Source organism: Podarcis filfolensis (assembly GCF_964270895.1).
Source record: "Podarcis filfolensis genome assembly, chromosome: 2".
Taxonomy (NCBI): domain Eukaryota; kingdom Metazoa; phylum Chordata; class Lepidosauria; order Squamata; family Lacertidae; genus Podarcis; species Podarcis filfolensis.
Genome location: NC_139605.1, coordinates 72866960 through 73081490, shown reverse-complemented (window position 1 = coordinate 73081490; position 214531 = coordinate 72866960). Strand labels below are relative to the sequence as shown.

General features: G+C 43.7%; 2 protein-coding genes and 5 long non-coding RNA genes across 9 annotated transcripts; 3 read left to right on the top strand and 4 right to left on the bottom strand.

Annotated features, from left to right (window-relative positions):
• Positions 1 to 19934: 19934 nt before the first annotated feature.
• On the bottom strand, positions 19935 to 26868 carry NKX2-5 (NK2 homeobox 5). The gene is made up of 2 exons (XM_083599100.1): positions 26485 to 26868; positions 19935 to 21610 (listed from the first exon to the last, which is right to left on the bottom strand). The coding sequence occupies exons 1-2, from the start codon at positions 26774 to 26776 to the stop codon at positions 21003 to 21005; spliced, it is 900 nt and encodes a 299-aa protein (XP_083455226.1). The 5' UTR covers positions 26777 to 26868; the 3' UTR covers positions 19935 to 21002.
• A 1182-nt stretch (positions 26869 to 28050) lies between these two features.
• LOC310753249 lies at positions 28051 to 92827 on the top strand. Its single transcript, XR_014543301.1, has 3 exons — positions 28051 to 28453; positions 90707 to 90787; positions 92702 to 92827. It is a non-coding gene; the product is annotated as an uncharacterized lncRNA (long non-coding RNA).
• On the top strand, positions 67352 to 75628 carry LOC310753253. Of its 2 annotated transcripts, none has more exons than XR_014543302.1 (4): positions 67352 to 69686; positions 69785 to 70661; positions 71022 to 71952; positions 74688 to 75628. It is a non-coding gene; the product is annotated as an uncharacterized lncRNA (long non-coding RNA). The 2 variants fall into 2 exon arrangements; XR_014543303.1 differs by having other exon boundaries at positions 74628 to 75628.
• LOC310753284 lies at positions 73690 to 75688 on the bottom strand. Its single transcript, XR_014543315.1, has 2 exons — positions 75616 to 75688; positions 73690 to 74463 (listed from the first exon to the last, which is right to left on the bottom strand). It is a non-coding gene; the product is annotated as an uncharacterized lncRNA (long non-coding RNA).
• On the bottom strand, positions 79984 to 98757 carry STC2 (stanniocalcin 2). 2 transcript variants are annotated; one of them, XM_083594168.1, is made up of 4 exons: positions 98097 to 98757; positions 92715 to 92857; positions 89594 to 89805; positions 79984 to 84750 (listed from the first exon to the last, which is right to left on the bottom strand). In XM_083594168.1, the coding sequence occupies exons 1-4, from the start codon at positions 98614 to 98616 to the stop codon at positions 84357 to 84359; spliced, it is 1269 nt and encodes a 422-aa protein (XP_083450294.1). In that variant the 5' UTR covers positions 98617 to 98757; the 3' UTR covers positions 79984 to 84356. The 2 variants fall into 2 exon arrangements, with proteins under 2 accessions (XP_083450294.1, XP_083450295.1); XM_083594169.1 differs by lacking the exon at positions 98097 to 98757 and adding an exon at positions 96389 to 97732.
• Positions 98758 to 103939: 5182 nt separating this feature from the next.
• Positions 103940 to 165666, top strand: LOC310753276. The gene is made up of 3 exons (XR_014543313.1): positions 103940 to 104214; positions 109570 to 109630; positions 165480 to 165666. It is a non-coding gene; the product is annotated as an uncharacterized lncRNA (long non-coding RNA).
• Positions 165667 to 182195: 16529 nt separating this feature from the next.
• On the bottom strand, positions 182196 to 196086 carry LOC310753262. Its single transcript, XR_014543308.1, has 3 exons — positions 195840 to 196086; positions 184741 to 184878; positions 182196 to 183257 (listed from the first exon to the last, which is right to left on the bottom strand). It is a non-coding gene; the product is annotated as an uncharacterized lncRNA (long non-coding RNA).
• Positions 196087 to 214531: the final 18445 nt, after the last annotated feature.

Here is a 214531-nt window from a genome sequence, read left to right as displayed (position 1 = left end):
CCCTGATTTCTGATTTGATCCAAGAATGTCCCGCTTTTCCTTAGGATGTCCCTATTTTCATTGGAGAAACGTTGGAGGGTGTGCCCTCTTTCTTTCTCAATTTTCCTAAGGGAGTTGCCTGTGTTGTCATGTGCTCCTTCCCCTCCCTCCCACATGCCAATGCTGCTGTGGAAGAGAAGATCCACTGCCAGATGCACAGCAGCAGCAGCAACAAAAAACGGATCCTTTCTCTCCAGACTCCTTTGGTGTGCTTTTCTGCTCATGTATGAAAATTGCACGCCGCACAAGGAACTGCTCCTAGGCCATCCAAATTACTCCTGCCGCTCTACAGTCTTAGAAATCAAAGAAGCTGCCTTATCTGGAGTCACACCAATGGTCCATTGAATTCAGTATCATCAACACTGACTGGCAGCAGTTCTCCAGGATTTCAAAGAGAGGTCTCTCCTAGCCCTACCTGGAGATGCTGGGGATTGAAAAAACACATGCCCTACCACTTTGCTATGATATTTTTCTGTATGGTTTCGCATTGGATGCAAAAGTTGTTCAAGAGTTCTCATGCATCTAGTAATACTGTGTTAGTGACTGGGATTGGCTGCCAAAAACATTTAGGCAGGCAATCATAGTCAGATTGATCAGTTCTAGACATTGAAGCCTGATCTGTTCCCCTCTGTTAGTGCAAGACTGCAGCTGGCTGGTGGCGACACTTTCCTCCTCCTGTATATACTCATATTGTTCTGGCTCCTTCTAGGCCAAACAGCATGGACCATAATGCCATACTATAAAGATACACAGGTAATATTAGTGTTCATTGTAATGCACAACAGCAAGTAAATCACCAGAACACAGTGGATATGCATAAAGTAAAGGCTGGGAGGATTGCCTTTTTTGAAGTGTGTTCTACTTATAAATGTACCTTCCAGAGCCGAAGAAAAATAAACTTGGGCCTCTCTAAGCATAAACAAGATAAAAAGGAGATAGCTAAGATGACAGTGCTCACTCTCACCCTGGAGCCATTGGAAGGAAGATCAAAGCAGAAAAGCCATGTAGGCTCAGCATGTGATTTAACTTCCTTCAGTGGTGGGGTTTGGAGGGTGGGGAAAGCCCATGAAAAACAAACCAGCATTATCATTGGCTCTCAGCTCTGTCAATCATCTCAAGCAGCAAGCAATCTCACAGCTGCTTTGGATACTTGATGGGAGGCAGAGGAGGTGACATTTCAGCCTCTTTGCCCAACGAAGACCTGCTACTCAGAGATGGGGGCAGGGAGGAGGCTCCCTTAGCACCCCTGAGTGTCACTTGCTGTAAGGAAGCAAACCTCCCTCTGCTGCCCTTTGTACAACACTCCCAGGTAGTAGGAGAGTTATTACATCCGATTTCCGAGAATGCCATTTCCTTATGCCTTACGTAGTGTCATTTAGATACAGGCTCGGCCACAGAGTTTTTTGCATGAAGCCAATGGGATAACAATGATCAAATGTAGTGTGAGATGAAAGATTTGCTATTAGAGATTCCCAAGTGCATCAAATGCAGTCTGCAAACTTTTATCAATTCTGCTTTAAGACTGTTAGAATATGCAGGCTAGGGCTTCCTTCGCATCCAGCAAATTCTCTTTCTCTCAACCTGCCCTTGTTTTGCAGGGGCCCCCACATTTTTGCTTCATATTCAGTCGGTATAAGAGTTCTGGTGAACCCACAGGCTGGTGATGGAGCACACCTTGCTCTGTGACTTTTGGTTGACCAGGTTTGTTTGGGGGAAGGACTGTTTCTCAGTGGCAGAGCATCTCCTTTGCATGCTGCAGATGGGCCAGGTTCAGTCCCAGCATTTCCAGGTAGGACTGCAAATGTCCACTCTCTGAAACCCTGGACAGCCTCCGCCAGCCAATGCAGAAAATATTGAGCTCGGTGGAACAGGGGTGTAAGGCAGCCCCCTATATTCCTGTTTTAAAAGATCCCCGTATGCAGGTAGAAATCACATCTCCAGAAGCATTAAAAAAGATAAATAGGGGGAGCAAATGCAGAAAGCTTCCCAGCCAAATAATTATTAATTTTTAGTCAACTTCTGTCACTGTTGAGGCCGGAGAAAGTGGGTTAGCTGTTTTTCTTTTCTTCTCTGCAGCCAAAAGCCAGCAGACATTAACAATCTTCTCTCCATCGGCCCACAATCCTCCATCCTGACATATTGGTTATTTTTCCAAGTGTCACCGTAACAATAACCAGACATGTTTATTGCTCATTGAAATATTGGAACGCGGCTCCTCCTCGGAGATACCTTGTCTGGGACTCAAAAGGGGAAGAAAGTTCCTCTAAATAAACAGAGCTGCATTTCATTTGGCACGAGCCCCATGCAGTCCTCCAGCCTTGCTGCATTTTGTCCTGTTTGCCGGCTCGCCTGGACTCCAGATGTGGTTGGCACCAAGTGGCAGTGAGTGCCCCTTAATTTGGAGAGGCAAAGAAAATGTTATACTTAGGTGACCACCAACTCATAAACAGCCACATCTGAAGTGGAAACAGAAGATCTGCAGAGCAGAAAGATCTGAGTCTGTGTGCAGCCCGAAACCTCAAGAGTCTTACTTACTTACTTACTTACTTACATCAAGATCAATGGAACTAACTCCCTAGTAGTTATCTTTAGGGGTGCAGTTGTATAGCCTCTTAATCAAAAAGATTTTCTTAATAACCAGAGTAAAACAGAGAGCTGCGGGATAGGTAGTAAGTAAATCATGTTGACAGGCTGCTAGCGACAAGCACCTGGAAAACTCTCAACTCCAATATTGCCTGTACTGTATAATTTTAACATGGACTTCATTGTGGTTTCCTCTGCAAGACAGAGATACTAGCAGCATCATGAGAAAGATGTCAAATTAGTTGCATGGATCACCTCAACAAAGGTGATGTTGCAATCCAATCCAATTATAGGATTGCTCTATTAGAAAAAGGCTAAAAACATAAGTCTTTACTACATATATCATTTCTTTGCTGGGTGCATTCTTATTTTTCATTGACATTTGCATTCCATCAGGGTTTATGGGGTGTTAGGGGAGTAGTAGTAGCCCTGGTACACATTGTGCTCCTTCTGCAGTAGTTGGTCCACCTTTGGTCCCCATCCTGCACTCAGCTGTCACCTAGAAGCTGTCAGCATGTGATAACGGTGGCCACACCCTGGGAATGGCTTTGACTGCCTGGCTAAATCAGGTGAGGGTAGCCGATGGCTCGCAAACCCTCAGGGATTAGGGACTTCCCCTGCATGTGAAGACAGGCTCTGGCAGGTTGAGCAGATGAGATGAGTGGGTCCAAGGATCAAGAAGGCGGTTTCTGCATGTGCTGTAGAGGTAAGTGAGGGGCAAAGGGAGCTCATCAGCTAGGGAAGGTAGACCACCTAGGAGAAGGAAAACTGATCCTAAACCTTCACTGCCTTGCGGGATATCTTTGGGAGAAGAAAAAGCTTAGGAGTAGACCTTACGCATATCTGGAATGGAGTCTCTAAGACAGTTGGATGGCGTCTTGTACGTCTCCTTCCAGTAACCCCTGCAACCAAGCTGGTGCCAAGCGTATTGCTCTGCTTTCCTTTGGATCACACCAGTGAGGCCAAGGTGGGCTGGTCTTGCCATCTGGGCAGCCCAGGACCTCCATACACACTGCCCAGGCTTGTGCCCCGGATGGGTCACTTTGGTGCTTCACCCCTGGTGGCATACTCCATTGACTTTCAAGACCGATGGATGCCGCCGCCAACAACAACAACAGCAACAAATTTGTTGAGGGGTTTGGAGCAGTGTGCATAGGATTCTGTGTGGCCTTTTTTCTGCTGCAGGTATTGCCCAACCCTAGACCTGCTTTGTTTCAGCAAGATGGCTGCATCGGGTACCTTCAGACCCTGCCCTGTTTTGTCAAGACGTTTGCTTAGTTAGTGCCTACCAAATGTGCTATGTATTTTTCAGCCACTAGGTGACAGGGCACTCTAAAATTCAAACCAAGCCTCCCAACATTGAAACACTTGTCCAGGGCAACTTTAGAAGTGTCTCAGTTCAAATCATTTGTACAAAGCCCATGTAACTTAGTTCATTGTTGACTTCTGAGGAAACATGCTTAGGAGCAGGTTGTGGCCGGACTGCAGTGGTCCAAAAATGAAAAGAAAAGAAAAGAAAGTCAGAAGAAATATGTACAGTGCATTTAACCGCCCCTAGTGACTTTGGTTCTGGAACTCACAATTTCAATTTGATTCCTTCCTTACCTGATAGATTGAGGATCACAAACAATGTCAGAGACAGCAAAAAGTATAACATGCAATTTAATTCTGTTGCTTTGTCTCCATTAATTTGAAATGACCTATGATTGTAGCTCAGTAATATATCAGTAAGTCATTTAATACATGCAGTGAGGCGAGAAAATGAGACAAAGAGGAATATAGGAAAATCACTTCTCTGCCCCTCAATGTGCTATTTAATTTAAAAAAAACAAAACACCTGGCATGTTGCCAACTGTTATGTCTGGTCTGGCCCTAAGCAGGTGCACTTTTTCCTTATAATTTAGTCTTAATGCTGGGGGAAACTTCCTCTGTCTGCTTTACTTGTGACTTACTGTTGTTAAAGGCAGAAAAGCACTAGTAAGAAAGGCAACTGCTCCCATATTTACTGGGCAGCGGGGGATTTTCTGTGCATGTTTGCTGAGGACTGAGTCACACGAAGCTCAATGGGACATACAGCACATTATTCACAAAAATAGAATTTATCTTAATAATGTGCTAAGTGAGATTATTCAGTTTGGAACTAAAATACAAGAGCAGTGTGCAGAAATTTCATCAGCTATTGAAAGCTTTAAGTACCAGACATAGTCAGTTATCCCATTTCCAGAGCCAGTGACAAGTCTAGTCCTGTACAGTGGTACCTTGGGTTACATATGCTTTAGGTTACAGACGCTTCAGGTTACGGACTCCGCTAACCCAGAACTAGTACCTCGGCTTAAGAACTTCGCTTCAGGATGAGAACAGAAATTGCGTGGTGGTGGCACGGCAGCAGCGGGAGGCCCCATTAGCTAAAGTGCTGTCTCAGGTTAAGAACAGTTTCAGGTTAAGAACGGACCTCCAGAACGAATTAAGTACTTAACCAGAGGTACCACTGTACAGGGAAGTTTTTAAAGTTTGAGGTTTTATTGTGTTTTTAATATTTTGTTGGGAGCTGCCCAACCAAAACCCAATCCAGTCAGTTGGGCAGCATATTAATAATAAAATTGTTATTAAATTTATTATTATTATCTCTTGATCCACATGTCGACAGTCTACATTTCTGGGTAGGCTTTTCTAAACAAAACTGTTTTTAGCAGGCATTTAAAAAGTGAAGTGATGGTGTCTGCCTGATGTCAATAGACAGGGAATTCCAATGTGTAGGTGCTCCCACACTAAAATATCAATTCCTTACAAATGCAGAACAGATATTATGTGCCCTAGTAATAGGGCCAGTTCCACAGATTGAAGCGCTCAAGTGAACATATATATAACATTTATGTAATGGACATGAAAAGAGATGTGGGAATGTATTTCTATTGGATTCCATTGCTGGTGATAATTCCTGAGCATAATGCCACAAAATAATGGGAAACAAGACATTGAACAAAAGAGAGTGCAAGCTGGGAGTTGTGTAGCTGCTCCCCAAGACTGTGATTTATAACAATCTGAACTCCTACTGCCCAGCTGTGAGTTTTGGATTTTTTTCCCTAATGGATGAACATGTCTTTATATGCCTTTTGTCAAGGAACATTTTGTCCTAACAGAGCCTAGAGAATATAATTCCAATTGTGCCATAATGGCAAGCTGAAAAAAATATTTTCTCCTAGCATTAATTGGAGTAGGATGATTACACCCAGAATGCACTGCGGAGATTAATATCATGGAGGATAATGTTGAACACCCCATATCTAGTTCATCAGCATGGCTCCTTACCTTTTAAAAAATGGGATCATATTTAAGTAGGGTTTGGAATCACATCATTTCCTTAAAGTCTGTTGTGGTCTTTTTCTTTTTTAAACTTCCTCTGCTACTGAGCTTCTGCCTATCTTACACGGTGGTGTTTGAACTAATGTGTGCATTAAGTCGATGCTATAGAAAGGCACACAGGCTTGTACATCCTGCCCATGCCTACTCAGAAGTAAGTCCTATTTAATTCAGTGGGTCTTACTCCCATATGAGTGGGAACTTACTCCACTGAGCCTTCTGAAGTTGCATCCTGTGTTGAGATGAATGGTTTTTATTGCTTTCCCCTGAATCGACCTTGAGTAGATTGTACAAATTATTTTCTCATCACTCCAGCAAAGGAGAATTACAACACCAAAGCAGTATTGTCGGTTCTCACTTTCTCTTACAATAAGCTCATTTTATCTGTTTAATTCTGTAACATAGGAAGCACTGGGGTGTTTGCAGCTCCCTGAGGATCTATGCTGACCTTCAACAGGCTTCAATTGTTAGATCAATAAACTTCTGACACCTGCAGTACAACATAAACTTGACCTTTAGTCCCATCTGATCCATCACTAGGAGGATTGCTTTGAAGGGCAAGGGAATTGGTAGCCAGTGCAAAGGTACCTAAATAGCCAAATCAGAGCGATGCAACAACACAACCATCTGCTCTGAGTAAATAGTTTTGAAGTGCATTTTTTAATTGGGGTGGCAAGTAGGTTATGATATATGATTTTTTATGGGAACGTATGTTTCCCTAGTATTTTGACACTTTAAAGAAGATCAGTAATGGTGAGCCTGGCGATGGGAACTCCTGGTATGTTAGTCTTCCTGTTAGTGACAGAATTTTTAGCATTAACCTGCTCCTGTTATCCAGATGGTGTCCTAGTATTTTTGTTGATTCAACTTCAAGGGGAAATTCTCTCAGAGGAGACTTGGGTTGAAAAGATCTGCCAGCACAACACATTCTTAAGAGGGTGAAGTTCTTCAGGTGGCACACACACCAAAGCCTGCAACATGTCTCTCATAAATGCTTTAGATGGATATGAAATGGGACACAGTGGTATAAGTAGAAACTAATTTTCTGCACGACACCTGCCCCTCAGTTTAAACTTGACCTCCTGATCTCTACCTGACAAGAGTTGGCTTTCGAATGGCTGAGCTCTAACTGAGCTCCAACAGCTTGATTCCAGCACTGTTTGAAACTGCTGTACGTAAGGGACATAAAAGGAACAGGTCTCTGGTGTGAGGAAGTTAGTGTGAAGGGAGACATATGCTCCCACGGTCTACCTAAGCATGAATTTCCTGTCTTCTAAGATACTTATTCAAAAGGCCATATAAATAAATGTGGATGTACAAGAGAACTGGTTCCTGGAAGCTGAGAAGGCAAGTATCTCAAAGTCCAGAGCAAAGAATGCAACAGAAACAGACATTCAGTAATTAAGAAGCTTTCCGTGGGCTACAGTCATTTAGCCTTGAAGAGCAGGCTTCTGGAGAACACGATAGGTTGCTTTCTCCAGAATTGGCTGCAAGGGCAAAAGGGCTATTTTGTTGGAGAATATTGCCTTTAAATAAAATTTAAAAAAGAAGCAGGACTGTCATGAAACAGAAAGTTTTCAAAAGCTCAGCTGTTCCTTGATGTGTCAACAGATGTTGCCAGGTGCTCTCCAAGGGCTGGGCACAGCTCCTCGTGGAAATTTAACACTTTGCAGAGAAGCTAAAGTTTTAATAGCACAAGTAACTGAAGATGTAGTGATCCGATGGTGCAAAGTTTTTGTGAATGTTAGAGTTAGCCAAGACATGAATATGCAGCATATTTAGACGAGGGTGCAAAGCTAATCAGTGTGCAAAACTGGATGAGAAAAGTGCCTTTCATTTGTCAAAAATAAGCAAGGGTTTGGCTCCATTATTACAGCATGACATAGTGAAGCTGAGATTATACACCACGGCTGATGGCCAACATTGGTCATATTCAGAGGAGACCAATTTAAATCAAGTCACCGGAGTTTAATGGGTCTGCTCTACGTAGGACTAACATTAGATCTCACCCAATGTAATGTGGATGTAATTCTATCAACATTTCAAAAGCTGCAACAATGGTCATCATGATGTCTGAGTAACTTTGGGGTGTAATGCCTGCTTCTCTGAACTTGTAGTCCATTAACGTCATGCAGTTTCTTGGGTGCTATAAGGTTTAGCATGTGTTTTGTGTGCATGATATGCCTAGCTCCCATCACCCCCTGATGAAGAAAGGGCTTCTCATTATCTGTTCAAATGCAAAGAATGTAAGAAAAGTCCTTATGGATCAGGCCAGCAGCTCACCTAGTCCAGCATCCTGCTCTCACAGCAGTCAGGCAGATACCCATAGGAAGCCCTCAACTAGGACATAAACCCAACTGCTGTTCCCTTGCTTGGGATTCCCATAAACTGATGGTATTCAAAGGGATACTGCCTCTGACCACAGAATTACACTTACAGCATAGCCATTGGAGAGTTATAGAACTCTCAGGGGAAATAACAGGCAAAATAAGACACTAAAACTAACCTTAACCTCTCTGTTCCACAAGTTAGCTCCTATAGCAAATATTAGAAAAGTGGGACCTGCAATGAAAAGTTGCAGAATAGCATGCTTCTGTTTAGTGTCTGGGTGAGTCTGCTATGCTGTCCTCCAGAATACTCCATTCCTCAATCTATCCAGTGTTCTGCTTGCTTTCCCACCCAAACAAACAGCATCTGGTGGCCAATAAGTGCAAGTAGATAAATAGGTACCACTCCGGCAGGAAGGTAAACGGCGTTTCCGTGTGCTGCTCTGGTTCGCCAGAAGCGGCTTAGTCATGCTGGCCACATGACGCAGAAGCTGTATGCCGGCTCCCTCGGCCAGTAAAGCGAGATGAGTGCCGCAACCCCAGAGTCGGTCACTACTGGACCTAATGGTCAGGGGTTCCCTTTACCCTTTTTAAGCACACTCAGTCCTCAGTGTGTTGGTTGTGGGGAGTGGGGTTCCCTCCCCCTGGGTTTCTTTGTAAAGATTTTCATATTTTTGCAAATGTTGGGAGTTTCCCAATGGCTGCGTACACACCATACATTTAAAGCACACACAAACTGTAGTTTCTTATGATTACTGGGACTTGTAGTTCTGTGAGGGGTAAGATGCAGTTCCCAGGATTCTTTGGGTGGGGGGGGGTCTGCTTTAAATGTGTGGTGTGTATGCAGTTCAAGTCTCCTGTTATCTCTGTCCTGTGCATGCACGGTGCCTTTTTGGCAATATAAGCAAAAGCAAAATACTAAAAAAAACTAGGTGTGTGTGTGTGTGGTTATTGGATTCCATACTCCATTGATTCTTAAGGCTATAATCTTCTGGCCATTAATGTTATGCTAACTGCAACAAGATTTCATTCTGAGTTAATATCCTTATGACCATTTTCTGTTACTTTTTACTTTATTGCAAACGTTTTTCACTACCTTCCTGCTCAGAATGCCCAAGATTGATGACGACTAACAAACGAAAACAATAAAAATGTTAAAAACACAGGAACGGTAAAGCAATAAAAAGCAGTACCTTTTTTTTTACTTTTTTAAAAAACCCTTTCAAATAGAAGTAGAGACAAGTAGACATTGGTGGTCCCTGACAGGTGACCTGATGCTTCACTGATAACACCAGTTGCAATTCATTGCATTAATGGAAAACCTGATTAAACCCATTGGAGCAGGAAGGAATAATTTGCAAAGCCACATTTTATTAATGAGACTTGGAAGTGTTTTGTTTCAAATGCAAGGCTTAAGAAGCACAACTGCCAGCTTCCTTCCACATATAGTCTTCTATAGGAGAATGCCCTTGGGTGTCAATAGGAAAAGCAGAATTATCCAGCAAAATTTGTACTGAATATTCTTTATGGCCTTTAAACTTCATTGAGCTTTAAAACTCATTCTGTTGGTTTTTTGTGCTGTTTTATAACTATGTGTAATTATATTTTGTACATCACCTTGGATCATGGAAGATGACCAGTTAACAACCACAACAAGAATCCAGATGGGTATGTTTGCTTGTTTTGATTTGTAACAAAATCTGTTGTACATGTTGAATGCTAGAGAAATAAAAAAGTAATAAAATAAAAATAATGAAATAGCAACAGAAAGCACTAAAACAACTTACTGATAGAACCAATAAAATGTGCATGACTGCAGATTTGGGACTTTCTAGTAAAAGGAAGCAAGACCTGCCCATCTCTCAGACTTTCTTCTGAGTAAATACACCTCTGGGATGAGCTGCATGCCTTAGATCATTGCTTGTCCTTCCTCAGAAGATTTTCAGATAACAGTAGCTGGCTGGCACCCTCTTTCCCAGCCAACCCCACAGTTCAGGGAACACCCGCTCCTGCCTCAGTGACCCCATTGTAATGCTGCTCTTGCACATCTCGCCACGGCCTTTTCTCCCTTTCCCAGCTGAAGGTACATCTTCCTCCTGGCCTATCGTGCAGGTTAATTCTCCCACCAACCCAGGAATGAGCCCTATGCTTCCCTACTGGACCCAACAGCTGACTGAAAGAAGGGAATAGGTAAAGCGAGTCGAAGGGGGCAGCTGTTGGGATAGAGGCCTCTCTTGTGGCTGGAGCCAGATTAATGCCCCTGCACGCATTCCACTTGCTTCTGTCTCCTAGCACTTGCAGATGGAAGTCCCAAACAGTGCCTCACTCTTCAGACCCTTGATCCACTGCCAGGCTGAAGCTGTTCTCCAAGCCAGCTGCAATCCTGCCCCCTCTCTCTCTCTCAGTCACTTTCTGAGCAGGCTCCAGGGCCTTGACTCCCTTGCCCAATCGCTCCCTGTCTCTCCTCTTATGCATCTGTTTGTGATGGAATTCCCAGGGAGGGGGGGAGTGAAATATTTTTGCCTTTGTGTAGGGAGGGGAGGCAAGCAAGCAGGAACAAGCGAAGCACTTTTTTTGAAGAGTCTCTAGGAATAGACACGTGGCTTCCATTGGAGTCTTTTTAAAAAATAATAATAATAATACAATGCTGGGGGTTTTGTGCAGAATAAACCGGTCACGCTATCAAAAAGTGGTCTCAATAGACCCTTACTGGTGGATTTTGATGCTTTTTAATCCTTCTGTTTTCCCTTAACGATCAATTAAATGAGATATAGAGGGCTAAGCATGTTGCAGGAATTAACACCTGCCCCTAGTGGGTGGTATCCATGGGTGTCCACAGCAATAATTTGGGGTGGGTGGGAGTGTCTATGACATGTAATTACAGTTTGCTGACTTGACTATTTGCAGTCTTTCTATAGTTGAATGCTACACACCTTTACCTGTTGCTGAAGAGATGCAACAAGAAATAATGGTGGACTGTACTAACAGCGATCAATTAAATGTGATACAGGGAGCTGAGCATGTTGCAGAAATTAACTCCTTTCCATATACATCTGAAGGCAGCCCTGTACTGGAAAGTTTTTAATGTCTGATGTTTCACTGTGTTTTGTTATATTCTGTTGGAAGCCACCCAGAGTGGCAGGGGCAGCCCAATCAGTTGGATGGGGTACAAGTAATAAATTATCATTTCTTAATATAGCAGAGTAAGCCGCTAGAAAGACATACAATTGCAGTTTGTCCATTGAACAATACTGTAGGGCTCTAAGCCAAATTTGAAAACCCTAAGGCTGAATTTCACCCCTTTTTCACAGAATCTGCCTTGGCTGTGGTGAACAGCAGATAGAAAGCCTGCAACCAGGAAGACTTTTTTCTGTTAAGGTTTGTCTGTCCATAAGATAAAGGAAAATATAATGCAAAATAGATCAATCTTTAAACAAAAAGTGGAGTCTTTGGATGTCTTGGGCAAAACACTCAATAAGACCTTTTATAAATTTATGCTGGGGAATAGATCAACATTTTCCTATGGACACTCAACAAACAGAAGCCAGACAATTGATCTTTACTCATTGTTGAACACAGTCATGTCTTCACCCTGTGTGGTCCAATAGTTCAGTAAGGCTCATGCTGCATATGTCACACCAGGGGCAACCTAACGAGGACAGACTGCTCCATGAGCTGCAGGAAGGCCCAGCTGACAAAGTGTCAAGGTGAGTTAAGCAGAGGTGTGGGTTCAGCAGCAGGGCAAAGAGGCCAGGGCACACCACTCTTATGTGTCTCTGCTGAGATAAAGGACCAAGCATGGCCCCTTGCACCTCCACTGTAGTTAGATAGAACTAGGAACTCTTTACTATGAAACGTATTTTCTGTAATAAACTTAAACTTTCTTATTTTCCATACCAAAAGTCTCAGTGTGATTGCTTCCAAGCATAAATGTTTTCCTCCATGGTCTTCCGGTGTTCAGTTCAGACTTCTGCTGATCCACATATTCTCCAGTGCTATCACATTTGGCAGGGTGTGGGGCACTGTAGCATATCCAGACTAAGTAGGTGACATCACCAAATTGCCTCTTTTATACCCCAGTCCTATGCATGTTCGATGGGATTTCCTTTCATGCCACTGTGCATTGGATGGATTGTAGCCATGCAGTGCAATTAAATGCATTGTTACTCAGAGGTATGTCCCAAGGTTTTCAGTGGGGCTTCCTCACTTGTATGTTCAAGATCTCAGCTCTAATAGTAGTCCTATTCTTTCCACCCACCATATCAGTGTCATGCCCCAAACAAAACAGCCCTTTAGAACCTGTATTTCACCATCAAGGCACCCAGTTGGTGCCTTCCAGACGTTTCAGACAACGGCTCCTATCTTCCCTGGCCATTGACCAGGCTGGCATCAGGTTGGAGAAGGCTACACTATGGGCAACCGGTGGAGGTCAAGGCTAAGGTTGAAATAGCCTTAGAAATTAGAAAGCAAACTTAAAGAAGATGACTACTGGGATCTTTCCAAGCCTAGACTGTGACGTCTCTTCCTTTGTCGTCTGATGAAGCATCATCCACTCCAAGTGTCCTGGGATATTGCATCCACCAGACACAGCATGGAACTCAGCTGGGAATATTCTTAGCATCACTTGTCTTTCCCTAAAGGGCATGCCCTTCAGTCTGACCATCCGCACTTCAATAGCAAAATAGGTGAGGGTGAGCAACCACTTCATTGGGATGTATTGGGCATTGCAAGCTTTTCTTACTACCTACAGTCACATGAGTGGTTTGACAGGCTGTGTGGCTAGTTTTTCATACCTGGTATACTCTGTATGCATTGAGACTACTGAGCATCAGCTGAACATGAGCTAGAATGTCCTACTCCCTCCCATTTTCAGTCAGAACCAGAATAATGGATCAGCAATGGTTGTTTTTAGATAAACTCAGTTGTACAGTTTTTATAAAATATTCTCCATATACAATGCCTGAATTGACAGATTTATAAAAAGTATGGGTCATATTCTCAGCAATACACTTGAAACAATTTATGACAAGACAATATAAACATCGGGAGGGGCCACTAGGGGCGCATCAGAAGATGGCTGACAATAACATCTCTCCGACCCACACGAGGTAATTTGGAGGCTGTGATGGGAGTAAATAGCCTCCCTACCCCCCCCCCAGGATTGTGGGGGGGGGGAACTGCCCTTGCCTGCTGTGCCCTATACCACCCCCGAATTTGAGGGGATGGGGGCACTAGGCACAATGCCCTCCTGTGGGATTTCGGCACTCCTGGACGCCGTCTCTGATCCGCGCCACTAGCTGCAAGAACTTCAAAAGAAACAATTTGGATGAAGCGAATGCACATATTTCAAGGAAGAAGGGGGAGTAAAAACTGTTAACAGAAGAGATCTCTGATAAAACAAGACGAGTCGGAGGAACAAGTATAAATCATGAGAAGATACGCCAAGACTCGGTATGGCAAAGAGACTGATGGGGGAGGGGAAAAAAACCTTCCCTTCTTTCTTTTATGTGATTAAACAAGAATCCCCCCCCCCTCACAAATCAGAAATGTCGTGTTAAGGACTTAAGCTATGGATTTAAGACTGTGTGGAGATAAACTTTCGAACCAAAGCATGTTTTAAGAAGAGCGTGGAATGTATAAGGGCTTTGGAATGACGCAGTTAAAAATACCGTCGCCATATTGGGAAGTTCTGTCGGAGGACTTAAGTCTGAGAGGAGAAATAGAGAAATAGAGCTGTTTTTATATTGTGGGTGAAACTCCTCAGTGGGACTTAAGAACGACAGTTCTGTAATTAATGATGGAAAGAGCGCTGTTATCTATGAAGGCGATGATATATGGAAACCATCTCGATTTGAGGATTGGAAGAATGGAAAAATTCACACAGGATTATTATTGGTGTTTATCGGCTTAAGGAGACTATCAGAAGAGATCATAAAGAAAAAAGAGAAAATATATGAACAAGATGTGATGTGGAAACAGCAAGATAAGACTGGATAGAATTATGAACTTTGTTTGGACTGATTTGGACATTAACGCAGTAGCAAGAAGATGATCAGAATCCCCCTTCGGATCTTGAAATATGGGTCCCCTCAACAAAATTTAAAATTCGGCTTTGTAATTCGGAATTTATGTGATGTGATGTGATTTGATTGGCCGGTTAATAATTTATTTTTTTTTAAAAAAAGACAATATAAACATCAAGAGATAAAAACAACTACTTTAACCTCTGGATTGAAATATGCATAATAAAATAAGATAAAAACAATATATCCTACCAGAGAGGCACACTGCAATTTGAAATACTAAGAAGGGTTCAGACTTATTCTTATTATTAATATGCTGTGCATCTTCACTAAGTTTCAATTTATTAGGATTTTCATTCCTCTGTGTTTTCTCGTTTTCTCTTCCTCTGCTGACTAGCTTTAACATAGCACAAATTCTCCACCTACAGCTGGTCCAGAGCTCACCTCGGACATTTTCTCTGCACCAGCTGAAGTGCACTTCACTCTTCATAGCTTCCATTTCCCACTCAGAAAATACTCTGATGGAGCTGTGGCTGAATGCATAGACCACATCTCAGGAACAAGAATAACAGGGGTTCTATTGGACTTAATGGAAATGCGCGGATACACATTCCCACTATATTCAGTGACATAAAGCTACATTGAACCCAGCATATTCCTCTGCCCCTTCTTTCCCCACCTCTTACCAAAGAAATGTGGAATTGTGGGGCAGAATTGTGAGACATATACCTTTGCTGGGGCAAATCCATAGGAACATGGGAAGCTGCAGTGTCAGACCCATGGGTTCATCTAGGTCAGAATGGTTGACATTCACAGGCAGAGTCTTAGTCAGGAGTCTTTCACATCCCTACCTGAAGGTACCAGGGACTGAACCATGGAGCTGTTGTGAGCAGGCAACACACATGCTTTACCGCACAGCTAAAGCCCAACTATGGCCCACTGCTGGTCCACCAGGCCATTCCTCGCAAACCATGTAAGGCTGTGTACAGAATCTAGCAGAGGATATATTTGTGAGATGTTATCCTTCCTTGGGTTTGTGAATTCAGCGGAATACATCTACCTTTGCAGCAAAAATAAGGAAGCTGTTGATCAGCCTTTCAGTTTAAGTAATCCAGGATGCTTTACTGCAGACTGGATTTCCTGGCAATTTCCACTTTCCTCCCTTAAAAATATATACATGCAAAACAGTCTTCTTAGAAGTAAAGATAAATTTACTTACTCGCATTTCACAGTAGCAGTCTTGAGGCAGGCTTAAAAGGTAGTTACAGACATATATTGTAGTTTAGATTAACATGGAGTCTGGGCTTATATCCCTAGTCACTGATGAGACACTGAAGAGAAGAGATGAGAGAGACTGGATATCATGAAGCAGAGAGAAAGCAGGCCTGACCTGACCAACTTATATAGGTGGCGCCCCTTTTACCTGGCTGGCAGGACACAGTGGGAGGAGCTCTCACTGGTGGGATTTCCTGTAGACCCTGTGAGATCCAACTTCCTCTGTGTGTGCCTTTCTAGCAAACAATAGTTGTTAGTTTAACTGCATGGGTGGCACTGTGGGTTAAACCACCGAGCCTAGGACTTGCTGATCAGAAGGGCGGCGATTCGAATCCCCATGACGGGGTGAGCTCCTGTTTCTCAGTCGCAGCTCCTGCCAACCTAGCAATTCAAAAGCACGTCAAAGTGCAAGTAGATAAATAGGTACCACTCCGGCGGGAAGGTAAACAGTGTTTCTGTGTGCTGCTCTGGTTTCTCCAGAAGCCATTTAGTCATGCTGGCCACATGACCTAGAAGCTGTATGCCGGCTCCCTTGGCCAATAAAGCGAGATGAGCGCTGCAACCCCAGAGTCGGCCACGACTGGACCTAATGGTCAGGGGTCCCTTTACCTTTACCTTTAAATATCCCACAAACCACTCCTACCAGCCCCTTGCTTGAAGCCTTTCATGTTATCAGGTGTGGTGTCAGGTGTTGCTCTCCTAGTTCTTATTTCACCTCTATGTGATTTTTATTTTGAGGGGGTAGCCACCTTCACAACCCTGAAAGGGGCAGTGGGGGGTGGGAAATCAGAGGCCCTGGTGCGCACCAGGAGAATTCCCCACGTGCCCCTGGCCTCGTCGCCACAACCCCGTTTCTGTGATTTAGGCACACTTTAAAGGCCACCTCGATGGCAACGCCAGTCGACGGAAACAGCTCACGCCTTTCCCGCCGGTAAGCCATCAAGCGACAAGGCTTAAAGGTACGGGCAGACGCGCGTCAACATGTGGAACATGGGCGTAACCAGGATTTATTTTAGGGGGCAGTTATCTTCCACGCAATTGGTCAGTTAATTAAGTATTTTTATTTATTCCAAGCTGTGGAATTACAACGCTCTACCTAGTGTTTTGCGATTTCAGCTGGATCTTCACCAATCACTCTGCCAGTCACCACCCAGGCAGCCAAAATATCTCTTTTTGCGTGCGGGGCAGAAGGAAGGGAGTAGAATTAGGCACACAGATGTTGAGAATTTTATCCGTACTTGAAATCACACACAGTCCTACAACCATGGAGATAAACTGATTCCAAGGGGGACACATTGGACTCAAGGGTTCCTGTGAGCTGCATTTTCGGTGTGTGTGTTTGTGTACCTTCCAGTCCCAAACTGCGCAGGGGAGAGGAGGCGTGGTCCTCTCTGAGCGATGGCCCTCGGCTGCTGGCCGCCCTCTCTCCTCGCCCTGCTCCTCCCTGGCTGCTTCTTGTCTCCATCCTTGTTTACTGATGGGTCCGATAGGGGACTCCGGAGAGGTCCCCTCCTTCCCCTAATGGCATTCTCCACCGCGGCACAATGCCCCTCCGCCCCCAGCCCCCAGGATGTTTTGACTGCGCCTCATTCCCCTGTTTGTTGTTCCTCACTCCGCTTAGGGACATCCGATAAGGGGCTGAGTAGTCATAGCGCCAGGTCGCCAAACTCAGACCCACCAGCAGCACTTCTTCCTCCCAGCCCCCTCCACAATCGCACTCTCCCTGCTGAAGACAGTCCTCGTTGCGAAGACAGGAAATCGTCCTGGGGGCCTTTGATAAGCGCGCGTGCGCGTGTGTTTAGGGGGAAGTGGGGTAAGGTGGCCTTGATGGCGCGCATAAAACTGGGTGGAAGGGGCTCTTGATCTTGAGCAGAGAGCTCCACGCGGGGTGCTGAGACCGCCTTCCAAGTTTTCTAGCGCTCTTTGGGTGAATTTGGAGTGGTCGTTGTTCCTGCCGAGGAGAAAACCGGGGGAGAGGCGTTTGGAAAGGCCGTTAGCTTTCTGTACCAGGGATGGGGAGCCTATAGCTAGCCAGACATTACTCGTCTTAAATTCTCGTTTTCTCTGGCCATCGATTAGCCACGCTAGATGTGCAGATGGGAGCTGAAGCTCAACCACATCTGGAAGGCCATAGGTTAGCCCAGCTCCCAAACAGTTTGTGGCTTAAGCGCATTGAAGCAAGAGCCTCCTCAAATCCAGTGAGCGCAAATGTTGATGGGGCACTGCTGTACTCATAGAATCATAGAACTGTCGAGTTGGAAGGGACCTCCAGGGTCATCTAGCCCAACCCGCTGCAATGCAGGAATCTCAACTAAAGCATCTAAGACAGATGGCCACCCAACTTCTACTTTAACACCCCCAAGGAAGGAGAGAGTCCACCGCTTTCCGAGGGAAGGTCGAACAGCTCTTACCATCAGAGAGTGGACGTGCTACTTAATTTTAGGACGTCCTAATGGGGCACTAAAAGCCAATTGCCCTCAGATCCTAGTAAAACGAAACACATTAAGAAGCACCTGTGACAAGGACGCTCTTTTCCATGTAAAGAGAACATAGATCCGAAAGGAAGCTGCTCGGCGTTTTGCACGCATAGAAAACGAAGTTGGGTGGGTGTGCCACACGCCCTGGGAAAATATACCCGCTGCCCGCTAGAATAGTGGTATCCTCTGTTAGGATGGGATGGTGTCATCTGTCTGCATTTGGGTAGCTAAATGGCTGGTGTGTCTCGGCAATGAGCCTTTTTCTAACGCACAGCAGATTGTTCTGGCACTTCCTACACACCTGGACCTGCTATTCACCGCAGGCGCTCCTTGTACGCAGCAAGTCTAACTGGACGTGCTTTCCGGTTTTCATTCGGATGGGGCTTCCTTGCCTAAGCAGCAACGTGTAGGTGTGGAAATGGACTGGGAATGCCAGGAAGCAGGACCTAAGGCTTGGCAAGAGGAAATGGTGTCCCTTGGATTTTCCGACTCTGCGTGTTCAACAGGGAGAAAATCGTCCCAGAGCTCCCAAGGGTGCTTGGGAGTTTCCGTGCCAGGCCTGACTGAACCGGGCGACTCCTCCCCACCCGCTGGCGTTGAAGTTCATCTTCCCATTTCCCAAACACGTCCACTCAGAAGCCCAGTTGGTCTGGATGCGATTTGGGTGGTCATAGGAGCCAGCTCCTAGGGGCCGAGGTCCCTTTGCCCCTCCGATGAAATATTTGAGCCCCCCCCCCCAGTTGATGGGCATTGCCATTCAAATGGTGTGCGTGTGCCGCATCATGTGATCGATCATACGGGGCGGTGCTTACCTGGCCTCCCCCAATATTTTATTCAAGTCACCCGCATACTGGACGGGGGCGTGGACGGTGGCGGAGAATCTAAGACCTTTCAGGTGTTGTTGGACTAGGCCAGTGGTTCCCAATTGGTGGGACCCCACGGGGTTTGTGGCACCATTCACACAACAAAACCACCACATTTTCAAAGTAGGGGGTCCGCGGCTTGGCTTTTGAAAAACAGGGGGTCCGTGGCTAATAGGGATCCACTGGACTAGACTGCCTATCCGCCTTAGCGATTGGCCGTGCTGACTGGGGGCGGGGCTGATGGGAGTTGGAGTTCGGCAACACCTGGAGGGATCCAGATTGAGCATAGGATGCCTGGCTTCCAGGTGAACGCACGCAGGATGGGGCTGCGCATTCCAAATGACGGTGCTGAGAAGTAAAACCCCATTGAACTCGGCATAAAGCTACCGGTACTTCGTTCTTAGTGGAGACGTGTGGAGTAGGAGGTTGTAAATAATACTAAGATAATACTAAATAATACTAAGATTAGAATGGTAAGCATACTTGCTAACCACGAACGAGACTTACTTCTAAGTAAACGTGGTTATGGCTCTGAGTTTCGAATAAAGGATGAGATCCAACCAGAGTCGGAAAAATTAAGCTTCTATTTTTGTTTTTACTTTATTTCACAGTAGACCACTTCGAAATCCAGATAAATATGCAAATTACACGTAGAAAAAAAACAAGCTTGAAGTTGCAACCCTCGACACAATTCCCTGGGAGTAAGTCCCATTGAATTCGATGGCATTTCTATTGTGTGTACTGTATATACATGTATGAGCATGCATCGAATTGCCCTGTGAATCTCTCCCAATTTTCAAAGTGCCTGGTTTTGGCTCGGTTGCGCCCGCCGCTCAATGGCACGGACTCCTTTTAGATTTAAAAGGAAGTGCTTCGTTTTGACCGTGGGATCAGGCAAGAGAGAATCGCTAGCCCCGCGCGACCCCTATTAAAGGGAAGCCAATAAATACTCGGTTGCAGGAAAGAAAGCAAATACGACCCACAAACTCAAGCCACTCTCTTTAATGACAAGACACTCAGTTGTATCGGGCTGTACAGCAAAAAAAAGGGGGGGATGAGGGAGACCACGTACATCAAACCAAGCGGCTGGACAAAGAACAGACAGTGCATTTAATACTATCAAAATCAATCACTTGTTTTAGTGCATAACAACTAAATGGGGGTCTGGAACGAAAACAGCGTCTGACTTCCTTCATTCTGGTGGGGCCTCGGCTACAGTGCGAAAGAGTCTTCACTCCACCCCACCCCCTTGCCCAACACGCGCACGCACACACACATATTCCCACGCAAGGTCTGGAGAAGGAAAGGCCAGACGTGTCCAAGTTAAAAACAGAACAACATAACCCCAGCTACACCGGAACAACCCAGCAAGAAAAATCTTGTTTCAAAACCTGAGCTCGCAGCCAACTTGAGCAACCCCTGAAGATCCTGACATCGAGCTTTTAAATACTGTATAGGAAAAGGATTCTGGACGTGTTGAGAATAAAACGAAACAGACAAGAGAGCGTGAGTGGGAGTATGTCTGTTAGTAAACAAGACCCGCCCCCCCTGAAAACGCCAACTCCCCTTGGAAATTCATGTTCTAGTTGGATCCAAAAAGAGAGCCCAGTGGATTCACGCCCGTCTCTTAAATTCGCTGTAAGATTGCGATCTGCAGAGCAAGCTGCTCCCTGTAGTTTGAACCATAAAAAAGCCCAGCGCAGTGCGCGCAATCCTGGCCTGGAGCAGAAGTTGGCTGGCGGGGCAGTGGGGGGCAGAAAATGTGTCCAGCAGTGTAGACAAGATCTTCCTTGGGCGAATGAGCGAGTGCTGGGAGGCGCCTTGGGAGCTTCTGTGCGCCCACACCGAAAGAACCCCAAACCTGGGGTGGGTGTATGCGCTCCCTGGCGCCCCCGGGTCCTTGAGCCCAGAGTGATCCCTGCTGACAGACCGCCTCTCTCCAGCAGGAGGTCCAGCCCGGCCGCTTTTAATGCCCGCTTTGGAGTCCGTCCAGGAAAAGTCTTCCCCCCCAAGCACTCAGCCTCCGCCGCAAGGAGGGAGGGAGCCTTGGGAGGCCTACCAGGCCCGGATGCCGTGCAACGTGGAGAGGGCGCTGTTCCCTTGCGGGATGGGCGTCTGCACGGGGTTCAAGTCCCCCACGCTGAAGTTCATGAAGTTGCCGCCGGGCGCCGCGGGCTGCACGCCTTGCACGCCCGGGTAGCTGCAGCTGTAGCTGGCGCTGCAGGCGGCGCCGCTGTAGTTGCTGTAGGCCGGGTAGGAGTTGTAGCTGTAGGGGTTGAGGCTGACGTTGTAGGGGGAGCTGTAGGGCGACGAGTCCCCCAGGCAAGGCTTGCCGTCCCGGACCAGGACGGGCACGGCGATCCTCCGCGGAGGAGGGATGCCCACCATCTCCAAGCTCTGGTCCTGCCTCTGCCGTTTGCATTTGTACCGCCGGTTCTGGAACCAGATCTTGACCTGCGTGGAGGTGAGCTTCAGCACGTTGGCCAAGTGGTCTCTCTCCGGGGCAGAGAGGTATTTCTGCTGTTTGAAGCGCCGCTCCAGCTCGTAGACTTGCGCCTGCGAGAAAAGCACGCGGGGTTTCCGCCGCTTCCTCTGGCGGGGTCGCTCCGGATCCTCGGCGTCCCGCTTCTCCTGCTCCAGGGATTTCTGGAGGGCGCACAGCTCTGCGGAGAATCAAGGAGAAAGAAGCCCAGAGGGGCAGTCAGAGCCTGGCGCTTGCTTGTCATATACAGAATTCGACATTTCCAAGTCACTAGTCCTCTGGATTTGGTTGAGATTCCTGCATAGCAGGGAATTGAACCAGATGACCCTCGGGGTCCTTTCTCAGCTTTAGAATTCTATGATTCTATTATTTTGGTTGGACTGAGGATTTCAACCGGAAGCTCCGATCCCTTTATATTGATCCCTTACATTAAGTCTCATTCATTTGATTGCCTGTATAGGTCCTTCCTTTGCATTCTCCAAAGAGCTCAGCCTCCACATTGATCTTCCACCCATTTTGACCTCCCAAGCAAAAACCCCGTGAAGCATAGCTGTCAACTTTTCCCTTTTCTTGCGAGGAATCCTATTCGGAATAAGGGAATTTCCCTTAAAAAAAGGAAAACGTTGACAGCTATGTCGTGAAGCAGGCGAGACTGACGCAAGTGAGCAGGACCAAGTGGGGATCTCAGTGGAGCCCTCTTCTAACTCCTCTAACCATTTTACGACGGTGCCTCTGGGGTGGGAAAAAGTACTGGCTACCAGCCTCCAGCACAGAGAATCGGCCCTCTGAGTTGGATTGTGATCTGTGTTTGGGAGGTCAGGCTAAATACTGCGCTCCATAGAAATCAATAGGATTTGCTTCCAATGCCATTTCTAAAATGGATCCCACCCTCCAAAGCTAAGGTCTCAAAACACTTTTCACTGACTCTACTGCCCACCTGAGTCCCGCCCCCGCCCCCAAGCTTTCGAAGCAAATGACTGAATCCTCTGGATGCTTACTCATTAGTAAGTTCAGCAGCGCTCTGTGCAATTTATTCCACCACCCAAAAAATATTCAGAGCATTGCGCCCTAAAACTGCAGCCCTATATACACTTGGGAGTAAATCCCATTGAACCAACCCTTCTCCCCAAAGGCTCTGGGTGTTAAAATAACGTTATGTGTCTCCATTCTGTAGCCCGATAAACACATCCATTTACACCACAATATCGATTGCCATGTTCAGAGGTGCTAAAGTCCCAGTTCTCTTTCTCTATAGATAGTTGCAGTATAGAATTCTAAAACGAAAAGCGGCCAATTAAAATTAATGCAAGAGATCAAGCTTACATTTGGGGGCTCAAATCCAGCTAAAATTAAACCCTGGGATACAAAAGTGCTTAACATTGGCTAAATTGTATCCGCTGAAAAGTTCACCCTTTTAGGTCAGCGGGAGTAGAAGTCGATCCCAAACAGATTTCACAAGTGTTTATTCAGAAGTCAACTCATCTTATTTGGAAATACTGCTGAACTCCAATGATTTGCTTCCGCAGAAATGGAGCAAAGCCTCTGTTTTCGTTTGCCTTTTTTCCAAGCAGAGCTATATTCTTAGGTGCGCTTTGTTCCCTCCAAAGAAATTTAGATTTGAAGGCCTTACTCTGCGGACTAGGTGGTTGCTCCTGTTGTTGTTGCATTTTTTAATTATTCAGATACAGCACTGCCCTTCATCTTAGTTCATTTTTAATATTCAAGGCACAAACTCAGCTCAAAGCGATGAAAATGATACCGGAATTATTTCTTTTTGGAAATTTAAAGACTGGATGTAAGCATATGACTTAGGCACTCCCAAAAATTGTCCCACTGAAATCAGCGGGATCCCAGGATCGTGGAACTGCATATAATGAGCAAAATCTGGTCACGTTTCAGTACGTTGAATTTTTATTTTTATTCATTTTTTGCATACTTTATTAGGGACAACCTCCATTTGAAATCAGTAGGGCGCTTCAAAGTAAACGTGCGGAAGACATGGCCATAGGACTGCCAATTTAAAATGAAAACGTTAAAAACTTAAATTTAATTATTTGTCCATAGGTTTTTTGGTTTTTTTACTCATTACAAATCTATAGGACTTAAAGGATGAATCCTAAACTATCTTTATTGAAAATAGCTTCATTGAAATCAACAGGGCTTGCTTCTGAGCACGTATATATATTATCAGATTTCGGAAATCTTAATTGTGGCTGAATCACGCCCAGCTGGGTAGACCTCAAGATCTCATTGCGTGCACAATGTACCTTTGAAGTACATTCGTTGCCTCAAAGAATTCTGGGCACTGTAGTTTGCCCCTCACGGAATACAATTCACAGCAGCCCTTAAACTCCATTGCCCAGAATTCTTTGAGGGAACAACGTGCTTCGAATGTGATTAAAGGTATGGTCCGTACGCAGCCACACTGTCTCTATTTGCGGGTGGTTGGGATTCAGCCGCAGACGGGTAAACTCAGGTTAAGCAACTGAAATTTGGAACTGCTGCGCAACAAATCGCTCCCGAAAAATAAAAGCATAATCTGAGTTTTTGCGGTAAGGAATTTGCCAGAAAATGTACTGGGAAGTGTGGGATAACAATTGTTCACACGAGATTGCATAACAGCCCCTCAAACAAATCATAATAGGTTATCAAAAAGTAGAAGAAGCCATAACCACCCCCGCAAACTTTGTGCAGGACAAATGCTCAATAAATAGGCCATCTAGAAGCGACCTCAGGTAGCGTCACATTTGCCTCCAGAGTGAAGAAACCACAGACACTGATGAGTCCCATTCAAGCTCTTTTCTCGAACAGTTAATGTGGATTTTAGCTGCACTTCAGTACTACACACGCACACATTTACCTACACACATAGAGATAGATAGATAGATAGATGATAGATAGATAGATAGATAGATAGATAGATAGATGATAGATAGATAGATAGATAGATAGATGATAGATAGATAGATGATAGATAGATGATAGATAGATAGATATACACTCTATCTATCTATCATCTCCAATTTATACAAGCCATTTCCAAGTCAGTGCTATTTATTTCTACGCCATTTACTTAGGACTAATGTTAACTAGTTTAGGAACCCAAAATCCGAGCCCGAGATTCCCAGGAAATGGGCTGCTCAAAGTATGAACACATCAAAGCTCAATCGGTCTGATGTTCTATCTGGGAAGATTCCTAAGGAAATGGAAATGAACTCGTGATTCCAAAAAAAAAAAAAAAAAAAAAAGCAGGGACATTCTCCACTAGAGAGTTGATTAAAGTGCGATTCACACAGGGAGCTGATCCTTTCCGTCAATTTCCACACAATGAATTGGAAATCTTACAGAGCAATCCAATGCATGCTTACTTAGAACCGGTGAGCCTCAAGAGGTCCAGCGGAGCTCGAGGCCAATTAAGTGTGCATAGGATGGCAACCTCATGGGGCGGGGGGGAATTAAAAAGTCGTGACTTCCAAAGGCAACTTTTGAAACGTTAATACTCCGAAGGCTTACTAAGAAATCATTACTGCAATTAATGTAAACATGACTTCCTAAAGGACCAGCGAAAAAATGCATTCGATGGAACTTTTGTGCGTGTTAATCAAACTCCTGAGCAGAAGTTAAATTACTACTACTAGTACTACTACTTCTGTTTTAAAATAAATCCAATCGAGATGGTTGGAGTCTATTCCTTCTGGGAAGGGTCGTAATGTTGAATTGTGCTCCTCGATTTATCAAGGAATATTCTAAGAATCTCAAATTGTCTTACCAACGCCAGACACTTTTGGAGGAAGTTGCCTTAGAGTGAGTTTGCGGATTGCGCCTTTTGAGGAGTTCAGAGGCCTCTCAGCCTACATCAAAGGGACAGCTGAGCAACGGGTGCGCTGCTAATAATAATAATAATAATAATGTAGAACTATATAAATTTAAATGTAAATACTAAATTTAAATACGAGCATGTTTAATACGAATTACAGTTTTTATACATCTTATACATATTTTAAATTTTACAAAATGATTGTTGACAACAACAATAATGTAATGGATAGTAATCCTATTCTCAATGCTACCTCTCCGCTCATTTGTTACCGAAATTCAGCGCGCAAGAAAAAAGAGTTCGGACTCTTAGCTGGAGTCCAGCTGCAGAACATCGACTGCAACTTTCTGCACATCTGCCTTGGTGTAAGTACCTCTGAAGTTACTTGAGTAGATGTGGATATGACCGGGTTACGAGCTAAGAACCAGGAAGTGCCCAGGCTCATCCCTGCCATGACCCTAGGCAAGATATTTTCTTTCTTTCCTTATCTGCAGTGGACTAAAGGCTTGTGATCCTCACAAGAAGATAATGGTTGTCATACGCCTTGGACAATCACAAACGCTCTGTAAAAAGCTTATCCTCATCCTCGTCAATAATAAGAAAAATTGGTTTATCAGGAGGAAGACATCTGCAGGAAAATGTTAGCAAATGTCCCTCTTAGACTAGGAGTCACCTGCCCAAGGGAGGGTCCGACTCCAGCACAACACCCCGTCTGCCCGCAAAGGGATCGCCAACTAGCAGTCAGCCCAGCCGACTCTACCTGAATCCCTCTCCTTTAGGAGACGCGAGGATGGAGAACCATCCCGCTCCTCCAGCAAATGACAAAGAGGGATGGTTCGTAAACAAGACGACGCACTGCTACTGCCGTTTCCAGCCGACAAGCTGCAAGCCTGTCGACATGTAGGCGACAATCCAGCTGGTTTCCTTCAGAAAAGACTCCGGGCGGCTGTGCATACGTGGAGCGGGACTGGCCGCGCACTCCCCGGGCCCTCGGAGACTTCCTTCCTTCCCCTGGGCCGTCGGTGGTTTTGCTTAACTCGAGTCGGCGGGAGATCCAGGAACCAAGCAGCCGCTTCCAGCTCCAGCTGCCTCGGAGCCCCCTAGCCCGGCCAGAGGTCTCCCCCTCGCCCCCAGATATTGCCCCCCTCCCAGCCTGCCCTGCTCAAGAGAGAGAGATGGCGCTTCGGCCGCCGCGGAAGGGACCCTCTCCGTGTCCCCGACGGGCCCTTGCTTTTTACCTTTCTTGTTGTCCCCTTTGGGCGCCTTGGTCGAGTCCATTTCCACGTAGTTTTTGGCCGCGTAAAAGGGGCTGGGGAAAGCGGCGCCGTTGCTTTTGGCAAGGCCGACGGGGCTGTCCGCGATCGGGCCTTCGTCGGCCGGATACGCCTCCTGCTTGAAGGTGGCCAGCATGCACGACGAGGGCGAGCCCAGAGCCGAGAGCTCCATGGGCGCCAAGCCGCTGGGATGTTGCTCCAGACTCAGGATATCCTTGACGGAGAAAGGCGTCGTGGTCACCGGGCTCGGGAACATCGCGGGCGCCGGCGTCTGTGCCCGAGCGCAGCGTCCTGCCAGCGCAGAGCAGGTGCCCACGGCGTGCGCTGAGCCTCGTCTCCAAAGCGCGCACAGCAGGGCCGGCGCGGCCAGCCGCAGCTTGGACACTCGGGAGGCAGGGACGGAGGCGGAGCGAGGCGCAGGGAGACCTCTCCCATTGGCCGGCGCCGGGCCGCGTCCCGGGCCCACCTAATATAGTCACGGAGCGCCGAGCAGCGCCGCGGAAGGGACGCCGAGGCCCGGCCAGTGGCGCGCGCAAAAGCGCTCCGGGATGCCATCGATCATGGCGTCAGGTTGAATAAACAAGCCGCAAGGAGAGCGCCGTCGGGCGCGCAGGGTGACCTGAATGCCGTGTCAAGAGGAGGGCTGCGAGAGGAAGTGGGGGCGGCGGGGGGAGCGCCCTTCTTGGAAAGGTTTCCCTAAGGAAAAAACACCTTTTTTTAAAAAACAACAACCTGGAATCAGCCCGACTGTGGGAAACTGGGAGGAGGGAGGGGTCAGCAACAACAGGCACGTTTTTTAGTTTCCACTCCAAAGAAACCCAACCAAACAAAACAAAAACCGTCGTTTTAATTGTTCCACGAAGTTAGGCCACTTCCTCTGGCTACGGCAAGGGGCGCCCTCCCCAAGATCAGCTCGCAGCAAGATCCAACCCACCAGCCGGGATCAAACGCGGCGCGCGCTTAGCGCACCACCAGGCCTGTGGATCCAGCGGGGAAAGCCTCGCGCTTGCAGTGCAATTAGCCTCCTCTTTTACAGCACTAGGAACTTAGCGGTGGCTTCGATCTAAAGCAGTGGCCTTTACAGAACACACGAAAGACGGTTTACTGCGCTAACCTCCCTAACCACTCAGGGTGCCGGAATGGCGGGTTGACCCGAGGCCCGGCAAGCTCTGGGTCTCCTCCACTGTCCTTGCTCCCTGCTTCCGGCGTCTGCCAGGCGATGGCTTCTGTGACAAGGGCAAGGATCGTATGGCCCTCCAGATGCAGCCGGGCTACTACACATCCCCTCATCAGTTCTGCCCGTGGGTCCCGCTGACTGGCTGGGGTGGGTGGGAGTTGGAGTCCGCCTTTCCCCCCACCTTTTCCTAAGCGCTATTATTGGCAATAACGACAAATGGAGAGCTTGGGGCGGGTGTTGGGAAGTAGAAGGCAAGGCTGCCGCGGAAGGGCCACCAAGAGCAGGGGAGACCCCAGCCCGGCCTCTCTCAGAAGCCAGGCCCGGAGCCAAAGCTCTTCCGAGGAGACGCGTGACCCCCCTGGTTCCCTCCAGGCTTCCAGGCTCTTTCTAGCCCGAGCCTTGGCTCTTCTAGTGGTGGGCGGTGAAATGCGGGTGACCGCAGCAGGCCCTTAAGAAGCACTTACATTGATGCATTGCTTAACAAATCCGAAGTGGCAAATAATCACTCTGGGGGATGACCCAGCTTGGAGAAGGGAGCAATAATGTGGGCTGCTCCAGAGAAAGGGAGAGAAAGGAAGGAAGGGGGTAAAAGGAAGACGGGGAAAGTCTGGAGCCAGTTCTTTGGGAAACTCTTTCGAAGCGAAGAACGATAGGCAGGCACATCATCCCCACGGCGAGCTTTTCTTTCGGAAAAGACCGATAAGAGCCTCACCATGGAGAAATCCGGACCCGAGAGCGGAAGAGAGGCGGCGGCTGGTGAGTTGCCCTGGGCCCTTCCACTGCCTACGGGCGGTTTTGGTAGATCTGTCCGGTTGGGTTCTGGAGAAGCCCCTTCCTCGAGGCTGAGAAATATGGGACGGACCAGAGTGCTAAAAGACAGAAAAGCAATAGCGGGGATTTCAGGAGAGTGTGGAAGTCTTGGCAAGAGTGTGAAAAGCTTCCTCTGGGTTATACTGTATTAACTCTTCCCCTCGAACCGACTGTTATCTTGAGAGGATTTAGTGTGGCTACTAAAAAATAAATAAAATATAATAATCACAACCAAAGAAGTATAAGCGCTCCTCCTGAGAAATAGTCACGTGACGTGTACGCATTCCCTCCCATGACAACCCCCCCGCCTAACCCCTCCCCCTTTCTTTAATTGTGGTGCCTCTGTGGATCCTATTTAAGACACACCAATTAGGGAGCAAGTCCCTTGAACTAAATTACCAGTTAAACTATCTCCGTGTTAGGTAGGATCCAGCTAACGGGGTGTGTGTCTTCCAGCAACAACTGCCACCTGCCATTAGGGCTCCGGGCGTCTCTGCAGAGACAGATGTTGCATCTTGAGGAGCGTGTCTGCGGCGCCCGCACCGGCGCGTGGAAGCGCATCTACGTCTTGCTGTGCCGGATATTTCTTCCTTCCGTGCCCACGGTCCGATGCTTTGTTCCCCGCTTCGATTTTGGTGCCCACAATCTAGTATCTCGTGTGGGTGTGGGTGCGCGCGCGAGCGCGCAGCAAAAAATTAGCAGAATGATTTCGAAATAAGGGGATTGTTGCGGTTTTCCATAGAGACTGCAAATCCATCCTATGCACGTACATGCTGTAGTGTGAAAAAAAAAATCCTAGTAAGGCTGTACAGTGGTACCTCGGGTTAAGTACTTAATTCGTTCGGGAGGTCCGTTCTTAACCTGAAACTGTACTTAACCTGAAGCACCACTTTAGCTAATGGGGCCTCCCGCTGCTGCTGCGCCGCCACAGCATGATTTCTGTTCTCATCCTGAAGCAAAGTTCTTAACCTGAGGTACTATTTCTGGGTTAGCGGAGTCTGTAACCTGAAGCGTATGTAACCCGAGGTACCACTGTATTCCTATGCACCTCCTTGGGAGCAAGCCCTGTGGGGTTTAGTGGGGCTTGCTTCGGAATGGGTTTAGGGTTGCATCCTTATTAGGAAGTGGATCTGATAAAGCGCACCCTACTTCCAAGTCAAGGAAGGGCCGTAGGTCGGTTGTGGGGCACCTGCCTTGCAAGTAGGCGGCCACAAATTCAATTCCCGGCATCTCCAGGTAGGGCTAGGACAAAAAGACTCCTGTATGAAACGGCGAGGAACTGCTGCCCGCTAATGTGCGCAATACTGAGCTGGATAATAGCCTAAGGGTCTGAGTTAGGCGGCTTCCTGTGCCAACACTGTTTAGGCTGTACCTTTCGGTTTGCTGGACAGAGCATGTTATCCGGATACAAAAGGCTATAAAGGGAAGATGATGGTCTCCGTGAGAGAAGGAATTACCCCCCATCAAAGCTCGGGGTGCAAGTGAAGGCACTGTCGAGTAGGTTCCTGCTTCCTTTCTTTCCGGACGCGTGTGTCCAAACATACATAATCGTGCGCACGTTCCCTTTTCGTCCGGCTGCTACTGAAGGGATCTCGACAACAGCCCGATTCATGATAAGGCAAAACAGTCTTGCAAAAAAAGAGGTCTATACCTCCCCAGGCAGCCTGCTCCAAAAGGGTCATAGTGTTTGGAGGGGGAGAAAACGAGGCAGTATAATACAAAGGAAAGTTCTGCCCAGTTATAAGAGACCAGCATTATGTGACAGTATTGCCCTATCCCTAGATAGGGCGGAGCGTGGCGCTGGAAATAAGGCCCCTCGTTTGTCACGTCACCCCCATCCTGTTGTCCCATAAAAGTCCATGTAGTTGCCAAACAGGTTAAGAAGCATTCCGTAGTGTTATTCGCCACCCTGAGCTCCTTTCGGAGGAAAGGAGGGCTATATCTACGTTGGATACCTAACGGTTCACGAAAGCCTCCTTCCTTGAAAACGCCGCTCCTTGGTCCCAGTCCTGTCTCGCCGAACAAGAGAGGGCAAGACCACTCCGCTGTACCCGCCCTTCTTCTCTCCTCGATCGTATTTCTAAGTGGGCTACCACTTGGCTTCGGTGGGACCTGGCCACTCCGGCCCACATCCGACGCAGTTTTACGCCGCTCCAAGCCATGCTTTGATCTGGGCCTAGCTGGGACAAGATGAGGTTTTCAGTTGCCCTCTACCGTTTCTCGAAGCAGTAGGTTTAGTTTCTAGTCCTCATGATGACTGAATTCAGCATGATTAAAGAGGGCATTTGTTGTATTCTTTTTTTTAAAAAAAACCCAAAACAAAACAGCGCGCACAAAGCGTACTTGGGGACAAGGAGAAGAACAGCTAAATTTAATGGAGGAGCTTAAAGATCAACAATAATGGTTGTTTCTCGTGTCCTAATAGCACAGCGTGCTTTTCTGGCGTAGTGCCTGCTATTTCACATCCACGACCTCCTTGTACGACGAAATCGATCCTTCTTTCGGGAGCTTTACGGAGTTCATTCCCACCCATGGGCATACCCATGATTTATTGGGGGTTATCTGCGACGCAATTTGTCTGCTAGTTAAGTATTTTTATTTATTTACTTGATGGGGGAGGCAGCTGCCCCCTCGTGGCTACGCCCATGTTCCCACCTTCTGGTGTGTTTTTTTTCCTTGTTCCATTTCTAAAGAGGCCGATTCCCTCCGGCTTATCTGCCCGAGGGGCGCTTGCCTTGGGCAGGCAGCGCCTGAACCTGGCGGCGCGCGGAGCTTCAGGCGCTCTTAAACCGGACTACTCGCACTTATCTGCGACTAATTGCCACGTCTAGGGCTCTGGCTTAGGACGCGTCCCTGCCCGCCTCCACCGCGATCTCTGGCCCTCGGCCCTCCCTCCGCGCCCTGCTTAATGGTCGACCATTTGCAAGCCCTTCCTGGAGGGGAAAGCAGGACTCGCCCCCCGCCCGCCGATCGGGTGGAAGAAGGTCGCCCAAATCTCTCGCCTCCCTCGGCTTCTCCCAGAGTGTGGAATTCTCTTTATCTCGCAAGAAAATGGAAGCAGCAACATCCGAGTCAATTAAAATTCTTGCCCTGGGAGGGTTTTTGGGGGCTGGTGTATCGGATCCGAAGTCGCGATGACAGTTTGAGAGATTAGGGTGTATAGAGAGGCCCAAAATGTCTATTTAAATGTTGGAGGGATGGGGGGGCTGCGGCAAGGCCACCACCTCCACACCCCCGCCCCCACGTTGCAACTCTTCTCTTTCGTGTTCACTCTGTCCTGCAAAACTAAAGGGGGGGGCAAGGATTAAAATGTCTCAATTCACTTCGTTCTCGTGCGTTTGGTACAAATTAACAGCGCAGTCCATCGCGAAGGAAGCCAAGCTGAGTTCAATGGGAGTTACTCCTAGGAAGTTAGGGCAGAGTATCCCAGCGTGAAAGTATTCTCTGGAGGGGATCGACCTTGCATCAACAAATTTATCTCTATCAAAACATTTCAGGCTATGTTCATGTTTCTTTGAATGGGACAAAACATAAGAAGAATAGATAAAACCAGGTTGTATTTTGAGTTGGGATGGCAGTGTTCAATCCATTCGTTAAGCTAATTGATTTTAAAACTTTTAATCGAATTAACATTTAAAGAATAGCATCTATTTATTAAAATTCAGGCACTGATAAAAACTGCAGATAGCAGGCACAGTCTTGAAAGGGGTATTCCCCGCTCTCTCCCATAAGAAGAGCTGGATCAGGCCAAAGGCCCATCTAGTTCAGCACCTTGTTCTCTCCATGGCTAACTAGATGCTTATTATGGGAAGGAAGAAATCGACACCAAAAGCACTAAGTACAACACCACTCTCTCCCCACTTGTGCTTGCTAGCAACTGGTAGTCAGAATCATAGGCCGCCTCCATTGCTGGAGTTAGTACACAAGCATCGTGGCTAGCAGAAATCTGATAAGCTTTTTCTTAATGGATTTGTCTAATCCTAGTTCAAACAGGTTTGAAAGTGATTTACATAAGTAGTGTAAACCACAGATCAATGAAATCAATGACATTTAATTAAGCTCACCTTTGTCCACACTCACAAACACCAGGGATTTCCACTAATGTGTTTAAGAATGAAGGTACTAGCTGAGGGAAATGGACCTAAAAAGGGAGAGATTGGACCCTCTCCTATTGGAGCTTGTTTCAAGCTGTAGCTATTCAAGCTCCAAAGATGTTCTCTCTCAGTTAATGATATTCAGAGAAAAATCAGAGGCAAATGGCATAGGCACTGGCCTGTGTGTTTTGCATACTGGGCCCCAGATCTCCTGCCCCTGCCCCAAATTTAATCTCTCTCCCTTTCTCTCTCTCTCTGTATGTCTCTCTCTAACACACACACACTGGTCTCCTACATTTTTGGACCAGAGGCACATTTGGAAATCTAATAAACTTTTGTGGGTACCACAAAATATCTATTTACAGAAGGGCACTGCTCAGCACCCCTCTCCCTAAAACAGGCAAAAACACCTACACCCCAATGATTAAAATGCAGACAGAAAAAGCAGAAACAAGCAGCCCCTCAACAAACATCAAAAAAGTGTTTTTTTAAAAAAGATATTGGAGGTTTAAGGGAGCTTGGTGTGCACCAAGGGTGTGCCTGAGGGTGTGATGGTGCTCATAATGGGGACCCTAGACTAATAGGGGAGCTAACTGCCCCGCAAGGTGCACTTCTGGTGAGACTCCTGTCACCTACCAGTTTCATTTGCTCAGAGGCAAATGTGTGTCATGGACAGCAGCCCCAAGCATTGCCCCTGGTCAAACACTTCTTTTATGGTTATGATAGACAGCCATTTGATGTATCATGCCATTTACCCCACTCTTCCTAATGTAATCCCCTCATTTCAATCCTCTGTATTATATGGATTTTAAGGATATTTCCCATGACATATCTAGCATTTCTTGTGGGAGATGTAAACAGAGAGAAAAGGCTCTTTTGCTGCTGCTGCTGCTGAAAATCTCTTCATGGTCTTTTTATGTAACTCAAAAAGCAAGGACTCTTAAGATGGTATACTTGATACAACCCTTGCTGATTCTCTTCTGTTGGCTTTACTTGTTGTGATTGTGCTCAGGTAAGTTCAGGATCTGTTAGTTCAATAGAGCCCAGAGGCTGGCAAAAGGTTTTTGCCTCTGCCTAAGGAGGAGACTCCACTATGATCCCATATGTGATATTATCATTGTTAATAACAACTTATTTGGCATTCTAACCAGCAGAAAAGGTAATCTGCTTTGTTCTTACAACACTTATGTGAGGTAAGTGAGCACAATCTATTCATAATAATGGGGCACCTCCCTGAATAAGGGTATTTCAAGCCCCTGATCACCATGTCATGGACTTGGGGTGCTCCATCTTAGATCCGAGAGTGTGACCAAATACAGACTGCATCAAGTCAGTTTTTCAGAACTCATTATTTTGTGACATTTTGGTAAGTGCTAATGAAGGTATTTTGCCTGGCCCTAATAAAAGCATTGCATGACTATGGATTTGGAGGTTTTTCCTTAGCTTTGTTTGCTAGTCAAAGTAGTAGCTGAAAAACAGGCAACTTTTCATTTCTGGAGAAGATCCTACATCCTATTCTTTCTCATTGCTAAGGAACAGCTTGAGCTAACTGGCAGGACATTCATATGCATGCCTACTCAAAACAGTAAGTCCCACTGAGTTCTATAGTAAATGTGTGTAGGATTGCTGCCTAAATTAAGGGATTGCTACTACCAATAAGAACTCCCAAACACAAAATATTTAGCGTGGAAAATAAAAGCAACCTGGGCAGCTACCGTGCAATGGGGAGATTCCGTGTTGCTGCTCATATAACAGGATCTCCCAACACAGAGATCTACTGTATTTGCATCCCAATCTTACGGGTGTCAGTTGCTCTCCAGTAAAGGCCAGTTTCCAACGGCACTTGATCCCAACCATGCGTCCATGAGATTAGAGCCTCAGTCAGTGCCTAGGGATTCCTAACAGATCAGTGGACTGCGATCAACCAGCTATTACAGCGTGTTTAATGTGAGCAGAGGACAAGAGGGCAATGAGCTAACAGCCTCAGGAGCAGTCTTGACCGTCAAAGCAAAACAGATCAAACATAACATTAGCACGACAGATATAGAGTCGAGGCCGGGGCACCCCAAATGCTTTGCGGGGTGAGGGGGCGCCCAACCCCAGCCCTGTTCCGCGGGGAGTCCCCCGGAGCCGCGCGCCCATAAAGCGTTATTAATAGGCCGCGGGCGGCGGCTCCGGGAATCCCCGCTGGGTCTGCGGCCGAGACGCCCGTGATTAATGGGCCGCGGAGGCGAGGCTGCTCCCTCCCTCGCCCGCCTCTCGCTTAATGCAGCCGGGAGCCAGAGAGGCGTTATCCGGCGCTTTATCTCCCGGCGGGGTCTCTCTGCTAATACTCCAAATGGGCGCTCTCGCCTCGCCCTGTTTACAGCCCCCTTCGGCGGACGCCCCCCTGATGAATGGACATTAGCACTTTTTCGCACTACTGTATCAACAAAAAGAGCTGCAGGGCCGCAATAATGGCGGGAAAAGCAAACACTCGCCCGGCCAGATTGGGCGCGTCTGCTCTGTGTCCGCCTGATGGATGAGCCCGGCCTGACAGGCCGAGGCTCGGGAGGCTGCGGGGCCCGGCAGCCTCCTGGCAGCGCAGCCCAAACACGCAGCCGAGGGAGGAAGACGCTAGGGCCCCCCCTAGAGCCCCCCTCCGAAACCCGGGAGAGAGGGGCCCGCAGGGGTCGCTGGGGAAATGGGCAGCCGCTAGGCCTCAGGAGCCACGGGGCGACCCTGCGTTTATCGGAGGGGGCCGCATGCGGGGGTGTCACGAGGGCCTTTTGCCGCACACGCATCGGCTTCCGACACTTAGGTCCTAAAGGCTGCTACCCTTCCCCACGTGCAAGGCTGCTGGGCTGCTTAACAGAACTGCAAGGACTTGAGGATCTTCACTTTCCGCTCCTCCTAATTCAGTTTCCTTTTGCGACGCCAAAAGCAAAGTGGAGAAAGGACATGTGAAGCTCACTGTTGGGGTGCCACCACAAGGCCTTAGGGAGCCCAAGAGCAGGAAGCTGGTGTGTCCCAGGGGCTCTCCTGAAGAAATCTTCGGAGCATGGGGACAGGGCCTGTAACAGGAGCAAAAGAAAGCAAAGGGAAGTGGGATGGTTTCTAACTGGAAGGGAAAATGAAAGTAGGCCTGGAAAGAAGTGGGTTTGTTCGTGTAGGCCTGCGTGAAAAAGAAGCAGGGTGGCTTGCACTACCTGTAGGTTGACCAAGATAGAGTGGGGTGGAATGTTTAGAGCACAAATAAAATATTACATCTCTCTTTGGGAAAGATGCTAGAGACACAAACAGTGGAACTAGCTCTGCCTTGGGATAACCATTTGTTTGTAGGAGGAGCTCATGAATACCACAGGTTCTTTAGATAAAAGGGTATATTCTGTTGCACATCCAAGACTGATGGATGGAGAAATCTGTCCAGTTATTATTTTTGCTACTAAGAAGGAAATCCTGTAAGCAATCTCTTGCATATTATTTACGATAAATCAATATTGTTAACGTGGAATAAAAAGTGGAATAAAAAGCTGTTATATAATAGAATCTACATTATGGCTCACATACATTTTATATCCAGTTACGGATTGGTTTGCAGTGCAGCAAGAAAAGAATTATAGCGTCAAGCAGTTGTAGGAGTGGGGTATCTAGGAAATCAAGTCTATCTGATCCAGATAAAGGGTTGATAATACTACACAAACATACTTAATATTTTTATTTCCAGGAAGCAGTGAGGGGGAAATGACATCAGTTAGCTGAAACTCATTTTGTTTCCAAGATTTGCTCATTGATTGATATGTGCATGCATCTATAGGCTAGCAAAAAGCTGAAACCCAGCTGTTCTCCTGCCAAGATGAAAATTAATTCACAACCTACAGCTCAGATATCAAGTAAATGAATTAATTTCAGCTAAGTCACCTTTATAATTTAATGAAAGGGCAACATTCATTGACCAAACAGCATTTTTCAAAAAATAAAATAAAATGCAAGTACTTATACAAGCTGTCTAACTATGGTAAGCACTATCTTAAAAGAGATATTCTGCCTTTTCTTTCACATAGGGGATAATGCAGCTTCTAAGATTATGGTTGCTAGGACACTCATACATTATCTGAAAACACAGTGTGCTGCTTCTTTCAGAAATTCTTCTTTCAGAAATATTGTTTTTACCCTCATACAAATGTAAACACTTTCATTATTAATTTGTAAGTTTCAGCTCAATTATCAACAAAGGTTGACAACTTCCACAGTCTATTCTTAGGCATGTTTATTAAGAAGCAAGTTCCACTGAGTTCAACAGAGCTTATGAAAGTGTCTGCACAGGGTTGCAATTTTAGTTAAAGTACTTACATTTTATTTCAAGCATATTCTCTTTTAAAAAAAACCACCAGAAACCTTTAAAGTCACACCTTGTTTTTAGGCAATTTAATTTTCTAGAGAAGGTTGTGGGGGTGGTTTGTTGCTGGCTCTGGTTCTGAACTGTGTGCAATCTGCTGGAGGTCTCTGTTTGTAAACTCTGAATTTCTGATTCCTTAGCACTAATTGAGAGCCAGCACTTCTGTGTGTTGTGGGTGTATTAAGAGCTAGGATTCCAGCAGCAGGCTATTAGCAGTTCCTTGAGTAAATCTTTGTAGATTTCTTCCTGCTTTCCACCTCCCCCATTTTCTTGACTGCAGAAGCTACTGGAGAAAATGGTCTTGTTGACATTGCTTCTGGCTTCTTAACACTTATGGGGACATTAGGCGCCAGTTCAAATACACTGTGTTCCACTTGTAGTGTACATGCTCCCTTTTTATAAACACAGCTTTATAGCTCTGACATGCTTGTCAAAATTCATTGACAAACATTTTGGATGATGGACAACTTCTACATATACTGGACAAAGGTGAGCTCGTAACAAATTCTCTGCCGCTGGGAAAATAATCTAAAAGGCAATACCCTCATTCATCCTGGGGATCTATCTTAACATGGTCTTTTAACTCTGAAGTATTTTAGAAATGTTAAGGGAGGTTTCCCATTGAAAATAAAGACTAAGGAGAACTAAAAACAGCAGTAGAAGAGCTTGCCTCAGATACATCCAATTTTATTCACAGCTATTGTTAAACATCAGAAAATCAGACAGATGCAGCTAAATGGGAATCTGCCTTCAAGATAGGCAATACACCTATTGATAAGAAAATGGGAAGAATAGGGCTTGTACAAATACCATTAATCTACAGGTCCCAATGAAAAATAATACATAATACCAAAATGGCATAGTTTGAGGCGGCTATTCCCCCTCAGGTGTGGTTTCTGCAGCCACCCAGTTCTACACAGCAAGCAGAAATTCACCCAGAGAGGCAGTGATGGGGGACAGCTCCTCTTGCTGAATTTATGTTTGTCATAGCTGAGAAAGACTGGGAGCCCCACTAGGAAAAGAAAATTGGCAATCCTCAGGTGGTCTCTGGCAAATGTCAAGTAAGAAAGCCAACAGTGCATTGGGTGAACTTTGCTGCGCTTGGAAAGCACTGAAAAGAAGATCAACACTAACCTAAAGGTCTTGCAAAGTCAGAAACAAATGGCTAACACTGCAATCCTATACATGTCTCCTCAGAAGTAAGCCCCATCCACTTCAGTGGGACTTAGGCACAGGTAAGCAGCTACAGGATCACAGCCCAAATCTCTCATCCCTAAGGACCCTGCTAAGGTAGGATCCCACAGTTTCAAGGCCAGAGTCTGGCAATATTTGAAAATAGTAATTTGGCCGAGGCTTGGATATTTGATCCTGGTTTTCGATATGGTTGTCATTCTACCTTGATTTATACCTCATTATTTTTTTTTACAAAAAGTGCAGAAGACAGCTTACATTAAATTGGTTTTACAAAGCAAGAGAAAATGCATTTCAAAAACGGTGGAGGGCCAACGAGTAAGTAAACACCAAGTGGTTTATCAGCCATTTTGCACTGCTGAAAACGCCATTCTTCAAACTAACAGCTGACAGTATAAAGCGCCAGCAGCAACCAGCACGCACAAAGCTAGATATTAGAGTTGCGAAGTATTTGTAGGGAAAGCACTTTGTACGCCCTCCTCCTAACAGGAAAGAGATGCGCTGAATGAAAGGAGGCTTATTTCCAAGTCAATAGCTTCATAGACGAGTATGTTAGTCAGCGGCCTGTTTGGGAGGTCGGGGAGAATGTACTTAAAGGAAAGTACTTCTGATTAACTGGTCAGCATGAGAATGGCTTTCAAAGGATATCTATTTGTCATTCATTGGTGCTTAGGTAGCTGTTCAGAGGCTGGACACCGACAGTTATTATCAAAGTTCCGGGGGAAACACTCGGTTTCCTTCTGGAACCATAAAAAGAGACACACGCGCAAAAGTAAGCTGTCCGGCGTCCCTATCTTGAGCACACTCAATTGATTTGGAAATAAGATTCTTCGAAGCAAGTGTGATGGGGACGTCGTTTAATGAGACCCTTTGCATTGTTGCATTTATTTAAACTGTAGTACCCACTGCTGGGAGGCAGCTGTTTCTGCGGCATCTGTTGCAAGCAGGAAGGAAAGAGTCCACCACAAGTGTAGCCCTATTAGGGCAGCTCTCCTGTGGGTTTATTACGAGATACTTCTCTCTGCGCCAAACAGGCCGTCCACGCGGTACATATAGAATAGAGAGTCGTCGAGGTTTCAGCTGCAAAGCGATGGAGACTCTGCAGTCTGTCTGCCGCACACGATGCTTTGCGAGGGGGGCCTGGTGGTTTTGGTCTGGCAAGCTTTCTGGTAATGGGCGTTGAGAAACCGAATCTCTTTGGCCAACATCCCTCTCTCCTTCCACCTCTTCTTAGAAACACCAGTTCATTTCTTTTTTTAAAAAATGTTTTGCTTTGTTTACCCCATGAGAACTTCCAAACCGGTAAAAAACTGGAAGGAATGAAATTGACATGCCCGGGAGAAACTCGATCTGTACAGAACAGATTGAGGAGGAGGGTGAAATTGTCCAAGTGGAGGGGAGATCTCTCTCTCTCTCTCTCTCTCTCTCTGGGGGGGGGGGGGAGGGATTTGCGGTATCTCTCTATCTAAAATGCCAGGCAGCGACTAAGAGCCATTAGTTTAGATCCGCCCCCTCTCTCCTCTCTCTCTCTTTCTCTCCCCTCCCCCCACCTAAAAATGACTTCCCACCGGGGAAGATAAAGACGGCGATAGAGTTTCTTAAATAGCCGCCCCTCTCCCCCTTTCCTGGCGTTATCAGGGGGAGATAGTGCCGCTGGGCAGGGCCAGGTCATGCTATCTGTGGTCTTGGCTGCCGTCCCCAAACGCTGCCTTGTCAGGGGAGACGCCACCCGCATTAGGACCCAGACTGGACTCCTTCCGTCCTCGGTCACTCACCAGCCCCCGCTCCCAAGACAAGACCCCCTCGCGCCCCACAGCTCTTTCCCAGGAGTATTAGGCAGGCTCCGGCTCAGAGCTGAAAGGGGATGAGGAGAGGAGCGATGGGGAGATGGTGGGTGACTTGATCCCTGGTGCTACCGTCGTTCTCTTACCTCTTCTTTTCCTTTGGATCCAGTTAGGAAAGCAAGCTTTGGAGGAGACCATAGGAGCGGTGGGAGGTGGGAATGTCAACTGGGATCAGTCTGTCCTCAGCCAAACTCATGCAGGTCTTTGGAGAAAGTCAAGCGGAGGACACGCTTCGAGGGTGGCTTTCTTACAGTTCCACAGGCACGTTATTTAGCGTGGGTATCCCTTGTATAGTCCAGTACAATTATTTATTTAAAACACACACAAACATACAAAGCTGCAGTCTTAAGCGTATTTACATGGGAGTAAAGCAGCATACTGTATAAAGCAACGGGACTTACTTCTGAGAATTTTTTTTGTTTTGTTCTGCTTTGTGGTTGTTGTTGCAATAGGGTCCACCAGTTTTTCCTATAACAGTAGTTGAGGAATAAATCAACTGAAATCTATGACGGCCGAATAAATGTTTCAACACCAGGATGTATAATCCCACTTTCTTCTGCAGAACTTTTCTCCAAGCTGTAAGTGGCGTGTCTAAGCTTGGTGCTTTGTCCTTTTAAAACTATCAACTCGCCATTCGGAAACCTTTATGTTAAAAAGTATTCCAGTACCGAGGATATCATGAATAAAATTTACAGACTGTATACAATTACATGATAGTCTTAAAATGTAAAATAAAAAGCGGAGAATTCTAGGACGCAGAATAAGGTGCTTGATATCAGTAGGCTTAATTATTCATTGGATTTTGACTACTTCGATCTTCAGTGGAAATTGATAAGTCTCCTTGACGCAACCATCAAGACACTAGTAAGATTTTGAAATCGAGAGCCACTACGTTCAGTCCGGCGAAAAGGAGATACAGGGAGAGAGGAGGCTTCTGCCAATGCATCGTTTGCTGGAATAGGAATTTTGGAAGTGTAGAAAGCATTTCGTATTATATCTACTCCCATTCTGTTGTCTTCAGCAATGCAATTCCATGTGCATTAGGTGCACATCTAATACCAATATTAATTTTCATTCCGGTGCAACTAGTCATGCCTAAATACCTTTGTTTTTATTTTTAAATGTCGACAGAGTAGTTTGGGGCTCTTTATTCTTTTTAAAGCGTCTGATAGGGTTAGGATCTTCATAACTTGTGGAAAGAGATTTATTACGGAAGGTGAGGGAAACTCTGAAAACGACAAGGTTCTTAGCACATGCTCAGTCACTTTGAAGACATTTCCATCAAAGTCAATGGGACTAAATTCCCAAGAAAACAGATTTAACAACGGGTTATTGATGAATCGTCTTCCCGTGGAAAACCATACCAAAAACACTGCCGACCGGATCTGAACGCGATTTGAAACGTGTAGAACAGGACAAGATTTAAATTTCGCTACTTCTGTTTTAATTCGTTTATATAAAGCAGTGAAATCTCCCCACCCCGCTCGCATAAGGTCGGGTAAAACGCATCCATAGCTTGTGTGTGACAAAATTAAAGGCTGCCTTCGATTTGTGAAATAATTGTGTCCGCTGATACATACTACCGACAAATGCTTTCAGCACCAGAAATATAATCTGATCCTGATTTAATCTCTTGGGATCAAAGAAACAGGAATGGAATGCAAATGATCGGGATGAAAAATTCAGTTTCCAGCATGTTCCGCTCTTTGGGGGGCAGGAAGGGATGCGGAGTTAGGTCATAATATTCTATTCCGCGGCTTGTTTAAAATGAGCACATTGCAGTTTGAAAAGCCTGCCCAGCCTTTATAAGATCCTGAATCGCAAGCATAGGAGCCAACTCCTAGAGACGAGGTCCTTTCGCCCCCCCCCCGAATATTTGAGGGGGCCGCCCCCCAAAGTTGATGGGCATTGCCATTCAAATAGAGAGTGTATGTGCACCGTGTCATGTGATCGATGATACGGGGCGGGATTTACCTGCCCCCCCCAATATTTTATTCAAGTTGGCACCCCTGATCGCAAGGAAGGTGTGAGGGACATGAGAAATCTGTTTGTCAAGTCAGCCAAGTTATAGCTGACTGGAGTCCACAGATTGCGACTTTGTGGATATAAAATAGCCCAATAGATTTTGGGAGAGTGGATCGTCATCCGGAGGCAAGGGTGATGTCCTCCAGTGAGTTCCGTTTCTACGGTCCTTCTGGCACCCATCCTTACGCGTGTTTACTCGGAAGTAAAACTCACCGAGTTCGGTGGGACTTGCATGTACGTATAACATACGATGTTAAGATTTAGTTCGTAGGATGATCTGCTGTTTGAAACCAACCAGAGGACCATTTTGCTCAGAGAACACGTTAGATGGACCACCACTGCACACAAATAAAGTATGTTCGGGTTTCTCCGCAAGCGAAGCCAATTCGGATCAAAAATAGCCCCGCTTAATTAAAGAATCGCGTTGCAGCCCTGCAATCCTCTTTAAAGGACTTTAAAAAATAATAATCTGCTAGCAACTCCGTGAGAAATAAATGTTTTTTTGATCCATCTCATCCCTGAATTCGGATCAAAGCAGGCATAAGCCGGGAGGGGGGAGCGTGGCCACTAGGAAGGGCTGCTTTTGCTAGTTGTGGAATGGGACAAGGAAATGGAGAACTCGCATTACAAAGTTTAATTTATCACTTCTCCCAGCCATTTGATAACCACGACGGCACGCCGTCATTTTTTTAAAGAGGCTTCATTATAAAGGTTGGTTGACGTCGCGATTGTCGTTATTTTATTTTAAAACCGAGAGTGACTTTTGAAAGCCTTGCAAACGTTTCCATTCGCTATTCACCCGGAACTTGGCATCCGTTGCTCCAGCGCGTGCCTCATTTCATCCACCTTTTATGATTTACCTAGACCAGGGGTCAGCAACCTTTTTCAGCCGTGGGCCGGTCTACAGTCCCTCAGACCATGTTGTGGGTCGGACTACATTTTTTTTTTTGGGGGGGGGGGAATGAACCAATTCTTGTGCCCCACAAATAACTCAGAGATGCATTTTAAATAAAAGCACACATTCTACTCCTGTAAAAACCACGCTGATTCTCGGACTGTCCGCGGCCAGATTGAGAAGGCGATTGGGCTGCATCCGGCCCACGGGCCTTAGGTTGCCTACCCCTGACCATGACGGAATTTTTGGAGCTCAGTGCTGTAGGCTTGCAAGGGTCCGGGCGATTACTGGGGGGCGGGTAAAGCAGACGCAGAAGGAAGAAACTCTCCTGAAGACGATGGGTGACAGCCCCACGATAGTGAGGGCTGCGAGATGACCTCGAGGCACGACAGAGAGGCAGAGGGAGGGAGGCAGGGAAAGACAGAGACAGACGCGCGCGCAGAGGGAGAAACCTGTTTGGAAATACACACGTTTACACCTCTAATCCGGTGAGCGCTGCCGATTCCTTGGAAGAGACCGCGTGAAAAGCCTTGTTCCCCCCACTTTCATCAAAGCTCTGGATTTGTGCCTTTCCTTCCGAAGTCGTGCCAGAAATGGACAACACTGTATTTTCGCAGGGGAGATATGGCTATTCTGCCGTATCATATTGATGGTTGCCAGGAAGGTGAATTGGGCGCAGGCCAAAGCACGGTGTCTTTGCGCCACAAGGAACCAAATGGAGATTCGGGATCCGTCGGAACCGGGTGTTTCGGGTGCGACTGCGAAAGCACCCTTTGAGTGGATCTCCAGGATCTCACCAGTTGTCCACTGATTGGCCCATCACCTGCCCTTTGTCAAGGGTTTTAGCTCACCCCTTTGCCCTTGACCTAAAGCAGGACTTGCGCAGTTTCCTGGAGAGTAGCTCTGTCAAAGGAAAAACGACTGAGGGTCTTGTGTAGCACTCTAAGGACTAAGAACAGCATTATGGCACCAGCTCTCCCAGATTACAGCTTCCTTTACGCAGGCAGGCAGGAATCTGCAGAAACTGATGCCCCAACAAATTCGTTAGCTGTTGTTTTTGCGGCAGCTGACACCGGCTCCCCATCTGGAAATGGGAAACTCGTTAAAATAAATTATTTCGCACTGGCGTGCTTAGCACCCGTTGACGATATGGGGGTGACGGGTGGGGAGAATAAGGGCGCTAACTCCCCACGCGGGAGAACCAAAACTTTCTCAGCTAAATCGCCTGAAAACGGCGCTGCGGCGAGCGAAGTGAAATGGGGCATATTTGTAAAGCGCTTCCAGTCCTAAAACGTTATATAACCACACCCGTGATCGGCGTTCCGGCTGCTGAAACCTGATGGTGATGGATCCTTGTTGTTTGCTGCTGCAGGAGAGTGCGTGTGCACGGCTATATGTTTCAGAATAATAATAATAATAATAATAATAATAATAATAATAATAATAATAAATAAATAAATAAAAAATTCTTGGTGAATCTGTTCTGAGAAATCTCGCAAGAGATTTTCATAATTTCAAGGAAACTGCAACGGGCATTCAGGATATGTTGTCCGAAGAGACGCCTCCAAACTCCTGGCTTCTCCCCCCTTTCTCTTCCACGTTTCTTTAGATATCTCTTTGAACGAACCATCCCTTGAGGTCTAAATAATAGAGCAGGTAGAGGAGGTTGAGAGGAGGCCAGCGACCTAAAAGAAGAAGAAGGCCGTGCATTTTTTTTAAATGTAAAAATGTTTGATAATTAAACTAGGTGGTAGCAGATTTACAAAACAAAGGGGCAAGCTGAACAAAGCTGAGACCGCCATTGTGCACACTTCCCAGGGAGAATTCAGCGAGACTTACTTCGGAGCAGAAATGCTACTGAAATCAACAGGACCTTAAAGTCTAATTTTGGCTGAGTTCTCTTGGTCCATACCTCTGCCTCTTCATTTCCACCACCACCGTCATCACATTTAATCAATTATAATGCCTCTAAGTAATATTTTGCGTTACTAGGCCCTCCCTTCTGAATTTCCTCATGAGATTAATTTGGGATTTGCACTTCTGTGTCTTAAAGATAGGAGCCTGAATCTCGTTGGAGAAAAATTTAAAATTGTGCCCATGTTTGCATTAATGAAGTACAGTATCTGTTTTCCAGCCCCTCCACCCAGCCCAAGGGCGAGCATAGTTTTCCAGAAGAGATGCATGGAGAGAAACGTATGACCTACAAAGTGTGTGTTTGGGGGAGGGGTCCTTGCTCATTCTCGCATTCCTGTCCAGAATCCTGCAGCAGTCTTTAATAGAACCCCAAAGTCTCCTGATTACTTTCTGTGTGTCACATTAAAGAAGGCACAGGAGCAGCTTCAGAGCAGAAAAAAATAAGGTCCAGTCCAATCCATGTCATCCCTAGGTGGGTCTTGAAGAGATCCCTTGTCAGAAAGTCTGCTGAGCAGCTGCTAGTCAGCTAGATAGACACGTAGCTTCCTATGTCTGTCCATCCATCCTAAGCAAGCATCTTCCTAAATTCAGTTGGCCCTCTTCATAACATGCATAGCTGTGAGTAAAAGGCTTCTATGCACCCTTGCTTTGGAGAAAGTCTCATGGACCTCACCATGATTTACTTCTGACACCACCTGCATAAGAGCAGGCTGCACTTGATTCTGGAGCCTCCATGGGATTCACATCTTAGTAACTCTGTGCTGAAGGGAATTCCAGGAGGAGTACTTGTTAAGTTTCCTCAAGCCACCCCTTCCCCCAGCTTGACAGAGGCTAACATGTTTCTAACAGTTGCATGACAGGCAGAAATTTAACAGCAAAAGCATTGCCTAGCATGGAGATGCAGTGCTGGGCATCTCCACCTGCTGAATTTCTGCCTGCTGTAAAAGGCACAGAAGCTCTCACAGAAACAAACAGTTTAAAAGAGAAATGGGGTTGGGAATAGATTGCGAAAGGTCTTCATTACAAGCTTCCAACAGTTTGGGGTTTCTGTTTTGGTGGCAAAAGACCCATGAATGCTTGCTGAAAAGAACATGTGCTTCGAGAAAATACAGGAGGAAGGAGAGGAAGAGGGCAAGGGGATCCTATCATGGTGGTTACTCCTAAGTAAATATGCATAGGGGAAGTCCAGTTGACTCTGTGGGGCTTCTTTCCAAATAAATGTGTATAAGCTCTCTCTCTCTTCCAATTCTCCTTCCGGGAATGCCAACTTAGCCCCAGGGCCATGGGTGCCATGCAGCGTGCACGGCCCCGGCACTGAAATTTGTGGGTGCTCAGCCCCCTCATGGGGAATTTTGAGGGTGCTCAGGCACCCAGGGGCCCCAGGGAGTTGATACCTATGTTCCCTTCCCTATTGTCTAAACACATTCACAACTTGTGTTCCAAGGGGGCCTTCACTTTCCTCAAGTTTTCTAGGTGTTCTTCAGTGAAAACAGCCTCATCGGAGGAAGAAGACAAAAAGCAGTTGGGCCAGCCACTGCTATGGATCTTGCCTTACAATTTGCAGGAGTCGTCTTTGGGGTCCTTCAGATTACCAACTCAGAGCTCTCCATGAACTGAGAAAAAAAATCCCCACAAATCCTCTGATGCCACGTTCAGATGTCCCTCAGCAAACAAGTTGACAAGGAAAGAGTTTCTTGAAGGTCAATCATTTTGAAAACATCCATTCTAAGGTGGTGTTGCAAAGGGCTTCTTTGCTTGGCCCAATTTGGTTTCCAGTCTCCCTGATGTCTAGGCCTGGGGACTGTCAGGGCTATCCACAGTCTGCCTGTCTTATCAGGCCTGTGGTAATTAGGGGTTAGAGGTGGTCGATAAGGGGGATCCAATGGCCCCTGGCTGGCAGCAGCTCTGCTTTTGGAACAGAAACAATCAGAGCCGGCTCTCTCCTCTGTGGATGCTGAAGGGTGGCCAGCCCTCCGCTGTGGGAGAGGGAAGCCAAGCTCGGCAAGCCTTGTGTACAGAGGTGGTTTCAGTCATGTTGGGTTTTACTCCGGCAAGATACAGGGCTCTTTTGGTTTGAGGGAATCCAGATCGACCATCTTTCATTTTGCAAAGGTTGATTGAAAGCCTTTTTGGGGGGTGGGTAAGAAAAATATCAATGTGTTCCTTTATTTGGCTGCCTCTGCTCACCCTCCCCTTGAATGGGGTGAGTCTGAAAGGAGAGTGAACCTAGCACAGAAAACACAGCTTTGTAGTGTTGTGTCATATAAGGAACAGAAGAAAGGGCCTTATACCAAGGTAGACATTTGGTCCATCTAGTGCAGCATTATCTACTCTGACAGGCAGTGGGTCTCCAGGGTTTCAGGAAGGGGACTTCCCCATGGATTGAACATGCGACCTTCTGTATGCAAGGTGTGTGCTTCACCCCTGAGCTATGTCCCTGCCTCCTCATATCACTCTATTCAGCATGAATTAATCTAAGTAACACCTATACTGATTATTCAGAATTAGCTAGTGGACTGAGATGGCAGAATTACGGACTGTACCACTTTAGACTACTCTCATGGTGTGTGTGTGTGAGTACAAAAAGTTCTACATGTGTGCTAAACTAGTCATTAATCTAAGCCTTTTTGCCCCTGGTGCCAGGTCTTTTCTAATTTAAGCAGTCCAAATTATAGCCCCCTTTTTCCAGGGGTGGTTTTGGGAGATGGAACCCTCAGATTTTTGTATCAGGTGCTGACTCATCTGCCCTCCCCCTCTTTTTAAAAGCTTAACACAATTAAACATTCCCTGGCCTGGAAAATCCACCTACCCACCATCTTAATTTCCTCAGAGACCTAATTCTGCATATGTATGTAAATATAAATCAGCATATGCAAATGTCAAGCACAGGCTCTTGTGCCCTGTTAAGTACCCAGCAACACCCCTGCCTGCCCACCTAGCAGTAGATATTTGACCGCCTCACTCTGCATAACAGGCTCTTCATGGGACTGGAATTCCCATTCCATCCATGCAACACATTCTGAAAGAGCGGGGAAATGCAACCCTTTAACTGATTAGTGGAAACAAGTGTGCGATTAAAGGATGGAAACGGGTAACGAATGCGAATGAAGACCTTGAGAACGTTTCCCTAAATATTGCTGTGCAGCGTGGTCGTTGCCGACAGGAATCTAAGAGCCGCAAGGACGCCAGGAGTTAATTTGGAAAAGGGGAACAACAGCTTGCTAGCCTTCTCGTACAAATGCCCTTAGTATTGTCATCGTCTTTCATGGTCAATGTCCAGCTGTAATTAGAACTGAAGAGGATATTTCCTCTCCCACTGCTTCTCTGGGCAAAGAGGCACCAACAATCCAACCCCATAATGATGAAAACATCTGCAGTAATTTTTAGATGTCATGCTTCATAGATTCGTCTTCGCTCTGCTGCTGTGACTCCTGCTCCCACCATCTCTCTGTGCAGTCTCCCTCCCCCACCTCCTCTGTCCCAGTTACTCCCAAAAGACAGAGAAGATTTGATTTCTCCGTTCATTGTCAGCGATAGCCTCCCAAGGGTCAGGCCTGCCCCACGAGGATGGACACTGGGGCCGCTATTGCACGGATGAATTGCCTCAAATATGGGGAGGCTTTTAAACTGTTCCTTTATTTATTTATTTTTTAAAAAAGATATTTATTGAAATTTTACAGACAAAAGAGAATTACAGAATAAGAAAAGAAAAAGAAAAAGAAAAAAGATACAAAAATGCAAAGAAAAATACAAAATACATGAAGAAATTAAAAACAATTAAAAACAGATCAATCTTTTCGTATCTTATATTTCAATTACTTGTTTCCTGACCTCCTCACACTTCCCTTTTTTGTATTCCAATTCACATAGTTAATTCAGCAAATCCTTTCCCTCTTTGTTTTTATCTTAATTCTATATCTTAACATATTATAACTTTATATTTTCATCTAATTATCAGCCCATTTTTACATATTCTTTTTAACCTTATTGCTAAAGCCACTTCATTTCAATCCAACATCATTTTAGCATTCATTAATTTTACAATGTTTCTGCAAATAGTCTTTAAACTTTTTCCAATCTTCTTCCACCAACTCTTCTCCCTGGTCTCGGATTCTGCCAGTCATTTCCGCCAATTCCATCTATCACTTTCATCTGCCATTCTTCCAAGGTGGGTAGATCTTGTGTCTTCCAATACTTTGCAATGAGAATTCTTGCTGCTGTTGCTGCATACATAAAGAAAGTTCTGTCCTTCTTTGGCACCAATTGGCCGACCATGCCCAGGAGAAAGGCTTCTGGTTTCTTCAGGAAGGTATATTTAAATACCTTTTTCATTTCATTATAGATCATCTCCCAGAAAGCCTTAATCCTTGGGCACGTCCACCAAAGGTGAAAGAATGTACCTTCATTTTCTTTACATTTCCAACACTTATTATCAGGCAAATGATATATTTTTGCAAGCTTGACTGGAGTCATGTACCACCTGTATATCATTTTCATAATATTCTCTCTTAAGGCATTACATGCCGTAAATTTCATAAACTGTTCCTTTATTTTGCCACAGCTTCTGTGTTTGACAACAGGCAGACAGGCTGGACAATCTTTGAAAGATCGGGGAGTTCAAAAGCATTTATTCCAAAAGGCTTTAATGAGCTCGAGGCATCTCTGAAGCAGAACTAGAACGTTCTGAAAGATGATACGTTTACAAACGACTGTGCAGTTCATAGAATGGCTACGGTGTTGTTTACAGAAGGGGTGGGAAACCTATTGTAGTCTAAGGGCCACATTCCCTTGTGTGGCAGGGTTCTAGGGTCCACATGCAAGCAGTAGGCGGAGTCACCGTCAAAAGTGGGTGGAGAGATGGAAGTGATTCTTATATCTATGCAGTAGGTCACAAATACAGCCACACAAAAACCAGAAGCTTCAACATACCCATACACACACCTGCATGAGAGCTGCTTTCAGGGAAGGGCCATGGCTCAGTGGTAGAGGACATGCTCTACATGGAAAAGGTCCCAGGTTCAATCCCTGGTGTCTCTAGGCAGGGCTGGAGAGACCCAGCCTGAGATCCTGGAGAGTTTTTGCCAGTCAGTCCTGACAATACTGAACCAGTTAGACCAAAGGTCTGACATGGTATATAGCTAGCATTCTGTGACTATGTTGAGGACAGGGTCAACTGCATTATTCCTAGCTGAAAAGGAGAGTGCTGTCTGAGCTGGCAAGACCCTTGTAATTGGCCCCGCCCATGTGGCTGTGGTCTTTGTACATATTTCCCCGTGGTGTGAGTTCCCAACATTGGGAAGCTTCCATTGAACTCGTGTCTCAGTCAATTAATCAAAGTTTAACCTGTTACAGCACAATTCTGTACTTGTCTACCCAGATGTAAGGTCTGTAGAGTTCAATGGGAATTACTCCAGGTAAGTGTGCATAGAGTTGTAGTCTCAGTGGCGTAGCGTGGGGGGTGCAGGGGGGGCGGACCGCACCGGGCGCAACATCTGGGGTTAGGGCAAATCAATGGGTTAGGGGGCGCAAATCCACAGGTTAGGGGGCGCAAATCCACGGGTTAGGGGGCGTAAATTACTTGCCTTGCCCCGGGTGCTGACAACCCACGCTACGCCACTGTGTAGTCTTCTTGGTTTTTAGGGCCGGACCACTCCCACATGATCAGTCGCTGACCCCAACAAAGTATAGTATTCCCTTGGTTAAACATGCATTTCAGTGCATATGGTGCCCAGATCCAAACTCTCATTTTTACCATTTCATTTCACCACAACTGTATTTGCAGATGTGGAAGTTAAAAGCAGAAAATATAATCTAAAGTGGAATGTTCCTAAGAGTTGGCCAAACTTCACTGCCCTTTCCTGCAGTCGGCTTAGCTGCTGCTACTGGAGTAGCTCCAGCTGCATTTGTCTCTCAATATCATTGATTTTTCCATATTTTAAAAAGATTCTTTTGAGTAGTGAGGCTAGGAGATGGGGAAGAGGCGAAGTTTTAAAAATGAGATTTTTAGTTCGCATGATATAAACAAAGTAAATGGCAAATAAACTATGTGCCGAGAGAGAGAGAGAGAGAGAAATGTGTCTGACCACATTTCTAAACCATTCTCTTCTTTATTTTTTATGGAGGGTGGGAAAATTCAGATGCTCTGGTTAGTATAATGAAGTAGATGGACTGCATTGTTGGAACATAATCCAGCTAAGGTTGAGCGCTTTCCACTGCTATTGCTTGTAATAGGAGTTTTTTAAAATTTTCTTTTGCACATGAGTAACTGCCCCATTGGAATCCTTGGGTCTTAAAAGTGCTTAATTGTGGCTAGATTGTGCCCAAGACATGCCTGGAACACATGTAGGGCTGGCACAGCTGCTGCCTGGCAGGCCAGAGACTCCTACATTTCTAATTGGTAGTGCCCCGTGTCTCTGCTGCAGCTAACTAAAACCATCCTGAGGATGTTCCAGGAGCCAAAAATTCCATATCCAATATTAGATCACACTTAATATTCTATCAGGCATCGTTATAGCCCTGTTATGGATGGAGGTGGGTTAGCACTCACTTATAGGCACCATACAGAGCCTTGAATTCTTTGCTGAACATTCCTCTCTGGGTTATGCTCTATGTTGTAACATTCAGGAGTTTGGACAGGAAGTGGGTTGATGGAGTCAGAAGTACTGAATACCAGCTGCTGGGAGGCAGAGGAGGGGAGAGGGCTTTTGTGCTTAGGTCTTGCTTGAGGGTTTCCCGTAGGCGTCTGGCTGGACCAGATGGGCCATTGGCTTGATCCAGCACGCTCTTCTTATGTTCTTCCCATTGGTGTGGAAGACTGTCTTCATGGCTTTTGGAAGTTGGGGAAATATCTTTGTTAGGGCTATTACAGGTAAATTGCCTACAATGAGTACGAAACAGTTGGAGACTCCTCTGGAAGTGGAGAACCTTTTTGGTAAATGAGCAAGCTTATTCTACTTCACCCCACATTAGCGAAGGATGACGTCATCCATAGGTGTCTGCGAAGGAAAATAAGAGCAGACTGAAGTTTCAGGAGGCGGGGAGGGAGAAAGTGAAAATTGATTTTGGGTTTTGTAAGCATCTGAGGCTCTAGAGCAGGGGAAGACTTTGGTCTTTCAAATTTCACTGGCCCCCTGTGTGAGCCCAAAATTAGCCCCACCCCCGGCCTCTTGCTTTCTGTTCTGCTCAATTCACTACTACATCATAGTTGCGATGTTCTGCGGCGCCCCCTAGGATCAGTGCAGTGGAACTGGTTGCACTGCCCTAAATATGCCTCTGCTTACATATCTGAAGTGGGAGCAGCGGACTGTGTCTGTCTGCAGAAGTGCTTAAATTGTGTGCATTCACCTATGCTCAACGTGTATATCTGCAAATATTATACAATGTTAATAAGCCTCCAGTGACTTCCTTCCAAAGGAAACCAAACTTGTGCCCCTAGAATTTTTCACTGCTTGGAGATGTGAGGTGAGTATACTAATTATTTCTGCCATAAAGAGGATCCTCTGAAGGACAAACATAAATAGAATTTTCAGCCTTCGGAGACTTGCCATTTCTGAATTTTTATAGCCAGGCCCCACTGCTGCTGTCTTTTAAAATAAAAGGCTGGGAACTGAATCCTAGCCTGAGCTAAGAGCGATAAGTGCATCTCATTTTTCTCCACGGATACAAATCCTTCAAAATACAGAATAGGGAAGACATACTACATCCTATGTTTTTTAAAGGTTTCTAAATATAACATGTCTGGGAAGATATAATCTCTCTGTGTCTCTGTATGAAGAGTACAGTGGTACTGGATGCAACAGCGAATTATCTCTATAACATAATCTGTTATTCTCTATTTTAGGAAGCCCAGTCTGCTTCCTTTTTTTGGAAACTCATGAATACTTTACCACATCTCACAGAAAGATACCTGCTAGAAGGTTAGGTGGGAAGAACTATACTTTTGCAGTAGCTTCCTTTGTTGTTTGATTTCATTAGCAAAAAAACAAAACAAAATAAAGGGCATGGAAAATAATGGATAAGCGATACATTTGCTATAAAAGGTGGATTCTCTGGCTTATATCGATGACATGCAAACTGCTAAGAGGCGTACCATATTTCATTTGGGTTTTTAGTTGATTTTTTTCTTTTGCTACATGCTAGCCCTTGGCTTTCACAACGTAATAAGTAATAATGAGAGGATGCATATTTTCTCCCCAGCTCCTTTAAAAAATTGGATCAAGTACAACTTCTGGATAGTCTGAGGAAATCTTGCATTCAAACAGCTCTGATTAATTTTTGAGATGACCAGCTTTCATATTGTAAAACTGACCTGCATCAAAGTAGCCTTAGATAGTAGAGCGAAATATTTCACAGGTGGTAGTGAGGCCTGCCATGTCTGAACACACACACACACACCCTAATGTAGCTGCTGGTTCAGCATTAGCTATGTAAGTAGTTTGCAGGAATGCCACTCAAGGGCTACTTAGTGGTGTCAATTGGGGTGATGCATTATTGTGATGGAGACAGCTGCCTGCTAGAACCTGGATTGAGGCCACCAGCACAGTTCCTAAGTATGCTGCTAATAAAAACAGATATTAAAATCGGCTCACCTTGTAGTCATTTCCCACATCTCATTAGGTGAGCTAGATTTAAGAGTTTTATATACAACCACATGCTGTTGACTTTAAGGCAATCAGAATTTCTTCTGTCTGTCTATCTACCCATCCACAACCCATCTTTCTTTCTTTATTTTCATTTGTTGCATTTATACCCCACCCACCTTTTTTCTCTGGGAGCTCAAAGTGGAATACAGTACAACGTTCTCCTGATCCTCATTTAATCTCCACAACACTCCTGTGAGCTGGGTTAGGCTGAGAGGCAGTAACCCAGTAAAATATTCATGGTCGAGTGGGGATTTCTAATATTACGGTTGCACACCCACCCATGTTTTTAATGCGTATCTAGTTTAAATAACATTTCATTTGCTGGAAAAACTTAACAGTTGTGAGATTTGGTAAAATCAGCTGTGTCAGAGAAGGCCACTAGTGATCAGTATGGTGGGGCAGAGTCATCGAATCATAGAATTGTAGAGTTGGAATGAACCCTGAGGATCACTTAGTTCAACACCCTGCAGTGCAGGAATCACAACCAGAGCATCTCTGACAGATGGCCATACCATCCTCCCAAACACTGGCATTGTTACAGTTTACCTGGACAGTACTAAGGTGGGGCAGAGCAGTGGCTGTGTGAATTCACGGGTGGAGAGAATGCAGTGCTTGTCCCAGCACATTGAAACATCTCTGACCTGGCTACTGCCTTACCTCACTCCAGCACCATCCAAGTAAGCTGTAGCAACACTGGTGTTGGGAGGGCAGCTCTGTGGCTGTGCAGTGCTACCACAAAATCTCTTAAGCAAGAACAGAAACAGGCTAACTCCACCCAAATACAACAAAGTCCAGCGCCACCTATTGAGTAAACAATATAATGGCATTATCCACAACCTGCTGCAGTATTGTGGAAGGGATCTGGGATGCAAAATAGAGAGCTGAAATGGAGGACCATCCTGCAAATTTACTTTGGGAGCAGGAATGTATTTAGAAATGCCAAAACGTAGAGGTGTGGCTCAGGATTTATTGCAGCATTGCAAGGAACCAGAGAGTTGTACCTTAGCATCCCTTCTCTGTCTCTGCAAGAGATCCTGACACACACATCAAAATATTTGGGAAAGCAAAATGTTTTGGGGCAGCCTAGCAAAATTGGCTAGTTTTGTTCCTCCTGGGCCCAATGCCAGTTGGCCCAGCCAGAAGCAAACACAGTAGAAAGTTAGGTTGCTGGTGGAAAAACTAGTGGACAGTCACCTGTGGATTACTATTAATATCTTTATTTCAAGGTTGCAAACCTCATTGGGACTGGTGCAGAATGTTTTATAATAAGTAAGTGAAGGAATATAATTGGAATTGGGACACTGTGAAAATTCTTTATGCAAAAATGGTTTGGTCTGGACACAATGCTAGGATATCTTGAAGGAGACATAATTTGGACATGATCCAAATATTTTTGAGGAGATCAGAGGTGTGCAAATATCTGTACTTTATTTTAGGCTTCGGCACCACTGGAAAGTAAGAGAAACTAACCTCAGCATTGCAGTCAGGGAAGAGAATCAGAGCAGTCACAGATGAAGGCCAGGAGAGCCTGTGACTGACAGTCCCAAAATGGTTTCAAAATATGTGTACCAGTTTATTCTGGAACATTATAGTTGGCCTGGACACTGTATAAAGTAGCAATTTCCTGTGCTGTTCTGGCCTGTCTCAGGCATCTGGCAACTCTACCAAAAGTGTTATCCAACCAGTGATAAGAAAGGGCCTTGGTTATGGGTGGATTGTTACCATTGCCTAATATTCCAACGTTCTCTACTTGAGGAGGCTATTTTTGGAAAAAAAGAAAGACTGGACCATGCTGACAAATCTGGTTTGCTGCACCAGAAAGAACAGTAGAGCTGCAAAATCCCAAAATAAAACATGAACTAAGTTCTCAGCATGGTACTAGCAGACCTAGGACTCTCATATCCTGAAGATACAGGACTGTCAGATCTGAGAAGCCTTCGGCACTTTGTGCCTTGATAGATACATATTGTTACAAAAGCCCACAAATAAGCAGTTTGGAAGCTTCTCTCATTATGAGGGTAATTTAATTGAAGATCTGTCTTTTGAATTAATGGGGGAGCTCTCGTCTTGTCAGACTCTGTCTTCATACATTTATATCCTACTCTTCCTTCAAGAGTGTCCTATATGAGTATACTATCCTGGCACTGACCAGAATGAGACCTCTTTAGCTTTAACAACGAGCAGCATCCTGCACCCTCAGCCCATTCATTGAGCATACTGCTGTCAGCAACAATGCAAGCAAGGGAGGGAGTATGGTTGTGCCCGCATGCCTCATTATAGGATTAACATTCAATTTCTAACTTTGGTGCTTATCCTGTTCATATCCTGGCCAACCCCCTTTTCATTCTGTGGCCACATTCACACCACAGATGTAAAGTGCTATGACGCTACTTTAAAAAGTAATGGCTTCCTCAAAAGAATTCTGGGAACTGTAGTTTCTTAAGGGTGTTGAGACCCCTATTCCCTTCCCAGAACTACAGTTCCCAAAGTGGTTTAACAACCAATCCCTCTTCACAGGAACTTTGGGAAACACATTATCACAGCACTGTGAGGGGAACAGGGGCCTCTTAACAACTCTCAGCACCCTTAATGAATTACAGCTCCCAGAATCCTTTGGGGGAAGCAATGACTGCTTTAAGTGGTATCATAGCTCTTTAAAAATATGGTGTGAATGTGGCCATGGCTGTATGTATTTACCACATATTTATATACACTTATTTTGCATTATGTATAACTTCCTTTCAGCCAAAATTTTTAAGGTGGTTTACAAAATAACAGTCTAAAACAAATTTTAAAAATTGTACTGTAGATAAGAGGGAGTATGGAGATGGGGAAGCAGTGTTTCCTTCACACCTGTAGCAAATTATGTTTTTAAAGGTCTTCAACCCCCCCCCACCCCAAGTTGTCCCCTACCATCATTTTTAAATCTATGTTTAATTTAGTGTCAGGTATTACACTTGGTTATAGATATGGTAATTTGCCTGTGATATTGAAAAGTCACTTGAATTTTAAATATTTAAAAGAATTTTCTAACACGTGCTGCTTTCACACACACACACACACACAGGGAAAGAAACACAACTTCCTCCCAACCCATTTATGCTATCTGGCTGCCCCTGTGCCGATGTCTCAGCTGTAAGCCTGTTTGAGAGGGATTTCTGCAGCTAGTCTAATGTTGGTTAACTCACAGCCCACTCTTCATGGCATTCCATGGCAAAACTCCAGTTAATTATAAAGGGGTTGGATTGCACTATAAGCATTTTGAGCACACATTGATGTAGTTCCTTCAGGTTGATTTGGCTTGGCCACGCTACACTTGTGGCGATCGATTAAGGGGTCAAAGATTAATGCATTTTATATAACATGTGCCTCTGCACAAATTTAGAGTTGACAGCTCCTTCCCTCACAAGTCGTAGGACTCAAGGACTACCCTGTCAGGTGGCAGAGAGCTGGTGGTGTATTTATAATTCATTGCTGCCTGGGACTGATGGGAATCTGTCATCTCTCAGACTACTCTGGAAGCTGTTCAGCTAAAGGTTGACAGTGATGCTTGTGGCTATTTTTTTTTTTTTAAGAGGGGATATGGGACTTTGGATTCACTTGCATTTCTCAGCTGACAAATGAATCCTATTAAAATCCACACAGTGAAAAGCTGGCACTCGTAGCAGCAGGAACACCCAGTTTCTACCTTGTCCTCACTACACCAGCCTTCAGGAGATGCCTTAGCTAGCGAGTTCATTTTCTATGGCAATCTGGTCCTGCTCTGTACCATATACATTAACTAGTCTGGGTCAAAAAGGCTGCAACACAGAATAGATAAAGATGGGTTTTTCCCCTCCTTGGATCATCTCACTGTGGATGCAGGAGCACTGCAAGCCTTGGGTCTCCACCTTGACTAGTTCTGTTTTGATCATGGATTTATCCTGGTTGACTCATTTGGGAGGGATTATGAATTTCAGGAATAAAAGGAAGAGCTATATATAAGCTCATGGTCACTGACTTGGGATAAAGACTATCTAGGAGATTCATTATCACAATATACTGGTCCAACAGGTTCATCATACTGAGATGTCTCCTTCTCTAGACTAGGAGAACTAGCATGCTTATATTTTTGCTTTTCTCTGAGACTTTCCCTTATCCCATCCGACTGCTCTTCCTCTCTTTTAACAAACATCTTGGTTGTCTGTACCTGGACACAAATTGGTTGTTGGGCGGGGCACAAACATGAGCTGATCAGTTTGTGATACTGTGCTGATTTTATGGAGGCAGCAATATATTCTTGAGCTATTCTTGTGCTTCTCAAAGTCCCTGGGTTAAGGGGATTTTATCTGCTTTGATTTAGTAATTGTCTGTATAAATATGCTAACATACTTAAGTGACAGAGAGAGAATACTAAAAAAATATATTAAAAAATCAAGCCAGCATTTAAAGGATTTTTTGTGCTTCTTCAGGGACTAGGCAAGACAGAGATGTTGAAAGCAATGGAGACATGTTTGTGCCAATTTTAGCTGCCAACAGAGATGACAAAAACATGCAGTACCAGAGTGAGTCATGACAACTGCGAGCACATGGCAGCAGCAATATGTAAGATACTGCTCCAGAGCAAACCACATTCTAACAGGCCAGGGATCACCAACATGGTGCCAGCAGGTCCACGTGTGCCCACAGAGGTCTCCCTCCTCCGACTGAAGTTTGGCTTGGAAGAAGAATTCTGCTGTAGCCAGTACAATAGGTTGTGCTTTGTGCTTGGTTGTGGGTTGTGTGGGGCATCCACAACAGTTCCCCAGATTTGCAAATGTGACCACAGGACCTCAAAGGCTGGCAACCTCTGAGAGGCACACAGTCTGACTTGCTAGTTAGCAGGCAGTAACCATCAGAGGAAGAGGAGCTGCATGAATTCATTCCACACAGCCGGGGCTGGCCCAAGACATTTTGGCACCTGAGGAGAACCACAAAATGGCACCCCCTCCCTGCCATGGAAGAAGGGGGTGAGTGAAGATCTACATCAAGAACAAGGGAGGGGGAGTAAATATCGACACCGGGATCTGCTGCCCCTGTGGATCCTGCCGTCTGTCTGCTTTTGTTATTTTGGTCTCTCTGAATGCGTAGAACAAAGGCAAGCATTGGAAATCTGTGGATGTGTCACAGAGAAAGATCCTAGCATATTACACCTATTGGGCATACTTTTGGAATCTGTGATGCAATGTGATGGCATATGTGACAGTGTGGGAGGAAAAGTGATGGCTGCTAAAGCAGTGCGATTAGATTACAGCTGCCTGGCAGAGATGAAGGCCAAAAGCAAAACAAAAAAAAAGTCCCCACCATGCTGCTATTAAATTCAGAGGCAGGAGCTGCATTTATATACTCCAGAACAGCACTGGAAGATTATGAGTTACAGGGATGGGAGAGTGTGTGGGTGAATTCAACAGGGCTTAGTTGGTTTTTTGGTTAATGTTAATATTGTTTTGTAATTCTTTAATGGTCACATAAAAATGAAATGAAATCTGCAACATTGAACATTCAAGAAGCAGTCAGAAAGCTTACAGCAACATGCCTGCTGTCTGAGTAGAAGTTAATTTGTGTGCATGTACTTATGATTTCATCCCAAGTCTTAGAATATCTATCTTTTCTCTCTTAAAGCCCCAACATCTAAGTTATAAATTACTCAGTGTTTGTTTTTAGTTGGGTATTTTCTAGCCCTGATCATGGAATCATAGAGTAGGAAGGAACCACAAGGATCATCTAGTCCAGCCCTCTGCAATGCAGGAATCTTTTGTCCAACATGGGGTTCAAACACACAACTCTGAGATTAAGAGTCTCATGCACTGCTGACTGAGCTATCCCTCACTTATGAGCTGCAGAAGGAGAGAAAAAGAGAGAAAATATTCACAGTATGGGTACACAAACATTCACACGCAAACAATGCACACAAAAACACACAGGAAAACTTTTTTTTGTTACTAAAAGGGGGGGGGTTAAAATACATGGATACTGTAACATCGATTAGTTGTATTGAAAAGTTGCTTAAAAGCACACAAATTATACAAATTTCTTCTTCTGATACAGAAGAAGCTCAACACCTTTGTTTGGATTTCCACTTTTGGAAATATGGCAACCCTAGGCTATGTGTATGCAGAAGATACTCTCCCCCTCTCCTCTGACAAACCCACACAAACACTATGCATTGTGCAGACTGGAGATGCTCTTCCTTAATCACACTGAAAAAGAAATGGAACAAATCAACCTGCCCTTGAGTGATGACTAATCTGCTGCTTCCTGCCACTGATTTCAGCTACCAGTTGACGAAGGATTGCTGTTTGCCTTGAACCCTCAACTTCCTTTCTGATGCAGAGGAATTCCTTTCCAGCACAGGGGTGACTCAAAAACCTAACCATGCACGCATAAGATCCCAAATGTTGTCCCCAGCATCTCTAGGTGGGGCTGGGAGAGTTTCCTGTCTGAAACTCTGGAAAGCCTCTGCCAGTCAGTGTAGACACCACTGAACTAGATGGACCATTGGTCTGATTCTGGATAAGGCAACTTCCTTGGTTCCTATGGGATGCGCACAGGAAGGATATAGCAGGACAACGAGCCCTCGCCCATCATTTGTACCCATCATCTGCAGGGCTGGATTTAGGTTTGATGAGGCCCTGAGCTACTGAAGGTAATGGGGCCCTTTATATGTCCAGCTGTCCTTTGTCAACAGCAAATTGTCGCCGTTTTTTTGTGTTGAATATATGCTATATGGTAATTTATGGACCTAATAGGTATCTGAAGCCATTTGCACATAACGAAATATGTATTTTATCAAAGTAATTGTTGAACTGAAATACAATTAAGAAGTATATTAATAGTGAAATACAATTAAGAAGAAGTATATTAATAGTGAAATAATTATTAAGCTCTAACTTAAAATGATTATTTTATTCATAACAAACTTAATAATGCAAACACCTTTTTCCTTTAATTTTTTGCCCCCCCCCAAGAGAGTGGGGCCCTAAGCTATAGTGCGTTTAGTTTATACGTAAATCCAGCACTGATCTTCTGGTAATCAGAGGTAGACTGCTTCTCAGAATGGAGGTGCCATCAAAATTCCTAGCAACTGATGCAGCCTTGGTTTTTCACTGTCAAATGAGCAACACCACCACCACATTTCTTAAGTCATGTTTCATTCCGGATTGTTTGAGTTAATATTTTAATGTGTTGTAATCTGCTTTGAAACCCCCCCCCCTTAAAAAATATAAAGTGCTATAGAAATGAAATGAGTTAATAATAATAATCTGCTGCTGTTCTGCTGCTCCCTGATTCCCAAGATGTAAGAGAAACTCAAATACCAAAAATAAAAAATGGGTTAGATCCAGATTTGCTCATCTTAGATAATGCCAACTGAAATAATAACTAATTGAAGTTTCATTGATTTCAGTCTGTCTGATTACAAATCATTCTTTAAAAACAAAAACAGGCAACAGATGAACAGCCAGCTGTCGCCATGGCCCCACTCCTAGAGACCCCTCTGGGCTTAGCAGACTCAGTTGCTGGTTTCACCTGGTAGCAGAATTTTAAAATTATTGAGTTTTTGCAAGACTTTACATTGTTTCAGTTGTTTGTTTTGATTTTATCTGCTTTCCCCCACCAGCTTTCTCTCTTTTGCTGCTCTTTGTGTGCAGATCTCAAAACTGTTTTAAGGGTTCTGTTTCCTGGATCATTAACCGATCTTCTTACTTCTTGGAGCTCACAGATCAGTGTCAGTAGCATCAAAAGACCAGGACTGTGTAATCACTCCCACTAACTCTGCATCCATTGTGCCCACAGCGCAGGTTTGGGAATGGATATTGGCCACAATCCATATCTATCTTGTATATGTCCTGTCATTTCATTTGATGTATCCCGCCCCCCATCAGCTTCAATCTGAATTGAGAAAAAGAATGACTCAGCTGTACTTTTAGCTGGTAATGGTGGTTGAGTATGCTACAGTGGCATGAGTTGGCAAACAGTCTGTATTGTAAGTGGGTGGCAAAAAAATAATAACTTAAAATAGCCCAAAACTTACTTTGGGGGCACAAAACTTAGCGCTGAAGTGCTTCTAAAAAAGCGACTTCACCTAAGCTCTCAAGATGGTGGTTGTGCTCCCAGGAGATACGATGCCTGTCCTTTTTCTATTCCCCTGCAGCTCAACAGTCTAGAATCCATGGCTCTTCCATGGATCTTTCATCTGTCAGCCCACACTTCTGTACCTGTGAGGCAGGCTGCTTCTGCATTTTCTTTGCACTATGGGCAGGTCAGATTGAAATGCTGGCTATAAAAATTCTCACTAGGTATTTTGGCAAAAGGCACCATAGCTTTGGTTCAGTTTGCAGCATCGTTTTAAGAAACATCTGTTGCTGTCATGTGGCATCAAGCGACATGTTCACTGCATTGAAAAATGGCTGCTTAAAGGTTCAGATTTTGTGCATCAGGGACAATTGGTTTGATATACTTTCTCAACTATAATCACATGCTTCTGATGCGAGACCTTTGATGAGCTGAGCAACAGGACAATCGCATGGTGCAGGCAGAAGAATCAGACATTATGCTAACTACATGATAGAACATGGCTGGTGGCAAATGCAGCCCTTCCTATGGTGAAATTATGTGGCTTCTTTGCAGGCTGGAGCCTTATTCTATTCATAGAATCATAGAACTGTAGAGTTGGAAAGGACCCTGAGGATTGTCTAGTCCAACCCCTGCAATTCAGGAATATGCAGCCATCCTGTTTGGGGATTGAAACTGCAACCTTGGTGTTATCAGCACCATGCTCTAACCATCTGAGCTATATTTCATCTGGATCTTATCCCAATTTTGACATAACAGTACTGGGATCCCTAATGTGGCATCCTTGCGCATCAAAGCACTCCTTATTGATGCTCACCGATGACCCTTATTCCACATAAGTTTTGTTCATTTATTTAAACTGAAGGGTTTGGGACTGTATTTTGTTGTTAGCTGGTCGGGAGGTTGCCTGTTTTGGGCAACAGGGGTTCTGAGCATTACCAGGCCCCGTCCCCCCCGTGGAATAGATATTTTCTGGTGCTTATGACAGTTTATTAGATTTCCAAATGTACCCTCAGGCCCCCAAAGGTTGTTGCTGATAGTATATCTAAATCACACTTCATCCTGTAGGATCTCAGGGTGGTTGACAGCAATCAGAAGAAACTCACTGTTCCCTTAACATTACAGAGGAGCAGCAATGGCTGAAAAGGAATCACAGCCAGTTCTTTGCCCCAGAACCAAGGAATGAATTTCTACAGGAACTCCACTGGCTGATTCATTTGCAAGGTTCTTTGTGTGTTCCCATGACTCACTCTTCTCCTAAAGCTCTGATTGAATGTAGCGACGAGATGCTGTGATTCAGGAGTTTTCACTTACAGTTGCATTGCATCATGGCTTTTGTAAGTTTAGCACTGTGTAAACCAGAAATGAGGAACCTTTGGGCCTCTGTATGCTGTTGAACTACAGCTCCCCTCATCGCTGACCTTTGGCCATGCTGACTGGGACTGATGGGTGTTTAAGTCCAGCAACATCTGGAGAGCCACATCTTCCCCACCCCTGGCACAAATGCTTACAGCACAATCCTAACCATGCCTACTCAGAAGTAAGTCCTATTGAATTCAATGGGGCTTACTCCCTGGATAAATATAGTTAGGATTGCAGCCTAAAACAATCTTGTGCGTGTACACTGTAATCTACTATATATTTTGGAAAGCTGTTTATTTTCTTGTTATGCTTTTGGACAGCACTCAAGATATAATAACCAAACTTTGCACGATGGTTCCTGAGTTCAAGGAGTAGTTTTGTTAGGATGCCATTTTGAATCAAGATCACAGACTGAATATTTAAAAATTGCACTGACCTTAACCAGTGATTTCAAAACTGCAGCAATATTTTGGTTTCTTAGATTTCCCAAGCAACACTAGGTACAAGGGGGCTAGAGCACTATATAAACAATACCTTTGCAGCCCCATTGCAGTCTATGGACTTAAAGCTAGGCAAAAAACTAGTTCTTCTGCATTTGGATTTGTTTCTGTGCTCTGTATACTTTTTGTATAATTGTCACAAACAATTTGAGAGCCAGTGTGGTGTAGTGGTTAAGAGCGGTAGAATCGTAATCTGGTGAACCGGGTTCGCTTCCCCGTTCCTCCACATGCAGCTGCTGGGTGACCTTGGGCTAGTCACACTTCTCTGAAGTCTCTCAGCCTCACTCACCTCACAGAGTGTTTGTTGTGGGGGAGGAAGGGAAAGGAGATTGTTAGCCGCTTTGAGACTCCTTCGGGTAGTGATAAAGCGGGATATCAAATCCAAATCCAATTTGTACATATGCCAGCTTAGATCTTTTTGTACCTGCTCCACCTTCTGTAATTTTTATTAGCAGATAGAAATGGAGGTTGGAGGAAGAAAACAACCCCCTCTCAGAAGCAGCTAAAGTGACAGCTTTGTGCTTAGGCTGGCCCTGGTCTTAAAAGTATCTGTTGTGATTTGGAACAGATCAGAATAACGTTTTAAAAAATGTTTACACAGGTCTTCTTGAGTGAAAAGATGATATGGCAGAATTAGATAAGATGTCAGGAGGTAATGTATGAAGAGGTTAAAAGACTGTGAGAATACAAAGGAGAAAATGATAAACTTGCGCCAAAGGCATTTAAAGCCATATGAACCATATAACCTTTTTGGTACACCTCTTCAGTTGAAAGGGACCTTATTCCCCACAAAGAGCTTCAGTTCCAGAGTTCTCTGGGAAGAAGGTTTGACCAATAAACCACTCTGGAAACTGTAGCTCTGTAAGGGGAATAGGAGTCTTAGAATCACAGAATCGTAGAGTTGAAAGGTACCCCAAGGGTCATTTAGTCCAACCCCCTGAATTGCAGCAATATCAGCTAAAGCATCCATGTCAAATGGCCATCCAACTTCTGCTTAAAAACCTCAAAGGAAGGAGAGTCCACAACCTCCTGAGGGAGACCATTCCACTGTTGAACAGCTCTTACTGTCAGAAGGTTCTTCCTGATGTTTAGTCAGAATCTTCTTTCTTGTAAATTGAAGCCATTGGTTTGAGCCCTACCCTCCAGAGCAGTAGAAGACAAGCTTGTCTTCTAGCAGCTCTCAGCACTGGCACTGAATTGGGGGCTTGCATACTCACAGCGAGGTGGTGTGTGCTTCCTTTAAGGATCCTCTGGCTTTCCCCCTCTGTGGGAAACTGTGAGGGCTGTTTCCAGCATAATGCTTGGAACTCATGGATAGACTTTTATAAAAAATGATCACACAAGCTCTTCAGTTTGAGATATTACATGGGGATTAGCAGCTTTCTCAGCTGATTGGTCAAACACGGACAATGACTGTGCTGAAAAAAACCCGATATGAGAGAGCTTTGCCTTGCTAGTTCTTGTTTGCTTCCAGTAGAGTATTATGTGGTGTGGTGGTGCCTTCATGTGGAAACTGGAGGGATATGCAAGAAAAGAATCTGTGGGAAAGAACTAAGGCAGAGGCACAGAACTTTTAAAATATGTAATGTGCAATTTTCTCATGAGATAAGAGCTCCACAACTAATTCACCTTGGCAACAACATATCTGGGTTTATATCATTCACCATGCTGGAAATTGCGAGCCCACACACTAAACCCTGTCCCTGGCACCCACCACCCAGAAATGAGATATGGAAATAATGTATGGGTTTAAAATTAGGCCACAACTTTATTAAATTCAGGTGTAGGAACCTTGGCTTAGGCCTTGGAAGGTATCCCTCTCATACCCAACAGGGGCTGAGGATGCGCAGGGCAGTCAGGTGTTCTGGGAGGGGACTGTAAAGCATGAACTTACACAGCGTGCCCTCCCAGTTCACCAAAGCCGGGAGTCTGACCTTTATGCCGCTGCTATAGGGCCAGTGACTCCCACAATCAACCCTTTAATGGGCCCTGCAAACGCTGCCGCATGGGGGTGCATCAATATGCTGCCCCTGACTCACAGATAGACTACAGTGGTACCTTGGTTTACGAACTTAATCTGTTCTGGAAGTCCGTTCTTAAACCAAAGTGTTCTTAAACCAAGGCGTGCTTTCCCATAGCAGAGCGGGACTCAATTTACAAACGGAACACACTCAACAGGAAGCGAAACATGTTCTGCTTCTAAGGCAAAGTTCGCAAACCAAAACACCTACTTCCAGGTTTGCAGCGTTCTTAATCCAAGTTCATAAACTAAGCTGTTCTTAACCAACTGCATAGACTACCAACCAAGGTCTAAAACCGCCACCCGAGACCCCAACTGGGGTCTCGCCGCCAAGATACCTACAGCTGAACATCCTCTCCTTCAGAGAAGGACTACACCCTGCCACCCACCAGTCCCTGAGGCCCTGGCGCACATCGCTCAACCAAAGGTTGTTGCCATTGGGGGTCAAATGTACTCCAAAGTAGTTAGTTATCAGGAGAATTGTATACTAAGTTCATATATATCACATGTCAGGAGGTCTTGTGATGGACGCCTTGGCTCCATCAGGACCTGGCAAGGTTTGGCAGCTTCAGATGGACCAAGAGGAGGAAGACAAAGGAGCAGATGGAGGGCTGAAAGGCTGGCACCCAAGGGTGTAGGAAAGAGGTCCTCTGCTTGTGACTCTGTATGACAGGGAGAGAGAGAGAGAGAGAGAGAGAGAGAGAGAGAGAGAGAGAAGCAGATTTCCTGGCTTTCTCTTCTACCCCTCCAGTGGAGTACAGAGCCTCATCAGGGAGCAGAGAAGACTTCAGCAAGCCAGAGAGAGGGGCTCATGGTAGTGGTGGAGGAGCTGGAGGCAGAAGGGCAGGACAGTGTTGTCACTGAAAGTCACTGCCTTGATGGGTGTGAGATCAAACACAACTGCCCAGATGTAGCAGACATGAGTGTGTGCAGTAGATTTACAGGGTGAGAGAGTCCCACAAGTGAGCTCTCCCTGCCTCACCTTTAAAAGCTTAGCAGGAGGGGTATGTCAACTGTTGGGACATCTTTAAGGCTTCCATTCACTTATGCATTTCCTGCTTTGGTCATGGAACCTTCACTTCTGGATCATTCGCTTGTTATCTGCCACTTAGTGTGGGAAGCAGTTTGTCTGTCGGTTGGTTTGTTCTCTGTGTGTTTGGAAGCCTCTTGAGATATCGTCAGAAAGCTTGGCATGAGGGTTCCTGAGGTGGGGGAAAGCACTCTTCATCAACATTTGGATGCCAGCTGCCATTTTGAATCACAATTGCAGACTAAAATGTGACTTTTGAAAATGAAGGCTGTTTCCAGAATGGGTTCATTGGTTCATTCATATTGGTTCATTCCTATCTGATTTGTCAGTGTGTGAAATAGGCATGTGAGGCGTATGTCTTACACTTTTCACAGGTATTCCACTGTTTCCCATGCACACCAGGGGTGGTCCATGCTGTCTATTTTAGCCCCTTCCCTCATTAACTACTCCTCTGCCTTTCACCACCTTTTCCTGTTGTGGGCATGCATTCAGGTATTTCTGTACCTCTGAGTGCACTCCTTTAAATCCACTCCATACAGGAAGAGAGCATAAGAGCAAAAGCTACTAGCCTTTATTTATCATGTTCCACGATGAACACAATGGAGGCTTGTGCTTTGGGTGCATGTGTGTGCAGGGAGAAGCAAATATCCATTTTAAATTGAATAATAGTACTAATAGCACACATATATTATACAAGACTCTTACTTAGCAACACTGAAGTTCTGATGAAAAAAAAGGTTGTGATGGGCACACCCTGGGTCAGCCTCCTAGTGACCCAGCAACCAATCAGAGCCGGTTAGAATGCAGCCAATCAGAAGGGGCTGGTGAGTCAAAAAATTGGAACTTTACAGTTAAACTGTCAGACAGCAATCAATTGGGATTGGAAAATTGCCTAGTTAGAGACCTGGGAGAGATAGGGATTGGGGTTGGCTATGCAAGGCAACCTGGTTTAATTCCCCGAGAGAAAGTAAGAATACTAGAAGGGCCTCAGAGAGCATTGCTGGTGTAGTAATATTTATAGCTAGTGTGGAAACAGTCCATCCTGAGACAAGTTTTAAATAAGAGTACTGAATAAGGTTTTATAGTTTTCTGTAAAGTGTGTTTGCATGAAGCTAAGAATTGTGCCTCTCGTGCATAACCTCACTGAGTGCAATTAAATAAAAAGTCTATGTTTGTTTCAGAAGTGCCTCCTCATATTTCAAACCACTTGGTGTGAGGAATAAGTGGACACAGGGCATCCTTCACACAAGTAAAACACTGGTTGCAGTATAATAAAGAAATGATACCACAAACAGTTTCTAACAAGGAGAGTTGAAACTTTTAAACACCCAGAAAATCCAGCTCCCATCTTCCGTGAGGGAATCTGTCACAGAGGTCTTGCCAAGACATTGATATTGAGTGCAGGGGGTGGAGGGAGGCCATATTTATGTACTTCTATTAAAGTCTCCAAGTAATTTCCACATGTGTTGAGATCTGGAGAAAAGAGCTTCAAACAGTTTCTTCAAACGGGGTTTGTTAAAGTCCTTGAAATCTCACTTTGATGGCTGTTTTTTTTACTGTCAAGCTATATGGAAATTTTGTGAAATGCCTAAATAACTTAATAAATTATCTTCCTTGGTTGCTTCCAGATGGAAATTGTCTGCTCTATGCTGCATTTCTGCGATCCCAATACACATTACCTGTTTGCTGGGCCTTGCTACTATGGTGGGATACAAAAGTGATTAACAGATTTGTAACAAATGCATGCAGACTCTTCCCCCATTCTTCTTCTTTCTGGAGCTAAGTTTAAAATATTGAAAAGAACGCCAGCCTTAAGTTTTCATCTTAAGCACAATCTAAAGGAAGTAATCAGCTGATCTCGGTGAGATTTAAATTGTGGATGGACATGCTCTGATAGAACAGGCTACTTGCGCCCAAGTGCTTGCAGTGATCTGGTCATACGGATGCTTCAGCATCAGGCACATCACCAAAAGAGAAGAAACACATAAACAAAAGAGGACGAAAGAGGACACAGATTTGCATAAAATTAGGATGTGCTAATTTATATGCATAGATGCAAATTTAGAAATAGTTACTATAATTTAAATAGAAATACAATACATCTCAGCATTGTGGGGAAGACAGTGGTCAGGTGACCTGTGCACCTGCTCAGTCTGTTGTCCAGGTACAAACTGTGGATAGTAAATTTCATGGCTTCTCCATTTTTAAATCAGAGTTGGACTGCTGAGCCCTTCAGACAGAGGGCATTCTCAAACAGGACTGATGTCTGATGGCCCTTCGGAGAGAGGAATGTCCTCTGCAAAGTAGGACACACGGCCACCCTGTTGTCTTGTTAAACTGCTTTGTATTTGCCTTTCACTTTAAAAATAAAGCGCATGATACAATAATGTCACTTTCCGGTTGGCACTCTAGTTCAGTAGGTGCTGATCTCTAAACGGCAGCAAGATGGCGATGGAGAATAAGGAAACAGAGGATACATGTGGGAAAAAGAAGGGCCTGAGCTATAGCTGCCCTATAACAAAGCCTCTTGCCCAGGGAGCCTCAAATGAAATTACTGCACTACACAAGTCTAAGGGTCAAATGACATATGATATGTGATCACTCAACCTCCTGCAGTTTTTTTTTAAAAAAGGTTAATAGCAGGCACCTTTTTGAAATTAGAACCAGTTCACACAGCCCCTTGGGCTTGTGGCAAACCTGCCCATTTTCATTCTGAGGGCAAAGAGTGCTTATGATAAACCAGTTCTGTGAATGGCTCTTAATAATAACAACAGGCTATTAGCTATGATTGTCCAAAGGAATCTGCTGAGGGCCAGGTGCCAGAGGACAAACAATGGGGAAGACTGATGCCTTCAAATCCCACTTATGGGCTTCCAAGAAGCATTTCAGTGATGGCTCCTGGAAGCAAGGTTCTGAAACAGATGGATCCTGTGTGTCTTATTCAATTGGGCTTGTCTTCTGTTTTGAGACTAAAAGTTCCCATATCACTTAACCCTCACAGCAGGAACTGAAATTCATGATGAGCCACCCACATACCCAGTTCACCACAAGCACATTTTGTACCTGGGGCAAGCGGGGATAGTTTGTGATTCTCGCCCCAACGACTACTGTATGTCCATTGCCGTTTCAGGCACTATGTGGCAATGTGCGTGTTTCAAGCACCTACTGGACACTGCCTTGAAAATAAACAATTGTGAGTATTGCAGCCCACCTAAAAATAAAACCTGCACTACACCATATTCATATGAAAAGTTTCTAAAAGCTGTTAATATATATATATATTTTTTACAGACTGACTGTTTATGAATTACCACCCTGGCATGAAAACGAACCTATCCCCCCACCCCTTTTTTAAGGCAAGTGAATGCAAGGTGTTTCTGTAGCAATGGCTCACAAACATTTGCTTTGAAAATGTTTAGTTCTATTTATATTATTTTAAGAGCGAAGCTGGAATGCATACACCCTGATATTTTAAAGGTTGAATTGCTCTTCTCCATTAGTTACTTGAGAACCAGATATTGCATGGCTCAAGGCTAGGAGGGCTGTAGTACTAATAATAAAATCCTGGGGTGGTGGTAGATATAATAGAATCATAAAGTTGGAAGGGACCCAATGGACCATCTAGTCCAACCCCCTGCAATGCAGGAATATGCAGCTGACCCATACAAGGATTGAACCTGCAACCTTGGTGTTATCAGCACCATGCTCTAACCAACTGAGCTATCCAGGCAGTGTTAGTATGTTTGTATCACCTGGAACAGGATAAATTCTCAGAGCACTGATAACAGCTTCTAGGAACTGGAATCCAAGAAGATAACTAGGTTCCCACAAGAGCCTGCCTCTTCAGCTATAGTTAGCAGCCCCACGGTTATCTTTCATCTGGATGGAGAACCTTATCATTAGGTGTTCTTGGGAAATGAAGATAATACCAGTCTTACAATATATCAAAAGTTTTGGCATTCCACTGGTCAAATTCTTTATTTGCTGCCTCCCATGCTTTATAAATTTCATTTCTTTCATTTTCATCAGTGCTGCTATCAGATGTGATGTCGGCTGCTATTGGTTTCCAGGGGGTGGGGGTGGGGAGGTATGGCGGGCTGATACCGGGGAAGTTGGACACTCAAAAATAAAAATAAAAAGAGGACAAAAGAAAACACATTTGCATAAGGTAAGGTAAAGGGACCCCTGACCTTTAGGTCCAGTCGTGACTGACTCTGGGGTTGTGCGCTCATCTCGCTTTATTGGCTGAGGGAGCCGGCGTACAGCTTCCAGGTCATGTGGCCAGCATGACTAAGCCGCTTCTGGCAAACCAGAGCAGCACACGGAAACGCTGTTTACCTTCCCGCCAGAGAGGTACCTATTTATCTACTTGCACTTTGACGTGCTTTCGAACTGCTAGGTGGGCAGGGGCAGGGACCGAGCAACGGGAGCTCACCCCGTCGCGGGGATTCGAACCACCGACCTTCTGATCGGCAAGTCCTAGGCTCTGTGGTTTAACCCACAGCGCCACCCGCGTCCTTTGCATAAGATACTATATGCTAATTTATATGTGTATAGATGCGAAGTTAGAAATAATTACTGTAACTGAGAAAGAAAAGCATCTCATCATAGTGTGGAAGACAGCGACCAAGTAACCTGTGTACCTGCTCAGTCTGCTGCCAAGGTGCACATGGTTGATGTGCAACTTTCAGACCCCTTCTCTTGAGATGGACAAATCTGTGAATTCTAGTTTTTCTCAGATTCTAATTTTTTAAAAACCTTAAATTCAGCCCTCTCCATTTCTGTACAGTTTGGTTTAACAAAAACAAAATCCAAAACTCTGCATGAAAAATCAGACCCATTTTGAATATACATTTTGTACGCAATTTTGCCTAATATGCATGGTTTGCAAGCAATTCCCCCTCGTGTACTGCATTTTCCTGAATTATTTTCCATTAATATATGCATTGGTGTGTGCACTCTTCTCTAATATACACATTTTTGTATGCATCTTTTGTTTGTTGGAAAACTGCATTACAGAAGTGAGCATTTTGAAGGACAGATGCATGTTAATTTGCACAGTGGTTTGGGAAGTGTGAATTAAGTAGGTGCACTTTAAAATGTGAATGTAATTTCTTTCCCACCTCTACCCTGCTTTCTCTTCTTATGGTTATTTATCTTTAAGTCAGGCTTGGATCAGACAGCTCTTCAAATAAAGTAGGACACACAGCCATAATATATGCCAAGCAGGTTAGGGAGGATACCATATTCACTTGGTCAAGGTCACTATTTTTGTCCATAAAAGACTGTAATTAAATTCCACACTCTCCTATGAACTCAATCCCTGTGATTCTTCTGCCTCTCCCTTGTTTATGAATACCCACAGGACTTCCGTGCACGTGAAACTATTGGAAGGCAGTGACTACGACACTGTAAACCTCTCCTTATCACGAGCTGTGCAGAATAATGCAAACAATATTGTGAGTGTAATTCATGGAATTAAAAATTAATAAAATAAATGTGTAGTGTGCTGTTTGAAAAACCTAGATGCCATTGCAGTTTTACTCCTTGAAGGAAGTGTACGCCCATTAAGAAATGCAGCTGGAATTTTGTTAAGAGAGTCGTTAATATCATAAGAGGTGGATGATAATTCATTGCCCTTTCTTTGTGCTGTGTGACTCCGACACTGCTGAGAGAAGTGAAGCAGCAAAAAGCCTTTCTAAGTGAGGAAAACTTGCTCAGTCTCTACAGAGAAGGGCCATATTAGAGCTTTGGCCTGTGTATGTGTGAGAGAGGGTCGATGGGGGTAGGGCAGGCTATTTTTACCTAATCTCTTTGCTGAGAGGAAAGTAAGTCAGATGAATATTTTTACTAAAGAGGAGTCTGCTTTCTGGAACTGGGCCTAAGGAAGGGCAGTCCCTCTCTTTTAACTGACCGACTTGTAAGATATGCCTTTCAAGCTCACCCTCCTCCTTCACTCAATCCTTTCTAATGTTTCTTCATGCTTAATGCTAGCTCAGCTGTAGTAGTTGGGCTACATCTCCCAGGCCCCTGCAGCCTGAGGGATGGTGTTATATTCAACCTCTTTCCTGTCCCCAGGAACTGGATCTGTCAGCAGAGAACAGCTAAAAATACCCTCATTTCCTTTAGAAATCAAGGATGCACATTGCCTGAACCTGGGCCTGCCCACCTCATGAGTGCCTAATCCTATCAACACATACCTCTTTGGCTATGTTTGTAACACCCCGCCCCATCCACACACAGCCAAGAAACCTAATTCCCTTCATAGAAAATTAACTGTCTGCTTAAATCTCTCCTGCACACTTAAGTAAGGATGAATTCTTCCAGTGCTCAAAGTTTTACTAAAGGTGCAGTTCTCCTATAGCTTAGCATATCTCCGTTCTTATGAAGGGATGTACTGTTCAACTTAGTCCTACTTAAAGTAAAGGTAAAGGTACCCCTGACTGTTAGGTCCAGTCGTGGACGACTCTGGGCTCATCTCGCTTTACTGGCCGAGGGAGCTGGCATACAGCTTCCGGGTCATGTGGCCAGCATGACTAAGCTGCTTCTGGCGAACCAGAGCAGCGCACGGAAACACCGTTTACCTTCCCGCCGGAGCGGTACCTACTTATCTACTTGCACTTTGACATGCTTTAGAACTGCTAGGTTGGTAGGAGCAGGGACCGAGCAACAGGAGCTCACCCCGTCGCGGGGATTTGAACCACCAACCTTCTGATCGGCAAGCCCTAGGCTCTGTGGTTTAGATCACAGCGCCACTCACATAAAGTACTGGTAGATCTACTGAAATTAATGTGCTTAAGTTACTCATATTCACTAATTTTAATGGATCTGAGTAGGATTAACTGTGGCTGCAACCCAAAAAGAACCCGTGTTTGAAAGAATTTTGGACTGTGGCCCATCTGCACTATACATTTAAAACAGTATCATACCACTTTAAATAGTCATGGCTTCCCACAAAGAATCCTGGGGACTGTTAAGGATGATGAGAATTGTTAGGAGACCTCTATTCTACCCCCACAGCTACAATACTAATGACTCAAACATCCTGGGAAAATTATATTTCCCAAAATACCTCACACCTGGGATAGTGCCATTGTTGAGTGCTGGAAAAGGAGAAGGTACAAACTCTCTGGCTCATTTTTCATCTGAAGAACTGTCAGGGACATGATGCTCACTTAACAATGCAGCCAAGCATGTTTAACGGAACAAAACTGTATTATGAGCCTGATAAGCAGGAACTTCGGTGACATCACTAAACAAATTAGTGAGTTCAGATTACCGAAGCCTTTAAATGAATGATTTGTCAACAGGAGGGTGAAGAGTTGAAATAATTGTCATACGGACTTGCAGGGGTGAGGCGTACATGTTTCAAGTGCAGAGCATGGTGCAAAACAATGTGCATAGAACTTGAAATAGGGTCAAAACGATGGTGTTGAGCAAAAAAAATAAACTTCCTGAAGTATATTTCCCTTTTGGTTAAAAGGTTTTCTTACACCCAGAAGGACTTCTTGGCTTTCTTTTGAGTTAGAGTTAGATTTGCCATGCAGTTAGATTCAACATGTGGACATAGTAATAGAGGACTTGGCCCTTACATTGGGATAGGAGGCTCATTGTCACTGGTAAGCCCTCAAAATGTTCTGCCAAGTGGAGAAATCTAACAAGCAAAAGCTGATGGTAACAATGTGGGGCTCTGTTAATGAAACTGTGTTATGCTGGTATCTTTTGTAGGATTCCAAGGATTAGTGGAAATAAGAGGCTAAAAACACACCCAAGGACTCTGTTCCATATCTTCATCAAGTACTTGTCTTAGGAAATGATGGTCCATTCCAGCCCCCATGCAATAATAGGGTTGCATTTGGTATAGGGTTGCCGTATTTCACAAAGTGAAAATCCGGACACAAAAGTTGTTGAGTTGTTATTGTTTTGCAAAAACCAACACTTCCGATATGGGTGACGTTTTACCAACTGTACTAGCTACACAACAAATATTAGACATAAAATACATATACACAATCAATAAGGCAAACTATTATGCATTTAAGCACTATCATAGCATAACCCTTGCCAGAGCATTCCATTCTTATGAAAGGTCACTCTTGGAGCAGGATTCTCTCTGTCTCTCTCTGTTCACAAGGTCTGAGTTGGAACCTCTGTCTGTGTTGAGATCTACATTCTGGTCTCTTGGTCTCTATAGTGCTCCAGTCTCCCAAATTTATACTATCTGAGCATTGGAATATGACAGGCACCCTTGTCTCTGTGGTCAGCCAGGAGAAGTACCAATGGCATCATCACGTACCACTCTAAGGTATGTCAAAGAGTTGGCAAGCTGTCCTCTTCTATTATTAGCACGAGAAGCACTAGTCCCTGTCATTCTCATGGCTTTGATCCTGTAAACCCATGAATCAATCATCAATCCTGGCAATTAGCCCAAAGTGACCTCATGGCCTGGTAAGGTAAGGTTACCTCACTGCCTTATCTCTATAGTCAAAAAATAAGCTCATCTTCCATTATATAACACCTACCACATAAACACAACCGAACAGGCCAAAATATTGTCTATTATGCAAATTCAGGCTCTTATGGAAGCTATCAATAAGGCACCAGGGATATAATTTTTGGATACCACTTATCTCTTCGTAATCAAAATACTGTATACTTCCACACGTTTCCATCACACATTAACATCAGACTCCTCCTCATTGAGGTGGATTAAAATACTACATTCCCTCATTGTACAAGAACATTGTGGTTTCCTAGTCTTTGCTGTTCTAAGGCATGGTCCGTTTTTGCACTGGAAACCCATGAAACAGATTTTTTTATTTTTTATTTGCAAGGAAGGCAGACTCTGTTTTTAATTGAATTTCCAGCTTAGTTCCAAACCACAATTTCTTTAGTAAGAGACCATGGTATTTGTAGAAAATCTCATAATTTAGGGCTACAGCCGTAAAGCTTTGACGGAGGTAGGGATTCAAGTCCCTTGTGGCTTCTGCATAATGCCTCATCTTCAAATTCCTGAGTCATGGTTTTCAATCCTTGGTTGTGAGGTTTGGATTTACACATCATGTCTTATGCTAACATAGGAGTTTTTACACTAGTGAAACAAATATGACAAAAACCAGAACGCTACCTTTTTTTAGTTTGGGGGCAACCCACTCTTTCCCCCTGTCTTCAGATGCTTAGTGAAGGCTTCAGTGGGGAAGTCTGGGGACTGTTTTTTATGGTTGCTAAGCAACTGTAGCCATCTCTTCCCTCTCTGGCATTGTCAAAGTGGCTGACTATATATGGAACAAAGGGTAATAATGGATAAGAAGATGTCTAACTTGGGTAGCAGCTATGGCAGAGGTGCCATGTGGGAACGAACAGTTCAAATGTCATGGAGATATGTAGCCGGGCCCTTACTGCTTTAGAATCATATCCAATGTTTTATTGTTATTTATTATGCTGCTTACATGTCAAAGTGGCCTCTACACAGGTAGCTGTGGACCTCTCCTAGGTAGTACATAGCTATGGTTTGGCTGTTCATCTTCCAATATTTTTCATGTTCCTGCATTATTTAGGCTTTAAATGCACAAATATAAAACCAAACAAATTACTGAAATGTTTTCAGAAACTAAATGGAAGCCAGTGCATTTGACTTCTTTGTGCATAACTGCTAACACAGATATTTTTGCATTTTTTATGTATTTTTATATTAATTCACACTCGTCCCCTTGAAGGAAAGGAAAGGCACCAAAATTCAGCCACTCCTAAGGTAGAGCGTGTACAGAAATAATTCCCTTCAGTCTTCCAGGGACAGTTGGAGTTGGCTGAATCTGACCTACAAACTGGCTTTGGGCCAAGGATCAGAACGGGTGATATAAGAACAGCTGCAGATCTGGGTCTCTTTTCCTGCTATTCTCTGTGGTATCTACTGCAAGCAACGCACCTTATGCTGTCATCACACAGTGTGTCTCCCTTACCCTACCAGCTGCTGATGTCAGGTAGAGACAATGAGACACACAGTGCAATGGCCAACATACAGTTGGCCCTGGAGAAGAAACTGCTTCTTCAACCACCACACAGTCAAACGATAGCATTTGCTCCCACAAGATTTAGTGATTGCCATCAGCTTGCATGGCTTTAAAAGGGGTTAGATGAAATCACAAAGGATAAGGCTGTCAATGGGTCCAGTATCAGAGGAAGGATGTCTGAATTGCTGGGGAACATGAGCAGGGAGAATGCTATAGCACTAAGGTCGGAGCCAAACAGTATAAATTGAGAGCATTTGCAGATGACCTAGTTTTGACGTTACAGGAGCCAGAATCTAGTACTAAAAGAGTTTTAGAATTAATTCAAGAATTTGGTCAGGTGGCAGGATTTAAACTGAATAAGACTAAAACTAAGGTTTTAGAGAAAAATTTGACATTGTTTGAAAAAGAGAAATTTCAGAATGAAACAGGTTTGACTGTGGTGAAGAAAGTTAAATATCTGGGGATCAATATGACATCTAAAAATTGGAACTTATTTAAAAATAACTATGAGAAATGCTGGTTAGAAGTGAAAAAAGATCTCGAAATATGGTCAAATTTGAAGCTTTCTTTGATGGGTCGAATAGCAGCTATAAAGATGAATGTATTGCCTAAAATGTTATTTTTGTTTCAAACATTACAAATTGTGGACAAGATGGATTGTTTTAAGAAGTGGCAGAAAGATATTTCTAAATTTGTCTGGCAGGGCAAGAAGCCCAGGATAAAATATAAGATTTTAACTGATGCAAAAGAAAGGGGTGGCTTTGCCCTGCCAGACTTCAGACTGTACTATGAATCAGCAGCATTCTGCTGGTTGAAAGACTGGCTGCTTCTTGAAAACACAGACATTTTGGATTTAGAAGGTTTTAATAACGTTTTTGGATGGCATGCATATTTGTGGTATGATAAGGTTAAAGCTCATAAAGCATTTAAAAATCACATTGTTAGGAGATCCTTGTTTAATGTTTGGATCAGATACAAGGATTTACTGGAAAATAAGACCCCAAGGTGGTTGTCACCAATGGAAGCGAAAGCCCAGAAAAACTTCAATATGGAGGCCAAATGGCCAAAATATTGGGAAATTTTGGAACAAGAAGGAGATAGACTGAAATTGCAGAGCTTTGAGAAACTAAAAAATAAAGTGCGAGACTGGCTCCACTATTTTCAGATAATGGAAGCTTACAATTTGGACAAGAAAATTGGCTTCCAGGTGGAAAAATCTAAATTAGAAACAGAAGTGCTAGAACCTAAAACTAAGATTATGTCAAAAATGTATAACTTGCTGCTGAAATGGAATACACAGGATGAAACGGTCAAGTCAGCTATGATTAAATGGGCACAAGATGTTGGACACAACATTATGTTCGCTGACTGGGAACAGTTATGGACCACAGGTATGAAATTTACGGCATGTAATGCCTTAAGAGAGAATATTATGAAAATGATATACAGGTGGTACATGACACCAGTCAGGCTTGCAAAAATATATCATTTGCCCGATAATAAATGATGGAAATGTAAGGAGGTTGAAGGTACATTCTTTCACCTTTGGTGGACGTGCCCAAAGATTAAGGCTTTTTGGGAAATGATTTATAATGAAATGAAAAAGGTATTTAAGTATACCTTCTTGAAAAAACCAGAGGCTTTTCTCTTGGGCATAGTCGGCCATTTGGTGCCAAAGAAGGACAGAACTTTCTTTATGTATGCTACAACGGCAGCAAGATTTCTTATAGCAAAGCACTGGAAGACTCAAGATCTACCCACTCTGGAAGAATGGCAGATGAAGTTGATTGACTGTATGGGACTGGCAGAAATGACCGGCAGAATCCGCGACCAGGGAGAAGAGTCGGCAGAAGAAGATTGGAAGAAATTCAAGGACTATTTACAGAAATACTATAAAATTAATGAACTTTGAAAAGATGCTGGATTGAACTTATGTGGTCTCTAGCTGTAATGATAAAGATAACTGGGATCAAAATTGTTTAAGTCATAAAATTTAAAAAAGTTGATTGGAAAATATTAATATTAGTTAAAAGGAATGTTAAGAGATTAGGATTTGCTGGATTAACAATTTGAACTAGAAAACAAGAAGGGGAGGTATGAGGAAGTCAAAGAAACATGTTACTGAAAAATTGTTATTGAAACTGATTTGTTTTTAATATTTTTCTTTTTCTTTTTCTTTTTGTGTTTGTATAAAATTGGAAAACTTAATAAATATTTATTAAAAAAAAGAGAATGCTATAGCACTCATGTCCTGCTTGGAGGGGAGGACCTGATTATTAACCGCTATGAGAACAGGATGCTGAAATATATCGCCCTGGGCTCTTACATTCAGAACCCCAAACCAAGGCTTGCAAAAAGCACAGAAGCGAACAACACGTGGCAAGTAAGTCAGCTTCTCATCTTGTTTTAGAAATCCTGTAGCTTGGCTAGGGACCATTTCCTACTAAGGTCTGTCACCATATATCTGGCAGGAAACATTCCCTTTCCTCTTTATCCAATGGCTAAAACTAATCCATGGAGGATTATGCATATAAACTGCGGATGGCAATGCACCTTAAGCATGAATATGACAGGTCATAGTTTCCTGCAAATCAAACTTAAGCTTGCAAAGTCCCATCTCATCCGAAGGTTTAAATTGGATTAGTTATTTTTAAACCTCACAGAAGGGGCATTAAAATGTGCTTTTCCAGCAGCCATAAGCAATTCCTGCCGTAGGGCATGGGCTGCTCTGCTCATAATTCCTCTCCCTATCCCTTTAAATAACCCCAAGTGATGAGACAGAAAATAATATGCCAAGGCACAGCAAGGCACTCTACTTGCCTTTGCTGATTGTTGACTTTAGAGAATTCAGATTTCACTTGTGGATGGGGGTTTGTTTTGTTTCACAATCCAGGATTTGCTGTTCTACCAGAATTCAGCAGGATATATATGAAACCAACAACCTTCAGTCCTACCCGTAACTCCTTAAAGAGATCGTTACTGGAATGAATAGTCTAAAAAGTTGAAGGTAGCATGCAACTCAGTCACCCAAAAATCACCAGGTTATAAAACCACCTAAATCCTTTCCTTCCTTCCTTGTTACATTCTGATCTGGAAACCACTGCTGCCATTGTTAGCTTTGAGCCCCTCCACTACTCTGCAATTTCTGGCCAAGTTAAGTAGGGGCTCTAGTTTAACTCTTTTATTTAATACCTTGGGTTTGTTATGCAGTATCTCCTTTGCAATTGCAATATCAAGACAAGAGCCTCAAGATTTGATATGTGCATTCCTGGCAAAATGTGTCCACATTTGAATACCCACCCTATCCACCCACCTGTTTTTATGGGGAAAGTACAACTTTATAAATGTCTGCAATTTTTAGGGAGCTTCCTCTTCCTCTTCTGTGGATTGAATTATTCCTTTTTCTTTCCATTTTAGCTAGATCTAGGCTCGCAGAAAATGTTATTGTGGAGTTGGTGCTACTCAATGGATTTCCCCCCCCCACAGCAGCCACATGACATTGTCCTCATCAAAAATACCATTCCACATGGCCCCATTTAATCAGGATTCTTTGACGGAGTCTGCCCCTTTTGGGATTGCTTGCTTGCTGGACTCAGCGCCTTTTGGGATTGCTAGCTTGCTTCCATAGAAGTTAGCCAAGAGTTAAAATATTCATAAAACCCAGGTTTCAAAGAGTTAGCCAGGGCTCTAATGGGGACACCTGTTTTCTTCTTAAATGATCTCAATGATCAACCCTATATTCACTGGTACTGGACCAAAAGAACTGAAAGATTTGTTGCCTTGCTGACATGGGATTTCAAAGGGATGAGCTTAACTTTTGCATACAGATCTCAAATCTAACTTTGCACTCTGCATGCTTCAAGTTCAGGTATACCCCATCACTGCTCATTTTCTCTAGACTTTTGGTTAGTTCTTTCACACTTCCAGACTAAGGTGTCTGTACTGAATGATTATTCGCTCCTTGCATATTTGTAACTTGGCTGTCTTAAGAGCAGCACACATATGCTCTGCTTTTATTTTCTGTGCAATAAACCAATCTTCTACTTCCTGGTGTGGCAAGTTCTTTATTAGGCATAAGGTTTAAAGGTTTACACACATTTTAAATGGATGCATGTCCTGACTCCACGCAAAAGGTTCCATTCCTCTCAAAAGTGCGCGTTGGATTGATACATGTGGTGGACACACATGTGGGTTCAGATATGCATCTTTTTAACAGTTTCTCATCATACAGGAGCTTTAGGCAGACAGAAGTGTAAATTGCTTTGGCTTGCTCCAGAGCCCAGCATATGAGGCAGCCTTGCATCTACTCTGGACTTAATGGGAGGGTCGCATTGATTCTGCTCTCCAGATTTGCGGGAGGGATCCCCGTGTTGTGCTAAGTGGATTCGTCAAACCTGTTTGAAGGGATAGTAGCTCTGTACTGAAATGAATGGAAACTGTAAAGCAGCAGTAATGGACGTTTTCCACCAGTCTGGCATGATTCAGCCAGTTAAGCACTTTTCAGTTCTGCTTTCCAAGGCTGAAATGACTGAGCTCCATGAGTTGTAGCCAACTAAGCCCAACACAGAGTAGACACACTGAAATTAATGAATTCAAGTTAGTTAAGCCCATTAGTTTCAATGAGTCCTCACTGTATATGACCAACATCGGATACAACCCAGCAAGATTATAAAGGCTGCAATCCAATGTCCATTTTCCTGGATGCAAGTCTTGTTGAATGCAAAGAGGACTCACCCACCCTTCTGCTTTTACATTTGCCCCGCCGCTTTCCCTGGGAAAACCTGCTCCTTACTGCTGAATCTGAGCAAATGTCAACCCACAAAAAAACCCCATTGACGTTTGCTCTAATTCAGCAAAAAGTGGGTTTTTCTGGAGGAAAGTGTTAGGACAAGCAGAAGTGTGGCCAATCCCTGTGATTTACTTCTGAGTAAACAGGCACAGAAGTATACAGCAGAACTGCTTAACATTAATTGCGCTGTGTCCATAATTTTAAAAGAACTTTTTGTTGTTGTCACAAGTTATGTGGGTTGAAATATTATTGGCTCCTTGAGCGGACAGCTGATAATTTGTTTATTTTCAAGAAGTAAGGCTATACAGATGTCTTGACAAAACTATCAGGTTAAATGCACTTGTTATCTGTTAGAAATGAAAGTTAACAATAAATAAGTGATTTATGCTGTCAATAACATTATGGAGTGTATAAAATTATATTTCCCTTGCTTTAAACAATAACAAAAATCTACTAGTGGCATTAATATATACAACACAGGTCCTGAAATATATTTAAATTACCTTAGCCAGCAGTGCTCAGATTTATTATTATTTTTAAATGGAGAAACTATAATAAATAGAAACGTTAAATATTTACAATAAAAGAAAATGTGGAATCAGTAGGTGAACACATACATCCAATTTTCATACAGAGGGGGAAAAAGGTATTATATCCACCTCCTCAAAAAACACCTGAATTTCCTTTGTGTAAGCTATAAGGGGAACATATATTTACTGAATGAAGATAAATTATATGCATGCTGAGGTGATCGGTTGACAGACATTCAGTGGTGTCTCTGTGTTTTGGTTCCCATAAGTAAATCTGACTTCCATAAGATCCAATTAATGACATGAAAATATAGGGGCTTGATTTTTTTTGGGTTGTACCTATGTAAGCTGATGGTATGGTGATCATTTCAAACAATTTTACATCAACAAGGGGACCTCATCTATATTGTTGCTTCAGTGGGACCTGGATTCACTGCTTGACACAATCACAAAAGTTGCCCTTGTTTGAAATAGTGTAATTAAAATTCCCTGGCTGCATGAACAATTCTATTGTTCCTCAAGGGAGGAGAGGCTTATACTATGTTGTTCCTGGTCCGAGTGAGGCTAGGTCCCACAGCCAGGGCTAACTTTGCATATGCAATGTGCATGAATGCACATGGCCATGACTGGGGAAGTCCCTGCACCTAGGAGATCGGTGTGCAGAAGAAGCCACTACACTGGGATTTCATTCTGATACTGCCTTCCCGCTGAGGGAACTGTTGCCAAAGCGTTCTGAAGCCACAGGAGCTATTAATGTAGTATTACCATCTCTGACCAAAACCTGCTTCATCGATTTAAGGACTACTGCAGTCCCTCCCATGCAATTTAGTGTCCTGAGTGATCTTAGTTAATGGTAGAAAGAGACTTATTTAGAAGTAAAGATGGAATAAAGCATATTAACTCTGGATAATAACAGAGATTGTAGCCCAAAACACACTTAGGAGAAGCAAGTTCCACTGAAATATATGGGAAGCTGCTTCCAAGAAAATGTGGCTGGGGCTGAGGTGTCAGGACGAGTTAAGCTTCCTGTAGTTAACCTGATTAAATCATTGCACAGTGCTGGGTTGCGCTTATTCTACATCACTATTTCTTTGGCAACACACACACACACACTCAACCTTAGAGCACAGGATTTCTATAGCTCAGCAAACATTGTGGTCCTGCTTTCAGGGAGAGAAGAACTTTTCATCCAGCCTCCGAAAAAAAGAGCTTCGTGTCTAAGCAAGTTGTAGCCCACCATATATACGCTGTACAGGAAACTTGTATCTCACATGAGGGCTGAGTTTCAGCGGTTGTAGGGTGAACCCCTAGAAGCCCCCCCCCAGGATGGAGGGTTACTTATCTGCTTTGGGGAGGAGGTGTGAGGACTCTGGCTGTGTCCCAAAGCCCTTCCACCACCTTCCCAAAGCATACCTCCTTCGGGCTCTCTGAAGGCTTGCCTGCCTTTGCAAAGGAGGCATGAGGGCTCTGACAGGGTCCTAGAGTCCTCACTCCTCCTTCCCGAAGCCTAGTAAGCACTTGCCCAGCTTTACGGAAGATGAAGGAGGGCTCTAGGACCCTGCCAGAGCCCTTATGCCCCGCCCACCCAGTTTGCAGGCACAGCGAGGGCTCTGGGGTGTTTCCCAAAGCCAGGTAAGTCTGTGATCGCAGCTTTGCTCAGTGTGTTTGTGCGTAAATAAATAAATTAAAAAAAGGAGAACGGGTTTCCCCTGCTCTCCATTTCTTTATTTATTTTCCCTCAGCCAGGCTCGTGCAAGTGAAATAATCATAAGATGCGAGTTACCGGTATTTGGGAAACCCACTGCAGTCAGAAGCCAGGTGGATTCTTTTATGATGTTTGGGGGGGGGGGGGAGAAAGAAGAAATTGGCATGATTTTGAGTTGGTTGAAAATGTCCTTGTCCAGAAACTGATTCCCTCACCAGCCTATTTCCTAAGGAAACTGGAACAAAAAGCAGAAGAGGTCAGCTAAGAGCCACCCAAACCAATGCAAGGGACACTTAAGGCAGGTGGTGTCACTTAGGCAGGATCAATGGCTCAGACAGACAATTTAGTTTGCAATTCCAAGGTCCCCTATGCAGAGCTCTGTATCTGAGTTTCTCTGCAGCTGATCTGGAGCCCTCATTGCCTCTAACTGAGTGGAGACTATAGATTATTTTCTGCCTTGAGACTCAATGTTGAACCTGGTCTACATGTTCACCAATTAAAATGTGGGCAAATCCCTTAACCACCACCCCAAACCTGCATCTAAAATCTCCCGTTTCCCCTCTTTTTTTTGAAGAGATGAAAGGATTTACATGAATACATTTTGTTGCACCTACACATTGAATTTGCTGGATACAATCAATAACCAATAGCTGTTGCTTTTCCTCTGTTACTTATAATACATACACTGTCACTGCCACATATCCCACAATGCCCTATGCCTGACACCACCCCTCTATATTGTACATATTTTGGAATGCCCCTAGATAAGAAGATGAACTCAATGGAGGAAGGTTCTGGTGCAGGGGGAAAGAAGAGCTACATCCTCCTTTCACCTCCGGATGTCAGAGAAGTCAGACAGTTCCTCTGCCTGTTCGACAATCCCGTGAGCCGCTTTGGGACTGTGGCTCCCAGCTTTAGTGCGGGTTTGGGCATTCCCAGGAAGCCGGCTACCTCTCTCCCCTCTGGTGTTTCGGGAGCTCTCTCTGGCGTCAGCTTCAGGGTGGACTATAATGTCCCCTTGACTAATAGAGGATCTGGGGACTTCATTTGGCTTCTTCTCTGGTTCAAGGGTGAAATCTCCATGTGGGACGGAGGTGCAGAAACTCAGGATAGAACACAGGCTGCCCCAGCTCTGTTCACACTGGGCCTGGACGCTCCGAGTGATGGCCTCTCTAACCTCCTCTCCACAAGTGAGCAAGGTGTTCACTAAATCAACATACGGCCTAGGAGAGAAAAAAATAAATCAGAAGAACGGAAGGTTACGGCGAAACGGCAGCTTGAGTAGTTCAATATACTTCAGGCCTGACTCCAAAAGACAAAGGCAGCTCAGCAGCTCCACAATGAATTGAGGTTTCCTACAACCCTGTTCTTCAGTCCCAGGACTTTCAGAACAGTTTCTAAAAAGTTTTTTAAAACAAGATTAACAATAGAAGTCAGGTTTAAAACAATCAAAAGTACAGCAACAACAAACCCTCAGTGTAAATCACAAAGACTTGGGCAGATCAAAAGGTGTTCACCTTGGCGCAGAGAGGTGATAAGATAGTGGTTTGGAAAATATTAGGCGAGCCTTCCTGGAGAGAAATATTCCCATTGCCAGAGCAGTGCTCCCAGTGGAATTTGGGTGGGTTCTGGTTGTTGGAAATGGTACAGGAACCAGTCCCCCCAATATTATGAGAATTGCATCAGTTATTGGAGCCATATTAGCCCTCTTCAGATGCTTCTCTCCCTGAAATTGAGATCACTTGGAGAGACAGAGTGGGGAGTGATGCTCACCCTGTGCCAGCCCCTGTCCCAATGTTAAGTGTGAATGTGTGGTGGTAAGTCTACCTAAATATGAGTAGGCAGCCACCATGAACTGGAATCCATTGAGGTACAAATTCAACAGGCTTCATGCATCCAGACCTTCCCTTGAGACAGTGGTGGGCTTGTGTCAGGTGTAATGGTGGGGCAAGCACGTGTGGCTTCAGAAAGGGCTCCTGTGTTAGGAGAACCATATCCGTTTATCGTATTGTTGCCAGGCAGCTCCAGTGTCTGTTACACATTATTTTATCTCTGAGAAGCTGGAGACTTCTTGTGAAGTGACTTCTTCCACAAAATGGCCGGTGCCTGGTTCAAACTCCTTCAAAGAGATTGATGAGGGGCAACACCCACCATCTCCTCTGGGTCATTACAGTGATGGAACACAGCCTGCCCCCATTCTACGTAATTGGCTGATTCTGGTAGAAGAGGGAAATATCCACTGCAATATCAGAATAAGGGATTGTGGGAAATGTTTATCCCAATGAAATTAATGAACATGACTACTGTCTCCCCCTTTCAACAAACACACCTACTTTTTACTCATGAGAGACCACTGAAGGATGGACAGAACACTAAATCTCTTCTTCGTCAGCCTCCTCACTAGTCTGGGTAAAATTCTTAGTTGCCAATGGCAATCAGAGGAGTGGTTAAGGCTGGGATAAACTGTACTATGCATTATGGAGTGGAATAATTCAATGTGGAACATAGTGCTTTGACTATTAAAGCTAATGACTGTTAAGTTGTTAGAAACCACAGCAGATGTTTCCTATGGATATGCTTAGATCAGATCTGAGAGGCAAGCCTATAGTCTTGACAAAATACCTTCAGGGGCAGAGAAGTAAGAGTGTTTCCCCCTAGCTGTTATTTTCAAGAATGACAGCTGGTATTAAACCCAGTTGGCAAACAAATAGTGCTTTTCCTTTACCATTTGTGTTATGAGAATGTGTATGTAGGTTTGTGGTTGCTCCCTTGTCTCCAATAGTATTATAACCACCACCAAAAATGGATATACTGTATTACTTGATCATCTAAACACCACTGGCATTTTTGTCAACAGTATTTTTTTAAATGCTGTAACATAATATCATACTGATTTATTCATAGCAGAAGACTTTTAGTTTCTAATGAGCTTAGCTGCATTCCACATCTGTCATACAGACAAGCCATAATATTCGATTTGAGGATCACAAGGAATTTTCTTTTTTGTTTTAAGTTGTGGCAACCAGTCACGTTGTTCTTGTTTTTACTGATTAGCTACCTCCTTTCATACTCAAATATCTATATGATTATTTCAGAATGTACAATTTAGATTTGGATTCTGAGCTTTCTTTGGGAACTCATTCATTAAAAAAGCTCCCAGTCCTCATCCTTAACAACCATTTAGGCTGCAGTCATATACTCATATGGAATAATTACTGCAGCCCTGGTCTCCTTTGGGAAGAAGGGTAGGATGGAACCTTACCAACCTTGCCACAGGGTGCAGCCACCCAGTTCTTTATCCATTTGTACCTCCTTTGACTATTACTGGCATGGGGTGTCATGCATGATCTTATCTGGTGCCCAAACAACCTGGCTGTAGACCACAGTATTGTGACTGTTAACATCAAGGTGTGCTAATGATTACATAGCAAAGAAAATTTGCAAGATTAGTTTAGAAATATCAAAGGTGTTTCTCATGATTGTGGTGCTGACAATTGACACAAAAGAACCTGTGAAATGTTTGACTATTCAACATTTGAAATTTTTATTCACAAAAATAAAAAATTTGAGGAGGTTGGCGTTTGATTCCACGGGAGTGAAGATATTAAGGGAGTTGATACTTTTCAGCCATTTCCAATAACAATTGGGGAGAAAAAGGCCCCCCATTTTGCATCAAGCTGTACATCACAATGTTCAGCATATTGTGCCTTATGCTAGGCTGAAGAAGAAGAAGAAGAGTTTGGATTTGATATCCCGCTTTATCACTACCCTAAGGAGTCTCAAAGCGGCTAACATTCTCCTTTCCCTTCCTCCCCCACAACAAACACTCTGTGAGGTGAGTAAGGCTGAGAGACTTCAGAGAAGTGTGACTAGTCCAAGGTCACCCAGCAGCTGCATGTGGAGGAGCGGAGACGCGAACCTGGTTCACCAGATTACGGGTCTACTGCTCTTAACCACTACGCTGGTGGTTCTCTTAAAAAAAGAAAGAATATAGTTTGAAAAACAATCATTTCTTTTCTCTTTACTTCTAGAAGTTCAAGTTTATTTTCACTGGACTATACTACTTCCACAACAGCTCCATTCCTGAACACTACAAAGGTCTCAATCCTGTACAGAATCCCAGAAGAATTAAAAGCAGGATTTTGGGGAGAGCTGTTCCTTCATAGTGAATTGCTGTAAACAGTAACTGCTGATTGTTACACTGAGCAACAAATGCTTCCACATTTTAGAGAAAAACAGCTGTCAAAGCTGCATTCTTTTTAAAAGCATATCCTGATCTGAATAAGAAGTTGAACTAACACTGATATATTCAACCTAAGACAGGTTTTAGAAGTCCCTTTGTTGCCATTCTTGAAGCGGGAGAAATGAGCTTTTAAGAGAAACGAGAAGTAAGTGGAGCGTTTGTACCTATATTTTGGCAAGTTAGATATTAACAGTACGGTCTTTGCCAACCATTCACCAAAAATTGGCCTCACTAGGATTCTGCAGGTGTAAAGTTAGAGTATGTTCTGAGGATTTGTGTGTTTGTGAAGCCTGACATTTCTCCTTATAATATATAAGCCAGTTATGTGAGGATACATTGCACCAACAAGAAGTATTGGGACAAATCTAATTAGGGTTCTTTTTGCATGCCAGCACCACCACTCCCTTTCATCTTTTAATTTTAAGAAGCAACGTATATAATTTTTTGAAGATACAAGCCTTGATTTCAATTAAAAGACTGAGCATGCCATTAATAATAGCCACGCATTCCTTCCCTGTTCCAAACTGGTTTTCCAGGCTGTGGTCCACACAGTACATGTGAGGTAATTGGACCACCTGCCATCTTTCCACACTTTTATACCTGTGTGAAGAAGGTGTTTAGAAATACGGTAGAGAGATCCAGAGTAACCAGAGTCATGTTTACAAAAAACAAACAAAGAACAACAATTACACCACAGATGCTATACCCCAGAATAAAATCTGTGACAGAAGCATTCACAGGATGTCTTTTGGGATAGTTCTCAAGAGGTATGTTTCTGATCTTGGGCACTTGAGGGAAAACCCCTAAGAGCAACTGAACAGAGTCAAGAAGCTTCCCTTTGTAAACTGCTTTGATTCCCCCCCCCAAATCAGGTGGTGTATACATTTTATGAAATAATAAATACATCTGAGGTCGCACAGACATTCTGTAGATGGTTAAGAAACCACAGCCCATATATTACAGCAGAATAGCCGCACCCAACCCCTCCAGATGCTTGGGACAACTTCCATCATCCCCAACCATTGGCTGTGCCAACTGGAGCTGAAGACAGTTGTACAAAATATCAGGAGGGCAGCTGAACTAAAAAACCAGAACACACTAAATTTAGTGTACCTAGTTCAAATGCAATGTATCAATCAGTCCCCAAGTACATCCAAGAAGATACAAGGGATAAATCTGGGAGTGGCAGCCTAGCAAGACAGTAGGAAATCCTTTTGCAATGCCATTGATTTCTTTCTGTTGACTAAGGGCTTATCCACATTAACCTTTAACGCTCCATGACTGAACGCTGTTTCGTTTCTGCCCCAGGCTTTCCCCAAGCAAAAACCTGCTCTTTAGCATTCAACTGGAGCAAACGTTCATTTGGGTTTGCTATGGATTGCTGTTTGCTGCGATTGAGCTTTAAAGAGCGGGTTTTTATGGGGAAAACTCTGGAGGGAAAAAAAAAAGGAGCTCAGACACAGAGCTTTAAAGAGCAGTCTGTGCCTTGAAACAGTGGAGGAATTAAGTGTGGATAAGCCCTCAGGCACCCAGTAGTGTGCTATCCTAATGTACCTGTTCGTTGCCCTCTCTCTCTCTCAAGGCTCAGTTGCATCACCAAAGCCTGCCAGTGGTTTGGAAATGGCCCCCGCGGCATTTCTTTTCCCGCTGGCTGTCCCTACACTCCGTCAGTAAAATTAGGGTATGTGCAATTCCGTGAGGACGCACAACAGCAGGCTTATCACGACTGGAGCGTCCCTGGAGCAACTGGTGATAACACAGAGTGGGCTCCCCATCTGAGCTGCCCTGCCACCTCCCACTGCAGTAGCCAAGCTCTGACTCACTCGTGCTGCAGCAGGTCTTTGAAGTGAATCATCTCCACAATGACCTGGACGTTCTCCTTAGCTGCCGAGCAGAGGTCGTGCTTCTGGTAGCATTCTCGCTGCAGCTGTAACACCATCTCCTTGATGGCAGGGCACTTGCGGCTGATGCAGCTGAACTTGTGCCGTAAGGCGTGAGCCTTGCACCGCAGAGCATCTTTAATGAAGGATTTTCCCTGAAGACAGACACACAAAAAAGCACACCAAGTCTTCATCTCCATGAAGCACCACTTACAGCTGAGTTGCCACCTCTTCTCTGGAAAGCCTTCAGAGTTACACGTCACAGATTATTAATCACATACAAAAAACCGCTAATGATATAAGGCCTTTCCTATAAAAAGTTGCGTTACATTTTTATAAATAGGCCTATGAATGTTCTGAGATCACAATACGCTAGAGCAGAAGGCTATTATGGGGGAAGACTCCCATAACCCAAGCATATTTCGTTTATTATTTATAAATCGGTGTCTATGAGATGGCACTAAACATATGTGGCAATAGATAGAAAAGGCCAAGTGTGGCTAAGCAATGTTTTCGAGTTGCAAGGGCATGGAGATGCAACACCCTACACAACCCTCTGCCCCTCCCCACAGCAAAGGTCAACGTGTCATTTTAGTCTTCAGAGACACAGCTTCTCCAGCATAGTCCTGTGTGTTTACTTGACTTCAGTAGTGCTTACTCTCAAGTAGGTATACAAAAGAACTGTGGCCTTACAGTGCCACCTATGCATGTCTACTCAGAACTAAGTCCCTTGAAACCAGTGGGATTTATTCACAGTTAAGTATCTGTAGGACTGCAGTCACAACCTGTCATTATCTATTATATACTTTAACAAAAGGCCCTTCGTCCTTCACCCTGCCTATCCGTGTCAGTCAAAAGAGACCTTCTGTTAGCGTGAAAAAATGCAGCATTCAGCATGTCACAATAGCATTATGGCATTAGTAGAAGCTGGAGGGCACACCTTCCACTCTGAAACTTCCAAAAAGGCCTAGTAAGCAGGGTTAGATTTTGAAGATAAAAAATGCCTCATACTATATGATCCCTTATCCTTATTCTGCCCTCTTTTTCTGCTATTAGGTTCGAAGTCCAGTCATGCTTCAATGGTGTTACAATTCTTTGGATAATTGGTCAGCAATTCTTCTCCTTGGTGAATGACAGGCAGCTGGCAATCCTCCTACATTCTTCCCATTCCTTAACGTTTCAGGTCATCCGAGCTGATGAGCATTTCATGTTCTGCACACCATATAGGGCAAACACTCTTTTAAAAATTTGACTCAAATTTTACCAATCATAGCAGTTGAGCGTGAGAACGCAAGTTCCTTTGTTTTGGCATTTTCTTCATCACAGAACAATGCCCCCCCATTAAAACGATGAGAGGGCATTTGAAGGGGGGGATGCTCTTTGCTGAGTAATGCACCAATATTCCATATATTATTTTCATTTTGTAATTGCTAAAGCTATACCTAGATGAAGTTTCAATACTTGAAGCAATTCAACATAATCTAATTCAACCTGCATGGGCATCAAGGGGGCTGGAGAATGTGGAGAATTATATGGAGAATTATGGCAATGGACCATAATGGGAATCCTATTGTACAAAATGTGTCAAGTATTGTAATATAAAATGAGCATTTCGTTTTCCGTTTTTTAAAAAAAAAAATTAAGGGAAAGGTTTTCAAAAGTGTCTCAATATTAGAAAATAGGTGATAGATTCCTATTCATTTGAAAGGAAGCAGTCATCCTTACATGTCTGAAGAAGCAGCTTAAACATTTCTAGAAAGATTTGTTTTCAAGTCCAAAGTGAGGAGTAGCCTTGTAGCTGAGCTGCACAGAACACCTTTGTCTGCAAGACAGCTCTCCTCCCTATCCACGCTAAGAGCCGCTAGCTAGGGGTTGAAATCTTTACACATAAATATATGTGTGTGTGTTCTGTAAACTGCCTAGTCAAGCCAAATGCCACTGACCCATCGTAATGTGCTCCTTCCCTCTTTCACTGAAATTGGAGAGCAGCTGTACAAGACATAATAACAGGATGCTTCAACGATGTACAAATGGTTTGGAGAGAAGAGGTCCCAAACCCAGGCAAAGCAGCTGCAGACATCCCCAAACGAATAAACCGTAAGACAAAAAAGCAGGCACCCCCTGAAAAAACAAGGCAATGGAACAAGCCAACTCCCCACTCAGTTTAAAAAACAAGGTGCCCATGGTTGCCATGTTGGGAACCCAGGCACTAAAAGAATGACAAATGGAGTTATTTAATTATTGACTCTGCAGGAGGTTCTGCTTGCCTCAAGTACCAAACTGTTTTGAACTAGGGCTGTTCACTAGCCATACTTAGGATTGTGAGGTCTGCAGATCCAGGCTGCGATTAAAATAAATTCTGTGTGTAAGGAAGAGCCATGCATGAAGCTAGAAGGATATTTAGATGCTGTGTCATAACAATCTCCACTATTTGAGGGACAACCCCTTTAAAAAAGTGGCTTAACTTTTTGTCAATGGGAAATGTTATTCTATATGGGCGTATCAGTGCAGTCTTTGGTTCCTGGGCTCAGGAAGCAATTGGTAATGGAAGTATGTTGAAGGATGCTAGGTCCTCGAACCTCAAGTCAAGAACATTACAGAGCAAGTTAATGTCTGAGTGAAGTGCCACCAAATTCAATGAAGTCTACTCCTAAGCAAGTGGGTTTGGGAATACACACCCATTGCATTAAATGAAGATGACTTCTGAGCCACTGCACAGTCTGTAATACAAGCTGTCTTTTCAAACAAGTGCCCCCATACTGTTTCACCTAGCATGCTGTGGAATCTCCATATGGTGTTTTTCTTCAGCTGGTGGGACTTGAAGTGGACATGCAGTACATATATTGGGCTACTAAGAAGGAGTGACAAGTGTGTGTGTGAAGGCAAGATGTAAGTTTAATAAGAGACTTTATGAATGAACCTTCTGTGTTATGAACATCCCCTATTCCAAAGGTGTTTCAGACTTGTTCATTTTTGCTGAAAGCAGAAAATATGATGAGAAAACAGAACAAAACAAAATCTAACAAAACTCTGCACTGTTTATTTCTGCAGCATTTATGCTTACCTGAGCATCAAATTTTCCAGCATTGTGGAGGAACGTCATGCAGATCTCATGTAAGCCTCGGATCTCACAGGAGTTGTTTTCAAAGCACTCAAATACACTGCACCCCACATCACCAGCATTGACCAGACAGTGCTGGATTTCAGCTGAAAATGAACATCCATCACAATGCATGTTTAAAACTGGAAAATATACTAGAAAGTGGAAGTTTTGTTTTGCTAACAGTATCATCATTTCAAGAAAAAGGGGAGAAAGTGCATGAGACACACATTAACTGTCCTTGCCTTCCACAGAAATTAAGAGACAAGCATTTAGTTACAGAAATGCAAAGTCAGTGTTTGGTGTTCCCATTCCACTCAGAGCCATTGTCTCATGTGGCAAATCTGATCCAAAGAGCTCTTAAAGCAATATTCGCAACAAGGTTTCCAAGATTCTTGCACCTGAAGATACTGAGAAAGTGGGGGGGGGGGCACTAGGTGGCGCATCGGAAGATGGCTGACAATAACATCTCTCCGACCCACACGAGGTAATTTGGAGGCTGTGATGGGGGTAATTAGCCTCCTTAACCCCCCCAGGATTGTGGGGGGGACGGCCCTTGCCTGCTGTGCCCTATACCACCCCCGAATTTGTGGGGGTGGGGGCACTAGGCACAAAGCCCTCCTGTGGGATTCCGGCACTCCTGGACGCTGTCCCTGATTCACGCCGCTAGTTGCAAGCATCTTCAAAAGAAACAATTTGGACGAGATAAATTGCACATGCTTCAAGGAAAAAGGGGAGTAAAGACTGCTGACAAAAGAGATCTCTGATAACAAGACAAGAATAAAATATGAGAAGATACGTCAAGATACGGTATGACAAATGACTGAGGGGGGAGGGAGGAAAAAACCTGCCTTCCTTTTTCTTATGTGATTTAACAAGAATCCCCTCCCCTAATGAGTCAGAAACTAAGGACTTAAGCTGTGGATTTAAGGCTGTGTGGAGATAAACTTTCGAACCAAAGCAATGTTTCAAGATGAAGCTGGAAAGCTAAGAGTTTTGGAATGACGCAGTTAAAAATGCCGTCGCCATTTTGGGAGGCATTGTTGGAGCTCTTGGGTCTGGGAGGAGAAAGAGAGAAATAGAGTTGTTTACATATCGTGGATCAACTCCTCGGTGGGACTTAAGAGCGACAAATGCCAAATTCATGATGGAAAGAGCGATGCTATCTACGAAGGAGATATATGGAAACCATCTGGACTTAGTGGAGGAACGGGAAATCCACACAGGATTATTATTTTGCTTATCGGCTTAAGGAGACTAACAGAAGAGATCGTAAAGGAAAAATAGAAATTATATGAACAAGATATGATGTGGAAACACCAAGATAAGACTGGATAGAATTATGAACTTTGTCTGGACTGACTGGGACTGATTTGGACATTAACGCAGTAATAAGAAGATGATTTGAATCCCCCTTTGGATCTTGAAGTATGGGTTCCCCCAACAAAATTTAAAAATTTGGCTTTGTAATTTGGAATTATGTGATGTGATTTAATTTGATGTGATTGGCCAGTTAATAAAAATTATTTTTTTTTAAAAAAAGAAGATACTGAGAAAGTGAATTGTCAAGATTTTCTAATCTGAACAAGTGCCTTGATGATTGGTTTACGGTTGGGCCCATCTCCCCCAGATTACTGAAGTCAATTACAAAACTCCTAATATAGCTACAGGAAGAAAGAGACTTTTTGCTACAAGCTTTTGCTGCACTACCATTTACCATCCCCCAATATTCATTACACATTTGCAATTCAGTTGTGCACATGTTTACTTGGAAGTAAATACTGTACTACTGTGTTAAATGGGGCAAGTATATGTTCCAGTGAAACCGAATTCAGCTACCATAGGACAATGTTCACATGCATGCATGCAACAGTAAAACCAGCCAGCTTCTCCTTCCATGATTTGTGCAGATTTTTTAAACATTGCCAGTAAACTTCAAATACTGATAGTGTGTTAATGTGTACTGACGCAGCTGCTGAGAAGTCTAAAAAATTCAAGTCAAATAGCACTGTGACATTTTAAGCAAAAGGGGAACGTTTTGAGTGCCATATAGATAGCCATTGCCCTAGTACACATTTATGTATCACTCTCTGCAAGCTATTTCCAGCCTTTCTCATCTAACCCTGGCAGATCAAGGCACGGATCCTTTGATTTTCATTTTATATTGCATACACCGCTTCCAGGTTTTCTCCAATGATGAAGCAGTTTATAAAAAATATAATTAAAATACATACATGAAAGAAAATGGGCGTTCCTTAAAAGGGCACACAGAAGCCAAGCTAAGAGAGGGATCCTAGTTAAGCAAAATAAATAACAAGCAGGTAGGAATTCCTCCTTTTTTAAAACACTGATTGGACAAAGGGCCAGAAGACCCAGAGCAGGATTTTGCAGCTATATCGCCTATATTTCCTTCTCAAGGAAGCCTCACTGTATTGAATTCTAGAGACACAGGAGAAGCTGTGCATAGCAGATGGGGAAAAGGGGCTCTTTGTCCAACATTGTGTAAGTATGCAGCTTGGGTGTGTGTGTCTCTCTCTGTGTGTAGGTGTTCCAGGAGGCCAGCTGTAGTGCTTGTGTTGGGTAGGATGCAAATGCGGTTCCAATCACACGTCCTGGCCTCAGTCAGTGTGCAGAGAATTGCACAGAACTGTAAGATTCACATGTGGCACTTGGGCATTCCTGCATGTGTGTGTTTTAATCAAAGCTTTGCAGCAGCAAATTCCACTACAGTTAAACCTGGGGAGAACTGGAGGGTGTGTGTGCTGCTTCCCTCTGTTTCTTTCAATTCAGGCCTGGCAGGTTTCCTCCAAGGAAACTGCACTGCATTGTGACTTATGCGACCAGTATGCATTAAAAAGATCACGCGCAACCCCCCCCCCCCACAATAGAGGGAAGACGGAAAAGGAGAGGAAACCCCCTGTGGTGAATTGCATCACTGCACGCCTCTCCTGGCAGGAAAAAAAAAAAAATAGAGAGAAAGACTCAGCAGTTCTACTTAGGTCTGCACGTTCCAAGTGCTCTTTTTCTTTCTCAATCGGCTCCTAAACCTGCGCTCAGAAAGCATCCTTTGTACCAGCAAGGCGGTTTTTTGTACTGTGTTTCCTACCCGCCTCCCCTTTAAGACTTTTGCCTCCGGAATTTTGCTGAAAATTAAAGGATGAGAGAGAGCTGACCAGTATGGAACGTGCAAAGACACGCAAAGGACTAGTCATTAAAATCTTTTTATAGCAAAAGGGGAAAAAAGGAGTGAGCAAGCGAGAGTGAGAGAGCGAGCAAGCACGTATTCTCCTCGGCTTATAATTATTACCTGGTCTAACTTTCACTCTGGTCCTCCCCGTCTTCTGTCTGCGATGAGCTCCTTTTGCCTTACTTAGATGGCAGCACAGCTCGGCGGTCTGCAGTTCCAACAGGGGAACAAGCACGTGCGCTTCCAAACTACAGGAAGCATTCTTATTTTCTAAAAAAACCGATTTCTGCTCCCTCCCTGCGATGCCGTGCCTCTTTTGAGCCTTCCACGCTGCACAGGAACGCAACACCCAGAGAGCCAATTCCCCGAACTTAAAATGCCGGTTTGCTCCCCTTCCGAGTTTAGACTCACATGCCGATACGGTTTGATGATATTGGAAAGCCCAACATACCTGTGTTTTGCAAAGACAGGCGCCCTTTTTGCTGAGGCGCTCTGTTATCTTGGGCACCATCCGGAGGGTTGGTGGCTTCCGTGCCTACCACTGGATCCAAGCTTGCAAAGACCAAAGCCAGGGTCACCAATTTCCCTAACCACTCTGCAGCATGCATGGCCCCGATGTCTACGCCAACAGCACTGACCGGAGGAGAGCTCGCCCTCTGTCACACACACACTTCTTTGCAAGGAAAAAAAGTGTGCGCGCAGCGTGGGGTGATCAAGACGAGAGATCCCGGATCTTTCCCAAGCCTCGCTCGGAGCGTGCGATCGGCGCTGGTACAAGTGCGAGAAGTGGCCAGGAAAGGGAACGGATGGTGCCTCAAATATCCCTCAAAGCTCCGGTGTCACTTGAATGAAGGAGTCGAGCAGATGTTGTCCACCCAGCCGACCAACCAGAGCCTCTCTTTCACTCTGACACCACGCTCGGGGGGCGTGGCCTGCGCTCAACTACTACACACTCCAGCGAGCAACTCCGGAGATCTCGGGACGGGAAAGTCGCTGCAAAGTGCAGCAGGTTGCAAAAGCATGCACCGGCGAGCGTGGTCCAGCGAGTGGATCGCGCTTCCGCCTTCCTGCGCCTTGCAGCGTCCTCACATTCCCAATGCGGAGCGCTTATATGCTCGGTCGTTAGGAAGTCGATTAAAGGGGGGGAAGGCGACGCTAAGAAACAAAAGCGTGGCTCTGCAAGGGCGGTCGCTTGCAAGCAGCAGCGGCGGCGGGAAAAGGGAAGGTCTTGCTGGCGATGCGGACGGTGGTGCTTGCAAGACTCGCGCTGCTAACTAGGGGGTGGGGAGTGGTTCCATGAGTAGTTTGGAAACGGGGCCAGGTCGTTTCCGTGATGAATTTAGCGATACCTTTTGCTAAGCACCAGCAAGACTCGCTGCCTGCCTGCCTGCCGGGCACCGTGCAAGCGCGTCTACGGTATGTATGGCACACGCGGCAACCGAGCGAAGCCAGCGAGTGGCCTGCGAAGATCGGATTTCGAGCAGGCGATCTAGACGGAGCCATGTGCTTTTGCAGCCAGGGGAGCCCAGGGCGTCGCCAATCTACACGTGTTCCTTCGGGAGCGGGTGGGGGGCGGCGGCGGCGGGCACGGCAGGGAGCTTATCTGATATCCGGTGTAGCACCTGAACCCGAACAAAAGGACACTTTCACCTTTTGGATCGAAGAATCCCCGTTCACGCTGCGGTTAACATTTGCATTTTAGAGCAGTACTTTATTAATCTTGGCTCGTTTTCTTCATACATGTCACACGGAGCGAGCAGTTTATAATGGTGGGGTGGGGAACCCGCACTGCCCTCTCTCCCCATTAAAAAAATAACACCTGATACATAGATTTGGACCCTAATGCAAAGTGGAGGTGGGGGGATTCAAATGGCAAGCTTGGTTTTATTGTACCCCCCCCTACGGAACCGTCTCCATCCTCAACCTTAGCGCACGCCTCCCCTTTCGCCCAGATTTTTGGGGATATTTTGGGGGGTGGGGGAAGAAGCGGCGATCCTTTTCTTGTGTAACCCCACCGCAGTCGTTGCATCATCTGGTTGCTGTGCCTCAACCCTCATCCACAGCCCGATCCTCCCGCATTCCTTCCCATCCGCATTGAGAGGCGCGGATTCTGGGGCAAGGCAGCCCGCCCTCCCCGGTGGCGCGTTCGGGATTCCCACCTAAAGCCTTCCGGCAGCAGCTGCTTTCCTTAAGGAAGGCGATGGAAGCCTTCAGCAGGTGACGATGGGGTGTGTGTGCCAGGGATCGGGGTGGCTCCTCTTCCTTCCTTCCTCCTTCCCACCCCCCCCACGCCCTTCTGCAGCAATCGCTTTCAGAGGTTTCATCAGGCAGACGCCGCCAACCTCCTGCAACTTCTCCCCTCCGGCCTTCCAGTGGAGGAGAGCGGCGCGGAGTGCCCGGGTTCTGTCTGGCTGCTGTAATGCAGGCAGCAGCAGCCGAGGGGGCGGGCAGGCAGGCGGGCGGGCCCTTCGGACTCTCTTCGCCACGGACAGCCGGCTTGCCGGAGGAGGGGCGCGGCGAGGAATGTCTCCAGCTGTTGCTGCTGCTGCTGCGATCCCCTTGCTCCCAGCTGTCAAAATGCACTTGAGAAAATCCACTCTCACCTCCTGAAGTGGAGGGGAGCCCCTGGGAGGAAGACGTGACACTCCACAGCACAGCCATGGAGGACCCTTCCCTCATCTCCGCTCCGGCGCACACACCGCCCCCCCTCCCAGCCCCGGCGCGCGCCTTTCAGCTCCTCTTCCACAAACCTCTCTGCCTTTCCGTACAAAGCATCGGGGGTGTCGTCGAAGTGTCTTTGTTAAGGTTTCTGGAGGCTAAACTGGTGGAGGAATAAGAAGGGTAAGGGAAAATTCAGGGACATTCACGAAGGAGGTGTAGGGAATGTACGGTATTTATTAAGAACCTTATAGCGAACGAATTCTCCAAATGTGGATCTTTCTTTATTTGTCAAGACTTAGGCTGCCCCACCTTTTCTCCAAAGAGCTCAAGGTGGCAAGATACACTCCCCGCCCCCTTTTAACCTCACAACAACCTTGTGAGGTAGGTTAGGCTGAGAGATAGCAACTGGCCCAAGGTCATCCAGCAGGACAGAGTCCTTTTCTAAATGCTCACAGACCCACTATTGAATTACCTGTTCTAGGACCTTTCCTGGTATTGGTCAATCATTACCTGGTTCTTCTTTCCCCCCTTTTGGAAGATGGGGACAACATTTGCTCACCTGCAGTCTCTAGGGACCTCACTTGTTCTCCAAGAATTCTCAAAGATTATAGACAGAGGCTCTGAAATCACATCTGCAAGTTCCTTTGGTACCCTTACCCTTGGGTGCACCTCATCAGGCCCTGGAGATCTGAATTCATTTAAAGTAGTTAGGTGTTCCCTTATCACCTCCTTTCTTATATTGGGCTGCAGCTCCCTCCTTACATCATTTATTCTGTCATCACCAGGTTGGGCATTGCTTTCCTTTGGGGTGAAGACATGTACCCCCCATACATAAAGGCAAAGGGAGCCCTGACCATTAGGTCTAGTTGCGGACAACTCGGGTTGCGGCGCTCATCTCGCTTTATTGGCCGAGGGAACCGGCGTACAGCTTCTGGGGTCATGTGGCCAGCATGACTAAGCCGCTTCTGGCAAACCAGAGCAGCACACGGAAACGCCGTTTACCTTCCTGCCGGAGCGGTACCTATTTATCTACTTGCACTTTGACGTGCTTTCGAACTGCTAGGTTGGCAGGAGCAGGGAACAGGAGCTCACCCTGTCACGGGGATTCGAACCACCGACCTTCTGATTGGCAAGCCCTAGGCTCTGTGGTTTAACCCACAGCACCACCCACTCCCCCCCACCCACCTATATTCTCATACTTCAGGGTACTCTAGGTACCATGAGGTGTTGAGCGCCAATGGCACCAGCTTCCCTTGCCCCTCATCAGGAAAGGTTAGGCAAGGGGCAAAGCAAGAGCTGCTACAGTGAGGGAGAAGCAGCTGAGGGCACTTTTACAACTGAAGTTGCAGTTTTGAGTACTCCTGAGGATCCCGGAAGGGCTGCAAGGTTTCAGAAATGACAGGAGAAGTGCTGCGATGCATTTTTTAGTGACCAGCGCTAGGCTCAGGATACAACTTATAGGGCCAAATTCAACTGAGTGGTCCCACTGGAGGAAGAGCAGCTAGCACAACAGGGCTCCCCCCATCTCTGTCATCAGAGTGGCTCAGGTGTGTGTCTCAGGAGAAGCCCCACAACAGTACACAAGGGAGGAGAGGGGAGATTGTTCTGGGGGCCAAGCAGAAATGCCTGCGATGACAGATTCCTGCCACTGAAAACAAAAAGTGGACAAAACATACAAAATCAAAATTCTCACTCTGTAGCAGACCTGGTTAGAGCTAGGGAAGCCCATGGTGCTTCTTTGTCATTTGGGACTACTGTACATACAATGTGAAGTACAGGTTGCATTTTTTGTCATTTAATAAATTAAAAATAGTATTAGTCCAGACCAGTGAACAGTAGATTCCATCTTCCTTTGCTTTCTGTTAGTAAAACAGGCCTTGGCTGACAGTTTCTGTCAAGAAGCTGTGGATGATTTTGGGCTATTTTAAATGTGCAGAACAAGCATATTGATGGTATCCCCCTACAATTGAACCACTACAGGCTGCAGGTTTCCCCATGTTAAAAGAAAAAAACAGGGTTGGCTGAACCATTAAGCAAAATAAGCATGTGCTTAGGGCATCAAGGGAAGGGGGGGCACCACTGAAATTTTCCATTGCCAGATTCTTAACATTCATGGTCAGAAATTGCTTAGCTGAGTGTTACTTTTCTGAGCTGAAGTATATTAAAATCCCAACAGAACAACTATGCAACAAGGCAGGCTGGATGCCGTATCTCTACTAAGCATAGAAGCAGATGTGTTACGTAAGGTTAGTTTTCAGGATTTGATTGAAGACTTTGCATTACAAAAAGTAGGGGAATTATTTTCAAGTATAAATAAAGTGGAAGTATACGAAAATAAACATTATTTTTCATCTTACTGTAGATTTTGTTTCCTTTTGAAAAATATAATTATATTTTACAGTTTATTATTGTTTATATTTTGAAATATATATATATATATATATATATATATATATATAGGGGCACCCAAATCTTTCAAGTGCTTAGGGCCTCTAAAGGTCCAGCCCTGTTAAAAAACAACACCACCAAACATCTCTGCTTGTGGAAAGCTAACATGGCAGAGAGAATAATTTAAGTTTAGCGTTTTTCCCTGTCTACATGTAGTGAGTTTTTTGTTTTACATAACTGGTGCATTAAAACACACAATCCCCTTTGCATTCTAAAGCAGTGCCTTTCCGGAGGGATGTCTCCCTCCATGTGCTATTTTTGCATGTTTGAATTGGATCTCACTTCAGCTCTCAAGAGAGCCCAAATCTGCTCAGAATCTCTTCTCACAGAATTCTCCAGGGGCCAGGTCATGATGCACTTCTTATTCTGGAGGCACTGGAAGAAATAGGCAAGCATTTCTAGATATGTGAACCAATGAATACAGCCTAAAGTAGAAGAGAAGCATGAAAATCTGCGGTGGGGACATGCTTTGCACCCATCAGAGTACTCCAGACTCACACTTCTGACCTGCTTTTAGTGATGTATTTAGCCCCCAAAATGCCTTTAGTCTCAGAGACTTTACATGTCTGGTGCTAAATAAGTGCTGAAAATATTCCACAGTAGAGCATGATGTTCTAGCTAGTTTGTGTTCCCCAGGGTGCTTTTGTGCTTGGACACCAGTGTAGATGTTCCAGCCGTAGGGACCAGATAGTTCAGATATCAAAGCCAAAGCATACTTTATGCCTTCTTCCTTTTGTCTGGACTGTCTTTTGCCTTTTAGGGGATCTGGGTTAGTTTCCCAGTGTTCAGAGCTGTTGGAAAGAAGCAGGAGGGAGCCAGGTTTAATTGCTACTTGAGGAATTATTGTGCGCGGAACTAATGCATAAATGCACAAGCCTGGAGGTTAGTGAGGGATACTATTTAGAGCAGCCTTCACTAACCTGCCGCCCTCCAGATGTTTTGGGACTGCAGCTCACATCACTGGTATGCTGGCTGAGGCTGATAGGTGTTGCCACCCAAAACATCTGGAGGGCAGCAGGTTGACGAAGTCTAATTTAGAAGGGTGCGTGTCTGACGCCTCTTCCTTCTCACTTCAGGCTGCATGTGATTGCTTGTCAAGAGTGTTTCTCTGGCAAGGAAATGGATTTAGCAGTTGTGCTTGAGTGGGTCAAACCAAACAAATGACCTGAAACAGCAGCAGTCTGACCTCTGCTGATAGCATTGGTAGAGCTATTAGGAAGTATTAAAAAAAACCCGCAGCATTATTACCATTTTATGCAAGGCTGGGTCTTCTGATCTTTGTGAGCATGACTGGGCGTCACCTGCATATTGATGCCACTGTGCTTCCAAGCTCCAGAAACCCTTCCTTCCCCAGCAGATTCATGGAGATGTTAAAGAGAGCAGGGGACATGCTGGTGACGGACTCCTGTAGCATCCTGCAAGCCAAAGGCCACTGAGTAGAACGGAAATTCCCCAGCACCACCTTTGGGAACATACTTTTTGGGAAGGCCTAGAGGCACCACGAAAACAGCACAAAGAGATCCAGGAGAATCAGCAAGGTCATCCTCCCCTGTCCATTCCTCAGCATTCACCATGGCAACCAAGGCAGTCAGCTCCAGAAATGAATTTAGCATGAGTAAGTCCTGTTTTAAAAGGGAAGTAGGAATGCTTTCTCTTTTAAGTTTTGCAGGTTTAGACACCCCCTCGGGTAGCTTCAGAAGGGGATTAGAAAACTCCACGGAGGATAAGGCTGTCCCTGGCCACTGCTTCCAGTATTGGAGGCAGTATACTCATGAATACCTAGGAATCTCAAGTGGGAAGAATGCTATGGCTTGCTGGCATGCTTCCCACAGGCATCTGGCTGGCCACTGAGAGAACAGGATGCTGGACTCTTCATATGTTCTTAGGGCCTTCCTGTGGTGAATCTACCACATCATGGGCTCTGATTCCTCATAGAATTATTTTATTTGGGAGGAATTCAGCACCACTGTTCAGACCCACCCCAAGAGTAATTGTTGAGCTTTTTAAGGCAAAGTTATTGAGGGAAAAAATCGCTGTTTTTCAGCTATTTTTTTAAGGGGAATCGGCAAAGATGACACTACCAGCATGACTTGCCATATGTCTGGATTTTCCTGGTTTCCTCCCAGACTGCATTATTCCAGGTATGTCCGTTATTCTAACTGCATTATTCCAGGTATGTCTCGGAAATTCCAGATATATGACAACCCTACCCATGCCCTGTTTTGGGGGGGTTCTCATTACCCTCCCCAGAGCAGATTTGGGGGAAGGCATAGGAGGACATTAGGAAAATGGGCTTCTGCTAGCCCACTGGGTTTGTTGAATCCAGTTCTTTAACGTCCATCTCTTGTGATAGGCCTCAAGTACTTCTGAATTCTAACCCAGCTATAGATGCAGATTTCCACATATTTTACTTTTTCCACAGCTTTCACAACACAAACTGCAAAATGTGATGGCAGCCACCAATTTAGATCACTTTAAAGAAGCTTTGACAAATTCATGGAGAACAAACCTACCAATGGTTTGCAGTCATGATGGCTGCATACTACTAGGGACTCAGCTATACAGCCGCAAATAAAACGTTTTAAGTGTGTTGTAAAGTGCATTATACAAATGTGACACTAGATGGTGATAGTGAGCTATGGCAAATGCAATATCTTTTTCAAAACTTTTTTTAAAAAAATAATTTTCGCAGCGTTTTTTATATGTGTCTAGATTTCACCTAGGATCACAGGTACTATGCTTCTGAATACCAGTCACTGGGGAGCAACAGCAGGCAAGGCCTACTGGTCCTATGATCTGCCTCTGAGTTTCCTGGAGGTATCTGATTGGCCACTGTGGGATGCTGGATCCAGTGTAGCATATTGGTTAGAGTGTTGGACTAGGATCTAAAATTTACCAGGCAAACTTAGGCCTGTCACAGTCTCTCAGCCTAACCTACCTCATAGGGTTCTTGTATGTCACCTTGAGCTCCTTGGAGGAAAGGAGGCCTATAATTATATTAAGGGCATAAATAAGCTTTTGGTCTGATCTAGCAGGGCTCTTATGTGAAATTGGTCTCCTACAGAATTTCAGCTCCTTATAGTTTAAATCTGGGTCATTTTTGGCAGATCTTCAGGAATATGCATATAGAACTGTGAACATTTTGACACTACTTGGAAAAGAAGGACAGTAAGTACCTGTGAGGCATAGCAGAGTTCCAAAACTCCCCTTTGAAGCTCTGTAGAATAAATGGCTCCCTGGGGATGATACAAGCAGTGGTGCTCTCAGTTAATTTTAGACCATTAAAATGGGAGGAGGGTGCTTGTCTTTAGGTGGTAATGTGTGTTACTTCAACAAACTGAATCAGGTGGACAAGAAACTGAATCAGCAACCCTCTTTGACCTAATTTTTTTTTAAAAGTATTTGAAATTCAAAACCATTACAATAAATGGGAGGAAAACTTTATTTTTAGGTGACTATAAAATGAAGAAAATAAAACTAATGCTATGGAAGAAATAGCAGTAGGAATGATATTTTAAATGGCTCAAACACCTTTTTTCCCCTCTGGTTGTTTTATGAAAAGGTCAACTATTTGAAAAATCGTCTTGGTGAGGAGTTATTTTCTGATTTTATAAGAAAGGCCTATTTGGTTGATAAAATATGAACTGTTTGAAAGATTTATAGGTGTCAGAAATCCTGCCTAACTTTTTATATTTAGAACAGCCGCACTGTGATATTTTAAAAACTGGTATTTACTCATGTAATCATTTGCTTTTTATGTGGGATGTGAACTGGGCATGTGACTACTGCGCTTGATACAAAGAGAGGTATGGGCAGAACAAAATGCTCAAATTTTACAATTTTGAAAACGGCAGTCCTGTAGGACAACAGCAAAGCAACCATCACCTGTGTTTACAGGCTACCCCCTTTATACTTTAGACAATAGCCTGCGTAATAGTTTTGAGTTAGCCCATTTTCTGCTTAGGTTGTTGAAGTTGCAAACTCTTTGCCATTAAAGGCAGAAAACAGATAAAGGTTCAAAACTTGTGCTAGTTGCCCTAGTGCAAGACATCTACTTTTATTTTAATAGACTTTTCACAGTTCGGAAAGTGATGGGGACATGTGTTGAAAAGTGTGATTATCAGGAAGACGTGTAAACACCCAGAAAGAAACTTAAGAATGAATGCTCCTTGTCATATAACCGCCCCACAAACAAATGAGAACAAATACTCATTAAAGACCACACATAGTCTTGCCACCACATTAGCTTTGCGCAAATAAATCAGGAGGAATGCTCAATAAATAGATCATCTAGAGACGCCCCTAGTGTGTTATGCAGATGAATCATATCCTGGATTTGAAGATTCTGATGGGCTGCTGATCTAAGCAATGAAAACACAGAATATTGGTCGTAAACCCTCATTGGTCACTTTGACAGGATGAGATCTCGTTATGGCTTTACCTTGTGGAAGTACTGATTCTGCGGCAGATGACTAATTTTCTCATCCTGTGGCTCCACTAAGATGTCAACTCAACGGAGGGTTTGCTTTTTGCATGTAGCAATGGAGCATATCTCGTGTCCATCAATTCCACACAGGTACCATCACTCTGTGACCGCAAAAACTGCAAGTCAAAGAAAAGTAGCCCCTGTGCAAAGACCTGAATATCCATGTATCTAATTTAAATATATTTACCTCCAGCTTTGTCGTCTCTGCTCCAATGGAATTGGGCTGCTGCTGCTGCTGCTTCTTTTACCGAACACACACACACACAACTATCCCCAGCTGTTTCCTGCTATGACTTGTGCCAACTGCTCAGCTGCTCTTGGAAAAGGAAGGAGATGTAGGCTATTGCCAGGCTGGTCAACTGGGAGCTTGTGAGGGAAACCTTAGATCTTACCCAGAAAGCAGATGGGAGGAAGCACTTCCTCTTCGTACGCTTCCTGTGTATTGTCTAAAGTGGGAACTTGCGCATCTACTCTGTGATGATGCATAATTTCTGCAGGTATAGATCCTGCATATTGCTGGGGCAGCACATAATCTGTGAGTTTTGGCTTTGCCTAGAAACCAAGAGGAGTTACTTCCCCCCCCCACCCCCATCTCTGTAATATTTTGAAGCCATTCTAGCTGTGCCAGAGCTTTCTCCTTTGGCAAGAGTTGGCTTTTCTTTTTTGGGACTAGTTTTCCTACTTTCCCGGTCAAACTGACTAGTTATAATGCTGGGGATTTTTCTGCCTCTCTCCATAACACATGCCTTGGCTTGGCTTGGCTTGAGTTTGTTCATATGCTTGAACTTTCTACAGTTATTTATACCTTTTTGCTGAGATAGGGAGCCCTCCTGGTAGTTCCTCCGCACTCAGAGGCTTGATGTATAGCGGCACAGGAGAGGGCATTCTCCGTGGTGGCTCCTAAGCTATGGAATTCCAGCAGTGTGCCTCTCACCTTCATTATACAGCTTTTGGAAGATGCATCTTCTTGTTCTGGCTTTTGACACTTGAGGTGAATGTTTTTAGAAGCCACCTTATTTTTACAGTTGTAAGTTGTATTAAATTGTTTTTAATATATTGTTTTAATGCTATAACCTGCCCTGGAATGCTTAGGGGGGGGCAGGTAGCAGGCATGCCAACTCTATGGGACCAAGGTGTTTTCGGCCCCCTCAATATCTGTTGGGAGAGGACTGAGCCCCCTCAATGCTGAGGGGGCAGGGAAGGCTGAGCATGGAGCTGAGCATGGCACAGCTTCAGTGGCTGGCTCCTCCCGAGTGCAAGGGAGGAGGAGCCGCTGCCCCTTTGAGCTGCACTGCTTCAGGCTCTGCCCTCAGCCTCCTCCCAATGATGTAATGATGCATGCACATCATGTGTTGTGCACATGACACCACACATGTGCACCACACACCAGGTGCCCTCAATCTGAGGTGGAAGTTGGCACTTCTGGTGGGTATTAAATGAATAAATAATACTTGACCTCTGATTTTGGCACACTTGCAGGGAAGGGCCACAGCTCAGTGGCAAAACATCTATTTTGAATGCAGAGGTTGAATCACTGCCTTCTGCAGGCAGGGCAGGAAAAGACCCCTTTCTAAATTGCCAGAGACGTGCTACCTCTCAGTGCAGAGCTGATCTGAGCAATGCAGGCCAGCGATCAAACTTTGTAGTCGACAGCTTCCAAAGTTGTGTAGGATGATGGGGGATAGATGCAGATGTCATTTTGTTGTCTTCCAGATGATGCCAGTTGCTGCATCATTAGCCATTTCTTGATAATCTTAGCTGTGAACACCCTAGTTTTTGTGAAGGCTTTAAAGGTGGTCCACTGTAGCATCTTGATTTCACCTATTTCTCTCAAAGGCTTGTGGGTTTTATACAACTGATTACATGGAAAATGGATGGAAGACATGTGTTTTTGGTTCAAATAAAAGGAGAGGAGGGGAAAAAGTACGGACACAGGCAGCACTGGTTCCAGCAATTTACTGCAGAATATCTGAACCAGATGCTGTTAAACCATAATTCCAAGCAATTTGCCAGAATTATGTATCTACTTTAATCTTTTGAGTCAAAGTTAGGCTATGCATGGTTTGCATTACTTGTATATATAAACAAAACTGTGATGCGATTACAGCTAATATGAGACAGATAATGATAAACAGGCATGATTTCACTAACTGCTGTCCTAGCTGGGGGAAAATTGCAGCTTTCTTTGCTAACTGGGGATAGTCTATCATAAAAGAGTCTTCAAAATGTGGCTGCCCAGATGAAGACATTTCCAACAATTTCATTATTCATAGCTATGCAGAAGCAATGTGGAGATTCAGCAGACTTTTGTCCCAGTTTTTAGTGACAACAAAGGCTGGCCCTTTAGAGGTCAGACTATAGCAATTAGATCTGCCTTCCCCAACATTAGTGCCCTCCAGGTTTTGTTGAACTCTCAGCTCCCATCAGGCCCAACCAGCATGGCCAATGGTCCGGAATGATAGGAGTTGTGGTCTAACAATATCTGAAGGGCACCAGGTTGGAGAAGGGTGACTTAGATGTAACGACATGGGGGGAATGTATTTGCATGAATTGATCAGTGGTTTGGCACCTGTGGTCCCACAGATGTTGCTAGACTACGCTTTCCACCGTCACAGGCCATTGACCATATTGTCTGGAGCTGATGGGAGTTGGAGTCCAACAACATCTGGAAGACAGCACCATAAATTGTCCCACAATAGAGCCACAATAGACAAAAAAAGAGTTGCTCATGGGAATCCTATTATGTAAGGTACCATTTTAGCAAATTATGAGCTGTTGAGTCTGGCATATGCTGAGAAACAAAAATTCACCTTGGAACAACGGAGTAGGGAAACAGATGACTGCTAACCATATGAAGATGATAGCCATGGAAACATCTGCTGCATGGCAGCCGTACCCATCTGGAGAGGCCTATAGAATCTGTCACATGAGAAATCAAGGATGAAGACAAATGTGGCATTTTTAGAGCAGTGAGGACCCCAGTTCTATTCAGTCCAAGCATATATTTTCTCTCCAAGGTCAAGCTCTGAAGCAGAAGCTGGCTGTGCATGAGGCTCCTGTGATGATCTCCCCCTCCCAATTCCTGGAGCAGTTTTGCGCTTAAAAAAATAAAATGAATACTAGTTTATTAGTTACATGAGTTTTAAATAATGAACTTGTTCATTGCTTGATTAAATCTCCATGGTTTGTATATGAGAAACAATGAATTGAAACAAATTGCTTCCTTTTATATACTGTGGTACCTCGGTTTATGAACTTAATCCGTTCTGGAAGTCCGTTCTCAAACCGAAATTGTTCTTAAACTGAGGCACACTTTCCCTAATGAGGCCTCCTGCCACCGGTGCCCTTCCACCGTTCGGCTTCTGGTCTTGGACTGAGGTAAAGTTCACAAACCAGGACACACTTCTGGTTTTGTGGAGTTCGTAAACCGAATACAGTGTTACCTCGGGTTACAGACACTTCAGGTTACGGACGCTTCAGGTTACAGATTCCGCTAACCCAGAAATAGTACCTCGGGTTAAGAAATTTGCTTCAGGATGAGAACAGAAATCGTGCTCCGGCGGTGCAGTGGCAGTGGGAGGCCCCATTAGCTAAAGTGGTGCTTCAGGTTAAGAACAGTTTCAGGTTAAGAACGGACCTCCGGAACGAATTAAGTTCATTCTGTAGTTCGTAAACAGGGCTGTTCTTAAACCAAGGTACCACTGTAAATAGTGACTATATGTATTACAGTTGGCATTGGCTTAGAAAAGACATTCCCCCTGGGATGAGAGAGAATGCTTTTTCTAACATGACACCTGATACTCAAGGTTGTTTTTTTTTAAAAAAAAGATTATCTTTTTTTAGTAGACGCAGAGGTTTTTAAATTATGACTGAACTATATGCAGCCCATTACTAAAATGCAGAATGATGTGCTTAAATGTTGGTGTAGTGTAGTGCTTAAAAAAATATCAAAGCTGGAAAGAATGCTTGAAGCACGTGGGGAGGACAAGACTGATGGCTCAATGTCAGATTGCTGTTATGCATGTCTGTCATTTCAGTTGCAAAGCACAGAGGAAATTGGGAGGAAGCTGAGCTTGCACTATTGCTGAACAATTCATGGTAAGATCTGTTCTGATATTCCATTAATCTCCCCACCCATTTCCACGGCTGTCTGGGTTTCCAAGTAGTTGCAGAGGTGTGGCACTGCTTAGTTTACTGTATAACAGGAAGCTACAGCTAACTGCCTCTCCATACAGTTCTATCCACAATACAATATGCATTTAAGCAGATGCCATTTTGTTAGTGGTTATCTATTTCCACGCAGGGTGTCATAATTATATTTAACATTATAGAACTCGCTAATACAATAGAGTCTTACTGTCTGACCGTTTTAAAATAGAAATTCTGGCTATCTACCTGTACACCTGTGCAACTGCTTGCATGCAAATAGCATCACAGCTAATTCAAATGTATGATTATCTAGATATTTTCCAGGTTGTTTGAACCGGAATGATGCCGTTTCTGCTTATCTAAGGCCATTCATCTAAATTGAATTGTACTGTAGTTCTGGCTGCTATTCTATGTATATTCCTTACCAGCTGCCCACAAAGCCTCCCACAAAATATAATTGCAATTTTGCTCGCTGAAATGGGATCTCAGTTTAGCAAATAGCATATGCCACTGCATCAATATTGTTTCACACCTCTCCAATCTCTGAGCAGTGTGAGATTCCAGGGGTTCCAGATGCTTACCCAGAGTTTGGTTTCCTCAGAATGAAGAACAGCAGAGACTGTGGTGTCTTTAGAATATATGGCTTATTTACACATACTGTATATGCAACCTGAGCCTCTAGTGGGGGCTCACAGCATTAACACCCCAAGAGGGTCTTGCTTCTCCCATAGCCACAGCCTTGGATTCCAACAGAAATCTGTCTCCCAGCTGCCCAGCCTGCTTCCAGCTTCCAGCTCACATCCCTCAACTCTGGCCTTTGTCTTTGTAACTACCAGCCAGTTGATGAAAGGTCGCCCACCCATTTGCACTCTGGCACAGAGCCACTTCCTTTGTTACCTTAACGACCCACACTAAAGCCGTTATCAAGAAACTTGTCTGGCTGTTTCAGCAATTGGATACTTGTTGGATCCAGGAATTAGAAGGGACTCAGACATACAGCCTAACCCCACTCCCAAACTCACAACGACATATTTGAATAGATGGTTTCCATCAGTGGGGAAGCTGCATGCTCCGCTACAGGGGGCGGAGAGCAGGCGGGGGCATTGCTGGTGCCCCCCAGGGGGGTGATACATGCCTGGGGGGCGTGGTGTGCTGCCCGCAGGGGCGTAGTGCGTGTTCTGGGGGTGTGATGTGCTGTCTGGGGGGTGTGGCGCCCGGTGCTTGCGCGGGTACACGGCGTATGTCGGGGGGGCGCCGCGATGACACCCTACTGGAATAGTGGTGCCAGGGACAGTCCGCTCCCTCTGCACCCCCGTTCCTCCGCCAGTGGTTTCCATACATTTTGTAAAACCCTTTTCTTTTGTGTGGTTAGAGATTAAAGCATAGTTTCCAGAAATAAACTGACACTACTGACACGAAGTACTGTAGTAGTTTCTGCTTCTGTCCAAAGACTTGTTCCAGTGTTAATATGGGAACGGATCATACTGTGTGTCAGTGGCTCATAGGATCGGCTTTTAAGATATGTGATTTGCTCAGTGCACTGTGCTGCTAACAATGTAAACCATTATACTGCTGACATCAGGCACAAACTATTTTATTTTAATGCAGCCTTCTTTATTTTGGTGAGACTTAGGCAGGAGCCATGCTGGTTGTTGGAACCGATCCTTAGCAAACAGCCAGTTAAAACATTATTGAGGTCATAGATGGTAAAGAACTCCTAAGCCCCATCTGGTCCTTCTCTTTACTAGTTGCATAATGCTCCCTGTACAACATTCCCATGGGCTTTTCCCAGTCTAGCCAGAAATCACTTCATTCCCTTTGTTAGGCTGTTTTCCCGTCATCATTCTCTCTATTTCCAATCTCTGTTCAGGCTATGACTACTAAGGCTTATTTATGCAGCCCAAATGGTATTACCCACACATAGGAGGGAGATCTCAGCAGGCTTGGGGGAGGGGGGAGAACCTGAAGATTTGTACAGGATTACAAAAAAAATCTTCAGGAAAACCTCCTCTAAGTTCCCACCCCTAACTTTGAAACCAGTTCAGTGAGAATAGAGTATGCTTGTTGTTGACTGTTGGAAGGGGGGGGGGGAGAGAAATGGAAAACTTGTGGGAGGAATGGAACAGAATGGAATATCCCTGAAAAGTGCATGGATGGAAGGAACAGTGAACAGGAGCACTCCAGGCCGTGACATTTTAATGGTTGGCTTATTTTAATTGGAACTTCCCCCCCTTTTTTTCTTTTTTGCTGTTGGTTCATTCTATCTGCGCTTGGCAGATCCCCAAGACCTAAGTGAGTCTGGGGAATCAGAGAAAAATAATTATATGCACAAAAAAGGGGAACCTGCAAAATTATGTCCCTTCATCAAACTTTCCCTTTGAAACCTAATTGCAGTCTGCTGCTATTGGGTCCATTCTCCAGTAATTCTACTGGGTTTTCTTACCAATCCAGATGAGCACCCAAGCCCAAGCCCAAAGCAGATAAGTTAGTCATCAATGATTATCATGGGGGGCGGGGAATACTTTTATGTCAACCAAAATAATTTTGTTGCCTTGTAAACAGCATACAAAGATGTAACTCTGGGTACGAACACTTCCTCCCCAGAGCCCTCCAGAATTACAGGTGTGAAATTCTGCAATGGAAAGCCTTTTTTACTTGCTTAGGGTCTCTATGTGTTTTTAGAATCCTTCTATTAAAATATCTTGTTCTTTTAATGCTACCATCACCACAGAGGTGACTGTGTATATTGATTGAAAATATATTGTATTGTAAATTTTAAATAAATGTTTTTTCGGGGTGCGGGGGAAGAATCCTTCTAGGGTTCTAATTACACGGGGAGCCTAAATGAGTAGAACCAACTCCCTTCTTATTCTTCCAAATCATGGCAGGTGATAGGGAGGGGAGGAGGCAGGAAAGTCAGCAGAAAAAGAAAGTGGAGTGGGAGTTCTCCCCCTCTCATAATAACAGAATGTGGGGTCATCCACCGATGCTGCATGTTGGAAGAAAACAAAAGAAAATCCTCCTTCACACAGTACATAGTTGAACTATAGGATTTGCTCCCACTTGAATGGCTGTAAAAGATGAGGCGAATCCATGGGGGATAAAGCTATTAATGGCTACTTGCCACAATGGCTATGATCTACCTCCACTGTTTGGGTGCAGTTTGCCTCCAAACGCCAGTTGCTAGAATCACAAGTGGGTAGGGCGCTGTTGCACTCACAGCTTGCTTGCCGACTTTCCACAGGCATCTAGCTAGAGAACAGGATGCCCGGACTTGACAAGTATTTGGCCTGATTCAGCAGAGCTCATCTTGTGTTCATCCTCATGCTCACTCTCTCTCAACAGGCAAGGGAATTAGATGTTCACATCAAAATGTGGGTCTCCTTTGCTGCACAGTTCTGTTTATTTATTTTCTGCAATTTCTTCTTGTTCAGTGTTTCTGAAAAGGTGTGCTGGGTTACGGCTAACATCCTGGTATGACAAGAGCACTATGAGGGAAGAAATTTGCCTGCTAGCTTTTTGGAAGGATTTAATGTCAATGAAAACACATTCTGCGTACAGATAGGTAATCCTTGGACAGTATGTGGAATGTTGTGGCAGAACCGAAGGACCATTTGAACTGGTTTGGCGTTGAATATCATACATGCTTCAGGGCTGACAAATAAGCTATAATTCTGTTGAGGGTACCACTGAAACAACAAACCCCAAGAGTTCAGTTGGTCGGTGACAGCTGAAACCAGAGGCTTGAATTACAGTGGGCCTTGACAACAACCAAGAACAGTTATGGCATTCTTTATTTTCCTGCAAAAATATGTTTTATGCCTTTGCTGTCAATGAGAAAATAACTTTAATTGGCCTTGTGCATTTAAAATAGAGTCACATACAGTGGTACCTTGGGTTAAGTACTTAATTCGTTCCGGAGGTCCGGTCTTAACCTGAAACTGTTCTTAACCTGAAGCACCACTTTAGCTAATGGGGGCCTCCCACTGCCGCCGCGCCGTCAGAGCACAATTTCTGTTCTCATCCTGAAGCAAAGTTCTTAACCTGAAGCACTATTTCTGGGTTAGCGGAGTCTGTAACCTGAAGCGTATGTAACCTGAAGCGTATGTAACCCGAGGTACCACTGTACTTGTATAAGTGTGTTTGCACATACATGCACACACACACACACACACACACACACACACACACACACACACATACTATATCCATTTGTGTGTATGTTTAAATACAGTGTTCAGTGATACAAGGAGAAAAAAGGAACAAAGAAAGTTGCATTATTGTCTGCAAGCAGACACAGTTCAGCCACATTGTATAACCTAAGACTTTAAAAAGTTTTGAAGTGAAGATCCAGAAATGCTCATGAAGTTTACACTTCCCTTTGTCCCACAATTTATTTATTTATTACATTTATATACAAGGAGATCAGGGTGGTGTAGATGGTTCTCCTCCTTCCCATTTCGTTCTCATAACAACCCTGTGAGGTAGGTCAGGCTAAGAGATGGTGACTGGCCCAGGGTCACCCAGTGAGCTTCATGGCTGAGTGGGGATTCGAACCCTGGTCCCCCAGATTTCTATTTCCATTTCCATGATTTCTAGGCACGGGTCTGAGAAGTTTTTTTTTTTTTGTTCCACAGCTTTCTCCAGGAAAACCCACCATTTACTGCTGAATTGGAACAAACATCAATCTGCAGAAAACCCAACTGACATTTGTTCCAATTCAGCAGTAAATAGCAGGTTTTCCTGGGGAAAGTGGTGGGACAAAAAATAAACCTCTGGGATCTGTGCCTAGAAATCATGGTACAAATGGGAATGTGGATGAGCCCAAAGATAGAAAGTGAAAAGAGGGTGGCAGCGAGAGAGAGAAAAGATCATGCCCCGTTAACATACTTTTGGTTTTTCCAGAATGCCCGCTTTTGACTCGGACCCAATCATTTTTGATCACCAGCATGCAGCACCCATTACACGCAAGGGAAAAAGCTCCAGGAGAAAGGATGGGTGACCTTAATGCAGAATTTTCTTTCCTTACTTGGATCTCTCCTACTATATACCGAAAGGATGGTTGCAAAGGGGAATATTTCTCAAGCATCCAGCCAGCAGCCTGGTTTGCAGATCAGTGAAACTTATCCACATTCCTCTTTCCTCCGCTGTTACGAGACACAGTCCATGCATTAACGCTCTGTGTCTGAGCACCTTTTCTTTTTTGCTCCACGGAATCCCTCTGTTTAAAGCTCAGTATGAGCAAACAGCTATCAGTGGAAACCCTGACTTGACCTTTGCTCCGACTGAGTGCTAAAGAGTGGGTTTTCACAGGGTAAGCTCAGGGCAATGCTCAGGCATGGAGCTTTAAATTATGGACCTGTGCCTGGAAAGAGTGGGGCAGAAAGTAAGAGTGGATAAGCTCAGCATTTCCATTGCTTTGCCTACCAAAGTTCCCATTTGACCATGGGCATAGCCAAAGGGGGAGGGCGGCAGGGGGCAGCTTCCCCCCTAGGTCAAGTAAAACAATAGAAATATTTAACTTAACTGACTAATCACACTGGTTCTGCCCCCCCCTAACAAAAGTCCTGCCCCCCCCAACAAAAATCCTGGCTACGTCCATGCATTTGACCCTATTCACAGTGAGCAGAATGTTGGCAACCCGGAGAATGGAACTCTCAGCCCCTCCATTTGAGCCAAACATCTCTTTAGGGAGGGAGGGAGGGAGTCTAACTTCCACAGCTGTCATGGATTCCTGCAGTGGGCTACAGGAATATTATTATATTATTATCTGACCCAATAGTAGCTGAAAGAGCACAACTTGATTCTCTGAGAGAAAATGCTAGCTCACTAGGAGAGAGATTAAATCTTGGAACACCTCTGGAAAGTTGTATTGATTTACAGGATATTTTAAAATGATTTCCTAGTCAAATTAGCAAAAATGTATGGAAGTTGTAATAGTAATTTTTAGGAGGCAGCTGTGTCAGATATATCCGGTTGGACTGTGCATTTATTATTTTTATATAGAAAAGAATAGACATAACAATCCAGCCTTTTAAATATAAGTAATGTTAGTGGGAGCTTTAAACATATGTACTGTACATGCTTAACTTCTTTCAGTGAAATCAGTGGTGCTTGGGTTGTATGGGGACCTGGGTAGGTATGGGAATTCTACAGGACACTGTTCCCTTTCATTTGCTACAAAAATCAGATAAAGATTAAAAATTCATATGACCCTGCAGTGACGGATTTATCAGTTGCAGACAAGTTGTTAACAGTTTATCAATGGAAAAGCAAGACAGAGCAATAGTTTTAAAAGATTTGGTATGTGGCATCTCTTTTTTCAGATGAAATGTAGCACAATGAACATGTAAGGATCACTTATTTACTCCAGACGTCATTCCTGAAGGTAGTGCATCTGTGGTAGGGACACCACATTTTCTCAGCATACAGACTCAGCATCTTGACATAGGGAAAATGTGGAACTCCTGTTAAGAACAAAGGAAGCTTCCATATACTTCTGAGTCACACCATTTGGTCCATCCAGTTCAGTACTGTCTACAATGAGGAGCAGTAGTTTTTCAGGGTTTTAGACAGCAGTCTTTCGATGCCCTCCCTGAAGATGCCAGAATTGAACCTGGAAACCTGCAAAGCATGGGCTGTACCCCTGAGCTGTGGTCCTCTAGAGCAGGGGTAGTCAACCTTTTTATACCTACTGCCCACTAATGCATCTTTCTTGATGGTAAAATTTCCTTACCGCCCACCAGTGCTCGATGGAAGAAGGATTCAGCTTGTGCCCTAGAACCCCCTACTGCCCACCTAGAATCCTGAAATGCCCACTAGTGGGTGGTAGGGACCGGGTTGACAATCCCTGCTCTAGAGAGTGCTGTGTAGAATGCGGTTATGTGCCATGGCGTCACCTGCTGGAAATTCCTTGTGCTGTACACACAGCGAGGAACCACACAAGTGCACAATACCAGACTCATTCTATAAACTACCTTTCCTCCTTCCTATTTTCAGACCGTACTTTCTCACCCATTTCCTTCCCTGGAGTGTACATCCATCCATGTTGGATAAAAGGAGAGGAGAAAAAAGTAAGGATCACCTTTCGCAGGTGCACATAAATCACTGAGGATAAGCAGGGGGTGGGGAATATGCTAATTAATAAATATTGAGCATCTGTCACACCCCCGCCCACTTTGACCAGTGCAGCCAGTACCACCGTTCTCAGTCTGCAATCACCAGTGTTTCAGTGTGTGGCTGGCTGCAAAGATTTCCTAACCATCTGCAGGTTCTCTTTCTGGCTTTTGTAGGCAGGTACAGTTCAAACATGGGACGCGGGTGGCACTGTGGGTTAAACCACAGAGCCTAGGACTTGCTGATCAGAAGGTCGGCGGTTCAAATCCCCGCGACGGGGTGAGCTCCCGTTGCTCGGTCCCTGCTCCTGCCAACCTAGCAGTTCGAAAGCACGTCAAAGTGCAAGTAGATAAATAGGTACCGCTCCGGTGGGAAGGTAAACGGCATTTCCGTGTGCTGCTCTGGTTCGCCAGAAGCGGCTTAGTCATGCCAGCCACATGACCCGGGAGCTGTATGCCGGCTCCCTCGGCCAATAAAGCGAGACAAGCGCCGCAACCCCAGAGTCGGTCACGACTGGATCCAATGATCAGGGGTCCCTTTACCTTTTACAATTCAAACATTAAAACAACTTCGAAACTGGCATGATGTATGCATCTGTGTTAGCAGTGAATATGCTAAAGAGTAACAATCTCTTGAAATTATTCTTATTCTTGGGAGGAGGGTCTCAAAAAGTTATTGACTGTATCCAGCACCTGGACCAGGGTAATTTTAACCAGCAGGGAAGCACCTGGAATGAAAAGCAATAAGGTTTTGCAATGCTGCTAGTTTGCATTTGCTGATTTCTTGCATGCAGTGTTTGTATTAGTATAGTTTTCAGTAGAGTTTCTTATTTATAGCTGTGGGAACATAAGCCCCTCTCAGTTGAGATGCTTTTGCCTCGTTTGATTAGCCATCTATTCTTTTTACCCTGCAGATTAAAAGCACCTCCCAAATAGGGACTCTTTCCCCTTTACAATGAACAATTGTAAAAGACAGAAGCGGAGGCAGGGAGGAAGCAGCACAGCATCTTAACAGACGCTGACACTGACACTGACACAACTTGCTCACTTCCGGGATCAGTTCATTCTTATTAACGTTTTCACCACACCTTTGTACTCGCATCAGAAAGGTGGATAACGACCCCTCTCTGGCTAAATGATATACATTGTGGGGTATGGGATGGGGAACCATGTTGTGCATTGGAGGGCAGATGCTCACGCTCCCTTCACGCAGCACAGATTTTAACACATTTACTGCTTCTTTGAAGGTTGCAGAGGGCGCCTTTCCACGTTTTCAGTGCATACTTATTGGTGGTCTGCGAATCAGGGCTAGTAGTGATTTTCAGTACCGAATCTGGAGGTTGGTAGTCTTGACTTTTAACGTGCAGAAAAAGCCGTTCCTGGGGGGGAAAAACCGCCCCTTAAATGCCGCAATCTTTGCCGTTGAGGCTTCAGCAGATGCACACCCAGCGGCGTCTGTTGCTCCCAACCCCCCATCCCTTTCATCGTAAGACCCTTCATCACAGACACACACTGCAGCCCCGCCCCTCTTTTAAGGAGGCCATTCGTTCACCCAAGAGAGCGACGTACGTGTGTGTGTGTGTGTAGTGTAGGGGGGGGGGCAGCAGCTCCTCCCCTGTAAAAGGAGACTGTCTGCAACCCAGCCATCCCTTCCCCCCTACCAGGCGCAAATGGGAGCCGACCGGCTTGGCAGAGCACGTACCGCACGTGCGCCTGCCAAGGCGGAAGGGGGCCAGGAACCGGCGGGGTCTCTCTCCCTCTCTTTGCCTGTCAAAGGCACCTCGTACAATGGCGCAAGCACGTGCGCGCCTCGCTCTGGGGCTTCCCTCCCTCCCCTCTTCTCCTTTCTCTTTGCCGGCCCCGCCCCCTGTGCCGACACACCCCTCGCTCCTAGCCAATCGCGAGGCGGAGACGTGCCGCTGCCCGGCCGCACGATGCCTCTTCTCCGCCCACCCGCCTCCCCCCCGCGCTTTAGTGCCGCAACGCCGCTTCGGGCAGCACCCGAGGCTGAGCTGGGGAACGGGCGAGTCCTGCGCCGGACCGGACCGGCCACGTGCGCTGCGGAGGAGGAGCGGGCCAGGCGGAGGAGACTTGGCCTGCGCGCTTCTCCGCGAGCGGCCGAGAGAGAGAGACTTTTCTTGGGGGAAGTCGAACTCCCTTCGCCACCATCAGATTCTTTTAAGACCATGCGCACAGCTCGCCGCTGTGTCTGTAGCCGTTCGCTTAATAAGGTTGCAGGGAGGGACTCTATCGCAGTCAAAAGCAGGCGACGCTGGCCAAATGCCAGACAATAATAGCTCATCGGCCGCGCAAGGAGTATTCCCCTCCCCACCCCAAACTCCGCGATAAATAAGGCGGGCAGAGTTAACCCATTTCCAGAGCCTACGATGATGTGCATCGGGGTGCGGGGAGGACACCTGCCTCCCCATTGCGTTTTATTTTAGACGATACGTGATGATTAGCCCCCCAGGAACACGGATCAGGAATTCTCCCGGCAACAAATGCTTTAATGCTTTCCGTTGTTGTCGTTGCAAATCTTTGAAATGAACCTTGAGGGCCGCCCTTTAGTCAGGACGGCTGCCTTTCCAAAGACCCTCTGGCCACCATATCTGGAAAGTCCGCTTAGGAAACAACCCAACTGCAGGCAGGCAGAGATGTGGTATGAACCCAGACTAATATGCTAGTGCTTCTGTGGTGTGGTTAGGGCATCAGGCAAGGACCTGGGAGACCACAGTTGAAATCCCCACTCTTGTCATGAAGCGCACTGGGTGACCTTAGGCCACTCACTGTCTTTCAGCTTCATGTACCTCACAGAGCTCTTGTAAGGATAAGAATCATGTATACCACCTTGAGCTCCTTGAAGCAAATGTGGTATATAAATATAATAATAATAATAATAATAATAATAATAATAATAATAATAATGTGAACTGATTGTTGTGAGCTACTATCAGTGGAGTTAGTTAATTTCCAGTTTTGTTGTGGTTTAAGAATTTGCAATGATGATAATAACGATGAACGCACCTCAAAAGCTAGGCACTGTACGTTATCTATGTTAAGAAGGAGAAACTCTTTCTAAAAAGGACTAGACCATAAGGAAAGGAAGGAGATGGAGAGGCCAGGAGAAGACGCACGTTTTCAAACACTGCAAGAAGGAAGAAATGTGAGGTTTTCAGAGATGGTAAGTGCCACAAAAATGGGCAGGGGCTGCCAATAAGAGAAAAGACCTGAAATAGGAGGAGTAATCCAAAGGGCAAGCTAAGACAAGAACATTGCCAGAGTGAAGATGATGAGAGGTCAAATAAAGAAAAAAGGAAGAGTTAGATAATAGGATGCCAAAAAGTGGAGCAGTGACTTTATTATTCAAAGTAAAGAAATGGAAGCTAATGAAGGGAGTATTAGAAAGCAATGTGGGTAGAATGAGAAAAAAGTGAAATGAGCCACAGAATTGAGACTGGAGAGGAGAGAGAATGAAAAATATGCACATAAGAAAGAAGAGAATTATAATAGTCCAGCCTGAAGTAACAGTCCAGTGCCTTTACAGCAGGAGGCGAATGAACAAATTTTAGCAAGGGAGGCTTGTTCTCTAGTAGCTCGAAAGTTAAGTGAACTGGATTTTTTGTTTCTTTACAGATAACAGACAATGCAGCTAATGTTGAAAATCACATTTTTATAAAGCAAGGAGGGGGAACCTAAAACTTGTTGGCATCCACCTCCCATCAGCCCCAGCCTGCATAGCCAATGGTCAGGGATGATGGAAGCTGTGGTCAAACAACACCTTTAGACAGAGTCGGAACTAGCTGCTCCGGCACCCGGAACGGAGCACACCCTGTGCACCCAGGGGTGGGGTGAGTGTCCCACGGGGATGCAGCGTCAAGCGTCCCAGGGGGACGCTGCTTGTGGCGAGCGCCCCAGGGGGGCAGTGTGGTGGTGTCACCCCCCCCCTTAGAGATGACACCCGGGACGGATCGCATCCCCCTTCCTCCGCCAGTGCCTTTAGGGACATGTTCCCAGTCCCTGTTACAAAAGCATCAGTTTTGCAACCGTTGGAGAAAAAATGATTTCATTGCCAAAATATCTGAGCCATCGCTGGAAGAATAAATCAGGTGAACTGTGGATTCTTAGAAAGCATTTTTCAGGGAGAAAATGAAGAGTATCTGTGTACCTTGGAGTACTGCCAAATCCTTGAGTAGACAGAAGCACAAATTTCGCAAGGAAGAACAATGCACTGATTGGCTTAAATATATTTTACGGACCTATTCACATGCTCATTCTTGAGGTGGAAAAGTCCACACTCAAATAGACTGAGATTTTCACCTATGTTAGGTTCCAAGTGTATATCTTCAAAGTTATAACAAAGTTTATTTTTATTTTATGAGAACATTTTCAAGAAGGGAGTGTTTCAGATTCACATTGTCCCATATGAAAATGAGGTGGTGTAGTCACAGAGTGTACACTTTACCACACCCAAAATAAATATTTGAGTCACCAGAGAGTGCCCCTAGCAAAACTCCAAGTATACCTCTCAGCAGAAATCAATAGTTAACTCTTTATATTAGCTTTGGTAGTTGTTCATGTCAATTAAAACACACCCTAGGCATATGCCTATGGTTAGTCACTCTTGACTATACTATAACGGAAAGCTAGTTTCCTCATTAATCATCCATGTATTCATTGTGGCATTTATATCCCACCTTTGCCCCAAGGAGCTTAGGGTGACGTACATGGTTCTCCTCTTGCCACAACCCTGTAAGGTAGGTTAGGTTGAGAGACAGTGACTGGCCTACAGCCATACAGTAAGGTTCACGGCTGAGTGGGGATTTGAACCCTTGTCTCCCATGTCCTAGTCCAATGCTCTAATCCCGTGAGGTAAACTGAGGTGAGTGAGAGATTAACTGGCCTAGCATCGCAATGTGCTGTCTCTTTCAGCTGCATTTGTGGGGTCTCCTGCTCATTCTGCTGAGTATGGCAAGCCCTATTTTTATGTGACATGGCAATATTAATTTATCTGGAATATGGAACACGTTCCATTTTGCTGCTTGCACAGGAAAATGGCCTGCTTGTTCAACAGCTCAATTTCATCTTTTGACAAAACATATTAGGGAGTAAAATTGAAAGCTCCAACCGTCCTCAGGCTCTTCCTTTTTCCTCAGACGAGGTTTCAGCTGGCGTCATCGTAAGTGCTTTCTTGCCTGTGTGGGGAGAGGATAACAGGGACCCAGAGGCTTACATTCTTTTGTTTTTAGGAATCTCAGCCCAGTAAGGCATACAATGACTTCCTTCACAAGGTGGAAGACCAAGAAGATGAGCCATAGGCAATAAGGAACGGGAAGTGAGAGCTTTAGTGGGACATCGCTATAATCTGTATTTAATGGCTTTTTACCGGAGGATCTGTTTGACCATTCCAGATTCCCCCCACCCCTCTCAGTTCTCGTTTTTATAAGCTATCTAATGCGTGGAAACGTCAGTTCTGGGCATATGTTCGCGTCCCTGGAGTCTTGTTCAGACATCCAGTGGAACATTTTCTAATTCAAAAGATAAACACTTCTGTTGGACTTGAGGGGCGGAAATTGTTTTCATCGCAGCAGGTGTTGCCCATTAGTTCTACTCGAACTGAACACCCGAAGCCAGGCTTTTCAATGAGATGCATAATCAAGCCCTTACATCACTGGGAGATGAACTGTACTTGAGCCTCTTCCTCATCGGGACCGTGCTTCCTCCAGGAGACATCCTGTTTTGCAATCCTCCAAATTCTCTGTGTGCCATGTGGGATTTCATCACCTCTTGGGCACACAGACTCTGCTTTCTGCAGAGGGCCCAAAAGGGCATAGGAAGGATGAGAAACTGAGCCAAGGGGTTTTGCACTTGGTTGTGGACCCATGAAAGAGCTATTTTTCCTTTCGCACCATTCATTCGCTCTCTCTCTTTCTGTGTCTAGAGTTATACAACTGAAAATGTCTGGCAGCACAACCAAGCTGTGAGCAAGAGAGTTTGTCTGCCCTGATTCCTTACGGTGTGTTGGTACTAACACCGTAACATGGCTCTCCCCAGTGCCATCTGCCCATAGGGCAGCGTTTGTACAGTGGTACCTCGAGTTAAGTACTTAATTCGTTCCGGAGGTCCGTGCTTAACCTGAAACTGTTCTTAACCTGAAGCACCACTTTAGCTAATGGGGCCTCCTGCTGCTGCCGTGCCGCTGGAACATGATTCTCATCCTGAAGCAAAGTTCTTAACCTGAAGCACTATTTCTGGGTTAGCGGAGTCTGTAACCTGAAGCGTCTGTAACCTGAAGCGTATGTAACCAGAGGTACCACTGTACTTCAGTTCTGGTGAGGCAAAGCAGGGTGAAGACTGTTGGAGCATCTTTCCTCATTTCATATTTCTGTACCACAAATGGATGGGTGGGATAGTTCCCCTGTGGGCTACATACAGCATTCAGCTCCCCCCAGCCCACCCCTATAAATGAGGTCCAGCTATTCTTCAGTTGCATCGATGAAGCACAGAAATTGATACTGGGCACAGTATTCACTACCCCATAATCCCCATAGGGTGACGTTAGAATTTTAAGTATGTGCACAATACCAGGTGGAAGCACAAGAAAAAGGCAGCAGAATTTCCAGTGGTCATACAGTGGAGTAGCTGTGACCCCAACGTTATTTTGCCACTCCCCATTATTATCAGGGGCAGAAATAAGCAAATGTTCAAGGGCCACCGTGGCGTAGCGGTTCAAAAGTCAGCCCACCTTACATTACAGATTTGTTATGAGGATAAAATTGAGGGGAGGGGAGCCATGTGTGCAACCTTGAGCTTCTTGAAGGAAAGGTGAGATATAAATTTATATCCTCTCCTTCCTCCCAAAGCAGCCCAGGGCAGAAAACAACAAATATTAAAGCATCTTGAAAATATGTTAAAGCAATTCCAGTACAAATGCAGGCTGTATCGTATAGGCATATGGACCACAGAATCCAACTTTTCTGGATGCAGGTTTTCAAGTAAGTCTTTATATCTTATCCAGACATTAAACAATGCTTTCCTGACAATATGGTTTTTAAATGCTTTATGTGCTTTAACCTTGTCGTACCACAAATATGCATGCCACCCAAAAACGTTATTAAAACCTTCTAGATCCAAAATGTCTGTGTTCTCAAGAAGCAGCCATTCTTTCAACCAGCAGAATGCTGCTGATTCATAATAAAGTTTAAGGTCTGGCAGGGCAAATCCACCTCTTCCCTTTGCATCAGTTAGTATTTTAAATTTTATTCTGGGCTTCTTGCCCTGCCAGACAAATCTAGAAATGTCTCTCTGCCACTTCTTGAAACAGTCCATTTTGTCCAAAATTTGCAATGATTGAAAAAAAAATAACATTTTTGGCAATACATTCATCTTTATAGCTGCAATTCGACCCAACAAGGAAAGCTTCAAATTTGACCATATTTCTAAGTCCTTTTTCACTTCTGACCAACATTTCTCATAGTTGTCTTTAAATAAGTTTAAGTTCTTAGCAGTCATATTAACCCCCAGGTATTTTACTTTCTTGACCAGTGTTAGACCTGTCTCCTTCTGAAACCTCTCTTTCTCAATCGGTGTTAAATTTTTCTCAAGAACTTTAGTTTTTAACTTGTTCAACTTGAATCCTGCCACATGACCAAATTCTTGAATCAGTTCTAATACTCTTTTAGTACTAGATTCTGGCTCCTGTAACGTCAATACTAAGTCATCTGCAAAAGCTTTCAGTTTGTATTGTTTGGCTCCGACCTGTATACCTTTAATCAGACAGTCCCTTCTAATCATGTTTAGCAAAACCTCCAGGACCGAAATAAAAAGCAATGGGGAAATTGGGCAGCCTTGTCGTGTACCTTTCTCTATCTTGAATTCCTCTGTCACCACATTATTAACTATTAGTTTAGCCTTTTGTTCTGAGTAAATTGCACTTATACCATTTTCAAACCCTTGACCAATCCCCATCCCCTGAAGATTTTTCTTCATAAAACTCCAAGAAATATTATCAAAGGCTTTCTCCGCATCTACAAAGATTAAAACTGCTTTAGTATTAATGTTCACTTGCAACTTCTCCAAAATGTTAATTATATTCCTCGTGTTGTCAGACAAGTGTCTACCTGGGAGAAAGCCGGCTTGGTCCTTATGTATCTCTTCCACTAATACTTTCTTTAATCTTTTAGCCAAAATATCAGCAAATATTTTGTAATCCACATTGAGCAGGGATATGGGGTGGTAGTTCTTAAGCTGTGTCTTTTCAGACTCAATTTTCGGTATAAGCGTAATATAGGCTTCCTTCCACGACTCTGGCGCTTTTTCCCCCTCCAAAATTTCATTACAGACCTCCTTTAGTGGTTGAATTATCCAATCCTTCAAGGATCTATAATATTTTGAGGTTAGGCCATCCGGCCCTGGAGATTTGCCCAACTGCATATTCTGAATGGCACCTTCTACCTCCTGTTCTGTAATTTTGTGGTTCAGCATTATCTTGTTTTCTTGAGAGATTTTTTGTAGTCCATTTGTTTTTAAGAATTGGTCTATATCAAACTCTTTCTATGGCCCTTGTGTATATAACTGTTTAAAATACCTCTGGAAGCATTTTCTAATTTCCAGTGGATTCTGAATGTTCTTTCCTTCCACTTCCAAATTGGTAATAGTATTGAGCTTTTGTCTTTTTTTCATTTGCCAGGCTAACAATTTTCCACATTTATTAGCCGATTCAAATGTTCTTTGTCTCATTTGTTTAATTTTCCATTCGATTTCCTGATTCATCATCTTTATATATTGCACTTGATATAACTTTATATCTCTCAGAATCTCTTGTGACTTTGGTTTCGCTCTCAGTTTCTTCTCACCCTCTTTTATTTTTTCCAAAATTTTATCTTTTTTCTCGTTTTGAGCTCTCTTCTTTATTGCATTCTGTTGAATCAGAAACCCCCTCATAACTGCTTTACTTGCGTCCCAGATTACGCTTTTTTCAGTAGTGGTGTTCAAATTTATCTCAAAATAATCTCTCAAGGTTTTTTGGGCCTTCTTGATAACCTCTTGATCTCTAAACAAGGTGTCATTCATCCTCCATCTGAAGGAACCGGTTGGTGTTAATTTCATATCCATTTTCACAGCATTATGGTCGGAGCAAGTTTTAGGGCAAATTTCCACTTTTCGAGTCTTAGGTGCCAGTCCTCTAGTTATCCAGATTTGGTCAATTCTTGTCCATGTCATTTTGGTTTCAGAAAAGAAGGTTCCCTCTCTACCCAAGGGATTCTTAGTTCTCCAAATGTCAATCAAATCCATATTGTCAGTCAATTCAAAAAAGGTTTTTGGTAGTCTGCCATCTTTTGTAACTACCTGTCTCTGCGACTTGTCCATGTTTGTAGATACCACTCCGTTCATATCTCCCATCATGATAATGTTGTAATCCATATAGTCTAGCAATGTCTCATGCAACTTCTTAAAAAATTCAGATTTCCCCTCATTCGGTGCATATACTCCTACTATCAAAATTTTTTCTCCTTGTGTCTGAATTTCGATTGCCACAAATCTTCCTTGATCATCTTTAAAAACAAATTTCAGTGATAGGCTCTCTTTTGCATAAATAACTACTCCTCTCTTTTTAACCTTGTCCGATGAGATAAACTCTTGGCCCAATCTTTTATTAATCAATACTTTCCTATGTAGCCTTATCACATATGTTTCCTGTAAACAAATCAAGTCCAATTGTTCCTTTTTCAATAAATGAAAGACTTTTTTCCTTTTCTCCGGGGAATTAAATCCATGAATGTTCCAACTTAATAGTTGCAGAGACATGGTGTATTTATTTTGCTTCTCCTCCGACTGCTCCCAATAATTGTTCTTGTTCTGACGGTGGTATCACTTTCTCTAGCTTGTCCAATCCCAAAGGTAGTGGTACTATGTTTTGTATTCCTGGTTTTAAAGCTCTTGGCTCTTCTTCAGCTTCTTTTTGCAGGTCTTCTTCGTGTTCTCTCAGAAATTTTTCTTTATCTTCCACTGATCTAATTTTAAACTTTTTCCCTTTAAAGGTAAAAGATAGACCTTGGGGGAATTCCCACCTAAAAATGGTTCTGTTTCCTCTCAGCAGGGCCACCAAATCTCCGTAGTTAGACCTAAGGTCCAAAAGGTGTTTCGGGATGTCCTTAAATATCTCCACTCTTGATTCGTTTATTTCCAAGGTATTCTGGAAGTGCAGACTCAGTATTTTGTCTCTCTCCTCTTTTGATCGGAGGGTAATCAAACAGTCTCTCACCCTGTTCTTTCTCCCTCCTCTTCCAAGTCTAAAAGCACTTACTATCTTGAAGTCTTGTTTATCATCCAGGTTCCAAAAGTCTGCAAATTCCTGTGTAAGAAAATCACTTAGGCTGTCTTTTTCAAGTTCAGGTACCGCCCTGATCCTCAGATTAGTCTGTTTCTCCTTCAGTTCAATCATAGACAAAAGCGACTGGTGGTCCCCAAGCTGTTTACATATCGGAGTTATCTTTTCCTCTACAGCCGCTGCTTTTTCCTTTGCTTCCTCAGCTGTCTTTCGATTCGAAGTAGATTCTTGCAGCAGTTTTTCAATGGATTCTGTATTTGAGTTAACCTTCTGCCCCAAGTTGTTGATGCTAGTAGTATTTTGGTCAATTTTAGTTGTTGCTTCAGTCACTTGTTTGCTTAATTTTTCCAAGGTTTCATAGATTTTACTTAATGCTGAAGTAAATCCCTCTTCAGATGCCATTCCTTTTGACCCAGCTTGTACAGGATCTTCCACTTGTGGTGCAGAAGGGCCGGATGCAGATGCTCTGCGCTGCTGCAATGCTGCACTGGTCTGCTGCAGTCTGACCTTGCCCGATTTTGTTGTTTTTTCCTGAGTCAAGTTCTTTTCCTGAGGCAGGTTTGCCATAACATTTTATCTAAGGATCAAGGTCAGTCCCACGGCCAAAGCTTGTTTTGCAGTGGAAATTTCCCTGGCTAGTTAGAAGTGGAAAATTCCCCAACTAGTTGTAGCAATTTCAATGTTCCTCTAGGGGGACACAGTAGCAGTCAACGATATTGCAATAAAGTATATTTTCCAACTTTCCAAAGTCCCCCCTTCAACAAAATAAGCAACAGTCTCAAGTCCAAAGAAGCCCTTCTCACTTGCAGAGTTAACTGTCAAAAAGTTACATTGTCCATAAATAGTGTGACTCTCAATACAGCAATTCTATTGATCCTGGCAATCCGTTCCCAAGGATTAAGTGGTGGTCTTTATTACCTTTTCTCTCCTTCTTTTCTTTTTTTTTTCAGGCAAAAAATACTTTCCCCTCTTCCCTCCCCTCTCCTGCAGTTCAGGGAGGGAATTCTTTTGATTTGACGTTAGGATTTAAGTCTTTTTAACGCAACTCTCCAGGTCTTAGCTTAGACAGTCTTTGCTTTGATCTGTATACAGAAAACGGAAGGCGGACTTCCTGTTTACGCCTTCCCGCTTCAGTGCCAAATTAATCCTTTTTTCCCCCTTAAATTCCCCGATCTTTAAACTTGACCTACTCACGGGTAGTTGTTTAGTAGCCGAATTGTCACAGGAAAAAGGTCAGCGCTCTCCGGCAACAGCTATGCGGCTTCACTCCACGGAAGAAGCAATTGACTCTCAGCACCGCGCCAGACTCCCCGTTTCGCTCCGGAGCCCCTTGTAGGGTTCCCTCGCAAATTGGTGGGGGGGCGCTAAAGGTGCCCGCCGAGTCCCACGGTCACAGGCTTCACCCGCCTGTGATTTCAAAGCGGTCCCCGCTTCGCCGTAGCGGCAAGACCCAATTTCCGTGGAGCTACTCCCTCAGAACTAGAGGGAATCCGCCATTGCCGATGGCGCCGCCTCCAGAAGTCAACATATTTGTGTTTGGTGTTGGTAAGTCAGGCACTCTATCAATACCTGTGCTATAAAGCCCCTAGTGGTGGAAAGGCAGGATAAAAATGTCCAGCAAACAGGCTAAAACTGGCTACTGCCCACAAACGCTGAGCTCACCTTCCCAGTCTTTGCAAAGGAACACATGCATCTGGAACGGTACATTGCTATTTCCTCACAGGCACAAAAACCTGTTTGCCCGATGAGAAAATGAAGAAATAGGATACTGTGAGCAGCTAAGTGCTTCTTAGAAACTGATTTGTATACAACAGATCCAAAAAGAATAAAACGAAAGGTTTTTATTGAAAGGGCAAGAATGGCTGCATTTTTGCTCTTGTAATCTAGAGACTTAATTTTTTTTTTGCCACCTCCTAGGCTTGAACAAGTGTTTTGCTTCATGGTTGACTTAGGACTGGGGTCCCCAGTGTGAAACCCATGGGTAGCAAAGTGCCCAACATAACCACCTTAGTGCCCACAATGCCTTTTAAACTTATTTTTGCCTTTTTGGGGGTTGTTGAGTTTAGAGGGGGTTGGCTGTTGTCTTTTGGGGGGGTTGTGTGTGTTCTTCTTTTTTTGGTCTTTCCTTTATTTGTATTGGGGTGTATACTGGTATTTTGCCTGTTGTTTGGGGTGGTGATTCTGAGCACATCAGTTTTTTCTTCTGTGAAATGGGTATTTGTAGTGCCCATGTCCATCCCTTAGATTTTATTATGTTTTCATATATGTTGGAAGGTGCTCAGAGTGGCTGGGGCAACCCAGTAAGACGTGTGGGGCATAAATAGTAAAATTATCATGATGGAATGGGATGTCCCTATTTTCATAGAGAAATGTTGGAGGCTATGCCTTAGCAGCCATTCTGGTAGTAGCAGTTTTTCCTCACTCCACTAGACAGTGTGGGTGTTGTTTGGACATGCTTGCGAGATGGTTATGGCTAGCTGTGTTTTAACTGGCTTGGCAAGAGGCACTAAAGGCAAACGAGACCTAATAATCACCTAACGAAGCTGGGGTAGTTGCCAAAAGCAGCAGGTGATCCCTAAGAAAACATTTTATTTTGGGTTGCCCTAACCAATCACGGTGCTTCAGGGCAGAAACCCGTCAGTGGCTCATGCGATATAGAGAGATTTAATTCTCATTTTTTCCCCTTATACGGTTGCACAATTTCTACATTACTGCGGTATGGCATTGCTCAACTGGCCAGGTGCATGATTGTGAAGATTGCCCAATTCTTCCTGCATGTATCAGACTTGAAACAAATACCTCACTTTAAGGTATCCTTTATTGGGCACTGCTGCAGACAGAATATGAGAACAAGGTGGATGGTTGGGTCTGCTCCCATGCCTGTTCCTTTGATTGATTCCAGGGTGTCATAAATGAAGGCAGTGCCAGTAAAAGACGCCTGGCAGGCTGTGGCAAGCAGTGGGAAAAGAAGCCCAAACAGCTGACCAGCAGGAAAGGAGAGGAGGCCCAAACTGAAATGCCTTGATTGCTCCTTTAGTATTGGTAACAGGAAACAATGTGCAAGCTAATGAACACAAAGAATTACTTTTTGACTTGACTCTGTCCCTCCACCACCCCTTAGAAAAACAAATAACCTTACACTGGAGTCAACTCATATTGCCACATGGTGTCTTGGTTTCAGCTGCTAACAGAATAGTCAGTTTTTAGCAGGGGGGAAAAAAACCTTAAATACATTTTCTTTGGAAATAAGTCACATTCGTGTATGTGGAATTTTCTTTGAACTCAGGGTAAGTTCCATAACTAACAAGTCAATTTGGTGTCTCCTAGACAACATGTACGTGATGTAACTGTTCACAGTGTTGCCAACATTTCATTCTCTGACGGTGCTTTATGTCGCAAGTGGAATGTTCAGATCCAATTCTTCTCTGTGTGTGATTGACATGCGCTCCCTTTTGCAGTCTTAGATTTTTCATAGGCATTCCACTGTTTCCCATCCACACCAGTGAGGAATCTTTGATGGAATATTTCCATGCTATTTTTTCTGGGCAAAACCTTTCAATTACTACTCCACTGCCATCCTCTTAATTTCCCCCTTTCTGATCATTTACACCTTTGGGGGGGAGGTGTCCACAGAAAGTATGGAACACTGTAAGAGGAAACTTTACCAGTCCATAGTTACTGTGTTCCACAATGAGCAAAACAGAAGCTTGTGTTTTGGGGCGGGGGCTGTGGGGGAGCTATATTGCAATTCTGACAAGAGATCTTGCACAAGATATTGGTATTAAAAATAAATTAGTCCCTGTGTATGTACTGCAATTGCGTTCTCCAAGGTAATCCCCCACACGTGCTGAGATCTTGAGAGAATGACTCATCAGAATTGAGTTGCTGGAATTTCAGCATGCCTATAGTATGTGGCAATCAATGGAAATGGACGTGCTTGTTTTGTCTGACCTGCTGGAAATAAAATGATTAGGTTATGCTCGGCTGAGGAGTAAACAAAAGTAGGGGGTGTGGCAATAGAGACCACCCACTGAAACATCACCCAATGTGTCGGAAAGCGCCACCTTCCCAGAGGTAACTGCACTTGTGTAACAGGTTTTAACTTAATGGACTTTCTGAGCTAAGAGAACATGCAGATTAAATGCAAAAAAAGTACAGGCTGGCATTTTGATGACAGCAATGCCGTGTGGAGAGTAGGGTGGAGGAATGGTGTGTATGAGCAGCCCTGATTCTACAATAAATGCATTTCTGTCTGGATGTATATATTTCTTGCCATCCCCCAAAGCAAGGATTACTCATGGAAGTTAGTTCCTGCCTATGTGGCTGTTTGGTGCATAAAAGAGGCAAGAAAGAATGCAGCATCACTTCCTTGGCATCATTGGACCATTAAGTGGCTCTTTGAGGCCACAGTTGTGCCATTCAAGGGCTGAGAGAGAAACAGTCCAGTCAATAAGCTTTAAAAGAGGCTACTGAGGCCCCAGCACCAGCCTGAGGAATGAGTTACCCTTCCATATTGTTGCTGCTCAGACATTTATGCCAGAACCCAGATCAGGATCATGCTCTCTAGCATGTGCATACTTCATTTGCGTCTACATCTTGCTATATAATCTACCCAGTACCCACCTCTCCAAGGTTTTTGGAAGCAATGTCTTGTTAAATATATGTGGTTTTCAGAGAATTCAGCTAGAAAAACTCAAAGTAATGTAAATAAAGTGGGAAACTGCAAACAATTACTACAAAGCCATTATTAGTTAAATATTAACCAAGAAAAAATGAGTATCAAAGGCATATCATAGGATTAATATTCAATTAACCTTTTTCTCCCAAAAAAGAAAAATATTATTGGTAGAGTCCTTGAACACTGCCCCCTCCCCTCCCAACCAAAGGCAGCAGTTAGTAAAAATGAGGTAATTACATTACCATACTTTTGGACATGGACAAGACTCACATTCTAAAACCCTCTACTGCACCTACTCACAGCAGAAAATTGCTGGAAATTTAGTGGGTAGCAGCATGCCTGTTTGTTTTTCCTCGAAGAAAACAATTGACTCTTCAGAATTCAGTTCAAAATGACTGGAAACAGATGGCTTGAGAGATGCTTCCCAGCCCCATAGCATCAGGGTAGTGATGAATTCCTGGGGGCTTATGTTATCCTTGCTTGCCTAGAGTGCAAGCAATAAGACAATTCTGAGTGGGCAAAACCAAGATATCCAAGAGGCAGCCATTCTTAAGCACTGATTTACCAAGGAAAGTTAGCAGCAAAAGCACCCAGATAGTTGAAGTTTCATTTACAATAGAAAGCTAAGCAAGAGAAGGAAACTCTCTAGATCTAATAGCTATAGTAGGCAGCCAGTTTAACACCAGGGGCCTCTGTTTCCAGCAGACACTGGGTATTTCAGCAGCAGAAGAGCTGAAATAAATTATACTTTCTGAATTCATAAATGATGGTTTTCATTTTTAACTCAAGAGTCACCCAGGCTTCAAGCACTCTCCAGACTAGAAACCCAGAGTTATAATTTTTAATCTGTCCTCCTCCCTGCACTGTATTGTACTGATAATGCAGCACCGTTTACAGGCAGTGACCATTTTAGGCGCTTCTGATACATGTGCAACCATGCATGTGTGCATTGCACCAAACCCAAAAACCTCACAAAAAGGGGTGGAACAGGGTGGTGCAGGGGGGAAACGGTGTTTGCAGGCTTTTTAAATGGATTCCAAATATATACTCTGGAACGTAACCTCCATGTAAATTGGGAGTTTTCTGTATTATGATTTTGCTTGTGTACTTTGATATTTTTAATTGTTGTAACTTGCCCTGGGACCTTTGGGTGAAGGAGGGCAGGGAATAAAAATTGCAGATGAATGAAGATGTATGCTTTCTCAGTGGTGAGAGGGCACAAATCACCTCTTCTTTCTTTTCACTTCACTTATCCCAAGTTTCAGCTGTGGCACTGAAAACATGCTAATTCCTCATATGCCTTGGTTCAATCACTGGGTGAACTGATTTTGAGGAATCCCCACATTCATATTATGACCCACACACCCCATCTAAAATAGGAACACATTCTTCATTCACTTTGGGTGCAAACTATGGGGAGTTCTACTTTGGAAATCTCAGTGAAACCAGCGTTTCATTCCAATTTTTTTTTGAAGGAGGATTCCCATGTGGATTGTGTTCTTTGTTAGCACAGTATGATCCTTGGTGGAAACGTGACATGAGAATATGTGGGTCAGCTACAAAACAATCACAACAATATTTTGTAATGCTGTATAGATCTGATCTGTGATCATTCCCCCCTCCCTCTGCAACTGCCTAGGGGAGCCATGCTTTTGAGAATGAAGAAGGATTTCTTATCTGGAATATTTAACTCAACCCTCTAAAGCACATTCAAAGCACATCTTTGCCCTCAAAGAATTATGGGCACTGTAGCTTGTTGAGTGTTGCTGGGAATTGTAACTGTGTGTGGGGTAAACTACAGTGCCCAGAATTCTTTGAGGGGGGAAATGTGCTTTGAAAGTGCTCTAAAGGTACAGCCTAAATTCAGTGAGTCTGACCTTCCTTATGAAACTTCCATTTATTTTGCATTATTGGACTGGATTAACATTTAACTAAGTATGCTCTTGAGAAGGACCACAATATAAAACTGGGTTTCATACTTCTCTCTCTTTTGGTATGACCATACCAAGATATGGGAAACATGGGAAGGGTCCTTGCCCTTTTTTTGCAGGCAGTCATTCACAGCCATCGAAAACTCACTGAGAAGAAACATTCCCCCTTAGTTTTTGCCTAGGGAAATGGCCTTGGAGTTCAGCTGCAGGTGTTATGACTGCAGATTGTTCTATGTGGGCACTGCCACAAGGCCAGCGTGCCATACTAAAATTGAGAGGGAAGTCTCCTTGTCGTGATTTTTCTCTCTGAGGGAGTTGGTTCTGAGGGTGAGCAGGAAAGAAAATTTGGCCGATACACACACTAGACAGCTGTGGAGCCCCAGAGCACAGTTAAGTACAGGGCACTGAGTCTTTTAATCCGGCACTGATTTAATAAACTTTAGAATTTCAGAGCTTTTAGCCATGACTGGAGCTTTGTGGCTTGGGCTTGTTTGTTGTCTTCCATAAGGTTATGAGGCTTTCCGACCTTACATACCGTGTATCAGTTTGATTTAAGAATAGCAGTGAGACCTTCTAAGAAACATATTTCCAGGAGAATGTTATCCTTCACAAGTGCTGAAAGCCACTCGGCCTTTACCATCCTCATTTCACCTTTCACCTTAGCCTGTCCTCTTGGACATACTGTAGTCACATTCAAGCACTCTCATCGGCAGACCCCATTGCTTATGTATGTCACAGAAACGCAATAGATCATCTGGTCAATGATTTGCTGAGATATCACTAGAATAGTTGGCATGATATTTAATTCCACGGGAGGCTGCAATATTTCAAATGATGGCTGTTAACATCAGTGTTACTGGAACACCAGGTGCCTGGGGCTAAAACTCCCATCTTCCCTGACTCTTAGCCATGCTGCCTGACGCTGATGGGAATCGTAGTTCTTTTTTTTTATGAAATATTTATTAAGATTTTTCAAAATCAATACAAAAAAAATCAAAAAGGACAAAAAATGCAAAAAAAAAGAAAGGAAAGATTTAAAAACACATGAAATTTACAGTTCCATATTTTCATTACCATATTTCCCAGACTTCCCCACACCTCCCCTTCTTGTATTCCAATTCAAATTGTTTGTTCAACAAGTTCCTATCCCCATTTTTTAACCTTTTTATATTTAATTCATTTTTTTAAACTTATTTTAACTTATAAACATCAATATTTGTACCTCAATACACAAACCTTTTCCTAAAGTCGACCCTAATTCCATTCCACGAATTTCCCCATTTTCATATTAATAACCAAACAAAAAAAATAAGACAGATCATAATTATACACCCTTTGTATCCTCAAACCCCACCACCCCCTTTCCCGGTTTCGATCCCCAACAAATATCCAGTCTTAATCTTCTATCAGCCTGGAGATCTCACGTCCGAGGCTCTTAATTCTCTCTCAGTTCCTCTCTGCCGGTTTTTTTGATAGTCCTTAATATTAAACTCCAAATCTCGGAGGAGCTCTGTCCCAATAAAGTCCAAATTTCTTCCAGCCAGACCTCCATACTTAAAAGCAAGGTCCAAAAGTCCAATTGTCACAAGAACTCCAGCTTCCACTTTAATCAGATTTGTAATCCATAGGTCTTCAGGTCTCCACACAAAGAGATCTCTCCATTCTTCCGTCACCAATTTAAACCAGAATTTCATCATCCAGTACTTATTTTCCTTTGTAGTCATCCTGTCAGGCCTTTGGTTTGATTTCTTGTTTCCCTTTTTGAGCATGATATCAGGCCTCTGGCTCTCCTTTGTCGTTTGCAAAATTACAGCTCCTCCTTCCTTCTCCTCAGAAACAACATATATCTCTTTCTCCACACTTTCTGAATTCTCAAAGTTCTCTTTTTGTCCAGCTGCATGGGCTTCCTGAGTCAAGTCCTTATCGAGTTCCGTAATGTTATTTACTTTTAAGCTCAAGGTTGTTACATTTGTAGACAAAACCTCAATTTGGCCTTGTAACTTTCCCAGGAGAACAAATACTCTGTCCAGCCCAGCCTGAATTTTCCCTCTTCCAGCCATTCTTGTAGTGTCCCAAATCCCCCTCTAGAGGGATTTGGTAACTTAGTATTCTTTCCAGTTAAAATCCAAAAGTCAGGTTAATTTGTATCAGTTCTTACTTATTTTCAACAAAATATAACCAAATTGCAGCAACTGTATCCAGCAGAGACAGCAGAAACAAAGTTCTCTTTTTCCTTTTTGACAGCTAATTTTGACAGCTGTCAAACTTCTCTATATCTCCTCAACAGGCTCTCTCGCGAGTCGCTCCCGGGTCCGGGGGGGGGGGGGTGGAACTTCAACTCTCAAAATTAACTCTTATCCTCCAGCACAATTACTTATACTTGTATCGCCAAATCGTGAAATTAATATCTTTTATCGAAAAGACAATTCTCTCGACCTTAGTTAACTAGTCCTTGCTTTAGATCTTTTACAAGGCGGGGAGGCGGACTTCCTGTTTGCGCCTTCCCCGATCGTGCCAAATTCCAAAGAAAATTTCCTTAAAAAGTCCAATTTCCGTACTACTCACGGGTTGTTACTTTTAGGGTCCGATTGTTCACAGGAAAAAGTCAGCGCCCTCCGACCATGGCTCGCGGCTTCACTCCCCAGGAGAAGCAGTCGACTCTCAGCACCGCGCCACTCACCCCGTCCCCCGTTCCAAAGCCTTTAAAAAGGCTTCTTCACAGGTCGGGGGGGGCGCAAATGGTGCCCGCCGAGTCACCAAGTTCACAGGCTTCCGTGCCTGTGATTTCTAAGGGTCCCCGCATCGCCGCAGCGGCAAGACCCCACTCCTGAAGAGCCGATTCCCTCCGGAGCTCGGAGGGAATCCGCCATTAGCCGTTCGCGCTAACCCGGAAGTCTCCCGTAGTTCAAAGCACCTGGAGAGTGCAAGCTGAGGAAGGCTGATGTTACAGGAAACATCCAATCTATAATTTCACTGGATACCACAGAGTTCAGCTGCTTAATTCTGCTGGTCTCTTTGGTCTGAAACTATACTGGACTCTGCTTGGCATTTCAAATGTGCTAGCAGTTTTATTGCTGCACCACTATGGAGTCTTCATGTAAAGGTGCCATACTTTTCCTTTGGCTTTGTGGACTTGCTCTGAATTGACTACAGTTAATTCATCTGATGCAAATGTGCTCTGTCTGTCGTCGTCAACATGGTGCCCATGGGGAACATTTTTTTTTTTTTTTACCGAAAGGAAAATAAGCAAGTAAACAAAGCTAGCAAACAGACATTTTTAAAAATGCCACCCAGGCACATATGTTAATTCAATGCAAAATTCTTCCCAATGTATGAACTTATATTTTTCTCATAAATTGAAACAAGGATGAAATTGTTGGTAAGATGCAGAAATGCCTGCTACCTTTTGCTTACGTGCCCTGCGGGTCCCTTAAAAGTACCCTCCAACACCACACTGGCACTTGAGAATAAATTAGCAGGTTTTATGTGCCTCTTGCAAGTCAATGAAGCAGGGTAGAAAAAGAGCCCTTGCCATAAATGGCAGGGCTTACTTCATGGGCTAGAACATATATTAAGCATGCTGATCCAGCCAAAACCAAGCAGTTTAAATTACCAATGATTACAGAGGGAGAGATTTGGGAACCTGCATAATTCTCCCATTGAAATCAAGAGGACTTCAAAAAGTTCAGCTTATGGGAGGTTCCTGCTCATTATATTAGTTGATCATAGTGAGAAACCGGTCAATGCTCTCCCTTAAAGTTTCCTTGAATGGCAACATTGTGACTAATGACTTTGTGAATGGCTTTCCACATCTTTCTGCTTGTTTTGAAATTTCCTCCTGTTTTTTTAGTTTGATTCACTATCTATAGCAATTAGCTATGGCGATTTCTTTTTTTAAGCCCTGCAGAAAAAGGGTGGTGGGCAGATGTGTTTAAATCTTTCTCCAGCTCTAATTTCCCCTCCCCAAGCTTTCTCCCCATCCCACCTTTGGGTAGAATGATTTAAGAAGATTTGGGGATACCTGATGAAATAGTAGCTTAGAGAAGATGACACTGAACTGGGCGGGAAACCCAAACCAAAGTGAAAACCTGTCCTCCTCTCTATGCCCTTCTACGATGCAAACTTATGGTCTGTCCAGGCTGCTCTGGGGCGGGGGGGGAATGGCAGAGAAAAATATCACAGGACTTCTCCCAACTTGTAGTTTGAGCCTAAGGGAAGAATTCAACTTAACTGCCCTATCAACTCAAAGATTATTGCATGCGCAATGGGACTTTCCCCATGCTCCTCTCCCCACATGTCCCCCCAAATCTGCTCCAGGTTAAGAGAGTACATGGGGGGGGGGAAGCTTCATTGCACAAGCACAAACCCTTGAACTGATGAAGCTTCTTACTTAGCCCAATGCTGAATACAACCTCCATACACCATGGGTATAACATTATATCCAGCGCTCCATACTGCTGCACTTGTGGGAGAACAAAGCTTTTCTCATTTCAGGTTTGAAATAACAATTTGCAAAATTTGGAAGACTAAGGCTGTGTGCACATTCCTGTGTACCCTGCAGCCAGTGCACTCTCATGGCTGGTTTGGGAAACAGAGTACGCATGACATTAGCCACAGTCCATATCTATCTCATGTCTGTCCTGCCATTTTGTATGAAATAGTGCAGTCTGAGTCATTTTGCCGCAAACCGACTTTGATTCAAATTGTCTGCAAAGGCCCCGTATTGAAGCTCTTTTTGAATTGGGACTTACAATAAAAGGTAAAGGTAAAGGACCCCTGACAGTTAAGTCCAGTCACAGACGACTCTGGGGTTGTGGTGCTCATCTCACTTTACTGGCCAGGGAGCCGATGTTTGTCCGCAGACAGTTTTTCCGGGTCATGTGGCCAGCATGACTAAGCTGCTTCTGGCAAAACCAGAACAGCACGCAGAAAAGCCATTTACCTTCCCACCGGAGTGGTACCTACCATATTTATCTACTTGCACTTTGACGTGCTTTCGAACTGCTAGGTTGGCAGAAGCTGGGACCGAACAATGGGAGCTCACCCCGTCGTGGGGATTCGAAAAGCCGACCTTCCGATCGGCAAGCCCAAGGCTCAGTGGTTTACACCACAGTGCCACCCGCATCCCAATGCTGTCCTGCAAAGACTAAAATGCAGCAGACGTATACCGGAACTTTTAACAGGTTATCTGAACATGTTCTTGGAGGTTCTGTAATGTTAAAAGGATGGAGGAGGCAGAAGGGAGAAAGAGTTGGTTTAAGTGGGAATGAACCTCAGGTGGGGAAGTGTAAGGAGCAATGAAGAAATATGCTTTTTCTTAAAAGCCTATTCCAGGGTTAAAGTCTGCCTACAGCAGAAAGTTAGACATTTCCCTGCCCTGAAATCAGACAACGGTTAAACAATTAACCACTTGCTGTTGTAAACTGGTGTCTAACAGTTCTTGGGAAGGTGGACTTGTTATATTTTTATCACTTCAGCTTGCTCCCTTCCCCCTTTTTAAGGTCATTTTCTGGTTTATGGCACAATGTAAATTGATAACACCGTCTGACAGCCTCGAAAGTGACCTAAGTGCCTATTTGTTTTCTTTCAAAGATTGTGTCTCATTGAATTATTGAGTCTAAAGTGATGTCCTTGATGTAAACATGGACTTTTGAACCTACTGTATACGAGGAGCTATTACATGGCAGTGTGAAGCGGCGAGGAAAATAAAGGACTGGCTCACTTCCAGACAGCAGCAGGCATTGCAGCCGTACCTTCAGATAAACACCATCCTGTGCACAAGTTTTGTGTGCTTTGGGATTTCCTGTGATGTAAGAGGCAAGAGATAACACATTCAGGTGTGCATATCCAAGATGTTGCATGTGGTCTCTTCCCCTATCCCTTGTGCATCAGGTTTATGAGTAGATATGCAGCAGAACAAAAGTAGTTCAAGCAATGCCTGATTCCAAATACAGGTCTATAATGTGTTAGTCCTGTAAAAGATATCACAAAGTCACCAATCTGAAAATTTAACATAGTCAACCGAGTCCATAGAGTCACTCAGCACAGCTTCAAAATGCTAAAATATGCCAGTCACACGTCAGCCAAACTCAGCAACAATAAACCAGCAGCAATTCAACGTGCAACATGCTTCACTGTGCTACATGATTCAAAACATTCAGAGCAGGATGGCTGTGTAGCTTCTCTGGCATCATCACTTTGTGACTCCTACCCATGCATATCTTCTTATATAGTCACTGGAGTCAGATTTCAATCATCTCTGCACAAGGAACCTGGACCCCACTTTGCACAACCAGATTTGCCTTCTTCAAACTGTTCTGAAAAGAGCAGAGGCGCCTGCAGAGATCTTTTTCTCCACATGGATTGTGTTACCTGGATCAGGGCCATCGTGCATAAGTTGGTGCGCAAAGTACGCTTGGCTCGCTTTGCTGTGTCACGGCGGCTGCCTTTGGTAGATTATTTCACACGTTTCTTACTGCAAGCTGTGCCAATAATACCCAGTGTCTAAAAATACAGCTGAATCCCTCCTGCCCCCTATTCCTGCATCATGGTCATCAGCACTACCAAGTGGAGCCCTGATCTGCCTGGCAGCAGATCTACTAGCAAAGCTGTACCCCTGCCTACCTTTTCCCCCTGCAGTGGTTCCCCATCTGTGGAAGGCTCTCCCTAGGGAGGTTTGCCTGGCGCCTTCATTATACACCTTTAGGCGCTTGGCAAAAATGTTCCTCTTTAACCAGGCCTTTGGTTGACTGATATTCAATGGCCTTTTAAAATGTGTGGTGTTTTTGGGGGGGAGGGGGAGGGGTTATTGGGTTGTTTTTGTTTTTATTTTGATTATACCTGTGGGCATAGGGCAGTATACAAATTTAATTAACAACAACAACAACAGGCTGGGGGGTTTACAAGCACAAAAATATGCATTTGATATGGAGGAGCAAACTGGCCCCCAGACAAATGGCAGATGGGCTGCAGGTGTGGTTCATCCTGCATGATATTATTCCAAGATGCAAATACATCAAATCAAGAAAGCCTGTAGCTCAGTGGTACAGCATATGCTTTGCATTCAAAATGTCCCAGGTTCAATTCCCAGTGTCTCCAGCTACAGATGGGAAAGACCCGTTCTCTCAAACCCTGAAGATCTGCCGCCATTCAGGTGTATATTTCCAATCTTCTGTTCTGCACATTTCGACATCAGTTTGAGTTTTGCTTTTTTTAAGTGCATGAAAATTCATCAGCATTTTGGTGCAAATATCTCTTAATATACACATTTGTCTGCCATTTCCCCTAATACACACATTTCTGCAGTGCAATTCCCCCCACCATCTGCTCTGTACATTCTCTCTCTCTCTCTCTCTCTCTCTCTCTCTCTCTCTCTCTCTCTCTCTCACACACACACACACACACACACACACCCCACACCCCACATGCACTAATATATATTCCACTAATATATATTTGTAGGCATGCTTCACCCCACTATATACATTTTTGTACACATTATTTGGCTGGAGAACTGCAATGCAAATGTGGGAAAAATTCAAACAATGGCTGTGTTTCTTTCTCACATTGTTTTGGGAAATGTGAATTAGGTAGACTCCCCTTGAAATGAAATTGGACCTAAGTTCTGCCTCCTCCTCAGTGATAATGTCACTGCAAAGTCTACTTGACCTTCAGCAGGCTAGCCATGATGATAATCACCACACTTTGGGTGAACTTTATCAGAATATTAGGATTCAGGATGAGCTTACTGAATTCCTTTCATTCCTGTTAAACATTCACAAGCCTCCAACGTTCCACCAATTTTGCTCAGATCCCTATTTGGGAATGGCTGATTAGGCTTTACATCTTTGAAGATTATGGAATTCTACTCAGAAATCTACTCAGATGAGTTGGTGCAGGATTCAGTCTCCTTTGGACTGAATCTATGTGATGATTACCTCCAGTGAATCTATCTGTAAAGAGATAACTGTTCCATTGGGGTCTATAAATGAAAGATATGAGATGCAATTCTGGTATATCATTCAATAAAGTGGCATTGCCTTAAAAACAACAACATGCTGCTATGGCAATCACACTAGACCGGGTGGCTTGTCATGGGTTTGAATTTAACACTCATTTTAGAGCAGGAGCACAGAGTCTTTCTTCTGATAAGCCAGTGAAGATTCTTTTCCTCAGGGATTCTTCTTAGACATGGGCCCCCTGCACATCTTCTTGTGGATGCCTTCTACATCGCAGAACATTCTGGGGCATATTCTTAAGCAACCTTCCCCAACCTGGTGTCCTCCAGGAATGTCTTGTACTACAACTGCCATCATCACCCCTGGCTATGCTGGCTACAGCTGATGGATGCTGGAGTCCAATAACATACAGAGAACACCAGATTTAGTACGGCTGATTTAGAGTGCATTTTCAGTTCCAAGACTGTGCATTGTAGAAGAAAATTGGTAATACAGAGACATATAAGTCTTTCAGGCAGCTTGTCTATTTATAACAAAACTTTTCATTACAGAATCCCTAACTGGCTTCCTTAGAACTTTGCAAACTTCCACTCAAGGCTATGATTGTTCATCCCATTTGTGCATAGAAGATTACTTATGATCAACTGAGTAAGTGGTTGTTTAGTAACAGGGAAAGTGTCAAGAAAGTACTAAAACCCTGCTTGAGCCCTTGAAAGGCTGTATCTATCACAGGTCTTTTATAGGCTGTTGCATTTCTAGGGAATGAGTATCTATAAAGTTATATACTGAAGAAGTTGATTTTGGGACTGCTAAGTGGCTTTAAAAAGGAAATAGGTTTTAAAAAGTCGGCAGTTCAGCAGTTGTAAATCCCAAAGAGTAACAAAAAAGTTGCCTTTTCCAGCCACACAGTTGTTTAAATGTTAAAAGTATTTATTCTGTTTTATTTTTACAAGATGTGGCATTTCAGCTGTTGAACAGATCAACACCTAAACTTTTTTTGTTCCTCAATTCATCAGAAATTTTTTATATTTGATTTTTTAAAAAGGATTTTTTTAAAAAAAATCATAGAATTATGAAATCATAGAATTATAGAGTTGGAAACGACCTTGAGGGTCATCTAGTTAAACTGCTTGCAGTGCAGGAATGATGACCTGAATGTCTTTATAAAAATATTTAAGCTCCTGGAAGAGGCTTCTTGTTTCTGACATTCAGCTTGTACAGGATGTTTCTGTGACTCTGGCGGCATTTATGTGATATCCTTGTAGGCAAAAGATGTTGACTAGGTCTCTCACACAGGGTGCTTCCAGATGATAATAGTAATAATAATAATAATAGTAATAATAAAATAAAATAAAAATTATACACTGCCTATCTGGCTGGGTTTTCCCAGCCACTCTGGGTAGCTCCCATCAGAATATTAAAAACACGATAAAACTTCAAACATAAAAAACTTCCCTAAACAGGGCTGCCTTCAGATGTCTTCTAAAAGTCAGATGTTGATTTCCTTGACATCTGATGGGAGGGCGGGTGCCACTACCAAGAAGGCTCTCTGCCTTGTTCTCTGTAACCTCACATCTCGCAGTGAGGGAACCACCAGAAGGCCCTTGGAACTGGACTTCAGTGTCCAGGCTGAACAATGGGGATGGAGTCGTTCCTTCAGGTATACTGGGCCGAGGCCCAAGATCGGACATGTATACTGATTTGTTTGAGATGAGGCTAGAGGACATTGTGTCAAATTAAGGGTTATCCCACACTTTCTAATACATTTCCCCTATGTTTTCATTGCAGAAATGAAATTTCTGATATTTGGGGGAAGCATTATGCGATTGCATGGATAGCTCAGTTGGTTAAAGTGTGGAACTAATAATGTCAAGGTTCTAGTTGCAGGTAGGTAGTCGTGTTGGTCTGCCATAGTTGAAACAAGATTTAAAAAATCCTTCCAGTAGCACCTTAGAGACCAACTAATTTTGTTATTGGTATGAGCTTTCGTGTGCATGCACACTTCTTCAGATGCATTTTAAATAAAAGGACACATTCTACTCATGTAAAAACACACTGATTCCTGGACCGTCTGCGGGCTGGATTTAGAAGGCGATTGGGCTGTATCCGGCCCCAGAGCCTTAGTTTGCCTACCCATGGTCTAGATAAATGTCCAGAGTCCTAAAAGCAGACAACGCCCCACACATGAGCTTTTGAGGCAATGAAAGGGTTAGGCTGTGAATGGGAAAATGATGCTATCTAATGTAGGATGAAACACAGTTGAAATATTGCCTATTGTCAGGTGGTGCATAACTTTCCAATGCTAATGGGCTTGCCATTGCCTTGTAAAAAGTTTATGGGCCATTGTTTAGCATCCTTTCAAACACTTTTAGAAGCCTTAGAACAACAAATAACATGGAAGACTAGATCAGCATCCGTTCCATAGTGAGCATTCTGATCCCCCCAAGCTAATAAATGATGCATGCTTAAAATTACCGTACCATGTATGAAATCCACGATGGACTGAAAATGAACAGCATAAGTGTTAATAACAATCTTGTTTGAAACTACTTAGAAATTTGCATGATATAGGAAATTCCTAAAATCAGATAGGATTGTGTTTAGCGGATTTTGGCACACTTTTGTTAGGTAAGCTCAAAATGGGAATATTTCATGAAACATTTGAATGCGCAAGGGACATTCTCTCCTCCTCTCTGTCCCTGAATGTGCACCGTTACGAGCAAAAGATGAGCTTTTCATAGACCTTTTCCATTTTGGATGTAGAGCAAGATGAGCTTGAGAAAATACACAAGGTTGGCAAACAGGACAGCCACAAAATCTTTGGCTGTTTTCACACTGAGCACTTACTGAGGAATAGTAACGTTTTGTTCACTCACTTTTTACAAAGCATCTGTCAGGGAACTGCCATCGGAACTAGAGGAGGAGGCGAGGCTCCACAGCGATGCTGGAGAGGGGCCAAGCAGGGAGAGAGGCAGGTCTCCTGTTGGGGAAGAAAATCAGCGCAACACCAGGGATAGAGGGGGGCCAATGGGGGAAGCAGAGAGCAGGCTCCGGGACTCTTCACTGGACACCAGCGGGGAGAGCACAGGTCCTCCGCTACCCATGCCCTCCCTGTGCAGAAGACTTCCGCGCAGGGAGAGTAGGAGGAGACTGGGCGTCAAACAACTTTTATGTTGGAAAAGGTTTAAGAAACGCCCACTGACGGATTCTGCCAGCGACTGAACAGCCACGGAGTGGATGGCTGTCCAGCGAGAAATGGTTTAACCAGCCAACCTAGCCCAGAGCGGCGGCAACTTACGCACAAGCAACCCCTAAAGCCATTACAGCATCTGCTCCTTTTAATGGAATAGCTGCACACTTTCCCCAGGTACAGATGATCTGGGCTGTTCCATTATGAGCTGTGTGGAGTGCTCAGCCATTTTCTTGATTATACTCAGCCATCTCCTTCTTTCTGCTCCATCTCTCATCTCTAGAAATCAGTTCTATAACTTTACCCTTCCCTTTCCAAATAGCATTGCCTTTTATTTGTTTCAAGCTGCCTTTTCAGGTAAAAGTAACAAACAAATTACATGACCCTTGCTGCTGGGAAATATTATTTGCCTTTTGTAAGACCACTGGAAAAAATGGTGTACCTGGTTCATGTCCTGAGGGAGGATTTTGGGAGGCAAAGTGGTATTACTGGGAAACGCAGCCAGATGGGTGGGGTATAAATAATAAATTGTTGTTGTTGTTGTTGTTGTTGTTGTTATTATTATTATTATTTCTAGCATTTTTAAATTATTGGTGACCACATATAATCACCAATGCCATATCCATCTTAATTTCCTTCATTAGACAAGATAGTTCCTTTAGATGAATGGTAGATATCGAAGTCTGGTCTTTTCTCCACTGCATGTAATGGGATGGTATTATTAGCCTATGACCCACACTTAGAAAGAGGCCTATGTGCTTGTCTCAGAATATAGCTGTGACATCTGAGAGAAACACTCACTTTTACAATCTGTGTTCCTGTCCTAAACTTGACATGTTGAAGCAGAAAATATCAGAAAAGGCAAAAGTTCAACCTGCTTTTTTATTTATTAAAAAAACCCCTTTAAAAACCACAACATGTTCTGCATGAGGGAAATTTGTATTATTTATTAATGTTCTCAGGTACTTCTTGCATGCCCTTCACTTTTTCTGTGTGTCAGGAATGTCTCCAGAACCGCCACTACTGAGAGATGCTGAAACAAAAGCAGTAACATGTTCTTAATGTTAATAAACAAATCCAGGAGCCATAATCCTTGATCAGATGAACATGAGCCCAGTTAATATAGTCAGCATGGAAGGCTTCTCTTCGCTGCTTCTTTGTGGAATATCATTTCTCAATAGTCTCAGGTGTTCCTGGGGCAGCTCATTGGCAGGACTCACACTTTGGATGCCAAAAGTCTCAGGTTCAGTCCCTGGCATCTCCAGCTAAGAAGAATCAGGTAACAGATGATGGGAAAGAATCTCTGCTTGAGACCCCAGAGGACTGTTGCCCGTCAGAGTAGTTGCTGCTGCACTAGATGTACTAATGGCTTAACTTGGTATATGGCAGCTTCATACAATCAAAGAAGTGCAATGTCATTATATATGTATATGTATAAGATAGGATAAATGCTGTGAGGAGTACGCTGGAAGCAGTCAGAACAAGCATATAAAAGCAATATAAAAGCAATAAATACAATACATATCATCATAGTCATGCATAAGAGCAGCAGACTAAACCAATCCTCAAATCAATCAATGCTCATAAAACCAACAAATGCTGTGGATGACTCCACAAAATCCAAGCACTTAAAAGCTTAGGGAAATAAATAAGTTTTGAGCTGATACTGAAACGATAACACCATAGGCGCCAACCAAACTTCGGCGGGCCTTCCACATTTGAGATAGCCCCTTCTCGTGCCACCATATAATGTAGCAGCCCTGGATGTGGGACACTAATTACGGCATCTCTTTCACATCTTAATGACAGAGCAGGGCGGTGCTGAGAGAGACACTCCTTCAGGAGCTAATACTTAATATGTCAAAAGTACCACTGCGAATTGGGCTCAGAAGCATATCGGGAGCTAGTGAACTCCCACAGAAGTGGAGCAATAGGATTCCTGCTGGCTGGCCCACTTACCCAATTTGCACTAACGGCAGCTTCCAGACTGTCTTCAAGGTGTTCAGCCCCAAGTCACCAAATGCTCTTCATGTCTGCGTGGGGATTTGAACCTGGATCTGCCCAGTCCGAGCCTGACACTCTAACCACAACACCATGCTGACTCTCATGAGAAAAGAAGAAATGTGCCCTGTATTCTCAGAAAGGCTGTGTAAAATCACAAGTCTGTCCTTACGTTTTTCACCAGACAAATCTCTGCCGTGTTACAGAAGCAATGCTATTAAACCCAAGTTTGTAAAACTTATTTAACAACTGGCCTTCAGTCTGGTTTGTCCTTAGCAATGGCTGTGACAGCTGAACAGGGAATACAGGCTAAGCATAGGTTGAAATCATTTATGATGTGGGATCATTGGCATTTGGTTTGCATATCACTGTGGGAATACGAGGGCAGCAAGTGGGCAATTCAACAGCTGGAGCTGGGGGGCTGCTTCATCAAATGGATCTAGCAGAGGAAACTGTAGCATTCTGGCACATAGTTTGCATCTGGCATGATTTCTTTCTAATGTATTAACTTACACAAAACCCTCTCCTCTCTAACACTATTAAACACTTTGCACACCCATTCAGTCTCTCATACACAGGCAGGCAGAGCAGGCTTTGCAAAGCTACTAAGAGGAATCTACAACGTCACATCGCTAGACAGACAGATGCAGACAACTGGAATGCTTACAGGTGCAAAAAGTGCTCAGGATATAGCAAGCTTTTTCAACGACTAAGGTCTGCAGGGGATCTGCATGCCTTTCTTTCTTTTTTAAAATTAGCTTTCACAATCTGCCGCAATTATTGTTTGGTCTGATGTAGCTCTAAAATGAGACACTGTAAATGTCTATTTACTCGAATATTGGATACTAAGAACTGCCACCCAGTTCTGTTCCATTGGATACTTAAGAACAAACAAACAAACAAGAGTCTGTTTTTAACTTTTAAAAATAAATGTGCTTGAGGAGATCTTTACTATGGATAATGTATCTGTAGTTTGCATCTTTCTTTAAAAAGCCAAGTCAGTTATATTCCACCTAAATGATATCTTCGGGTCTGTTCCTTAAAGAAAGCCAGCAAAAGTTACAACAAAATCTACCAAGCACAGCCAACTGTAGATATTTTGATCCTTCATGTGATGAGCCCAGAGGTGTGTGATTGTCACCTCATGCTTATAAACCTTCCACTGTGATTGTTGTAATCCGTATAATAAACTGCTATTGATTCCCGAAAAAAGGGAGAGGGACCCCCTCTTCAAACAAACAACCCCTCAATAATGAAAAATGCAACTTTTTGGAAGCCAAAACATGGGAGAGGGAGTTAATTTCATGCAATGACGATCATATGCACTTATTCCACAGTGCATTGCCATATTTCTTTCCTGCATGTTCAATATCTTTTGCCCCCTTTCTAATCTTGGTTTTGACATTTGTTTGCTTTTAAAAAATTAAAATTCCTCTAGGAATATAAGAAAATGTTTGCTTTGAATTCCAACTTCATCTTCATTGCTTACTTTGGCCAACTTTATCTACTGAGTTAGTGGGCATTGATTTTTTGAGCCACCCAACTTGGCATTCTTAAATCCAGGGCTTCTCCAGTAAATCCCATTCAGGAACTGCTGGAGAAGACGATACAGTTCAGGCTCTTAATTGTAGCCTCTGAGGGGCCAGCACAGCAGCACAAAGGCAGCTGAAAGGGAGGCAGGGCTCAAATCACATTAGTGGCCCACCAATTTAAACCCTCATGCTGCAAAAGCAAAAGTCTCATTTGGAAGAGGTCTCTTTTATATGTAAGAAATACAGCAGCCAAGCCAAGAACTTGGAAAACATTGCATGTCAACATGATTAATATGGAGGGCTTGAAATGTTGTCTCCTATCCATATGTTGTTTTAAGGGATGGAGAGTCCGAGGCATCATGGGAAGGAGAAAACCTATAGCCCATAACGGAGAGCATGAAGGTGACCAATTTAAGGTTTCTAGGAACAATGCTGGCACGAGAGTAGCTCTGGTTTCTCATTAGCAGGAATGCCCTGGGAGACTATAAACATTTATGTAGCATTGTTTCCCCATTAAAAGGCATGCAAACTCATCCTTGGAGTTATATGGCCATGATGTGGCACTCCAATGAGCACTTCAGGCACCCTTTTCCTCTGCTCTTTCCTCATAGGTTAGAGACCAATGGTCATTTCTGAAAGGGCTGGTGTTAGTGTTATTTCCTGTGTGGCACACACAGACACATATGTTTCTCTTATTGCCCTTATTATTTCCAACAAACAGGCTTCCCTGGCTTCTGAAAACAACACAAACCCTGCAAAAGCTGCAAACAGAAGTCATAGTAGGATGCATGCCATTCTCAGTGTTGTGGTGGCATGTACAATGTTAAGGTTAGCTTCGTCTCTGTGCGTTTGGCATCCTTTCTTTAACTCATGTCCAGATGCTGCATTATGAACAAAAAGCAGCTTCTTTGTGTGTACACACTATGGGAAGCAGGAAGCTGGGCTAGACAGGCCTTTGGCATGACCTTAGCATTCAGTCAGGAGTCAAACAGAAGGCTGAAACTCTAGTATTTCAATGGATAAAACCAGGCTGCCCTTTACAGTGTGAGACAATCACTATCTCCAATTGGTCTGGAAGTCTAAATCCACCCCTCCACAACTCCAAATGAAAATTTGTGTGAAAGTGTGGAGCTCTTTAGACTAAACAAATAGTTCTCTCATCCTGTCATATCAGCGTTGTATTGGCTACCCGGGATAGGATGACATGCTGATTTAATGACTGGTTGAAAACAAATCTAGGAAGAGTAAATAAAATTTTAAAAATCTGCTATTGGCAAATGTTCATTCTAATAAAATCTGACCACTCAAATGTTCACGGCAAATGAATCTTGATGGAGCTTGATCGTAGCCAGAACTAATCCATTCAAAAATCACAGGAGCAGTCACATGATCCCGCCTCCCTGACTTTTATTCAGACTCTTGAGCATGATGTGTTGTTGTTTTTGCAAAAGTGAAGGAACTTGAATAATTTCAAAACAGAAAACCCAAGTTTTTTTTTTAAAAAAAGGGAAATTTTGCTTTGTTTTGAAATTGTATATAAATAATTTCTTGTAAGGATATATAATAAATTGTTTCTCTTTTATACAACTTTAGTTTCTAGCCCTACGCACCAACAATATTTGTGATGCCACAGGCAGCAAGTCTTTTCAACTCCATTTTTCAATCTCACTCCAGCTATTACCAACCCTGTATCTCTCACCTGTCAGGCTACTTCACATTTCTGTACTGGAGGTGTTATAAAAACTTCTGCTCATCTGGCATCTTCAGATAACACCACTTTACCATTCCCATTTTGGGCTAAAATACACACCACACGTATTTTTTCTCTTATGTGGGCCAGAAAGCAGCTGAAGGAGGGAGATTTTGAATGGAAAACAAGCAGAAGAGAAAGAGTTAAAAGAGTCACATGACCATACACCCCCATTGTTTTGTGCTAAAATTTGCAGCCCCAGCAGCTGTTTTGGGATTAACAAGGAAGGTTTGCAGAGAAAATGTCAGGTACAATTTTCATCCAGTCGTCTGCAGTGTATTATATGTAGCTATTTGCTTAAAGGAAGATGACACATTTGCCCTTTGTTACTGAGCCCCACTCTGCTAGTGCCAAGATGAAGGATGAGTGAATCCTTGCCTAAACTGGCAAACTGACAGAGAAGTAATACGGTCACACATTCAGTCACCCAGAGGTGTGCAGTGAGTAAGGTATATTTACAAAAACAAACCCACACTTAACTTTCTGAGAGGTGAGTGGAATTAGCGGCGGAGCAAGCAAGCAAACAAGCACTTTCCTCATTTCCAGCTTGAATCAGGATTCATTCTGCCTACAGCTGCACAGAGGATTTTAAAACCAGCCCTAATTTTTTTTAAAAAAAGGTCTTGCACTTCTGAAGTCTGATGAAAGCCAAACTAATATGAATCACCTGATTGGAGTTAAAATGTTGTCCCGACATGGATGCATCAAGAAGGGTACAAACATAATGTTTCTCATAGCAGGTAATAACTCTCAACTCTATAAAATGAGGCTCTCCTGTTTCACAGTGCTACAGATTCACAGAACTTGCTCTGTAGAGATGATTTGCTTTGAAAATGGCAAGTTGCAGTTGTTTTAGTCATGGAAGTAGCTCCTATGGTCAGGGCTGGATTTAGGTTTGATGAGGCCCTAAGCTACTGAAGGTAATGGGGCCCGTTATATGTCCAGCTTATTGGAGATTCATTCCCCGGCCTGCAGTCATGGGATTGTTGTCTATCACATGTGGTGTATGTTTTGACTCCACAGAGTGGGAAGTGACGGAGACAGAATGTTTGTGTTGCTGTGTTCCGTGAAGTGGGACTATTGTCCTTTGTTCTTTCTCTTTGCTGTCTGATGCTAGAGAGAGAGGGAGCTCCGTGTGTGTTTATATGTAAATAAAGTAGATTAGCCAAAATGCTGAGTTGCTGAGGTCTGTCACGTGAGCTGCGAAAACTCCGTTAGAGTGCTGATGTTTCTTGGCATCAGTCGCTGTGATGTTCGGGCAGAAAAAAGCTTTTGAAGCTCCCGAACGATCGACCGGGAGGGAGAGAACATGCCAGTCGGGCATGTGTCCTACATGAGAGTAGGATGGATCCTGACGCAGCTGTCCTTTGTCAACAACAAATTGTCACTGTTTTAACCTATATACAGGTACCACTGTATATAGTAATGAGCAAACCAGTGATATTTTAGGAAGCAGGCTACCAGGCAGGGCCCATTATTTACATCATAGGAGCCTACAAAACACTGTTGCTGCATGTAGGTTTTATTTTATTTGTTTTTTATCTTATATTTTGGAAATGTACATCCAGTTTTCCCCCCTTTAATTTTTTTGGGGGGCTCCCAAGAGAGTGGGGCCCTAAGCTATAAGCTTGTTATAAGCTGACCAAAATAGGAAAAAATAAATAAAATGAAAACAATAATAATCCTGTATTCCAACTTAATACCAACTTAGACTCTTTTGGAGAGTCACCTCTTCTCATTTCATTATTGGGACTCAAAAGTCACTCTGTGCCCATTTTTGAGGAGTGATGGGCAACCTTAAACACATTCCTGTTAGTGAAAGTCTTTCATCCTACAAATTAACAGGAACAAAAATTAAAGGTAATGAAGTTGAGAAACAAAGAACTGGGGAAAGCCATCGTAGGTTCCAAAGTTAACAGCTTCTTCCTTACCTGAAATTATTGGCACATAACCTCAGTTCACGACAAAGAAAAATTTAGTTTTTCCTATGTTCATGATTGCAGCTATTTAAAATAAATCGTCTTTAATTAAAAGCAAGTCTTCATGATTTGTAGTACTGTATACTTGGGCCAGGGCTCTCTGATTTCATTTCTGAAGAAGAACGTAACTCTAGTCTCTTGCCAGTTTATACCATTCGCCATGTCCAGCCATAGAAAATTTCTCATGGGCCCAAAACTTTCAACAATACTGCATTATGTTTCATGACTCATAAAATGGGCTGTTGCCCGTGGAAAGCCATGCATCTTAGGGCAGGCTATACTGCTCCCTCCAGCATGTTTGAACGGGTCGTTCAACCTTCAAGATATAGCATGGTTTATTATTCTCATGTCTCACATACTCTCTGCTGACGGTAAGAGCTTCTTGCATCAGAGGAGGAAATAAAATTAAAGGCTCTGATGCATTTCAGTGGGAAATTAAATGCTCAGTAAAATCTGCCACAAGCAAACATCAAACAAAGGATGGAGCTGGGATGCAAATCTAAAACCTTTTTGAGATAAGCAAATCTCATAAAACTCTGATGCAATATGGTAGAGAAGGGGAAATTATCAATCCTATTTTGTGACTGTCTTTAATTCTGTTTTGTGTTTGAAGTTTACTCTCCCTGATATTGTTTTTGTTTGTTACTACATTATACATTTTTGTGTTTTTATGTTGCAAACTGCCCTGTGATCCTTGATAATGATGATAATGAATGTGCAAATTGACATTCCTTCTGGCAGGGGTATAGTTAATTACAATCCTATAATTCAAATTTCATCATTCACATAGGTAAGCAATGTCTGTCACTGTCTGCATCTGCATTTGACCCATGAGCTGCAGGTTCCCAGCCCATCCTACTAGGATATCTATGCACAGTTTAAAATATACGAGTTAAAATTACCACTGCATTCAACACTCACTGTCAATTAAATGCTTTGTCATGTAAAGGTAAATATCCAGTGGAATATATGGCTGTGCAACCTGATGCATGTTTACTCAGAAGTATGTCCCATGGCCTTCCATTTTAAAGGCAGTTGGTTAAGATAACAATATGTTACTGTAACACTGGAGGGTGGTGTGGTCATTTTTTTTTTTAAAAAAAGTGAATGGCCAGGGCTGTGCTTTCACAAAATTTGCAAGGGAAGCATTCTGGAGCTGCCACAAATAACCTTTCCCTGTGTGGATTGAGAGGGAAGCACAGGTTTGCATAAATCTACTCATGGGCAACTTCAAGGCCCATTTTCACTTCTTACAGTTCTTCATCTTTAAACCAGACTTCAGCTGGGCAGCACCTTCAAATAGAGGATTGTCATCAACTGTACAGTTGGACACATGGCCAAAGTAGCACTGAAACTACATCACAGATGATACGAAGAAGGCAATATTTCTTAAAGACAGCTGTGGGTGGAAGCAAAAGCATGCTAACTCTTATTCGTTTCCAACAGAGGGCAAAGAAAATTCATGTATTTTCTTACTTTTGTGGATCTTTATTCCATAATCCAGGGGCGTCAGGCAGTGTAAATGTTTTACTTCAGTGCTGAAGGAAGCACAATAATAGAGATGGAAAACTGATTTAACAGTCACTAGCTGTTTGTAGAAAAGAAAAGAAAAGAAAAGACCGGAATCCAGTTCTGGAAAGTTCACAAAAATAAACTATGGACAGACCTGTTATGATACAGAAGAATTAATTTGCTTACCTGTGGTTAATGATTACATGAAACATGAAGGCATCAGCCAACTGAAGAAACAAATAGTCCCACTCCCAAACAATAGCATACTTTTCGTAGGATTAATGGGCAGAAGCCAGTTTATCGCATGTTCACATAGCCTGGAGGTTTTAACTCCTCAAGGTTGCAAAGTGATACGCTTGTACAACATTTCCCCCCATTGTTTTTCACATGATAACGAAAGCTAAACTAAAGTAGAAACAGAGTTTATAACATCAATGGAAGAAATAGGAGTTCAGGTTGTCTCAGCTGCATGTGCAAAGAAACTTTTTCTGAGCAGCTGGAAATAGACCACAGTAAATTAGGAAGCAATCCTGACTGCCCCTGCTGACACTTCCACCCAATCCAAACCCCAGACTCGCTAGTGGAAAGAGGGTATGGATTGGTTTGTTAGTTTATAGCAGTGATTCTCAATCTTTTTGGAGTCACAGACCCCTTTGAGAATCTGATGTAAGCAAGGGAGCCCAGAAAACTGCACATAAACACACACACACAGTTTTGCACACAATTTTAATGCATTGGAAAATTCAGTTTTTTTGCACCTTGTTCACAGACCCCCTGAAGCCCATTCATGGCTTAGAGAATTAATTCCAGTGGAATAAGCAAACATCCTTGTTGTGTGAACATATCACATATCTACTCATTAGCAGTGTATATTATAAGAGAAAGCTTCATCCTGACCCAACACCCCCCACCCCGTCACATGCTCTGATGTGCACCACTGTGGTATGTATTCAAGTTAAAGCAACCATTTTAACTAGCCCACAAAAAATGTACCAGCTAACTCAGGTCTCTCATGGTATGATGATATAATTACGTAATGGACCATCCATTTCCCCCCCTAAAATGAGTGTATTTGTATCCCAAAAAGAAAAGGTTTTTCTTTCAAAGTGAATCTACCTACCACCTGTCGCTTCTTGAACAGTTCTGTAAAATAGTGTCAGGGCAACTTTCTGATTTTTGTAAGGTGGTGGTATTGGAGAAAGAGGACTGTGTCTGTGCTGCCAAGACAAAGCAGTAGGCCTAATTTCTGGTTGTTTCTCCTGCTCCTTCTACATTTATCATTTGCCTGCCAAATAGATTTAAATGAAACCCAGTGATATCTTTGGTGTGAAGCCTGTCCTTAAAACCAGCCGAGCTGTTTTTGTGTACTTAAGTGTGATGTGGTAGGAAGTTACTGGAAGGAATTTTTACTTGCCCCTAGAGAGTTAGTGGCTAGTTGCATGGCTCCTTTAAAAATTGGGCTGGTTTGGATGTTACTTTACCCCAAGGTGGCTTGGCTGCCTACAGCAGTCTGATGGTTTTCCTAGGGGCAGAATGCCTATGGGAACAATGCAAGGCTAGCACATGCTGTCCTTTCCAAGGGGAAAAGATGGCTGCCCACATTGGAGTGATGGGCTGGAAGGAACAAGGAGTGAAGGGCTGTGGCCGGCTACAGAGGGGAAGTGAGAGAGAACAAGCTGGAAGGTTATTAAAGATGGAGGCTTCCTGTATTAAATCACAACATGTTTGTTGTTAGATTACAACAGTTTCTAGCTTTGTTCCATTCAAGGAACCACATGTGTTCTATGTCCATATTCTAAGCTACCTTGGGGGTTCTTGTTGCTGAAAGGTAGGCAAAGAAATCTTGTAAGTGCCTTGTCCAATTCCTACTGGTGTTTGCTTTGAGACTGGCAATGGAACCTCTCATGATCTTTCTTGAAAGCCATAGCCCGTGGGGTGGGGTGTCTCTGTAGCTCTGTAGTTGCCCAGGCTTTCAGGAGAAAAAGAAATCTGATTCAAATCAAGCAGTGCTCGTGCTGTGCTATGCTGTTGTTTTAATCTTGTAGTTTTTAGATGGTTTATTGTTGTAGATGGTGGTATTTTTACTATGTTATACATTGCATTGGGCTCCCTTGGGAAGAAGAGAAGCATGTAAACTAACTAAATAACAAAACATGCATCATCATCATCTACCAGGTATTGTAGTCGTTTTAGCACATTAGCTGCTATTTATTTATTTATTTTGAACATAAGTTATGATTTCATAATACTAGGGTTATGCTCCTATAGTTCACTTTTTGTTTACTCTTTGTCTCCTAAGTGCGTTCTTCTTCAAGTATTCAGATTCCGCACTTAATCATGTCCGATGTTTTACAAGGAAGCTGTCTCATCATTCTCTCTCTCTCTGAATCTGAAAAGGGACACCAAGGGCAAAGGTCTTCAAATATGTCTGGTTCCCATGGGCAGTCTTGGGATTCACAACTTGTCCAGGTTCAGGGAACAGACTATTCTTGACGTTTTCAAAGGCCATGCTCATGTGTATCTGGTAGCCTGTCATTTTGGATTTTGGGTGCATCTGCTTGCAGAAATCCACAAACCCATTTTTAATACATTCAAGATATTGTAGGTTGACCTATTCTAGTAAGCACCGGTAGAAGCAGAGCAAATTGCCTTATATACTGTTTTTGTCAGAAAACTGGATGGTTAAGCAAGGGAAGGATATGTTTTCATATTCTGGTCACTGCTTTGAATGTGAACAGAGGATAGTACAATTGCTGACATTTAGACTGGATCCTTGAGGTATTTTAAGGCCACACACATACCTAGGGGTAGTCTATGAATAGCTAGAAAGGGCTCTCTCACAGTATCTCACCACCCATCAATTTCTCCCTGTGTTATGGAATTTCCTTTTTCCCTTTGGCCCCATGGCGATGGCTAGTCCTCTGAGGGTGCTCATTTATAGTGCTTCTAGCATTTGTATGTATTGTACAGCACTTTCACACCAACGTACTGGGAAGTGTTTTAAATAACTTTAAAGCTCTTAAATAAGGAGTAAAAGCCCAATCCATAAACCAGTTAAAATCTGGCTGCAATCCATTTGAAATCAGTGGACTCCATTGGTTGCATCAAAATATTATGTGCTAATGACGTTTATGCACTTTCCCTTATGCTAGTGTTTTAACAATACAGTTCTGTGCCTGTTTATCTAAATATAAGTTCCACTTATGACAATGGGGTTTACTCCCAGGTAAGTGTGCATAGGATTGCGGCCTGCAGTTGTGCAAATAGTGGATAGGTGAGCCGAATTGATCAGATCTGTTTGATGGCTTCTGCTCAGTTTGCAGGAATGGAAATAACAAAAGCCATGCTTATTTTCCCACGAAGGCATGTACACAATGTGCATATATGTAAACACTCCATTTCATATTAAAAGTGATTGTGTGTGCACAGGCACAATATGCCATTATCTATCTATCTATCTATCTATCTATCTATCTATCTATCTATCTATATCTATCTATCATCTATCTATCATCTATCTATCTATCTATCTATCTATCTATCTATCTATCTATCTATCATCTATCTATCATCTATCTATCTATCTATCTATCTATCTATCTATCTATCATCTATCTATCATCTATCTATCATCTATCTGTCTATCTGTCTATCTATCTATCTCTATCTATCTATCTATCTATCATCTATCTATCTATCTATCATCTATCATCTATCTATCATCTATCTAATCTATCTATCTATATCTATCTAAATGTGTAGGCTAATTTTTAAAGAAAACACTGTAGCCTTTTCCTGTGGGGAGTATGAGAACTAACAACATGGAGGTGTATGAATGTATTTGTACAAATGTCTTCCCTGTGGTTGTATTGCATAAGTTGAATTTGAAAGGTCTATGGAGAGCCACAATTATGGCTACACTACTCTCAGCTTATTGGGAGAAGGGTAGGATACACGTTTGAGGTTTTTTTAACATGAAAGGAATGGTACCTTTTCAACGCAATGGAGAGAAAGAAGCAATGTGGGACCTGGAATTTGGGCAGCTGGTGTATTTGCTGAACTCAGCTTGTGTGGAGGATGGGTATGAGGATTTCTAATGGCTCGACAAGATGCAAAATGCTCTGATGAAAGGTCAATATTTTCTTCTTCAGTATACCTGAAGGTATTGTTCTGCCTGAGGTCCAGTGCCGAGGGCCTTCTGGTGGTTCCCTCACTGCGAGAAGCCAAGTTACAGGGAACCAGGCAGAGGGCCTTCTCGGTAGTGGCACCCGCCCTGTGGAACACCCTCCCACCAGATGTCAAAGAGAAAAACAACTACCAGACTTTTAGAAGACATCTGAAGGCAGCCCTGTTTAGGGACGCTTTTAATGTTTAATAGACTATTGTATTTTAATATTCTGTTGGAAAGCTGCCCAGAGTGGCTGGGGAAACCCAGCCAGATGGGCGGGCTAATAATTTATTATTATTATTATTATTATTATTATTATTATTATTATTATTATTCCTGCTGCATGTCACAAGAATTCAATTGGAGTCTGCTGGATCAGACCACTGGCCCATCCAATCTAGCATCCTGTTTGTACAGTGGCCAACCAGATGCCTTTGGAAAAGCCAAAAGCAGGACCTGAGGACAACTGCACTCTCTCCACTTGCGATTCCCAGCGACTGGCATTCAGAGACATGTCTCATGTGTTTCCTTCAGGAATGCTGAATCCATGTTCCCAAGAGCCCCAGATGACATGCTAGTAATCAGCTCTGCTAGTAATCAGCTTCCCACACTTTAAAAAGAATAATAATCCTGAATTGCTATTCTTCACCAGCAGGAAGTGAGGAATATCCTCCAATTCAAAAAGTGTCTAAGTCTCCCAATTCAAAGGGTACGAATCTTGAAATCAGACAGCAGTCAAGTGGATTAAACTTATGCATGTGCTTTAGCCAGCTATATATGAAGAACCAATGTTGTAGCAGCTATATATAGAGCACCCAGTAGGATATTCTGTATTAGAGAGTGGACTAGGGGCAGAGAAATGTCTGCAGGGCTCTTTGCTGCTCAATAGCTTCATCCATCCAAATATAGATTACATTTTTGTAACCTATCCTTAATGCCCCCATTGACTTCCTGTAACTTTTCCCTGTTTGTTATTAAATCGTTTAAACGACGGCTGTGTAGACTGTAGACGTTTTGGATTTCTGCAACTGTTGCTGTTACTACTAACCAGTTATTTAGCTCCAGTGGAGTGCCAGGGGTGTTTGAGATGCAACAGTGACACGGTGCCTGCCCAGAAGGCTTCGAAAGAACTGTTGCCAGGTGCAGGAAACAAGCCATATGAAACACACCACTTCCCAATCTAGCGCCGAATACAATTTCCTGCCTTAAAATACTGTACTCCAAGTCATCATGCTCATACTTAGCCACCAAAGGAGATGCATGCTGTAATGTATGCTGTATTACAATGCTTGTAATGCTTTTATAGGCTTTATGTTGCCCAGAGGCAAGGCCATTGCTCAGTGGTAGTTTGGTCCTGGGTATAAACCCTAGCATCTGCAGGTAGGGCTGGAACCTTGGAGCCAAAGACGACTGAGTTTGATGAGCTATCCTACCACATCAACACCATAAATTTAATGCATTTTTAAAGCACATTGCTTCCCCCAAAGAATTCTGGGAACTGTAGTTTACTGTTCACAGGATATAAACTACAGTTCCTGCATTTTTTGGGTGGGTGGGTGGGTGGGTGGGGAATTAATGTGCTTTAAATGTATGATAGAAGGCAGCTTTCTATGCTACCATAATTACTTTTACATATATGGTATGTGACACTCTTTGGGGCCTGGAAGAGGAGGAAGGTGCACTAGAATTTTTGTAATGCCTCTGCTAAAAAAGAAAATTTGGGTTGGGTATGGGGGAAGAGAAATGAAGTTATTTCCTTGATGTGCTTTAATGGTTAGGACCCTAAGGGTAAACCAATATTGCAATGTTAATATGTGTTAATTTTAGCACAGTGAGTAGATAGGATAATATTTCTTTTTTGAGTTGTGATTGGCTCATATCCTTCGCTGTGGGGTTTAACAGGGAACAAATTTTAATTTGGTATTTATAGCAATGCATCCTCTTCCCTTAGTTCAAAGAGAAAGTAATAGAGGTGTAAAATCTGGTCCCGTTAATGTAGTAGCTGGAGGGTGGCCGGGGGGGTGGGAGAGAGAGAATTAGACCTGGAAGTTGACTTAGCGATACTGTCGTTTCATTGAGGGCTGCACTTTAATAACTTTTGAATGGTTCCATTTAGGAAACTGCAAGCCAAGTCACAAACTTACGAGGGTGGGTGTGGACAAGGATGTTAGCAGAACAAAGTCAGCTGAACAGACTTGTGCAATTGTATCTAAGAATAGATCTACCTGCGTCATGTAAAAAAAAAAAAGTGGTGTGTATTTCTAGAACTCCTGTCTTGGTACAGAAATCAAAGCAAGGAAGTTTGGTCACCACCAAACACATGAAACCAAAAGAGTAGGGCAGATTCCAAGAAGCAGAGTCCCAACTGCTGGGAACTGAAGTCAGCGTCTTAGGTGGCATGGAGAGTACTGCCAGCCAGACCTACCCTACTGAAAACAGAGCCACTCCCTGCCACATTGCAAGGCAAATTATCAAGAGACGGTGCAGATCTGTAATCAGGGTATTTTGGGAAATGTTTTGAAGCAGAGATGGTGATATAAATGCTTGCACAAATTCTGAACGGCAAGCTCCAAATACACGATAAAGGGCCAGAAAGTTAAATATAGCGGAATGCGGTAACTTGGCCACAACACTAGCTTGCAAAAATATATACCAGAGACGTGCTTGATGCTCCTTTATGCGCATGGCATTACTTACAGGGATAGATGCATAGCACTTACTTTAAAGATCAGATGTGTGTGTGCAGTGCATCTGATTCCTGTCGATTTGTGCTAGGTTGGCTGACAGGGATGACGGTATCATTAGGTAGCTCATTTTATATAGCTAGCTTCCTGCAATCAGCACGACATTCTCCAAGGGAAAATAAGACCCATGTTTTCAGAAGGAGGATCTTGTGTTTTTGGCTGGGTGCTCTATTGTTCAACTAGGAATGGAGGACACATGTACATACCCATTGTAGTTTTTCCATCAAAAGAGGTTGGCTAAGAATAAAGTACAAGATTGGAGGACCTCTGCTGTGGCTAGTAAAACTACATTTGCCCCAGCACAGGAAGGGAATGAAGATGGGTGGGAAGACTGTTGGAGGAACAGAGTACTTGCTTAGTGCCTTCGAACATCTAAATTTAAAAGCACCATCTCTAGGAAATTACCTGACAACCAAACCTTCACACAAATCTGGGTCTTTAAAATTCTGTCCTAAATAAAGTGCCTAAACTGCTCCTGAGGCCCTGATGGTCCAAATGGTTAGCCTTTATAGGAAACCTTGCCCTAAGAAGAAATATTTTTTTAAGAGAGCCTTGGTCATCTAGTTCTTCTGACCTCAGCAGGAACAGATGACGTGCTTTTCAAAATGTCTGTCTGATGGATGTTTCGTCTCCCTCACAGGACCCATTTTGCTGCTTGTTAAACCAGCATCCTTGTCAAAGACCTCGCTAACTCCAGCAATTATTGACAGAGTCTGAAATTCAGCCATGGGAGGGCGGTATTTAGCCACAGGAGTCCCTTTTCTTACCATGGGGTCTGAGGAGTGTACTGACTCCTTCACATTTTGCCTCTATTCACTAAAGGCGCTTTCTAAAGTGAGCCAGGCAATGGACTTCATTATCTGAAGATCACTGATACTTGACTGTTGCGCCTCCCGTTGTCCCAGTGTCACAACAGCAGTTCTCCTCAGCATAATTTACTTTGAATTCCTAGGACACAATTCAGTCTTTGCCATCTCAGAAGCAATGGGTCCATTCTGTGAAGTCAGGATCTGTTCCCGAAAGTTCCCAAATCAGAAACATTTATTTATCTGGTCATATGTCTTGGCTTAGGAGCCAATGTATGAGGGCCAATCTCAGTGTGGTGATCACAGATAACACATCTCTTTTTTTCAAGGCTGGCCCACTCACATATAAAGTTTGAATAGTAAAAGGAGCATGTGGGAGAGGGGCTGTGAATCTCCCTCATTCTCTTGAACCTCATTTCCCCTTAGCGTTGATTGTGGTAAGTACTTATTTGGGCCCAAAACAAATGAAGGTTCTTGAAGCAAATGGTTCTTGTTAAAGGCTGCCTCACATTTTATATGTGAGTGGAGCTGGAATAATATGATGAACCATTCACTTCTGGTTTGAGCCTGAGACAGGATATTTGTGTGTTTATATGTGGAAGAATGGGCTGATAAAGTAATTTTTAAAACCTAGCCGTTTCAGTTTATTTTCAGTTGGAAAGCACTCTTTGGGCTTCAAACCCTTCCTGTTAGCTCATTTCTTCCATTTCTTCTCTTCTTAATATTATTATTTTTGCTCTGCCTGTCTTTCTGATTAGTTTGAATATCTTGGCCTAACCACTTTTATGATTTGTTTTGATCTTTGTACTTCCCATTAAAAGGATGTGGTATGCCTCAAAATAGCAGATCAGTAAAAGACAATAATAGATGTTTGGTAGGACCAACGGTGGAGGTGTTTTTGGAAGGAGGAGGTAAGCTAATAATATTGAGGAAATGACAACAGGAAAAGCCAAGCCAGCTTGTCTTGTGTTCCTAAGGTGAAGCTGTTTCACAGGGAAGTGTGACCCTTCCCATGTGGCTTTTCATAGACGTCAAAGCTGCTGAGAACATTTCAGTACCAAGGCATTTTAATGATCATCCCTTAGGGCCAGCAGCCCCATAATTCTCTTCTAGCAAGTGCACTGGAACATAATGTTCTTCTCAGTATACATGTGAGCTGAAGGGGGACAACCTTTGCCCTGTGGGAAAACATTGCTTTTTTTGGGATGCAACAATCCAGCTGGTCATGGGGAACAGTTTGAAAGACGCATGCCATATCCTATTTGCGTAACTGCAGTCCTTGCACCCCTTATTTGCTGTAGTAAACTCCAGGGCGCTGGTATGAACTGTGTGTGTGTGTGTGTGTCATCATCATCATGTGTGTACACACACACATACACACACGAACACGCCTGCAACTCTAAATGCAGTTAGGAAGGACCTAGTAGATGCCAGTGAATATATTGTGCAACTTTCTTTAGGTTAAGTCAGAGCAACCCTGACTGCAACCTTATTTCTAATAGTGATCGCTGGAACTCTCACAAAGACAACTTTAGCAGAGAACCCATAAACAAACCCAGTAAGAGCTTGGCTAATCCATCACAAAAGAAACTTCTTACTAAAAGTTGATTGATATCTTGGTATTCTACTAACCTTTTAGAAACATAGCCAATAGGTGTCAACTCCCTTAGCATGGCCAAGTGTTCTTTTATCAAACCCTTTTCAAAAAACACATTTGCAGAGGCGGAAAACAATCAAATAAACACTGCTTCAGCTCTCAGGGACAGAAATACAGTGTATGGCACAGTTTTTGCTCCCTAAAATGCCTGTCTTTGAAAGCATCTTGGTTGTTCCCTTATGGAATATGGATGCACCATGTATACTGGAGTAATGAGGGCAAGGCTCAGCAATCTGGCTCTGAGAGGCAGGCCCAGGGAAGGAGGCGCTGAGGTTTTGGCAATAAAAGAAGCAACTTGTCAGCTGATGGGAAGTGGGGTGGTAAAAATAATGGCACAATGGCAGTCAGGGAATGAAGAGAGGCATTAAAAAACACACAACTTCACACACCTCCAAACCAGGTGAGATAATAGTGCCAGGTCACACTGGAAAGTATGCACTGATATTTCAATGAAAGCTCAAAAAAATACTGTAAACCAGCCTTTATTTATTTTTTATGGAAATGAAGAATAATAGGGGAGCAGTTCAGGGAAAACATTGCCTGGGTTCCTTGAGTAAGTAAATGGCGTCAAAAATGGAGAAAAGGGCTAGTGCTGAGATTCCCTAGCAGATTTGGCTTCCATTCCTGTTCTCCTTGTCTAGAAACCATATGCTGTGGGAGAAGATGCTCCTTGTATCCCTTGACCTAAGAGAATTCACCATTTTTGCGTGATAGAACATAATTTGAGAATCACGGCAACATTTAGTTTGTGGTATGGCTGAAACTGTATTCATGTAAGTTATATGTGCCATATAGCACGGATGTGTGTGTGTGTGTGTGTGTGTGTGTGTGTGTGTATAGTTATGTCATCTTGCATTGCATTCTGGGCTATCATTTTAGGAGTCAAAGGAGCCACGAGGAAGTGCATCCTGGTTTAATTGTATATTATTATAAGTGTGAGGCTGGTAAAGCAAGAAATAACCAGCAGTTTGCCCGACGGCCAAGAAAACACTCTGTGTGCCCTGTATGGCAGAAACACAGCCCCTTATGATGGATACAGAACACATAGAGGTTCAGTTCACCTAAACAGCTTTGAGTTTTCCCTTGTCCATCATGATGTAACCAAGCCATAGAAGCCTTTGCTTCAAGTAGATGGAGAGGAACCTTTGTAAAACATGTTGCCAAATCGATATATCAAGGGAGGCCTTATCATGACAGGCTGTCAGGGACTAGCAGGGCTCTGATGAGTGTGTGGTGGAGGCAGGGGGCCAGGGGATTGACCTAGGAGAGGGGGCCAGCGATTTATGGGGTTTGGTACCACCAATATTATTGTTGTTGGTGCTGTTGTTGTTGTAATATGTTACTGGAAGTTGTCACCAAAAGAGGACTTTGCCTCTTAAAAGTGACATATACCGTATTTTTTCGTGTACAAGATGCCCCCATGTATAAGAAGCCCCCTACTTTTGGGGACCCCAAATTTAGAAAATGGGCTTATGCACTATCTGACGCCCCTAGATTTTTAACCTTATTTTAAAGTTAAAAAAAACCCCTAATCTTCTACACGGAAAAGTACGGTAAATGTTTCATTAAATAAACAAGAAGTCACCCCAGCAGTTTGTTTCATCAACAAAGAGTGACTTTCCATGACTTGTTCACAAACAAGATGGCCTAAAGGAGTAAGGAAAGACAGGAACTAGGTGAGATCTGTTTCAGTGGCGACTGCATCAGCAAGGTTAAGCAGGGTCGGCCACTGAGACAAAACGGAAATTGGCACCCCCTGTCCCACCAGTGCCACACCTCACCACTTCCGCTGCCTCCACATCCTGGCCTTCACTGAACTCAGTGGGAATTGGGGTGCTCCTCAAGGTGTTGTTGCTAGCTTCTTAACTCAGGGGCGGGAAAGACGAGTGACAGCACCACACGTTGGAATGCCTCCCTCTCACCGCTGCTGCTGGTAGCAGTGGGACAGGAAGAACACTGCCTCTAGCACTTCTGCCACTTGAGGTGGGCACCTCACCCAGAAGTAGTGGCACTAAGGCACTTCTGAGTCACCAGAAGTGGAACCAGCTACCAAGATCAACACAAATAACACTCCTAAATGACTCATTTGACCTCAATCAGTTTTCTTTTAAAAAAAACCCAAGATCATTACTAATCTATTTCATTATTGTCTTCACTTTCTCAGGCTGATTCACACATGCCTGGTCACCACTGGGTGGCTCATCATTCTGTGGCTTATCATGTGATGACTTGCAGTTGATGGTGTGAGCTTCCTCTGTGGAAAAACACTGAGTTTGAGGCGATGCAAGGAAATATGAGGCCCCGTTCTCAAAGTTTTATCTAGGATGGCTGAGTTACAAATGCAAGTCGTCCTCCATTGTTTCGGTTTGATCACACGTGTGTGAACTCATGCAAAGTGCTCATGGTTTACCTTATTTTTTCTGCACATGGCTGCTAACGTTGAATGCCAGTTTGTTTGTAGTGTTAAAGAAAGCTGGTCTGGATGGGAGTTGGCTGCTGGATTGACATGCATCTCCACAGGGCTTATGCTGACCCCAGCCTGATCGTAAGTGACCGTTGGCACTGCAAGCAAGTTCTCAACATGGTGCACATACTGCATCACAAATCTTGGCAGCATGGAGCTTTACTGGCAGGTATGAAGGCTGAACCATTAAAGATGGGGATGCCCATCTATGTTTATTAAGGTTGGAATAAAACACCTTTTACAAAGAAGATATTTGTTCCTCTTGTCTATTGAGAAAATGTACTTAGCAGCACCAATACATATTTTTCATCTGATTTTACATACTTTGGGATATGTTCTGCACAACACTTTTCCTTAAATTGCTGGAGGCCGATAATAAACGTTGGACTGATTTGTGTCTGTTTTACTTTTGACTATCAGCTCATTGCACAAGAAACTGTCTGCCAGTTCTTTCCTAGAATACTTTTTGACACCCGTTGCTCTTGCTTTCTGGGAAGACAGACTCTGTTTTGCCTTCTTGAATCATCTCCCTTATATCAAACATATACATTCCTTACATGGTAAGGAACTTCTCTCCTATATTGTCCAGAGCGGGCTGCATGGAATTGCATTCTTGTCCTAGATGCGGCGTGTGTTTATGCCAACGCCACTCAACAGGCAGAAGATTTGCAGCCCGTTCACATGCTGGGTGGAAGAGTGTTGTCTGCAGCATCTTCATCCCTTACTGGGAAATTAATCTCAAATGTCTTTTTGGGACTCTCAAAATGTAATCATTTCCAGGGAGAGAAAACACGAGATATTATAAAAAAGCTCTTGCTGTATGACTCAGGGACAAAAATTACAACACACCATGCAGTGAAGCTCCCATAACTAAGATTTTCCATTTTATAACTTGCCGAAAGCTAAGAGGTGAGCTATTAGCCTGAGCTATGGCAAGAGGACTAATTATGGTGGGAAGCTCTAGCAATGCAGCTGAATAGTGATATGATACCGGAATGACATCATGAACCAAGCTGCATGGGGTTGCTAGGGGAGGCCTAGAGCCCCCAAACCTGGGTCTTTGGAACTGAGCCCCAAATCTTCTGCCCCCTTCCATCCCATTCCTTCCACTTACATTTTTAAAAACTTTGCTCAAAGGATAGCTGGACACACTGCCAAATGCAATGCTGATGAGTCCCTGTCCACTATCTTAATTTATAAGGAAGCATCTATACATATAAATTAGCATATAGAAATTTGTGTAATAATGGGCAGAGCATAGCTGTCAACTTACAGATTTGAAAATAAGGGACCAGCAGCCTTGAAAACAAGGGACCAGCAGCCAAAATAAGGGACCTGCAGCCTCACCTGTTCCAGGCACTCCAGTCTTCCTGTCCTCCTGCAGTCTGGTCAAACTCATGCTGGTAGCTTCGAGAACACTGTCCAACCAACTTTGTAACTAGAGGTTCAACTGAATAGAATCTGAATCACATGCACCACAAGGCCTATGCAGCCTCAAGATGGCTCCCTGGCCTGGCTTTGCACTGCAAAGTTTGCAGCAGCACGTGCAACAAAATGGCGTCCAGCATTCAAAAACCCCCTCAGCTTGCATTAACTAGCCACACACAAGGCATTCAAGCTCCACCCCCCAGTCGTTCTTAGACTTCTTATTGGGTGAGCAACACAGCCAAGCAACACAGTTGGAGCCTCCCTCCTCCCTGGCCGGCAGGGAGGGAGGGAGAGGAGTTGCTTCCTTTGAAATTTAAGGGACATCATTTAAGGGACACCCATCAATAAGGGACAGCAGCGGGACATGGCGCTGAAATAAGGGACTGTCCCTTCAAATAAGGGACACTTGACAGCTATGGGGCAGAGTGGCCATTTTTTTACAGAGGCTTTTTTTTTTAACAGAGGACGGTTCTCTATCTGAAAATGTCCTCTATTTGAGGCCTATCCCAACTGAGCTTTAAAGGCAAAGAACCAGAAGAAAAGAAAGCAGGGGTCTCCTCAGTTCATTGATGAGGTGCCACAACAATTGGCAGCAACTTATCAACAGATCAGACTGAACAGGCACATGAGACATTTATATCATAGTAATTATAGTAATTATTTCTAAATATGTGTCTGTACATATAAATGATCATATGCAAATTTCCACCCTTTTTTTGAGTGATGCAAATCTTTTTTGAGGGCAATGAACAACTAATCATAACTCACTATAATCTTGGTCCCAGTTAGCAGTCCCATGTTCATATTCTGCACCAGCTGGAATTTGCAGGCCATCGTCAAAAGCATCTCCCACATACAAGACTTTGCAATAATCCAGGTGGGAGGTCATCTAGGCCCTTTCTGCAGCTAGGCACTGGTTCAGCACCCTGAGCACTACTCTTGAGAGAAGGAGAAATGGAGTTTCCTTTATGTTAAACAGCATGGAACGTATAATGGAACCTTAATGGTTCCCAGAGTGGAAATACTGCGGGACCAAGCCGAATTTCTCCAGCATCAGCTTCTGAGACCAACCATCCAAGTATAAGTGGAACTGCTGCAATGCAGTACCACCAAACCCCGAATTGGACAGCCACTGCAGAAGGATACCATGGTTGATGGTACTGAAATCTGTTGAGATCAAGGAGAACTAACAGAGGTCACCTACAGGGTGACCAAGATGGTTTTAAGGTGCTGAAGCCAGGTCTGAACCCCAGTTGAAATGGCTCCAGAAAATCATCAATTAATCATAATTAACATGCTGGTGGTTTGGTTTTTATTTTTTTAAAGCCCACTGTTGTCAAACTCAGGAATGCTGAACATGTTGACCACACATAAGCTTCAATGCTAACTCACAGCTGAAATGCCTGTTCTCTCTGTACAGCTACTTATTCTGGGCTCCCCTTGGCATTCCTCAGAAATGCTCTCAGAGTTCCCAACTTTATTCTCTGCTTCATATGTCAAAGTCAGGTCCAGGTCGCTCCCCAGTCATTTGGCATCACTGTATCATTCTTTCCCTTTTAGCAAAAATAAATATCAACCTCTGTCATCCAAGCTGCAGCTGAACGGAGTTTTACTGGGAAGTTTATAGCCAAGGTTAACTTGTTTAAAAGGCCTAAATCCCAGAGAGAAAGTCATGTCTGCCTTTGTGAGCCTCACAAGCAAAGAGTTCTCATGAGGATGCTCTGAACCAAATGTCCAGAGAAGCCAGACTGCTGCTGCTGCTGCTGCTGAATAGCTAAGGGAATGAGTGAAAGCGATTGAGAGTGGCATAAGATACTGATCGGCTGATGCTAAAAGCCAGGTCATTCTCATACTATTCACTAGGAAGCAATAAAGGGAAAGAAATGAAATGCCACAAAAAGGATTGGGCAAAACTGAGGCATTTCTTTCATTGGAAAAGAGGGTCTCACTGCTAAGGGTGGGAGAGAAATTCTTTTCAGTTCTCATTTAAAAGCAAATCTATCTAATTTGAACGTACCAAAAATATACAAACCAAAACACAACCATCCTTTTTCTTTTCTTTTTGTAAACAATTTTATCACATTCCCCCCCCAATAGGTACCAAACAAGGAGCGCAAGGACCCAAAAAGGGGAAACATAAAAGAGGTGGAGAACCAAATTTTGTCTTAGACATGTATGCTATATGAACACAGCAATAGATTGATTAGAATAGTTCTCTTATGTAAGGAAGACAGCAAGGTTAACATCTGAAAAAATAAAAACTATCAAAATTATGTATGATATGCATGCAAATTGCCAAATATGCCAGGCCTGTGATTATTGTTGTCTGGAAAATGTATTATTTACTGTGTATGGAATAAAATAATGCCATACCATATTAAAAGGGTCTGGAGATTCTAGTCCTCCTCAAAATTTTAAATGATCTTCAGTGCTTGGCATCACTGCTTCTTGTGTCCCCCCTGCTCCTGGCCAGCTAATAGAAGCTGGGCAAATTGTGCGGAACAAGCCATTGTGTGCAGCTTTGCTTAATTTGTACGATGCCTCCAGGTTGCAGAGTGTCACTGTTCTTGGCACAGAAACCAAATTTCCTTGGCACAGCACACACATACAGCACCAGTTGTGTCCTTAGAGGCGTCATATCCGGCACCATCCGTGAGGTTACAAGTGCTAATTGTAACATTAGCATCTTTGAGTAGTTTGTATACTCGCTAGAAGCCAATTATGTGTCCTTCCACACTGGCAGCAGCTAAGCAGACCAAAGATCTGCTGGTTGTTGAAAACAAACTGTGCCGCTTCTGCTACGCATGATAAAAAGCAACCAACAGACAGAGCCTTGTCTACTCAGAAGTAAGTCCCAGTGAGCCCAGCGGGATTTACTCTCAAGGAGGTGTGTATAGGATTGAAGCCGAGGGGTTTAAAGTTGGCAGATTCAAAGCTAATCCAAGAGGGAGAACAAGATGTGGCTCACTGTTCCATAGCTGACATTTCTGGAATGGTGACAATAAGATTGCAGGACTTAGCAAATGAAAGTATTCTCGAGGTCTGTACGTACACATGGGCTTTCTGCTTGTGTGTTCACTTGTGTCTGTATACTTGGTCTGCAGATTCTGACTCAGCTTTCTTTAAATGAACATTTCGAGTCCTCATGATTGTGTGTTAGAAAATGGGAGATGCACAAAACAAAGAACTGTGGCTCTAATGTGATGTCTGATACAATCATTTCCAGGTCCTTCTTAGAATCCTGGCAGGTGAGTTTCAGCAATACCAAGCTCTCTTCCCTTCTGTGACTGGAAATAACACCCCAGCAACTTTCTAGCGCTCGAGACAGGGAACGGGCACTCCTGGTGCTCCCTTCTGGCAAGGAGGTGTGGTCTTGTTGTGACTGCTTGGAGGGGTGGAATAAGCTCCTTCTGGCTTAGTGCTCTTCCAGTCATCACACTAGCAACACCATGACTTCTCTAGGCTCTATAGTTTTGGGAAATTTCCTTTTCCATTTACCGCATTCAATTTCTTTTATGGCAGGAATGTTTTCTTCCTGCCAGTGTGGTGCAGTGGTTAAGAGTGATAAGACTCGTAATCTGGGGAACCGCGTTCGTGTCTCCGCTCCTCCACATGCAGCTGCTGGGTGACCTTGGGCTGGTCACACTTCTTTGAAGTCTCTCAGCCTCACTCACCTCACAGAGCGTTTGTTGTGGGGGAGGAAGGGAAAGGGGAATGTTAGCCACTTTGAGACTAACATTTTAATCCAAACTCTTCTTCTTCTTCTGTCTCCTTACCTTGGCACATCTTGCAGTATCTAATGCCACAGTTTGTTTGTTTCTTTATTTCTTACATTTATATATGACCTTTCCCTTCAAGGAACTCAGGGTGGCATACATGGGAAGCCAGATGGCTGAGTGATGATTCGTACCTTGCTTCCCCAGGTCCTGATCCAGTAATCTAACAATAACATCACACTGGCTCTCAATACTGAAGTGGAGGTGGGTTCCCACAAGGCAAGACACAGTGATAACAGCAAGAACCTTGATTGAACTAACGGAACTGGACAACGGGGCAAAGCAACTGCTTATATACATTTCTGAAGGCCTGGACCACTCCCACTTCCAACGTGATTGGCTGTCTAAACTTCCAAGCTGTGAATCATGACTCAGAGTTTAAGGGCCAATGGCAGAGGTCTAAATCTTGAAATGTTCTGTGATTGGATATCATGTATCGAATCAGAACACGACTTTAGTCCAGACTCAAGCTCAGGCAAACACAGAGTACTGAATAGATCACAAATACCATGTGTGTATGTGCATGCTAAAATTCAATCACTGTTTATGCTCAAGACTTCCCTTTCATGCTTCTAAAGAGGCTCACTGGAGATGGCTTTCTTCCTGTCTTTGCGCATTAACAAAGGCACAGAGCCTGGGACAGCCTCTTGGTGTGTCCTTTTATAGATACAGTTCTGCCTAAGGCATAGCATGCCATCAGCACGAGCCATGCTGAAGCAAGTTTGCAGCAAGACAGCGAATCAGAAGTGATACATGTTTATTAGCAGGAATACTTATGACACTGCTGAGAAACTCTCCTGCTTCAACTAAGTACCCAATTATTTTAGATTTATTGCCAAAGCAGCCATTGTATTAAAAGCCCTTATTTATGTAGGTTTTGTACCCTCTGCCTCATGGGTACAGCAGTTCTAAATCTGCTCACTTATTTTCACCATGGGTTGTATATCCAAGGGGAAAACCCTGCCCCGCTCTACGGACGGTGCCACACTCTTAGCAAACTGACGTTTATTAACTAATACAAAGTTGCAAATGATGTACAAACACAGCTAAACAAAAGGCTCCAGTGTTGAGCCTAAATCAAGGCCCTAAATCATGTGCCATGGTGTGACAAACCGCACAGCCCTTGCCAGTACTTTTAAAATGGGCCTTTCTTGCCAGGCTGAGAATCCATAGAGCTCAGCCAAAGAAAACAGTGAGTGGGAGCCAGGGCTCTCCCAAGCCCTGGCATCAGCTCAACAATAGTAGCTTTGGCCGCGATCCACGGAATTGAGCACATGCTCCATAAGGTCACTTCAGAACACCATAATTACTTGATATTTACTTCAGTGGGTTTTGCAGACAAAAATAATAAGGGACAGCGGCACAGTTCAGGGACCAGATGACAATCCCAGGACCCTTTGCCATCTCTCTCCCTGGGGACAGGAGCCAGCCCATTGCTAGCAGGCCAGAGGGGAAGCGAACGCTTGAGGCCCGTGCTTGTCTGAGGCATGGCAATTTCAGAAAGGGCCTTCCCAGAAGATAAGGTTAATGCACAACAAATATTTAGTTGAGGCTCTTATTCACTGTATTGGTCAAGATATCACCCCTTGAAGCCAGCGCTTCTGTTCTGAACATGTTGCATTTTGCCTGGTGACATGATGCCAGCTGGACTTGACAAGAGGGTTATCTTGACTTTATTTTGAGAGTAGTCCTCTCCAACTCCCCCTACTAGTGTTCAGGGTTGTTTTTTTAAATAGACTTTGTGTGTGTGTGTGTGTGTGTGTGTGTGTGTGTGTGTGTGTGAACTACCAGAGTGCAAACTGTCCCACCTTTTAAAAAACAGGAAGAAGTAATTGTTCTCCTTCTGCATTTCTTCCCACCTCACAAGAAAGGCTATCTGATGTTCCTCTGTCTCCTACCTGGCTACTTGATATCACAATTGCCTACAAAATGTGGCTTATGGGAGCAGCAGGACAGAGCTAACATATAGCAGGTTGGTGGCTTTGGGATGCTAAGAAGTTAAAGTAAACCGGTGGCAGCTGATAGTAGGCTATACCCACACAGATATCTGTATTAGCTTTTAGGAGCTAGGAACTGCCGTAAGTTGTCTTTTTTAGGAGCAGGAGACAGGTGGCACTACAAAATCCTGCACTGAGGTAGCTGTGGCTTCTCAGTGGTCTGTGCTCACCATTCTGGCCCTCCCGTCCTCTGCCATACATACCTCCTGTGACCATGTTGTTTTCCATGCAATTATGCCACTGATTTTGAACTTCCTCATAAGGATCACTGAGTGATTGCTTGCTTTCCAGCTTACAGAATCATAAATGTGTAAGTGTGGAGGGTATCTTAACCCAACAAGATTATTTTGATTGCTGTGTGGATTTATTTATAATTTACTAACAGCTATGCAAATTTAATTAATTAATCACAAACATCTATTCCAGCAGTCTTCACCAAATTAAGGTCCATTGTATCCGAAACGTTGCAGTGGACCAACCCAGACAGTGAAAGTGCACGGTCTACAATCAAACCACATTATAATGTACCATAAGCACAGCCTAGGAAGGACCACAGCACAATGCATGAGAAGCACAGGTGTAAATTTGGCTACTTTCTCTCACACACTGTTGGTGAGGAGCAGGCATTGCTGGAGAGGTCAAATAACTGTGAGAGCTATGAAAACCCAGATTAACCTCCTTAAATATGTGGATCATATAACTCATATTGTCGGGTTTCCCCCTCTCTGAAAACACGAAGTGTCATATTTTCTTTGCAATGCTTTAAGCCAGAGCTACATATGTGAGAATGCTCACATATAGATATGGCAGGCTCAAACATATGGTCGCTGTGGATGAGATTTCGAAATCCCCAGGATCTCAGTGTTGTAATTCTAATCCATTTGTCTTGGGGATCAGTCTAATTTTAGAGGCTCTCCAGGGCAGCATTCGATCTTGCAGGTGTCAGGAAGACCGCTCCTACTTCTGTCTGAGTTGTGTCAGGCTCCGTGAACCAAGTAGCATTTTCTTCTTTAGGTTCACTAAAACAATACCTTCCACTTGCATCAAAGTGCATCTTGCACTATTATATGAGGGTGGCACAGGTGTGGCAAGGAATTCAGAGATGCTGATGCCTCATACATTTTTGTTCCTTCTTCGGGTAACTAGGCATGATTCAACATTTCATTGCACAGCACATTCCCCTCATTCTGACACTGGTGTTGTGAGAGGGAGTGGGGGAAATACAGCACAATGGTGAGGCATTCTGTCTTATATTAAATATTCTTTCCTCAATTATTATTATTATTAAACCTGGCCTTCTCCAAAATACTCTTAAGTACTTCCACCCCAGTATTAAATTGCTATCCATTCACCGGTGAGTGCACAAAGATTGTTGCATGCAGTTGACATGCACGTATATAGTCTGCTGCCACATGTGAGGACCTGTGGATTAGGCTACTAATCCCAACTCTGGCACTAGAAGAGGGATAGAATGTGATCCATTTGGCGCCCACTCCTAGAACCATAAACATGTAAACAATGTGAGAAGAAAGCAGCAGCTCTTTCCGAGTTCCTTTCTGTCCAAATCCCCGATGCAAGAAAGCTGCAGATACACGCACAAAACCAGTGTGGATCAGTGAGGATCCACTGCCAGGGAGCTATCAACGCACCCAAAGTGGACACTGGTAGAAGAGAAGAAAGCAAAAAAAGAAAAGAAATCACCTGTTACCTTCTCATTGTGACTTGCAAAACAAGTGGGAGAGGAATCGGAGGAGCTTAAGGTGATTTCCCCAAGAGCACAACACAAATTCCCATCAACGATGCTCATGTTTGTGGATTTTGCCTATCAGTTGTTACCATCCAAAGAGGAACGGAGAAACTGTGGTCCTCCGGATGCTGTTAGGCTCTAATTCCCATCAGCCCCAGCCAGCATGGCCGGTGGTCAGGGATGATGGGAGTTGTAGCCCAACAACATCTGGAGGACCACATGTTTCCTACCCCAGTATGAGGGCGTACAAACTTTAGAAAGCTTCTTTTGAACAACAGCTGCAAGCTGATACTGCCTGTGCCTGCTCCTTCTTTAGACTTTCAAGAATAAAAACAGCCACAATACTTAGGTTAGATTGACATTAGTTGGTCCGCATGTGCTTATATTTACAAGAACTGGCTGCCCCAGAGCACAGATTTCTCGGTAAAACGATGTCACATCTTAATTTTCCATTCCATGCATTCCACAGAGTCTGCAATGCAGTAGAACTAATGGAGAGAGAAGTGCATGAAGCCAGTAATTGAATCCATTCTGCACCAGGCACAGCACACCTGGTCTGGTAACTCAGTAGCTAAAAATGCATTTCATCTGCAGAATCTAGGCCAAACCAATATTAGTGTGAATCAGTAATTTACTTAATTAATAATTGTCTTTGTTTTTCACACAACTGGCCTGTAGTCCGTGTTGTGAATCTCGTTTTTCTTTCCCCTCAAAAAGTCTGACATCCTTATAATCAGTGTGGTGATTTTTTTTTGTACAGTCATAAGACTCCGCAGATCTCTACCATCACAGAGCCATCCTATAACCTGTTTTTCTTTTAAATGGTTCAAAGGACATGAAAACTTGAAGTAATGGCTTCCAAAGTCACACTTGCGCATCTTTACCACCCATCTCACAACTTCTCTATACTGCAAAACACACCCTGGAAAATACCTATTGCATTGTATTGCATTTTTATGAATTTGTGAATCGCTTGTCACATAAGTTCATTTAGTATCATACAGTAAAACAATTAAAGGAGGGTATGGAGTGATGCGACCCCCGAGCCAAGGATATAAGTAACTATATAGCCTTTAGAAGAGATCTGAAAGCAGCGCTATATAGGGAAGTTTTTAAATGTTTAATTTTTTTATTATGTTTTTCTATTGTTGGAAGCCGCCCAGAGTGGCTGAGGCAACCCAGAAAGATGGGTGGGGTATAAAAATAAAAATGGTTGTTGTTGTTGAATAGGACATTGTTGTTGTTGAATAGGACATTCCTATTATCATTGGAGAAATGTTGGAGGGTATGCATCAATCATTCGTTCATCCCAAACTTTTGGAGCATATTATCCATCACTTCAAAAAAGAAGCGTCTTTGTTGCACTACAGCAGCAGAGTGCTTGAATCCACATTTTATTTTTCCAATATGCCCTTGAATCCCTTCCTGCAAAATAGTGACAGCCTGCTGGTGAGGTTTCTTTAGGCATCTATTCCTGCAAAACCACGCTAAATGCTGCTAAGTGCCTATAAATGGTTAATGAAAATCCTCTACCGCGTATGATTCCCACATGTGGCTGTTGCATCCCTTCTCTCCAGATGTGATGAGTGATAGGGAAGCATGCAGTGGGAAACTAAGCAAAAGATCCAGATGAGGGAGATAAGAGGTAGCATGAAATTGACCTCTGCTGCCCCGAGAGTGCAAGAGGAGATGTGAGCAGGTGGCTTTCGCGGAGGAGAATGGCTTGCATTGAACACCAGAAGGCTAAAGCCTGCCTGAGCCTCAGAGGAGAGCATTTAACTCCGTGGAGCCTCTTGTAAACCTGGTTCCTGGCTTCAGACTACAGTTCAAGTATCCTTTTGGAATATTTGCACATCTGCAAATAATGAATGTTAGCAATCACATATTCTCTCTCTCTCTCTCTCTCTCTCTCTCTCTCTCTCTCTCTCTCTCTCACACACACACACACACACACGGAAAATAGCATTTTTAGCAGGGTTGGCACAAAGCAAAACCCAACAGAGCTTAGTCTAGAGCACAAGATTACCGCAGTGCAGTGATTACTTCTAATTAACTTTTTTGGAATTTCCAAAAATGATTCTAACCCCCCCGCCCCGTATGCAGCCTTTACCGCAGCAAAGATCCCAGTGAAACGGCTCTTTAGTGTGCAGAAAGCAAAATGCAAATAGATAGTCCAAATCTTCAAAGGCACTGTGCCAATTAAGACCCAAAAAACCACCCAGCTTTCATTTGAGCAGAAATCAGATTTTGCATGCACTTGCTGCTTCCGACCATTTAGTTCTGTGGTGAGAAAACTCAGTGAGCTGTGTTAATGCTATTTGAAAAATGGATTTGGTCTTGAGACAGGGACCAAGTACATTCATTCATTCAGTCATTCATTCATTGACAACTTCTAGATGAGAAGTGCTCTATGTGGGGCTGCCTTTGAAGATGCTGCAAAAACCTATGCAGGAGCAGAAGGTGGTGGCAGGACTATATTTGTGAGCTAATATATACCATCTGTTTGGAAGCACTGAGATTGGTTATTGGTCTTTTTCAACCCAACTCAGAGTTCTGGTTCTTACCTTCAAGGTCCTAAACAGCCAGTGCCACCTCCTGAAGGAGCACTTAAGATCTTCTGAGGAGGCTCTGCTCTGGATTCTATCTCGTGGGGGGAGGGGCTCAATTAGCCTTCAAAAGGTGGCTGCCCCAAAATTATAAAACACCCTTCCACTGGAAGCTTGAACAACGTCCTTCATGCTGGCTTTCCATAGACAAGTTGGCCTTTAAGAACTGATCAGTGATCTGCCCTGTTTTGCTGTGTTTATTGCTGTGCTGTTGCTTTCCCTTTGTGTAATATTGTTATTGTGATTTTCCTTGTTATAAAAGGAAAGTTTGTCCAACAGTAGTATAGATATATTTAAAGAAACAGAATCTCTGTGCATAGGAAGAGTGGCAAACCATTATTTGCTAGCTTCTCATGCCAGGATAGTACTTCCCAAACTATAAAGATGCGTGGTGCTTTGTTAAATGGTGCTAGATTAGTTTGCGCATGTGTGTGTGTGTGTGTGTGCACATGCATGTATTAGGAATGGGCAAATCTGAAAAAGTCCATTCCTCCCAGTTTCTAATTTTTCCAGTTTTAAGTTCAGCTTTCCAGACTTCCATATTAGTGTGTGAATGTTTCTTTTAAAAAGACCTCCTGAAAATTCACCAGCGTTTCAGTGCCAATTTATTCTAATAAGACTCATTTTTACAAAGCAATTTCCCCAAATTTAATGCCTTTTTGTATGTTATTTTCAGTAATATAGGCTTCATATGTGCACTCTACCCTAGTACATGCATTTTTGTACACATTATTTGGATGAGGAACTGCACTGCAAAATTCAGAGATGAGCAAATTTTGAAGGATGGCTGGTTTTAGCTGGCGTATTGTTGTGGAAAGTGTGTTATTTGGGAAGTTTGCCTTTAAATGCAAACTGAATTAATTTTTTTCCTCCCTCCCTCCTAGTACGTGTGTAAACAACATGCATGCAATGATCGAGCAGCAGCCCAGGAACCCTTTGTCCAATCTTATCCTGATAATGAGGGTTGAGGTTGTGCTTTGTTGCTTCCAAATATGACTTTTTCCAGCCTAGTATCACTAGTAACTTCTTGCTGATGTGCCTTGTGGCATTTAAATTCATCCACCCATGTATGGCTTTCACACCCGTACACAGTGGAGAGTGATTTATGGGAGTAAGCAGTGGAGCCCGAAGGCCAAATTACCTTTTGCATATTTTGCTTCCCTTAATTTACCCACCCCAGGATCTGTTTGCACAATCCATTTAATCCCCACCACTGTGTCGCAACCCTGTTTTGGTGCAACGGGTTCATGCACAGAGACATGCCAAGGCTTAATCAACAATCAGAGATGTAAAGGAACATTCAAAGTGCTATTTGGCGCCATTATTGCTGCTGCTCCAGCAGTGTCCTTTTGCTCCCAGAGTACAACCTTATATTATGCAAGTTTTGTTTTTGTGTTCAGTGAAGAGTGTAATTGTCCCTTGTTTGACATGGAGTACCAGGAATGTTCAAAGACCAAGTGGAGGCACAGGGAGGGAGAACCACCCTAAAATGAGCAGGTAAGTGGCCTGTTTAGACAAGGTTGATGCTGATGTTAGTTTCTGTTTATATTGTGTAACCACTTTTAATATAGACCATTCCAAGTCCTTGTTCCTGCTATGAAGATGGCCAAGCAGATGACTAGGGTCTCTTAATAAACATTTAGGATTTGTTTCCATTTCTAGTACTCTGTGACTATGGAGATAATATTGTTATGCACAGCCACGCTATTTTTCTAGAAAAAGAGGTACCAGAACTCACCATGAACACCCTCATTCTCTTAGAACAGCAATGGTGCCCACCTGAGAGGTGCTGGAACTGAGTTCCGGTGAGTTCCAGCGGAAAACCCCCCTGTGTACAGCCCAATCTCTGTGTGGTGAGAAACTTTAGGGGCGCCAGCACATAGCTTGGTTTCAGTTTCCTTGGAATATAGGTCACTGGAGACTTTATCATGTATGACTTTATTTACACATACAGTGGAACCTTGGTTCTCGAACTTAATTTGTTCCGGGAGTCCGTTCAATTCCCAAAGCATTTGAAAACCAAGGTGCGGCTTCCGATTGGCTGCAGGAGCTTCCTACGCTCAAGTGGAAGCTGCATCAGACGTTCGGCTTCCCCAAAATGTTCAAAAACTGGAACACTTACTTCCAGGTTTACAGCATTTGGGAGTCAATTTGTTCGTCAACTAAGCAGTTTGAGAACCAAGGTTCCACTGTATATACAACCTGAGCAGAAGATGGAAAGGGTCACATGAACACATGAACTCTACAACAGAACTTGCTTCTAGAAGTTGCTTTCCTATTAGGTTTCTTGTGGGGTCTCCAAAGTCATAGCTTTGGTTTCAGCACAGAACACAAGTCAAAGGCTTGACTACACTGGAGCAAAAGGTGGGTTCGCACCTGCCTGCCTTTGTCACTGGAGCACAAAACAACTAGCAAAATATTATGCTGCAGGTTAAAGTGATTTGAACGTCAAACTGTAAAAACTAAACTACATATTACTCAAATCACCATTCTCCAGGTCTCTTTCTCATCACCTCACCCCCCTCCAATAACCATGGAAGCTGCAATCTGAAGCGGAAGATTAGTACAGAAAAGACAGCTAGCTTATAAAAAGTGGGAGGGGGGAAACAACAGAGATAAAGGAGTTTTGGATTTTTTGGATTTGATATCCCGCTTTATCACTACCCTAGGGAGTCTCAAAGTGGCTAACATTCTCCTTTCCCTTCCTCCCCCACAACTAACACTCTGTGAGGTGAGTGGGGCTGAGAGACTTCAAAGAAGTGTGACTAGCCCAAGGTCACCCAGCAGCTGCATGTGGAGGAGCGGAGACGCGAACCCGGTTCACCAGATTACGAGTCCACAACTCTTAACCACTACACCACACTGGCACACTGGAGACATAACTGAGCATCATATGTTAAACTTTGGTGCATAAATCTGTATACACTTACTTGGGAGTCAGCCTCATTGAACTGAGCAGAACGTAGTTCTAAAGTAAATAAGCTTAGGACTGGGCTGTGATTTATTCAAAGGAAGTGCAGCGTGCTTAGGTCTTTTCTAAAGAGGCAACTTTCTCAAATCCATTTTTAGATATGGAGCATTATCACTTAACAAGCAAGGTTGCTTATTTGTGGAAGTGATGCTGATATGTTTGTCAGCACAGTGTGCTGGAGAGAGCAGATGGGGGAAACTCAGTGAGTGTTGGTCAGATAGAGCTGGGTGTTAGGAGTTGCTTAAATTTAGGCATTTTTTTCTTAGAATCATAGAATTGTATTATTTTGTCAGTGAGAGTCAGTGAATACATTCATCTCCAGTGATCTGATTTTTCCAATCCATGTGCTTAAACCTCCCTTGCAAGGACGTATGGCAAAAGTATCCCATGTAGTTCCAGCTGATTTTTTATTTTATTTTTTTACTTAGGGAATATTATTGCAAAGGAAAACAAGCTGGACCATGATACAACTGCCACGACTGTCCATGTTGCCATCTGAGAGGTACCTGTCTGCTGACAGTTTCCAGGCAGCCTCAGTACTTCCAAAATTGTAACGACTGGCTGCTACTTAAACTGTGAAACTCTTTATTAAATGTTCAGAGTCTTTCGAAATTAGTTAGGGATTTATGGGACTCAGATCATGTCGCCTGTTTATTTGCACACCGCAAGGGTGGCCACAGAGTTTGGCAGCAAAAGCCCCATTTGCTCACTTCTTCAGCAAGCAGGTGACGCTAATAGAAAGAAAGAAACCTCAGGTTCCAGTGTGCTAGAGCCTCTTTACTTGGGTTTTGGCTGGCACAAGGCACTGTGTGCCAGAATCGGGATAGCTACTTTGGGCCGTCTTTCTGCATTACAAATGCTTTGAGTGAGAGGTGTGATGTCGATGTTTCTCTGGCACCTTCATCTTAAAAATTTGACACTGTCATCCTACCCAATAAGAAGCTCGCTGGCAGATGATCATGTGTGGCGGCCCAACTATCTGAATGTTGGAGAGTAGTCATATCAACGTTTTTCTTTTTCTTAAAATTGCAGGTACATAGAGTCCTGTTGATGTCTAAACTAAGCACAAGCATCACACACACACCAAACAATGGAGCAAGTGGGACCATCTGAGCTTAAAATTGTGATTATTTGTGCAGGCCCATAAGCAAGAGAGGCCAAGCTTGAAAAAGCGAGTGCTGTCTGAGGGAATATCGGTGAATTTCCTAGTGATGCAGTGAGGACCTCTCATTAAGTGGGACCTGCAACAAAACACTGCACTGCGGAGAGTGCTCCTGTTCCCATTCAGGCTTCCAGCCAACTCCCTGTGATCTCCCCAATACTCCATTCTCTCTCCTCCATTTTCCTTTCTTTTCCAACTGGCAGTCAGCACTCTGAACAGGATCAGTCTCCACATAGTTGTTTTTGGGGTGTTTTGGTCTCCTTAGGTTTCTTTTTTGAAACATGATCTGCCGCCCCCCTGAAAAATTTCTGGGGAGATAGTTACAATGGGAAGCAAAGATAATATCCAGCTTACCTGTCCCTCCCTAGAGACCAAAGTAATTCATTTTTCTCTGCCAAATTCCACTCTCTCTCTCTCACACACGGTATGAACTAAGTAACCAGGTATGTGAGAGCTTAGAATAACCCAATAGTTTTGGCACAAATCCATGCAAAACCCTAACAATGGCATTTATTAATAAATAAAAGAAAAGATGAGGACAAATGGAAGAGGGAGAACGTTGCTTTGAGAAAATAACAAAAGATCACCTTTTAGTTCAACTCTATCTAGTCATAGCTACTTGCAAACAGGCCTCTGGTCTCCTCACATGTGTAGATGGCGAGTTGAGGGACTGAGATACAAAAAGACTGTGATCCACAATCCACTTTAAAGAGTTTTAGACTCAGGTCTTGACTTACAGCTGGCATTATCCAGCCAATCGCAAGGCAGTTATGTAGCCAGGAAAATGCCTAGGTGCTTGGGGCTGAAACACTCAGGGTGACATTAGGCCAGAGAGGACCCATCTAGTTGAGGAACAGTCGCCTTTCCTCAGTTCCTGGATGTGGCTCCTGCATTTATAGTAGATGGAGGACTGGGGAGACTGAGTAATTTTAGAGGGACAGGTTGGGGAGAGCAGAACAGAGCCATATATATTTAATTTATTTCAGTGTTTATAAACAACACGTTCATAGGAAATATAGCAAGGCAGCACACAAAATAAAAACATAATGCAATAATGACTGGTTAAAAAAACTTCAGTAACATGTCAATAAAAACTGGTTGTTAAAAATGTCAAAATCAAAATTTCTGTCTGAACAGTATGTTTTTAAAAATATGTCTAAAAGAAAGCAAGGATGACTCCTGCTGGACATCTATTGGCAGGGAGTTCCACAGGGCAGGACCTGCCACATTAAAGACATGGACCCCGACTAAGCCTCAGGGGACCACTAAAAGTGCCTCACCAGGGACTGATGTGGAGAATAAGGAATCCAGCAGCCCTTATGTGCCCCAGTTGTTTAGGGTTTTGTGAGTTAACCCAAGGATCTTGAACCTGTTTTAGTAGCAAATTAGCACCTAATTAGCAATTTTATCCCCTAAGGAATTGCTTTCTCAATATTTCTTTTTTCTATTTCTGTAAACCTTGAGGTTCTGTGAACATTATATCACATCGCTTGTTCTCCTGGGTGGTGCCATTTTGGTTTTGTAATGATTGGTGTGTGTGTGTGTGTATGTGTGTGTGAAGTATACTCTCTTAGCATCTCTCTGACTATCTACTTCTTAGAGTGCAGTAAAACTAGAAGTGAACTCTGTGTTCACAGAGCACTGATTTCTCCCATTCCCAGAAGGCTGATCCTGGCCCTTTGTCTGTATGGGTTTCTTCCTTCTGTTGACAGAAGTTTTTGCATGTCAGCCACACTCCCACACTGTACTTTGAAAGTATTTATAATAATCTCAAAGAGGAAACTACAATTTGGCATTCCCAATGCACTGAGGCAGAACAAGTTCACAGACCCATGCAATGCTCCTCTTCCGCTTTGTAGTTCATTGGGTGCTCATGAAGGGCTTGTCCACACTTTCACCTGACCTGTAACTTGATTGTAGCATGTAATGATTAATTCTCCCGTATCCAAGTGCTTTTCTTGTTGTTCCGATCTTACCTGCTGAATGGGAATTTATCAGATGCGTAGAAAATCCAAATGGGTAGTTTGCTTCCCAAGCTTCAATTCCATGGGCAAGATCAGATTTTTGCAAGGTGCAGCTGTGGAACAATGAGAAAGGGAGAATTAATTGGTACACAATAAGATAAAAATACAGGTCAAGGGAAATTGTGGATGATCCATAAAGGTGTCGTGTGGTTTGAAGAGATCAAGCAGGCTTAAATGGACATGTAAGTGGGCTGGGAAAACTATTGTGTAGTAAGTTGTAGAACTGAAAATCTGCAAATTCTTCAACTTACTTTTGTGTGTATTTAAAATGCAATCCTGCTGGTTAACCAGAAACTCTTCATTCGTCTGGTATCGGATCCAAAGGAGTTACACGTGTGCACATGGGCTGTTTTTCTCTCAGAGCAAGCAAAACTCTGGCTACCATGGAAGAGAAGGCATGGTTCAGTTTTAAAAGCAGTTTTTCCTTTTCTGCAGAGTGGAGGGTTCTCCTGTGAACGAGCATGACCTTTCTCTGAATCCTGGCCGCCTTGCGTCGCCAGTATTAAGTAAGCAAACAGCAAGGACTGGTATAAAAATGAGTTCCTCATTAAGATAGTAAAATGTAAGATTTGTTTTATTTGTTTTGTGGCTTGTTACCCTTCAGTTGTATTTTTCCTACTTTCTTTACAACCATAATGGCTAAGAAGCCCTTTTCTTTTTTCTTTTAAATGAAATTGGGTTAGTCATGATGACTCCGGGAACTGAGGTTTTCAGAGTGACGCCAAATATCACAATAAATGGCAAGGGTTGACTGCCCCTTTGTGAATCTGGACTTTAGCAAATCATTTTAATGTCAGTTTACTCACAGTTTTTTTGTTAGGCAAGCAGATTGTTGCGTAATGATCCCCCTGTCAAAGTTGCCACATAAGACAGTCTGCCATGCTGAACACATTAAGTGGGACGAAGCGCTTTGACTAATAAAGGAGGTCATGCTGAGCAACAGCTGGCTGGCCCTCTTGCAATTTGAATATTTTTTTTTAAAGACTCCAAAAGGAAAGTTTGCATTTTTAGGAGAAAAGGGATCTGCAGCTGGCTCATCAGCATTTTAATATCACATCTCCAGCGAAGAAGTTGGAAGATGCTGGTTTGAAGTGTTTGTAGCTAAGAGAAAATACATAAATGACTCTGTGAAAAGGGAACTCAGTGGGTCCGTGTTTTTAAAGCTTAAAACAAAGTTAGACATTATTTAGGACCAGTGGCGTAGCGTGGGGGGTGCAGGGGGGGCCGGCCGCACCGGGCGCAACATCTGGGGGTTAGGGTTAGGGGGCGCAAATCCACGGGTTAGGGGGTGCAAATTACTTGCCTTTCCCCGGGTGGTGACAACCCACGCTACGCCACTGTTTAGGACTGTATGTACACAGTGCTTCATTATAATCACCACCATAAATGCAGTGCATCTTACTTTGGTGTAATGAATTTAAGATCAGGTTGTAGGACTGCAATTAGAAAACTGCTGGTTTAGGGCAGGGGTGGGGTACATTTCTTTTTAGCCCAAAGCCCCATGCACTCACGGGCAATTTGCTGGGGGCCGTATACCTGTGGTGGGCTGGGCCAGATGCAAAGATGGGGTGGGACAGAGGTGAAGCAACAATGGTGACTCTTAACTTTGAGCAGTAGGCTACCTTCCAGCTGGACGAAAGCTGGACATCTCATAGATTGGAACCTCATTCATGCCTGTAAGACGTGCAAGAAAAACATTTGTAAAGCATATTCAGTCATGTGGCAACCCACCACCACATGGTGCAGGTATAGTAAGTTTACCAGACGTCCCAGTTTCCCGGGGACAGTCCCTGGATTTAGAAATCAGTCCCCAGACAAAACCCTATCATTCCTAATAAAGTTGAAAAGTGTCCCTGGATTCACTGAAAAATAACTGGTAACCTTAAGGTGTAGCCCAGACACAAGTTTACTTCTCAATGAGAAGCAGCCATCTTAAGACAAAGGATACATCAAGGGATGGTGTAGGAAACTTGTGGCAAGGGAGGAAATATTGGTTGAAACGTGATGTCAGATTCCGGTTAATGTCTCTGTTTTTTTTATAAAGGAGATGATAATGTAGAACAAAAGGCTAGGGTTAGTTTTTAAAATAAACTTCCCAAGCACTTGTGGTTCCTACCACAACCCTATTCATTTCATTGAGAAATGAACTCCACTGTGCTGTGTGGAGCTTACTTATGAGAGGAAGCATTGGCCACTCCCTTGTGACCTCATTGGCCACACCCTGTGACCTTGGTGCCATGCCTCCCTGACAACCTAGCAGCCCCACCAGGTCTGTTGGGGACCGGTTGCCTCTGTATTTTAAATATTCATTTGTATGGGCCTTTATGTATGCTGCCCTTCAACATGGTTCATACCCTGCAACATTTCTCCGATGAAAATGGGGGCCTCCCTATTCCATAATGATAATATTGCTATTCATACCCCACACATCTTACTGGGTTGCCCCAGCCACTCTGGGCAGCTTCCAACATATATAAAAACATAATAAAACATTAAACATAAAAAACTTCCCTATACAGGATTGCTTTCAGACAGCTTGAGGGTCAGATAATGCGATACCTTCCAACATTTATCCAATGTAAATAGGGACATCCTAAGGGAAAGTGGGACATTCCAGGGATGTCCCTGGAAAATAGACACATTTGGAGGATCTGCATGGCTTACATAATCAAAATATAATAAGCCATTAAAATACAATTAAAATAAGACACATATGCGACAGTGGCTATAAAAGCAGAAATGTTTACTCCTATATAGGATATAATCTTTGTAAATCACCCCCTCTCTTCATGCACACACACACACACACACACACACACTGAAATTTAGACTTTATGCTAAGGAAAGAGGTGGATTTGCCCTGCCAGACCTTAAACTTTATTATGAATCAGCCGCTTTTTGCTGGCTGAGAGAATGGCTGCTTCTTGAAAATACTGATGCGTTGGACTTAGAAGGTTTCAACAATGTATTTGGTTGGCATGCATATTTGTGGTATGACAAGGTTAAAGCACATAAAGCGTTTAAAAACCATATTGTCAGAAAAGCACTGTTTAATGTCTGGATAAGATATAAGGACTTGTTAGAAAATAAAACCCCAAGATGGTTGTCACCAATGGAAGCGAAGGCTCAGAAAAAACTCAATATGGAGGCCAAATGGCCAAAATATTGGGAAATTCTGGAACAAGAGGGAGACAGAATAAAACTGCAGAGCTTTGAAAAATTAAAAAATAGAGTGTGAGACTGGCTCCATTACTACCAAATAATGGATGCATATAATTTGGACAAAAAACTTGGCTACCAGGTGGAAAAATCAAAATTGGAAACAGAATTGTTAGACCCCAAAATTAAGAATTTGTCAAGAATGTATAACTTGCTGTTGAAATGGAACACTCAGGATGAAACGGTGAAATCTGCTATGATTAAATGGGCACAAGATGTTGGACACAACATTATGATGGCTGACTGGGAACAGTTATGGACCACAGGTATGAAGTTTACGGCATGTAATGCCTTAAGAGAGAATTTAATGAAAATGATTTACAGGTGGTACATGACACCAGTCAAGCTTGCAAAAATTTATAACTTACCTGACAATAAATGTTGGAAATGTAATGAGACTGAAGGTACATTTTTTCACCTTTGGTGGACGTGCCCAAGGATTAAGACATTCTGGGAGATGATTTATAACGAAATGAAAAAGGTATTTAAATATACCTTCCTGAAGAAACCAGAGGCCTTTCTCCTGGGCATGGTCGGCCAATTGGTGCCAAAGAAGGATAGAACTTTCTTTATGTATGCTACAACAGCAGCAAGAATACTCATCGCAAAGTATTGGAAGACACAAGATTTACCCACCCGGGAAGAATGGCAGATGAAGTTGATGGACTACATGGAACTGGCGGAAATGACTGGCAGAATCCGAGACCAGGGAGAAGAGTCGGTGGAAGAAGATTGGAAAAAATTTAAAGACTATTTACAGAAACACTGTAAAATTAATGAATGTTAGAAGGATGCTGGAATGAAGTTATATGGCTTTAGTAGAAATGTTATAAAGAATTAAGTAAAAATAGATTGTTAATGGACTAAAGGGAAAAAATAAGGTTAGATTGTGTTAAGATAAATTATAGGACAAAAACTGAGAAAGATGGAAAGGATTTGCTGAAATAGCTAACTGAACTGGAATACAAAAAAGGGAGGTGTGAGGAGGTCGCTGAAACAAGTAAATGAAAGATAAGATATGGAAATATTGGATGTGTTTTTAATTGTTTCTGTTTTTTGTTTTTGTTTTGTTAAGATAAGTAGTGTTTTTGTTTTTCTTGTATTGTATTGTATTGTTCTGTTCTGTTTAACTCTTTTTTTCTTTTTCTTTCTGTAATCTTTAAACTCTTAATAAATATTATTTTTTAAAAAAATGAAATTTAGACTTTAAACGGTGTCATACTTTATAGACGACCCCTAATTTCTGTGAGAGTATATGGGAGAACTACAGAGGCACTTCTCCCTCAGTTCCAAGGAGCCTGGGAACATTTGCAAACGCTGGCAACAGGAGAGACTGAACTATAGAAGCTTCCTTTTCAGCAGCAGGGAGGGGAAAAAATGCCTTCCCCTCCTCTTTGGCAAATTATAAATGTTGCACTTGGCTATTTCTCTGCAGGGGAAAGGGAGGGGGGGTCAACCAAATCTAATTAAAGCAGCCTCCGATGAATGGCTGGTCTGTCTGATAACCCTTTGCCAGCGTCTCTTCAGGTGCTTTCTCACTGCTCATTTGCAGAAGTTGATGCTTATCACCTGTGCTGGGGGAGGGGAGCGGGGGCTCAGAGCAGCTGCAGCCGTGGTGCCTGGTGTCTGGCTCGCAAGCGCTTGCCCGACACTTATTTCGTCATACTCCACTTGTTGGCCTTGGGTCAGGCCAGGGCTCCCCTTGGGAACCATTGTAATAAAAGGCCCTTCACATCATCCACACAGCTGTACAAACTGCGGCCACCTTAGCCCTCTTGTCTGCTCTGGAATGTGGCTGGGATTTGGGAGGCTGTGTCTGAGCTCAGCCTTTCGGATTTGGCCTTTGGAGAGACCGGGTGATTCCTTTCAGTCTTCCTTATCCGATCTCTGCAAAGGATTAGGCTGAGCTTTTCAGACGGTGTAAAACAGAGAGCAGGCGGGCAGCTCTAATTCAGAGGGTTGAATGAGCTGTTTCAGTCCTGCCACATCCTGCTGTACACATGTGAGCAGGGGTGAACATGAGGTGGGCCGACGGCTCGGGTTCGGAGGGAACACTGGACGGTGTAATTTAGGGTCAGCAAATTGTGATAGTACTAGCATTCATATTCCACGTATGTTCCCTAGAACTCCTCCTTTAGGATGGCACCATCTGTTGCCGTAAAGCAAGGGTGGCCAACGTGGTGCCCTCCAGTTGCTGCTGGACTACAACTCCCATCATCCCTCCCTGAGTCTAATTCCCCCGCTCCCTGACTTGACAGTTTGAAAAGGGGAAACTGCAAAGAAAATACATAGGTCTGGTGCAATCCTGGAGGCCAACCTATCTCCATGCTGTTGCTGTTGCAAAAGAGACCAAACAGGAGGGGTGTGTCTATGTATGATTATGGAGGAGACGGGTCTGGGTGGATGGGGTTTTGCATCTCAGTTTTGAACCTCTGTTAGGGAAAATGTTAAGTTTAGCCTTCGTGGGGTCCTGCTGTTGCATGCAGCTGGCACAGATCAGCTGGCATGGGACCACCAGAGGTTTTGTACCCTTAAGTGCGTGCTACAGTGCCGAACCATACACCATCAACCTGCCTTAACAAAGTGAACATCAGAAATGGCAGTATTCAAAAAACTGCGACCATTTCAGTCTCCCAAGACACTTTACCGTTGACCTGAAAGTTGCCATTCTCCAGCAAAGGTATTTCAGTGGGACACCTTAATTGGCTAAATTAGAACTTGTAGAAAAATTGGATTCTGGTTGTTCAGGCTTGACTCCGGACAATGGTTTCTTGTGCTTCTGCAGGTGTTAATTAACATAGCAGAAGAGCATAAGAAGAGCCTGCTAGATCAGGCCAATGGCTCATCTACCCAGCATCCTCTTCTCACAGTGGCCATCCAGGTGCCCCTAGGAAACCTGCAAGCAGGATTTGGGCACAAGGGCACTCTCCCCACCTGTGGTTTCCAGCAACTGGTTTTCAGAAGCATGACTTTCACCCACTGAGGAGAGAGAGCATAGCCGTCATGGTTAGTAGGCATTGATAGCCCTCTCCTCCATGAATTTGTCGAATTCTCTTTTAAAGGATATTGTAGTACAGTGGTACCTTGGGTTAAGTACTTAATTCGTTCCGGAGGTCTGTTCTTAACATGAAACTGTTCTTAACCTGAAGCACCACTTTAGCTAATGGGGCCTCCCGCTGCTACTGTGCCACCGCCACGTGGTTTCTGTTCTCATCCTGAAGCAAAGTTCTTAACCTGAAGCACTATTTCTGGGTTAGCGGAGTCTGTAACCTAAAGCGTATGTAACCTGAAGCGTATGTAACCCGAGGTACCACTGAATAATAATAATAATAATAATAATAATAATAATAATAATAATAATAAATACCCCACCCATCTGGCTTACAGCATATATGAAGCGTGTTCTCCTTCATGGAGAGCACGTGTTGTGGTGGGGGCCACCAGAACACTCCAAAGTTGGGGCGGGCTAATTGATTGTTGGCCACTGATGATTGGGGCTTCCCTTGTTGTTGGGAAGAAGTTAATGTTGCCATTTGTTGACTGACAGCCAGAAATGCTAAAACTCCTTGCACGAGGCTAGGGCTTCCTCTTTTCTACCGTGCATCGGATTGCCCGTCCCCCCCTCCCTAGAATTAGGGTTGTTCGCTTTGACCTTGCTATGCCTGTCATGGGGTCATCTGCTTTGGAGCGGGGGCCCGGTAGGAATTTTGTCCATCTGGCTGATTGGCTGGGGCCATTTGGTTTTTGCCTACTGCGTAGCAAATCGTCACAACTTGTAAGGTTGTGGTTAGGCATTGGTTTATGGTTCGGTTGGTTGAGGGGCAGTGGTTGAGTGCCTGCCCTTGGTAGGTTGAGTGCCTGCCCCTCTAATGCTGCTGCTGCGAGGGATTCCGTTAAAGGAATCGGGGGCTAACTATTGCTTGTCCACTCTGTCAAGGGGGCTCGGGCCATAGCAATGAGCTCCTGGTTGCATTTGGGGTGAGGGCAGGTTCCCTGGTCCGTCGTTACCCCCGAGTGTATTCCCCTATTCTGACTTTCGCATCGTGCTGAATGTCAGTCTGTCCCCCATGGTGGGGGCAGATAGTTGCAACCAATGCCTAAGCAACCACTCACAAATTTGTATTTTAATAAAGTTGTGGCCAAAATTATGCCAAAAATCTTAAACAAAAATTCTGTGTGATGTGTGAGTTATTGGAGTGGCCCTGGGGACCTCGTCACGCAAAAACATAATAAAACTATAGGCTTTGTTGTCCTGAATCTTCCAACATTCAGCTATATTGGATGTCCACGAGTCCAAGTGTTATGAGAGAGGGATAAAAATAGTCACTATATATATATATATATATATATATATATATATATATATATATCAGAATGAATGCTCAATGAACAGGTTGTCTGGAAGTGCCCTGTGTCAGACAGCACTAAGTAATTGCTGCTGTTGTGAATGGCCACTTTGCTTATCTCCAGCTTTACTGAAGATAATTTTTTGTCACAGACAGTACTTACAAGCTTGTATGTACACCAAACATCTGATGAAGTTACAAAAGCTTAAGCTGGTTAATCTGTAATTCTTGACAGTTCCACAAGACCCATGGCTGTTTTTGAGGCAAGAGACTAATGGCCAAATTGGAAATGATGTTAACTGAATGCAATTAACATCTAGGTTTTTGAAAAGAATTAAATAGCACCCCTCTCAGAGCAAACAAAAGCTTTAGCGGCTGGTTTTTATTGGGACTCCCTCTCCACTCCCTGCTATTTGGGTGCTGTTGCTCCAGGGCCCCTGCAGCTATTTAAATTTTTTAAAATGAGAGCACCACTTGCATCCACACAATTAAATTCTCACTTGATGCTAATATGCCTACCACTCTGGAAGTTAGCTCCATCAAAGCCACTTTTGATCAGCAAAGGGTATGACATTTTGGCTTTAATAAATCTGGCACTTGTGATTTCTTTCATTAACTCATAGCTGATTTCATTACCAGGCCTGGCAAAATTACAGTCTCAAAGTTGCGAGCAGAAAGTGCAACTTGATTCCACTCCAAGCTGAGGAAGAAGGAAAATGTGATGGTTATGGTCTTCAAACTAGCAATTGCTTGATTAAGTCTAAGTTTATCTTTCTTATCTCGCCTCCCCTCCCTTCCCCTGCTGGGCCCCTGGCAACATGTGGCTCAGTCAGACACTCAGCCCCAGTTCTGCAGGGAAATTTACGGTTTGTGTTTGACAGTGGCCATCCATTACGCTTCTGTGCAGCTGTTCATGTGAAGACAACTTTAAACTCTTCCAGAAATTGCTTGCATTCAACTGCAGGCATTCCTTGCTGGACCAGGAATGCAGGAAGCTAACTGCCTCCTCTTCCCTGGCAAAGAAGAGCAAGCTTCTGTCCCTTGCATCACTACAATTGTTCGTTGACAAGGATGGACGTGGAGAATACTCTGTCATCCTGGGGGCTGCACCCTTCAGAACAGAACTGCCTTACGCAGTCAGATCACAGCTCCATCCAACTCAGTCTTGTCTGCACTGACTGGCAGCGACGCTCCAGGGTTGCAGTCAGGGGCCTTTCCCAGCCCTTCCTGGACATCCTGGGGGTTGAAGCTGGAGGCTTTTGCATGCAAGGCAGATGCTCCACATCTGAGCTACAGTCGTTTCCCATTGGCATCTCCAATTCAGGGATCTCCTTTCAGCCTGACATCAGATGACTTTTATAATGTAACACCTATGTTTGTTTTTATGCAGTTCAGAAAAGGCACACAACTACATATTCTTATGGCGCTCTCATACCCAAGCACACACTTGAAGTTAAATTATTGGTGAGGCAATATTTAGACAACTGATTTCTCCCCACCATAAGATTATTTTTGAAGTTGCTTGGGGTTTCTGTGATGCAAAGATACGAAAGCCACAGTGAACACTTCTAGTGTGCTTCCATACCACCTCATGAAAACTTGGGGTTAGGAAGCCCAGTATATATTGCACTTGGATCTTAAACTACTTTGTGCCTTATAGTTTCAAAATTTTCAAATGGAAAGGTATGTTTTGTATGTGATTTAGTATTGATAGTTGATGTGTGGCATTCCTTATTGCAGTTGTTTTCAAAATTTCTACATTCAGGGATTACTTTGTACACTGACATCTGCCAGGGGACCTTCTTCATTAGAGATTTTAAAACAGAGGTTGGGTGGCTGTCTTCCAGGGATTCTTTTGCTGTGTTTTCTGTATCACATTGGGGTCTCTTCCAACTCTACAATTCTATGGAAGTCTAGGGATCTTCCACAGAATCTGCTTTTGGGCATTCTGGGGCATTCTCTAGGACACAATGCTCAATGGCCCACTGTGAACAGGTCCACAGCCAGGATTCCCCTGTGGCAGAAGTGGTAGTCTTTCAATATTGAGCAAACTCTCATAAGCTTCTAAAGAGTTCCCTAGAAAACAGTTATAAAGCCAATGATATTTCTTACCTGACCATTATCTGATGGAAACCAGCCAAGACAGCAACCCTAAAGCCAGCCCAAAGTCAGCTGAGGAGCAGAAATGCCACTTTGCCCCACAGTGTGCCTGTGGAAAACTTTGTGGGGGTAGACATCCATTCAATGGCAGTTAACCCACCGTTGGTGAGGGCCAAAATGGAGCATGCTGGGGCAGCCAAGCACCTTTTCCGTATCCAAAGTGCTTTACCATTTTTTATCAGTTTCCTAGCTTATTTGGAATCTGGCAGATTTCGCTTGCAAGGGAGCTGAGATTTCCAGTGAGCAGATGGGAACAAAACTATCTGGCATTTCTGAAGTTTATTTTTATATAATCCTTCATTCTTTTTATATACATTTGGAGCTTTCCTTATGGCAGCCCTTTCTACACTCAGAAGGTGATGACAGTATACGAGAAATCAATATTCATAAGCACTTGGGGCAGATCATGATAAAAGTAAGCATGATTCAGCAAAAATGGAAGCACTTTCAATGAGTGAAAATAAGTCTCACAAGGCCAAACTACACATTATGTTTAATGTATGGTTTGACATCAAGTGAGTATTTCCCCATCCTCAAATTAAATAGCTGTGGAGGGTGGGAGTCAGGATTGGACCGTTGTAAGGAGGAGTGATGTGAGCATTGTTATGTATTCAGTGGTATGTGTTTGCCTGAGCTTGAGTTTGGACTAAGTATTCTGAGCTCCTGTGTTCTGATTCGATAAATGATGTCCAATCACAGAACACTTCAGGATTTGGGCCTCTGCCATTGGCCCTTGAACTCTGAGTCGTGATTCGCAGCTTGGAAGCCAATCACGTTGGGAGTGGCCCAGGCTTTCAGGATTGTATATAAGCAGTTGCTTTGCCCCTGTTTCCCCGTTATGTAGTTCAATAAAGGTTCTTGCTGTTATCACTGTGTCTTGCCTCATGGGAACCCACCTACACTTCAGGCATGTCCGGTGATATATTCTTTCTGGTCTTATAGTCAGTATTCAGGCCCATGCAGTGGGAGGCACAGCTGGGTACATTTGCCCCAGGCGGTGGAGGGCTAAGTTGACCAGGGGCCCCCACCAGGGACCAGCTGCATTTTTGTTTGAGTTTCTAACTTTATTCTAACAAGACTCCTGCCCCAGGCCTCAGACAAGCTCTGCATGGGCCTGTCAGTATCAGTTTTGTACCAGTGGAATCCTTGATACTTGCTGGTGTCCGTGCACTTTTAAATTATACTCTTGTAGTATGGGGATTAATGGCAGGACAACAAAAGGGTATTTAGTGAACCCTGCTGGTTGCTAAAACACTTATACTTTGAGTTGGAAGCATAAACAGTCACTATCTATTATGCAATAATCTGAAGGTCTCACTGACCTTGCTGCATGTGAGCAAATCTATTATAAATGTCAGTCTTTTCTGAATATCAGTACCTATCTGGAGAGGTTGATGACCTGTATCAGCATATATGTTTAAATTAAAATGGGTGTCTTGATAGCTATTGTATTTTTGATGTGAGCTGGTGTGTTGTTCCTCCCTCTTTTCTACCTCCCTATTTTTGTTTTCTTTCTTTCTTTTTTAGACTTATGTATATTAAACAAACAGAATCTGAGGGAAAGCCTTTGGGGGGCGGGGACTATTCTCAATAGAAAATTCCACCACAAGCAGCTATTTGGCCTAGGAATGAAGCCTTGCCATTGGAGGTGGATCTCCAAACACAGCCATTAGAGTGGGGAGGCTTCTCCAGGAGGGAACTTCCAATGACTGAGGCCTATAGAATAGGAGGAGGAGCACCATGGTGGTGTGACACTCTTTCCCAAGTATACACTGACTCCCAACAAATTATGGGAGCTGTTTGTTGCAGTGGCTCTCCATGGCATATTACTGCCACCACCACTCCTGTGTTTCTCTTGTCTCCCCACAAAGCCATTCGACCTGCACAGAGGCAAAGGCTCTTCTCACCTCCAGTGCTATGGAAATCACAAGCAAAATGTGCAGCAGCAGTAGCAGAGACAGGTGGGAAGCCAACTCTCTCTCTGTGGAATTCTAGCAGGGCTCCTGTTCCTACTCAGATTGTATGGCTGGTGGCAGTCTTTCATTTATGTACTTCATTTCGAAAATTTATAAACCGCTTGCTCAAAAGAATATTTTTTGGACAGATCAGTTCATTGCTATCTGTTAGTGAGAACGCCTTATCATTAATCCAGATGTGCCATGACTTGTTACCTGGAAATAAAACATTACACAGAGAGCACTTGTGCAGAAACTGGAGGGCAGTTCCTTAAAGCAAGGTTGTCTGAGGCTACAACATTCATTTAATGTATCGTTTGCTGTTCCTTTTGAGAGTTATAAACCACAGTGGGATGTAATTGACCTGTGCTGCAAACTAATATTGACAAATAAACAGTGAATCTCTTTCGTCAGGGTTCCTTGTTTTTGCATGCATTCATACTTGCTCATTTTTCTAGTCAACACTGTTGATTTGTTAGCCAACATTTTCCTTCTTGAAACATCATTCAGTTAAGGCCTCTAAAATATCCAAGAACATTTACATCTAATCTCATGCCGGACTGTGTGCAACTGCTATCAAAGGCGTAGCCCGCGTTCACCACGTGTGCTGTGGGTTCTTGTATAATTAATGCAAATTATATGCTCATATAAATATGTGAAATAACCACATTCTTTTGGCTCAAACACTGGCCATCTGGCCTCAAGCAAACTGCTCACACAGAAACAGAGCATCATTTGAAACTTCCAATGCCTCTGAATAATTTCTGAGAGAAGGTTATCCATTTCCCTGGAAACTTAAAACTTAGTGGAGCTGTTAAGTGTGCTCGTTGACATATTGAGTGCCATCCAGAGTGAAGAAGAATGCCCACTCTGTGCTACTTGGTTAGTTCAGTCCTGACAGAGGTTTACACTTCTTTAACAAGAATGGAAAGGACAATAAATAGGCACTTCTCACCTTGTCATTGCAGTTGCACCACTGCTATATCTCAGTAAATTCAGTGGTTTGAAAAACTTGCAGTAGAAGAGCATATGCTCCTGGTTGTTTTTTTCTGTGATGTCTCTTTCCAGGTGGAATTCTTGAGCCATCAGTTCCCATGAGAGTTTTATGCCACATACACTGGTAAGGAAAAGACGAGTAAGGAATCCTCTCAAAAGTCAGCAGCAGCACAAATCAATTATGTGGCACACTTTTAAAGTGCAAATTGTGGGGGGCGCAGCGGGGAGAGAGAGAACGCTTTATAGCAACACTAATCAGCAAGTAAATATTATTCCCATTTTATAGAGAGTCTGAAAGATGGTGATGTGCCCAAGGATGCCCTCCTGGGTGCACAAGTAAATAATATATAGGTAAAGCTGGGACAAGATGTTGCAAAAAACATTGAATTCCTCCAAGTATGTTGACTACTTGGACTCTTTACAAACTGGTTACAATAGATCATCCCTGAGCATTGCCCATTCTGCTGGGAGCCAAGGGTGTGGAGACGTTTAAGGTTCCCTTCCGTCCCACTACAGTCATAGGAAGCTGCCTTACACCAAGTCAAATCATTGGTCCACTTAGCTCAGATGGCCTTCCCCAGTCTCCTGACTTGAATCTCCTGTTGCTGTTTTAATTGTGGCATTGTTTTAATGGGCTAGGGGACGGGGGTGGCGCTGTGGGTAAAACCTCAGCGCCTAGGACTTGCCAATCGCATGGTCGGCGGTTCGAATCCCCGCGGCGGGGTGCGCTCCCGTCGTTTGGTCCCAGCGCCTGCCAACCTAGCAGTTCAAAAGCACCTCCGGGTGCAAGTAGATAAATAGGGACCGCTTACCAGCGGGAAGGTAAACGGCGTTTCGTGTGCTGCGCTGGCTCGCCAGATGCAGCTTGTCACGCTGGCCATGTGACCCGGAAGTGTCTGCGGACAGCGCTGGCTCCCGCCCTATAGAGTGAGATGAGCGCACAACCTTAGAGTCTGGCAAGACTGGCCTGAACGGGCAGGGGTACCTTTACCTTTTACCTTTTTTTAATGGGCTAGTTTTATTTTACATTTTAATTGTGGGTGTCTAATTTAACGTTTGGGTGAACTGGTTTTATTGCATATTTTAAATTATGTGCGTTTATATTTTTTTGTAATGTGTTTTATTCTTGTAAGCCACTTAAAAGTCACACTGGCAATTAAGCAGTATGATAATGATAAAAATAATATTATAAAGTGCATTGCTGATCCGTAAAATAACCCAACTCTTCTCTCTCCCACAGCTATTTTGCATTATCCAGTGAAGTTGATCTGTTTCTGCCTGTTTGCTTTATTTGTCATGTGGCGCTGGTAAAGCTCAGTGGTGCGATTGACGGAACAGCCGTGCTGGCAGGAGGAATGCCCAGACAGTTCCTGAAGAGCACCATTCATATATGTAGAGGTACAGGGTGTATTTTTCCTTGAATGCAGGGTCTGTGTGGGTGCACTGCAAGTGTTCCTGGGAAAGCTGTCTGAGTAGCTGACGCATCCCAATTATACTTATGTTCCTGAGGAAGAACTGAGCATCTGTGAAGGTCCACTGAGAAAGTTAAAAATACCATGCTGGTCTCCTCTGCCAAATGAAAGCACACAGATGTTTCCAGTATCAGAGGGTTAATGTTTTGGCAGAAAGTCCAGTCTCCAGAAGCAGGAAGAGATGGCCTGAGGCATCCTGGAGTCTGAGGCAAAGAATGCAAATGTTGCCACGCCACACCACTCTTGTGGGGAGAAAATGCAAAGTGACAAAGCAACAGGGCAATCCTAGGGATCTCTACTGATCCCCACGGAATTCACCAGGGCTTACTCTCAAGTAAATGGACACAAAGGATTGCCGCCCAAATGACCGGTCATTTTCTCTCCTTTTGCAATGGCCCTAAATGTTCTGCCTTAGGGAGCGTAATCAAAACAATCTAAGGGAATGGATCATCTTTGGTACAAAGGAAGGTGGAAATGGTTGGGACTTTTTAGAGCAGAAACAAGACAACTAAGCGGGAATATTGTAGAGGTTTGAAATATGGGCTCCAAGAGGATATAATTAGAAGGAATCTGAAAATATGATGGGGTTGTCCAGTCCATAGGCAGGAGGGCTTTTGATAAAACAGAAATACTCCTTTGAACAATGCATGAGAACCACTGGGGCGTAATGGTTAGAATGTCAGAATATTGATAGCTGGGTTCAAATCCTATTCCACCATTAAGCACACAGTGCTACCTTGGGCTAGTCACTGCTTCTCACCCTAGCCCACTTCATGGGGTTTGTTGTGAGGATAAAAGGGGTGTGGGCTGAGAGAACCATGTATGTTGCTCTGGCTGAATTCTTTAGAGAAAGATGAGATAAAAATGTAAGGCGTAAATTACAGTTGCTGTAAGACATCAACGTAAATTTCTTTTTTAGAAAAATGCTTGGAGAATAGTTAAACTTATAGATCCTTCCATGCCCAAGCATCTAACTTTTGCCATTATCATGCCCTAACTGTGAACTTTCTGGGCAGCCGGACCCTGTCTGAAGGCTGGGTTACACAAGCAACCACTGCGCTGACCCATTGTGCCAGCCATTATGCTGCTTTTTTCGGTGGCTTATGAGCCTAACCCTCAAAACAACAGGCCCTGGCCATTTGTCAGGACTGTGGATACCCAAAGACTTCTGAATAATGGGACTTGCAGTTATCAGGAGACTTGTTTGTTGAGCTGGGCAACAGGAAAAGGAATTAAAGACGGACAATTAGAAGTGGCAGATTTGCTTGGCAAACTGAGCATCACCAAAGGAGCTTTTTCTGTATATTTTGGGTGGTGGAATGGCAAGTCAGCTCAACCACCATGAGGTGCCTTCCGCCCATCCAAGAACCACACACTGTTTATGAGAAAATTGGATGCTCTAAGTCAGGAGCAAAAGCTCTTCCCTTTTGTACTCTGGCTCTTTGCCAGTCTTCTGTATCTGAGCCTTGGCCTACGTAGCATATCACACAGGCCATTCCTTTTCCTTACTGACTTTCATTAATGCCACTTTTGTAGAGGCACAAAGGCTGCCAGCCCAAGGAGGAGGAAAGTGGGCAATTCATGACATTTTGACTACTGTGTCATGGAACCAAACTGTACAAGCAAATGGGCAAATAATCTGATCCCTGGCTCCTGAGGCAAATAGAAATAAAATACCATTTGAATGAAAACTTGATTCTTCTGGCTTTGGAGAGTCCTAATCTCAAACAGACCCAGTCAGCTCACTTATTTTTAGAGTGAGTATTCTCAAGCCCTTGGGCTATGGAGCCTCTATAAACCAAGATGAAAATTTCCACTTCTTCAGATGTAACACTCCTCGACCTTGAGCCAGTCACAGTCTCTCATGGATGACCTGCAAAGTTAGTACAACTGTCCATCTTTCTCCTAAAGCACGAGAGCCGATCCATGTAGGGTATGCCTCACATCTTCTTTCACATTGGGAGGCACTCATTTGAAATTGCCCAAGTGTGAAAATAGCTTCCCCATGCCAACAGTTCACCACATCACAGAGATGCATTTCTGAAACTTCCACCCTTACCTGGGAGCAAGGCCTGGGGATCTTCCTCTAAGTTAACATGCAGCAAATGGATCAGGCTGTCTTTTAAGTTTTATTTCCTCCATGGCACACCCTTAACTTTTGTTTATCACCCTTTCCTACTCTGATCTGAATTAATATCTTGTAAATGAGCCTTTTCTCCTTTCCTACATCCTTGGCAATAGCTCTTCTGTAGAGTCCATGCACTGCATGCAGAAAGTTCCACATCCCACCCCAAAAATCTCCAGGTAGGGCTTGAAAAGGATCTTGTCTGAAATCCTGGAGAGCTGCTGCCCCTCAGCAGAGTTAGGCAAATCTGTCAATTTCTCTTTCTCCATTTCTTTCTGGGGCTTTCCCACAGTCTGAAGTTCAATGCTCCATGTTTCCACATCAGCGTGCAATTTTTTTAAAAGTCTTCATGAAAATTAATCAACAGTTTGATGCAAATTTTGCTAAATATATCCATTTTAATGCAATTTTGCCCAACATGTACATTTTTGCAAAACAATTCCCCATAAAAATGCTGAATTTCTGCATATTATTTTGATTAATATTTGTATTTTTATCAACATTTTACCCCCGTATATGCATCTTTGTACATATTACATAGCTGGGGAACTACATTGCAAAATTCAGAAAACTGCAAATTTTGAAGAATGGCTATGTTTCAGGAAGTGTGAATTAGGCAGATTCTTCTTTAAATGAGAACTTAATTAAATTCATCCCCTACCCATACCAGTCAGTGGGAAGATAAATCTGGTCCCAATAAACCAAAGATCTGACTCAGTATTAAGCAGCTTCCTCTGTTCTTTGGAAGATGAGTGCTCCCCTCTCACCAACTCAAGAGTACAGTGGTACCTCTGGTTGCGCACGGGATCTGTTCCGGAGCTCCAGTCAGATCCTGAGGTGTGAGTATCCGGAGGTGCCACTTCTGCGTATGTGTGTGGCATGGTTTAACGCTTCTGCGCATGTGGCGAAACCCGTAAAAATACTTCTGGGTTTGCCGCGCGCATATCCCAAAGGATACGTAACCAGAGGTGAATGTAAGTAGAGGTACCACTGTACACATTTACCCCCTTCAGAGAAATGTGAGCCTATCTGCAAGTGAGAAAGGTTACTTCCCTTTTACACCACGTAACGAGAAACATTTGGGTCAAAGCAGTGTTATTGTGCTCTCCCCACCCCACATCATCCAGAAAAGCCGTACAAAACTGCATGCATGCAGAAGCATAGGCCACTGCCTCCAATAACACCAAGAGCTAGGCTGCAGTAACCAGTGGTGCCACTTGGCAAGATTGACAGGGGCATTGGAAGGGGCAAAGCGCACTGTGGAAAAACACTGGTATCCTTAAGCATGTGAGAAAAGGGGCATCACAGTTTTATCAGCCTGAAATCAATCCAGAACTGAAATACGGGTGGTGGGACAGTAGAACCACATCAGGTATAAGAAAGCAGCAAGAGCAGCTCTAAATCAAAATGACGAGGGGCTACACATGTACAGAAGGCCCCGCTGTGGATAATGCCTGCTCACATTACCGTTTGCCGCAACCATTGCTGCCAGCCTCTTGCATTCCTATGAGATTTTTTTTTAAAAAAAAGAAAAACTCTTCAAAAACAAAAAGCATAATAATGAGATTCCAAATGCCAAGCAAACTTTGCACGCCCTCAATTTGGTGGTTCCCTCTGTGCTTCTTTCTCCCTCCCTGCCCCATCTGCGCTCCTCAGTGCCTTTGCCTCTTTAAGAAAGAAGTGCCTGTGGGATTCTTCACTTGTGAAGCTTTTAGAGCATGATTAATTGGTAATCAGTGGCACGGTTCCCTTAGTACATAGTGATCCCGCTCTAAAATGCAAAAGGGCACTGTGCTATCAGTGTTGTTTCTCATGTGGTGCCAGCTTGCTCGGGGCGCTTGTTCTCAAAGGGTTATGAGCCAATATAAATTCCTGAAGCTCCATGGGAGAGAATCCTTTTGTTTGTTACTTTCTTTGCCCTTTGCTATCAACAAATGGTACCCCTCCACACACAAGCAGAAATGCATACACACCCTGGCATTTACAGCCTCTAAGGACACAGAATTTGCGCTTCCCTCCACATTTATCCAAGGTCTCCGTCATGTCTGCATGGCTTCCTGCCAAAGGGAGACTATAGAGGCCTTGCAACTGGGTCTGAAGGAGACAGTCTTGCTGTGAGTCTGAGTTCACGTGCTTTGCAGTCTTTGGGATTGTATACGCAAGTGCATTTTTTTGGAAAGTCTCGTAAACCCTTAAGCAAAACGGGTAAAAGTCTTTCTACGGGTGGACAACAAGGACAGCATAGGACTCCAGAGGCTGGGAGAGGTCTCGTTTCTGAGGCCTAAAATCCTCAAGGCAAGGCAATAATGGAGATGGTGGGCTTCATGGTCAATGGGAACCTGAAGTGGTAGGGATGGAGGAGAAATCCAGTTCTGTTCACATTTTAATGCAACCCTACCCACTTCACATTTGTTGAAGACATATGTCAGTCAAAACACAGCTATCTTTTGAAATTCATGCTTCTTTGAACTAAAACTAGTGGATTTTAGGGGATTTAGGTGGATTTTAGAGGAAAGTATGCACAAAAATCCCTATATTAGTGAAACTAACGTTTAAAATGCATTGTGTTACAGAACGTTGCTGGCAAAAAAAGAGTATATTAATGAGGACTTTAAATAAGAAAATCAAACTGGTGTGGAAAGGTGGCAAACTAAATATAAGATTGAAAAACACACACACAAAGAAACTGAGAAAACTGAAATTAACAAATACACTCATTCCTAGGAAATCAACACATTTTTGGAGGTATCACAGCCACAGTAGCCAAAGACACAATCCAGGGCAACAAAGTACTCTTAGAACAATGTACCAGGACCAGTAAAGGCAAAGGTGGAAATAGATCCCTTTTACAAGAGAAAGGAAGGATGTGGCTATTCATCAGTAGTGTTTTCCACTTACTTTCCCACTTGGATGTTTAAGGCATCCACAGTATTCAGTGAGGCTTACTCTCAAAAACGTGTGCACAAGATTTCAGTCATAGTTATGCCTATTTATTAGGCATTTCACAATACAGTGGTACCTCAGATTAAGTACTTAATTCGTTCCGGAGGTCCGTACTTAACCTGAAACTGTTCTTAACCTGAAGCACCACTTTAGCTAATGGGGCCTCCTGCTGCCGCCGCACCGCCGGAGCACGATTTCTGTTCTCATCCTGAAGCAAAGTTCTTAACCCAAGGTACTATTTCTGGATTAGCGGAGTCTGTAACCTGAGGTACCACTGTACTGGAGTATTGTGATATGGATTATAATAAGAAAAGGATTTTAAACAAATGTTAAGTTGGGTTTTCTTAGTTCACTAGTTTAGTTTTAGTTAGTTGTAAAGTGGCAGCAAAGAAACCTTCACATGGGCAGAAGTCTTACAAAGACTGAAAAAAGAAAACCAAATCTAAAGCAGAATACCAACTTTTATTATTCCTTTGGCTAAATTTGTCATAATTCACCACCATTCTTACGATTGTTCTGGTTTGGTTTAGGCTTAGCTAGCCAAAGCCACAATTATTATTTCTGTAGTCCTTTTCATTAAGGGCTTCATTGATTCCCCCCCATCATTTAACTTATTCTACCTTTAAAAACATTGCAATAACGTGTACAGCCCTGATACTGCCTGCTCCCTCCTTCCACTTACTACTCATTGTTAACAACAGAAATTGCGCAGCAGCGGCGTGGCGGCGGCAACAGCAGGAGGCCCCATTAGCTGAAGTGGTACCTCAGGTTAAGAACAGTTTCAGGTTAAGAACGGACCTCCAGAACGAATTAAGTTCTTAACCCGAGGTACCACTGTAAATGGGCTAACATTAAATGGGAGTTAAATGCCTAGTTGTCATTAACAGCCAGAATAGTTCCCTGAACAGTGGTGGGTTAACTTGGACCATTTTTATCTATTGACACTTTGAAACAGTTGTGGGCGAGGAGGTGGGAGTTGTTTAAATGGGAATGTGTACTTCCCTTGCTGTGGAGTGTTGTAAGCAAGTTCTGTTGTGTTGCGGGGGGGGGGGGTCCTCCTGCCCCTTCTGCTGAGGAGGTCTCTGGACACCTGCCCCCAAAGTCCTGTCTAGCAAGTGTAAGGTTGCATTGCAGATTTGAATTCAGGTTTTCCCCACCTCCCCAATTTAACATTATAGCTGAGCTGACTCATGTTTAAAACTGGGCCACGTTGCTCTCTTCTGTATATAAAAGCAGGTAAAGGTGTTTTTTTAAAAAAATATTATTGAGAAAAAGAAAAAACTGAAAAATTCTCGCAACCTATTAGAATGGCCAGGTGTTTAAAAAAGTTTGCCACTTGCATTTCAGGTTTGATCTCCATTTCTTCATTGTCCCCCACCTTCAAGCTTCTGGACTGTGTTGTCTGCTGAACCTCTAGAAGAATTCACACAGCTCCACAGGTGAGCTAGTAAAGTGATCTGGTGCCCTAAACAAGGATCTGCTCCAATAGGATCTGCCCAAGGAGCACTTTACATGGCCTCTACATTCTGGACTTAACTGTCAGGGGTCCTTTACCTTTACATTGTACAGTCATACCTCGGGTTGAATATGCTTCATGTTGAGCGCGTTCAAGTTGCGCTCCGTTACTTCCAGCTTTCGTCACTTGCGCATGCGTAGACGCTCAAAATGATGTCACGCGCATGCGCAGAAGCGGCAAAAAGCGACATGCGCATGCACAGACGTGCCGTCGCTAGTTACAATTGCTTCTGGATGCGAACGGGGCTCCGGAATGGATCCCGTTCGCATCCCGAGGTACCACTGTATTGAGGAATGGGTGGTGGTGGTGGTGGTAAAGTGATGAGGCTGAGTTAGGCTCAAAGCAGGAATTTGCAAACTGTCTCAATTCAGAGTACCTTCCACACCATGCCAAGGCGCTCTTGCACATCTGCTACAAACTGTTGATCATTGATGCAAAGTATACGAAGAAATATTCTGAGGCACACTCTCTGTTCATGCAGGACTCTGACCAGGCCTGCTGGGGCTCACTGTTGCTCGGTATGAGCTGAGTGCACCCTAGAACAGACCCAAAGGTATTCATTTTTAAATATTTATGTTGCCTTCTCAGACTATGTTCACCCAAGGCAGCAAATGAAAACACGTCTATAACACACCACTATAAAACTTACTAACCATTGTAAAAAGTTGGACAAACAAACAACCCAAATGGTCAAGGAGATGGAGCAATTCTGCTGTGGGGAAGGGTTGCAGCATTTGGAACTTTTTAGTTTCGAGAAAAGATGGTATGATAGAAGTTTATATTTAAAAAATGCATGGCATTGAGATAGAGGATAGTGGATAGAGAAAAAGTTTATTCTCCTTTCAGCACTAGAACTTGTGGACATCCCACGAAGCTGAACACTGAAAGATTTGAGACAGATAAAGGAAGGTTCTTGTTCAGGCACCACGTAGTTAAACTGTGGAACTCACTCCCACAAGAGGTAGCGATGGCCAAGAACTAGGATGGTTTTAAAAGAGGATTATTGGCAAGTGATGCTATCAGTGATTGCTTTGCTCTCCTTCCATGGTAGGAGGCAGCAATGCTTCTGAACACCAATTGCTGGGAATCGCAGGTGTGAAGAGTGCTCCTGCACGGTTCCTGCTTGTCAACTTCTCACAGACCCACATCTAATTGGCTACTGTGGGAATAGGGTGCTGCACTAGGTGGGCCACTGGTCTGATCCAGTAGGCTCTTCTTATGCTATTAAGTTCCTGCCCTGGTGTAATTTTAGCACAGCATTTCATTTTTCCAGGCTTTAATCTTAAGATGATGTGTTCTACTTCTGCAGGTGGTTTTACACTGTTTTTTCTAAATTGATTTGCTGTCTATAGATCTTATTGTATGGTGTGTGTATAAGTGATTTTAAATGGTCTTAGTTGTGTTTTCTATTTGTGTGTTGTAAGCTGTCCTGAAATAGTTTGATGGGCAGGATAGAAATCACCCTTGAGATGAAAGCAAGATAAAGTAATAAGGCTTTGACAGACATCTGCCCAAGGTACATTAGGTCAAAATGGCTCCACTTATGAGTATAGAATGGACTTGTCCATGGCTGCAAATATATAAAATTCACAGATATCTTGAGCAAAACCTTTAGCAACAAGAGCCATTTGCATACCTAAGGCAATGACGAGCTCCCAGCCCCTTCCTTGTCCTGTTCCCCCTTACCTTAATTGCACAGAGAAATGGGCTGTCACACTAAAGAGTTTTAAAGTTTATATTTTAGGCTGTAAAGAGACACAACTAATAATAGGTCCTGAACTCTTATCACATGATGCACTCTAATGAGGAGAGCTACTGTTACGGTACAACTAGTGCCCAAGGAAACAGCAGGCCATAGGGCTTACCACAAGGTTCACAGGAGTTCATTGGGCCCTGGAAGGCAACACATTTTGTGGAGTGAGTTTCTTTTGGTCCACTTCACATGCACAAACAGCAGTGTGAAGCAAAACACACTGAGGTTGCAGGACTGAGCTTAGCTAGGAGTATTTTGACGGTTACCGTTGCCAAGGTTGTAGAAAGGAGGAACCCCCAGCCACCCTGAAATAAATGGCCAGTGGTGTTGCTAGAGGTGCTGCTGGATGCTTGAAAGACTATGGGGAACAGACACATGGCAAAAACTTGCATTAAATTTACATATTCTAAATTTGCATCTATATGTATAGATGTATAGGCCGACTTTCAGGAGGAATGCTGTAATGGAAGTCCATTTTTAAAAAGTTTTTTTAAAGTGTTGGGGCAGGGGTAGGAGATTCAGGCCACAACAGGTCCCCCTCCCCCAGCTAACTGCTAACAATGCCCCTATGGCCAGTCACAGTCTTGCACATGGTCAGGACAGCTGCAAAAGATGCACAGCCTGGAACATGCATGGCATTCTTTCTCCCTTTGTCCTTGAAAAATGCATGTAAAAAGTAATACTCCTGACCCAAGATCAGATACCAGGGAGGACAAACTGTAACAGCAGCACAATGTGGCAGCGTCAGCAAGCTGAACCCTGCTCGTTTGTGCACAGCTGTTCCCAATTTAGGATTTTGCCAAAACTACCCAAATATTCAGTTCAGCTGCCCAGCACCTTATTGTGCTGGTCACCTGAGCTGTGCTCCTGGCACCCGCAAAACAAACTGTAGTAGAGAATGAAGGAATTCTTTCACTCAAACCAAAATACTCCTTCCGAAGGCTTTTTCCAATAAGTTTTCATCTTCTTTATCACATAATAAGGACTTAAATATTTTCCCTTGGCACCAAAAAAGTACAGCATGTATTTTATGTAAGACAAACCACAGAGTCTGAGAGATTAGGGGGGCTGCTTTGCTTTTGTGATGCCAAATGCAATCGCTTTTAATTGAGGAAAAACTCCCGTGGGCTTCAGTGACAGTTTCAGCCAAGCTTTTAAAATCTACTGTTAACATTTCCTGAGGTGGGAAGGTACAAGGCCAGCCCAAGAAGTTCTGCTGCCTGAGGCAAAGGACGAGATGGCAGCCGCCTCCCCCACTCCACAGGATGTTGGGTAGACCGCATGGCTCTGTCATCCATGAGGAGGGAACAGCTTGGCTGGGGGGTAAGAAGAAATGGCTGGAGGGGAGCTGAAACAGCTGTCTCCCACCCCATTTGTCTAGCGGTAGGGCTGATCCTCCTAGCAAGCTAAAAACATGGGATATGGATCCAACATCTGCATATCAGAAGCAGTGTTAAAACAGCCGATGTTGAGCAGTGAGCTGCTGCCTCAGACCTCTCAGGAGAGAGGGAGGGAGGGGTGTGCCTTACTATGTGACAGGCTCTCTCAAGAACTACAACCTCATCGGTCAATAAATTTTTGAAGTGTCTTTTTGGAACTCTTTTTTATAATTTTCATTTATATACATTGCATCAATCATTCAACCATAATTTTAACATTTCCGACTTTGACTCCCTTCCCCCGCTTTCTGCGGCTCTTTACATTTATTTTCGTCCTTTTCTGCATACTCCAAATTGTCTTAACTTATTGTTTTATTCATCTATTCTCATATATATATATATCATATATATTTCTGAAACTACAGGTTTTTACAATAATCCTGCCAGCGTCTTGATCTGTTTACAGTTTATTTGTAAATACTCAATAAAGCATTTCCATTATTTTCTTTAAAAATTGTTATCTTGATTTCCTATTCTTCCAGTAAGTTTCGCCATTTCTGCATACTCCATTAGTTTCTGTAACCATTCTTCTCTCATTGGGACCTCTTCTTCCTTCCATTTTTGGGCAAATAACATTGTTGCAACTGTGGTTGCACAGTTAAATAAATTTCTATCCTGTTTAGGTAGTTCTGAACCCATACTTCCCAAGAGAAAAGCTTCCAGGGTTTTTTTAATGAATGTTATCTTACCCCCCCCCCAATTCATTATATATCATTTCCCAGTAAGCTTTAACCTTATTGCAAGACATATGGAAAAAAGTACCTTCTTTCACTTTTACATTTACAACACTTATTCAATTTTGATATATACATTTTTGCCAATCTACTAGGTGTTAGGTACCATGTATATAACATTTTCATATAATTTGCTCTTAAATCATAACATGCTGTAAATTCTGTTGATTCTTCTACAGATATCACCACGTTGTCTGCAAATGATTTTAATTTATATTGTCTCTGTCCCACCCATATTCCTTTAATTTCTTGATTATATCTTATTCTTTGCACAAAAACTTATAAAACTAATATAAAGAATAAAGGCAATGGCAGACAGCCTTGTCTAGTGCCTTTAGTTATTTTATAATTCTCAGTCAATACATTATTTACTTATCAATTTTGCTTATTGTTCTGTATATATTGCCTTGACTCCTTTTATAAAATTTTTAGAGAATCTGTCAGCCTGAATAATTCAGTGTCATCAACAAACTTGCCTAGCTCACTACTCACCCCGACTCCAAGTGAGTAGTTGCTAGGTAGCATAATTTCAATACACATCCTTAGGGATCCCCATGGTTTACTTATCACTGTTGTAAAAAGCTAAGCATGTATTTCTTCCTTAGAAGACCTGGTGGTGAAACCAATTTTCCATGTGTTTTATCTTCATAGTTGCACAGCTGTGAACCTAGACATGTCTTAATTAGATTTAGTATAGACTTTGCTCTTCTGATTTCCTCTGCATGCTGCCTTCCAAAGTTAAACTGACAAAGAGCTGTCTTTGAAACCTAAACATTTGTTCATTCCCACTAGCAGAGGTAAGTTCAACAGAAGGCATCACCATTCCAGTTTGCTGCTTGCTTCCGCTTGACTCTGTGCAGCTGAAATTATCTCTGCAATAAAGACAGATGTGGGTGCCCTCCAGTGGGCAATCAGGAGATCAAACAATAGAAAAGAAGCTTAACACCATCATCATATTAAAATACAATAAGAATAATAAACTCTGGCGGAACGTATCACCTAGTGCAATGATATAAAACCTACGTAGTCCATTCACTGGTCATCCTCAAGTGAGAGAGCTCTATCCCACGATAATGTGGGTAACTCTAGAGGCCTTGTAAATCTTACTAGGTGCTCATCCTCCACTGCTCTCCCTCTAGTCCTAAATGGACACAAGTTGCCAGTCGTTATTTAATGAAAGCTATCACTGAAAGATTCTTTATCATCCTTCTCTGCCACAGCTTCCTCTGATGAGTCAGCAACTATCTCAACAGGCTTAGAGGAACTTAAGCAAGAAGCAGATTGTGGGCAAGCTGGTCAATAAGTGACTAAAATGTGTCACATTTCTACCTCCTCTAGAATGCTCTCCCCAGGGAGGCTCACCTGGGACCGTCATTACATATCTTTAGGTGCCAGGCAAAAACGTTTCTCTTCAACCAGGCATTTGGCTGATTGATGTTCTATGGCTTTTTAAATGTGTTTGTGGGAGGGGGATCATTGGTTTGTTTTTGTTTATGTATTTTGTGTTCCCATTTTGTATTTTTATGTTGTGAACCACCCTGTGATCTTTGGATGAAGGGCAGTATACAAATTTAATAAATAAATAAACAGAAGTGGTGTGTGGGTGTTTCTTTGTATGCATCCATGGGAAAATAAATATGGTTATCCACACAACAAAAGGGTCTGCAAACTGCTGTTGGTATTGTAAGGTTTGGCAATTTAAATGTTGCAGATGTGTAAATAATAGAACACATACGGATAAGTGATGGCTCTAATTAGTGTGGGTGGTATTCAAGCAAGTTGTGGGGTGCATGAAACAAGGTTTGTTCGTGCAACAGATCTTTTACCCCTCTCCTCTCCCAGCACCATTTACTAAATCTGCTCTGGTGGTTGGGGGGAACCCCTGGAACAGGTTTAAGAGATGCATGCGGCGGGAGAGGGGGGAAAGTATTGTTGCATTACGTTGAATTCCACCCAATTTAGGGTTTTATTCCAATGACCATAGGCATGCCATAGGTACACAGCTCAGGGAGTGTGCAGTTTGTCTACCACCAAAGGTTACTGGTAGCTGAAGACATAGAACATATCAGGTGGTAGTCAGTTAATTTTTTCTCAGAGTAAATCCACTGAAATTAATGGCCCTCGCTTAGTCATGTTTATTAATTTCAATATGACTACTCTGAATAAAACTTAGTTGAATATCACCCATAAGGCAACATGCAATAGGTTTAGATTAAGGAAAGATTCAGATAGTCAAAGCCTACAGAGGAGATATTCTTGTACTGGCCAGGCAGAAGTCTTACATGCTATGGGACTCATTGCAGTTTTCCTCAAGGTACAGCAACTCAGTTAATGAGTGGTGGACTAAGCTGAAGCTGCAGTTTATTTCCCACATGAATGTCTACATGAAATCAGCTGAAGCCACATACCTAATATTTCATGGCAAGATGGCTGTTTCCGTTCTGCTCTTTCCAATGTACAGGCTATAGCAGGACATGGTGGGACAGTCACCTTTTGGCACTGCTGATGTAATGCTCCAATCCAATGTCACTTCTGGAAGTTTTCCAGGCTAAGTATGGGAGATATAGCAGCCCCGATGACATAAGAGGCTAGATATAATCATGGCCTGGAAGATGCTTCTTAGGCTTGGAAACTGTTTGTCCCTTCCTTCCTGTAAAACCTCTTTTTCATCGGGCTTATGAGATCACATAAGATAAGCTGAGGAACCTGCCTTGGATGATGAGTAGGGAAACTGTATCCCACTCTTCTTGCACACCTCCTGCAAAGGAATTTGTAGGGGCTGGGTTCTCAATGAATATGTCTCTAAGGGGTGTCTTGAAATTAGCTGGTCTTTTCTCCCACAGCTTCTTCTGAGAATGTTTTTTATAGCCTGGAAATTGTCCTGGTTCCTTTAATTAGCACTGACACCATCCTTAAAAAAAATAATATGATATCACCAGCTTGTGAGGCTCTTTAGAGTGACATCTGTTTATTCATATTGATGTTCTATTTATGCAAAGAGCATCAGTTCTGAGAAAAGCTACTGGATGTTCAAAGTATCACCTTGATGCATGAGCCTTTTAAAATTTGCGCTATTTAATTTGTGGCAGCCAGACGAAATATGATTAAATGGTAAATCATAATCATGATGAGACTTCAAGCATCATAGTAAACAAGAGGCTGTGCTATAAATCACAAAGTCCCTGGTTGAAAACTTGCCACTGCCATGAATTCACAGTGCTGCAGTCTTTGTTGCAGGTCTGCAGTATGGGAACAATAATACTGACTCACCTTATGAGCTTGGATTACAGTGTAATGGATGTGAAGGACTTTGAGAAGTCTAAAGCACAAAACAGATGGCAGTGATAACTATCACTATGACCTGGGTCTCACCGAGATGGTACACCAGACCTGCTGGTACATACTGACATGATAAAGGGTGCTCCTTCATACAAGAAGAAGCCCTGCACAGCAAAAAATATATGTCAGAGAGAAGGATTCTAGTCTACCTTCCTCCCCGATGTGCTAGTTTCCTTTGTTCAGGGAATTCTGTTCAGTCATGAGAGTCTCCACTTACAGTTTCAAGTAGCACAGCCCAAAAGCAGGTATGTTAGTAAGAAATGAGCCTAGATTGAATGCCTTTCAAATGGCTTCCCAATTATCAGCTCTTCTGGAAACAGAAACCTTGGCATCTAAACCCTCCAAGTAAGTCTTGTTCTTTTTAAAAATAATAATAGCCCAAACCAACTCAAGTGAGTTCTCACCTGGGCACAAGGATCTGTCACTCCAAAGTGAACAAATGCCAGTGTCAGGCAGGCTTCTATAGGTATTGTGGTTCTCCAGGAAACAGCAGCATCAGTGCTTGCCCTGAACCAAACACCCTTCAAGATGTATGAAGAGACGCCTCCCCCCCCCCCCACTTCTTGCCTCTGAGAAGTCATACACCAAAGGTCACCAGCTTGCTTTGGTGCTCTAGCCAACAAATAACCACACAACACTGCATGTCCAAAAAGTAAACCAAAGATGTAGAATAAGAACATAGGTTGTGCAGGAGGCAACAAAGCACAAATACAGTTTCTATCCTACACGTGTAAGGCAATAACATTCTAGTATCACCCAACATAAGCAAACTATGGGGGAGCTGCCATTTCTGTCTCGCAATAAGGCACAAGGGAATGCAAACATTTCAACAGTTATTGACTTTATCACTAAACCTCATAATCCTTCCATTTTAGGGTGGCCGAGTAGACTGCTTTTTCCCCATTGGTCATCTCTCTAGGAAAATTCTAGTCTAGCTCCACTTCTGCAAAGGTTGAATACACATTTGTGCCAATCCACCTTTCATATGCTGGCTGCCTAACTGGTCTGGCAGCTTTGTCAGGAAGATTAGATAGATAGGAAAATAAATGAAAACTACACCACAGGATGAAGTGGCACTTTTATAAATGAATGAATTCATTTGGGCACAAGTGCAAGACAGACCACTTCCAGCACATGAAGTGGACAATAAAAGTGTTGAAAGCACACACAAGGGATGATGGTAGTAGAGATTTGCAAAAGAGAAACTTGCGCCCAAGGGACACAGAACCATTAACCCAGTCGTTTCTCTTCATTCACATTTCTAATGCTCATTCTGTGCCCATACACATTTTCTTACTCAGAGAGGATGTCCTCGATAAAGTGTAAAAGAAAATTGTTGGCAGCTATCAGTGACATATCATGTTGGGAGAAGTGAAGTCAAACAAATTCTTGATAGCTGCAGCAGCAGATGCTCTTGAGCTCAATAAGAAGGTTGCCCAAGTTCAGAGCCGGCGGCACTGGGTGCTCGGGATTTCCCAGGCATCAGCTGCCCCCCAGCTTCTAGAATCAGAACATATTTTTTGCTCCCCACACCCCCAGCATCCTAGTAGATGGAGATATCCTCACCAGCCAGGAAGCTGTCATGTCTTTTTGCAGATTGGGGACTCAGGGAGGATCGTTTAAAGCCACTGGACAGCTCCTTGAGCCAATGTCAGCTTGACCTCACTCTCTAGAGATTAGCTGTCTCAGTAGCATGTTACAGGGGCCTTCTGAGGGCTGCCTGACAATCTACGTCCTATTAGCCCCACCGTGCTCAATTAAAGGGCCATTGAGCTCTTCCAAACCACAGGTCCCTATGGGGTGGAGGCAGTGGGGACTGCACTGGAGGGGAGTTCTCGTGACCCAGAGGAGTCAGACATGGTCATATAATCAAACCTGAATGGTCCACGAGCGGGGGGGGGGGGTGATGCCTCCCCTTCTTCAGTGTGAGAATCGTGGCCACAGACTATGACAGGAGCCAACAACAGTCCCAGCACAAATTTGTCATACTTCCATCAGATTTAGAACCACAGTAGAGAACCTGATTATTGACATTTGGCTCACAGTCCTAGTAAAAATACTAGGACCTTGCAAGGACCTGTTGCAAGGAAATGAGGTTGATGGTATACCCTTTGCTCCTATATACATATAAGCGCAGCACAGGCACTGCTCTTAGTGTTTCTTGTGCGATTGGGACAGCTGAAAATTCTCACACGTTCCATTAACTGGATCAGATTCCAGCGGTGATGGGAGGGCAGGGAGTCTTGGTGAAACAGCTCAATAGACCCAGGCCTCTCCTGAGTCCTGACATTAGGCCAAATATTCTGGGTCACATAGTTGAGATCCTCGTGATGAAACCCAATATAGAGGTGGATCAAGCGGTGCTCACCACATGGTGTTAATGTCCTCCTGCACTGACAGACCTGGTATGCCAAGCTAAGCTGTTAACCATATCAGCCCCACAGTGGGCCAAGCTAAGCTGTTAACCATATCAGCTCCACAAGATCAAGGGCATGACAGCTGGTGAATGAGGATCAGGGGCACACCGAGCCAACTTGGCCTACAAATGCTCCAGACTTTATAGTTACCTCATGGTTTTGGAAACCAGCGCAGGGCAAACATGATGTCACCCATGTTACAGTTTTGCTGCCACTTAACAACATAATATCCACCCTGAAAATTTCCAGAGAACTTTGTTGTGTGTTCTTCTACCGTCTTGTAACCAGCGGCATATGAATGTTGCAAGGTTTATTTTTAAAGCACTCTTCATATTTCCTGTTCCTAAGCAATCACTAAGAGATGATTAGCACTCATCCTCAAATGGATAGGGCCATCCAGACTTCTCATGGGGGGCGGGGAGAATACTTTATTAGTTACCTATAAAGTTCCCATTACTTTGCACACCCACCCACCCTCAAGCACTGTGCATTCTGAAATATCACTGTAAATACATGTAAAAGCAATATCACCCTTAGGAAAGTACTATTATGACATTAGTAATGAATTAAAGTGTCCAGTTGCAAAAAATAACAGTGCTACGGGTGGCTGTCTCCTCATTCCCAAGCAACCAGAAGTTCCAGTGATAGCACTGCTTGGGATTGCCTACCTTTTCGAAGAGAGATAATAGAGTTAGGAGATTTTTGTAATGTTTTTCTTTTTCTTTCCTTTTTTGCAAAAATAGGAGCATAGGTGGAAGCAAACAGCACAAGCACTCCTACCAGTTACAAGATCCACATGAGACCCCCAGAAAGCAATACCTACACCCCAAGGTGCCTTCAGCTCACAACTTATCTCTCTTGCGCCACTTCTTTCGCTGCCTCAGAATGACTCTGTTCTCCAAAATGGCAGCCC

Bases quoted from the DNA above. Each gene is read 5' to 3' on its own strand.
- NKX2-5 (XM_083599100.1), bottom strand. From the start codon at position 26,776: ATGTTCCCGAGCCCGGTGACCACGACGCCTTTCTCCGTCAAGGATATC. The intron at 21,611-26,484 runs GTAAAAAGCAAG...GATTCTCCGCAG, and splicing joins CAAAGGGGACAACAAGAAAG to AGCTGTGCGCCCTCCAGAAA.
- STC2 (XM_083594168.1), bottom strand. From the start codon at position 98,616: ATGAGGGAAGGGTCCTCCATGGCTGTGCTGTGGAGTGTCACGTCTTCC. The intron at 92,858-98,096 runs GTGGGAATCCCG...GTTCATTTTCAG, and splicing joins CTGCTGCCGGAAGGCTTTAG to CTGAAATCCAGCACTGTCTG. The intron at 84,751-89,593 runs GTGAGTCAGAGC...TTTCTCTCCTAG, and splicing joins AAAGACCTGCTGCAGCACGA to GCCGTATGTTGATTTAGTGA.